Genomic DNA, 288358 nt, shown 5'->3' with positions numbered 1-288358 from the left:
GCCAAAGAATCTAGAAAGATCTGTTTGCCATGTTTCTATTTCCCTGAATGGGACAAAAAATTAGAGACTATTGAGTTGGTTTTGGGGACTACAAAATAAATTAAAATTAAATGTCCAGTGAGAGAAGCTGGAGAGGTTTTTGGTGTACAGTGTACATATCAAACCACAAGGACAAATACAGCTCTAAACTTTATGATTACCTGGCACAAGGTTTGTTTGAAGATCTCAAGAAGATGATTGAATTGGGAAAAGAGAGGGCAAACAAATTGGGATTCAGAGGAGTATGAAATACTTACACACAGCTATTCAAAGGGTCTGCCGATCTTCACAGCTCTAGCCTAACTGGTGAAACACTATCAACAAACTCAGTGGCTGCCAACATCTTTCCGTAAAAAATCATAAAGATCCTCAACTAAGGAGGTTAGTCTGCTTTGACATGGAAACAAATGTCCTTTTCTACTTTTGTTTTACAGGAGGAAAATAATATCCTGGGGTCTTAAAATATCAAAAGTATTTTTTTCTGGATTATTTGATTTCTTTTTCTTAGTGAAAAGTGTGAAGATGATAAGTTTAAGCACTTCAAAAACCTCAAGGCTTTTAAAAAGCTTACTTAGAAAAAATGTGTATAATGCTTATAAATTAGGTTATTTGTGAAATTTACAAAAGTACTGTTATAATATTTAAGTTATTTCATGGTAAAATTTAAAATGTAGTACATACTTGGTATAATTTATATACTATAAAAACACAAAATATTTTATATATTTAATGTTATTAAATATTATTATTAAAATATTATATTAAAATATAAAATATTATATAAAATTATTATATATATATAGTATATTTCAATAGGCAGGTTCCCAATCATAGATTTCTCATTTAGTTGGAAAACACAGAGCTTGGAAATTACGGTTTGTCATTACAAAGTAGTTTTAAAATAAATAAGTACACTTTATACCAATATGAATGTACTGAAAGTAACACAGCTATTCTTCACAACAAAATCTGCAAGTGAAAAATCACACAAGACTTAGCACTAAAAAAAAACCTCTTAAATTTCTTACCAGTGGGAGTCATCTTGCACTGAATGAGTTCATATTCCATAAATTTTAAAAATCCATTCTTTTCTAGGAGGAGATCATGGGATTTGGAAAAAGGATTTGATTTCAAGACTCCTATCACAAATCTTTTTTTCTTTTCTCATGTTTCAAATCCAAAATGATAAATTAGAGATACATTCTACCAGTTCTTAATAAAAAGAACTACCCACGATATTGCCAGCAGAAATGTCTTACGATCTCTCTTATCTCAGGATATGGCTTAAAAGTCTACCCAGCTGCTAGTCATAGGTATAAGTAAACTCTAAATAGAAGACAATTGTTGGCAAAGTAACAGTATGCCAGCTGAGGCACATAGCTCTACTCTGAGTGTATCCACCTCTACAGGCTGGGATGAGCTACCATCATCTTACGCCCAGATTCCTGCAGTTACTTCTTAACTTTTATCCCTGTTGCCATTCTTGTCTTCCTAAAGTCAATTCTCGAGAAAGAAGTCAGAGTAATACTGGTGAAACACAAGCTATATCATGTCACTCCTGTGCTCCAAACTTTCCAGCAGTTTCCCATTTCCCTCAAAATAAAATTGTATGTCCTTAAAACTGCCTACAAGACCTTAGGTGACCCCACCCTGTCTAACCTCTCTTGTCTTTCCACCTGGAGTGGTCTTCCTCAGATATAGGAATGGCAAATTCCTTCATCAATTTGATTTCTTTGCTCAAATGTAACCTTCTCAATAAAGCCAACTCTGATCACTTTATTTAAATTTGCCCCGAATCCTGACTCTCCCAATTTTCCTTACCATGTTCGACCTTGTCACAATCTAATATACCATAGAGTGTTTTTATTTATTATGTGTATGATCTTCCCCCTACCTTCAGCTCTCTGCTAGAACGTAAGTCCAATGAGGGCAGGAATCATTGCCTGTTTGACTTCTAAATTATTAAAACTGCCTAGAAGAGTACTTGATATATATCAGGCACTCAAAAATATGAATCGGATGTTAACCAACATGCTACTAAATAACCAAGGAGTCCACGAAGAAATCGAAGAGGAATCAAAAAATTCCTTGAGACAAATGAAATTGGAAACAAAATGTTCCAGAATCTATTGGATGCAGCAAAAACAGGTCTAAGAAGAAAGTTTATAGCAATACAGGTTACCTCAAGAAACAAGAAAAAGCTCTAATAAATAATCTAATCTTACACCTAAAGGAACTAGAAGAAGAACAGAACCAAAGTTAGTAGAAGGAAGGAAATAATAAAAAGCAGAGCAGAAATAAATGAAATAGAGACTAGGAAAACAATAGAAAAGATCAGTGAGACTAAGAGCTGGTTCCTTGAAATGATAAACAAAATTGATAAACCTTTAGCCAGACTCATCAAGAAAAAAAGAGAGAGGGCTCAAATAAATAAAATCAGAAATGAAACAGGAAATGTCACAACAGACACCAGTGAGATACAAAGGATCATAAGAGATTACTAAGAACAATTATATGCCAACAAATTGGACAACCTAGAACGAATGAATAGAAATATGCAATCTTCCAAGACCAGATCAGGAAGAAATAGAAAATCTGAACAGATTGATAACTAGTGATGAAATTGAATCAGTGATCAAAAAATCTCCCAAAAAACAAAAGTCCGAGATCAGACAGTTTCTCTAGTGAATTCTATCAAATATTTAAAGAAGGTTTAATATCTATCCTTCACAAACTCTTCCAAAAATTTAAAGAAGAAGAGACACTTTCTAACTCATTTTATGAGGCCAACATTACCCTGATACCAAAACCAGATAAAGATGCTACAAAAAAAAAAAATTACAGGCCAATATCCTTGATGAACATAGATATAAAAATTCTCTACAAGATACTAGCAAACTGAATCCAACAATATGTTAAAAGTATCATATTAACAATGATCAAGTAGCATTTATCCTAGGGATGCAAGGATGGTTTAATATCTGCAAATCAATCAATATGATACACCACATTAACAAGATGTAGGATAAAAATCATTGATCATCCCAATTTATGCGGAAAAAGTATTTGACAAAAGTCAACATCCTTCTATGAAACAAACTCTCAGTAAAGTGGGTATAGCGAGAACATACCTCAACATAATAAAGACCATAAACGATAAACCCACAGTTAAGATCACACTCAACGGTGAAAAGCTGAACGCATTTTCTCTAAGGTCAGGACAAAGACAAGGATGCTCACTATGTCCATTTTTATTCAACATAGTATTAGAAGTCCTAGCCACAGCAATAAGACAAAGAAAGGAAGGAAGGAAGAAAGGAAGGAAGGAAGGAAGGAAGGAAGGGAGGGAGGGAGGAAAGGAAGGAAGGAAGGAAGGAAGGAAGGAAGGAAGGAAGGAAGGAAGGAAAGAAAGAAAGAAAGAAAGAAAGAAAGAAAGAAAAGACATCCAAATTGGAAAGAAAGAAGTAAAACTGTCACTATTTGCAGACAACATGATAGTATATATAGAAAACCCTAAAGACTCCTCCAAAAAAAATGTTAGAGCTAATAAATGAACTCAGTAAAGTTTCAGGATACAAAATCAATATACAGAATTCTACTGTGTTTCTATACACTAATAACAATCACAAAGAAAAATTAAGAAAACATTATCACTTACAACTGCATCAGAAAAAAGTAAAATACCTAGGAATAAATTTAACCAAGAAGGTGAGAGATCTATACTCTGAAAACTATAACACAGTGATGAAAGAAATCGAAGACAACACAAATAAGTGGAAAGATATACCATGCTCATGAAGTAGAAGAAATAACGTTGCTCAAATGTCCACACTACCCACAACAATGTACAGATTCACTGCAATCTCTATCAAAATACCAGTGGAATTTTCCATGGAACCAGAATAAATAGTCCTAAAATTTGTGTGAAGCCACAAAAGACCCTGTGTAGCAATCTTAAGAAAGAATAAAACTGAAAGTATAATGCACCCTGCTTTCCAACTATACTACAAAGCTATAGTAATCAAAACAATATGGTACTGGCACAAAAACAGACACATAAATAAACAGGACAGGATAGAGAGGCCAGAAATAAACCTAATCTTATGTGGTCAATTAATCCACAGCAAAGGAGCCAAGAATATACGATGCAGAACAGACAGTCTCTTCAATAAATGGTGCTGGGAAAACTAGACAGCTGTGTGAAGAGAATGAAACTAAACCTCTTTCTGACACCATATACAAAAATAAACTCAAGGAGCCGACCCTGTGGCCAAGTAGTTAAGTTCGCACACTCTGCTTCAGCGGCCCAGTGTTTCGCCAGTTCAGATCCTAGGCACAGACATGGCACCGCTCATCAAGCCATGCTGAGGTGGCATCCCACATAGCACAACCAGAGGCACTCACAACTAGAATATACAACTATGTAGTGGGGGGCTTTGGGAAGAAGAAGAAGAAGAAGAAAAGGGAGATTGGTAACAGATGTTAGCTCAGGAGCTAATCTTTAAAAAAAAATTCTAGGGGAAAAAAGTCAAATTATAAAAATAAACAAACATTACAATTAATATTATAAATGAAATCTAATACTAATACGAATTGCTGCTTTCTGATTTGGACTCTGGTCTAACCAATGCCTTTCTATAGAATGCAAAAAGTCTTCTATAACTGATTTTGTTATGATCTAGGGTAAATTGTTCCTGTTATTCCTGACTTTTATAATACCTTGTGAAGTAAGTAACAATTATTATTTTCTTTTATGGATTCAGAAATTGAAGCTCAGAAATTGAATCTCAGAAACTGAGTTTAAGAAACTTACCTAAGATTAAACAAGCCCAGGTACTTCTCTCCTGGTCCAGCACCCTCTCCAATATACCCTCTTCCAGTCCTATTTATGAGTCAGTTCATAACCCTTCCACCATCACCACAGTAAGTTGCATAGGACTCTTTCTCTCACATCTGTGTTTTACAAACTGCAGATGGACCTTTGGGGCCTTCTTTCATCCTTTAAGACTTCCTGATGCTAAGTTTCTAGTTCATCCTGATGGCAGCACAGTATAAAATATGTGTAATAGTGGTCCAATGTGATTGGCGAATGATGTGATTGGCTCTAGACCCCGTGCCTCTTTGGAGCTGAACCCACAGTTTGAAGTCAGTGGACTGAGTGCAGGCTTAGGGCCTGCCCGTGTAAACCTTTCCCTCATAGGAGTTTCTGGCTCAGGTAGCCATTCCCAGCTCCACCTCCCTGCTGGCACTCAAGCTACTTGTATGTAAATTTCCACCTGGCACAGCAAGACAAACTCGAACAAACCATCACTAATGAGACTATTCAAATTCAAAATTCATACATTCCAATGTATAATTCAAATATCAGCAGATGACTGTAGCTCTCAAATTGGTTATGCTGCAAATAAACACTATACAAATTAGCAACAGAAAAGACAGAGCTTTAGTCAGTTTTATATGGACATTCTTATGCAGGTATTAGCAAATTAACAATTCCATGCACGTACACAACGAGTAGAGCCAGTATCCCTCAGAGCATATGATGAACTCTATTGATGTGAACCATGTTACCAAGGACCTAATTTTGCTGCAGACCTAACGCACGAGGTACGAAATTTGTAAGAAATTTGTTAAGAGTGGAACATAAATGTTCTCCTTGACTACATTCTTATGATCAAGATTTTTCATTGGGGTTCCTGAGGAAATACCCAGTAGGGGCTGTCTTTACTCTCTCCAGTAGACCCCAGGCACTACCTCAATGGCTAGAAAGCAAAAACCCCCAGGGTATCATAGGATTGGAGAAAAGTGTCAGTATGTCCAAGCAGAGAAGCCCACATTGACACAGTCAGTCCTCCTGGGTTTCTAGACTTGAGTTGTATCAGAAAGAGACCCTGGACTGGAAGTTTGGAGGCTAGAATTCTACTCCTGGCTTTGCACCTAAACCACTGAATGGCCTTAGCAAGTCACCGAGTCCCCTTTCCTTCATGTGTATGATAAGAGGGTTGGACTAGAAGATCGCAAAGATACCTTCAAAGTCTAAAATCAAATTAATCTATGCTCTGGCTAATGAATTCATGGTTAATTCTTCTTGCTAGGCTCCAGGAAGTTCTAATAAAGATTTTCCATGTATCAAGAATGTGCCATATGCCTGAGATCCTGACAATGAGCCAAAAGCCTGACACCAAACTAAATGCTTTCCCACCAGTTCTCACAGCGACCCTGTGAAGCCCGTGCACCTCCACTTTACAGCTGGGGAAATTGAGGCTCAGAAGAACACGGCCTAGGGGACGTCTGACTTGGAGGCAGCTTCTCTCTATTTCTTCTGTATCACACAGCCTCTCATAACTAACCAGTTTTTATGACCGTTAGAGCTTTGAAGAGCCAAATGTGAAAACACTGTCACCATTTACGTAGATTAATGAATCAGTCAGAGAATGTGGAGCGAAGACAAACTTAGAGGTTATATTTCAGGCCCTAGTTTTACAGATGCGGAAAATGACACCCAGAGAAGTTTAAGAAACTGAGAAGTGACAAAGCAAGGACTAGAGTTTTTATTTCCTTTCCTTCCTTTCCCTTTCCCTCCTCCTTTCTTTCCGTTCATTCCACAATTCCCAAAGTAAGTCTATGACATAACATCTATGTTAGAAGGAATTTTTATGCACCATAAATATTCATTTCCTCTCAGGGGCTACCTAATGACTCTTTTTGAATACTACTATAGCATGCCTGATTTTTCTTTACTCCTTTAGACACACTGTCAATACTCAATATTCAAACCAGAAGAATATGGAGGGTTTTTTTTTATGACAGGTGCTTTCAACTACACATCTCACTTCCATAAACTCATCTCTTTGTACACGTGGATCAAGGGAATAACTGAAATCTATAGCCTTGAAGGCATAACAAAGTTTTAGCTACTACTTAAAAGTTGTGTTGAATGAGTTTTTATCCACACAATAAGTAAAAATAAACATTTTTTCTGTACCTTAAACAGCTCTGAATGTCTTAGAGGCAGCAAATAAATGTAGTAGATTGCTAATAATACATACATTTACCAATAATATTTGATATCTACTCTTCTAAAGAGAAAGAAAAAATATACTTATACCTTAAGCAATGAAAATAAAACTCCTTTACAATAAAGTTAGTCAAAGGAAGTCAAAGAAGCTGACACAAATGCTATAATTAGAAGCCAAACTGCCAGGACACTGAGTGGAGCATGGGGATATATTTTAAATGAAGGTACTCGGTAGCAAAGTTTTAAAGTACACATACATAATCTAGGTCTGTGTGTGTGTATTTCTGTGGGTGTGCAACGTGTTTATTTGTGTATTAAACTTGCTGCAAACTCCTGTTCTCTCTTATTGTTTAAGTTGATCATCATGGGATAAACATAACATTGTATCTTATTTACATCTGCTCGGAAACCAAAATAACTAGAAGGAGATCTTCATACAGTCTCACATTACCCTGTCTCCTCATTGTCTCAGAAGTAAAGTGGTTCCTTTCAGGGATTACCTTTATCTCTTCTCTTTCAAATACATGTCTTTACTTTTTAGTCTCTAGAATAAAGTGCCAGAACCAAATGCTGTGAGATAATGATCAATACCATCCTTTTTCTTTTTTCTTCTCCAAATCAGAATTTCTGAGACTGGATTGTGGACAATGAAATGTTTTAGGGAGAGAAGGATAGGAGTTTATTTTTTTAAAGTTTGCTCAGCATTATAAACCTGAGCTAGTTACTTGACATTATTGTTATTTTATCTAAAGCATTCCGGGTTCAGGCGGGGGTGGAGGGCATAGTTCAAGTAGTCAGGGGTTGGGCAAAGTAAGCAGTTGTTCGGAGGCCTGGATCTAAATATATATTCCCAGAGACCTGGCCACTGATACTTGTGGAGATATGGTGCTAAGTCCAAGTAGAAGTGCCATTATGTTAAAGACACATGGAGAGGGCATATTGACCTGGCCCTTGGGCCTTGTTACCATTGATGAAAATAATAGTTTCTAAGTAGAGAGTAGAGGCTTGAGCAACTGGGATAAGGCTTATACCTTCCTGCCTCCCCTTTGGTTACTTTCACCACCTGGAATGTTCTCCCCTTTCTATTCCTACAAGCCCATCAGACCCCACATCTACCCCAAAGCCACCTTTGCCTGTTACTGCATCCACACACATCTCATTTCTACAGCTCACAAAGTCCAGAGGAGTGCATTCAACGTTCCACCAGCTTGTTTTTATATTTTATTTTTCTCTGTTGCTTTGTCTTTTCCTTTTCTTGACCTCATTTCGCTTCTCTGAGTATATGGTAACTCTAGGAAAGATTGTACTTTTACCAGAACCTGTACAACAGTCAGCACATACTGGATATTCAACAATTATTAACTTGCTTTCTGATAGACTGGTTAAGAAAGATCACAATATTGGAGTGAAACCTAAATATGCTTCAAATGTTGTTTTCTGATGTAAGAATAACCACAGACCTTCACACCCCTTCAGTGTGTGGTGCTCCGCTAGGCCAGGGCGCTTCCCTTGGATGCCTCTAGGCACACCCCCAAAAGCCAACAGCAAAAAAGAAGAGGAAAAACAAAGTGAGCAGTATGGGGAAAGATAAAGGGAAAGGAGTAGAGTCGAGAACTATAAAATACTCCGCATTATTATTTAATTTCATTCTAACAAAAAATCCTGCAAGGTGCATATTTCTTTTCCCTACTTCATAGGTAGAGTCTCAGAGGGTTTTTGATCAAAGATAAGGCAGAACTGGGATGTACACACAGAGCTGACTGGATCCTTAGTGCAGAAATCCGAGAAGTTAGTTCTCACTCCCTCGTGGGCAAGAGGGAAAGATAGAACAAGAGTGAGCAAGAGTTAGATGTATTGGGAGGGAAGACATTATAAAACCAGTGTACACAGCAGTTGGAGCTCTGATGACCCTCGTCCACTCTTGGACAAGAAAATGGATGACATGTCCATGTTGGAGAAAGAAAAAAGAAATCTACTTGAGAATTTTATGGGGAAGAAATACTGTCTCTCTCAGTAGACCGGAGAAATGTCTACTTTACAACTATATCAGGCAAGTATCAATGCTTTTTAGTTCCCAGAAAATTGCTCCCTCCCTTTAACGCAGTCCTCCACTTAACTACAAAGAGAAAGGCTTACAAATGAACTACTCAATTACAATTGTCCTCAGTTCAAGTCAACTAGTTTAAAACTAATCTTCTTTTGCTTACTCAAGATAAGGCTCACTGCTTTGCTGTCACATCAATTCAGTCGAAAATTTTCCTACAGGCTTAGAAGTTATTCAAGTCTCCTAAAAACCTAGCACATGTGGAACACTAAATACCGAATTTAGAACTTTGTATAAAAAAAATGATATTTTGACATTGATTCCTTGGAAAGTAAAGATTCCCAGAATCAAGAAATTTTATCATGGTATACAAGGAGCTGTTCGCTCCCATATGATAGGATACAACATACTACCCTATTTTTATGTTCCTACATCGAGTGGATTTCAAATAGATTAATTTGCTATTGAAAATTTCTTAAAAACATGAAAAATTTTAAAAACAAGTGAAGTGGGCAACACAAACACCAGTGATCCATTTTGTGTTTTCAGTTTGATATGTAAGGGCTCACTCCTCCTCTGAAGTTCTTCAAAGCCTGTGGTCATTTCTTACTCATTTTTTGTATATCTCACAATACCTGGAACATTGCCATGCTGAAATTGTATATTTAATAACTAGTTTTTTAATTGATTAAAGATAAAGAGATTTTTGTTTCTCCCCAATATATTTAAAAAATCTGAAACTAAAAGGTTTTCAAAGCAGAAGTTGTAAGCTAGCAGCTTGTAAGCTCGTTAGACTGGGTTCACAGACGTGTTTTCTTTGGGTGGGGTATTATTTACTAGATTTTTTTAAAGAGTTTCTTTTAAAAACCAGAGATTTTTACATAAAGATCCAGATATTTGTTTTGCCTTTAAAAATTGGAAGATCTGGCAAGACCAGAACTTAATTTCAACATGGCAACAATCAGCTGGAGTAGTGTCTCCTTTGAACTGGGACCCCCTCTCCAATTTACTGCAGTCTCAGCCCCTATTGTCCTGCCCCCAGCCTGCTTCACTCATTTTTATTACCTGCCTGATTAAGAATCCCTGCTTTCAACAATAGCCCATTTCTTCATCACTTGAAACACTCGTAGTTTTTAAAATGTTATCTGCTTTCAATATTTCCCAAAAAGAGCCTATAAGGATGACGTTTTGCAGAGAAATAGAATGTCTTCAGATTTCGTTTGGTCACAGTAATTAATCACCTACCTATTCAACGACACGATCAGTTCCATGGTAAGGAAGATCTTGTAAACAGACAGTTACGACAGAGAATCAATGCTATTTCCAGGAACCAAAAAAAAAAAAAAAAGAAGAAGAAAAGAAAAGAACTCATCAAATTCGAAATACCTTTCTCCACAAAAATATGCCTGGTAATTTACAAATGAAGCAACAGAAAAAGGGTGTTTGCTATCTAAATTCTCTCATAAGCAACTTCTTTTCAAAGTTCTCCTGGTGAGAATTCGAAACTGCTGCCCCCATGTCTGTATCTTAGTTTTTTATATTCACTGACTTCCACTCTGTTAATCCATCACACAACTTTGAATACCACAGCCCATCAAAATATTTTTTTTTTCTCTTTTTGGGGAAGATTAGCCCTGAGCTAACATCTGCTGCCAATCCTCCTCTTTTTTCTGAGGAAGACTGGCCCTGAGCTAACATCTGTACCCATCTTCCTCTACTTTGTATGTGGGACACCTGCCACAGCATGGCTTGGACAAGAGGTACGTAGGTCCACACCTGGGATCCGAACCGGCAAACCGTCTGCCGCAGAAGCAAAATATGTGAACTTAGCTGCTGTGCCACTGGGCCAGCCCCCATCAAAATGCATTTTGTATCTCTTTCCCAATGAGTCTTAATATCCTTCTCTCTTACAAAACATTGCAGTCCATTTGATTTTTCTGCCACTCATCAGGGGCTCGTGTTAGCTCTGGACACACTGTTTCGGTAATGCTCTCCTCCCTTTGATACTGTGGTGCTTCTGAATTATAAATTGAAGATTTTACTGAACAATCAATCAGGGAACAAATTCATTCTTAAAGCATACATGTTATCATGACAATTTAGATGAATTAATTAAAAGCTGACCAATTAAGTAACTTTAAGGAGGCAATGTGGAAAGCCAACAATAAACCTGGAAGCATATCATATTTTTCTTTCTTCAACCCCAATATAACCCTCTTCCCTACCAATATACTGTTTAGTAGTTTTCAGGCACCAATTTAGCTCAAGGCATAAAATAATTTCCAATCTGATTCCAGCTCATGCTTCTGTATAATTAACTTTGGTTAATTTTTTAAATACTCTCAAGACCAATGAAATAGAATTTTTAATTTAGGAAATGAATTCAACTAGACAGTTACTGCATTAAATAGGTATATTTTAAAATGGCAATATTTGGAATGACTCTCCATATAACCCTCTCAGGGTCGTGTGTGATCATTGCATATTCTTGTAAGCCTAAAAGACAGGCCCTCTGAATTGTGAACTCAGTGTTGTACAGACAGAAGAAACTGGTTTCCTTAGTGATGGTTACTAAGCACTTGGAAGATATTAGAATTTCCTTCTTATTGTAATATGTACTGTACTTTACTTTCTTTTTCCCCAAGACCTCATTATTTTTACTTAAAATTATTTAATTTAAATTTGCTTCAAAGTAAGGCACAATATTTAGTTTATGGATTTCCTACTGAAAGAACCTGGACATTTGAACTAGGTTCTTAAATATATTAAAATACAGATAGCTGTAGACATTAATTTCAAAATTAGTTCTATGAAGATTTCTATAATTGCAATATATATATATATATATAATGATGTTGTTTAGTGCTTTAAACAGGAAAAGATTTTTCATAAGATGAAATAGAAAATTCAGCTTGATTCACCTAGAATTTCTAACTATTGTTCTTTCTTAATAATCCATTATACTTCCAATTTTTAATTGATGGGCCATTATCTATTTTTCAGTCTGTCTCATACTTATATTGTGCACAATTTTGTCATATAGTGAGTAAAATTAAAGTTTTATTTGGACTTACTTAAAAGCTTATGTATATTTATTGTCTATCCTTTCAGAATTGCCCCTGATTTAGACATTTATGTGGAATTTTAGTGATACATTCAGTAAAAAATAAGAAAGTTGAAGCAAATAACTGAAGTAAGAAAATTTACTCTTTTGCTAAGTAAAACTGATTTGATCCTAAAGTAGGTGGATAATGTAAGGGAGGGAATTGATTCTATCAAGAGACGGTCCCTAGCCGACCAAGTTCTTTATTCGCCATGCTGGGAATCAATCCAGTTTGCTTAGAAGCTCAATCTTGGCTATTGTCATTACTTGTTACCAGATATTTGCTGGATTACATTGAGTTTTTACTTTTTTACCATTAGGTTTATGGCATTACTTTCCTGCACCCTACAATCCCACTGGGGTAAAATGATTAGAAAGTCTTTTGTGTAACGGTTTTGTTTCTGCCAAGGAAAAACAAATCTCACAATTAACAGTATAAAGTCAGAGTGATTGGCTGGTTAAATATTTAATATTGATTTCAAGTGGGTTCTTATAAAATTTAGATGACTGTTCAATAAAATGTTAATTCCTAAAATTCACATCTTCCTAGGCATTTTTAAGGTTCACTGGGCTCCTGCGTGTCCTACTTAATCTGTTTTTTTCTGTCATTCTCTAAACACCTCCCTGCTGCTTTCAGATTGTGTGTTGCATCTCATCCCGTTTGCTTCATAACTCACGGTAGTCTGGGTCCCCCACTAATACTGCTCTGAAACTCGCTTCCTCAAATACTGAAAGTCACTTTTTAAATTTGCATCACTTCTCTGCAAAATTCTCCTCTGGATTCGGTGACTCCACTTTGCCTTGGCTTTCCTGCTACTTCTCTGACCAGTCTTCACACTCTCTCACTAGATCCCTTTCCTCTCTTTGCACACTTAAATGTAGCAATTCTCCAAGATTCTGTCACCTCTCTTCTCTTCTCTTCTCTGCAGTCTGGCCCCAGGTGGTCTCATTGTCGCCCATCGATTCAAATTCTACATCCACATAGATGAATCGCAGCCTTCCATCTCGTGTTCAGATTCCAGATCCGTATTTCCAGTTTTATGTTGCATACAAAGAAACCTAAATTCCATGGACAAGATATCCATAATCAAATTCATCATCTCTACTTCCTTCCCTCTTTCTTGCTTCCTCTTTCCAATTAAAGATATCATCATTTTAAAAAAATCTGTGGTAAATATTGATGATTTTCACCAATATTTCTGATTCTCTTCTCTTTCTGGGCACACAAGAGGGTGCTACTTCTACATCCCCTTAAAGTCAGGCATGGGCACGTGACATAGTGAGAAAGAACCTTTGTTGCTTTGAGCCGTTGAAATTTGGTTGTTTGTCATCAAAATGTAACTGAGTCCACTCTGACCGCTATATAATTTCTCAGATATATCTCATGTCAATGAATTGGTCAGAAATAAGCTGAGGTGTGCATAACATAAAAAATTAAAACTTGATCGACTAAAAGATACTTTTATCTTTACTTCTGTGTCAGGGAACATGCGTCCAGAAGCAAGCATTCTCGGGCCTCAGGGGTGGCCCTGCAACCATCGGTGACTCAGGCTCCTACTATCCTGCTCCTCCTGAGCAGGAGCATCAGCTGTTGCACTTGGCTTCCACTTCATAGTACAGGATGGCTGGTGGTGCTGTAGCACAGTTCGTCCACACATCAGAACCTGGAAGGAAGAAATGGGAGAAGGAAACACTTTTCTTTTATTGAGAATTTCCAAAAGTCGCATTTATGCTTCACAGGCTTGAACGTAATCCCATGGCCACACCCAGTATAGAAGCTCTAAAATATAGTCTTTTAGCTGGATGGCAATGTGCCCAGCCACAATTCTGGGCTATGCTATTAAGTAAGAAAGAAAAAATAAATATTGAAAGATAGCTGGCAGTCTCAGCCACAGTGTTGTTTGACTTTAACATTTACTTCATCCTTCACATCATCAAACTTTATTAATCCCACATTGCAAGTGTCTCTCAATTCTGACTTTTCCTTTTCGCCCAATAATACTATGAAAATAGTTTTCATTAGCTCTATTACAATCACTTGATAACTGCTTTTCCTCCTTTCTTTTGAGAATTGGAACTTCTCAATGTTTACTGCTTCATGTAGCCGTAAGAGTTAGTAGTCTATATAATCACTTTTCTATATAATCCTTTACTCCTCTATTATATAGTTTTCAATGATTCCCCGTTAATCATAAAATGGAGTTTCAATTCCTTAGCATAAGATTCAGACTTTCCATTGTAAATTTGGTCATAATATACCTTTACACCAACATTTCTGGTTATAAAATGTGCATGCACATATACTCCTCCTTTATGGCATCACTCTTCTTCCTGAGGGTGGGCAGAGTCCTGCCTCACCTCCACTTATCACTGTTGTTGTTATCTTTCATGCACCAGTTGAAATGTCACTTCTTCTAGGAAGCCTTTCCACATCTTCCAGGACATTTGCATTGTTCTTTCTTCCTTCCTCTACCAGAATTTTATTTATATTTCTTTTAAGTACTTAGACTTACATTCATGTATGTATATATCTTCCCTATTGAATCAAAAGATCTTTGAATGTAAGGACTGTGCATTCTTAATTTTGTACCTTTAAAAGTTTCATATGCATATTGGATATTCAGGAAATGATTGCTGAATGAGTGTATATATGAGATTCTGTGCCACAGAGATAATACTGTATCCATGCAATAAATATTAAGACATGAATATAAACGATGTCTCCTTTAGTTATTCTGTGGCATTAACTACAGTTAAGTAAGACAACATCCGCTCTAAATCAGATTCCCAGCTTCTTCCTAGACCTGTCATCATTTATCTTAAATATCCTTCATGACCTAATTGAGAGTCCTAATCAGAGTAAATGAAACAATGTTGTCATATTAACTGCTTTATTTAGAATACAAAGAAGTCTGATTGCTGCCTAATCAGCTAGATTAGCACCTAATAAAATAAATTTCCCTAAAGGAGCCTTGTAAGTATTGATTTTTAATTGCCTGATCTCTACATTAAATCAAACAGTGGGTTCTTCTTAGAAAGCCTAGGCTCACTTAGATTGTCCCCAACCCTTTTCAAAATAAACACGGTAGTACTGGTGTCAAGAAATAAAAATACAATCTGTGTCATAGGCTTGCTTGGTTATTATGAGCCAGATGTCTGTATATGCCTAGGTACAAATCTAAAAGCAAAATTATTTGACCATCATTAGAATCAAATTAATGGACTAGTGAGGTCTTTCAAAAATTAACTTTGTTCATTTTTTATTTAAAATAAAAAAGGTCTTAGGACACAAGAACATCTAAGGATAGAGGGGTCCTTACAGCATCTCCTTTCCTTGGGCTGTGACTAGGAATTATCCCCACTCCAGGCTCCATGAGTGGGTCTTATTGGCTACAATTCACTTCATGACGTCAGGGTCAGGACCTGCTTTAACACTTGTGAGCCCTTGATGGAACATAGCCAACAAGCTAAGGAGGAATTGCCAAAAGAATCTCAGAAGGATGGAGTAGAAGTCTGATGAATCTGTGCCTATAGTCTGCCAACACCTTGGACCGTTCAGCATGTGCACCAGCAAATTCTTTCTACTGTTTAAACCAGTTTGAGTTGGATTCCAAACTAATGGATTACTCAAATCAGGGGCCCAGGGTCACAGAGGCCTTCTGCAATCAAGCCGTCATCATATTTTTCAAGCACCTAAAGGGGAAATCAGATCCTTTTAAAATATAATCAAAGTGATCCTTCTTAAAAAGTAGATTCACCAATGGGAAAAAAACTTTACATAAATCTTGGCCTCTGGAAACACTGAAGGGTTCAACTCTATTGGACAATGCGTATACACTCTAGAAGACAGGTAGTCTTCTAGGGGCACGAAGTACCTAATTTAAGTGGCCTATAGAAGCTACTCTCTTGGACTACTTGGCCATTGCTGATCCAGCTTTCTTGGTTCAAAGGATCTGAGCAAATCATGCCTGCGAAAAATGTATTTTCTCTTCACAGCTACTGTTTTCATATTATATCACAAACTGTATGTTCCCAAAACACTGAAGGATGAGTTTATTTCCTAGCAATATTTTGTTACAGGCTGAAGAACTGGCATTTACTCAAGAAAATCAGTAAGTAATTAACTCTGTTATTTACACTTCTGAGAACATTGCCTCTGTATATTAAGAATATGCTACAAAAAGTGCTTATAAATGAAAGGTCAACATACTGAAGATTATCACCTAATTACTCCCTAACACAGAATAAGAAACATTTTAATTTCCGTACTTTCTCCCTGGATTTGAATCATTCTGAGACTCTAAAAAGTAATACTAAGTTCATTTGGCACCAAATAAAATGGCAAAGATAATAAAGGAAGCAATTCAAACATTTAAAATTCTATTAATAAATTATGTCCTTTTCTGAAAGAATACAGTCCAATTTAACATTGAATTTAAATATTTAGTTACTTTCTGAAAAATGTTTAAGAAAAATAAATTGCTCTAGTTAATAATACAGTATTGTATACTTGACGGTTGCTGAGAGAAGATTTTAAGCATTCTCACCACACACATATAAAGACTTAACTATGTGAGGTGATGGATATGTTAATTATCTAGATCTTGGAAATCATTCCATATGTATATGTAAATCAAATCATCAGGTTGTTCATTTTAAATATATTCAATTAGATTTGTCAATTTCTCCTTAATTAAGTTGGGAAAAAAAAGAATTCTTATGCATCTTTTGTCTGATTCTTGATCTCTCTTTATCATTAATTTCTTTGCTCTGTGTGCATATAAATACTCATTTTAATTATGAGTCACTGTATTTGTTTGCTAGGGCTGCCATAACAAAATACTACACACATACTAGTTGCATAAACAACTGAGATTTATTTTCTCTCACTTCTGGAGGATGGCAGTTTAAGATCAAGGTGCCAGCAGGGTTAGATTCCTCTAAGGCCTCTTTCTTGGCTTTCAGACCACTTCCACCCTCTTGCTGCCTCTTCACATAGTCATGCCTGTATGCATGGGCATTCCTGGTATCTCTCCTTCCTATAAGGACACCAGTCATATTGGATTACAGACCCACCTGAATGGCCTCATTTTAACTTGATCACCTCTTTAAAGATCTAATCTCCAAATATGCTTACAATCTGAGGTATTGGGATTTGGGAATTCAGCATATGAATTTCGGGAAGACATAATTTAGCCCATAACAGTCACTTTGCTTTCTTTTTTGTTATGAAATGTGTAAATTATAAATATGTTCATACTTGCCATCCTATCTTGATTGTTGCAACAGGGCAGGGGGGATATGCTAATATATGTTCCTGCCAGGAAGAAAATGTCTGACATGGAGAGGGCATTTAATCAATATTTATTGCATAAATGAATGAATGAACGGATCTAACATATAGATATATTTAGTAAATTAATATGTATATGTTCCACAGGCTTCTCAAATGCAACCTCACCAAAACTGAACTCATCTCCTTCCTCTCTCAAATCCTTCCTTTCTCTACCCAGTGCCCCAGCCAGAATCCTTAAACTCTCCTTTTGCTTTTCTCTCTCTGCCATAACTCTTGCAGATTCTGCCTCATTAATACGTCTTTGACGCATGCATTCCTCTTTATTCATGTCACAAAGTTTATCTCCCATATTATTGCAACGCACTTGTACCAGCCATCTTAACTACAAAATCCATTCTCGATACTGGCAGTCATCTTTGTTGCTCCTCTGCTAAAATCCTTCAATTGCTTCTACTGTTCTTAGCATAAATCCTGACCTTCTTCCTTCTAAGGCCCTAAATGAACTCATCCCTTCTTATCTGCTTCGTATCTCACAACTCTCTGTTTCATAGCCCATGGCCTCAAGGATGTGCAAGTCCTCAAGTCAACTATGTGCTTTGTCTCTTCTAACCGTTACTGTATGTTCCTTCTTTAATCTAGATCATTTCTCCCATATTAGTCTCATCTTTGCCTGCAGCTATCAGAATCCCACTTGAACCTGGGACTCAGCTAAGGGGTTACCTCCTGCTTGAAGCTTTGGTTGAACACACAGTCTGAGAGCTCCTTCTACGTTTCTCTTATCAGAGACTGGTTGAAAGGAAACCTAGAAAATTTAGAACTATTCAAAACATAAAGATAACTCAGTAAAGTGGTTGGATTCAAAATTAAAATAGTCATATCAAGAATCACTAGGCTTCATAGATGCAAACAAAAACCTGCTGCAAGTTATAATGGAAGGGGACAACATTTAATAATAACAACTTTGATAAAATTCCTATGGTAACAGGAATTATAACCCATCTCTGCAAAGAAGTCTGAAAAGCCAGTGAGAAATACAATTGAAGACTTGAATGAATGGAAAGAATACCACATTCTTGACTAAGTGGACTCATAAAGGTGTCACTTAGCCCTAAATTAATCTATAAATTTTATATTTGTTCAATAAAAATATCAGTAATATATTTTTTAATTTGGTAAGCAGATTCTAAATTCAAACAGAAAATAACTAAGCAAGAATAGCCACAAAAATTGTAGGAAAAAAATGAGTAATACTTTATTTCTAACATTGCAAGGAATACCAGATAGGTCAGAGATTTGAATGTGACATTTGAAGCCATCAAAGTAGTAAAAGGAAACATGGGATGCTTTATTAACAGAATATTTGTATGAAAATGGCCTTTCAAAGTGTGACAAACTCCAGAAACCAGTCAATAAAATGTTGATAAACCAAGATGTTCTATATATCAAATCCACTATAGTCAATGTCCCAGGCAGAAAATGATAGTGCACCCAAATTGAGCGATTTGAGGAGTGTTAGATGAAAGGACTATTTACAAAGCTAGGTGTAGGATATAAGGAAATCACTAGAGTTAGTACACTTTCTGAAAACCAGTGGTAGCAGGGTACATTATCCCCTTTAAGCCTAAAGAAGTGACGGAAGAGCAGTCACTGCACTCAGAGAGAGAAATGTGTGTTAGAGGGCTGCATGGTAGAACCTGATCCTGCAGGAATACAGACACCCTCCAGGGATGGAGGGAGGAAACCAGAGTTAGAAATGTCCGGCCCTCACTCTCCCTCCTTTCTGTAATCTCCTGCCAGTACTCCTGATTGGTGGAACTTAACCAGTAGCCATCAGTCAGTCTGCAGAGTTCAATCTCTTAAGGCATAAAAGCTAAAAAAAAAAACAGTAGGCAAAATTAAGAGCTTAATAGATTTTTTAGATTGGACACAGCAAAGATCATTATGAACTAGAATTTAAATTAGTGTAAATCACCAGATTGAAGCACAGCGAGAAAAAGGGATAAAAAATCAGAAAAGAGTAAGAGATATATTGAATATTGTGAAAAGTTCTAAAAGAAAATAGGCAAGAGAGTATGTGACAGAAGCAATATTTGAAGATATGCTGTCAAAGAATTTTTAAAAAATTAATGAATGTTTCAACAAATGGTGTTGAGAAAACTGGATATCTTCATGCAAAAGAATGAAGTTGGACCCCTACCTTATACTGTGTACAAAAATGAACTCAAAGGGGATCAAAGACCTAAATGGAAGACTTAAAACTATAAAACTCTCAGAAGCAACATGGGGAAACATAGAAGAAACATAGGGGAAAAGCTTTATGACATTAGATTGGCGGTGATTTCCTGGATATGACACAAAAAGCATAGCAACAAAAGAAAAACAGATGAATTGGACTACATGACAATTAAAAACTTTTGTACATCAAAAGACACTATTAAAGAGAATGAAAAGGCAGCACACAAAATGGGAGAAAATATTTGCAAATCACATATCTAATAAGGGCTTAGTATTCAGAGTAAAGAATTCCTACAACTCAACAAAAATAAGAAAACAACTTAATTTAAAGATGGGAAAAAGGCTTGAATACACATTTCTCCAAAGAAGATATACAAAAGGCTAGAAAGCACATGAGAAAATGCTCAACATTGCTAATCATTAGGGAAAGGCAAATTGAAACACAATGAGATAGCACTTCACACCTTAGGACAGCTATTATAAAAAATACAGAAAATAAAGAAAGTGTTGGTGAGGATGTGGAGAAATTGGAACCCCTGCACACACTGCTGGTGGGAATGCAAAAATTTTCAGCCACTATGGAAAGTGATATGGCTGTTCCTCAAAAAATTAAAATAGAATTTACTATATGATCCCGTAATTCTACTTCCAAAACAATTGGAAGCAAATTCTTGAATAGATATTTGTACACCCACTTTCATAGCAGCATTATTTACAATAGCCAAAAGGAGGAAGCAACACTAGCGTCCACTGACAGAAGAATAGATAAACAAAATGTGGTGTATGTGTGTGTGTGTGTGTGTGTATACACACACATACATACATAACTATGTACAATGGAGTATTATTCTGTCTTAAAAAGGAAGGGAATTTTGACATATGCTACAACATGGATGAACCTTGAAGATTTCCTAAGTGAAATAAGATAGTCATGAAGGACAAATACAGTACGATTTCACTTATATAAGATACTTAGAGTAGTCAAATTCATAGAGACAGATAGTAGAATGGTTGTTGCCAGGAGCTGGGGGTGGGCAAAATGGGGAGTTATTGTTTAATGGATATGAAGTTTCAGTTTTGGAAGATGAAACAAGCTCTGGACATGGATGGTAGTGATGGTTGCACAACAATGTAAATATATTTAATGCCACTAAACTGTACACTTAAAAGTGGTTAAAATGGCAAATGTTAATTGTTTGAAAAATAAAATTTTGTAAAGATGTAAAATTTCCATAAATTGGTCTATTTATTCAACGCATCTCAATCAAAATTGTATATAGGAATGCTCAGGTCAGAAGAAAGGCAAACCACCAAGGCCAGGGAGGCAGACAGGGTTCAGTACATCTAAGGAGGTACAGAAAGTGAATCTCATACTTGGAGAAAAACAAAACCTCGGTTTCACAATTTCCTCTTCTTAGTGGAGTGTGTCAAACAGTAGGAGCTTTATAAGTCTTTTTTAATAATAAAATTATCGGTGGTTAAGGTGTTTTGCTTTTCTTAGTCAAGGACATCATGTTTGTATGTCTTATAGACTCAAATTTCTTTCTTGTTCCAATTATTTTTATCTCTCAGGAAGTAAAGATTGCCTACAAACAATAACACACAGTGCATAACAAACACATGCATATAACACGCATGCATGCATAAACACACACAACCTAATAAAGAAAAAGAAGAAAGGCTATGAATTGACAATTCACACGAGAAAAAGAGAATGATCAATAATCATCAGAAAAAGCCTATCAAACTCAGGAATAAAATTAAATGGCTTGAGTTAAAATGTCTGTTTATGCTTCCTTATGCAATGACAGTAAACAGATATCAGTAGAAAAGAAAGCAACAGTCAATGAAAGATGTCTACAAGAATTTGCAAGACTGAAAGTGGACAAAGTCATACTTACTGACATAAAAGAGCAAAGAGAGTTTCAACTTTAGTAACAGAACAGAAGATGTCTATACAGAGCATGCTAATCTGCCAAGTAAAGCCTACATAAGGCTCAGGATAGAAGCACTATTCACTTCTGAAGAAGATAAAAGATAGGACGAAAGTACAGTGGCAAAAATAATGTGAACATAAAATGGAGTTAAAACCAAGTTCTCTTCAGCTTCCCTGCCAACCATGTGTTTATTATATCTTGTGGGGAAACCAGAAGATTTTTTTTCTGGAAAAATTCGACTACAGAAACTCCAGATTAGAGAAACTAATCTGAAAGTGGAGGTGAGGCACTGCAATAAAAATAAGAGGTCAAGTGAAATTTTACCCATTAAATAGGGACACCCCCCGCCTTGCCCAATCTAATTTCCCGGCTCATTCGAATAGAATGCTGTCAACTCAGCACTTGTCAGCCTATAATAAATCAGAAACTGAATGATTCTTCACAAGAGAAATTGAACAGCCCAGAGAAAAGCCCAGTAAATACTGGCTGTTGAGTCCCCAACAAAAGTCAAAGGCACTGCCCTGTGATGCTGAAGCGAAGCCCACTAACAGACAAGCCTCATCAAACCACACAGAGGTTTCAGTGAGCTTTTTAGAGCCTAACCCTTACATTTTAAAAGGTATCCAAAGATCACGAGATGTTTGAGAAAGGATACATTTTAGGATCAGCTTGTCAATATCTACAAAACTTCTGCTGGGATTTTGATTGAGACTTAGTTAAATTCATCAATCAAACTGAGGAGAATTGACTTCTTACCAATATTGAGTCTTCTAATCCATGGACATCGTGTATCCTCCAATTTATTAAGTTTTTAAAATTATTATTAGCATTGTTACTCCTATTGTCAATCTTTCATAGTTTTCACCTTATAGATACAGTATTTTTTTCTTTAGATTTATACCTACATGTTAAATTTGTTAGTGCTATCCTAAACAGTACTATTTTTGTAATTGCATATTATAATTGCTTACTGCTAATATATAGAAATACAGTAGATTTTTTGTGTGTGTTGACTCTGTATCCTGCAACATGGATAAGCTCATTTATTAGTTCTAGGAGGTTTTTTATAGATTCTTCAAGATTTTATAAACAATCATGTTATCTGCAAACAATTTTATTTCTTCTTTTCTGATCTGTATGCTTTTAATTTCTTTTTCTTGCCTTATTGCATTAGCTAGATTTTATTGCAGAACCTTGAATTGGAGCAGTGAAAAATGACACCCATGACTTGTTACCAATCTTAGGGGGAAAGCATTTAATCTTTCACCAGTAAGTATGATGCTATGTGTAGGTTTTTGGAGATGCCCTTCACTAAGATAAGTTATCTTCTATCCCTAGTTTGTGAGAGTTTACATTATAAATGGATACTGAATTTTGTTGAACTTTTTTCCATGTATATTGAAATGATTCTTTTTCCATTTGATCTGTTAATATCATGCATTATACTGATTGATTTTGTAATAAATGAGCCTTGTATTCCTTGGATAAACCCAAATTGGTCATGATGTATTATTCTTTGTATACATTGCTGGATGTGATATGCTAAAATTTTTTGAGCATCTTTTACGTCTGTATCCATGATGATCTGTAGTTTTCTTTTGTGGTTTTGATATTAGGATAGTACTGGTCTTATAAATGGAGTTAGGAAATATTTCTTCCTTTCATATTTTTTAGAAGAGATTTTGTCAAATTGGTATGATTCATTCTACAAATGTTTGGTAGTATTTATCAATGAAGCTATCTGAGCCTGTCATGTGTATATGTGTGTGTGTGTGATATTTTTAACTATTAATTCAATTTCTCTAACAGACATAGAACTGTCCAGGTTCTCTATCTCTTCTTGACTGAGTTTTGGTAGTTTGCATCTTTCAAGGAATTTGTTCATTTAATTTACATTATCAAATTTATAGGCATAGAATTGTTTCTGTTGTCCCTTTATTAAAGTAGTTATCTATTGACAGGTAAAAAATTACACTAAAAATTAGAGACAGAGGCTTAAAACATTAAATATTTATTTTCCCACAGTTTCTGTGGGTCAGGAATCCATAGGTCAAAGAAAGAGCCTGGCTTGTCTGGATGTCTCTGGCTCATGATCTCATGAGACTGCAGGTAAGCTGTCAGCCAGGGAAGTGGTTTCATCTGAACTCAACTGGAGTTTGGGGGGAATCCACTACCAAGCTCAATCAGCTGGTTGTTAATAGGCCTCTGTTCCTCGCCATGTGAGACTCTACAAAGCTGTCTCACAGCATGGTATTTGGATTTCCCTAGGCCAAGTAGTCTAAGAAAAAGCAAGAGAGAGAGTACCAAAGATGGATGTCACTGTCCTTTTATAACATAACCTCAGGAGAGATAGCCCATCATTTATGGAATGTTCTATTTTTAGAAGCAAGTCAATAAGTTCAGCCAATATTCACAGGAAAGGAATTACATATGAGCACAAATACCAGGACGTATTGATCGTTGGGGGCTATTTTGGGGGCTGCTTTACACACTTATCCTCTAAAGTCTGTGGGGACTGTGTATTCTTTGTTAATGACATTGGTAACTTATATCTTCTCTATTATCTTCTTGGATGGTCTAACTGGAAATTTAGCAATATTATTATTTCCAAAGAAACATATCTTGGTTTCATTGAATTTCTCCATTGTTTTTCTGTCTTCAGTTTCATTGGCTTCTGATTTTATATTTATTACTTCCTTCTATTTATTTGGATTTAGTTTGCTCTTTTTACTGGTTTATTCTGGTGGAAACTTTGATAGTGATTTTAGAATTTTCTTCTTTTCTAATATGAGCTTTTAGCCCTATAATTTTCCTCTAAGAACTGCTATTAGGCACAAACAGAATTTTGATATGTTGTAGTTTTTATTTTCATTTGGTTCAAAATATGTTTTTATTTCCCTTGACATTCTTCTTTGACACGTAGGTCCTGTAGAAGTATGTTGTTTAATTTCCCAATATTTGGGGATTTTCTGGATAACTTTCTGTTGTTGATTTCTGGTTTAATTCTGTTATTGTCCAAAAAATACTCTGTATGACTTTTCTTTCAAATTTGCTAAGGTTTGTTTTTTGGTCTAGCCTATGATCTATCTTGGTGAACGTTTCATGTATACTTGAAAATAAAGTATATGCTGCTTTTCTTGAAGTGTTCCCTAAATATCTGTTAGATGTAATTGGTTTATAGACTTGTCCAGATCTTCTCTACCTCTACTCAATTTCTGTCCACTCATTCAATAAGTTATGAAGAGAAAAGTGGTGAATTCTCCAGCTATAATTGTGGATTTGTCAATTTCTCCTTTTAGTTTCTTCATTTGGTGCTCCATGTATTTTGAAGTTCTGTTGTTAGATACACACACATCTAGAATTGTATTGTCCTCTTGGAGAACTGTACCCTTTATCATTATGTCATGATTCTCTTTATCTCTAAGAGTATTTCTTGTTCTGAAGTATATTTCCTTTGTTTTCTGTTGGGTAGTATTTGCATGGTATATATTTCTCCATTCATTTACTTTTAACCTACATATGCCTTCATATTTAAAATAGGTTTCGTATAGACACTTGGTCTTACCTTTTTTGTTTGTTTGTTTTTAACCCAATGTGATGATCTCTGTGTTTTAACTGGTATGTTTAGGCCACTCACATTTATGTCATCATTGATATGGTTGCAATAAAACCTACCATCTTGCTAACTGTTTTCTACTTATTCCATCTGTCTTTGTTTCTTTTTCTGCCTTCTCTTATGCTAATCAAGAATTTTTAACGATTTCAATTTATCTCTTCTATTGATTTATTACTTATATCTCTCTAAAAATATTCTTTTATGGTTGTCCTAAAGTTTACCATATGCATCTGTATTTGTTTCCTATTGCTGCTGTAACAAATCACCACAAATTTGGTAGCTTAAAATAACACAAATTTATCTTACAGTATATCAGTGTATATCTGTATATATCTTACAGTATATCTTCTGTATATCAGAAGTCCAAAATCAATATTTCTGGGTTAAAGTCATGTAGTTGACAAGGTTGGTTCCTTCTGGAGGCATTTGAGGAAAAAAATCTGTTTCCTTGCTTTTTTCAGCTTGTGCAAACCCCCTTGATTCCTTGATTCATGGCTTCTTTGTCCATCTTCAAAGCCAGCTAACCTCTCTCTCTCTTATTCTGTCTCACCTCTGCTCTCAGCATTACATTTTCTTCCCTGACTCTGACCCTTCTGCCTTCTTCTTATAAGGACACTTTTGATGACACCAGGCCCATCCAAATAACCCAGGATAATCTCACCAGTTCAAGATCCTTAACTTAATCACATCTGCAGAAGTTCTTTTACGCTATAAGGCAATATATTCACCAGTTCCAGGGATGAGGACACGGATATATTGGGAGTCCATTATTCTGTTTAATACAACATGTTTGACTAATCTCAGTCTACTTTAAAATAAGTGTTACACTGCTTCACATGTAGTATAATACTCTTGCAGCAGTGTGTTTCCAATTCCTCCCTCACCATCCTTTGTGCTATTGTCATAGCTTTTACTCTTATGTATACTATAAACATATGACGCATCACCACTATTTTTACTTTAGGTAGCCAGTTATTTAGAGCAATTAAAAATAATAAAATAAATTTTATTTTACTTTAGTTATTTTATATTTCCAGCATTCAAGAGTGGTTTTTTTTCCATACAATGGAATACTAAACACAAGTTTAAATGAATGAATTAGTCTATGTGCATTAAAACACATAAATCTTGGGGCCAGCCCAGTAGCACAGCAGTTAAGTTCGTACGTTCCGCTTCAGCAGCCTGGGGTTCGCTGGTTCGGATCCTGGGTGCGGACATGGCACTGCTTGGCAAGCCATGCTGTGGTAGGCGTCCCACATATAAAGTAGAGGAAGATGGGCATGGATGTTAGCTCAGGGCCAGGATTCCTCGGCAAAAAGAGGAGGATTGGCAGAAGATGTTAGCTCAGGGCTGATCTTCCTAAAAAAAAAAAAAAGATAGCTCTCAAAAATAAAGTTCAGTTAAATTAGCAGGGTACAAAAGCATATATATAGTATGTATATGTATAAATGTATACATCATTTATACAAAATAGGAGAGAATCCAAAATAATTCATTTTATTGTTTATTATTTTATACCTATATTTAAAAACATATACAGACATGCCTGGGGATGAGTCACAACAGCCACAGAATAGTGATCATCTCTGGGGGGAAAACAGGCAGGGAAGCGCCGTAGGGGCGATTTAGATTCATGTGTGATTTTTTTTTTTAAAAAATGGATATGGTCTTAGTCCATTCTGGCTGCTGTAACAAAATATCACAGATTGGAGAGTTTGTAAACAACAGAAATTTATTTTTACACTTCCGGAGGTTGGCCATCCAAGATCAGGTCTCTGGCATGGCGGAGTTCTGCTGAAGGCTGGGCACTCTTCTGGGTTCATAGCCAGTACCTTCTCACTGGATCCCCACAGGGTGGAAGCCGCCAAGGATTTGAGTGGGATCTTTTTTGTAAAAATAGTAGTGCCATTCATGAGGGCTCCACCCTCATGACATAAGCACCTCCCAAAGGCCCACCTCCTAATACCATTATCTTTGGAGGTTAGGATTTCAGCATATGAATTTTGGGGGGACACAAACATGCAGACTATAGCAGACATAAAGCAACATCTAGTAAATATGGGTTATGGGCACATGTCTGCCTGCCATATATTTTTCTGCACATTTGAAATATTTCATAATTAAACAATGGTTTTTTCAGATTGGCACCTGAGCTAACAACTGTTGTTCAATCTTCTTTTTTTTTTCTTTTTTCTCCCCAAATTCCCCCAGTACATATTTTAGTTGTGGGTCCATCCAGTTGTGGCATGTAGGACGTCAGTTCAGTATGGCATGACCCGAGCGGTGCCATGTCTGCACCCAGGATCCGAACCAGCGAAACCCTGGGCCACGGAAGCAGAGCATGAGAACTTAACCACTCAGCGAAGGGGCCGACCCCAATAATTAAACATTTTGAAAGGAATCCAGTTTATATTGCTTCCATGCAAATTGTTCCAGTCCAATTAAAGATAATTTACTCCAAACCACTGGGACCTACCAAAAATAGGAGCTGCCCAATCCAACTGTCTTTTAGTTCAGTAAAAATTAAAGTGGAAAATAAGAAAGTCTCTCTAGTATAAGAAAATCATCATTGGTGTATGTACCTCCCACCAGGTACAGATTAACTAGGAGACAATGTTTGTCCTTAGCTGCTGTGAAGTTCACTGCCATGTGTCTCCCCTGAAAATGGCTGGAATTGTTACTCTGAATGGTGGGGTGATGGTTGCAGTTCCACATTACCTTCTGTAGTGGTGTCCTTAGGCATCTATAACCCTTATTACATCCTGGTCAATTCAGAGAGATTTAGAGTGATAAAGACATCTCTATCTGATTGATATTTAAATTATTTTATTTTTCAAACATCTCATCATGGTGCTTGTTTCCAACACTGGACTTAGGCAGCAGTACATTTTGGGGTCAGATAAAACGCAAAGATGTAATGGGGGTCAAGAGCTGTTTTTGAAGGCCTTTTGCATAGGACTGTTAAGTAGCCTGCAGAAATGCAAGCAGCTGGGTACATTCCCTTTCATATTTGGAAACCTCATTCCTTGGTTCACATAAATTCTTAAACATCTCTGACAATATGCACATATATGAATATTCAATTCAGTCATAAACAAGCTGTATGTCTCTAAATGCCTTTTGGTAGAATACGCAATGATATCACATTATCAGGATTTAACATGACAGTATAAAAATGATGTAAATTTATTGCTGTGGCTAAACTTAATTCCCATTAAAATCCCTACAAACAGTAGCAAGGTAATTAGAACCAATATCTGCTACTTTCAAATTGCATCAAAGTTGTGCAATATCTTTTTGATACTATTAGCACAAATAAGGGCCAGTGTAACAGACTCTAGGCAGAATGAAGATGGAGAATTAGGCCTGTAGTTCAAGATTCTGCTTCCACAGGGCCGGCCCTGTGGCCCAATGGTTGAGTTCTGTGCATGCCACTTTGGTGGCATGGGTTCATGGTCCAGATGCCAAGTTCAAACCTATACCACTTGTCAGCCATATTGAGGCAGTGACTCACATTTAAATAGAGGAAAATTGACATAGATGTTAGCTCAGGGCTAATCTTCCTTGGCAAAAAAAAAAAAAGATTCTGCTTCCATCCCTCTATTTCAATATTTATAGAAGTGGTATCTTAAAAATTTCTAGGCAAGAAAGCTTTATAAATGTCTCAAGAAAAACAAAAAAACCACCAGGACAGCTTGTGGCCCCAAATTGCTTCTGGTCATCCTATTTGAAATCTCATATTTCACTACTTAGTACATAGGCAAGTACAATTTCTTGTAAATGTTTCAGTCTTGCTAATTTGGAAAATTAAAAAATTTAATTATGATCCTTTATTAACAAAGAACATTAGCATTTTAATCTGTATAAATTGGTAATGCAATGTAATAAGGAAGAATCAAGTTGAAACACACACCTTCAGTAATCATGTTTAACCCAAATTCCTTGCTGAGGTACAGTGCTTGAATCTGAATGATCTTTTCCATTAAATGTGTTTCTAATTCTGAATCAAGATGACGTATTCACAAAATGGAAATGTTCAGTTAAACTATTGCCTATTGTTACATGCATCAAATTCCAACACAGCAGGGACATACCTACACAGAAAAGAAGATAAATATCCATTGTCTACGATGATCGAATTCATTGGAAAATTTCCAAATCTCTATTTCTCTCTGTATACTGTAGGCCTAGTTTCTCTGTCCACCATCTATGGAATCTGAGGAGTGAGAGAGCACCCCATAAATACACTTTCAACCAGTCTATATGTAGGAAATAGATTCACAGGTTATTTTTAAAAGTTTTTTATGATAGGAAGACTAGACTGAGCTTTAAGCATTATAAGGTTTTATTCACTTTTATCCAGTTAGTATATTGGGCATATTGGGCAGTCTCATTTCAGCAGCTCTGGGTAATAAAACACAAGTCGGTCAGGCATTGATGAACAATTCTTCATCGATTTCCTAATGTGAATTCCTCACTGAGGGAGACATTTTGGAAGATAAAGAAAAGATATCAGACACAGCCTCTCTGCCCTAAAGACTTACTCCACTGACACAAAAGTGAACTTTCTATCCCACCAAAAGATTTTTCCAGAAAGACAAAACCACCTGAACAAATGGGGAGAATATCTTTGACCTGTAATAATTTCATTTTAGTCATTTTTAATTGAATTCCTCTCAGCAATACAATGCGCAACTATTTAACTTGATTATTCTCTCTGATCCTCAAATCTACTTGTTCTGAATTTCTTTTGGGTGACTGATGTAAAATGTCTGCACTGCAGCGCTCACTAACCCAATCTTTGAGTTAACTAAATGGAGAGTGACTTATATATTGTGCTACTACATTGCTTTAGGAACTTTGCAAATATTATTCCATTCAATTCTCAAAACAAACGTGAATTAAATTTTAGTTTCCCTGTCCTACAAAATACTTAGAGAAGCAAGCTTAAGGATGCTTCTGGCTGCTAACAAGTAGCAGAGCTAGAATTCAAAGTCAAGTGTCTTAACTTCAAACTTCATTCTCTTAGTCTTTTACGTACTTTTGTAGGGGCCAAGTTATAATTTATAGGAAGAGTCATGATGTGATTTTTAGTTTTAAAAAGATACATATTAATAACTAACATTCATTGAGCAATTGCTACGAGTCAGGCGGTCATCTGAAAATTTTGGAAGAAAACCTTTAGACTCATTTGATCCTCATGAAGACCTTGCAGGCACTACAATTGCCCTCATGTTACACATCAAAAAATTAGTGCTTAGAGAAGCCCAGTAAATTGCCCAGGGTCGCAGAGTTAGTAAGAAATGCTCCAGGTTTACGTGCTGTTTGATTAAGGAGTCCAAACTCCTAGCCACTAGATGAAACTGAGATCAAGAACCATCCCACTTTTGATCCATTGTTTTCATATTCATCTATCTATCTATTCTCTAATTAACACTTTATATAAGACGCCACGCCATGCGCTGGATTCACAAAGAGAAAAAGCCAAAATTTCTACAAGGAGTTTGTTTCCTATTGAAAGAAAAAGAAAATCATGATTACAATGTTCTTTAATAGATAGAGATTAGTTTTGGGTGGACTCCTAATCCATAACAAAAAAAATAGAGAAATACAAGCAGAGTCTTATACATACATAGCATATATTTATTCCCAGCATCTCTTCATAAAAATACAGTGCATTTTATATACTTATAATATTTGTATTATCTTTGCTCCAGACTCCTCTGACTTAATATTTTTAAGGGGAAAAGTTCTTCTGCAATTTCACCTTTGTCCAGATTAACTGACAAGTCTGGCTAAATTATTAGCCTGTTTTCACACTTCCCATGAAAAAAATCAATAAAGTTTCCTTTTGCTCTATGGAATGATGTGATATTTGGTGTGGATTTTGTTGGATGAGAGGAAGCTGTCAGTTCATTCTTCTCTAGAGGATGTTCTTGATTTGATAGATTGGGAATTGAGAAATCCAATATATTTGGACATTTCAGTTCGGAAAGTACTTGGCTAAACCGTTCTGTCCTTCGGTTGCAGCAATTGAAGCATTGGCCTCTATTATGAGTGCTAGCCCAGGCATCTTGGCAGGAGGATGGGTCAGACTGAAAAGCTGTTCCTATCAATGTACATTAGGACATAACAATCTTCAATATCATGAAATGTCAAGATTAATCCTCAAGGAGAATGCTATAAGCTAGAAAAATAGGCTTTTTGCTCTACATTACAAACTGAACTAGCTAAAATCTTGAGTGACACTCTTAGTGATTAACTGGTCTTACACTAGGGCGATAAATAGAACGGGGCCAAAACACACTGGGTTGGTCCAATTCATCTGAGGCAGGTAAAATGCGAACAAGCCCTGTTGCTGCCAATTCTACCTGGAATGAATCGTAACCACTGACTCTTTTGGTTGCTTCCTAATCTGCTATGACCATGTGGCAGCTCTTATAAGATTTCTCACATACTTGCCTTATTTCCATATTACCTTTTTGTGCCTTGTTATCTTAAAGTCTATCACTCCTCACAATCTGCAAATCATTTGAAAAATTTATTTATCTGTTATTTTTTAGCAGAAGATTACAAAACTGAAGCAATACCATTTACCCTGAGCCATAGGACTATTTCTTACTTTATATTAGGAAACCTAAATCAGAGATTTTCTCATTCTGCTTCAGAACATAAATAGGATCTCAGAGAGCAAACTATATGATTAGGTTATTTCTTCTTAACTTGGGTGGCATCATCATCGTTACTGTCAACTCTTGCATATCCACGTGAAGGCTTATACCCTCTAGGTTAGCTATGCTTCCTGCTGCCAACCAGCTCAATGACGGTTGAGGTAATATGGATTAGACACTGATGATGTTTAAATAAATGAATGGTTATCTGTAATACATGTAGCTATGAAGAATGGCTAGTAACATGTTCCTGAAGAGATACATCATGAGGTAGTCGGCTCTGGTCCAAGTAAAGACAGCTTCCAAAGGAAATTACTTTTAACACTTATTCTATGTTTCCCTTAATTTTGCTTATTCTTTTCATTTATTTTTAAAATAAACCTTTCTGATTATGGAAGAAATGTATGGTTATAACATAAAAGTTAGACCACATAGAAGAGCGCAAAGATTAGAATACAATGAAGTATAATTCCACAACTCTCCCAGATTGTGTGTGCTAAAAACTGGAGAAGAGAATGGAAGAGCCCAGCTTAGGGAAGTGTCTGTACGTAAGTCAGGCTAGGGAAGAGAAAGCCAGTGTAAGTGCTATGGAAAGGAGGTTTGGGTGTCTGAGGGGAGGCCCAGTGCTACAGTGTTCAGGAAGTAATTGGTGCTTTAAGAATTTTTAGAAGACCACCATGTTTCCGTTAAACTTTGTATCCACATCTCCTATCATATGGGTTTTCTAGTTCTTTATGTTTAATTGGACTTGATGGTTAATCGCCCCTCCCCGCCCCCCCCCCCCCCCCCCCCCGCCGGCCGCAGCACTGAAGGGAGATGACTTGTGTGGAATTCAAGCCAGAGAATTTGGCCAAGAGAGGAATATCTCGCATCCACAGCAAACTTCTTCAACGTGGCTTACAGCATTTCTTTGTGTGGAGTACTGGGGCAGGTCAACTTTGCTTAACCAGTGGATGGGTTAAGGCAAATTTAGAAGTGATTCCACCTTGGAGGTATACGAGAGCAAAGCACTCTGCTTTTTCAGAAATGCAGCTTGACTCTTAACATCATTCCTGGGACTCTGCCACCATTTTTATGAGCTGTCATTTAGGACCAATCTTCCTCTGGCTATTCTTCTTTTGTGTCGGCAGAATAAATGACAGACACCAATTCCAAGCACTGTCTTGAATATTTTCTTTATTGAAGCCATACTGATGCAAATTTTTCTAGTCAATGGATTACTTTGAAATCTTTAGAAATATTGTCTTAATAACCCCAGGCACCATAGGATAGAAAAATGATAAAGTTGAGTCATTCCACCAACAAAGCTGGCATGCCCATCATGTAATCAAATGCATCTTTTATGCTCCCTGACAATTCAGAAGCATCTGTATTCGTATTTAAAAAAAGAAAAAAAGAAAATTCATGGATCATGGAGCTTAGTCTTTTTAATGAACTTTTTCCCTCTGAAGAAAATACTCTGAAGTTGCTGTTAGGGAGTTGCCAGCAGATAAACGCATGCCCCATGAAACTTCATATTTCTTTCTGCTAGTCCATTAGTTGGGATCTAAGGCCAGGAGTTTCAAATGTACTTATCTTAGTTATTCTACTGTCTATAATGGTGGGCTGAATATTTGTAGCTTTAAGATAATGTCTTGTCATCTTCTAGAAAAATACTACATTGATTGGAGGGATACACAATAGAAGTTTCCAGAAAGATGTCAGGCTACTACAGATCCCTGTCCTCAGGAGGCCAGCTCAGATTCCCTAAGTTCTGCTCCACTGGCTCCCATCTGATGTGGAAGACTGCTGTGTGCTCAGAACAGGGCAATAATTAAATCCCAATGCTTTTAGCTTCAGTAATTTGTTTGGAAATTGAGTGCTTTTATGTCTATCATGATAAAATAAGCAAGTCTTAGATATATGAATTTTAATATGTTCCTTAAAAATCCAAAAACACACAACAGGCTATATCCATTGCATTTCTAAGTCAGGCGTCAAAGGAGAACTGGGACACTCTATGTGTTTTTGGAAAATACGTTTCATTTTCTAGCCATAATTTTCTATATCATGCTTTAGTTACAAATATTTACTCCACAGAATTAATTTGCCACGTTGTTAAAAACAAACTTTTCAAGAAGAACAAAGGCTGTCATTTTCTAAAGAGAAAATGGGAAAGTCTTATGAATATAAATTCATTTCTAGGCACACTTGCTCTCAAAATGAAATGAATTTCACAAAGTATGCTTTAGAATTCAGCATTTTAAGTTGCCTAGTTTGGTTTACATATTAATCCACTTCCCCAGCATCTCCCTTTGTGACCTGGCAGACTTCAGTTATGCACAATGGCATAGAGACAGTCTGCTGAAAGGTCTGTTCTTTTAAAATGTCACTCCTCACTGTGTAATATGTTTTATTAAGGGTAATGGGAAACGTGCAGGTCCAGTGGTGAATTTGCTTTTCTTTTCTCAGATGAAATTTGAACACAGACTGAATAGGAAAAATTTGTCATTAAATTATAACAGCAGAGTTGGTTGGGGCTGGGTGTCAGCCTCCACTGCAAACAGAGGACTCCAGCCTAACTTCTTGGGGAGGCTAGCCATCACATCCCAGGGCGGCCACTGTCTGAGGCTGAGAATCACATGGTCAAGATTAAGCATTGCTTCAGAAAAATCTAATTAACAGGCTAGGAAGGAAAGTTTCCAGTTACCATAATAGGAAAACATTTTTTAAGCAATAATAGTGATGCATTAACATGACTCATATTGCATGCTTTCATATAGATAATAACATGCAAGCCAAATCATTTGATCAAAGTATGACTACCAAAAATCAAAGCCTGCAATGGCATGGATTGCCTGAAAGGTGGGTGTTAGACTTTCTCCTCCAACATCGGACCTATATGAGAATTCTTATCTTAGTAAAAGTCTTCCATGGCTGTTTTTGACCCCTAATGACCTTGTATAATCCCTGTTTCTTCTACTTGAAAGACATGACTTCCAGCAGGAGAAGGAATTAGGTTTTGAGGTCCTCATAACTGTTGGATTTCAAACTCTGTACTTAGTACTCACAGTGCCAGCTTCATGGGTATTTGACTTTATGAAGTTTCATGAACTTTAGTCTGTTTCATGAACTTCCCCTCTGAAGATAAGTCTCAGAAGAGGGTCCTGTGTTTGGGTTTCAGTGCTTTGCAGTTGCTGTCTTGAAATTCTTCACAAATTTATCTCTGAATTTGTGATTTGTTAAGCAAAGTCTGATGGGACAATGGCACATGCGCCAGGTCTTTGGAGCCTGGGCTCCGGTGCAGTCCTCCCTCCCACAACATACAACCTTCCTGGGACTGATTCTCAGTTACCTGCTCCCTCTTTCCCTGGTAGCCCAAGCCCAGCATTGGCTCCCTCTCCCAGCCTTGCCCAGTGACCACTGCTGTCTTTTGCTCTGGGCGGGGCCCGGGCAGGGGAGGGTCAGATTAGGTTTACATGCCCAGTGCAACAAGTTTCAGAGTGAGGCTCGAGGCACTTGTTAGAGTCTGCATGTATCATTTGAGCATCCTCATACCCAAGTGAGGACAATATTCAACAGCAAATAAAGAACGCTATGACGGCCTGAGACAGAGACTGCAAAAAGAAAGGGAAAAGCTTTTTTTCTGCTTTTTGAACAAGGGGCCCACATTTCCATCTTGCACTTAGTTAGCCCCACAAATTATATAGCCAGCCCTGACTATCAGTATGATCTTCTGCAAATCATGTGACCTTTATAAGCCTCAGTTTCTCCATCAAGAAAATGGGAATGACAATGACACCTATAACATAGAGTTGTAATGGGGATGAAATTTTTAAAATGTTTGTAAAGAGCTTAACATAGAAGCTGGTGCACTGTAGCAGACTAATAACATTAGTTATTAGTTTCAAAAGTTATAAAACAAACAAACAAAAACATGTTTTGACTTCACATGCTTATGTGGGCAACACAGTAAGTATAAGACAAACTTGTAATTTAGGATAGCTCAGAAAATCCAGGGTCTATGTTAAGAATATTTTGGCCCAAAATTTCTTAAAGTTCAAACATACCAATTAAAATGCATGTTTTCAGGGTTACTGAAGACCTTGGTATTTAAAGAAAAACCAAAGTTGTCTTTCATTTAAAAATGAGAACAATTTATAAAACGTACAAAATATTAGGAAAAAGGACCTATTAAGGAACAGTTGCTAGAATATCACTCTATGTGGCTGGGGACAACATGAAGAGAATATTTGATACAAAGCCTGTAGATTTAGGGTGTTCAACCTCAAAGGACAGCCGGTGCAGCCCCGGGTGACAGTGAGAACGTCATTCTCCGCTTTTAGAGGACTCTCAAGGAAAATGTTCCAGCCTAAGCTATAACTACTCTCTAAAAACAATTTGCATTGAAGAAATGGATGGTGGAGGAAAAGCTTAAGAAAAAGAATAAAAAGGATTTGCTAATTTCTTATGCAGAAAAGCAAAATGTTCACTTCCTATAATTTGGAGGAGAGGAACTTCTCATACGTGATATGTCTGAGTATACCTCCTGCTACATCCCAGAAGTCATTCATACTCTGTCTCCCGTCCTGAGGGTGAACACATTCAGTCACTCAGAGGCATTCAGAATGGACCAGGCCCTCAGGTGAGGCATTGTCCATTGGCAGAATCACAGCAACTTTCTCGTTTGTGGAGCTCTGGGCCCTCCCTGCCTGTTGGCCAGGGGCTCCTTAGGACACTCTACCGGCAAACTCAATAGCCAAACTCACATGAGGAGGAAAGCCATGACCCAATTTTAGACTTATTTTCACCATTGCTAGTCTACCGTAGTCAGAAGATGGAATCATCTGTTGAATAACAACAAGCTTCTACATGAAATGCGTAAAGAAGATTTTTATTTACCTACAGTGTGACGAAAGCAAGAAAAATATAACAGGAGTATGCCATAACATACATCTGAAATGCAAAAGAATAAACTAGTATTTAGAAATCATTTTCCCCAAAGTGAAATTAACATCCTGTTGGAATTAATATCTCCCAGCTTGGTATTTTCAGACATATTGCTTTTACCTCTGTTACATTTCGGTGTTGTAAACATATGTCTCTGAGAATTTTAAGCTCTTGGAAGACAAGTCTCACTTCTAATTGACCATTGTACCTTCCACCTCAGCTTCTAGTTTGATACTTGATCTTTGTATGGTATAGATTAGCACTTGTATACTTGAACTGTTATTCCCTAAGCAAAAACTTGTCATTGTTAATGTTAAAAATAAAATAGCCCCCAATTTGTTATAGATTAATATTAATTTTAACTAAAACTTTCTTACAGTTTAATGTTATACAAACTTTTACATTCATTAGGCCATTTCCCTGAATTTAATGTACTTTCTAGGAGGGAAAGCATGGAATAGAACACTGGATCTCCAAGTGTGGTTCCCAGATGAGCAACGTCAGCATCACCCAGGTATGATAAGTTAGGAACCCAATTTCTTGGGTCCCCGCCCAGAGCTAGTGAATCACAAGATCTAGAGTGAAGTTCAGAAATCTGTCTTAACAAGCCCTCCACGTGATTCTCATGCACATTGAAGTTTGAGGATCACTACTGTAGAGGAAGAAACAAATTATAGTGAGATGACCTGAGTTCTAGCCCCCATCCATACCTGGTTTTATAAATTTCTGCAAATTATTCAACCAATTTAAGGATCCATTTCCTCCTCTCCAAAATTAAGGATAATAATTTCTATTTCATGGGTTTGCCATAAAGATCATATAATATTTTCGAGGAGTCTGACACATAATAACTTCTCAATAAATGGTAGTCATTGCCCTAAGATGGGTCATTCCGAAATCATCCTCCTTACTCATATCTCATAAGACTTTTCAACAGCTAATATATAATTCCAAATTGAGATTCAGAAATAACAGTATTTGGAAAAAGTGTCCCTCATACAATTAGCTCTTTGCAATAGATAAGCTGTAAATACCAAGTCTGTTAAGTACCAAGCAAATACTCCTTTTCACAGCATATCGGTGACTAGCCCCACTAGATTTTGTGTACAGCACAAATTAGGCACTTGAAGTGGGAAAGCCATTCCCAGGGAAATCCAGAGAGTGGTAGATGACGAATACAACTGAACACTCTAAAGAATACTTGGGTTTTGTCGGCAAGACCAGTAGGAAAAACTACACTGAATACTCGCCTTCTAATTGGTTCCTCTGTTAGAAACAAATCTCTTGTGTACTGTGCTATATGACTGACAAGGAAAAGGTAAAAAAAGAATTGTTTTGGAAAGGGTCACTTCCTTGGCAGGCTTATCAGGCTATCATACTGTTACAGAGCTGAACTGTCCCCAAGGCATTAATTACCAGAAATGACCACCTGGAGGCTGGGTGGGTCTCTTTTGTTCAGGGTCTCAGGTTGCACAGCTCTGTGATGAAAACCCTCACCATCTGTGATAACCACCAGCCTCCAGCAGCAGCACGGTAATGAGATCAAATCATTCGCCTTGCACTTTAACCTGTCTGGGTGAGACAAAGGCTCAGCGAGGAGAATACATCATTAAATTGAATTTAGACTTCTGGAGCTTAGACTTTTGTTTTCATCAATAAAATAAATGTTTAAATCTAAAGCCATTTGCAGGGGCAGAAGCAATGAAACATTGACTTATTAGCTTCTAGATAATGCTAGGTTCTTGCCTACATCCCTAATAAAAGCAAGAAACATTAAAATGGCGACTGTTGTCTATTGCCCATTTAAAAGATATATTCTGGTCTACGTGTCCAGTGATCTTGTACACATAAGCTTTGCTTTTTTGGATGCTTTTTATATTTGTCTTTGAGTTTGTGAATAATATTCCCATTACACTGAGGCTGAATTATAGGTTTGCATTTGCTCAGCAGAAGATACTGTCTGCACTAAATGACTTTTTAAGGAGTTTCCTAATGAGTAGTGGTGTTCAATATGTTGGGAGCCATGAGTGCCACATGTATCAAAGTGCTAGCTATTAAAATAGGTTTCCTTAATTAAAAGGAATTAAATTCTCTTTAAAAGAGCCGTTTGACTTTATCAAATAAACACATTCCAATGATACGGGGGAGGAGTGAGACTCCCTACAGGTAGGAAAGAAGCAACTAGAGAGGAGATCAATTAACGTTTCCAATTTTCTCCCCCCGCCCTTCCCTCCATCATCTGATCTATTTGCTTCTGAGTTGACAGCAATATAGATGTCTCCTCTTCATGTTGACCCTGGCTTTTGCTCAAGGTCCTAATTTGCCTTTGGCATTTTGACTTCACAAACATCCCACGTTACTCCATTAACTCAAACTTGCACATTGCCATTCCATACTGAAGACTATGAATATTTTAAACATGAGTTATTTGTACTATGTGTTTTAACAGCTGTGCAAATTAACATTACACATATGCCAAGGAAAAGACCAAAGAGAGAAAGCCTAAATAAAAAAGAACCAATACTGAAGGCAAGTAAAAGATCTACATGCTGTATAATCTACTATTTCATAACTCCATGAAAGTTTCCTTACAAAATGCATAGCATTTGCCATCACAATATTTGTTGACTATTTAAGTGATGAATCACTTTAGGTCTTTTAGACTACTTAGTTGGCTGCTGGTACGTGTACTCTCACTACGGTTATAGGAAGAAAGACCATGCGTGATCATAAGTCATCTAAATAAGTCTCATTATTTTGTGGGCTAATGTATTTCTATATTGCCATTTATCTACCAAGCTGAATAAAAATGGACATGTAATTAGGGAGAGACTTTAACACAACATCCTTAACTAAAATATTATTAAACAATGAGAGAAGTGGATAAAATTTAATAGCTCCTATTTTCATTATTAAAAGTATGTATTATTTTTTAAGATCAAAGAGAGTTTTATCTCAGTGTTATGCAAGTAATCAACTTACCATGGCATTGGGTAAATCCTGAAAACTAATTTTTAATAAATCTTCAACAATTTAAGTTTTCTGTTCATAAAGGAATATATATATTTATTGTTAAAAACTTGTAAAACATAGAGAATGAAAAGAACCCATACTCCCCCCACCTAGAAACAGTCTCTAAAATTTTGGATATTTAGCTCGTTCTTGCATATCATGTCCATCCTTCTGAATCAGTGAACATCACACTCCTCTGGGAGCCTTCTCTGCCCCTCACCTGACTGGACCTGCTTCCTCTCCCAGGAAATCCATATTTCCCTCACTTTAATCCTATCTTACTCTAGGCCTCTATTTAAAGGTTTGCCCACCCCTCTCTACCATGAATTCCAAGTGAGAGAGATCACATCTAATTCCTCTTTGTAGCTGGCACCAAGTGCCCTGCCTCTATAAACGTTAAACCCAGGATTGTTAAAAGAACAAATGTATAAGCGGGTTCAACTTAACTCTATAACCAAACTTTTTTATTTAACATTATATCATAAGAATTGTCCCATGTCATTAAATTCTTCCAGAAATTCCTTTTATTTTTTAAGGCATAATATTTCATCACATGGATATACTATAATTTCTTTGACCTTCTATATTATTAGATAAGCATCCCCCTCTTTTGCTATTGTAAAAAGCACGATATTGCTTCAAAGAAGTCAGTATAGCAGAGAATTGAAAGTATGAATCTTACCATTAAAGATTACAATTTTTTTAATTTAAAAATTAGATTAGAAAGAATGTTTATTTTTATTGTATGTATGTATGTAAAAATAGAAGGTATATTAGATGATATTTTTGTTAAATGTTCTAACTGCAATAATGGCATGTACTTAAGCAGAATAATGTGCTTATTTTTTGTGATACATGCTGAAATATTTGGTGATATATATATAAAAAATTTAACAGTTGGTAAATTTGACTGAATAGGTGAATGGTTCATTGTGTTCAGCTCTCAACTTTTCTACAGACTCAGAATTTTCAAAATGGAAGAAAACTATGGACCCTGAATTTCCACACAGCTAAGTTTTAATCCCAGTTTCCCCACTCATTATTTGTGTAATCATTAGCTGATTAACTTCACTTAGCCCATTTTCTTACCAATAAAATAAAGGCAGTAATAGTAAATATTGTACAGAATTGTTTTGAGAATGATTATATAAGATAATCTGTTTAAAACGCTTATCACAATTCCTACTGTATAAGTGCTTTATAATGGTCAGCTATTACGAATATCATTACACATAAATGTTTGTCTACATTTTGCATTATTTAGACAATTATAATTTTTTCCTTAGGTTAGAATCCCAGAAGTACAATTACTGAGTCAAAGAGTGTGGGCATTTTTGAGGCCTCTGATTGATAGTACCAAATTGCTTTCCAAATAGGTTGGATCAGTTTACACTCCAGTAGCACTCTTTCCAGCACTGAGAATTTTTTTTATTTTAATTAAGGATAGTAAATAATTAGTTTGCATTAATCGATTGCTATCTCAATATGTCTTAAATATGATCAGTGTCAAATAAATATTTTTAAAGTTATTTCCATCCCTAAATCTGAGAAACAATGCTGATCTTCACTGGACTTGCTAAAAAATAAGGCAGTAGGATGACGATTGTCATCAATTCTTAAATATCCTGAATTTAACAGATTCAGAGTGTTGTGGATTGTTTGTATTTTTTCCTTGCTTTTCCTCTGTTTCTGATTATTTTGCTTTCAAACAAATATTATTTATTATAATCATTAGCAAAAGAAAAAGAAACTTAGTTTTCTCAAAGCAGTTTTAAAAAAGTGTATTAAAAGAGGCAGCTTGAAAAGCGTGACCACAGAGGATGTTGGTGGAGGTGGTGGAGTTGCCACTTTTTAACATTCCCACCGATTGCAAGTAAATTATACATCTAAAGAAATTCTATTTTTCAGGCTGACTGCAAATTATGATATCTCACAGAAACCTACCTTGTGCTAATCATATATTCTTATTCCTATCCACATATTTCATATACTTGCCATGCACAGAGCAAGCTTAATCACTCAAAGAATAGTCCTCAAGCATGGGAGGCAATGAGAAATGAACACTGTATTTAAAGACAAAGGAAAAAGAAGAAGTCTTCAGAAAAATATGTAATCAAAATATTTCAGATAGACTATTACACTTTTATTGCATGTCGTTTTTTCATCTGTAATTCAAAATGCTACAACATAAAGAAAGAATTCACGTTTTGAAAGCAAATAAACTCTGAAAAACCACCTAAAGTTTTGTCTTGCTTCTAAGATTCCCGTTTCAGTTCAGATACCATTGGCTTGCAAAAAATTATTCATAATTTTGTCTAAAAGGAGAATTCTGGAGTAGAATCAATCAAAAAGTAAAAGTCCTTAACTTAAATTAGCTTTCATTAATTTCAGAGACAATTCAGGAAAGCTTCTGTTGAACTATCTTTACTGGTTCAAGAATAGGGAATCCTGACATGTTATATATAAACCCTCATTGGGAGCATAGCTTCTATTCCCAGGCTGATAAAGAAATTCTTACTAGACGAACAATGTTGTCCTTATCTTTGACACAATGACCAACACCAACCAATATCATGGCTTTTCTAAATTGAGACTACAGACAATCATCTCAACAGGTGCCGAAAAAGAATTTGACAAAATTTGACATCCATTTACAAGAAAAACTCTCAACAAAGTGGGTATAGAGAGACCATATCTCAAGATAATAGAGGCCATATATGACAAACCCACAGTTAACATCATACTCAATGGTACAAAGCTGAAAGAATCTCCTCTAGGATCAGAAATAAGACAAGGAATCTCACTTTCCCCACTTTTACTCAACATAGTATTGGAAGTCTTAGCTACAGCAGCCAGACAAGAAAAAGAAATAAAAGGCATCCAAATTGGAAAGAAAGCACTTTTGGGTATTTATCCAAAGAAAATAACACTAATTTGAAAAGATATATGCACCTCAATGTTTATTGCAGCATTATTTACAATAGCCAAGATATGGAAGTAACTTAAGTGTCCATGATAGATGAATGGATAAAGAAGATGTGGTATATGTGTATATGACAATGGAATATTATTCAGTCATAAAAAAATAATGAAATTCTCCAATTTTTGACAATATGGATAGATCTAGAGGGTATTATACTGAGTGAAATTAGCCAGATAGCAAAAGAATACTGGAAGATTTCACATGTATGTGTAATCTAAAAAAAAAAAAAAAATGAACAAACAAAGCAAAACAGAAACAGGCTTGTAGATACAGAGAACAAATTATTGGTTACCAGAGGGGAGGGGGTGGGGGGAATGGTAAAAGAGGTGAAAGGGATTAAGAGGTAAAAACATCCAGCCATAAAATGGATAAGTCATGGGGATGTAATGTACAGCACAAGGAATATAATCAACAATATTGTAATAACTTTGTATGATGACAGATGGTTATTAGTCTTATCAGGGTGACCCTTTTGTAATGTAAATAAATATTGAATCACTATGTTGTACACCTGAAACTAACACAATATTGTATGTTATGTCATTTATACCTCAATAAAAAAGAGATTGCATGAAAGGATTATTTAACATATTATACATTTAAGACATGTTTTGATTTTTAACAATTTTAAATCCCTTCTCAGGAATAAACATATTGCATAGCTTGTATTATAATTATAATAAATTGCACTTGTTCTTTGACAGGGTTAAACTAGGTAATTTAATATTAACTAATTATGTGGAAAAATCTACACTTAATCTAGCTATAAAATGGAAGAAATATTTATATTCATAAAAAAATACATCCACATGCCACAATAAATATGATGCTGTAAAAATGTTTGAAAGACTTTTATAATTTTGCTTTTGAAATTATTTGGCCATGAGTAACTTTCTTACACTTGGCTATAATTTTTCTGGCAACCAATGGGGATGATAGTTGGGAATTTTTGTGAAATGAAAAATATCTAATCTGCCAACAGTTATAAAATGTAATGCCATAAGCCATGAATGAAAAGACTGATAATTTTTAAGTACATAGAGTTAAGGTCACACTCACGCACACTACTACATACAAAGTACATTAAGCAACTCTTATGTACCAGTTCAGACTTCCCTCAGCCTCAGGTGTCTCTTTTTCCAGTGATGGCTGGTCAGGGGGAAAAGCAAATTTTTCATAAAGGAGAACGAGGCTTAATTTGGCAGTGTTTTACCTCATATCCACACCAAGTATCTCTCACGTGCTTCCCTGAGGGTTCCGCAAGAGACGCTGTCCAGCACCCCATCTGCTCAACCTGGAAGTTTGGGGGAGTTACAGTTTGTTGGGTAAACTTTTCATCAGTTGGAAGTAGAAGCTGTCAGATAAATTCTCCCTTTCCTCCTTTCTCCTTTTTTGGGAACCTAGGCTACAATATTATCTACATATAAAATTTCTGGAAGAGGTACTTAGGAAACAACACCGGTTAAGTTCTATGGAGGATGATTGGTAATGAGAACACATAGGTGATATATTCTCACTTTTTGTACCCTTTTGTGTCATTTGAAAAAAATTAACATGTGTTTATATTATACTTATACTAAAAATAATTTGAGAAATACTTATATTTAAAAAATTAATGATTTCATGAGGGTAGAGTAAACCAGAAGAATTCTAAAGAGCTTACGCTGTTAAGATCATGGCACCTCAGACACACATTTCTAGCAACTCGTTGGGAAGCCCTGTTCAAAGAAATTGCATGTGAAACCTGGGAGTTATAAAAACTCAAGAATGTATAAAACTGGTGTAGTTTGAACATTGTCGATTTGTGATGAAGACGTTGATTTGTGATGAAGACTAACAAATCTTTCTTTTTACGTTAAACACAAATATCACTTTAAAATGTATACTGTAACCTAGGAGTAAAACTTCTTTAACAGTCTCGGGATTCAGAAAGTGAGAAAGATCAAACTGGTATTGATGTCCAAGAACAGGTAGTTCTTACATCCTGTTCTCACTCAAAAACAAACAGCAACCATAGACGCTGCAACAGGAGCTATATTAAGGCCGGGAGAATCAGTACAAATAAATAAGCAGCAACTAAAACCAAGCATGACAACCCCAAATTTGGCTCAATTTGATAAGCTGGGAGGTTGAAGAAGTTTTAATTGAATGGATTAAAAGATATATAAGTGAGTCTTTTTCTGAGAATTAGAAATATCTGGAAATAGAAAAGAGACTAAGAACTGAACCAAAGTTAATTATAGTCATTTTCTGCATCTTTCAGCTGAAGACATTAAACCAAAGTTTATTTGGTGTAAGGTGGGAGGGAAGTGGTAATTACGTATTATTTATTTATTTTCCTCAGTCATCATCTCACTTCAGCAAATTTAAAATTAGAATTTCTAATATTTCTAAGTGTGTCAGAGATGCAGAGATATTACCATTCCATGCAAATGACATTAAGATAAAGTTTTCATAACTTCAGAATTAGCCCATAAACCAGTGTTTCCCATAATCCCTTTTAATAAGACAGAGAAGTAATATTTCTCAGCACACACAGTGGGAAACACTGCCATAACCAACTTGTGGCTTTGGAAGTTCACTTCTGTATCTCTAGGAGCACAGAGTTTAGGCACTCTAAATGTTTGCGGATTAACCACACGACTGACTGACTCTAAATCAGTGGGTGAATGAACAAACAAATAAATGGGTGGCTGAGTGAATGAAGGTATAGACGAGTAATTGAATAACTGAATAAACGAAAAGAATGAATGATGAAAAAATGCACAAATTAGTGAGTTAATGAATTAATAGGTGAATTAATAATTAAAAGACATAAAAAATGACTACAATTAAATAAACTGAAAGAAAATTGCCACTTCTTTATCCTTAATTTCAATGGCCTTCGATCCTGCCTGCATGTTGGAATCAACTGTGGCACTTTAAAGGAAAATACCAGTTGCCCCAGCCTTGAAATCTTATTTCACTGGTCCAGAATGAGGTCTGGGTATGGGTATTTTTTAAAAGACTCATTGGTAATTCTATTGGGTAGCCAGGGTTGAGAACAACAACTGGCCCACCCTTTCTATATGGTTGGTATGGCTCAGGTCACCTGCTCATTCCTGAACAAAGCAATGTAGACAGCAATGGGGCACTCTGACTGGCTTCTATCTGTCTCACATGTCCACCTCCAGCCCTTGTGAGCAGGGCTCCACCCAGACGATGTGAGTGAAGTGTAGAGAGGAGCTGAATTTCCAAATAAAAATGCTGATTCTTTATATCGGAATGCATCTTTTCATGCAAAATGAGAGATAAATGCAAATGCTTTCCATGTCTGTATTTTACAAAGTAAGAAACTGTGTCCTGTCTAATAAATCTTTGCATACCCTAGTTTGTGAAGATATTATCATCACATGTTTTCTGTAGAATTCGTATAGTTTGGGCTTTTATTTTTAGGTCTATGCTAACATAGCAGAGCCCTTACTGTATTATATACTTCAAAGCTACTAAGAGACTAGATCTTAAATGTTCTCACCACAAAAAAAATGATAATGACGTGACGTGATAGAGGTATTGGCTAACGCTATGGCGGGAATCATATTGCCACATATGTGTATCAAATCAACATGTTGTATACCTTAAACTTACACAATGTTATATGATGATTATAGCTCAATAAAAAAATGAGGGGAAAGTGGCAGAGCCGTTATTTACAGCAGGTTTTTCTGGTTTTACTATGTCACTGATCATCACAAATTTGCCAAGCAAGGACTGAGTAGATACCCCAGGGGCAATGCCAGAAAAAATTTGTGACACATTTGCAGGAAATTAGTCTTTTTCTCATAGGGTAAGATGTAGGGGCAAACTAGCAAGACTAGGATTCCAAAACCTTCCTTTGTGCTTTTGTTGTCACGAGTTTTACTTCTATGTACTTTATAAAAGCACCAAAATAACATTTTCTCATTAGTTTTGTTTTGAACAATCTACTGTCTTTTAAAGATATTTAAAAATAAGAAAAAATTTTATTTTCACTTACGTATTTATCATTTCTGGGTCTTTCTTTCTTCATTCAGTCCTGAGCTTCTATCTGGTATCATTTTCCTTTAGCCTAAAGAACTTCCTTTAATATTTCTCAAAGTGCAGGTCTGCTGAAAACACATTCAGCCTTGTTAATCTGAAGTTTTTACCTACATTTTTGAAGGGTGTTTTCACTGAATAAGGACTTCTAGACTGACAGCATTTTCTTTCTTTCTTTCTTTCTTTCTTTAAAGATTGAAACTTTGCTGAACTGATCAGTGCTCATATTCTTTGTGGGTTCTTTAGGGTTTTCTATGTATATGGTCATGACCTCTGAGAATAGAGATTAATTTACTTCTTGCTGTCTAGTCTGGATGCGTTTTATTTCTTTTTCTTGTATAATTTCCGGGTCTGGATCTTCCAGTGCAATGTTGAATACAAGACATGTTGCATTGATTGAGTTTTGAATATTGAATTACCCTTGCACTCCGGGATAAATTCCACTTGGTCATGACATACTATCTTTTTATTATGGTGCTGGATTCAGATTGTTAGCGTCTCGTTGAAGATTTTTGCATCTACATTCATAAAAGATATTGGTCTGCAGTTTTCTTTTCTTGTGATATTTTTGTCTAGCTTTGGTATCTAGATAGTGGCTGCCTCACAGAATTTTGGAAGAGTTTGTGAGATCTTTCTTTGTTAGAAATTATTTTTTTTGACTGCTGATTCAATCTCTTTACTTATTCTAGGTCCTTTCAGATTTCCTATTTCTTACTGAGTTAGTTTTGGTAGTTTGTGAGTTTCCAGGAATATATTCATCTCATTTAGGTAATCTAATTTATTTGCATACAATTGTTCATAGTATTCCACTGTAATCCTATTTCTGTAAGGTTGGTAGTAATGTTCCCTCTTCTATTTCTGATTTTGGTAAAATGAGTCATCTCTCTTTTTCTGTAGGTTAATCTAGGTTAAGGTTTGTCAATTTTGTTCATCTTTTCAAAGAACCAGTTTTGATTTTATTGATTCCCTCTACTATTTTTCTACTCTCTATTTGACTCATCTCCCCTTTAATCTTCATTCTCTCCTTCCTTCTGTTTGCTTTGGATTTAGTTAGCCCTCTTTTTCTAGTTTCTTGAGGTGAAAGTTCAGGTTATTGATTTGAGATCTTTCTTCTCTTTTGATGTAGGCATTTAAAAATACAAATTTTCCTCTGAGCATTGCTTTTGTTGCATCTCATAAGTTTGGGCATGTTGTGTTTTGTTTTTGTTTATCTCAAAGTATTATCTATTTCCTTTGTGGTTTCTTCTTTGTCTCATTAGTTTTAAATTTAAGAGTGTACTGTTTAATCTCCACATATTTGTGAAATTTTCAAATTTCCCTCTGTGATTGACTTCAAATTTCACCTTATGGTTATTGGAAAATATACTTTGCACTATTTCAATATTTTTAAATTTATTGAGACTTGTTTTGTGGCTTAACATATGGTGTTTCCTAGATAATGTCCCATGTAACTTGAGAAAAATGTGTCTGTTATTGGGTTGAGTATATATAGATGTCTGCTTTGTCTAGTTGCTTTATAGTGTTCAATTCTTCTATTTCTTTACTGAGCTAATGTCTAGTTCTACCTATTATTGAAAGTGGAGTATTAAAATCTCCAGCTGTTATTGTTAAATTGTTTATACAGTTACTCAATTCTGTCAGTTTTGGCTTTATGTATTTTTCTGTTCTGTTGTTAGATGGTATATGTTTATAATTGATAATATCTTCTTCTTGTACTTAACCTTTTGTCAATGTCTTTTTTTGTCTCTAACAAATTTCTTGATTTAAATTTTTTTTTTGTATCACAATAATACAGCACCTCCAGCTCTCTTTTGGTTACAATTTGCATAGAATATCTTTTTTTGTCATTTTTCTTTCAACTTATTTGAATATAAAATGGGTCTCTTGTAGACAGCACATAGTTGGATCATGTTTCATTATCCATTTTGCCAATTTCTGCCTTTAGTTGAAAATCTTAATTCAGAAAGAAGGACCTACTTCCGCCATGTTGCTATTTATTTTTTATATATCTTTTTTGTTTTTCAATTCCTCCATTATTGCCTTCTTTTGATGTTAAGTAAATATTTATTTAATTATCTTATTGTTTCTTTTACTATTTATTTTTGAGTTTTTTCTTGGTGGTTGCCCAGGGGAGATAATTAACATCTTAGTTTATATTAATCTTGTTTGGATTAATACAAATTTGATTTCAATAGTATATAAAACTTTGCTCCTATAAGCTCTGCCTCTCCTTTATGTTGATATTATCACAAATCATATCTTTATAGATTGTGGGCCCATTAACCAAGACTAGTAATTATTACTTTATGCAGTTGTCTTTTAAATCATATGGGGAAAAAAGAGGAGTTACAAGCAAAAAGTACTGTCTTTTTTATTTACCTATATAGTTACTTTAACCAGAATTCTTTATTTCTTCATGTGGGTTCGAGTTACTGACCAGTGTCCTTTCTTTTCAGATTGAAGGACTCTTTATAGCATTTCTTGTGTAGTAGATTTTATAGCAACAAACTCTCTCAGTTTCTCTTCCTCTGAGAATATTTTCATTTTCTCTTCATTTTTGAGGATAGTTTTACCAGATACAGAAATCTCGGTTGAGAAGTTTTTTTTCTTTCAACACTAAAAAATATCCCACTGCCTTCTATCCTTCATAGTTTTTGATGAGAAATCAACTGTTAATCTTATTGAGGATCTCTTGTATGTGATGAGTCTTTTCTCCCTTCCTAATTTCAAGATTTCCCTCTTTGTCATTGGCTTTTGATAGTTAGATTATAATGCATTTAGGTGTGGATCTTCTTGAGTAGGTTCTACTTGGAGTTATTTGAGCCTCTTATATGTGTAGATTGTTTTTCATCAAATTTGGGAAGTTTTTGGACCTTATGTCTTCAAATATTCTTTCTGCATCTTTCTCTCTTTCCTTTCTGGGACTCCTATTAGGCATAAATTGTTATGCTTGATGGTCTTCTATAGGTCTCTTAACATCTGTTCAATTTTCTTCATTTTTTTCCTGTCCTCAGATTGGATAATCTCAACAAATCTATTTTTAAGTTAACTGATTCCTCCTTATGCCTATTCAGATATGCTGTTGTGCCCCTCTAATAAAGTTTTCAGTTTATTTCAGTGCATTTTTCAACTCCAGAATTTGTATTTAGTTCTTTTTTGTAATGTCTCTCTTTTTATAGTCTCTATTTGCTGAGTCACCGTTCTCCTGGTTTCCTTTAGTTCATTGTCCACAGTTTCCTTTAGCTCTTTAAACATGTTTCAAATAGCTCATTTAATGTCTTTTTCTAGAAAATCCAATGTCTGCTCTCCTTCAGTGACAGTTTCAATTGGTTGCCTTTTTCCAGTTTATGGGCTATAGTTTTTGGGTTTTGGCATGTTTCATAAATTTTTGGACATTTTAAATATTATAATATGGCAAATCTGGAAGTTAAATTCTTCCCTCCTCTCCAGGATTTGTTGTTGCTGTTTGTTGTAGTTGTTATTGTTTTAGTGATCTTTCTGAACTAATTTTGTAAAGTTTATATGCTTTCTCACATGTAGTCTCCAAAGTCTCTGTTTTGTTAGCTTTGCTTTCAGCTAGCATTTGGACAGAGACCTCCTTAGATACCTGGAATAAAAATATCTTCTAGTCTTTGCAGAGGGGCTCTATGCATGTGCTGAGGCATGCCTTCATCCCTCAGTCAGATAGCTTACAATTCTGCCTTAGCTTTCACTTCCTGCTTCTGCAGACCCTGAATGTCAGCCAGAAGTGAGAGCTCACTTCCCTGCTCTGTCCAACATCCATTGTCTGAACCAGTTGTTTCATTTATTTAGTCCACTTTTATAGTTGTTTTGCCACTATGAGAGAAGCCAGGTTAATAGTCAACACAGGGAAGAGGGCATAACTGAAAGAACTGTAGAGAAGTAGAGCCATGATTCTTAATGAAAGAATTATAAAATATGTATATATGTTCTTGAAACCAAAGAAACATTTTAAACCTCTAAGCTTACATCTTTTAAATACTAAGATGCATATGTAATTTTTACATAAGTATTAATATTTCCGTTTATCTTTGCTTGAACTGGACTACCAAGTTACAAAATTTAAGCAAAGGAAAATCCTTTAAAATAAATTCTTAATTAAGATTATTATAGCCTTATGTAGTGAACACGTTTTCTGTTTGATGCCCAGTATCAATTCCTCACTTTCCCTAGGAACATTACTCTAAATTTCTTTTGGAATATTACTCATTCCTCCAACTCATGGTTTAGGATGAAACTGACCTCATTCTAAGTTTGAAGAATGGATTCTGTCTGGCTAAAGCCAATCTAAATATACCACCACCTAGACACAGTGACCCAATCAGATATGTGCATATGGCCTAAGGCAGTCAAATTAAACAACATTTACTGATAATGCTTGCAAACACTTTTTCTTCTTGCTTTTTATTTTTATGCAAACATGTTTTCTTGGACTTGCTGATATAAGGAGGTGAATCCTAGAATTGCTGCTGTCACTTTTGCAAACATGAGAGCTAGTCAACACACAGAAGAGTGCATAGTTGAAAGAACTCACAAGGTTCCTCCAGCACTCTTCTGTCACACAATGTAGTGTCCCAGATAGGAACTAGGCCTTCTTCCTGGGTCCTAGAACGAGAAATCGAGTAGATCAGAGATGTAGCCATTCTTGCATCACTGATTTATAATGCAAAATTCTTAAAAGAAATATTAATGATCTGAATTTGGAAATATTTTTTTTAAAAAAACAACTCAACCAAATTAAACTTACATGCAAAGTTGGTTTAACATTTAAAAGTTGAACAGTGCAATTTACTATATTAATAGATTAAAAAAATTATGTAATAAAATTTAACATCCATGGGGCTGACCCTCAGGCATAGTGGTTAAGTTCAGCGCATTCCACTTCAGTGGTCTGGGTTCATGGGTTTGGATCACAGGCACAGACCAACACCACTCATCAGTCACGCTGTGGTGGTGACCCACATATAGAGTATAGGAATATTGGCACAGATGTTAGCTCAGGGTTAATCTTCCCCAAGCAAAAAAATGAGGAAGATTGGGGGTTGGCCTGGTGGTATAGCAGTTAAGTTTGCACACTCCACTTTGGTGGCCCAGGGTTCACCAGTTCAGATCCTGGGCACAGACCTACACACATCTTATCAAGCCATGCTGTGACAGGCATCCCACATATAAAATAGAGGAAGACAGGCACAGATGTTAGCTCAGGGCCAATCTTCTTCAGCAAAAAGAGGAGGATTGGCAGTGGATGCTAGCTCAGGGCTAATCTTCCTCAGGGGAAAAAAATTGACATCTACACATGATTTTAAAAAATATGTTTTCTTAAATATTCCATGATAACAGAAAACGAATCCCTGTAAAGTGATGAAATACTTCATATCAAAGCCAAGAAGAATATGAGTGTCAAGATAGCCATAAAACCTGTCAACAGGACTTTAAAATAAAAATTTTAGGGGACGTTTTGTTACTCAGATTTGCTGTGAAAACAAAGGACCCCCAAATCTCAGTGGCTTATGACCATAGACGTTTATATTGTTTTATTCCCAATGTTCACTTCGTGACTTAGATGATATTTATTTGGACTCTGACTTTATAATTATTCTCTGATCTATAAAATTACACATTTCTGTTTTCTGTACTTTAGTATGTTATATCTCAAAAAAACTTTTTTAAAGTTCAAGAAATGGAAATGAATGAATTTGCCTAGGAATAGAATTTAGAGTATGAAGAAAAGAGGTACCAGTGCTGAACCCTAAGGAACTCTAATATTTGAAGGTTAGCAGAAAATAAATTGCTAACAAAGTAAAGGAAAATCAATTAGAGAAGGAATCAGAAATCTAGGAGAGTGCTGTGTCATGAAAGTAAAAAAAAGAAAAGAAAAAAAGAGTGTTTCGAGGATATGTTGGCCAACTTCTTCCAATGTTCTGGAGAAGTTGTGAAAGATGATGACTTTCTATTTGAGCTCTAAAAATGGAGGGGACAGGAGGAGAAGGGAGAGAGAGAGAAAGAGAGAAAAAGAGAAAGAGACAGAGAGAAAGAGACAGAGAAAGAAAGATACAGAGGGAGAGAGAGACAAAAAGAAAGAGAGAAAGAAAGAAAGAGAGAGAGAGAGAAAGAAAGAAAGAGAAGGAAAGAAGGAAAGAAGGAAGGAAGGAAGGAAGGAAAAAAGGAAGGAAGGAAGGAAGAGAGAGAAAGTTCCAGAAGGGGAAAGGACTTGTACCATGTTATAGAAAGATAATTCTGGAAATAGAACTGAGTTCTTTGACTTCCTGCCCAGTCTTAGAATCATAAGAGTTTTGTTCTGGCCGTATTGGGTGGAGTTGTTACATTTTATGAGTTTGGACAGGTCTTTCATACCTCTGATACTGGTTTCAGAATATAACATTTAGAAGCATCAGTTTTATTTAAAGACTATAATATTTTAGCCCCTTCCTTCTATTTTTTGGAAACTTTGTAGTCTCCTAACTCTTTCCTTCAGTATAGATTGCTGGTCATTCAGAAAAACCCACATTCATCTGCTATGGGCAAAGCCTCACGCATATTGAATATAGAAAGATCTAATGATCAAAGAAGATTCATCTTCTCTTTCTCCTCTGCATTTCATTACTCCATGTGCCAGCTTCTGCTCATTTGGAAGTTCTCCAATTCCTGGCATCTTTTTTAGATTATTTCTTCCATTCTATCTGTTAACACAACATCAACAAAGTATAATTTGCTTATCAGCATTTTTTTTCCTGTTTTCTACTGCTTCTGTATTACAATAGTTCTATGACTCTACACTTACCTGGGAGCAAGACTTCTGGAAGCCTGACCATTCCAGAATATAGCTGTACGTTCAGAATTAAGGGCGCAGCCTCTGGGCTGTCAAAAGAACTCTTTAGGGCCGGCCCAGTGGCGCAGAGGTTAAGTTCGCACATTCCACTTCTCAGTGGCCCTATGTTCACTGGTTCGGATCCCGGGTGTGGACATGGCACCACTTGGCAAAAGCCATGCTGTGGTAGGTGTCCCACGTATAAAGTAGAGGAAGATGGGCATGAATGTTAGCTCAGGGTGGGCCAGTCTTCCTCAGCAAAAAGAGGAGGATTAGCAGTAGTTAGTTCAGGGCTAATCTTCCTCAAAAAAAAAAAAAAAAAAAAGGACTCTTTAAAAAGCCAAACCCTTTACTCCTCAGGATGCCAAATGATTACATTATTAACCACATGATATGCAAGGTCAAAAAACTTGTTACAGAGTTTACCTGATCAGAGAAAACTGGACACAGGAAATTCAAATGGAAGCAGGAGGTGGTTTTATTGAGGCAGACTCATGTCATTTGTTAAAGTGACATTTGACAGCAAGGGAAGAGATAGAGCAACTACAAAAACAGAAGAATTATACCAATTTGGCAGTGCAGAGACATTAATATAAGTTAAACCAGGAAAGATCAGACTAAATTCAGTGGAAACCATTTAGGAAGGCAGGGAAGTGTGTAATCCATTTCAGGAAGATTTCCATCAAAATATTTGTTAGTGTTTATTTGCTCTTTAGTTTTAGTGCTTAAAAGATAAGTTTAAGTTTGATTAAGAACTCCTCAGTACTCAGTAGTATTAAAATGATGAGGCACTCTTGTACCACAGAAAATAAAAATAGCTCCTATGTTTTCATCAGTTTCATCAGCAGCATCTTTTTCTGATTATTTTTGTCTTGGTTTTCAAATGAGATATTGAATAACTACCTCTGTCTCTCACCCACACAAATTCTAATATATCTAGTTTTTTCTTTATATCTGAAAATCTGTTTATCTGCAGTAACATCTTGCATGAAACATGCAGTACAAAAATAAAAGTTCCTTTACACATCTGATTAGATAATAGGGCTAATGACGATAATAATTTGAAATGAGTCCCTGATCTCTTGTACATAGATTCAATCCATTTTATTATATTTTCAATGTGTTAAAGCTTATTTTTTGTAAAATAATGTTTAAAAAAAGTAAATAGAAGAATTATCCATAATCTTACCACTTTGAATAATGCGATTTTGATTTTTGAATGTATCCTTTCTGTCTTTTTCCATCCATACGCATATTTTCCATGATTCTAATAATACTATATTCACAACTTATTCTGCTTTTCATCTAATATTATATGCTAATAAACATTGCTTTCATACTTTAAAACTGTTTTTTCTTGTGGTAAAATATACATAACACATAACACATATGGCTATATATAAATTTATGAAATGTTACATTTCACATGAGTACTTTACGCTAAATACATTCTGGCAGAACAAAAATACGCTAAAGTTAATTAACTTCTTTTCAATACATAGGTGCTCATGATTGCTATGATAAAATTCCAACCAAGTTGTTTCAATGGCTAGAGTGTTTTATCTTCATAGAGTGTTTTACTATTCTAGGCATTTGAAAGCATATAATTTATAAGATTTTTTAAAAATGTTCATTTTTTAAAACTTTACAATTGTTCTTCCAGTAAATCTATTGTCATTTGCCTTACACCTGTCCAACTGTTAGATATGTAGGAGATTTCCTTTTTTTTTTCAAAGCCTACATAATATGATGATAAATAAATTTGTGTACATAATTGTAAGATTTTAAATTTTTTTCTTAAAATAATTTTCCACAGATGAATCACTAGTTTCAGTGAACCATGTCAGCAGCAATGTATGAGCTTAACAGTTTCAGAGTTAACTTTCAAAGACCTCTACAGCAAATCACTTTCGTAACGCAAACACTTGTTCCTGGTTTATCACGTGTTAGCTCTTATATTGTATTTCAGATTATCTTAAGTCAAGGCATACACGAGAGCTTAAAAACTAAAGTTCTTCAGTGTACAACCAATGCCATTGGCATACAGAACAAATTACCTCTCTACTACTTTCTATGAGAGTAAAATATGATTGCAATGCTTAACATTTCCTAATTTTATTCTTTAAAAGAATCATGATATTATTTTTAGAAAATAGCACAACAGTCTCAGGTATGACGATGACTGGCAATGATTTGAACGACTGCTTTGAATTCTACTGGAAATTTTCATACTTGTCTTCAGCATCAGGTAGACAAGCAGATGACCAACCATTTTAAAATTCAGTTTAAAGAGTGGAAGTATGTTTTTATCAAAGGAAAATGTAAATCTAAATGTGTTAATAAATAAAGTGTGCGGATGATTAGCAAAAGTAACCAGAAATTTGATGCCAGTTGTTATGTGACTAAAATTAAAAATCAAATTATAAATATGTATATTATATATATACATACAAACATATATAGTGTACATATGGCTATGTATAAATTTATGGAATGTTACATTTCACATGAGTACTTTACGCTAAATACATTCTGGCAGAACAAAAATACGCTAAAGTTAATTAACTTCTTTTCAATACATAGGTGCTCATGATTTCTATGATAAAATTCCAACCAAGTTGTTTCAATGGCTAGAGTGTTTTATCTTCATACACCAAAGGAGGCAGGGAACAATCTGATTGAGTTTTCTGGGGAGACTGGGCAAGATAGAGAAAGGGATCACTGGAGAAAAACATGTCACCAGAACATTCTAAAAGCCATGGTACATAAAGACAGCCTTTATCACAGATTTGACTGCTGTTTATGATTCTGAGGCTCAAAATACCCCACACTAGTCCTTCCTAGTGTGTGCCTGACTTGGTGATCTGCTCACTTCATTTTCTCATTATGACTTCTATGACTATTCCAAGGTTGGCCCTCATAGGTGAAAGAAGAAGGCAAATCCTATAGGAGGTATCAAAAGTTCTATGAAGATATTCTAGCAAATACCTTCCTGGAAGCTGAAATTCCTTTAAAAGAAGACAAAATACCTAATTTCACAATTCAGGATGAAACCTAAAATGTAAAAAGAAAACAAACCTACCATGGGGAAGTAAGGAATTCTCTCAGGAGTAAACCAGTGGTCAACACTGGCTGCCCAATAGAAAGACTGAGGAGCTTCTAAACTATTCTGAGCTAAGATCCCAGAAGATTGGATCAGAGTCTCGACAGGGAGGCTCCGCAAGTGGCGCTTTTGAAAGTTCCCCGTACTCTAGGTCTAACCAGGGTTTACAGCCAGGCTGTAAGCAATTCTGCTCATAATTATGTTTTCACAGCACTTTACAATTTCCAAAACACTTTCTCATACATTTTCATTGGATCTTCATTAGCAACACAACGAATTAGTGCTTAGAGATTAGAATCCTTATTTTACAAATGAAAAAATGTAAGTCCTTAGAAATTAAGAATTTTCCTCCAAATAGGACAGGGTGTAGATTTTAAGATTAGAAAGAGGGAGCAGAATATGAGGTGTATGAATCTGAAAGGGTTTAATGAGAGAAGCCCCAGAAGCTAGGAGGAACATATAGAAAAACGAGACTGAGGTCACCAAAGACAAATTTTACCTGTATGTTTTTGTTCCTATTGTAAATATTATAAACCCAGAACCTAAATGGTCCATCACAGAATACTGATGAGGACGGACAATCTGCAAACCAGAAGAGACCACAATTTATAAAGCACTGGCAGGTTGAAGGCCCTGAGAGCCAGTACTTGGTTGGTCTTGGTTGGTTGCTCTCCTACTATCAGTAGCTACTTCCTAGCAACATATTTTTGAGTGACTGAATCAAAGTGAAATGTTAAATTACCTCAAAATATGAAATTGCATTTTTCCAAAACTGTAAATGAGATTGCATAACCCTCGGAAATACTAATTTAAAATCTGTTTCCATCCTACCCGTGTCTCTCGAGTCTCAGCTACTCCACTATAACTTTCTCCACAAATCTCCCAATATGTCTTCTACCTCCAGCTCTCTCCCTGCAAATCCTTTTCTGATCAACTACACTAAGAAAGAATCCTTCCTCTTTGGGAGAGGAAGGAAAGGAGGAAAATAGATTTGGAAATAATAGGATTACTATTGATGGGATGGAGGAGAGGTGAAATCTGTGACCACACCCAGTTAATAATTTATGTGCAGCCACACTTTTGCTCAGCTGGGAAATGGGTGATCTCCCAGGAAACAAACATGAGGCTCTAGCTTTTAATACCTCTCTCTCTAAGGCATTGCCTTCATTATGGGGAGGGAAGATTGTGTGGGAATATTTAGCCACTAGATATCCCATTTGTGTCACGAGTCATAGTAATGCTGCTTATGCCTCACTGGCAGCATATTAGTAGGTCTAATTCCCATAAGCCTGGCTGAGGCGCATCCTATAATTAACACTGGTGGACCTTCTTACATCCACCCAATGAGATTTCAGTTCAAGTGTCAACTTTCGAGGAACAGGGGAACACTTGGGGGCCTTTTGGTTTCCCATATTTGCCCTAGCACCTCAGGATTGAATTTTATTCTGTTCTCTGACGGTTAATAAATTTGACTCTTTTTCTGCCTTAGTTCAATTGAGTTCACCTATAGACAGAATTTGCAGCTCAACAAAGAAGCAATCCAGTTCTTATTAATGTCTGCAAATTGTCCTCATATGAAATTGATTTAGGTGCTTTTGAGTATCCACTTCCCATACTTTCTCTTGTCAGATGGCATGCCATAGTAATTTGTCTAGTCTGGACATAAAGACAGAACAACAGTCCCTTGTTCACAAACATTTACTAATAGTTGTGGCATCTAATTATGAGTAACAGTCCAAGCTACCAATCAATCTGGGCAGCGAGTCAGTCTCCCCAGAAACCTCCGTCTTTGTAACTTTGAGTCCATACAATTTTAACGCTAGACCTGGTAGTCTCTTCAAAGAATAGTGGCTATTCTATGACTCCACAATGGCTAATTCCTGAACATGTCTTTCTCAATTTAGTGAATTCTCATAGGTTTGATTGTTTCAAAACTTTGTAAGTAATATCAGTGTGGTCTTCATGATTTTCTTTATTCCAAAAACCGTCAATTCAGGCATGATATTCCTTTCTATCAACACCGTCCTTCCACAGTTGTTTCAATAATTTGGTAATTATGGTAAATAATTGCTCTACACTCTGGTATAGAGAGACGACTTGAATTTAAAGCATGGTCACGTGGCTATGTAAGGTCTAGAATCCTGACTGGCAACCCACAAAAGCGTAATTTTTATAAATTTGGTATCTACATAGTCCTAACTCAAAGGCAAGAATTGAGGAAATGCAATCAGCTACCGAAAGGAATTTTAAGAAAGACTCAAAATATTTGCTTGCATGAAAAATGATAATGAGGCTCTAAATACATAGTCCTCAGGAATCCCCTCTGCTCTCCTACCTGCTTCCTTTATACTCCAGATATTTCAGACAATCTCATCATAAGTATCCCAGCTTTCCTTCCATTTCCAGCTCTTATGCAAGTATGTTCTTCTTTTCTACTCTCCTGCAATTCCATCACTATATGATGTAACTTGACTTAACATCTCTCTTACCAATTAAAAATACTCTCTCTAAAGAAGAAGAGAGAGAGGGCAAAAGGTGACTCACTATCATAGAGTTCTAGAGAGGAGAAAGCTGTGAACCTACCAATGTTAATTCTTATTGCATCACCAGGGGTGTCCAAACTAAAGTACAGTTTGAAGTAATGTTTCTTCTACTTACCTATTCCTTAGTAACTATTCAACTATATCTTCTTAGTATAAAAATCTCAATAAGTGTAGCTTGAGAAAGCATTACACATTTCACGGTATACAGCCCTCTCAATTTCTAGAACAGTTGTGGAATCTGAGAATAGCTGTCAGGATATTGGCCCAATTTGAGACCTACCAGTAGCAACCATGACTGTACTCAACACCATAGGATAGTGTTAGTCGGAGGGAAGGCAATAAGAATCTTGTGAAATTGCTAAGGACATAATGAGGACGAAGAAATAGTCTGATATCTTAGGGAGAACACCAATGTGCAGATGACCAAAATACTACAAGACTCATCTTGAAGACGTGAAAATGAAAAATTTAGACATAAAAATTGAAAGTGGTTGAATTAAATTTTATAAGATCCCAACAAACAATTGTGTTAGATATCTTCCATTCGGCCTTCTGGATCCACTCCTTACCCTTTTCCACCAAGCTCTGTGCTACAAAGCGCTGATCTGTATTGATTCTGTCCACAAGCTTCCTTGCATTTTTTGCATCCCTTTAATTTTTGCCAAAGAGAAGTAGAGACAGGAAATAGTTGGATGGGGAGGGAGGGAGGCTGGTTAAGATTTTTATTTTTCCAGCTCTCTCCTACTGTGTCACCATGATTTGACTGCATCCTCTACAGAAAGCCATACATCTATCAGACAGCCCTGCTCGTGGAGTTACTCTTTCTGGTTTCCTCCTTACCCATTCTTGCTAGCCCTTTGATACTTTCATATCCCTTGTTGATTTTCCTATAAACCCCACCCACTCTTTTATAAATACAGCCATGCACTGCGTAATGACGTTTCAGTCAACGATGGACAGCATATAGGATGGCAGTCCCATAAGATTAGTACCATATAGCCTAGGTGTGTAGAAGGCTATAATATCTAGGTTTGTGTAAGTACACTCTATAATGTTCGCACAATGATGAAATCACCTGATGCATTATCCAGAACATATCCCCATCGTTAAGTGACACATGACTGTGGTTCCTTTATCAAATTCCCCCTATTACTGAGTTCAAGTGTACTGTTTCCTGACGGCACTCTAATTCAGATTTCTTAAAAGAAAAAAAATTACCATGCTCTGAAACAAGATTGAAAATAACAACAAAATTATTTTCCTTATTCTTATCATACGTCAACTTCCCACAATTTTCTCCCATCAATATTCTTTGTAGTATGATATATCCTCATATATCCAAGTTAAAGAAAAAATCCTATCACATAAAATACAAAAAAATTTTATTGAAATTTATATTACTTGGCTTTGTATTGCATTATTTTTCTTTTATTTGAGATGAGGAATACATTTGTCTTCAAAGCTGTCTTGTGTTTGTGACCCAAAATCAGCTTGCTTTTGAGGGTTGAGGATGAAATGGGACCCCTAGAAGACTGCTGGATTATAAAAAAAGAAATCTACCCTGAGATGAAAATATGACTGTAATTTTAATAAAATATTGACCTTACCTCCCTGTAACATACACATGAACTTCCTCACAAATAAAAGTTGTGCTAAGCTCAGGAACAGAATGATTTGAAGAATCTTAGGGGAGCATCTAATAATCCCAAGTTGTCTCTCTCTCACAAGTGTTAAAATGCTTGGAAGGTTTCCATTAGTTATTCCTTGACTTTGGTTAAGCCTTGCTCTCTTCTTTCTATTCTCTCTCTGTCCTCTTCTTTGCAGATACATTTATCTATATAGCAGGAGCCACACAATAAATCATTAACAGCTTACAGGGAATTTTCTATCAGATCTTCTCTTGTCAGCGAGAGTAAGGCACTTGAGCTGCCTAAGAGAATAGGGGCTTTGTAAACGTGAGAGGCTGCACCAGGAAACAGAGAAGGAAAGAGCAGCATGGAGATGCTTCATGTGCTTCATAATTAACGTACTTCACAATTCACACTTTTGTAGGTGAGCCCCACAAGTTTATCAGTAAAGTCCTTAAAAAGAAACAGAGAAGTAGGAAAAGCATAAAGAGGAAAAGAAAAGAAAAAACAAGAGAAAATGAGGTAGCTCTTTTGAAGCCTTCCATTAAATCCATGTAGTAACTCATGAGTCAGTGGCCCTAAGCTAAACTGTGAAATAATTTTGGGCTCCCCTATTCCCTACCAGTGATATAACAAATTGTTCACTAACCTCTTGTAAAGATTGAGCCCACATGACATAGGAGATCATCATTCTCATAAGATTTTACATGCACATGGGTAACTGCAAGACCTAAAAAAGTCTTCAAGGACTGAATCTTTAATGGTGGAATATTGGTCCCATTGACAGATGGTTTGACCTTTGGGAAGCCTTCGGTGGTCCCATCACAGAGGTGACCAGAAAGCCTGCAATTATGTCTGTCTTTACCTGGGTAGCAGGGATTATCTGCGTGGCTCCTCTGTGAAGTTCCACCCTAGCTGTACACTTTCAACGCTTCTCTGTTCCCTAGTCTACAGTCATAGACCACCTAAGCACCAAGAAAGTAAAAAAGCCATCTGCTTTAGGAAGCATAGTAGAGACATGCCAAGAATAACCACAATAACAACAACCAAAGCAACTGTAGCAAAATGTTGGTGTCAGGGAGAAAGAAGGCGCACCCTTGAATTCTCTGAGATGACCTGCTCATTTGTTTGAATATGTTCCATCTTCCCCCTAAATTATATGCTTGGAACCAGCCTGGGTTAGCTGTATGCAGGCCTCTCTGAGAACTCCTTTACACCCAGGTGTGTGTTCTATTCTTGAATCATAATTTTTTCTCTCTCTGTTGAATTTGTCAAATTACTCAGTTTGGAGGATTTTTCTAACTCAAGCTTTTCAGTTGGCACATCCTGACACTCTCATTTGGAGAGACCTGCTCTTGCTCTCTTCTACAGGAATAACTTACTCTGCCCTAAACACAAAGCACGCTTACTATTGTTAGCCTCAACAATTGCACTATACCATTTAAGGCTTTTAGTAGCACCCAGAATGGCCCTTCATTATTTACCATTTTCTTAATTTAGTGTCATGTACAAGACAGAAATCTTGCTTTCCAAACCACCAGCTCGTCCTTATAGATTATGATAAAGTTAGTGCCTAAATGTCCACTTTTGTCTTTCAAAGACAAATATAAGGGGCTGCATTTCCAAATTTTTACTGCAAGTTTCTAATTGCACATTGTCAATTCCTTAAAGGAGTATTCTTTACCCTCACTACTGTGTGCTGAATCTACAGGTAAAATCCTTTCTTGTTCAAATACTCTGCAATTTCATGCCTCTTGCAGTTTCCCCTTTATAAATTTTCATGTAATTTTTCTGGTGTTCATATCTTAAATTATCTTCCCTGCCTCACAGTTGCGAGTAGAAAAATAAAGACCTTCTTTGGGTTGACATTTAAAGGTTTATTATTCTCTCTTTGATATATGAGCTTAATGCTCATTAACACTAAAATGAGCCAGCTGAGGGAAAAAAAGCTGCCTTCAAAGTCCCTGGCATAAATAATGTAACACAGTCTCTTCCTTTCCTCCTCACTAAAATGATATTAACCAATTCCACATTCCTTCAAAGTAAGCTTTTAAAAGTTTAATACTGTCTGCTTTCACTTTTTAAGGGTGTGCTAATGCTGTCCTGGAGTCTAATTGTTTTGTTAGAAATTCTTTTTTTCCTCGGAATAGGTTTAAAACATCCTCTTCCATCTCATTTTCTAGATTTGTCCTTTAAGATTAAATTTAAAGCAAGCTCAAAATACCAAGTCTTTTGAAATTAAATAGAAAGCATGTAAACCTTTGCAAAACATGATCACTTGATCCTCTGGGGATTTGGGGAGCTCCAATTGTTGGGGTAACAATTTTTTTTAATTAAAAACTTAAGTATTTAAATCAATATTTTTTCCTTAATAATTTTCTTTTAGAATCCCTTTCTGCTCTTTATTTTCACCAGCTTCTTTTTGTGTATATTTATTTCTCTCTTCTGTTAGCATATTTTAGGCTAAAGTCAATATTACCCAGCTTCTGCTAGGAACGCCTAGAAACACAGTTTGCTTCTCGGGCCCTTTAAATCATACCCTTTCACTCTGCATCAGCCAGGAAAACATCCTGCCATATGAGTCTAATGGTGATTTTATGTCACTTTTCACAGGTGATCTATCATACATGAATCACATATTGGAGATAGCTCAGGAAAGCAGCTGTGTTTTCTCTCTCCATCATGAACTTCTAATTACCAAAACAACATTAAACCCTGGGGTTTCCTGAGATGGAAAACACTTAGATTTCCTGGAACAAATATTAAATTCCCCAAAGGGATAAGAAGTTATCGGTTTTGCAAGGTGCATGCCAATTATCAGAAGTCTTTCCTTGGACATCTTAACCTCAGTGGATAGCCTTCTATCTACTATGATCGCTTTGAAAACAGAAGTTCTCCAGGAATAGGAGGTACAAGCATTTGCGTTGGTGCTAACTTCAATTCCTATCTCAGGTCCCCTTTCCGGAATTTTCCACTTGCTCAAATTCTCCTTCCTCAAGTTTCAGTTCTTAATGCAGATCAGGATTATCTGAGGGTTGTTTTGTGTAGCAGACTGCATGCAGAGATAACAAGATAGCTAGTTTTCGTATCTGATGGGCCTTGCCGCTTCAGCAGTCTGCAGAGTGGAGCAACATTTTCCGTAAGCTTGTCTGATAACTGGAGTCAAAGACTGAGTAGGTCCTCTAACGTGAGCCTTGACCCTTCCTATGTCCTATCCTTCCTAGATCTCACAGAAATGAGGATCAGCTGGCTTGCGCTTCATTCAGGGAAAACCAGAAGTCAAGTAGATTAAATCCCAACCATGTCTTCCTCAATTTGACAAGACACACTAGCCTTTAATGCCAAGGTTTATACCAGACTCTCATGTGTCTGTGACTTTCTGAGAATCTTGTGATGCAGATTCTGATCCAGTAGGTCTGGAATTTGGTGAGTGTCTGCATTTCTAACACCCTCCCAGGTGATGTTGATGCTGGTGCTGGGCCACAGATCACACTTGGAGAAACAAGAGACTCCAGAAGCTTAGAATTCTCAGACTTTACTGTGCAAAGAATTCCCTGGGGAACTTACGTAAGCTGTACGGTCCCAAGCTTCATGCCCACAGGATCTCAGGTGGAGCTCAGGTATCAATGTTTTAGAAAGTATTCCTGATGCTTGGGCTTCAGAGCACCAGCAGACCACTCTTTAAGGAAAAGTTCAGGGTGTGCTGGATTCAACTTTGGACAAGGCATCAGACCAAGGTGCCAATCTCGGCTTTACAACTTACCAAGTCTGTGATCTAAGATAAGGAAGTCAACATCCTTTATCCCAAGGCTATAAAACGGGTTTTGTATTGTCCACTCTGTTGGTGTCCTCACATTGCTGTGAAGTTCCAACAAGATCATGTATGTTCATGAGCTATACAAATTAGGTTGTCTGGCAACCCTCTGTAATCATTTCCAGAGTCATTTGATCCTGAGATGTCACCACTTTCTTCTTGATGTGGTGCCAGCCCTGCTTTTCCATCCTTTGAAATATTCAGAGATGATCACAGTAATATGCCCTGAGGGAGTCCTGGAACCGCACCAGGAAGCCTCAGATGCTGAGAAACGCAGTAGAGCATTTACTTAGGAGAGTCAGAGAGATGGGCTTCGTCTGCGTCTGTTAGAGTTGGCCGGCATTCAGGTCAGGCACAACTGCAGATGCAAATTTGAATCTATATAGCCCCAGTTTCCTAAGAGTTCACTTTTCTCTTCACGCTCCAATAATACCTTTGATATTTTTTTGTTCTTGTAGCCTAAAGCTTTGGTTTAGCGGCCTGAATGATACAGTGACAAAACTTTTCTTCCCTCCCTAAAGAAAGAAGATCAGCGACCCTCAGTGTTTGCATCAGATGCGTCTCTGAGGCTAAAGTGATGACAGTGTTTTTGATAAACTGAAAACAAAGCAAGTGTCAAGTGATACTCTAGCTCTTCTATTTCTTCCATTTCATTGAACATCTATTCAATCTTGTAGTTCCATCAGCCAACAGAAAATATCCTCTCATCTTTCCAAGTGCATTCCCTTCCACCCCCAGCTCCCTTGCATTCAACATCTGTTGTTTATTCAAGATGCAGGAAATTCTTTTTCGGGAGAGATGGTAATTCAAAGACGTGTGAATGCACAATCCCCTGGAAAGAATTTTCTGAGCCAAGACAAAATCCAAAATATTGATTTTAAAAATAAAAATAAGTGAAACTGAATATGTAAAAATTCCCTACCCAGTATCTGAATCCATATTCATGCCAAAATATGGATACGTACACACACACAGGCATACTCCATGCACACGCACACACGTATGCACAAAAACCTTTAAAAGTCCTTTATAACTCAAAAGAATCTCGCATGCAAAGCTTGCACTGAGCTCACTTGAGTTGGTGAGTCCCTTTGAGACTTGCAGGAGGACAAACGACTCCTGGGGGCCTGTGGATTGCGAAGGTATCCAAGAAACTTCTTCCCCTCACATACGCTCACCACTTATCTGCCTGCATCTAAACCCTAAATATCTTCCCAGTAGACTTTTTCCTGAAATTGTAACATTAGAAAGTCTTCCTTTGAAGTTAAAAAAAGAACACGCGTCAACCTTTGTCAATTGTCTACACCTCCAGATAGATTTCTGTATTAGTTTCCCATTGCTACTGTAACAAATTACCACAAATTTGGAGGCATAAAACAACACAAGTTACCTATTTTATAGTTCTGGAAGTCAGAAGTCCAAACTGGGTTCCACTGGGCTAAAATCAAGGTGTTGGCAGGGCTGTATTCCTTTCTGAAGCTCTAGGAGAGAAAGCATTCCCTTGCCTTGTCCTATTGTAGAGGCCACCCACATTCCTTGGCTCATGACCCCTTCCTATATCTTCCTAGACAATAGCATAGTATCTTCAAATATCTCTTTCTTTCTCTGACCTCTGCTTTTGTCTTCATATCTCCTTCACTGACTCTTCTGACTCCTTCTTCCATCTTTTAAAGACACTCATGATTACATGGAGCCAATCTAGATAATCCAGGATAATCTCCTCATCTCAAGGTCCTTCATCACATTTGCAAAATCCATTTTGCCATATAAGGTAGCATATGTACAGGTTTCAGGCATCAGGATGTGAACATGTTCAGGGCTCCTTTATTCTGCCTCCCACTGTATCTAGAAAACTACTGTATAAAGAGGATGGTTTTGATAATGCAGCACAGGAAGTACAGGAGTTGGGAGGCAGGACCTGGATAAGAATGGGTGGGACACTAACACAAAGATGTTGAGCACCTGGGAAAGAGAAGATATGCCCAAATTAGGGAGAAAAGTCCTAACAAAAAAGGTAAACTTCAAAGTTTTACTTAGTCTCTGTTACAAAATAACAAATATGCAGATGATAAGCACAAATAGGCTTATGACTATATCTCCATACATATACACACATCTGATGGGAATTATACTGGTTGATTTTTGATGGTGTTTATGGGTAATTTTTTCTTCTTTCTGTAATTTCTCTTGATTCTGCCTTCTAAATATTCTCCACTCCTGCTGTGAACTGTCCTAGTCCAGGTTCCATCACTTGTCCCTGGGATTCCAACAACAGCCTCTAACAGTGTCTCTTTATTTTTGTGTTTGCTCCTTTAATCCCTTCTCCAAGCATCATCCAAAAATACCATCCTAAACTGTGTATCTGCCACGTTAGCCCCCACTGCTTCTCCACCCTCAGCTTTTTTCTGGCTTTTCTAACACTCTCTGCTTCAGCCACACTGAACTTTCTTGATGATCCTTGAAGCCAGACGATGTGCCTTGTTCTCCCATAGTTCCCAGAATACCTCCCCCCTCTTGCACACTGTCTTGGTTTTTTACTAGTCTGTGTCTCCATAACAGGAGTGATTATTATACCCAACATTTGACGTGATACCCAGCATATAATAATTCTTAGTAAATGCATTTAATAAGTAAATGTGCCACTTTTAAAATAAAAATATGCATAAGATAGCTGTTCTTCTGTTCTCAGAGAAGAACATAGAGGGTGCTTCTGCCCTCAGCAACACCTCCTCGCCAACTACTCCTTTCAGGAGAGAACCGTAGCAGTGAGAGCCCAACAGTCATTGGTCCACATCCTTTGGCCCACAATGATATGCTTCAGAAAACTAATCATTAAGACAGCATAGCAATTACTAACTGTATATGAACTGTGATCACAGCGATGTGAAACATGCATAGCAGTATAAACAAGTACCAGAAGCATCTGTAGAAAATCTTAAGATGGCGTTGATACCATAGTGGCTTTATGCGTAGTGAGCCTTCTAGTCTAAAAATGCTATTTCATTTAGTTCATAGGTCTCCTTTCAGGGAAATTGCTTGCTATTATTTAGAGTGAACTAGCTAGACCAAGCATTACACACACATATGAAGACATACCCACACATAGCTCAATTCAGTCAAATGGTAGGTGTTTTTCCTACGTATCTCCAGACGATTAGTTCTTTTACACCAACTTGACATATTTGATCATTTATTTGCTGGTACACAAAAATGGATATTTTCCTTTGTGAAGATAAGCAGCCTAGCAGCAAATATCCAATAGCTATGCCATGGGCATGGTTTTTATTCTATACACTGGAACATTTGCCAGAAACTCCAGAGCAGAAGGAGGGGTAATATCTTGTGTTTCATCTCAAGAAGAAGAAATCACCTTATAGTTTTGGATGACCTCCAAGCTACTATGGTGGCAGGGATGGTGTTTAGGGGAAGCAGGGCTCAGGCACTGACCAGAGTAAGGAAAAGGAAATGCTCGCATGTGAAATCTTTTGAAAATTTTTCTGTTGCTTTGTATGCCACTACGTGAGCCTACGTTACAAGTAAAACAACGGCTAAATCGCAGCCTCCAACTCCAGTGAGTTAGTGAGGAAGACAGATATTTTAAGCACTACCTTTTCTCACAGTACAGATGTTGATATTTTTTCTTTATCAACCTAAAACTCAAGACGCAGCATATAGTATGAATATTGCATTAATAAGAAAATAGCATCAGGGCTGTTTTCTGAAATGATGCAGACGCTGTATCATTGTGTAATCACATCCCAACTGGTGCATCTTTTATCCTAATCTTGGGATTTCTATCAATAGCGCCTGAGTAACAATCATAACTGGGACTGGTGGCCACAGTCAGCATTAATGGATCCTTGAACCCCTGTCAAATAAACCCTCAGGGACCAATTTTGTTTATTTTCTAAGAAAACACAAAGGATTTTTGGCTCAGACATTTAAAGAATCTCTAGCAAACAAGTGAAGAAGGGAAGGAAAATATAAAACCATGTCTAGATTTGGATCTAAATTTCATAGTTAACCATACAGAAAACGACACCTTCTGTTATGTTTATATAGCTATACGATAACTAATTGCATTATCAGGCCATATTTTCACAAGTGGATAACACTAAATAGGCCCAACACTGAATTTCCCTCACAGAAAAAGTTGCAGCACTGAAGCATATCATTAGTTCTACTAAAGAAACTACTCCATGAAAGGTATAAAATAAGGCTTTTAAGGGACAGGGTCATCACATGCAGGAATTGTAAAAATCATCCCCTGTTCTTGCTTTCAGTTATTTTATAGAGAGTACTGGACTGGGAGAAAAGTTCCACCACATAAAGTCACAGAAGTGCAATAGAAACAAAATGAGGAAGATGGTGCGGTGCGTTGGGCTCTATTAAGACAGCAAGTGCTTAATAATGACAGTTTGGTGATAATGTATATGAAATGCATTTTACTCAGGCACCAATGCTTTAGCAGTGACAGCTTCTTGGTAACCAGCGCCACCGAAATTCTTTAATAACTTTTTATAGAGCAAATCACTTTTTCAAAAAATAGAATAACCATGAAGGAGCATATGGGGAATGACTCTTGAACTTTAATTTTAAAGAATGCTTTCTGTGTGAAATACCCATCCTATAACATCCCTTTGGTACTTCAAACATCCCTGCTTAGGTGAAGTTCAAAGCTAGCATACCTTGAACCAACATTCTTAGCTAAAAAATCATAGTAATCATAATATTAAAAAATAGAACAATTTTTGAGCAAAACAATAAATTGGAAGTCAGAAAGACTGGGTCTCTGTTTACGTCTGATTACATTTATTCATTTAATAATAATCCTAACTGAATTTTTAATAGATAATAACAGATGATTTTGAAGTTAAGTAGGGAATAAAAATACAAGAACAGACTTTTCTTTCAAAACAAATGAATTTCTTAAAATTGTTCAGGTGTAAAAACTGAGCCTCACAGAAGTAAGCAACCTGCCTTTAATCACACAGTGTTACACGGTGATCACACAGTTAGAAAATGATGTAGCCAGGATTCCCGTCCATGTCTGTCTGACTCCATTTCCAAACTCCTAGCTACCTTGCTGTACAGCCTCCAAATATGAGAAAACATGTGAAAATAATACTCTCCTGTAATATCTCATTGCATTTGCTCAGTGGACAGCCCCACACGGCGCCCCTGGTGCCAGGTTTGGACCTGGACATGTTCTACTGGCGGGCAGTTCACCTCCTTCCCGCCTCATTCATCTGCCTGGGCCTGAAGGTATTTGAGTTGCAACCCCTGAGATAATGTAGTCTGCTTATCAAATTATTTTCAGACTATCTTCTTGTATTGTATTTGCTACTCAGAATAAACCAAAAGGTTAACAGGAGCTACAGTATTAGTCCCTTATGATGAGAGTGGACTGAAGCACGGAAAACTTAACTCATCCAGGAACACACCATAAAGTGGGGAAAAGAGCACCAGCTCTGATACAGATTATCATTTGATTATTTTGGGGCAAGTTTCTAAAGCCCTCTGAGCTTCATTGTCATCATCTATAAAATGAGGTTCATATTACCATTCTCACTGGGTGTAGTGAGGCTTAAATTATATACGGATAAACCCTCCAACAGAATGTCTATCATCTAACAGATTTTCAATACAAGTTCATTTATTTCCATCGTTAATGATTGAGGACTAAGTTAACAATGTATGAAAAAATGAGGTCAGTGGATAGGATAATAAAGATCCCCTCTGCTCTCTCTCCAGGATATGATCCTACCCACCATTGTGAATACAGATTAGAAGCTTAATTAAAGTTGAAGAGTAAGATCAATATATTCTTGAGCTAAATGAAAAGGGAATCAATGTTTAACTAGATTTTTAATTATAAAAATGAATATATGCTTCTGGTAAAAAGAAATCCAAAGGGTAATAGAAATAAAACCAGAATTCATCTGACACAAAGCTCCAAGAACACTCCAGAAATAATTACTGCTAGTTACATCTATACTCCTACACTTTTCATATTCTTTCTGAGCATTTTCATAACATATGAATACATAGATGTTAGTATTCATAGGTAGCTATTTACATAAAACAGACTAAGAGATACCACACACATACTGGACATATATATGTAAACATATGTACACATCTTTAAATCATTTTGAGCTATTATAAACAATATAACAGCAAACAAATCTTTGCACATGTCTGATGCTCTATCTCTAGAATACATTCTAGAAGTAGGTCTCAGACATGTCATTCTTCCTTGTGATAGGTTTTATCAACTATATTCCAAAAAGTGGCTCATCTCTGCAACAGTGTGTGAACGACCACTCACTCAGAAACCTCCACTACTGATTAATATTTGACAATTTGAGAAGACAAAAATGTAATTTCACTGCATTATTTTAATCATTGTGATGCTGAAAAAAAATTTTTGTCTTTTTCATGAACTACTGTTAGCTCATTTTCATATATTGTTTTAATTTGTGAAAGCTTTTTGTACATAGAGGAAATTACCTATTAAAGCACAGCTAATAAATTAAAATTAAACTTTTGTTTTTTTGAGGAAGATTAGCCCTGAGCTAATAACTACTGCCAATCCTCCTCTTTTTGCTGAGGAAGACTGGACCTGAGCTAACATCCATGCCCATCTACCTCTGCTTTATGTGTGGGACACCTACCACAGCACGGCTTGCCAAGCAGTGCCACGTGCGCACCCGGGATCCGAACCGGTGAACCCCGGGCTACCCAAGCGGAATGTGCACATTTAACTGCTGTGCCACAGGGCCAGCCGCCAAAATTAAACTTTTAAAGGGTTGTAAATATTTTCTTATATTGTTCTTTGTCCTTTGATTGTGTTTATAAAGATTCTTTTTCTCCTTAACAATATTTTTTCCTTAAAAATTTTAAAACATTTCTAAACCAATTTTATTCATGAATTTTGGATGTTGGTTCATTTGTAGAAAGGCCTTTCCCACTCAAGATTATTTATAAATTCACATAAAAATTTCTTTCCATGCCCGTGTTTCACTGTTTACATACACATATTATCTCCACCTGTGATTTCATTTTGGTGTATCTAATGACTTAGAAATATAACAATTTTTCCCCCACTTGATACACAGTCATCACAACACAAATTATTGAAGATTTTCCCATTGATTTGAAATTGTTCATAGTCTAAAGTTTTATATGCATTGCGATATATTTTTGAACTCTCTATTCTGTTCCATTAATTTGCCTTTGTATTTTTGGACCTATGTAAAATATGTTCGCTTTTAAATATATCAAATAAATTTAATCATTCACATTACTCCTCTTTCATGAAATTTGCTTAGCCAACCTCATATTCTAAATGAAGTTTTGTTGGATACAAATAAAGTCTGGTTGATAATTTTCAGAGACAACATGGCATGTTTAGGTTCCCTGCATTATTATTAGCTGTGTGATTAGAAGAAAGTTATTCAAATGCCCGGTGCCTCTGTTTCTTCACCTATAAAGTGGCCATGATATTTATATTTTTTCATAATATTATTGTGAGGATTATAGAGAAACAAAAGCAAGTAAAACACTTAATATCATGCCTGGCATATGGGAAATGTTATAAATGTTAGTGATTCTATCATTATTTATAATTTATAGAATGATTTAGAGAAAATTGGCACATCTTCAATATCATGCCTTCTACAACTGAATGGATTACATCCTTCCATTAATTCAAGGCAGACTTCATCTACGTCATTTTCTAGGGCTATAAATTTGAATTTATATAGATTGTGAATGGTTTTGTGCTCATTTTGAAGGACTCTTTCTCTGCGATTAGTCATTATATTTTCTCATACATTAATTTTATTACTTGTTACTTAAATTATCCTATTGTTTGCAACAATTCCTGGGTTTATTCTCTTGCATTTTCTAGGTATAAATATGTCATTTAATGATAATAATAAATTATTAACAAAATTGTGATTAGCTCATTTTTTAGTTTTGAGACTTTGTTATTTCTTCCAAGTACATTGGCTAAAAATTAAACATGTCATTTAACACTAAGAGTAATTTTACCTTCTTTTTTCTTGTATTCATACTTACTTTCCTTCTTGTCTAATTATATCACTAGTATTTTTAGAAGAGTATAAATAACTTTCATATTTTCTTAAACTTTATATTTTCATAACTTTTATATTTGAAGTATGATAATTGACATTCTTTTATGGATCCAGTCTTTAATGATATTGCTTCTATTGTTTCACCATTTAGCATAATAGGGACTTATAATTTGCAGCATTTATTTTATAATATTAAGAGTATACCCATCAAATTTAATGTTTTTCTCACAAATAAATGCCAAAATTTATCAAATACATCTTACATATGTTTGTGTAAATATTAATATTTTCTTCTCCTCTGACCTGTTAACATCTATATCTATATGACAGATTTTATAATATTGAACATTCATAATTACATTCTACATAACTGCATTTTCTTTAGTGAGAGAAAATAAGGAAAGTAAAAGTGAGAAGGAGATAGAGAAAGAGTGTGGTAAAGAGGAGGATATATGTATATCTTATATGTGTGAGTCTTGTGTTAAATATATCCAGTCACTAATCTAAGCAGCATGGTAATGCAATTAAATAAAATTTTTAAAAAGCTGTTCTTTCTTTTTCATTACTCAAAAATACACTATACCGTGCATGCTCATCATGATTTAATGTTTATTTAGTAATAGTTATAGTATAGGTATTCCACAAAATATTATATCTCAACATATTTTTCCCTTGAATATTTTACTTAAAATTAGACAAAGGTGTTTGCCTTTGTCTGAATATAGACACACAAACATATGTATGTATGTACGTATGTAGGTGTGTATGTGTATATGCATATGTATATATTTAACAATTATCCTAAATGGTTGTAATAAGGTAATTTTAAAGTTATGAAAGGAAAAAATTAAAACACAAGAACAGACATTTCTTGAAAAATAAATCAATTTCTTAAACAGAATACAGACAGGAAGAACAATAAAAGAAAATATTAATAAACTAGAATACATTAAAATTTTTGGCACATTCTTCACTACTGGGAGCTATTAAAAATGAAATAGGCTGCTTAGCCAAGCACTAAGGTTTGAGAGACCACAAAGAGCAAAGGCAGTGTTGAATGACAAAGTTCATCTCCTATATGAGGTTACTCCTTCAAGACTGAGAGAGGTGGTTGTTTCATCTACTACGTAGAAACCAACAGAGAGTTAAGCACAATGAAGAAATAAAGGAATATGTTCCAAATGAAAGAACAAGATAAAATCTGACACACACACAAAACATAATGAAATGGAGATAAGTAATTTACCTGATAAAGACCTCAAAGTAATGGTCATAAAGATGCTCACCAAACTTGGAAGAAGAATGGATGAACATAGTGAGAACTTAAACAATGAGGTGGAAAATATAAGGAAGTTCCAAATAGAAGTCACAGAGCTGAAGAGTACAATAAAAAAAAAAAAAAAAGAAAAATACACTAAAGTGTTTCAACAACAGACTAGATGAAGCAGAAACATGATCAGTGAACTTGAAGACAAAGCAGTGGAACTCACTCAATCAGAGCAGCAAATTGAAAAAAGAATGAAAAAAAAAGTGAAGATAGTTTAAGTGACTTATGGGACAACATCAAACAGACTAACGTTATCTTATTATAGTGTTATAGGGCTTATAATTGCATAAAAAAGAAAGAAATACCTAGGAATAATTTAACCAAGGAACTGAAAGACCTACGAGACATGAAGGAAAGAAATTGAAAAAGACACAAATAAATAAAAAGATATTCCATGCTCATGGATTGGAAGAATTAGTATTGTTAAAATGTTCATACTACCCAAAGCAATTCACAGAATCAAAGCAATCTCTATCAAAATTCCAACTGCATTTTTTACAGAAATAGAAAAAACAATACTAACATTTGTATGGAACCACAAAAGACCCCAAATAGCCAAAGTAACATTGAGAAAGAAGGACAAAGCTGGAGGCATCACACTCCCTGATTTAAAACTCTATTACAAAGCTATAGTAATTTAAACAGTATGGCATTGTCATAAAAACAGAAACATAGATCAATGAAACAGAATAGAGAGCCCAGAAATAAACCTACACCTGTATGGTCAATTAATTTAAGGCAAGGAGCCAAGAATATACACTGAGGAAAGACAGTCTCTTCAGTAAACGGTGTTGGAAGAACTGGACAGCCACATGCAAAAGAATAAAATTGGACCACTATCTTAAACCATACACAAAAATTAACTCAAAACAGATTAAGGACTTGAAAGATCTGAAACCATAAAATTCCTGGAAGAAAACATAAGAAGCAAACGCCTTAACATAGGTCTTACTGATGATTTTTTTAATCTGACACCAAAAATGAAAGCAACAAAAGTAAAAATAAACAAGTGGGACTACATCGAACTAAAAAGTTTCTGCACAGCAAAGGAAACCATCAACAAAATAAAAAATCAACCTACTGAATGGGAGAAAATATGTGCAAACCATATGGCTGATAAGGGGTCAATATCCAAAATATATAAAGAACTCATACAACTCATAACAAAAAGAAAATCAATTTGATTTAAAAATGGGCAGAAGATCTGAAAAGACATTTTTCCAAAGAAGACAAACATATGGCAAACAGGTACATGAAAAGATGCTCAACATCGTTAATCATGAGGGAAGTGCAAATCAAAACCACAACGAGATTATCACTTCACAGCTGTTAGAATGGCTATTATCAAAAAGATAAGAAATAACAAGTGTTGGAGTGGATATGGAGAAACAGGATCCCTCATACTTTGCTGATGGGAATGTAAATAGGTGCAGCCTCTTTGGAAAACAGAATGGAGGTTCCTCAAAAAATTAAAAATAAAAATAAAAGGATAACGGCCCTAAAGTGTTGATTGTGACTTAAAGTTATGACTTACAATTTGGATGACAATCAATCTGAATTTACATTCTATTCCACTAAGAGTGTAAAGACAAGTGCAATTCTCTACTATTCTACTTATTACAATAGTGTTGTTTCTAAGCTAGTCAGGTCTGTTCTAGTGATTTGTCAGGTGCAAAGTGAAGGATTGACTTATCCTAAATAAATTCAATTCAATTCAATTATGAACTTCTTTTCTTTAAAAAAATAGGGCATTAGAAGCCAAGCTACAGCATGGGAGAAGATATTTCAATGCATACAGCTGACAAAAGCCCTGAATCTAGAATATATAAATAACTCCTTCAAATCAACAATATAAAGACAAAGAACACAGTTTAAAAATAGGCAAAAGACCTAATAAAGGAGATGAGATTCAAATGGCCAATAAGCATACGAAGAGGTGCTCAGCTTTATTAGTCATGAGAAACTACAAATTAAATGCACAACGTGTCTGTTAGAGATTTGGGACTATATTATCAAACAATAAAACAGAATAAGAAATTTCACATAAAGGTAGACATTTCACTTATGAAAATGTGGTATTTCAAATTAATTCAAAAAGGAGAGATTCTGCAATACATGGTGCGGAGGAAATTGGCTGTCCATTTGGAAAACATATAGTTAGATGACTACCTCACGTCATACAGAAAAACAAATTCTTAGACTGATTAAAGACCTAAATATAAAGCTAAAATAATTAAAAGAAAATGTAGAAGAGTGTAATTTATGTTTTTCTCATGAGGAAAGCTTTCCTATATAAAGCAAAAAAATCTCCCAAAAAACCCAAGAATTATAAAGTAAGAAAATTTGATAAATTTAACTAAATAAAAGTATAAAGCTTTTATGTACAAAATAAAGACAAGTGACAGACTGGAAAGAAAGACATTATAATATATAATAGACAAAAGAAAATTTTACCATGATATATAAAATGCATTTATAATCAATTAGAAAAACACAATGTGAAACAGAAATTGGCAAATATTAGGAATAATAAATTAACAGGAAATGAAATGTAAATGGCAATTAAAAATATGAAAAGATGCTTAACTTCATTAATAGTTCAGAAATGCAAATTCAAACAACAATGAAGTATGATTTGTTACCAATCATTTTGGTAAAATTTAAGAGATAAATGATGACCTAAACTGGTGATGATGCAAGCAAATAGGTACTCTCCTAAATTCTTGGTAGGACTATAATTGACACATTAGCAATCTCAATGCATCAATTTCAGTTGGCAGATCAATAAAATTTTTTTAATTTGTCTATACTTTGACCTCAAGTTTAACTTCCTGGAATCTATCTTACAGAAACACTGGCACATGTACATAAAAGTATATTATTTGTAATGGCAAAAAACAAACAAACTTAAGCACTTATGAATAAATCATGATATAGCCTTATCATGGAATACTTTTCCTCCATCAAAAAGAATGATATAGCCATTCTATAGTGAGACATGAGAGAGAGAGAGACATGACGTAATCTCTAAGGCATATTGTTAAAATTAAAGAGCAAGCTGTAGACGAATAGTTTATATGATACCATTTATGACATTTTTTAAGAATCCCCTGGCCCCTCCTCTTTTGCAGTTCTCTATAGAACTGCCCCCCCCCCGCCCCCCGCCATAAGCCTCTCTTTCTCCTTTGCAGTTGCTCACTCTGCTCCCTTTTACCTGTTAGAAGCAAAATGGGATTGGCTACAGAATGCTGTGGTGCAAAACAGCAAGAAGAACAAGAGGAAGAATGGTACTCATTTCTAGATGATCTCTGCCTCAGTGTCATAGTCCCTGCCCCAGTGTGGCATTCTTACAGACTGACATAAAGACCCCATGAGCCAAGTCTCGAATAATGGCAGGCAAGCCGTGATTGAAAGCTATAAATTATGTTAACAACATTTATGAGAATTACCAGAGACACCCGTGCTGAACATCCCCGAGGAGGCTTCCTAGGTGCTTGCCGTGGTAAACAATCAAAAATAAACTGAGCTAAAAAGGAAACTAGTTTGGTCTAATCTTCATGCTATTTTTGACGTTTATTTCAGGAACCAATTAGAAATATATAAAGAATAAAATTTAGTTTCAAATATTATGTAAAATTAAGGATCTGAAAAAATATATATAATCACACATACACACTATTATTTGACCAATAGCTATGACATTTGATTGCTCTCCAGTTGAGATGACTAAATGAAAAATTCACCCTCCTGTGACAGTCATTGAAAAGCAGCAGTAGCTTAATATAATCCTCCATATGATGCCTTTATGAGCAAGGCATTTTAATTCCCACATTTGATCTTGAGCAATGTATAAATATTTCTGCACCAGCCATGGCTCTTCAGACACTTTTTAATTATCACAATTAATTGTAGGAGCTATGACCGCCATCAATATCACCTTTGGTACATTGCATTGTATCAGCAGATGACAAATCCAGCCACCATTGAGGACCTTTCTTTGGACTCCAGTTAAGTTGGAAGTGCAGTGTAGGTGTCATTACACTGGAGACAGGTTAATGAAAATCATAAAGATGATTCTAGACAAAGGACAAAGAAGTAGCATTTAGTACAAAACTGTTTTACTTAGTATCATTGAGTCATTTATTTTTACTTAATATAATCTAATCTCTTTTCCCTTGTATTTTGCAGTGGTTCACTTCTTAAGTAGCACAACTGTGTTTAAACAGCATTTGGAGCCACAGCAAAGGAAACTCTCTAAGAGGTAGACACACATGTAGGAGGTGAGAGTTTGGAAATACCTGTTTTTGATCTTAGCTTTACCACTTAGCTCTACCACTTGCTTAGAGGGCTATATATAAATGAGCAAAATTCACTTTATTAGAATTTCTACCCAGGCAATGATAGATACAAAGGACTTTCACCTAGGGGGTACCATGGCAATGACACTCTCTAAGCAGCCTCTGAGCTTTTTAAAGCAATCAGAGAATCTGTGGTTTTAAAATAGCTTGCTTTGTTCAGATCTGAATTCAGGGTTTAAGTTTTATGCCCTTGCAATGCATAGTCTGTGCTATGGATGAGATATCACTTCCTATGTCTTTATCATAGGTTATTTCACTAAAATCTATTAGTTCCTAAACACATCAAAGCATGCATTTGTGTTACAAATTGAGATTGATTTGAAAACAAAACTAGACAAAACAAAGACAGGTGCTGAAGTTGGAATGAAAGGTCAATGTTATTCTGACATCCTTCCTGAGCATTGACAAGGGTCAGCACATGTTTTAGCATTTCTGTATCCAGCAGTTGAAAACCGCCCTTCAGCACCATGGACAATAACAGGTCATATGTGACGAGGGGAGGAGATACTCGCCAAGAGTTGGGTCCTCGAAGATCACACGTACAGCTGCTGAAACCAATGCAATTTAATCCTAAATTAACTATTCCCTTGCTAGTGAGACCTCTGCATAAAAAAAAAAAAAAAAACCTGTAAATTGTCCTTTCTTCCTCATCTAGGAAAAATATATCTTGTTTTGAAGTCTAAGACAATAATAGCCAGAAACAAAATTTGCTATATCTAAATTTCTAAATAATCCTGATTACGAACTACTTCTATGTGATTCCTTAAATAAGAGAAAAATTCATATAAGGAAGAATAATAGAGGTAATAGCCAACAATTTACAAGTTTATGTCATTTATTTCACAAGATAACTTAAAGGAATCCTATTGAGTAACTGAAAGTTGGTGCACAAGGCCAGGTTAGAATCCTAATAGTCTACTCTAGTGTCTATTAAAGAAACTTATCATAAATTCTATTTTAAGCTGTTTTGTTTTCCTCTCAAGAATAAGATGCAAACGCAGTGCAGAATCTTAAAAGAACGTGACTTCCACCATGTCCAAATGAGAATGGTGTGCCATACTAACAACACTATCATATCACTTTCCCATCTGTGAACTCTTCCCTGAAAAGGAGAGATGCGAAAAACCAAGGAAGATGTGAACTCTCTATACCCTAGGGCTAATTTGCCTCTATTTTTTTTTAACTGAGTTCAAATTTCAAAATTCTCATTTAAAAACTTCAGACAATTGGTTTAGGGTGGGAGCAGAAACCTAATGTGTCTGCTGGCACAGTTCCAGCTTCTACATCATCGGCCTGCATTCCTGGGAGTATCTCCATTAGCTGGAGGTGAAAAAGCTAAAATGTAGTTTAAACCAAAGAAAGAGATTGGAGGGGGAGGAATATTAATCAATATCTCCAGTCCAACACTGGTTAGGACAATCAAGAAAAGCATCATTAGTTTCCATGTCCAGATCTAAAAGAAATTTGTATGAGCCTAAAGGAAATCAGGCCAGAAGATTTTAAAAGCTGGGGCTTTCCTCAGATAATGTAATAAGGTTTATAGCTTATTGTGTGGATTTTGTAGTAACATATATGTGGGAAAACCTTCCAAGTTTAATTCCTGAAGACTGAAAACCTATGTTCTTTCTTTCTAAGTCTAGTATTAAAAGGGGAAATTCAAAGGAAAAATAAAGAGGAGATGGGAGTGGCCAATAAACTTGCTAGAGGGAAGAAGGATATGGATTCTTCATTTTCAAAATTATTTCTAGACGTATACATGCATATTTAAAGCATGAGTTGTAATCACTCTGGGGGATGATTGCTTTATTGCAGCCTTGAGCATCCGAGTGCCTTCTATCAGCCATTTTGAGCAACATAAAAGAAATTAGTCATAACATCACAATGAATTATTTGGGCCTCCTCCATATCACAGCTAATAAGATTGTGGCTTCATGCCATTATTAAGTCAGCATCAGGCAGAGGCTGATTTAAGGCAGCAAGATATATCTTTGTCACAAGAGGAGCTGCTTAAGAATGGTGTACAGTGCAGGAAAATAATCATCACTGTTGGATTGAAAGGCAAAAATGCTCTGTATCATAATGCTTCTATATTTCTGAGCATGTCAGATAGATCTAGTCCAAAAAGAGAATCAAATACAAGGTTTTTTAATATGCTTATAAGGAAATCTTTTTTAAATAATAAGAGCAACTCTCCCCAAAATTTCACTAGAGTCCTTGATTCTCCCATCCCTATCCCCAAAATTATACTAATATTCAGTGCATAGAAATAAATTAGGAGGCTGACAATTTATTGCCGAAGCCAATCCCTCCCGACTCCCACTTCCTCATAGCCATCCAGCATGCACTCAGAGGCTTCTGGAGAGGATCCACGTAGGAATTTATTTGATCAAATATTTAATGCCTGTATCAAATTTCTTAGAGAGTCCAAAGCTTTCTAATATCATCAGACAACTGGAGCACAGTGATTTTTATTGGGCATCTCAGAACCAAAGGTGCTGAGTGAATATATAGCAAAGAAACTCCATTAAGGGAAGAGTTTAGTCAGTGTTCTCTGCTCTTACCTTCTAAGACTAGCTGCTTCTTCTGCCATGCTATAAAACTGCTACAGTACATTCCTCTGTCAAATGTCACAGCAACTCCTGAGATGGAGGAGACATCTAAAGACTTTCCAAGGAATTTAATTGCCAAGTGCTTTCTGGGCAGAGAGAAATTGGGAGGCCCCATATCCTGACTGACCATCACCAAATGTATGCTTTTCAGACTACTATCAAGTCATCAGCAGAAAGAAAAGTACATATACCAGTCTAGAAACACTATTGATACTTGTAATAAAAAGAACTAAAAATGAGTGATAAAATTAAGTGTATCCTGTATAGACCCATTCAACCAATGATCATTTTGAGGAAATAGAATTGGTTTCGCCTGAAAAATGGCAGATGATTGCCCCAGATAAGTGGTCTGTAATTTACTTGCACTTTACAAAAGGCTGCTGATTAAACACTATAGAAAGAATTTACCCAGAAGGTTAATAAATATTGACTCAAGAATCAGATCCTTTGGCAGGATAGGAAATAGCCTGGCTAAGGTACAGAGGGTAAGGAAGTAGTTTAGCCTAGAGATGAGTGACCAGGAAAATGTCACAAGCTTCAAGATTAGAACGAGTTTTCTTATTTACTTGAAAGATTAAAGTCTTGAAGAAGAAAGGTGAGAGAGCGATGACATTTCTGATATAAAGCTGGGGAACTCTCAAATTCAAGCTCACATTCATGGAGCATGAGATGAAGAAGGATGAAAGCTATGCTTTACAGTGTGTGCACTACCCATAAGTAAAGACTGGATCTGGTGCAAAAGCATGAGCAGAACCATAGCCTTGTAGAATGGACTTACCCAGACAAAGCTATGCGTAGAGTGAAAAAAACAAAATGTCACTTCACACTCTTTAACTGTCTTAGAGAGTCTGTGGACCCCAGTGCCCTGTTGTTTAGTGAAAATAAAGTGGGTCTAAGTAGTTTTTTGCCTCAAACATCTGGATTTGGATATAAGGGAATTAATTACGAGTCATTGCTACATCCTTAACCATCTCTTACTCAGAAAGTTCTAGCATTGTTCAAAGAATTTAATTTTTCTGCCTAAACACAAAGAACTTAGAGATGGAATAAAGTAGGTGCAAGTCTGGCTTGGAGTTGAAAGCTAATAAAGGTTAGTGCAATTGTAGTGCTGGTTTGTCCATATCCCAGCATTATGTCCATGCATGGAGATGCCCAAAATAACTAAATATAGGCATTTTCAATATTTGAAAAAACAAACTAATCTATGCCTTTGACATAGAAGAGTAATAGATTTTCAGAGTTAGAAAGGATCTAAGATATCTCTTTGTTTTATTCTCTCACTTTATAAATCACAGAACTATAGCTCTATAGTGTCACTTGCTCAGGACCAGGCAGGATTTTAATAACCAGAGGACAGAATTCAGATTTTATAATTCCTATCCTAGACATTTTTCTACCACAAACATCCTTAACTTGTGTTTTCTTTTTGCTTTACATCCTTCAACAATTCTAGGTACCGTACCCTAAAGCTCAGTATTCTGTATAACATTACTGACTGCTTGAGAGCATTGTTAGACATTGTACCAATTTACATCCAGGTTCAATTTGTAAGGAAGAGAACAACTTGAGTCTCTGTTGAAAATCTTGTCATCTCTATAACTGGCCTTAATTATGCTTAGGCTATGACTAGAAATAATGGATTTGAAATTTCTCAGATTCTGAATTTATTCTACATGAGCCAGTAGAATGTACACCTTTACTCCAGGATTCACTAATAATTCTGTCAAAGCATAATATGTAGGGAAATGGATCATTCAGTAATTTTTCATTATTTTGTTTTAGCTGTAATCCCCATAAAGTCAGGAGTATGTGTTATCACAGCCCTTGAATCCTACTGGATTCCTGGAAAAATTTGAGTGAGTACATCATCTAAAGATGCAGCCAAGGATATTCCAAACTACAAGAGAAGTTGAAGGCTTTAAGCTACAGATTCAGTTACTGTTTTTAAGTGGGATTGGAGAAAATTGGACAAATTTTAATAAAATAGCTATGGAATTAAACCATGCCAGCTCTCACCCACAGTCGCATAATTCTTTGCCAACTCCTGGCATCATCCTAGGCAATTGTAGCAACCATGTGATCTATTCATCCAAGCCCTTATGGTTCCTTTACCTCGTCGACTCTAATGGCCTTCATCTCTGCTCCAAACACTAGGGCTGATTCCCTAAAGAATTCTCTCACCAGCAGTCTCAACTTCCTTACCTCCTCTCCTTCCACTGCACTGGCCCTACAAATTCCCAGCCAGAGGTCATCCTACACTTGCCTGCTCTGAACTCATATTCATCTACCTGGTGTCCTAGAGAATACTACACAACTTGAGCCAATGTCATGGCAGATTGTGAAATATAATTTTGGTAGCCAACTCAAATCTCTTTTGTCCCCTCTGATAAATTTCATTCTCATTCCGTTGATGTCTTTTCCAAAACTTTACCACTTTATTCAAGTATCTTAACCCAACATTTTCACATCCTTTCTCATCAAATGATATGATCTCCTACTTCACAAAGAAAGCATAAATAAATGAGGATAACCAGCCTTGAACTGTCCCAATGCCCTCTCCCAAGATAAAAAAGCAGATTTCTGTTTGAACTCTTTTCCCTCCAGTTTCGGAGGATGAGGTGGCCATGTTCCTGTTCAAAACCAGTTCCAATCTCAGTAATCTTGACCGCTCTCCCTTCTCTCTCTTCTGACAGCTTGCTACATCAGTTATCCATTCCTTTTCTGTATCTTCAGTCTCTCCCTGTCGTCTGATCCTTACCCTCAATTCATAAAACTGCCCCTGTTCTCCAGTACTTTTTAAAAAGCAAAGCGGCCCTGTGATCCTGTGTGCCATGTAAGCTACTCTTTTCTCTTCTTCCTATAATGGACAGACTTCTTAAAATAGTCTTCGCATGTTGTCTTCATTTCTGTAATACCCAGACCCTTCACTAGACACAGATTTGCTCCCTCCACCCTTAAATGCTCCCTGGCAAAGGTCATAATCACTTCCTCATTGCTCTCACAATTTCTCTGAAACTGCTCTTTTTGAGGCTACCAAAGACATAATATCCAAAACCAACTGGTATTTGTCAATCCTTATTAGCGTTCTGCCTTGAATTTTTATTACTTACAACCAGCTTGTTCTCAAAATTCCCTCTTCTCTTGATTTTCATAACCTCCATCCATTCCTGGGTTTCCCTCAATCTCTCTGACCGTTTATTCTTGATCTTCTTTATAGTCTGTTTTTAATCAGCTCTTTCCTTAAATGTAGCTCCTCCTCAAAGGCCTGTCATCGCAAAGGCCGGTTATTTCCTCATTGCACTTTCTCCCTCCAAAGGCATCTTTCCATTCTCATGATATACAGTTTTGAATAAATCTCAGAAAAAAGTACCCACATTTTCACCTGAGTATTGCATTTGTTTTTTGGTGCTCTCTACATGTAACTTTAGCCCACAAATATCAGTTTATTTAGTGAAGACAAATAAAAGTAGCTTGATGGAAGTTTTCTTACGTTAGTAAAGGGCAGCATGGTATGGAGAGGGGCCTTAACGTGGTTAGATGAATCTGTTTTAGGGAGACTGTGAGATCCCTTGCAAAATTTTGTGGAATTGGTACATATTTTCAGGGGTTTGAGTCAATTAATTTTAATCATATTCTCAAAGGAATATATGATCCAAAAATTCACTAGTAGAAAATAAAATTAAAATTAAAAGAAATTTAAAATTTTATATTAAGTAGTATAAATTTGCCAGTATAAAAAAAGCATGGGCTTTGAAGCTAGGTAGGCTCATGGTTGAGTCTTAGCTATAATTTAAATTATGCTTTGGGATATGCCATTAACGTTTCTAAGCCTCCATTCTAGATCTGTAAAGTAAAGGGTTGGAATATTTCTTAGAGTTTCTAAAATTATCTTTAATATTTTAACATTGTTTAGGCACAGGATTCCGACAGATTAATTGGTTTTTAAAATCTAATGATATAGAGATCATTTAGTAAAAGTTGTAGGTATATACGTTATGAAAATAGTAACTCTCAAAGCGGTCTATACCAATGTTAAGTACTGTATTAGATTTTTAGAGCTGCTGTAATAAATTTCACAAACTCGATGGCTTAAAACATCAGAAATTCATTATCGTACAGCTCCCTGGGTCGGAAGTTGAACGAGGGTCTCATGGAGCTAAAATCAAAGTGCTGGCAGGGATGTCTTCCTTTCTGGAGGCTCTTGGGCAGATTTGTTTCCTTGCCTTTTCCAGCTCCTAGAGGCCATCAACATTCCTTGGCTCCTGGCCCCTTTCTCCATCTTCAAAGCCACCGACATTGCATCTCTTCTGACTATTTTGTATTCATATCTCCCTCTGATCACAACCAGAAAAGATTCTCTGCTGTTAAAGACACATGATTACATTGGGCCAATCCAGATAATCCAGGATAATCTCCCATCCCCAAATTCTTAATTTAATCACATCTGCAAAGTCCCTTTGGCACACAAAGTAACATAATCACAGGTTTGGGGGTTAGGACATGAATGTCTTTGGGGAGGTCAATATTCTGCCTATCATGAGAACCAAGTAAAATTTCAAGCCTAATATAACTTGGGCCCTGTTTTATTTTATTTTTCAATAAACTTTTTTTTTACTCTTGAATAGATTTAGACATACAAAAAAAGTTAAAAGACAGTGGAGAGTTCCTATATACCCCACACTCAGTTCTCCTTATTATTCATATCTCATGTTAGTATGGTACATTTGATATAATTAATTAACCAGTACTGATACATTATTTTTTATGTGGTAACACTGGTTTATAAAATTATATAAATTTGAGGTGTGCATCATTATATTTTGATTTCTGTGTAGATTACATCATGTTTACCACCCAAAGACTACTTACAATCTATCACCACACACATGTGCTTAATCACACCTTTTTCCCTCCTCCCTCCCCCCTTTTCCCTCTGGTAACCACCAATCCAATCTCTGTCTCTATGTGATTGTTTCTTGTTGTTTTTATATTCTACTTATGAGCGAGATCATACAGTATTTGACTTTCTCCCTCTGACTTATTTCACTTAGCATAATACCCTCAAGGTCCATCCATGTTGTCACAAATGGCCGGATTTCATAGTTTCTTATGGTTGAGTAGTATTCCATTGTGTGTATATATCACATCTTCTTTATCCATTCATTCCTTGATGGACACCTAGGTTGCTTCCAAGTCTTGACTATTATGTGTAATGCTGCAATGAACATAGGGGTTCATGTATCTTTATGCATTCGTGTTTCATGTTCTTTGGATAAATATCCAGCAGTGGAATAGCTCGATCAGATAGTAGTTCTATTCTTAATTTTCTGAGGAATCTCCATACTGTCTTCCATAGTGGTTGCACCAGTTTGCATTCCCACTAGTGTATGAGACTTCTTTTTTCTCCACATCCTCTCCAACACTTGTTATTTCCTGTCTTATTAATTACAGCCATTCTGATGGGCAGGAGGTGACATCTCATTGTAGTTTTGATTTGCATTTCAGTGATAGTTGATGATGTTGAACATCTTTTCATGTACCTGTTGGCCATTTGTATATCTTCTTTGGAGAAATGTCTATTCAGCTCTTTTGCCCATTTTTTAATTGGGTTGTTAGTTTTTCTGTTGTTGAGATGTATGAATCTTTTATATATTTTGGATATTAACCCCTTATCAGATACACAGTTTGCAAATATCTCTCCCAATTATTAGATTCTCTTTTCATTTTGTGGATGATTTCCTTTGCTGTGCAGAAGCTTTTCAGTTTGATGTAGTCCCATTTTTTTATTTTTTCTATTATTTCTCTTGCCCAGTCATACTTGGTACTTGAAAATATATGGCTAATACCAATGACGAAGAGCATCCTGCCTATGTTTTCTTCCAGAAGTTTCATGATTTCAGGTCTTATGTTCAAGTCTTTAATCCATTTTGAGTTAATTTTGGGGTATGGTGTAAGATAACGGTCTACTTTCATTCTTTTGCCTGTGGCTGTCCAGTTTTCCCAGCATCATTTGTTGAAGAGATTTTCCTTTCTCCATTGTATGTTCTTGGCTCCCTTGTTGAAAATTAGCTGTCCACAGATGTGTAGGTTTATTTCTGTGCTCTTGATTCTGTTCCATTGATCTGTGCGTCTGTTTTTGTGCCAGTACCATGCTGTTTTGGTTACTATATTTTAGTAGTATATTTTGAAATGAGGGAGTGTAATTCCTCCAGCTTTGTTCTTTTTCTCAGGATTCCTTTGGTCTTTTGAGGTCTTTTGTTGTTCCATGTAAGTTTTAGGATTCTTTGTTCTATTTCTGTGAAAAATGTTGTTGGAAATTTGATAGGGATTGCATTGAATCTGAGGAAGTATGCACATTTTAACTATGTTAATTATGCCAATCCAAGAGAATGGAATATCTTTCCATTTCTTTGTGTCTTCTGTTTCTTTCAACAATGTTTGATGATTTTCAGTGTACAGATCTCTCACTTCTTCAATTAAGTTAACTCCTAAGTGTTTTATTCTTTTTGTTGCAATTGTAAATGGGATTGTATTATTAATTTCTCTTTTTGCTACTTCACGGTTAGTGTACAGAAATGCAACTGATTTTTGTATGTTGATTTTGTATCTGGCCATTTTACTGTATTCATTTACTATTTCTTAAAGTTTTCTGGTGGATTCTTTAGGGTTTTCTATATATAAAATCAAGTCATCTGCGAATAGTGACAGCTTTACTACTTCCTTTCTAATTTGGATCCCTTCAATTTCCTTCTCTTGCCTAATTGCTCTGGCTAAGACTTCCAACACTATGTTAAATAAGAGTGGTGAAAGTGGGCATCCTTGTCTGGTTGCTGTTCTTAAAAGGATCACTTTAAGTTTTTCTCCATTGAGAATAATATTAGCTGTGGGTTTGTCATATACAGCCTTTATTATGTTGAGGTAGTTTCCTTCTATACCAATTTTATTCAGAGTTTTTATCATAAATGGATGCTGTATTTTGTCAAATGCATCTATTGAGATGATCATGTGATTTTTACTCTTCATTTTGTTAATGCAGTGCATCATGATTGATTTGCAGATGTTGAATCATCCCTGCATCCCCAGAATAAATCCCACTTGATCGTGGCAGATGATCTTTTTAATGTACTGTTGTATTTGACTTGTAGTATTTTATTGAGGATTTTCACATTAATGTTCATCAGTGATATTGGTGTATAATTTTGTGTGTGTGTGGGTGTGGTTGTCTGGTTTGGGTACCAGGGTAATGTTGGCTTCATAGAATGGGTTAGGAAGCTTCTCATCCTCTTCAATTTTTTTGTAATAGTTTGAGAAGGATAGATATTAAGTCTTCTTTGAACAGTTGGTAGAATTCACCAGGGAAACCTTCTGGTCCTGGGCTTTTATTTTTGGAGAGATTTTTGATTACTGTTTTGATCTTCTTACTGGTGATCACTCTACTCAAATTCTCTATTTCTTGTTGATTTGGCTTTGGAAGGCTGTATGATTTTAAGAATTTACCCATTTCTTTTAGATTATCCAATTTGTTGGCATATAGCTTTTTATAGTATTCTCTTATAATCTTTTGTATTTCTGAGGTGTGTTGTAATTTCTCCTCTTTCATTTCTGATTTTATTTATTTGAGCCTTCTCTCTTTTTTTCTTGGTGAGTCTAGATAAATGTTTGTCAGTTTCGCTTATCTTTTCAAAGAACCAGCTCTTGTTTTCATTGATTTTCTCTATTGCTTTTTAGTCTCTATTTCATTTAATTTTGCTCTGACTTTTATTATTTCCTTTCTTCTACTGACTTTGGGATTTGTTTGTTCTTCTTTTTCAAGTTCCTTAAGGAGCACTGTTAGATTGTTTATTTGAGATTTTTCCTGTTTGTTGAGGTGTTGAAAAGGTTTGCTGAGGTTTGTTGAAGTGTATATTGCTATATACTTCACTCTTAGAATTGCTTTTGCTGTGTTCCATAAATTTTGGCATGATATTTTCTCCAGGTGATTTTGATTTCTCCTTTGATTTCTTCATTGATCCAATTGTGCAGTAGTATTTTGTTTAATCTCCACATATTTTTGGCTTTCTTGATTTTCTACCTGTAGTGGATTTCTTAGTTCATGCCGTGGTGGTCAGAAAAGATGCTTGGTATTATCTTGATCTTCTTAAATTTATTGAGACTCGTTTTCTGGCCTAATGTGTGATCAATTCTGGAGAAAGTTCCATGTGCATTTGAAAAGAATGTGTATTTTGAAGTTTTTGGATGGAATGTTCTGTATAAATCTACTAAGTCCAACTGGTCTAATGTGTCATTTAAGGCCAATGTTTCCTTATTGATCTTCTGCTTGGATGATGTCTCCGTTGGTTTAAGTAGAGTGTTAAAGTCCCCTACTATTATTGTGTTACTGTCTATTTCTCCTTTTATGTCTGTTAATAATTGCTTTATATATTTAGGTGCCCCTATGTTAGGTGTATAGATATGTACAAGTCTTATATCCTCTTGTTGGATTGTTCCCTTTATCATTATGTAAGGTCCTTCTTTGTCTCTTTGTTTTTGTTTTAAATTTTTGTTAAATAGATTTTGTTTTAAAGTCTATTTTGTCTGACATAAGTATTGCTACCTCAGCTTTCTTTTCATTGCCATTTCCGTGGAGTATCTTTTTCCATCCCTTCACTTTGAGTTTGGGAGTTTCTTTAAGTTTGAAGTGTGTCTTTTGTATGCAGCATATATATACATATATATATATATATATATATATATGTATGTATGTATATATATAGGTCTTTTGTTTTTAATCCAATCAACCACAAGTAGCTATTGATAAGTATGTACTTATTGCCATTTTGTTACTTTTTGTCTGGGTGTTTTAGGAGTTCTTCTCTGTTCCTTTCTTCCTCTCTTGCTCTCTTCTCTTGTGGTTTGATGGCTTTCTTTTGTGTTATGTTTGGGTTCCTTTTCCTTAATTTTATGTATATTTATTATAGGTTTCTGGTTTGTGATTACCATGAGGTTCATATATAATGACCTAAATGTATAGCAATCTATATTAAATAGATGGTCATTTCAGTTTGATTTTGTTCTAAAAACTCTACTCTTTTACTCCCCTCTTCCCACATTTTATGTTTTTGATATTATATGTAACCTCTATTTGTGTGTGTGTGTGTTTCCATTACCTTCTTATGATGGAAAAAGGTAGTTTTAGTACTTTTGTCTTTTGACCTTCATATTATCTTCATAAGTGGTGGATCTGCTATCTTTACTGTGTTGTTGCCTTTACCAGTGATTTTATTGCCTTTTTTTTTTGGATAATTTTGTTATTCCTATTTGTGGTCTTCTCTTTCCCACTTAAATAAGTCCCTTTAGCATTTCTTGTAGGGCTGGTTTCTTGGTGATAAACTCCTTTAATTTTTGCTTCTCTGGGAAACTCTTTATCTCTCCTTCCATTCTAAATGATAACATTTCCAGGGAGAGTATTCTTGGCTGTAGGTTTTTTACTTTCAGCATTTTTTAAATATGTCATGCCACTCCCTCTAGCCTGTAAGGTTTCTGCTGAGAAGTCAGCTGATAGCCTTATGGGGTTTCCTTTGTTTGTAGCTTGTTGCTTTTCTCTTGCAGCTTTTATGATTCTCTCTTTATCTTCAATTCTTGGCATTTTAATTATAACGTATTGGTGTGAACTTATTTGGGTTCATCTTGTTTGGTGCTGTCTGTGCTTCCTGTACCTGGAAGTCTGCTTCCTTCCTTAGGTTAGGAAAGTTTTCAGCTATTATCACTTCAAATAGATTCTCTGCCCCTTTGTCTCTCTCTTCTCCTTCTGGGACACTTACTTGTATTATAAGTTATTATATTTGTATTATTAGTTAGTGCGCTCAGTGTTGTCCTAGAGGTCCCTTAGACTGTTCTCATTCTTTTTAATTATCTTTATCTATTCAGTTTGGGTGATTTCCTCTAGTCTTTTGTCCAGGTCACTGATCCATTCTTCTGTATGATCTAGTGTGTTATTTAGTCCCTCTAGTGAATTTTTCATTTCCAGTATTGTATTCTTCATTTTTGATTGATTCTATTACATATTTTTCAATTCTTTGTTGACATTCTCACTGAGTCCATCCATTCTTTTCCCAAGACCAGTGAGCATCCTGATGACTTTTTGTTTGAATTCTTTGTCAGATTGTTTATGTCTGTTTCATTTAGTACTTTTCCCAGGGTTTCACCCTGTTCCCTTACTTGGAATGTATTCCTTTATCTCCTCATTTGCCTCTTTCTCTCTTCATTATGTAGGTGAGCTACATCTCATGATCTTGGAGAGGCAGCCTTATGTAAAATATGCCTTATGAGGCCCAGCAGTGTGCTTCCCTCTCATCACCAGTTCCAAATGATACAGGAGTGACCTCTGTGTGGGCTAGGCGTGTCTTTCTCTTGTGGCAGGGTTGCTCTTGCTGCAGGTGCCCAGGGAGGCTAGGCTACACCCCTGGAGAGTTGATTGTAATGCTCGGGTGTGTGTGGTTGCTATGAACCCTTCAGTCACTTTATCTGGCATGAGGAGCTGTAGCACAGTTGACTGCAAGGTCTAATATCACATTCCTGTTGCAGTTTTTCTGCTAAGTGTATAGGCCCTCAGTGTGGCTGGTTGCTAGGCTCAGAGGCTTACAACTGCTGTAGGTCTCCAGCCTACACGACTGTTGTAAGCTCTCTCAGGATTGCAGCTGAATAGGACTGGCCCCAGGTACAGGAGCACCCAACTGTTTTATGCTTTGGCAGGTGGGGCCAATACCCTATGTGGCTATTTGAGAAGCACAAATCTGCTGCAGCTGACAAGCCCCATAACCCACAGGCTCACACACCCCATCAATACAGTCCTGGCCTGTGCACATGCCCCGACCCCCTGAAGCAGACCCAGTCTCCCCACTGCAGAGGCCCCACACACACCACCTGCTCCTAGCACATGCCTTGCACTGCACAGGTGGGCCCACTTGCCTGGCTGCAAATAACGACATTTTTCTTTCTTTCTTTTCAATATACATACCTTTTATTTCTTTTTCTTGTCTTATTGCACTAGCTAGCATCTTCACTACAATGTTGAATAGGAATAGTGAGAGAAGATACCCTTGCTTTCTTCCCAACCTTAGGGCAAAAGTATCCTGTCTCTCAACGTCAAGTAGGAAATAAGCTGTAGACGTTTTGAAGATGTTCTTTATCAGGTTGTTCTTTATCCCCACTATTCCTAGGTGAGAGTTATCATAAATCACTGTTAAATTTTGTCAGATACGTTTTTGGCATCAATTGGTATCATATGTTTTTCTTCTTTAGTCTATTGGTATGGAAGACTGTATTGATTTATTTCTTGAGGGTTGGACAAACATAGCATATGTGAAATAAGTCTCACTTGGCCATGATGCTTAATTCTCTTTATACATTGTTGGATTTGATTTTCTAATATTTTATTGAGGGTTTTTGCATCTATTTTCATGAGAGACATTGGTCTGCAGTTTTCTTCTCTTGTAATATCTTCATCTGATTTTCATAGTAGGAAAATACTAGCCTTGTAGAAGGAGTTAGAAAGTGCTCCTTTGCTTCTGTTTACTAGAAAAGAGTATGAACCATTGATATTATTTCTCAGTAGATTTCAGTAGTAAAATTATCTTGGCCTTCTTTTTTTCTTGGAAGGTTATTAATTATTCACTCAATATCTCTAATAGATAAAGGGCTATTCTGGTTATCTATTTCTCTTTGTGTGAGTTTTAGTTTTGCGTCTTTCAAGGAATGTGTCCATTTCATCTAAATTGTCGAATTTGTGTACAGAAAGTTTTTTTAATAGTATTCCTTTATCATCCTTTTTTTTGGGGGGGGGGGTGGGAGGACGATTAGCCCTGAGTTAACATCTGTTGTCTTCTTCCTCTTTTTGCTTGAGGAAGATTGTCACTGAGCTAACATCTGTGCCACTCTTCTTCTATTTTTTATTTAGGATGCTGTCACAGCATGGCTGGATGAGGAGGGTGTGGGTCTGCACCCAGGATCCAAAACTGTGAACTCTGGGCCTCCAAAGGAGAGTGCATGAACTTAACCACTATGCCACTGGGCTGGCCCTTCCTTTATCATCTTTTAATGTCCATGGAAACTGTTTCATTTCTTATATTGGTAATCTGTGTTTTCTCTCTTTATTTCTTGGTTAGCCTGGCTAGAATTTTATCAGTTTTATTGATCTTTTGAAACAGCTTTTGTTTTTATTTTCTCTACTGTTTTCTTGGTTTAAATTTCATTGATTTCTGCCCTAATTTTTCTTGCCTTTTGTTCTTCTTACTTTAATCTTAAATTGCTCTTCTTTCTCTATTTCCCTAAGGTAAAAAGTTTAGGTTATTTTAAAGATTTTTTTATCTTTCTAACTTATCTATTTAATGCTGTAATTTCCCTCTAAGCCCTGCTTTCATGGAATTTCACAAATTTTGATAAGTCATATATTCACTTACATTTAGTTGAAATATTTTCAAATTTCTTTTGAGACTTCTTCTTTGACCCATGTGTTCCTGGAAGTGTTTTGTCTAATTTCCAGAGACATGGACATTCTCTAGCTTTCTTTGTGTTACTGATTTCTAATTTAATTCTGTTATGGTCTAAGAACATATTTTATATAATTTCTATTCTTTTAAATTTTTATGGTGTATATTGTGTATTTTATAGGTCAGAATGTATTGTATCTTGGTGAATGTTCCATATGAATCTAAGAAGAATTCACATTCTGTTATCATTAGGTGGAATATTCTATAGGGTCAATTAGATCAAGTTGTTTGATAGTGATGTTCAGGTCATCCATATCCTTATGTATCATCTACCTGCTTGATCTGTCAATTATTGAAAGAGAAGTATTGAAGCCTCCAACTATAACAGTGGATTTCTCTGTTTCTCATTTCAATTCTATCAGTTTTTGCCTCCTGTATTTTGATGCTTTTTTTGTTAGATGCATACACATTTAGAATTTTTTATCTTCTTGTAGAATTTACCCCTTTATTATTATGTCACAACTCTCTTTATCCTTGAAGTCTGTTCCAAAGTCTGACTTGTCTAAAATGAATATGGCTACTCCAGCTTTCTTTTGATTAGTGTTGTCATAGTGTATTTCTATCCATCCCTTTACTTTTAACCCATCTGAGACTTTTTATTGGATCTTGTTTTTTGCCTACTCTGACAGTGTTCTTTAATTGGTATATTTAGACAATTCACTTTTAAAGTGATTATTGGTATAGTTGGATTAATGTCTATCATATTTGTTACTATTGTCTATTTGTTTTTTCCTTCCTCTCCTTTTTCTGCCTGTTTTAAATTGAAGAGTTCATATGATTCTATTTCCTCTCCTCTTATTGCCTACACTTCTCTTAAAAATTACTTTAGTCATTGCCCTAGAGTTTATAATACATATTTTAAACTTGTCTGTGTCCATTTCCAAATAACTTTGTACTGCTTCACATGTAGTACAGATACCTTATAACAGAATATTCCCAATTCCTCCCTTTGATCTCTTATGACATTGCTGACATTGATTTATCTTATCCAGATCCTATCATCACCAATACACTATTATAATTGATGTTAGAATAAAGTTATCTTGCAGTTTAAGAATTAAAAAAATAAAAGGTTTTCTTTTACCTTCACTTATTACTTCTCTAATGTTTTACCTTTTTTATGTAGATCCATATTTTTGACCCATATGATTTTCCTTACACCTGAAGAATTTCTTTTAACATTTCTTGTAGGAAAGGTCTGTGAGTGATGAGTTTCCTCAATTTTTGTTTGAGAAAGTCTTTATTTTTTCTTTATTTCTAAGGAATAATTTCACTGGATGTCAAATCCTAGGTTAATGGGTTTTCTCTTTCAACATTTTAAATATTTCACTTCTTTCTCTTCTTACCTGCATGATTTCTGATTAGAAGTCTGCTTTAGTTTTTAACCCTGCTCCTCCATAGTTAAGGTATATTTCCCCCTCTGGCTTCTTTCAAGATTTTCCTCTTGTCTTTGATTTTCTGCAGTTTGAATATGATATATCTAGGTTCATTTGATTTGGTTTGGTTTGGTATTTATCCGGCTTGGCATTCTCTGAGCTTCTTAGGTCTGTGGTTTGTTGTCTGTTATTAATTTTTGAAATGTCTCAGCTATTATTAATTCAAGCATTTCTTCTGCCCCATTCTCTTTCTTCTATTCCTGGTTTTTCCAATTATACATATGTTACACCTTTTGGTATTGTCCTTAAATTCTTGGATGTTCTGTTTCATTTTATTTTTATTCTATTATCTCTTTGCATTTAAGTTTGGGAAGTTTCTATTGCCCTGTCTTTAGGCTCACTGATTGTTTCCTCAGCCACATCAAGGCTACTATTGTGTACATGGAAAGCATTCTTCATTTTTGTTACAGTATTTTTTATTTCTAGGATTCTTTTTAATTCTCTCTCTTTGCATAATCATCTGTTCTTATATATATTGTCTCCTTTTTTCATTACAGCCCTTAGCACAGTATAGTTATTTTTAAAACCTTGTCTGATAATTTTAACTTCTGAGTCTGATTGTGATGATTGCTTTGCCTTTCAGATTGTGTTTTTTCTTGCCTCTGGCATGACTTGTTGTTTCAATGTGTTTTGAAAGCTACACATATTGTACTGGGATAAAGGAACTGAAATAAATAGGCCTTTATTGTAAAGATTTAAATTTAGCTGGCTAGGAGTTGTATTGTGTTTAATGTTTGCCAGAGGCTTCAAATTCCCGCTCATGTCCTCTGTTTTGGTCTCCTCTTGACTTTGGGCTTCCCTAAGTACTCTTCCATCAGAGAAAGTCTGTATCTTGCAGCTCTTTCAGCTGTAATCCACTGTTTTTCTACTACAGTCCTGCTGGTATGATAGTAAAGTGTGGGAGAGGTGATTATTCTATAATTGACTGATTAAATATCAGTCTTTTGGTGGCCCTATATCTCTGGACTGTGACTTTCACATGTGTTTCTCCAGTGCCGGCCCCTTATGCCCTTCCCTCACAGCAGTGTTCACAATCTATTTCCTTGAAGTCCTACCCCATGTTGACTATTTTCTTCCCTCAGGTGAGAGAGGAAAACTGGGGTGGGGAGGTGAGGGGGCTGGAATTGAAGAAATTCCCTTCCCCAGCTGGGATAAAACTCTGTCAATGTTTTGCCCAGAAAGCAGATCTTTGTTATGGAGAATGTGTCTCCTGTGATTACTCATTAGCTCCACTTGTCAAAGCCATGAGGAGATATTTCTCAGATCTTCACCATGAGTTCCTGGAGGTAGAGCCCATGAAAGTGTGGGAGTTTTCTCTAAAATTTTAAAGTTTTAACTATCTCCCAAAGTAGTTAAAAGCATTATATAAGGTAATGTACCAAAACCACTGAGCTTATTTCTGGTACATAATACTCAATAAATGGACAATTTTACTATTACAGCAATAACCACTCTGGGTTCTAAATTATATTTGAGGAATACAGTTAATAAACTGCTCTAAAGGAGCCAACTGTCTATAACAAAAACAGAGATATAAACAGATAATTAATGTATATTATGATAATTGCTATATCATGTACTAGCTGCATCTAACTGGGGAGAGTAAGAAAAGTTATATTGGGGATATATGATGTGCTATTTCCTAATATAGCTATTAATAAATTAGCCAACCAATATTTATTAAGCATCTACTACTTAGCTAGCACTGGATTAAAGTTTTGTTAATACCTAACTAAGGTCCTAACTTGATATTTTGATCTTCAAAAGCAGAAAGAGCAAGTAGAATTATTTTCACCTTAGGAAAACCGAGGATCAAGGAGGATGAGTGACTTTCCCAAGTTTTCACAGCAACCTAATGTTAGAATGGAGACCAGAATTCAGGACATGTAAATTTTAGGGCAGTCCCTATGAATTGTACCAGACTAAATATTTTTACTCCTATATAAAGGAAGTGAGACATTATATTATTTTTTTCTCTCAGATTCAGCAATCATTCAGCTTAGAGCACTTTTTAGCAGAAAAGGGTAAAAATTTCTCAAATCAATGACATATTTTGAAACAGATTTGTTGTCTAGAGCTCTCTACATCAGCTAAAAAGTTTCAATTGAAAAAAGATAATGTTGCAATAACTAATTGTTCTGGTATATTTTTCCCAATTTTAAACTGAATCGTATCTAAAGTAGAGATTAGATTGTACATTGTAAAATGAGTGGGTAACTTGATCTTACAGGATCAAAATACCAATACAGTCTAAAGTGGATATAAAATTGGAAAATTGGTATTCATTTAGCTTAGCACTTAAGTCACCTACAATGCAGAAAAGGCAATTCTACAATCCTTGAGACAGCTACTCTGCTGGAAAATCGTGGATTAAATCATTGGTTGGTTTCTCTGTATTGGAGATCATAATACCCTATACCCAATGAAGAAACGGCTTATAGATCTGCCATGAAGTGAGTGAAAAAAATAGTCTGGACGTCAAATGGACATTTCCTATTTTCTGCCAATGAACCAGAGCACGTTCAACTCACAGGGAGATTACATTACTCACTAAAAACATCTTTTTAAAAACTGAATTTTATGTTTTCATTTGAATAATAATGCTACCATCTCCGAGCCCCTAGCTTCCTGCAAGTTTCCTGAAGAAAATTCAGAGGGAATGACTGAATGGGTATAGGATAAATCCCTATTGGACTGGATGCTTTGTGACATGTAGTCTATGAACTATCCTATTAGGTGTCCATTCCAGAGAGGGACCCTGAGATTAAATCTGATTGAAAGCGCAACTTTTCTGCTGTGTATACATATAAACCGAGATTGAGACATACTTCCAGCTTTACTCGGAATGTAGAGAGTTGTAAAGAGTGTCACTTACTTTCCCTTGCAACAACAACAAAAGGTAAAGAAATTACAAGTTTCTTACTTTTTTAAAACCCCTCAGAGAGCTGAGGTCACAGGGCAAACAACTAGCCCAAAACGTAAGGGGATAAAATACAGAAGATGGGCACTTTCTTACCAGGGGCAGATATTGCCAGAGGAAGGTTAAAAGAATTCAACCAGAATTGTTAACAAGTTGGTAGAGGTCAAGTGTGGGCTGGAGAAAGAGTGGAGCCCCTGGGGCCTGGAGATACAGAATGAGTTCACAAATATTTATAAGCTCTTCTCCATGGATCTCACCAAATGATCACAAAAAATAAATAAATAAAGAGAAAGAAGGAGAAAGGAAAGAAGGAAGGTAGGCAGGCAGACAGGCCTAAGTGAGTCCAAGGAGAGCAGCCCTCATGGTGCAGGTCTGGGAGAGGGGAGCATCAGCAGTGTGGGAAAGGCATGAAGCCACACCCAGATCCTTCTGCCCAATCTTCCCTACCGCCTCTAAGGAACAAAAGTTGGGGAGGGAGGGACTTGGGGAGAGTTTTCATCTTAAGGCACTGGTTAAAATCCTTTCTATCTGGGGAAAAAAATGAGAAAAAAACATTCTCCCCGTGGGAGAGGGACAGAAATATACGCTGGACTCCAAACAATAGCTGGAGGGGAATCAGGAGCACTAAGAAAGCTACATTCCAGAGACCCTGGGGCACAGTGCCTGCCCAAGTCTAAGGTTTCATTAGAGCAACAGAGCATTTCTCCCTCATCTGCCACCCTCAGAAAAATAAGTATTGAATAACAAGCAACACTGGAATATTGCTGGAAGTGTGATAGGAGAGAGATAGGCGGATGAAGAGAGAAGTTATCTGAAGCAAAGCTAGTGGGGAAGCTGCAAAGCTGAGGGTGGAGCATGCATTAAGAAAATCCCTCTGGCAAATGAAGCCCCAACCTAAACACAAAATATCCCAAGAGGAATTTGTTAACTTGTGGTTCTCTCAAGGTATCCATGGCAACAGCAAACCCTAAGCCAGCTCAGCTCCAGACCAGATTGGCTTATACCTCCACACTGAAGGCTTAACAGAAGGAAAAGCATGCCCATTTCTAGGCATAAAAACTATTTACCTCAGTCTTTCCTGCCCTACATAATATACAAAGCATTAGCAACAAAAGCAATAAGCCATATGAAAAAGCAAGAAAACCCAGCACACTGCAACGTAAAAGGCATTAAACAGAATCAGACTTATGTATGCCAGAGATATTGGAAATATATCCAATTACATTGAAATTTAAAATAAATATAATCTATCTTTTGAAATCTTTAACAGAAAAGAGGGAAAATATGCATGATAAGAGATGCATCATTAGAGATATGGAAATCATAAGAAACACAAGCATACCTCATTTTATTGTGCTTCACTTTATTGCTTCACAGATATTGTATTTTTTACAAATTGAAGGTTTGCGGCAACTCTGGGTTGAACAAGTCTATCGGCGCCATTTTTCCAACAGCATTTGCTCACTTTGTGTCTTTGTCACGTTTTGGCAATTCTTGGAATATTTAAACTTTTTCGTTATTATTGTGTTTGTTATGGTGGTCTGTGATCAATGATCTTTGATGTTACTATTGTAATTGTTTTGGGGTGCCATGAACCATGCCCATTTAAGACGGCAAACTTAACAAATGTTGTGTGTGTTCCGACTGCTTCACTGACTGGTCATTCCCTCATCTCTCTCCCTCTCCTTAGGCCTCCCTATTCCCTGAGACACAACAACATTAACATTTGACCAATTAATAACCTTACAATGTCCTTTAAATCTTCAAGTGAAAAGAAGAGTCTCACATTTCTCACTTTAAATCAAAAGCTAGAAAGGGTTAAGCTTAGTGAGGAAGGCATGTTGAGAGCTGAGATAGGCCAAAAGCGAAGCCTATTGTGCCAAACAGTTAGCCAAGCTGTGAATGCAAGGAAAAGTTTCTGAGGAAATTAAAAGTGCTGCTCCAGTGAACACATGAATGATAAGAAACTGAAAAGGCCTTACTGCTGATATGGGGAAAGTTTTAGTGGTCTGGATAGAAGATCAAACCAGCCACAACATTCCCTTTAGCCAAAGCCTAATCCACAGCAAGGTCCTCTCCTCTATTCTGTGAAGGCTGAGAGAGGTGAGGAAGCTACAGAAGAAAAACTTGAAGCTAGTAGAGATGGGTTCATGAGGTTTAAGGAAAGAAGCTATCACCATAACATAATAGTACAAGGTGAAGCAGCCAGTTCAGACAGAGAAGCTGCAGCAAGCTCTCCAGAAGATCTGGCTAAGACAATTCATGATGGTGGCCACACTAAGCAATAGACTTTCAATGTAGATGAAACAGCCTTATATTGGAAGAAGACGCCATTTAGAACTTGCATAGCTAGAGAGGAGAAGTTGATGCCTGGCTTCAAAGCTTCAAAGGATGGGCTGACTCTTTTATTAGGAGTTAATGCAGCTCATGACTTTAAGTTGAAGCCAGTGTTCATTTACCATTCTGAAAATACAAGGGCTCTTAAGAATTATGCTAAATCTACTCTGCCTGGGCTCTATAAAGGGAACAACAATGCCTGGAAGACAACACATCTGTTTACAACATGGTTTACTAAATATTTTAAGCCCACTGTTGAAAACTACTGCTTAGAAAAAAGATTCCTTTCAAAACATTACTGCTCATTGGCAATGCACCTGGTCACCCAAGAGCTCTGATGGAGATGGACAACTAGATGAATATTGTTTTCATGCCTGCTAACACAACATCCACTCTGCAGCCCATGGATCAAGGAGCAATTTCAATTTTCATGTCTTATTATTTAAGAAATACATTCCATAAGGCTAGAACTGCCATAGATAGCAATTCTTCTGATGGATCTGGGCAAAGTAAATTAAAAACCTTCTGGAAGGAATCACCATTCTAGATGCCATTAAGAACATTTGTGATTCATGAAAAGATGTCAAAATATCAACATTAGTGGCAGTTTAGGAAAGGTTGATTCCAACCCTCATGGATGACGACTTTGAGGGGTTAAAGACTTGAGTCGAGGAAGTAACTGTAGATGTGGCGGAAATAGAAAGAGAACTAGAATTAGAAGTGGAGGAAAAAATGCTTAAAATAATTTTAGTAAATTGAATCTAACACTACATAAAAAAAGGTAATACAAAAATGACCAAGTAGGGATTATGTCAAGAATGCAAGAGTAGATCAATAGTTGAACATGGATCAATTTAATTCATCTAATTAACAAATTAATGAGGAAAGCTATGTGACAATTTCAATAAACACAGGAAAAAAAAAGAAAACTCCAATGTTCATTCTGATCAAAATGCTCAGTAAACCAGAATGTTGGTAAAGGCAGTCTCATGCATGCAGTCTTTTGATCCCCACTGGGCTGCATAAGGATGGATGTTAGGCCTAGAACCCTTCCTGACCAAGAGCTAAAGAGCCCACACAGCCTATTCCAGGCTTATCACCTTGTGCAGAAATATCTTTCCCTGTTTCAGGCTCAGTGAGTTCTCTTTTATTCTCCTTCAAGTGTGTGCATCATATGGCACCTGGCCAATCCTACTGCTATATCTGTCATCCACAGGGAGGGGATGGGGTTCTTTCATGGCAGCATAAGAGGGATGTGCATAAGCCAATTCAGCAGCCGCTGACAGACCTGCTGGCCGTGGGGCACCCAATGCCTGCTATTGAAGCTGGTCTTTCTCTGTCTCTATCAGTGTATGTAAAGCATTGCTCCATCCAGTACTTAACTGCATTGGTGTTTTCTTTGGTGATACTGATACCAGGAGGCAATAGGCAGAAGTGTTTGGACTCCTATTCCTGGTGGTTGGCATAGTGGTAATTCTTTGCTATCCTCCATGTGGTTGGAGTCCTCTCCTGGGATTGGTAACAGATGCAGGGTATTCTATTCCCTTGAGATAAATAGCCAATGCATAGTACTTTGCTCAACACAAAAATATAGGGAAACATTCTCAAATTGATAAAAGACATCTACAAAAAATTCACGGCTAATATCTGACTTGATGGTATCAGAGTGAATGCTTTTCCCCTAAGATCAGAAATAATGCAATGATTTCTACTTTCATCCTTTTATTCAACATTATACTGGAGATTTCAGCCAATGCTAAATAGCAAGAAAAAGAAGTACAAAGACATCTCTATGGGAAAAAAAGATGTAAAACTATCTTTATTCACAGATGACATGATCATCTATGGAGAAAAATCTAATGAAATCTACAAAAAACTACTAGGACTAATAAATTTAGCAAGGTTACAATATACAAGATAAATATAGAAAAATTCATTGTATTTCTCTGTGTTGGCAATAAACATTCAAAAACTTAAAGTAAAAAAAGATGCCATTTACAACCCAAAAAACGTGAATTAGGGAAAAATCTGAAAAAAGATGTGTAAAACCTGTACAATTAAAATGAAAACAAAAATCGCTGAGAGAATTTAAAGACCTAAATAGAAATAAATGGGAAGATATCTCATGGTCATGGTATGAAGACTTGATGTTGTTAAGATAGCAATACTCCCCCTATTGATTCATATATTCAACACCACCCCAATAAAAATTTCAGCAGGTTTCTGATAGAAATTGACAAGCTGATTATAAATGCATATGTAAATTCAAAGTCCTAGAACAGCTAAAAATCTGAAAAAGATAAAAAATGTTGAAGGGAAAACAGTATCTGATCTCAGACTTTATTAGAAACTAGAATAATAAATACAGCATGACACTGGCTTAAAGATAGACAAATAGAGAGGACGTCAGCAAAATGGCAGCATGGGAATTTCTACAGCTTGGCTCCCCCCACCCCAATATTAATTTGAACAACTCTCTGCACATGAAAATAACTTCACAAGAGCCAAGGATTCCAGGTGAGGGATTACAGAACCTGGGTGAAGCACAGAAATTCAAAAGGATGCACTGAAGAGGGTAGGAAAGATAGATCCACACTACCCCTCCTCCACGCCCAGGCAGCCCAGCAAGGAGAAACACCTTCCCCGTGGGAGGACAGTAAAGTGAGCCTGACTTCACTGTGGACCCCAGAGCCAGCCTGCCTCAGCACCAGACTGATTCCCAAAGTCCTAGGTGGCTTCCTGTGGGCTCCCACAACTCAGACTTTCCACTCGCCGTAGAACCTAGTGGCTCCAGGGACCTCAAGTGGCATCCTTGGCACCAGGTACCTAGCAGGTTTCCATGAATGTAAATTAAAAACACAATGAGATATCACTACACACCTATTAGAATGGGTAAAGTTTTTAAAAAGACTTACAATATGACACACTGGTGAAGATACAGAGCAGCTGCAATTCTCACATACTGCTGATGGGAATCTAAAATGGTACAGACACTTGGGGAAAGAATTTGGAAGTTCCTTATCCAGGTAAACACATCCCACTCTATGCCCCAGCACTCTCAGCCCTCGGCATTCATCCGTGAGAAGCGAAAACTTGTCTTCTCACAAAAATCTGTATAGAAATGTTTATAGCAGCTTTATTCCTAATAACTAAAAGCTGATACAACTGGTGAATGAATAAACAAACTGAGGAATATTGATACAGTGGAATACTACTCATCAATTAAAAAGGATAAAATATTGATTCATGAAACAATAGGGGTAAACATTAATGCAATCTGCTAATTGAAAGAAGCTCAACCAAAATGTATACTGTGCAATTCCATTTGTGTGATATTCCGGAAAAGACAGAACTATATGGGTGAAAAACATCACTGGTTGCCTGGAGTTGGGGTGGAGAGAAATGCTGACTTCACTCCAAGAGGGCAGCCTGAAGACACTGTAGGAGTCGATGGACTGTTCAGTGTCCTGATTATGGTGTGAATATGGTACTCTAAGTATTTGTCAAAATCTATAGAACTGCACACCATGAAGTATGAATTTCACTGTTATGTAAATTTGAAAATAAACTGAAATCAAATTAAATAAAGCACTTTTAAAAGGCCCACAGGGTGAAAAAAAAATGCTGGAAAGATAAATTTTGAATTTTCAATCTAATGGAAAGACAGGATGTATAGAAATTCACACCTACCAACAGAAAATTAAATATCCAAAAAGACTGTACTAATAGAAAGAACATTTGAGAAAGCACCAGAAGATTTGGTCTTAATCCTGAACCTGCACCAACTTCCTATGTGTCCTTGGAGAGGTCACTTGACCTTCGCAGTTTCATTCACGGTAAAATAAGTTGTTAGTATTTTGTAGGGGAAATACATGGATTTTTCAGTTAGACAAAGAGGCCTCATTTTTAAATCCTCTCAAAACTTTAGGGAGTGCCAGCTTCATGTATAAAATGCAATAAAAATACTAATGCGTTCATTGTTTTAAGTTTAATAATGCACTGTTTTTGGTGAGGCTGTATGGAAACAGGCACCTTCTACATTTGATTATGTATATAAAAAAATCTCTGATAGGTAGTAATGGGAATTTGGTGGAAACGAGCAAGGAGAAGGAGGGCAACTTTTCACAAAATGTTTGGTAATAAATTATGGGAATAAATTAATTATCCAAAATATAAATAGATAAGATATAAAAAAAACCTTTCCAAAAACCTGGCACTCAGAAGGTATTTATAAAAGATTCCAGGGGCAGTGGTGGTGGTGGCAGGCATTACCATAATAAAGCTAGTCTAGAAAGAATTCAAGAGGATGATATTCATGCTAACATGTAAATACTACCACAAAAGATAATCCGAGCACAGTCTCATTGGTGGATGCTATTTAAATAAACAATAGCATTTGGTAATTTTCAAAAATGTTTATAAATCAAGACTTCCCCAATAGAATATCCCTACAAACCAAATAATTTGCTCTCATTTTTCTAGTATCTCATTTTTCTAATCTAGCAGGCAGATTATTTTTTTTAATTAAATGTTTTTCACACACCCACTTCTAAGTCTTATTGTTAAATGATCAAACTGCTATTCTAAGTATTAAAACACTGGCCCTGCTATTTAAAGTTTTGAGCAAATGTTTGAAGTTCTGTTTACTTAAAAAAAAAACCCGACTTCATTATAGCAGCTATTAAAATAGAACATTGCAGAGTGATGGGCTGTCACATGACACAGTACACAGCAGTTTAATGTAGCATGCTGTAATTCCTGGCGACAAAGTGGGTCCATGTGTCAGCAGCATGCAGTCTGGTTTGCATAACAATTGATTTTATAAAAAGTGGGTAAATTCATGCAATAGGAATTATGATGATAGAATGTTTAGCTTCTTATTACTTCCTGGCAAGCTCTCTCTTTTCCATTTCAAGTTGTCATTGAGTCATTATAAAAGTGCTCCCCTACAGAAGGGCTGTACATGTTGCTGCCATTCATCAGCTGTGGTCAGCTGTCCTAACAAGGCAAATGTTTTCCTGGTTTAGCTCATCGGAATCTACCTTTGCCCTGGACATTCATAGATATGATATGCTATGCAGCATTCCATTATCTAGGCCCCTGTCCAACATTTTACAGGATCGTTAACCACTATTTAGGACAAACCACTATTTTAAAATACTTCATCCATTCAACACTTGACAAACAAGAGAGAAAAAATTAAATGAAATCAATAACAAATAGTTTTAGTGCATATACTTATGTAGAAAGCCCGTCTCTCACTAGAAAAGAACAAACACGCACATTCTTTTTGTCTGACATCAGTGTTGCATTATAACAACTCTAAGTTTTCCTTCCTTCAAAGACAAACTGAGTTATGTTCGGCATAGATTCTTATCTTCTCTATTTTTACTTATTTGAAAGCACTACTGCTCTTAATGAATACTTGTTCTCATTAGCCTCCCAATATTTCCATTTTATCAGCCAACGAATGCTCCACAGTTCACTGTATATTTATTTCATTTCATCCTCCAAGAAACTCTAGAAGATAGGGAGCATAGATATTGTGTCTATTTTACAGATAAGGGAGCTGAGGCTCAGAGAACCAAAGAAATTGGATCAAAATCACACAGCTATAAACAGTAGAAATAGGATTGGAACCTCCATTTGTGTGATTCCCCAAATAAGCTCTTCCAATATGTTCTGTTGCCTCCGCTCAAGACCAAAGCATGTCACTGCATCTTCCCCCTTCTCTTAACCCTTACAGCATCCGGTGTAGTAAGTACCCAACATTGAGAGACAATTCTTCATGGCATTTCTCCACAATCTTGGACCATCTTTCTAATGATATTTGCATAGCAAACAGCCTTGGAAGATAGAGATAGTGTCTGCTTCTGGAGCAGAGGAAGATTTGTTTCCTGGCCAGGATAATAAAGATCACCTCTCCCTGTGGAGGCAAGTTTGGACAGGTTTTGCCAGCAATCTCTTTAGAAGATTAAAGGTGTAGGAGGTGGTTTCTAAGCTCAGTGTTCTCAGCTGTGACATAAACCCATTGTATGCTTCATCCATTTGGGCTGCTCCCCATGCCCCGCAATGGGACTTGGCAGATGAAGTAGAACTGAACCAGTGTAAACATAAACTCTGGGAACAAACCATTGAAAGAAGCTCATGCCTAGTGCTGTGCTGAGAAATAAAGCCCCAGTGGTCTTGTGTGGCTGGTGAACTTGTTAGCTTGCAAGCAGGGTGGGATCACAGACCCCTCATAGTTCTTGACAACGGTGGGTACTCTAAATATACCTGTTGACTTTTTAAAGTACATCAGGCAGTATTCAAATATTTTGCAATTAGTGAACCATGGATGTATAAAAACTGCTATGAATAATATTTCACTAAGGAATATTTTGCTTAGACAGGTAATCCATTTTCTGATACACAGTAACAGAACTTGATATAACCCATTGAGCAGTCACTCGAATGCCTTGTCTCTTTTGAAATACTAAAGAGTAATTTCTGTAAGAATAAATAAATAAATTAAGTAAGTAAGCAATTCAATCCATTTTCTATTCTGAACAGCCAGACTGCAATGTAATTTAGTTAGGGTTATCATACTAATAATTATAATAATGAAGCAAAAGAATCTTTGATTCCTGCTGTCCTAAGTCAATAAGATTGGACTTCAGATTCTATTTTGTTTAATTATGAAAAGACACTATATAATATTTCACTCTGAAAAAAATTAGTTTTTCTAACATCATTTCAAATACATTATTTGCCTTGAAAGATCCTCAGATCAGCTGATTCACAAGTAACTTGTCATTGTTTTTAGGCAACTTAAACTATAAATACCAGCAAGAATTAATCATCCTCTTTTTCTTTTGCTCCCAGATTATCTTCCTAAATTAGAGGCTTCTGATCTTTAAACTCCTTTGACTTAATTTATGAGCATAATGATGCAGTGTGCAGAATGGGAAGAGCGCACCGTTCTTTAGAAGACAATATGGAGTAATTAAAAAATTAGACAAGGTTAAGGTGAATTAAGATGGGCTTTGAGGGGGGAAAATGAAATCGAGAAGCTGGCATTAGAGGATCTTAGTATGGTTCATCTTTTCCTTTCTAGGTTAGGTTTTGAACTATTAACATGTTTGTAAATACTAGACTACTAATTCCAAAAGGAGTGGAGAAGGATGTGTACCTAGCAAGAAAAGAATAGGCCTATTAAATATTGGCAAGTTTTTGAATACTCAGTGGGCATTTGACAATTGAATGTGCTGGCTGTTAGGAAAAGTGCAAGATAGACACAGCACCCAGATTCCTGAATATCTGATTTTGAAACAAATCTCTCTATTCTCTCCATAAAGTCTGCTTTTTTCTCAGGGTAACTTTATGCAGATGACATAAGTCGGGGCAGAAACAAGACGAAAGGTATTCTACAGCATTGCCACCAGCTACAAATAGTCTGTGCCTTTTTTCATGTCTCAGACTGCAGCTGACTACACAATGTAATTTAAATCAGTAAAGGGGAACCGACCCTCTTTTTAATGTACTTTGTTTAACTCTTACTATTTCCAGGCACTTCCCTGCCAACCGTCTGCTCAGCCAGTGCTCCCCAAGCCTTAGTGATCATCAGATCACCTGGAGAGCTTGTCAAAACACAGACTCCTCCTCCTGCCCTTTGATTTACTGTGCAGGGTGGGGACAGGGTTTTGCATCAGTAATGGCTCCTAGGCGATTTTGACCCACCGATTCTTTCAGTATCAGTGTGGCACACCACATCACCAAGAGTGCAGAGTAGGAGGCACGCCAGCCTTTGAGGCTTTTAGCTTCTGCTCTTTTCTCCCCATGAAAATTAATGTTGGGCAAGGTGGCGGGGGTGTGGAGACTATGGTTTTTATGCTATCTTACCACTATGAGCCATAAAGAAAAATGTTGTATTTTGGTAGAAGTTTTAAAAAGAATTGTCAATGTTAGAATTCCAAGGGCTCTACTAAGTACTAAGTTATTTCTTACCTTTAAAATTCCATTAAGGCCAAAAGAATTATGTGGTAAATTGCCACGTAATTAGGTATAAATGTGCTGTGTCTGGTCTTCTCTGAGATGTTCTATATAAAACCATTTTCTGCTTACCACAAGGTTCAAAATATGGTAGGTAGCTCACTGTAATTATTATTATTATTACCAGTAGCTAATATTTATCAAGCATCAACTATGGATCAAGGGCCAGGGTGAGTGCTTTCTGAAATATTACATAATATAATGTCACTAAATGTCATCATGGTAGAAATAGAAGCCCCAAAACTGATATATTTTTTTTCGCCACATTACATGGTCTGGTTCTCTACACATATAAAATGGCCTACTAAACTTACAGATCTCTACTTTATTTAGCTGTGTGTAGACATAGTTTTTGAAAAATTATTACATTCCCAGCTCATTTTTCTCTCTCTCTCTCCTTTTTTTTTGGTTTTTTGGTGAGGAAGATTGGCCCTGAGCTAACATCTGTTGCCAATCTTCCTCTTTTTGCTTAATGAAGATTGTTGTTAAGCTAACATCTGTGCCAGTCTTCCTCTATTTTGTATGTGGGATGCCGCCACAGCATAGCCTGATGACTGGTGTGTAGGTCCACACCCAGGATCCAAACCTGCAAATCCCAGGCAGCGAAAGCAGAGCACAAGAACTTAACCATTACACTACCGAACCAGCCCCCCAAACTCATTTTTTTAGAATAGCATGATCCTGATACCAAAACCAGACAAAGACTTCACTACCAAAAACTTACAGACCATGTTTATGTCTCCTGAACACGGATACAAAAAACCCTTAACTATAAAACTTCTAGAAGAAATCATAGGGAAAAAATCTCTGACAACTCAAATAATACCACAAAGAGATTCTGCTACCAACCCAATAAAATCATTAAAATTGAGAAGACTGATAATACCAAGTGCTGGTGAGGAGGCAAAGCAACTAGAACCCTCATATATTGCTGATGGAAATGCAAAATAGTACAACCACGCTGGAAAATAGTTTGATAGTTATACCTAAAGTTAAACATACTGTCAGCCCTCCATATCCATGCTTTCCAGTTGAAGGATTCAACCAACCACCAGTTGAAAGGTCTATGATGGTTGCGTCTATACTAATTATGCACAGACTTTTTTTCTTTTCATTATTCCCTAAACAATATAGTATAACGACTATTTACATGTCATTTAGATTGTATTAAGTGTTATAAGTAGTCTAGAGATGATTTAAAGTATATGAGAGGATGCGCATACGTTCTATGTAGATACTATGTCGTTTTAGCCAAGGGACTTAAGGATCTGCAGAGTTTGGTATCTGCACGGGGTCCTGAAACTAATCCTCTGAGGATGCCAAGAGATAACTGTACTCTCGCATAACTGACTAATCCCACCCCTCGGTGTGTACCCAAGAGAACTGAAAATGAATGGCCATGCAAAGACTCATATTCAAGTGTTCATAGCAGCTATATTCACAATTGCCAAAAACCAGAATCAGGTTAAATGCTTATCAACTGAATAAACAAAGTATGCTTTAGTCACACAATGGAATCTTACTCAGCAGTGAAAAAGAACAATCTACAGCTACATGCAACATTCTGGATGAATCTTAGAAGCATCATGCTAAGTAAAAGAATCTAGACATGAAAGGCAACAAAATACTCTGCTTCCATTTATACATTTTATTTATATGACCACTTGGAAAAGGCAGAACTGTAGGCACAGAAATCAAGTCAGTGGTTGCCAGGGACTGGGGATACAGAAAGTGACTGATGGTAAAGGAGTGGGGGTGGGGCTGGCCCCATGGCCCAGTGGTTAAGTTTGCGTGCTCTGCTTCAGTGGCCCAGGGTTTCTCTGGTTCGGATCCTGGGCGCAGACATGGCACTGCTCATCAGGCTATGCTGAGGCAGCATCCCACATGCCACAACTGGAAGGACTCACAACTAAAAATATACAACTATGTACCAGAGGGCTTTGGGGAAAAAAAGGAAAAATTTTTTTTAAGAAAATCTTTTAAAAAAAGAAAGGAGGGGGCTGGCCCCGTGGCCGAGTGGTTAAGTTCGCGCGCTCCGCTGCAGGCGGCCCAGTGTTTCGTTAGTTCGAATCCTGGGCGCGGACATGGCACTGCTCATCAGACCACGCTGAGGCAGCGTCCCACATGCCACAACTAGAAGAACCCACAACGAAGAATACACAACTATGTACCGGGGGGCTTTGGGGAGAAAAAGGAAAAAATAAAATCTTTAAAAAAAAAAAAAAAAAAAGAAAGGAGTCAGGGAAAACTTACTGAACCAAGAGAAATGTCTTATATTTTGCTTTTGGTGTGGTTATTACATAATTCTGTACAATTGTTAAAACTCCTTGATATGTACATTAAAATGTGCACTAAATAAATTTTTTAATTTTTATTATTTTTTTCTTTTGTGGGGGGGAAGTGTCGTATTGAAAAGTGTTTTTGAACATCCCATCTCCTCCTCTGGTTCTCCTAGAAATTCTCATTCCAATTGCCCAGCCTAGTCATGGCCGGTCAGTGTATCAACTTTAGTCACAAAAACATCTAGTGGGGCAAATAATTTGCTATAGTCTAAAACTTGACGAGAAAAGGATTAATTCTCCTTAACCTGAACTTAAGTAGTTTCAGACTACAGGGAGAAAGAATTTTCTCTAACAGGATTCCATAACTGTACTGGTTTTTTTTCCCTATTCCTTTTCATCAGAGGAACCCAGAATAAAATGTTGATCTCTTTTGGGATTGTGTTTTTCCTAAGTCTCTAAAGAATAATCAACACATTGTACTGTCCTCCCATTTTGCTAACAGGGTTCCCAGAGCTTTACCCTCTCTCCTGGTTTGGCTTTGTCACTACTGACTTCTCAATCAGGAATGGGTTACTACATATCAGTCAGCTCCACTGAGGGTCTGTGGTTTGCAAACCCACTCTTAGTTACCAAATTCTTTGTACAAATAACCAAGGTTCACTGAGGCTAGCTCAAGTAAGCAAGCGGGAGGGAGAGGTAAGTTGTAATTTTTTTAAATCTTTTTTTTATTTATTTATTTTTCTTTTTATCTTTGACCTCCTTCACCCATCTCCCTGCCAGTGGCAACTACCAATCTATTCTCTGCATCTATGAGCTTGGTTTGTTTATTTGTATTTTTAGATTCCACATATAAGAGAGATCATATGGTATTTGTCTTTCTCTGTCTGACTTATTTCAGTTAGCATAATGCCTTCGAGGTCCATCCATGTTGTCACAAATGGCAAGATGCCATTCTTCTTTATGGCTGAATAATACCCCATTATAAATATATACCACAATTTCTTTATGCATTTGTCCATCGATGGACACTTACGTTGTTTCCATGTCTTGACCATTGTGAATAATGCTGCAATGAACATGCTGCTGCCTTTAAAAAAGTAATTATAAAGAATTTTCCTTTTTGCCTAAAGTCTTTATATCTTAGAAAAAGTTGTAGGTATTCTTTCATTGAGAGTATGTGCTTGCTTAGATGTTTCAGTCCTTCGATACAAAGAAAACATCCTCCAAAGCTCTAGAAGGAGCATGAATTTTGGGGGACAAGGGTTACCCTTCTTATTACCTAAATCACACAATTTTTATACAACACTTATTTAATAGCTGTTTCACATTTCTTGCTGCCAAATACTTGAATGACACATCAAAAGATAATAAAAGCAACATTCAAAACATTTTTATTTGAGCATCAATAAGGATAGTAATTCTCATGAATTGACATACTTCAAAAAATGTAAATAAGAGTTTATGATAATGTAAATAATTAGTCACCATGGGAGGATATCTGTAAACCAAATTATCATTTTTGAATGAGTAAATAAGTGAAAAGATTAATCATTTATTCTGCTTTTCCTATATGAACAGTACCACTGTATAATTCAAAGGTAGATGAGAGGAAGTTCCTCTTAATAGAGGTATTGCAGCTGATAAAGGAAAAATGCTAGGATTAAAGTATTACCATTTAGCAGGAGGGTATAGATCTAGCAATTCATCATCAATGGTTGTTAACAGACAGAAAAGAGAGACAACCAAACATTATGTGTGTTCTGATGGAAGAATGAAATCATATTAAAAATAAATACACATACAACCTGAACATGATTCAGTCACTACAAGGGACTGAGGAATATGTAAAACACAACATGAGAAGGCAATCAGCATAATCCAGGTTGTGGGAGACAATTTTCCATTTCCTTGACAAATTAATTACAAGGAAGAAAAGGAAGTGGGAGTAATCTATAGATTGAAAAAGGCTTAAGGAATATATCACTCATTTGCAATGTGTAGATCTTATCTAGATCATGATTCAAACAAACAATGAATGAAATGTGACATTTGTGGGATAATAATATAAACAGAGGATAATAGTAAGTATTCTTAATGTCTGATGGTTGTATTGAATTTATGATTATAAAAAGAGTCCTCATCTTCTAGAGGTGCATACCAAAATATGTAAGAAATACCTGAAAGAGTTAACAGCTGGGAATATAGGCAAAATAGGATTAGCCATGAATTTGTAATGGTTGAAACTGGGCAATGAGTACAATGGGGGTTCATTGAACTATTTTCTTTTCTTTCTTTCTTTCTTTTTTTTTTTTTTGCTGAGGAAGATTTGCCCTGAGCTAACATCAATGCCATTCTTCCTCTATTTTGTATGTGGGTCACCATGATAGCATGGCTGATGAGTGGTGTAGGTCCATGTCCACAATCCAAACCCACCAACCCAGGCCACTGAATTGGAGCATGACAAACTCAACCACTATGTCACAGGGCCCATCCACTCATTAAACTATTTTGACAGCTTTTTAAGTGATTACAACTTTCCATAATAAAAATATTTTTTAAAGGAGATACAAAAATTCACAAAAAAATAAAATGTTTCTTGAGGTTGTTTTAGGTGGCTCTAGCAACACACCATGATTTCAAACCTTAATATAGCCAACACTTGAAAGTATGAAGAGGCTTGACCTTTATTATTTTTTCTTTTCAGATGTAAATTTTCTTTGCCCTTTCTAATCTTATTACTAATGAGCTCTTCACTTATACTTATGATTCAATGTTTTAAAACCAAAGTTCCTTTCAGGATGACCCTCCAAAATGACCTTTACTACCACCAATTTTCTTCTCAACCCTATTACCTGGAACTAACAATCTTATACAATAGGTTGTAAAAATGTCCACTTTGAAAAGTGAACTCTAGTGTCTAAATATCATAACAAACCTTCAAACTCCTTTATAAGCTATTCCAAATGTTGTCTTCTTATTATGATGGCATGCTCTGCACTTTGGGTTCTATTAACTGAAAGCACTACTAGTATTTATGAATGAGAAGTCTACTATTCTTTCTGTTTTCCTTTTCTTAGTCAGTAGCATTCCCACAAGGCTACACATTTTTTTCCACTCTTACTCAACAAGTATTCAGGACCTACCAAGGGCTCTGAGGAGGGTATGCAAAGGAAAGCATCATTGCCTTAAATTTGATTAGACAGTAGAAAAGAAAAATATTTTTAAAACTAAGGAATATTAGTGAGCTAATAATAGTCTGAAGTATATGTAAATCTAGTTAGTCCTAAAGGTCCTGGATAACCTTTTTAAAAAGCCAGTCTTGCACAGGGTTTTCAAATTAAATGATTTCAGTTGATGGAGATGAATCAGAACAACTTTCAGGGCAAAGTGAAACAGTACTGGATTAAAAACTGGAGATCAGCAAAATGTAGGAAGGAGCATCTGCGTGCAAAAGTGCTGCATACGGTTTATTGGAATGAAGCAGAATGAAAAGACTCCATTGGATCCGATCTGTTGGGTCGATTAAATTGATTGGATTGGTTGGGTCACTGAGTTGAATTGATCTGGTTTAATTAAATAAGGGAAAAGTCGTTTCCTTGAAAATAATGAGAATAAGAGGATAGGGAGATCTGAGACAGCCAGAACAAGGAGCCTGAGTTTGGCTGGTTAGATCATGGGAAAGAGGTATGCCTTCTTGAGCTATATGATTCACAAAATTAAAACTTTGACTCAAATTTAAATGAAACAAACATTTATTGAGCACATTCTCAAAGGCACTATTAACTTTATAATTCTGGTTAAGAAAAAATTATCTCACCAGCTCTTTCAGGATAAACTTGAACAGGAATAGATTGAAATGACAGAGATCGGTAAAAATGTCACTGTGTTCCTCCAGGCATAAAACTCAGAAGGGCAGGAACAAGCAGTGGTAAGCAGACTACGAGGATTTCATTAACTTGACTCCCTTGGTTGAGGTCCCAGTCCAACCAAATTTATACCAAATTCTGTTTTATACCAAAAAATAGTATATAAATGGGGCTGGCCCCGTGGCCGGGTGGTTAAGTTCGCACGACCTGCTTCGGCAGCCCAGGGTTTGACCGGTTCGAATCCTGGGTGCAGACATGGCACCGCTCATCAGGCCGGGCTGAGGCAGCATCCTACAGGCCACAACTGGAAGGACCCACAACTGAAAATACACAACTATGTACTGTGAGCTTTGGGGAGAAAAAGGAAAAATAAAATCTTAAAAAAAAAAATACTATATAAAGTTCCAATGAATTAACATTAAAGTAGCCTTGCAGTCAGTTTTCTTGATAAGTACTTTAGACTTAAGCCATCTTTCACCACAGGTATCGCCACAAGCAAAAATAACCCATTCATTGTCCTTTTCTGGCCAACAAGCAGAGTAATTCAATAGAGAATATTTTTAACAGTGTAGTAAGTTTCCACATGGGTGATGGCCTAGAATGTCTAGATAGTTGAGCCTCTTCCTTCAGACTCCATTCCTATTGGCATCCAGTAATTTGCAAAGCGGATAGAAGCCTCTCAAAAGAAGAATTCAAAAGAGTTTATACTTGCTGTTAAAGCATAAAGAAGAAGGAAAATCTAAGAGATCCTAATAAGGAATACTCTAGGGTTCCTGGGAGACAATGCATTTTGGAGGAAAAAAGACTTAAGCTTGTTGAGTTGGACTGAGGTACGTCTGAAGAAATTTATCGTTTACAGTGTAGTGTGGTAGTTGTCACTGAACTTGACTGAAGCCAGCCGTCATGGAGCATGTGTCTTAGAAAAGCAAAGCCAGTAAGTAGACCCAGAAGAGGTGTTTGGGTAAATTCTGCAATACTTTGGTACTGAGTCTTCTTCTTAGAAACGGCAGAGGGAACTAATTTCCTAGACCTTAAAATATTGGTAAAGACGGGCATCCCTGTGGTGGCAAGACAGAGAATACAGCAACCAATGGTCTGGGGTGAAGGGACAACAATAAAGCCAACAACATTTTGAGGGAGCTTCAAGCATTTGCTAGATAATCTTGGGGGTTTCTTTAAAGGAAGGAAACTTCCAACAGAAATCAGTCTACAATTGCATGTACTGGTATTAGGAACTATCAAAACAACAAGATTCTGATTAGTTAACACAGAGCTGCCAAAGAGGTAAACAAGTGATAAATAAATTGCAGGTGTGACACAAGATACTTATGGCATCTGTGGCATACATGGAAGGTACTTCTGGCAAGATATTTATGGCATCTGAAGATCCTCTTCATCCCTCAGGGTAGACAGATCTCTAGGCAGCCAAGGCCTCACCCTCCACCCCAGGAGATAAGCACCTTCATCACTGATTGCTCCATGACAATGTACTGCTTGCCGCCAAGGAAGTGCTCTATCATCTGGCCAGATTAGAGCCCAAAACAATAGGCCTGTGGAGCCACTGCAGGTGCAAGAACCAAGAAGAAAACCTGAATCAAGGTACAGGGGAGTGCGGGGTGGGATGGAGATTGAGGACACTGGGCAAGGCAAAGGTCTAGTGAGTGCAGCTCCAGGCAAACTGTAGGGAATCTCTCTTCATGTGTATGAGATAATGCTCTTTGTGGCTGATGTGGCCTTTACCAGGACATCCAAGCCAGTGGGAGGGTGATTGTCCCAACTGTGTGTGTCTCTTCTATAAGGCAGAGCATATTCAACATTTTGAAATGCTTAATATAAAAAATTTTATTACATTCACAATCTGCTCATATCATCCCAAGAAGTTTCCATATTTCATTTGTTAATAAAGGAAAAGAAAGAGCTGAGACTTTCTTTAAAAATAATTCCCAATCTTGGGCCTTTTTGAATAGTTGTGAAAAAATTTTATCATTGTCTGTGGGAGTAGTCTGGATGATGGGGGAGAATTTAATTCTTTTGTTTAACACATATTTATTGAGCATATACTATACACCAAGCACTGCTCTGGGTGCTGGGGACACAGTAGTGCAGAAAAGAGACAAAAATCCCACCTTCTTGGTGTAGGTCAATAATGAGCAAGTATGGTATGTATGTTTTGGAGAGTGATAATTACTAAAGAGAAAAATAAATCAAGGAGGGTGATGGGGTTGTCATTTTAATCCAGGATCACCAGGGAGGGGCTTACAAAAAGATGATATTTGAGTCCAGACCTGAGTCTATAGACCTGAGCCCAGATCTAATCAGGAAGGGCAGGGCCACTTCAAATGCAAAATTTGATTTTGAAAGATTATTTTCACATAAATAAGCTCTGGTTCTTTTTAAAGTTTGAAAATATTTTATTAGGAAGTTTTACATCAATATTGTGTTTAATATCTTTCCTAAATATCTGACCATTTTAATAATAATATTATATAAAGAAATTCCAATGACACACTGAAGAAGGCCCTCTAAGCCTGGGTTTCCACAGGGATGTGGAGAGAGAGATCGTCTGGATGTTTCCAACTGCTGTCATTCTTTGATTATAAAGATGCTTGTGTTAAAAAGTGGTTTCTATTTGTCTTGTAGCCTGACTTTCTCAAGTAACTGCTATTCTCCACTGTGCTCTTCAGAGATAGAAGGAGCCAAGGTCACACATAACATGGCTCTTTTCTCTCCTGAACCGTCCACTCTGAAAGGGCAGAAACTTTGTCTTATTTGTCTTTATATTCCCACACCTGGCCAAGCCTGACACACGGAGACGTTAATCAGCATTTGTTAATGAATTAACTTTATTTTAAATATTTTCCCTCCTTCTAAAAGTAATACATATTCATTGTAGACCTTTGTAGAAAAGCTGAAAGAAAGAAAATTGCCTGTTAGTGACATTCAGTGGGGATAGGCCCAGGAATCCAGCTACGGGCCAAACGCCAGGCTGAATCTATCAGCAGCGGAGCGAGCACTAATCTACTCTCCCATTCCTGCCTTCAGAAAAGCAAACCCAGCCAAGGAAAAGAAAGAAAAGTTGGCCTGCACCATTGTCTGCCCCTGCCACCCATGCCTCAAGGCTCCCTTTAGACTGCTGTCTGTTACCACAGCTGTCCACAGCCACCCACCCATCCTTGCAGACCAACACCAACTTTGTAGGTCTCCCTTCCAAGTTGCAACTGAAGTCAATGACATCCAAGTTCCCCCTCTGTCCAAGGAACTATGAGGGCCACAATCCTCCATCTCATTCCTTTTTCCCTGGGTATATCACTTAATATAATAACTCTCCTGTCTTCTATCCACTCCCAATACTCTCATCATGCCCAAATCACCCTGCTCTTCCTCTCTCTCACCTTGCCCAACTTCCTGTTTCTCTTTTCCCATCCACACATTGCTTAGAGGACTGAAACAGATATCAATCAACACACTCCTCTGTATCTTCTATCTTCACTGAGTTTTGTCCGGCCTTACCTGAAACCTGAATCTCCCCTGAGGACAAGCCTTTCAACAGGAGCTGGCTAACCATAGCACCTCCCATGTTCCGCAGAGGCCAGAGAAAAGGAGCCATATCTATTTCATTCTTCAGTACTCCTTCCAAACAATTGGGACTACTACTTCAGTACAACTTCCTACCTCGTCTCTAACGACCATCACTTCCACTCCACTGGCTTCATGTTCCCATGAACATGGTGTTGAAATGTGTCATGACTAAAAAAATAAATTACTAATTCAGATGTCCCTCAATTACCCCAATCTCCTATCCTCCCAAAGAGCTTGCCCAATTACTCTCACGACTGACCTATAACCTCATAGTTAGCACCAGTCCAGAATTTCAACCACTCTCTGTCAGTCTCCTAAACTCTTTTCCCCTATATCTTTTCATCCCTCCCATCTCACAAAACCTCAATCCAGAATTAATCTACCTATCTGCCTTCCACGATCCAGTACCCAACAAAGCACAAATATTGGACAGAGCAAGAAATATTTATAGTAGAGTAAATATGCAAGTTTGTAGAGTACAGGGTTATTCATAGGACAGTGGAAATTACAGGAGAGAATGTAGGCATAAACAAGGCTCAAAGCTTTTCCTAGTGAATTTATTGGACAAACTAAAAAAAAAAAAAAAAGACTCATTCATTCCCTCCATACTCATTAAGAAATCTGTAACTTACTGTTCTAGCACCAGCTAAAATTTCACTTTACTTCATCTAAAACATAGCTGGACAGGGAAACTATCTACCCAAGGCAATTAAGCCTGATTAAGGTTGAAGGCCAAGAAGTTCTTTTCAGATAATTATAAAAGCACTTTACGGATAAAAACTGCCCAAAATGAGTAAGATAATTACCAAAAATACATTTATACGACTCTTAAGACATAGCCTAGTTTCCCCTTTTCTGCCCCTGTCAGCAATGTGACTGCGGGTGCTTAAAAACACTAAAACTGCATTTTTCAGATGAATGTTCTAAGTCAACTTGTCACTAAAACAGAGAGGATTTTCTCCCAATTAGGATAATTTTGTCTTGTTTTACTGCATTTAAAGGGAGTTTTAGAGATTTCACACTTTATTTTTCCTTTGATGCAGGTAGCGTCAATGATAATTAATTTAGATTTTCAAAGTAATTGAGAAGACTACTCATTTGAATAAAGATCATCCTTAAAAGACATGTCAAAAGTTATTCAGTTTAATTGTTTTCAAATAAAGTTGTAATTCTAAAGTAAGGAAGCCGAATTTTGTTTTTAACAAGAAATCAGAATAATGTTCAAACGTGCATTGACCTTTACCCGGAGACACCTCGAGCCATTCCCGACGATATCACTGTTGCATGAAATTCAGCTGAAACCTCCTGTTGGAAAAACCTCCCCAGCCTGTTTCTGAGCCTCTCAAAAGAAAAGAAGAAATTCAGCCACAGTACTTTTAATGTGACCAAAAGCAGTACTATTAATTTTCTTCTCCAGGTTTGACTACTAAAGAAAATTGGCTATTTCTACAAAAAAAAGAGTCCCTTTCAAAGGATGTAATTTATCATTATTAAGGATATTCAAAAGAATGTACTCTGAAGAGTAATTCTAACAGAGGAGCTTCAAAAATATTTCGAACAATGAGAATGTCATTTAAATAAATGTGTAGCATCCCAGGGAGACAGCTTAAGGAAATAATACTCAGTTAGAGGTCAAAGTTCTAAAGTGTTTATAAAGAGGTCATATCACTGGATAGTCACACTTTTTATTTATTTAACAAATATTTATTGAGCACCTATTTTGTGCAGCAGTGTGCTAGGAACTGGGTAAACAGAGATACCTGGGTAAACAGGGACCTTCTTAAGACAGACTGATCAGGGAGGGCTTCTTGAAAGAGGTTACATGTGAGCTGAGATCTAGGGCTGAGATGGAGCTAGTTATTTGAAGAAGGGGGAGCTCAATCCAGCCTGAATAAAAACCCAGATGAAAGAAAGCCCAGTTGATTCCAAGGAACTGAAAAAGCATGCCTTTTTCAAAAGTGTAGGGAGACAGGAGGATAGAGGAGAGATATGGGACCCGCGAGGGAGAGATGGAGTAGGCAGTGCAGAGCAGGCAAACCCCAGTTAAGAAATCACTGACATTAGGATGTGTGCTAATATGAGAAAAAGAAAGATGACAAATGGTCTGTGCACATTGATTAAAGGCATGTTAAATGCTCTGCAGTAATAAAGAGATCACAGAAACATTGAAACCATTTGAGTTTGAAGATGAGATTTTTGTAGCATCTTGTTTTAGAAATACTCCCTGAAAAATTTGTTAACCAAATAACATGATCACACTATAAAGAAATGGGTTACTGTAATGTACTTGAGAAGCTAATTCTCTCAACTAAGGATTCGCTTTAAAATCTTGCCTATGGTACTTACTGGCTGTCGCAAACCCAGTTCACTTAGGTCCCGTCAATCACTCCTCCCAGCGCTGGGCGTCAACCCTCCAGATTCGAAGTGCTTGGCTTCTAAACTGCTCATTGTGCAAACCTTAGATTTGCCCAAGGGTGGCCCTTGGACTTCGCAGCTGCCTGCAGGTGAGAGCCAGAAATGCCTAGGAATTTGATGTCCTTCTTAACCGGTACTAAGTATAAACACCCAATCCATTTTGCCTGGAACAACAGAATCGTGAGGTGCAGTGAATACTCCAAAACACCCTGGGGGAATTAGGCTGCGACTGGGATTTGACTGGAAAGCACATCTTTGCTTGGATTCCTCCCCTAACTCCTTCCTGGTTTCCCTTGGGAGTACTCAATGTGCCAGCTGAACCTGAATCCTCAGCTCAAGTTCTTTTCAAGAAATAACTGGATATCATTATTCCTTTATTTATACTTGAAATTTTCTTTATTCATCTATCTGTTCTTTCACCTATCCTTATTGAGCATCTACCAGCTGGTGTGCACCACACAAGGCGGTTAGTGTATAACCAAAACACATCTTAGTCTAACTCTACAGGTCTAAGTATAATATATCCTAAGTTAAGGAAGTATTTACATTTGACTAATCAAATAATGTATTGACATGTGATTAATCAAATTAATTAAATGAGGTTATTTCTGTTTGATTATTTTTAATCAACTGACCAAATGAAGAAGGTACAACTAAAGATGTAATGTTTCCAGAAGTATCTGCACTCTAAATTGTCCCTGAAATAATAAAATTAATCCTGTTTAAGCTGTAACGTGCCTGAACTATTACATGTTTCCTATGGAAAAATAGTAAGTGTTCATGTTGGTGCAATACTGTTATTTGATAAAGCAAGCAAGCAAACAAAACCACACAGAAATAAGAAGAAAGTCATTTCACTCTTCCCTCAGTTCTGATGCTGTAGGTTATGCTCTTCTTGTAGGAGTCTTTTTTTCTTCTCCCGGGCCACACCAGGTGGATGCGTTTATCCTTCCGTTTCTTCCACCCCACCTTCAACAATATCATCTTTCATTCAATATCTGTCATTCCCACATAAAACTTCGGCTACACTTCCCTTGAGTCTCCCAAATTCCAGCAATACCTCCCCCTCTCCGTCAATACCCACCTGGAAAGGAATTCTGTGACATACCTAATTTGCCTGTTAGGTATGGGGAACAGGATGTTCACACATAATCCTTATATCCTGAAATGAGGAGCCTAAAGGGTGCACCAGCAGCTGGCAAGAATCCTGACAGGTGAGCATCACCATGATAAATAATCTTTTTACTGCTAATTTTACAGCATTCATTGCATTAACTACATTTTGAATTAATTACATAGGTGTTTTTTAAGTGTAAGAATGTTTTATTCAGCTTTTCCCTGTGAATATATGTTCAGCGAATAGGTGTCTATATTTCATGGGTTGTGTGTCATTTTAAAGTTAGGGAAACACGTGAAATCTTATAATTAAGTATATGAGCATCTTTCTGATAAAGTGGTCTCTGATTTTCCCAACCTCTTGGGAAATATTCATCTTCTGAATGCTCATAGGCATACCTTTTGGTATGCATCCTGGGCAGCCCCCCTAGAATATTTGAGTACTTGCTCTATGTTCAAATGCAGGGATAAAATCTTCTTCCTCATTAACTTTGTAGCACCTAGCACTGTGGCACATAAATAGTAGGGAATAGAAAAAGTTTTCTGGAGACGTGAAAGGCATCGAAAGCTTTTATCAAAACAAAACGTTTGTTGTTCACTATAATTTGATCTAGACCTTATTTTAAAAGTTGGGTTCCTTTGGGACAAAGAAATAGAGATCTGTTGTTCACTCATGTATTTGGAACTAAGACAATAACCAGAAGGGAGCCCCATGTGTGGGATTTCAGGGCTTTTATTCCACCATTTGTAGCACAGATGCCACTGGTCCATAATACTCTTTAAGATGTACTTAACGTTAGTTCAAGTTATTGTAAGTTTAATACCCTCCTGAGACATCGGCAAATTCCTAGGTACTTGGACTCTCATGGTTACATTTGGATTTCCTTTCTTAACTGAATTTCTCTTCTCTACTCTGGGCCTTATAGCATTTACTTTATCTCCATCCCAGCATCAACCCAAATGTGGAAAACAATAATTGTCCCTTTATTTCCACCCAAAACAATTGTATATAAAATATAATTGGATGAAGCAGAAGTATTATTGAAGGTATGTATGCCTCGGAGGAGAAGTTAAAAACCTTACATCACTCAACCAACAACTTAAAAGAGCCTCTTAGATAGACTTCCTGTTATCTTGTTTTTATTAAATATAAAAACACTGCATGCTCATATAAAAGATTCAAACAATGCAGAAGGATATGTGGTGAGAACTAAAATTCATACCCCATATCTTAATACTTTCTTGTTTATTTTTCCCAAAAAGTGTTGTGCCTCTGGTGGCGCATTCTGTTCATTGCCAACCCAAAAGCCATCCCCTACCTCTACAAAAAGAATTCCTTTGGTTCAGGGTAGCAGTATGGTTAACCACAGGGTGCAATCATGATTTATTTCAGCCACTCATGTCGATCCTTTTTCCTGGGTGAGATAGTCATTTTCTAGGCTTCCCTTGCAGTGAGTGGTGACCACGTGACATAGTTCAGAACAATTGATCACATATGGGGTGTGTGTTTGTGTGAGTGTGTGTGTATAGGGTATGGGGCTGGCCTCTATCACACTTGGTGAAATTTGTGTACCTAATTAGTCAAACACATTCATACACACACTTATTCAAACAAAGATTCATTCATATATACATTTATATACTCTCTTATACTCACATTCTCGATCTTTTTCTCACCTTCACAATCTGTCAAACACTTTCTCACACATGCTTTCTCCCTTTCCCGCTCTCTCTCACCTTCTCATAATCTCTAGTGTATTCACTCTTTCTCTCCCACATATTCTTATTGAACACTCACCTACACCTTCTTTCACACTTTTTCTCATATACACTTTCTCTCGCATGCGCTGTCATACCCTCTCAAGCTCACATGCTCACACTCTTCCACACACATATTTTCACAATCTCTCACACACATTTTCATACACTTATCACCCACTTTCTTACATACTTTTTATATACTCAACTCTCTCACACTCTCAAATAGAATCTTTTACTTTCTCACTCTCTCACACACACTCTCCTATGTACACACACACACACACACACACACATATGCTACATACTGTGGCCCCATTCTCCTAGTTTTAAATAAAAGTTTTGTGAGAATAATTGAAATGGAAATAAATGGTGAAAGTAACACGTCTGTAAGTGGGATTTCACTAGGATTTAAAACCGTGTTCTGGTTCTAAAACACACATAGTCATATAGCCAGCAACTACGACGCTGAGCTGCAGAAATTTTCTAGAAGAGCTGGAGTAATTTCTAAGTCTTCTAATTCATGATCCCTCATACAATTATGAAACAGAATGCAATAAAAATGACCACTTTGACCAGTCCTCCCTTGTAATAAATGAATAACCTGAGACACAGCCAGGTTAAGTGATTTCTCACCATTTAAATGGTTAGTTAAATAAGCCACTATGGAAATTAGTCTCAGGCAACTGTTCAAAGTAACTGTGCAGCACAGTAAGAGCATGGCTTGTGCAGTCAACTGCCTTCATTGGAACCCTGCCCTTCCACCCATTATCTATTTCCCTTGGGCAAAATCCCTTCTCCAAGCCTCAATTTGCTCATCTGTAAAATTAGAATAAGAGTATCTACACATAAGGTTGCTATAAAGGGTAAATTAGTTAATCCATGGAATGCCCTTAGTCTAGTTCTTGGTTCACAAAAAATGTTTAAGAAATGTTAATTATATTGTCTGCCAAATTTGTATATCTATTTTCAAAATGTTGCTTTAAATTATATTGCTCCTAATTTATAACATTCAGGAAATTAGGGGGGAAAATGCATCCCATCCAAAGTTTCTGCTTCAAGAAATTGTAGGCGACTAATGGACCTTATGCTGTGAGAAGTCTTTCTCTTTGGACAGGGAATGAGAGCAACATGGAGTGTTTCAGGTTCTTCAAGGTATCATCTAGAGTAATCTACATCATGAATTCTAAATGTTTTGAGAATGAATACACGACCCACCTTCACAAAACCAAACATGTGACGTTCTTCCTGACTCTTTTTTTTTTTTTTTTTGAGGAAGATTAGCCCTGAGCTAACATCTGCTGCCAATCCTCCTCTTTTTGCTGAGGAAGTTTGACCCTGAGCTAACATCTGTGCCCATCTTCCTCTCTACTTTATATGTGGGACGCCTGCCACAGCATGGCTTGATAAGCAGTGTGTAGGTCCACACCAGGGATCTGAACCGGCAAACCCTGGGCCACCAAAGCAGAGCACGCAAACTTAACTGCTATGCCACTGGGTGGGCCCCTCTTCCTGACTCTTGATTCAGACTCAAGAGATGGCCTCAGGGGTGCATACTAAGGAGTCACCAAAAGGCACACTGGGCCAGACTCTGGAGAACACTGAAGAAACCGGGAGGTAAGAGAAGAGGGAAATCGATATTAGGCCACATAACGAGAGCAACAGAAAATAAAATTATGGATTGTGAGATAAAAATAAATAGAAAGAGTACATTGTCTTAGAATTTTGTTAAATTAATAAACAATCTCAATAATATGTATTGTTAAATTTCAAATTAACTATTAGAAAATAAAAAATAATATAATGTATGCTTTTAAAATGGAATCAATATCTTCTTATTCCCATTTATTAGGTTAGAATAATCCAGCACAGTCTTTGCAGATTGCTATTTACATTCTAGATGTGGGTAAAAACAGCTTTTTTTCCTTATTAAGTGCTTTATGATGGCATTACTGAAGTAATAGTTACATATGTAACTGAAGCATGGTTACATATGTGTTTGCATTATTTTTGAGCAACAAAGAGTATGACCAAATTACCCTCATTCTCAACACACATTTGCAGACGGTCAGGACTGGGACCCAGTTTCAATAGTGAATTGAGCAAGGATTGTGGCTGGATGCCGCCAGTTATGCCACAGATTTTACGTGTGTCAGTCTTAGTATCCAGGGATTATACCACCTAACTAGCCCACATGAGCGCTGTGTTCTTCTCTACTGCTTCCCAGCGTTCTTTTCTTTTGTTATAAACCACTTTATTGAGGAATTGTTGACATATAAAATACTGTACATTTGTAATGCATAATGACTTGATGAATTTGGAAATAAGTATACATCCATGAAACCATCACTGCAATCTATGCCATAAGCGTATCCATCACTCCAAATGTTTCTTCCTGCCCTCTTTATTATTTTTTGTGATAAGAATGCTTAACATAAGGTCTACACCCTTAGCAAATTTTTAAGTATACAGTACAGTATTATTAAGTATAGGCACCATGCTGTACAGTAGATCTCTAGGACTTATTCATCTTGAGCAACTGAAACTTTGTACCCTTTGAGCTCCCCTTCCCCCCTTCCCCCCTTCCCCCAGCCCCTGGTAACCACCATTCTACTCTCTGCTTCTATGAGTTTGACTATTTTAGATTCTTCATGCAAGTGGTATCAGGTAGTATTTGTCCTTCTGTGTCTAGCTTATTTTCACTTAGCATGATGTCCTCTAGGTTCATCCATATTGTTGCAAATGGCAGGACTTCCTTCTGTTTTTAAGGCTAAATAATATTCTACTGTACGTATTTACCTCATTTTTTTAATCCACTCATCTGCTGATGGACACATAGGTTGTTTTCATACTTTGGCTATTTTGAATGATGCTGCAGTGAATGAGGTTTGCAGCCGTATCTTTGAGATCCTGATTTCAATTCCTTTGGCTATATACTCTGAAGTGGGATTGCTGGATCATATGGTAGTTCTAATTTTAATTTTTTGAGAAAGTTTCATAGTATTTAACATAGCGGCTGAATCATTTTACATTCCCACCAACAGTGTACAAGAGTTTCCTTTTCTCTACATCCTCACCAACATTTATCTTTTTTGTGTGTGTTTTTTTGGTAATAGCCATTCTAACAGTGAGGTGATATCTCATTGTGGTTTTGATTTGCATTTCACTGATGTATAGATGATTAGTGAACATTTTATTCTCTGTAGTGGTCATAAATTTCCATGAATTCTAGGGCACACCTATATAGTTACAAATGAAGCCTGGAGAGCCATGGAGGTGGGAGGATGCTGAATGAAGAAAGCAGGGGAAATAGTGCATGTGAATGGAATGCCTAGTCTGGATTCTCATAAAGAAAGTGGGTAGGAAGAAGGGTCACCCCATGGGATCCCCATATTAATAAACTGTAATGGCATACAGTTCACACTGTAAGTTAGAAAGCAGTCTCATTTGTTGTGTTTTGAAATAAGTTGATTGGTTGTAGATCAATTGAAAAAGAATTGGTGCAAGATAAAGGCTACAGAGGTCGACATGTTCCCTATATGCCATGTAAAGTGGCTTTGGGAAAAACACGTGCCCTCAAAGAAGTATTTGCATAGCAGCTGCTACTAACTAGCTGATGACATAAATCAATTTAAAGGTATGACCAATACAATCCCAACCCATAATTACCACCAGTAAAGAAATAGGGGTAGGTTGGGGGAGGGTATTAGGGATGCAGGTCAATTTACTTTTTAGCTATCCTTTCTCTGTAGGTTCTCATTTTTAGACATGTTGTCAGAAGAGACAAGCAGCCACTCTTTCCACCTCTATCCTATAGGAAATAAGTAGTTAATCCAACTTAAAATGAAAACAGACCCATGAAGCAGCATAAAGGTGAGCTCTCCTGTGCCACATCGACAGGGCCAGCCATAGAAAGCTCTGAAGAGAGCAAGATTATTCCTTTAGGGACACACAGATGGGGACAAGCAGATGTAGGACCTGATGGAGTTGTATGATTTTTGTCTTAACAGAATCAGGAAAACAGAGGAATTTCAGGGGAAATTATTAATGGAAATAGATCTGTTCACTCTCTAAGAGGAACATAAGGAAGACCATAATGGAAAGTTATAGTTAACTCTTGTGTCTTAAACCACAAGAAAAATTATGTTCCCACTAACAGTAAAAGAGTACATCATCTCCCGGTAAGCCTCTGGATTCAATTCTGCTCTTTTGTGTGTGGAAATAGGTGTTCTCGGGAGAAAGAAAATGCTCTCCTAACTTTCTTGCGGGACACTGTCCCTTGTGATGATCTGTCTCTTCTATGACCCCAAACTCCAATTTGACTACCTCTACTCATGTGTTTTTTTCCAATTTAAGTGGAAGAAAACATGATCATAGAAATTTAAGGCAACTTTGGTAGATCTGGCTTGTGCATTTTTCCAATCCTCAAAATGATAAAACCTTGTTCTTTCTATTGAGTGTTTTTATTCGTTCATCCAACAAGCATTTCCTGAGCTTTTGGTATATCTTAGGCAAGGAGATAGATCCTGTGATTCTAATGATAAATAAGAGTCAGTCTCTGTGTTCAAAAAGCACCACAGTCTTAATTCCCACTTGGAGCTGATAATGGTTCCTCTAGGGGCCACTTTTGCTCCATGGCACTGGCCAGACCCTACATAAAAGGGTTTCCAAGAAGCATACTAGCCATTAACGGTCTATTCTGAATTGTGAAAATGACCTGCTCACCACATTACCCCAACCTGCTGCCGACTCTCCTGACCATCAGCTTCATCACTAGTCCTTTTATTTCCACCCTACCACCATCAAATCTTTGAAGAAAACTGCCCTCTTCCTGGTTATTACCTTGTTTTGCTCAATGACAATACTTAGCCTCCACCCTGGCAACGCTGCAGGCTTAGCTTGTCTTAGTTACACCCTTCCTGCCTCAGTTTATCCCCAGGACTCTCATACACTTGACTTCAGCCTCGGGGATGCACTCTAGAGGCCAGGAAATAAACTATCAACTTGAAAGTCCTCTTTGTTTCTCTTAACCAGGGCTGTCCCAGGATGTGTGGGCTCCCCTGTTTATATAAGCAATTTTATTTACAAAGGATTATTATAAAACCCATGGGTCCATGTGAAGTATGGTTATTTACAATAAAGATTGAGAAAAATGAATAGAGAATAAGTATTTTAATATCTGTTTATTGTCCAATCAGTGCACGAGAAGATTCTTCATAGTGTTCAGGCAACATCTATTCCTGTTCGGGTCCAGGAAGCATTTCGTCATGCTCTTTCTTGTCAAATGTGTCATTCCTGTCTAATTTCATATCTCCTACTGTGATAAAAAGGTAATAATGCTGTTATTACCCATAATACCATGGCTCTTCAAAACATGTTTGTATGGAAACAACATAAATCTTATTGCCTCTGCAGTTGACTAGTACTATTTATTGAATGCTGGTTAGTTGCATCGTTACTCACGGCACTGCATCACCCTTCCTGCCCCCCATGAATACTGCCTTTCAATGACTTTCTCAGAGGTTTTACTTTGCTTTCTTGATGATAACCATAAATGCAAGTCTTACCCAGAGTATGCAAGAAAATGTGAATGATAATTGATTTTCTGGGAATGACAAATTTACTGTTCTTAATTTTATAGCATAAACATAGGGCAATATATCTTCCAACCATCTCTCTTCTTGAATTCTATAGGCTGTAATCACGTCATTCCTGGAAAGTGATCACTTTATTTCCACACCACCCTGCCTTCCACATACCACTACCAGTGGTAGGATAGACAAGGGGCCTAGGGATAGAACAAGAGCAGCCCTATTTGCTCAAAGAAACCAGCTCAGGAGTGCTTGATGACATCACATTAATCAGAGGCAAGAGAAGTCTTAAGGTCCTCAGGGTGGTCCCAACTCTTGGGTAATGTTGATCAGAGGCATACAGCAGGAAGAACAATGATGAGTCAGAGCTAATGCACAGGCCCACACAAATGGCTCAAGCTAAAGGGTAACATAAACTCTTCTTGCGTCTGATGAGTGAGAGTCATCCAAAATCAGCTTGTCATCCCCATTCTGGTGGCCCAATATCATGCATCCCCATGAAAGAAATACCACACTAGCCAGCAGGAGCAATCTGCTTGCAAAGATGGGCTTTAGGAAACCAGTCCAGGGCAGAGGGCCCTGGGCTGACCCCACAGGATCAAATTCCAGAGAATTTCTGGGCATCTAGTCAATCCTACACTTACAGAGTAGAGAGGCTGAAAGTGTCCCAAAGAGGAAAAACAAGGACCAAGACTCACAAAAATTCCTGGGGTGCATCACCTGGAAGGCACTGGCAGCCCTGTTCAGTCCCAGTTTTTAAAAGAGGTCTGAGAACATTTTGATAAAGGCTCTCCAAAGTCCACGGTCCCTTGCCTGGGCTTCTATTTGCCTAGATCAAAGGGCAGCACTGCTCAATGGGATCTGAGGATGCAGATAAAATTCTTCGTGCTTGACTTTATCATCCCAGCTTTCCGAGGAAGGTAAAATCTGCAATCACCATAGCCTTGCTTCATTACTCTTGACTGAGCGAGAAAAGCAGGTCTATGGATCTCAGTAGGATCAACTCTGAGAGGAACTAAAAAGTGAAGAAGGCAAAAAGAGAGCAAGGTAATGGGAACTTGATAATGAGCTATGAATCTGCCAAGAAATAAGAGAAAAGGAAAAGATCAATAACTTAAATTATAGTCATGCTAGAGAGAAGAAATATGGTCCTGAAAAAGGTGTTCCTCCCATAATCTAATACTTCTTTTCATCATCCCAGCCTCTCTCCACTTCCCAAGCAAATCCATAACTTTAAAATTATTACTTGGAAAGTTAATTTTAGATACGTAAGTATTCCTGTCCCCAATATACAATTTTTTTCATCATACCAGAAAGAAAGCTTCTTGGAGTTGGAAAAAGCTGGACATATCTGCTTGAAGCAGTTGTTACTGGACTAGCATCCATCATCTATGCTTTTTCCACGGCAAGAGTTATATTTGGAACGTCACTTTTCCTTCTTGTTCTCCGCTATTACACTAAAGCTGAATTTTAAATCATTTTAGAATTATACCTGATTTGCCCTTGAAATTACTTTAATGCCTTTATTATTTAATGTGTTCCCAATTTTAAATGTTTTAAACTGTATTTAAAGTACTATACCTACCACTGCAAACAGACTATTTGATAACCCCATCATTTTTATATTACAAAGATGATTTAAAATTCCCCCCAAAGGAGGTAAAATTCCATTTCCTTAAAATTTGAAATAAAAACATTATACGCTAAATTAGCATTTTGAGTTCACTGTGAATAAATTTAGCATTTTATAACTCAGAGCAACAAGAAAACTGTACATTAATATGTGAAGAAACAGGAATTTTCCTATCATTTTTCCTTTTCAGGAACCAAGATTTCAACAATTTTTACCTTTATCTTAGATATTACAATGTTTAGCCAGCAAGATGGATATGAGATTTTCTATTTGTGCTGGACAGATTTATAAAATTTATGCCTGCACAAGACCTTAGAGATCATTCAGCCCAGTCTCCACTGTGTCCTGGGAAAACTGAGGGTCTGCAAGATCTCCTGACTCGTAAAGGTCTTCCCAGGAGGTCTGTGAGAGAAATGGGATAGATGGCTTGACCCAAGACTGGTGCACTTCTTTTTAGTCTATCAAATAAGAGACACAGACAGAGATTGTGGATGCAGAAAATTTGAAAAGAATCTACAAACTAGAAAAGCTAGCAAGTGAATGGGATTTTGACTGAGAATGCAATCTTTAGAGCAATTTGAGGAGAATTGATATCTTAACACTGTTGAGTCTTCCAATCAATGAACATGATGTATCACTCCTTTCATTTAGGTCTTTAATTTCTCCAAGCAACGTTTTATAGTTTGCAGTGTAGATCTTACATATCTCTTATACATTTATTTATTCCTAAGAATTTGATGTTTTCTGATCCTGTGGTAAATGCTATTTTCACAGTTTTATTTTTCATTGCTTGTTGTTATATAGAAATAATTGCCTTTTGAATGTTTAGTTGTATTCGGCACACTTGCTAAATTCTCTTCCTAATTATTGCAGTTTGTTGCAGATCGTTTTGAATTTTCTACATTCACAATTGAATCATCCACATTCCATTACAGTTTTTCTTCCTTCTTTCCAATTTTTATTTCTTTCCAATTTTTCTCTTATTGCAATGACCAGGGCCTCGAAGATAATGTGATTACAAGTGGGCATGGTGGACATCACTTTCTTCCCAACTTTAGGAAGAAAAGGTTTACTATTTCACCACTAAGTTTTATTTCAGCTGTAGATTCTTTTGTAGATATTCTTCATTAGATTGAGAAAGTTTTCTTTTATTACTATTTTTCTGAGTTTTTAAAATCATAAATGAGTGTTGAATTTTAGCAAGTGCCTTTTATGCATCTATTGATTGTATTAAAGTAGTTAATTACATTGATTAATTTTCAAATATTAAACCAACCTTGCATTTCTGGAATAAACTCCACTTGGTCACAATATATTATCCATTATTTATATATTACTGAATTTGATTTGTTAATATTTTGTTTAGTATCTTTCTATCTAAGTTTATAAGGATATTGGTTTATAATTTTCTTTTCTTGTAATGTCCATATAGAGTTTGGGATCAGGATATTCTACCCTAAAAAGGAATAGGTAAGTGTTCTCTTCTCTATTTTCAAGTGTATGTGTAAGATTGCTATTATTTGTTCATTTTAAATATTTGAAAGAATTCAGCTGTGAAGCCATATGAGCCAGGAATTTTTCTTTGCAGGAAGGTGTTTAAATTTGGATTCAATTTATTTAACAGATATAGTAATACAGTACCATTTACATTTTCCCACTCGTTCTATGACAATATTGGAAAGTTGTATTTCTCTATTTCATCTAAATTATACAATTTATTGTCATAAAATTTTTCATACTATCAACTTATTTTTATCTCTATAGGCTCTATGGTAATATTCCCTTTATCATTCTTGCTATTGAACAGTTGTGTTTTCTATCTTTTATTTTCTTAGTCTGTTCGCAGGTTATCAATTTTATTAATATATTCAAAGAACTCATTTCTAGAATTTACATTCTTTTTTATGTTTCATTGACTTCTTCTCTTCATCTCCTCCATTCTCCTTTCTTTGTATTTTATTTGCTTCTCTTTTTCTTTGAGATGGAAGCTTAGACAATTGATTCTTTTATTTTTTTAACTGATTGCCGATCTTCTTCTTTTTTTTTTCTTCTTCTCCCCAAACCTCCCCAGGACATAGTTGTATATTCTAGTTGTGAGTGCCCCTGGTTGTGCTATGTGGGATACCACCTCAGCATGGCCTGATGAGCAGTGCTGTGCTTGTGCCCAGGATCTGAACCAGCGAAACCTGGGGGCCACCAAAGCAGAGAGAGTGAACTTAATCTCTTGACCATGGGGCCGGCCCCGATAATTGATTCTTAATCTTTCTTCTTTTCTATTTATACTTTTAAAGCTGTACATTTCCCCCAAGTCCTGCTATAGCAGAGTCCCACAGGTTTTAACTCGTCATGTCTTCATTATTATTTGGTTCAAATTTTTTTCTAATTTTAATTATTATTTCTTTTCTGTGGATTATTTAGGAATGTGACACAATTTTTAAGCATTTATAAATGTTCTAGTTATCATTCTGTTATTTATTTCTTGATTGATTGTACTGTAATCAGAGGCTATATTCTGTATGATTGCAATCCTTTGAAATTGTTGACACTTGCTGTGCTGTTCAACATAGGTCTATTTTGGCATATGTTCCATGTGCACTTGAAAAGAATGTGTACTCTGTAGCAGCTGGATGCAGTATTCTGAATATGTAATTTAGATCAAGCTGGTTATTATTTTGCTCAAGTTTTCCATATCTTTGCTAATTTTTTGTTTATCATTACTTAGAGAGGTTTATTAACACACCTAATTATGGTGTGGATGTGTCTATTTCTTCTTTTAGTTCTGTGAAATTTTGTTTATATGTTTTGGACAATCTTAACAAGTTTATACAAAACTAAGATTGTTATGTCTTTCTAGCCAATTGACCATTTTTGCTTTATGAAACTTTCCTCTTTATCTCTGCAAATAATTTCACCTTATAGTTTAACTACCAACTTTTTTTCAATTAGTGATCACATGGTATATCTGTTCCCATACTTTTTCTTTGAATTTATCTGTGTCCTCATAATTAAAGCATATATCTTATAAACAGCATGGAGCTAGGTATTATTATTTTAATATAATACTAAAAACTTCCCTTTAATCAGAGTATTTTACACATTTACCCTTAGTGTAATTTTTATATACAGTCAGGCGCTGCTTTACAACGTTTTTGCCAATGATGGACAACAGGTACAAGGATGGTCCCATAAGATTGTAATGGAGCTAAAAAATCCCCATCGCCCAGTGACATCACAGCTATCCTAACATCGTAGCATAATTCATTACTCACATGTTTATGGCGACACTGATGTAAAAAAACCTACTGCACTACAGTGGTATAAAAGTATAGCACCTACAAATTATGTATAGTATATAATACTTGATAGGGATAATAACTATGCTACTGGTTTATGTATTTATTATTCATTATTCTATACCTTTTATCATTATTTTAGAGTGTGTTCTTTCTACTTATTAAAAAAAAATTACTGTAAAACAGTATGCTGCATTAACACTGGCAGCAGCCTCATACATCTCACGTTTACTGTGTCTCTTGACACATTCAGAAAGTTAGCCAAGAGTTTGGGTGGGGAGCTTGCAGGAAAAGATAGTGACTACAAGGACAAAAAGGTAGTGACTACAGCATCCAACGATTTTGACAAACTACCTAGGATTCACAGTCAGCCCAAAGGGGTTTGCAACAACATTGAGAGCTGAGGTGAGTTCAGGCTGGTAGAGGACCTGACCAAGCTGAAGGCCATGAGCTACTACTCTAGTGTAGAATCAGCCATGGGTGCCAATAATCTGCTTGCTTTAGGCAGTATGAAAGAAGAACCAGAGCCAATATTTAGTCTTCTGCTACCACCTGTCCACAGCTTCCCACGAATTTGTCCCTACTTAGCCCTAAACTTAAATTTTGAAAAGAAATTAAAACATAGACATCATGTTTTGAAGAACTTGAAAATTATGCTCTCTCTCTTTTCAGTCTGTCACTTTAACCCACTGTGCTACATACATACAAACAAAGACAACGTCTTTATCTTAATGTGACTACAAAGTTTAAGGGCAAAAGATGAGAGATCAAGATCTAACTTTGCTACTTGCTTACCTGTACTCTCCTTTTAGTAAATAAATGGAGAAGACATCTCCAGAATTAAGCAGAAACATAACTAAATTTAGATCATTCTTCCCTTGCTAGACTCAATGTTAATTGAGTTAAAATATCAGGTGGGGAATATGTTTGTACAGTTGTGATGGTTAATTTTATTTGTCATCTTGGCTAGGCTATGCCCAGATGTTTGTTCAAACACCAGTTTAGATGTTGCTGTAAAGGTATTTTTTAGTTGTGATTACCATTTAAATCAGTAGACTCGACTAAAGCAGATTATCTCCATAACGTGGGTAGGCCTCATCCAATCAACTGAAGGCCTTATGAGAAAAGACTGAGATCCCCAGAAGAGGAAGGAATTCTGCCTTTGGACTCAAGGCTGCAACATTAACTCTTCTCTGGGTCTTCACCTGCCCCTTTGCAGATTTTGGATTTGCCAGCCTCCACAACTGTGTAAGCCAGTTCCTTAGAATCAATCAATCTCCCTCTCTCTCTCACTCTCTCCCTCCCCCTCTCTCTATATATACATATATATATATATGTTTACGTATATTTATGTATGTATGCATATAGAACCATGGACACAGGCCCAGGGGTAAGGCCACTGCCTCCTGGGTTCCAGAGGGCAGAGCTGCCACCCAGGACCAAGGGGGTGGCGGTGACATCTGGGTGTGCCTGGAGGACGGAGCATCAAGCCCATGAGGATTATTCTCCAGCCTTAATATACAATGGAATTTTTCCTGCTAAGTTTAAGACTCTCGTGGGACCTGTGACCCTTTTTTTCCTTCTGATTTCTCCCTTTTAAAATGGAAATATCTATCTTGGTTTGGTCCTACAGTTGCATTTTGAAGGAAGATAACTCCTCTGGCTTCACAGGTTCACTGAAGGACAGGCATCTTCCCCCAGGGTGTATCATACCCTGAGTCTCACCTATAACTGATCCAAATGATTCAGATGATGAGAATTAGAACTTTGGGTTGATGATGTTTAGATGAGATTTTGGACTAAGAGTTGATGCTGGAATGATTAAGACTTTGGGGATGTTGGGATGGGGTGAATATATTTTGCATGTGAAAAGGACACAAATTTTGGAGGGCCAAGGAGTGGACTTTTATGGGTTCAACTGTGTCCTCCTAAAAAGAGGTATTCTCCAATACCTCAGAATGTGACCTTTTCTGGAAACAGGATCTTACAGAGGTAATAAGTTAAAATGAGGTCATTCATTAAGATGGGCTCTCATCTAATATGATTGGTCCCTTACAAAAAGGGAAAATTTAGACACAAAGACAGGTACAATGTGAAGACAGCCATGGGATGACAGAGGCAAAGATTAGAGTGATCCGGCTGAAAGCCAAAGAATATCAAGGATTGCCAGCAACAACCAGGAGCTAGAAGGAGGCAAGGAAGGGTTCTACTCAGAGACTCAGTGGGATCATGGCCTTGCTGACACCTTGATTTCAGTTTTCTAGTTTCATAACTATGAATAATAAACTTTTGTTGTTTTAGTGACCTAGTTTGTGGTATTTTGTTATGGCAGCCCTAACACTACTACAACAATCAAACTAACTGTTCATCCCAATGGAGCTATTTGACCATTCAAGTCAAAATCGGGTACTGAATTTCCAAAATAGAAAATTGACTGAAAATCAGAGACTGATTCCACTAGACAAAATAAAATTCCAATGTCTAAGTCCTTCCCAACTAGGCCAGATTACCATCTCTAGAGAATGGAAGCAAAGATACGATCTCAACTGCCTCCCTATGAACACTGTTTCCTTTTCCACTCAGCTTCTACACTGAGGCATTTTCTATTGGTAAATATTTGGGGATGTTAGCTGAGTGTTTCTGTGAATGCAGGTGGGGTTTGAATGTTTTGGTCTGATGTGTGAGGAAAGTTGAAAGGCATTTTCTTCATGATGGAGGGACAAAAGACCCATGAGAGATTCAATTACCCTTAAGGTTTCCTCTCTTCTCATATTCCCTGGGCTACGCCAAACCCCAAAGCTGGGCCAAGTTGATCTCCACACCTCAAGGCTCTGTCCCCCAACCCCCCAACCCCTAGGTCTTGTACCAGTCATAACTTGATTTCAGCAGACCCAGACAAATGTAGTTTTGATACCGGCCTAGGACAAGGTCGACATGAGGGAAGGCATATTGTAACTCAGAATGACCTCTGACTAACTCACCCACACTGTATATGTTTTACCTTGCACATAGCCTAGGAGATAAATAGCTACCCCCAGGAAATAATCCTGGGTGATGCATGTACCTCCCTGTAGTGATAGATGATAACTTTGTTCTTTTGAGTTTCTTAGGGAATATGACGACCTCCTCAGAGAACATGCTGGCATCCATCATCGATGACAAGTAAAAGACCTGGTGTAGCACCTCCAGTCACCAATGCCAGATGGTCAATCTTCTGAGCCCCTCCTTTATAGCCCACTAGTCCCTAGATAACGGCTTAAACTTTGTGCTTGGGGAAGATGGTCTTTGGGACATGAGTGTACCGTCTTCCAATTTTGCTGGCTAGTTGAATAAATCCCTTTCTTGACCACCTAGTTGTCTTGCAATTGATTGGCTTCAGGGTTGCGGTGAGCAGAACAAGCCCTTGCTTGGCTACAGTTTGATATCAAGTCACTCCCACTTCCAGGCTCAATGAAGACAGAGCATCCCAGGGGTGACCATTGCTCTGATCTTTAACTCACAGATCACCCCAGGATAACCAGTCTCTTCCTGGGCTAAAGCACCCAAGATGCCCCACCTGTAAGAATACACTTCTACTCTGGTTCTCAGAAGAGAAAAGCATGGCCATATGGTTCGTGTCAAAGTAATCTACCTAGTCTGGTTTGTGTTTGGTTCTTTATAGACATAATTTGTAATGCTCACAATAGCCCTAGTGTGCAATTTGTTACTCTCATTCTCTACAGGAGTCAACTAAAGCTTATGAAGCTTAAACAATCCACTTAGTCACGCAGTTAATAAACCATGGGGCCAAGATTCAAACCAAGGACTCCCTGTAACAGGGCCAGAGAAGTAGAAAGAAAATATATAATGTTTGGTTTAGATAGTTGTTTAGGAATGCTTAGACTCTTTCAGGCTTTCAGATCTCCTTACCTTTTCACCAGCCTTCCCAAGGTGTCATATGGGCATGGCTTATTGAATCCTTTGTAGGCACGGGAAGAGAGAGTCTCTTTTTTTGGTACTAAGTGCCTTGTGCAGCTCTCTTTGCTCTTAATAAACTCATATTTCCTTGTCTGCTCCTTCTCTAGTGACCCTGCTGGCACCTATTGCTGATATCTACACTAGAGTACTGACTCATGACCCTCAGCTTGGTCAGGTCCTCTGCTACCCTGAACTCACCTCAGCTCTCAATGTTGTTGTAAACCCCTTTGGGCTGACTGCAGATCGTAGGTAGTTTGTCAAAATCGTTGGATACTGTAGTCACTACCTTTTTGTCCTTCCAGTTACTATCTTTTCCCAAACTTTCCTACTTTTCCTAACTTTCTGTTTCCCCACCTTGAACGGATCCTGGGGTTTGAGATTCCTATCTCTACTATATACAAAACAAAGGTGGCTCAGAGGAGTTACACTGAGGCCCTCCCTCTGCCAGCATCACCCTTCTAACACTGATGCAGTCTTCCACAAGCAGGTGTAGGGCTCTTTTATAACACAATCTTAGCCTAGACTATCAAATATAAATTGGTACAAAAGGTGCTCTGCTTTCCATTTCCTATCTATTATGCCTCCATCTGTCCAGCACTTCAATCAGTCAGTATTCCACACCTCATTTTTGCCTCTCTTTTCCCATAATTCTTTGCATGAGAATGGTATGTTTCTCCCTCTTTTCTCAAATGAACTCCCTTCATGTTATACCCTCCTTATTCCTGTGTGAACTATTTCTATGTCTCTTTCTTAATGATGGAAGGGCTATGCTCACTATATTATGGAAAAACTTCTATAGTCCAGATGGTCAAGCCCGCCTCTTGATATGTTAATGAACAATTATCAGTTAGAACGCCTTCGGCAGTTATTAACAGACAATACCAACTTAATTTGGCTTAGACAGTAAAGAAATGGCATTATCTGATATGATTATTCCCAAGGTAGGGCTGTTCCAGTTTTGTTAATTCAGTGCTTGACTGTGTCATCCAAGACAATTTCCCCACGTCTTTCTGCCCTGCTGTCCTTAGCCAGTTGACAGCCACACGACAGCTGCCACCATTCCAGGTGTCATAGGAAGGTACAATAATATCTAGCAACAGAAGATAACTGCTTTTTCCTCTGTCAGATTCTATTATTTATTTTTTTGGTAAACTTTTTATTTTGGTGAGGAAGATTGGCCCTGAGCTAACATCTGTTGTCACTCTTCCTCTTTTTGTTTAAGAAGGATTGTCGCTGAGCTAACATCTGCGCCAATCTTCCTCTATTTTGTACATGCGATGCTGCCACAGCATGGCATGATGAGTGGTGCATGGGTCCATACCGGAGATCCAAACCTGCAGACCCTGGTCTACCAAAGCGGAGAGCGCAAACTTAACCACTAAGCCAGCAGTCCAGCCGCTCGAGTAAACTTTTTTTTTATTTGAATTATAACAGACACCAGGAGCATATAAGAGTTACTGTTGCCCCACATTCTCGTTAACACTTGTATTATCACTTGTTTTCTATTACCAATTCTAGTGGGTACCTCAATATGGGGATTTTTGGGGGGCATTCCTGAATAATTAGTTATTTAATGCTAATTAGATAAATGCACAGTGCTTCCACTATAATTATTTCTATACTACATGTCTTTTAAACTCTTCTTGCTAACAACCAAATGATATAACCATTTAGCCAATTCATGCATTCAATTAGTTGCCAAAACAACATTACCATGACTTTTTATAGCAAGGAAGACTTTAATCAGAAATATCCTCAGCATCTCATTTCTGAGTGCATCATGTGCCTATACCTAAACCAATTTTTGGCAAAGGGAAGGAGAACACCTTGATTGCCTCAGATCAATCAGGATTCAGCCCTGGGCTGAATAACTTCCTTGAGGCTTATGTGGAATGAGCCTTACCCCACAGTGAGGTGACTGAACCAAATCAGGGTCTGTTAGAAAGGAGAAAGGAAAGTTACTGGTTATTGAACAGGCAAACCAAAAGGCACACTAAAAACACTAAAGCAATTTTTAAAATCATTTTATCCCTTGATAAATTCTAGCTTTCATAATTATTTTCTCTACTCAAACCCTTGTTTTGTTAATCTAAAGCTAAATGACTGCTATATTAGGCAAATGGATGACTCAGACTAGCTAGTCAGAAGATCGTGTACATGAAAAAGTAAAAGAGAAAAACACATTAATATATTTTGAAAGCAATTTCCCCACTGATTAAAATCAGTCTGTCACCAAAAATGCTATGAACTATAGCATGAATTTCCAATGAGGTAACCTTTGTTAGATAGTGTTGACTTTGTTTCAGTTGGCCAATAACCAACATCTATGTGGAAGTCAGTGAGTCTACGTTTAGCCATCTAATGTAGCATTTGACTATTAGCAGTGTTTATTTGGCTTCCAATGAGAGATTTTTTTCCTGGATGACACTTTACATCTTAGCCAGCTGTTTAAGTTAATTATAAATTTTTCTCTCTATTTTCAAAAATCACCTGTTCCAGACATTGGCTATAAACACATTTGCATAGCCATCTATACGTTTCTTTTTATGACTACTGTAGGTTCAAAGAAAGACAAAATCCTTCAAGTCAGAGGTGAAATCTTCTTCGTTCCCCTGATAAACAATAAAATCCTTTGAATTCCAATAAAGTGTGATTTTTCTTTTGGCAAACTTTTTTCCACTTAAAAAAATAATTAGCTTAAGAGAATCTTCTTTGATACATTATTTTATCAATCAAAACAAATGTCTTCATGTGTAGAAAGACTTAAATGTGAAAATTTAAGGAGCATATTAGGTCTAATCTATCATTTCTGTTTTTTACTAAAAATATCCTAATTTAGCCTTGTTATAAAGATATATTCTTCTAATAAAACATACTCTTAAGATTTAAGGATTTAACCACCATTTTCCTTAAATCTCCACAGTAAATTTGATAGGATTTTATAAATTAGATAATAGTTGTAATTACCCTTACTAGCTAATTAAATTGGCTTTACTTAAAGAAACATTAAAATTAGTTGGTTGGAAACAAACATGCTATTCCAGTCTAATTTTGGATAAGGGCATTTACATAAATTCTTTTCCAGATACGAAAAGGTGAAACTACATGCTGATGAGGTCAAGGCCCAGATCCTTCCAAATTTCTATTTCCACACGTGTCAGCAAACAGCTGGATGCTAACAATAGTAAAGGTTGTGCTTTTGACCCCTTTAAAAATAAAAAAGGCTATACTTTGAGAAGGCGAAGAAAATAATGCATTAAGATTTAAATTCTGAGTATCTATCTCAGGGTCACCCAAGTTGCCAGTAATATTGTCTTCCTTTTTGGGAGTTCAGCCACAGCCAGGCCCTGGTCCAATACAGTTAGGCCTGGTGGTTCTCTCTGAGCCTCTCTTTAGCACATGGAAGCATCCTTGAGTGAACAGTGTCCTTGGTCCCAAAATGATCTGTGAGCTACAGCCTTCCTAAGCTACGCCCATCACACCTGCAGGACCCCAGAGCCTATCTTGTATTAGTCTTCTACCCTGGACAATTACAGAACTGACCCTTGCTCCTAATCCCTAATTTTTTTACCTTCCACTAATGGCCAGCTTTTCTCAGCCTCTACCAATTAATTACCAATTCTGTCCTGTCCCAAGCTCAAGCCTGTTGCCCTAGAAGGAAACTGTATTACGCCATACAGCTAGACATGGCTACTAGTGACAAATGGTCATGGTGCATATCAGAACACCTGCATTTAGTTGATAGTCACCTAATAAAAGTCAGTTCATCTCATGAGCTGGTGCAAAGAAAGCAAGTGAGTATCCAAAGAAAAAACTTTTTTTTCTTCATTAGCATAACTGGATTTTTTTAAACAGTAGTTCTAACTTTGTTGCTAGACAGCAAACAGCTGGTAGGGGGATATAACAAGAAAGAGGCTTAAAGAAAGCTATGATTCTTACAGTTTTTCTAATAAATGTGTGACATAGGCAATCTGGAAGCACAGGAAAAGAACTGAAAATGAATGAAATGCTACTTTGGATGTATGAGGTCTCCTCTTCAACTATGTGGTCAGAAGTTTTTCCATTGTGAAGCATGAGTGGTAATAATAAGGGTAGGATAGCTTTATTAAGCAGGTACTTTGCATGTACTGGTTAATTCTCACAACAATCATAGGAGATAGGTATCTTTTATAGATGAGGAAACTGAGTCACAACTAGTTTATGAATGTTACCCTAAGTCACACAGCCAATTAAGTGGCAGAGTAAGAATTCAAACCCAGGTAGTCTAATTCTAGGGTGACTTTAAGTGAATATAAGTCAAAATTAACTATCTTATAGAAATAAAAGCACAAATTCCTATGTACCCTGCTTCACATTAAAATACTTTCAAAGGAATTTAGGAATAGTCTCCATTCTTAGGCAAGATAAGAACACAAATTCTGGAAATTTCTTGTCCTTTATCAAATGATCAATTTAAGGTAGCATTTGAGTGAAACACATCCTCTAGCCTTCCTCTACTATCATACCCTTAAATATTTAAGTACCAGCAGCAGTGTTTATTGGGTCTCCAACTGAGAGGTGCTAGAAATCTAAAAAATCCCCTAAATCCTTGACCAGCCACTTAACATGGCTAACTCTTGAGGGGTCAAAACATGGTGGACACTCGGGGAAAGAAACACTCTTTATTAACAGTTAGGACCTCGTTTCTCACCCTGATGAACTTGGCTGTACCATTTATGATCTTTTCTAAGCCAAAAGCAGACCAAATGTCCTCTTTGGTCCTTTCCCCTGAACACCATCCTGATCTTGATCTTTGAAATCTTTCTTCAACAAAGGCGAGGAGGAGGGTGCAAAACTTAGCCAACAGAAAGAGCCTTTTTCCTAAAGGCTTGAGTAGTACACTTCACCCTTCCTTCCACTTGAACTCAGTTGTGGTCCCAGTTAATTTTGAGATAAGAATCTGAGGAATACCCAGTTCCAGATTATCCTATTGCACTAGACTATTTCTGGAAGACACAAGAGCAGAACGATATGTGAAGCAATCACCAAAGGAAGACAACACAATGAGGGAAGCTATCTAAAGAAAGTCTTCCACTTGAAAGACAAAAATTTTAAAACTCTGCACAGCAACTTGACTCAATTGTATCTGACAGAATTTTTCCTCCTCAGGAAGAAAGACAAGGTTATACTGTAGTGACATAAAATCTCAGTGGCTTATAAGAAGAATGTTTATTTTTGATCCTACTAAATTTCCAACATAGGTCAGACACTGTCAGCTAAAAGGAAAGGAGAAACATGGCCAAGCTCAAGCTGGCTCTCAAAGTTTCTGCTTCCATCCACATTCCATGGGCCAAAGAAAATCCAATGATCACTTCTGAGTCCAAAGCGCAAGAAAGTATTATCCTCCGACTGGGATGGGCACCATATATTACACAATGCCAATGGAGTAAGCAAGTATAATTCATCCCCAGAGAAGAGCAGTGAATATTTTGAACAAAAATACAATATGCCACAGGTTCTGTTTTTCGTCCGGTGGTGTATTATCATCTATGCTGCATGACAAATTACCACAATTTAGCAGCTTAAAATAATACGCATTTTACTCTCATAGTTTCCGTGGGCCAGGAGTCTGAGTACAGCTTCTTTGGATTCTTTGCTTCAGAGTCTCACAATGCTGAAATCAAGGCGTCAACCAGAGCTCAAGTCTCTTCTGAGCCTGTAGGTCCTATCCAAGTTCACATGGTTGTTGGTTGAATTCAGTTCCTTATAGCTGTAGGTCTGATGCCCTTAGCTTCCCCAGGCCACTCTCAGTGCCTTGCCATGGGAGCCTCCTCACATAGGTAGTTCAGAATATAGTAGTTTGCTTCTTCAAAGCCAGCAAGGGAATCTTTAGAGAAAGTCTGCCAGGAAGTCTTATATAACATAATATAATCATGGGAGTGATATACCATCACCTTTGTCATCTTCTATTGTTAGAAGCAAGTCACCAATTCCACACACACCTAGGGGAGGGGACTATACAAGGTGTGGGTACCAGGAGATGGAGATCACCGGGGCTATCTTGAAGCCTGTCCACCATAGCTGGTGGAACACGAAACAAGTGAGGAATATTTAAGCTCCCTCTAGAGAATAGGGTATACTGTTAATATAAACTTCAAAGATGTGGCCAAGAATATTCCAATTATTACCAAAACATTATATTAAAGCTCCTCGTACATGTAAGATTACTTTAGTTAGACATTGAGATTATGGCACCAGTTTTATTTTAATCCCATCATATTTCCCCTACTCTGAGGCTGCTATTCCTCATTTACCAGGAAATCCATTTTTAAAAAATACTTGGTATACCTGAAACTTATATAATAATAATAAAGAAAAGAAAATACTTGGTCATGATATTGATGAAAACCATCTTTGGTTCTTTACATTTGTTTCTCTTGGTTTCTAGAAGAGAATCGTATTTCTTTTAATATGTACTGACCCTACATATATTCCCATCCTAGGGTCTCTCATTTGCTCCTTGTGAACTATCAATTAGCATTTCCACATTAGTCGCAGATGCTGTGTGACACAAGAATAGCTAATAAACACAACCTATGCAAAGCAGCTTCTACCAAAATAAGAGAGAATGCCAGGCTCCTGTTTCCACAATTAGTGAATATTATGTGTTTACAAGACAAGCAGCTCAAATAAAAGGCTCCGCCAGAGAACATACTGAATGAAAATGTTTACTTACCAAAAAGAAATTTTCAAGTGTTAATTATGACCAATTTGCTTTTTCCTAAGACTAAAATAATGCTGCAAAAGACTTTCAAATACAAGTTGGCAACAATAAAGCTGGCCATTTTTAGCAGTTTAGGGTATATATATTATGAGGAATGTTTTGACTTAAAGAGTAAAATCCACTCCAAAGGGAAATGCAAACGTTTTACAGAGCATAGATTGTGCTGTACTGCAGTACTAATCAAGTACCTATTAGATGGGAAGTATAATGTTTCTCTTACATCGTAATAATGAAAGTACCCTTGTCTTTCAACAGTTTCATAATAAATTAATATTATATATACGCACAGCTGCTAATGTCATTGGTAACACCAATGGTAATATAATTCCTGATCCCAAAGTTTGCGTGTTGTTCTTGTTCTCAAAGACACGGGAGGGTAACATGAGAATCCAAACGAAAACTGGGCTTCCAAGCAGGTCAGAAGATACTCAACTTGACTCATAACTATGGACATGCTAACTCAACCAGTGAGATATAACTTTTTATCTAATATAGTGTCAAAGATCCAAGTGTTTGAAAGTGCTGTGTTGGCTTTGGTGTGGAAAAACAGGTACTTTCATATTTTGTTAATGAGACTAGAAATTGGGGCATCCTCCTTGGCAGGCAATTTGGTAATATCCATCAAAAACTCAAAATACATATAAGTATTGACCTAGGAGTTCTGCTTAGATTTAAACTCATATACCATCATAAAGACATTTTCTCAAGGATAAGCTCCAAAAAATATCATATTGTAAAAAAATCTGTGGTGCCGGTCCCATGGCTGAGTGGTTGCATTCACGCACTCTGCTTTGGTGGCCTGGAGTTTCACCAGGTCAGATCCTGCACACGGACCTAGCACCGTTCACCAAGTCATGTTGGGGAGGCATCCCACATAGTACAGCCAGAAAGACCTACAACTAGAATACACAACTAGGTACTAGGGAGCTTTGGGGAGAAGAAGAAAAAAATAAAAGAAAAATAAGATTAGCAACCGATGTTAGCTCAGGTGCCAATCTTAAAAAAAAAATTCAAAAAGATAAAGATATGTTTACACGACGTGGTCCCACACGATAAAAAAAGGGGGATATGCACGTATGTTTGCACATGCATTTTTTTTTTCCTGGAAGGATGAACAAGAACTTGTTAGTAGAGGTTATCTCTGGCAAAGGGAGATGGATTGTGGAATAGAAATATATATTACTTTTGGTTGTACAGCTTCCAGTACTATTTGAAATTTTTACCGTTCCATTTTTTTAATGAAAAATAGAATAAATAAGAAAGTGAAACTGACTTCATCTGAATGAATCAGATATATTGAAAGCCATATTCTAATTAAAATTATGGAGTGATATTTTGGCTCCTCAGCCTGCCCACGTTTTAAATGTCCTTGAGAGGCAAAATGAATGATAGGACAGTTGCCACTCATAATGCTTATTCCTTTCTCTGGCCTTCTGAGTGGCATCTTATGCTTCAGAGACTTATTCTAGGATAGGATGACCACAAGAAATTCATCCTGTTAGGTTCAGGGTCATCCTCTGAAGGTGAAAGAGTTGAAGGTTCTGAGATTGAGAGCGTTGTCTGGGATGGACCCAAACCCGAGATCACATCACTGCAGAAATTAAGTCATTTGCTGAGGAAGGAGTCAAGAACCTTCTCAAAATGTGATTAGGTAAAACTACTTTGAGAAGTTTCTTTATGTCCCAAATATAAGGCAATCCTAAAATTGGATTCCCAGAGTTTGAAGACCAAGTATGGACCAAAAAACAACCCAGATTCTCAAACTCACCTCAGTTTGGTCTATTGGCTCACTCTTAAATCAGATTCAGACCACCCCCTGGTGGTTAACTTTAGAAGAGACACTCCTTTCTGTCCGTCTCACTGTGGCCCTTGATTCAGACAAACAGGACTTGATTTATTACGAAGACAGTCAAGCTTCCCAGAAAAGAAAAACATAAGACAATTTGCCAACAGGCAGGGAACAAAATCTCTAGTACTGCAGCATGAATAGAGGCTGAGTGAGATGGAGAAGACAATAATTGGTAGGAAAAGTTTATGTTTTAGATAAAATACTTTAGAATGTTTCCCTGCTTTGCAAATGCCTTTTCCTCTGGCCTCATTCCTCTGTGAAACACCACAAGTTTTATTCTACTCAGTGCTCTATGCCCTCGCCTCTCTGAGCTGCAACTGATTCATTGGCCGTAATTTGTACTCATATAGGTTGATAACATGTCACCTTGGTGTACTCTAAATCACCAAAGACACTGAAGCATTACCTCATCTTCTAAATTACCTAACACCCTTAGGAAGAATTTGAATCTCGTGGGCAAAACCAATCCACTTATATTTGTCTCACTAGATTTGGTGTGTTCTGAATTGAGTGTTAGTATAAGCTATGGTGTCTGAACTTTGTTCCTGGAATACATGACATCTTTATACAAATATCATAATATCTATGGGCTTCTAAGTAGCATGTGTTAATAGAAAGATGAAGAAATAGATACGTTTGCCGATTCTTCCAAGCGCTCAGCTTTGTCTTCTGCTTTATTTAGTTTTAGTGAACCTGTGACACTCCCTAAAGGGCTGACTTCTTGAAATTGCCTTTTCTTGTCTGAGGCTGGAATGAGAAATACGTTTTCATATCATTGAAAAACCCTTTCAGAGTTAGGAGGTGGAGAAGGAGGGGGTCTCTCACATTTGCAGGATTTAAGATAAGCTCCTCAGAACTTCCTCCCTATGCTGGTGCTTCCTGGTCCTCATTTTAAAAGCAAAAGATTAAAATGTATTTATGATTTTTTTAAATAAAATAGACCCAAAGATAACATTATAACAAAATGGATGAAAATTTTGAAAACCAACTGCTAAAATTATAACCGCACATGGTCAGACAATTAAAAACAATAACACTTGACCAAGAAATGGATCTTTGATGTATTAACATGGCTAAAAAGTGACTGCATCTGTCTGTGATGTGGATACAGGATAATCTCATTGATGCAGTCTCTCCCTAGGTTCCTGGGTTGGGACCCTCTGTATCATTACCCTTCCTCTCATGCCAAAGGTTCATGCCTACAGCCAGAGGGGTGCATTCATACCTTCGGGTGGCACAACCAACCACAAACCAATAATCAGACACTGACACTCGATCTTAGCATCTTTCAAAACAATCATCAGCTTGTGGAGACTACAAACCTTCTTTCTTTCCTCCCACAATTCTTTCCATCTTTTTAGAAAGTCAAAAACTATGAACTGACCCTTATTAAATGTTAAAATAAGTTCAATTGTTCAACGGTTGCAAAGTATCAGGGTCACCATCCATAGCGAAGGCAAGAGTGAAAACTGAAAAGTCTTACTATGGCTTACAAACCTCTACAAAATCTGAACCTGGTCCCTCTCTAACCTCATTTCTTGTTAGTTTCTCCCCTCTAACTCAGCTCCCACCAAGCTCACCACCTTGATTAACTTCTCACACATCAGGCACACTCCTGCCTCAGGCATCTTCACTTGTTTTCTCTGCTTGTAATGCTCTTTCCAGATGTCTTCATGGCTAGCTCCTTCTCCTCCTTCAAATCTGGCTCAAATATCACCTTAACATCACAAACCCTTTCCCCAGTACGCCTGATACCTTGATCTATTTTTTACATAGTACTTACCAGCTTCTTAAATACTATACAATTTAACTATTATGTTTATGTATTCCTATCTATCCCAAGCCGCACCCCTGAACACACGTTATAATGTAATCTCCATAAGGGCAAGAATTTTTGTCTATTTTCTTCACTGATGTATCCTCAATGTCTCGAAGAGTGTCTGACACATGGTAAGTACTCAATTAATCTAATGTTCTTACACGAATAAGTGAAAGGATGAATGAAGACACTAACACTGTTCAGTAGATCAGTTCTTTTACTGTGCAGTATAAGTGTAAGTCCAAGTCAAAGAGACACAGCCCTGGGTCCAGAGCTGCCAAGTGGTGCACAAGGAGCATACAGAACGGCGGGAACGAAAGGGTCGAAAAGCTAATGCAGCAGAACTAGCTGAAGTCTTTGGTAGCAATTGCTAGAATAAGTCTAGGACAGCAGTTGCTTGTCTACTGCTGCCTGCAGGATTTTACAGCTGTTCAACATAGAATGTCTCTAGTCTACCCACTGGTCTAGTCACCCTGTCCTGCAGAAACATTGCTTCCAGCTTAAAGACCTTTCAGTCGTTCTCTGATTGTCATCCCTCATTTTCCATTTCTCTGTGAAGAAAGGCCCTCTTTGAAAGGAGAGAGGACACTGAGGGTAAATCTAAATAAGCCAGTAATTTAAAACTTGGCTTCATTCATTCTCATCAGAACTATCAATCTCCAAAGACACCACTCTGATACTAGCAAGAAGATCTACGCCATTTATATTCATTGGGTCGGGAGAGGTTCTTAAGCACTCTCTTCCATCCCCTCAGAATTGTTTTGTAACATATCTGGGATGTCTACATTTGCAATGACTGCTTTTCTACTATCAATGTGTGCCTCCCTCTCTTATTTGCTCCTAAGTTACAGAATACATTTGGGTTGTCACCTTTTCCTTGTAGCACTTATAAATTCATTACCCACATTCAAGCGAAAATCTAAAACGATATTGCTTGAATGCTAAATCTTCATGGCAACTGAACACAATGAGGTATCCTGTCCATGAAGATACAAAGCAGAAGGGAAGACCAATGTTTATTGAGCAACTACAGTGTGTTACACACTTCACAGATATTACCTTATTTCAACTTTACAAGGAATTTCCACAGAAATGGAGCATGCTTTACCCCATCAGTTGGATTATAACCTTCTTGAATAAGTGACCATACTTATTTTGCTCATCACTGTATTCTTACGTCTAAGATGCTTGGCTCATAGTAAATGCTCAATAAATAGTTTTGAATAAATGAATGAATAAAATTATGTCATTGCAGTTCCTCTTACCCATAAATCTGGCCCAAATCCCAATTCCATATCCTGCCTCGTTAGCTGTATTTTATTCACAAGGCTGAGCTTCACAAGATGGTGGGTATATTCTTTCCACATCCCACTGTGTTTCTTAATGCAAACACAGTGATCATTAGAAACTCAGTTAATATAGAGGAACATCAGGCTGTCTCAGCTTGACTTAATTTGACTCTGACATAGAATCTTTAGTAAAATATCTATTATCTCAAATACCACCTTGGTCTGTTTTTAGATGGTTCATTGAAGTAGCTCAGGATGAAATTCAAGATTTCATGCAACAGAACATATTCATAAATATATAATATTCTTAAACCATGAGCTTTTCTCAGGAGACCTTCTGAAAAGTTGTAGGTCATGGAAGCAGCAAGGCAGTCTATGGATTCATTTTAACTCCAATAATCCTATTAGGTGTGAATTAGACAACAAATTTGCATCTGTTTCTCTGCTTGAATCTTTTTGTAAGATGTATTGACATGGAGTTAAGAAACCAGGAATAGGCTAATTTTCTTATAGTTAAAAATGACTATTTATAGATGATCATTTTTTCACTGATTCACTATTTTTAGTTACAATAAAATATTCTGGTCATAGGCTCACTCAGAGACTACTTATAACTAGAAAAATGATTTTAACTTTGATTTCATTATTTAGTTTATTATTGAAACTAACTGATATCACTTTATAACTTCAGAGATTTTTGTAGTAAAATAATGAAACCTGTAAAGAATTACTTTGTAGCAAACATCCCAGAGTCCTGTTCTCACAAAATACTATTAATAAAACTTTAAGGGCAGTTTGGCTTACATAGAATTAATTCAACCAGGAAGGCAACAATGCAACGTGACATTAATCCCTTGAGCTAGGAAAAAGTAATTTGTGCACTAACTTAAAAAAAGTAATGAGTTTCTGTTAAAATAACGTGAGCTGTCCAGAAAATTACTGTCAATATCAACAATCACATAAACAGAAGAGTAATAGGCATCTTCCCCCTTGATTTTTCTTCCTCGACATTATCTTAACTATTTTTTTGAACTTTCTCTTCCACGTGAACTTTAGAATCAAGGTACATAAAAATCCCATTGAGATTTTTATTATAATTATTACATTGAATTTATAGATTCACTCATGACTAAATGATATATGTACAATATTGAATAATCTACCCTAGGTATGTTTTACCTCTCTGTTTTTTAGTATTTTCTGTATCCTTCAGTACAGGCTCATATTCTTTGGAAAATATGTACCTTGTTTTTGTTTAATATACTCCTAGGTATTTTAAAGTTTTTGGTGATATAGTAAATGTGCTTTTTCCTCAAATACATAGAGATATAAGAAACCAAGCAAATTACACTTGAACGCTAATGTTCTTTGACCTGAGTATCACTGTGACTTATCAGGTCAAGTCACAATCCAGGAGTAATGATTTAAGCTTGTCTTTTTAACTGCATTAGTAGATGATGATCCCAAGAAAATATTCAAGGACTGCCTGATCAGAAACATATGTGCAATCTAATAATGTTTATATTTAACTTGAAGCAAGCAGTTGTAAGACAGAACCCATTGTAAGACAGAAAATCAAAAGTAACCTGACATCACTTCACAGAACATCCAATTACACGGAGCCTGTTGCAGTGTACTAGCCTTTCAGAGCGAAAGCAAGAGGATGGAAGGGAAGCTTTATTCCAGCGCAAGCTGCCAAAAATTTTATGAGGCACATGCAGCAATAGTGGCTTTGATATTTCAATTTTATTGACCTCTCCGAATCCTGTGCTAAACACCTGTGGACTGGTGAGTTTATCATTGCAAATGATAATTTGCCATTATAATCTCAAAAGAATTACTAAAGAGACAAATAGGTTACTTTTTATTAAAAATAAGGTTTATACATTGGGAACAGAATTGTGTTTATCATAAAAAACCCTGTTTGCTGAGCTTTCATCGGAACAGAATCATTTGCCAGGCATTTTTTCTCCATATGCAGTATGTCTCCATTTCGTTCTCATTTCACTTTACAAGTCACATCTTCCACCTATTGAGTTCACTGAGAAGCCCAGTCATTTCCAACTCTTGTGAGATGAAGCAGGCACTTCACAGAGCTCCAAGAATAGTTTGTCCTATTTAAGAAACACCAGATGGAACAGCTAATGCCGTGCCTCGCCGCATCTGTACTGTCAACGTGGCACGACTTTTACTTTCCATTAAAATCAGAAAAGTCTGTACCTCCACACAAAGAGAGAGCAGAGAAGCATCTTTAGACCCGCATCCTCTAACACAACTGCATCATGCCCTGAGCCCCTAACCTAGGGTCAGTCTCCAAAACAGAGAGAGAATCAGGATTGGTAATTAGTAAATAAATAAATTTTTGAACAGGGGGTTAAATAATGATGTTAGGCTGGTATTGAGATTTCAGTGCTAAAAGAAAGAAAGGAAACTCTAAAAGAAAGGAAAAGTGACATATATCTACTCTATTAGAAGAACTGGAAACACTGAGGTTTCTGATGGCAACAATAATGCGGGGGGGGTGGGGGGATGAAAAATGTAACACTTTCATTGTTTTCCCCAAAACATCATTTCCTCCTTTTCCTGAATCTATCCGTCACATATCTTCATTCAAGTTCTACCAGTGTTTAACGGAGACATAATCAAAGTTTAGCCTTCTTGGGAACATATGTGCTCACGGAGGATGTGTTTCAAATATATAAACGACTATATCAGAGACAAACCTAGAATAGAAATTATCTCAAACCAAACATCCAGCTCTATGTGTTCCTGATCTAGAGGTCATTAAATGACAGATGGAATTAATATAAGAGAGTGCTGAGGAATAAAGGTCTTCCTTAATTAAGATTTTCCAACAGAACCCTGATAATGTCAGTTGAACTCAATGTTTTGTCTGGCTATCTCCACGTCAACTACCACTGCCGCCTCCCATTTGTGATGTTTCCCTGGGGAGAAGCTGTTCCCCTGCATAGTCATTTGCACAATCAGCATTTTATAGTGAAGAGGGCAGTCATCAAATTACAAAGAAATTAAAGGTCATTCCTTATCAGGAAAATTTTGGAACAGAGACAAAAGAGATATCAAACCATGGATTCTTCCTAAATTAGATGAGCAGGCCCCTGAACCACAAAATTTGATAATAGCCCCAAATGTATTGTTTTCAGGCAAAAACTGCCCTTTTTAATTTTTGTAAGCTATTCTCTTTTTCTAGAGACTTTCTTGGAGATAATATTTTGTTCAATTTGATTATTACCTACTAACTCTTCATGTGTAAGAATAAAACATGGAGTTTATTGTGTTAACAGCTAAAATTTACAGAAGGTAGGTAAAGCGCTGATGGTGAAATGTATTAGTCAGGACAGGGTAGGCTATGCTATAGTAACAGACATTCCCTAAAACATGAGTGGCTTAACAGAGCAAAGGTTTCTTTGTTGCTCACATCACAGACATATGTGTGTTGGAAAGATCTCCTTAGTGACTTTCATAAACTGTGATTCAGAGTTCTTCCATCTAGAGACACTGACATCTTCAAAACATTGAGCTTTGTAGTCCCAATGGGAAGGGAAGAGAGAACCAGGATGAGAAACATAAACCCTTAATTGATTCAGCCCAGAAGTCACACAAGTGACCTCTGCTCCTAGTTCATTGGTCAAAAGTCAGTCTCATAGCAGGGAGGATGGGAGATGCATCTTCCTGATGGCCAGAAAAAAGAAAGTAAACGCAAATCACTGTCTCTGCCACAAGAGGCATGAGCTTTGGAGTCAAACGGCTGAGGGATTGATTCCTATAGCATCTTGGGCAAGTTACCTAACCTCTCTTCATCTTAGTTTCACCATGTATAAAATGGGAATAGCAAAACACCTTTCAAGTCTGTTGTGATGATTAAATCAATTATCTGTATCGATTACTTCACGTAATGCTCCATATATGGCAGCCATTGTTACTACTATTCAAATAGTTCAAGGTTTTTATAACTGACCCTAAGGCCAAAGCGGATTTCAAGTTCAACATCAAATGATAAGACTTTTCTGCCTTTTAAAATCATTCTGTGTGGATCTGAGCTTGTGCACTTTCAAGCTTTCTTTACCAGATCAAACTCTTCACATACAAACTTCCACCTTTAATTTACCACAGCTCTGTCTTCTATGCTTTCTAATGAATAATTCAATGCAAAGTTCCTCAGGATTTACCCTAATTGTTAACCTCTGGAGTTCTAGTGTTTGCTTTTTATTCCCTTGTTTGTGCCTTTCCTTTTCTCTCACTCTTTTTGGAGAAACGGATTGAAAGCATTAGAGAGAAAAGTCAGTTGATCAAATACCTCTTTCTTTCGAAAGGTTTACTATGTTTTCAGGAAGCAGGTTGAAAAACCTAGAACCCCTCATTGTCTTAATAGGCAGTGGAACCTACATGACAACATTTTTATTCTTTCCCTTTCTAACTTTGCCTTCCCTCCTTGAAGACCTCAATTTAACACAGGTATATGAACGTATCTTCTGCATTAAACATTACTGGATCAAGATGCAGAAGACAGATCCATCTTCCATCTTTCAACTCCCTATTTTGAAACAACTACATGGAGTCTTACCAAAAAGAGTGGATAAGAGCCCTAGTGTTGCTTTTTCTCATTATGCCTTTAAGATTTGATTCACACTACAAAGATCTGTCAACACAATTGTTCAGGTGGCAAGAGAGATAACAGCTGCTGCCTAACTAGGAAACTGATATTATTCCTGGAGTGTGTTTCCTCCAGCAGGGCTTGGATTAACTCAAGATGGATACTTTCTCTCCTGTGCTTTGTTACAAATCATTTGTGGTAGTACCAGAGGTATTGCAAAGAAGCATTCAACACCAGCAAAAGAGTTATTTAAAGTATGAAGCATTCTGACTGCTTCTGGATTATCTTTGCTGTGTTCTTAATGAATTTTTTAAAAGGAAGTAGCAGCTTTTCTTCTATTAGGGTTCTTGAAAATGTGCTTGTGCATATATCAACCTTGGTCAAGACAAAACTGTTGAAATACTATCTTAGAAAATAGGAATCTATCCACTAGACACAGTTCTTTTTGAAAATTTAGTTAGTATTGTTTTCTCATCACTCAGAGACAATTCTGAGTTCGATTTTCACAATGCATCCTGGGGGCTCTCTGGTACTTGATAGAGCATTGAGCTCCCAGCTACTGCTTCTGTAATCCCATCTCTTTCTTCTTTATCTGCCCTCCTCCACAACTGGGAAGAAAAGTTCAAACTATTTTCTAAACCATCTGATGAATGCCTAATGCTCCAGGGCGGTGGAGCCATCAAGAAGACTCAAGGACCTGGTTTTCAATGGAGTAAGGGCAATGAAATTGTGCCCAGTTTTTCCTATAAATCCATTGTCTTCAGCTTCTCCCATTCCTGAAATCATCTTGCACCTTAACTTTTTCCTTATATAAGGTGATTTTGCTGGGCCACTGTAGATATCTCTTGGAATTGCTCCTGTTTATCATAACTGATTTCAAAACTTCCAAGGGTAAGTAGCAAAAAAGAGTCTCTCATGATTCCTGAACTCCCTGTGATGGGAGTGTGAGATGACACATCCCAGAAATTATTGAATCTTCTCTCTACTGCTTGCCTCCTTTAGAACCTCTTTATACTCATCTGAACAAGAAAGAAACAAGATAACACAGGAATACTTTAACTTTGCTGTGTGTTACCTGCTAAGAAAGCGCTTTGAGAATGAATTTGAGTCCTGAGCAGATTTTATGCCAGCTGCCCTGGCTCCTCTGAGCATGCTAAGTTTGGAGCCAATTCTGACCACATTCTAACTGGCCTGTCATTCACCTGGAAATATGGCATCATCTGGATCAGATCTTGGAACCCAAGATAATAGACATAGCAAGAAGGAGCTGCCACCATCATGTACCAACCATCTTTTATGGCCCAGAAGGGCAAGGGGTCTATTTAGCCACATGTCTTGGACAACTCATTTCTCCTCTCTGAATCTCAGTTCCTCTTCTACAAAATGAGATATTCCTAACATGTTCCTCAGAATAGCTCAGGCATGAATTAATGGTTTTGCCTGTTATATTCTGCTACCTCATTTCTGGGATAAAGTGAAAATAGTAAGGAATAAAAGAAGGGAATGTTAATCAAGTTCATTGCAGATATCAGTTGGAGACAGCCATTGGATAAAATTACGCAAGAAAAACTCTGTGAGTTACAATGAACGTCAGGGATGGCCCATCACATGGAATGTAATTTAAGGAAAATCATGGAAACCAACTTGCCTAAATGTACCTTCTCTATCAAACTGTCCCCGGTACCTCAGTTGAGGTCTTGAGCCCTTTAAAAATCCCAGCATACCTGAGAGGAGGAAAGCTTAGGTAGTAATGCTTTAACTTTAGTGGGCTCATGTTTTCAGAACTCCACAAAAGTTTCCAGAGTTTTCACAAGGGACAAGACAGGATCCCTGGCCCAGAGGAAATGGGTAGCTACTAAGAGGGGTAAAGAGAGGAATGCAGGTTTGGTGGAGAGAGGAGAAAGGATCATAGTTACTGGAAAGCCAGATATAAAGGGGGGGCCAGATCACAAACATATATGACAAAATTCCAGGTACTATTGACAGAGGAGGGGACTAGGGCTTCCAAAGAGACAGCCTTCAATCTACTGGTCTAAGCTTCCTAAATGCATCCCAGATTGTGTCCAGGGACACAACTGATCCAAAAGTCTGAGTAGGCCTAAATACATAGTTGGTGGTTCATTGGCCTGAGATCTGACAGAATGCCTCAAATGCAGGGAGTTAGACAATTCTAGCACCTCCTTACCTAAGGCTTCCTCTGTTAGAGAAGACTAGAGCTTGAGAGCAGCTCCCTATGTCACCAGGCAATTTTGCCCACTCCTTTCATTGAACACCCTCATCATCTTCTGTGATTCTATAAGGATTTCTGTGCTAATCATACTGGGAGATCAAGGCCCATCTCAGTTTTGGCCTTACCCTTTCATAGCAAGTGGTCCATTGCAAAGAATCCAAGTTAACATTTAAAATCGATGCTCTGAACATACCGGAATGGGGAACAGAAAGGAAAATTCATTCCTTCACTAATCTGTTTTTGATCTTTCTGTATCTGAAATAGTATTTAAGAATTTTCAGTCAGGATTGTTTTTTAGTTCTCTCATGCATATGGGAAATTGTCCCATGTCCTGGAGCCTCAGGCAAACAAGCAGACTGTCAATTTGCTAAAGCAGCTTTTTCGTCCCTGAGATAGCTTCACAAAGTCTGAGTTCTGGGCGCACGATAGAGTTTTAAGGCCTAATAATAAGGACAATAGCTGGCATTTGTTGAACACTTTCTATATGCTAAGTGATATTCTAACTGTTTTACGTCTATTTACTCATTTACTCCTCATTACAGATCTCTGAAGTAGCACCATTCATATCTGCATTTTCCAGATAAAACAGAGCCTTAGCGAGCTTCAGTAACTTGCCCAAGGACACACAACTAGCAAGTGGTAGCACTGTGATTTGAAAAGAACCAGACTTACTCCAGAGCTTAACCACCTTGCCACTCTATCTCTCATTGCTTATACCTGCTGCTAGGTTTCCTTCAGAAACAAGGAAACTTACCTGTTCTTTGGCCAACAGGCTCCAGTAAAAACTGGAGTTAATGTTGAACATCATTGGATACTATTTCCCAAACTGTATTCTTTAGAATTCTATTCTCAAGGACATCAATAAACAAGCTGTGAAAAGGGGGATCTCTGCTGAAACAAGCTTGACAATGCTAAATACTATATCCTCTTGAGGAGAGGATACAGGTACAGTTCACACGAGCATTTCAAAAGTGATGAAGAGTCCTGCAGTGAAGAAATTTCTTTACCTTTATGAAACTTGGCATGTGTCAAACATACTTGACAATAGGAGTCTTTTTGTTTTCAACCATGCATTAATTAACATTCTAAAGAACAGGATTTGTGGAACTTCAGCTTGGGGAAAGTTGGTTTACAGACAGAACAAGACATTCAAACTGTTCTAAACCTGGTTTATGGGAATGTGGACCCTGGTCCCTGAAGGGAAACTGAGAAACTAGCCCTTTCCCAGGCAAATGAGGCATAGGAAGAGTAGGATCCCACTCCAAAGGGTCAGAGGCAGGGTCTTATAGCAGTAGTTCTCAACTGGGAATGATTTTGTCCCCAAAGGGACATTTGGCAATGTCTAGAGACAGTTTGTCACAACTAGGGATTGCTACTGGCATCTAGTAGGTAGTGACCAGGGATGCTGGTAAACATCAGACAACGTGCAGGACAGCTCCCCACAACAAAGAATTATCCAGTCCAAAAGGTCAATAGTGCCACTACTGAGAAAGCCTGCCTTAAAGGAAAAAACTCCATCTATTCCTGACTTATAATTAGAGAGGAGAGCTGTCCACTGGACTATAAATCCCATGAGCAAATAGCCGTGTCACCAGCACATGGCACTATTCCTATCACATAACAAACACTCTGAATATTTGCTGACTGCTCGTCTAAGCTAAAGGATCCTTCTCTAGCCTCTGTGACGTCTTCTCTACCAGAATCTTAATGCTTTGGGAACTTCTAGCTGAAGGAAACCCCTGAGATAAGCCTGTCTAATTTAAGGCCTTTGGCTGAATTGAATCTTAGACGGCAACAGAAGGAGATGCTAGATTCAGGTACCCTGGTCAGCGAGAACATTTCTGTGACGTGCTCCACATCACGAGGAATGTCTGGGAAACTGTGCCTACCATTGAGTGCAACGACTGGCTACAATAGTCAATCAGAGTTTCTTTGTACTGGGAGACAGTGTTTTACTCCCTCATTTTGGGGGCTTTTAGGACAAGAGTTTCTCCAACCCAGAATAAATAGGAGAATTTGGTCTACTGGGTTTGGAAGGAATAGTTAAATTAAAGCTTCATGTTAAGGAACTTGGCAAGTAAATAAACCAAATGGGAATAGACTGAATTGTGTCCTCAGAACACCCAAGAATTATGTTCTATTGTCTTGGGAAATCACCCAGAGGCCTGGGAGAGGTAGATTTTGATAGTTTGAGGTCAAGCCATTCCACAGATCCTCATCCAGTGTTACGTACATAACACTGTCCTTGGTGCCACAGATTCCCCCCACACTCAGGGCACATATGTTTGTAATGGATAAGGTTGCAGCCTCTGAGCATTTAACTTCTTACACATTCCAAGTTTGGAGTAACTGCACTGGGAGCCATCTGCCACTAAGCGTCTGGTTGGATTTGGACCTAATCCATCTCTGCCAGGTGCCTGATAGTCACACACTCTGAAAATCCCAATGCCAAAATTATATGTGAATCAACGACCTGGGGTTCCAAAGTGATCCAATTAAGAAATATTTTTAGAACTCAGCTTAATTTTTCTAAGGTTTAAACTTCAAGGATTATTATTACATAATCAGTAATCTTTGAAATGAAATCCAATTGGATATACTTTTTAAACTAGAGCATCTCTCACCATGGTTTGGTAACTTTGTTAATGTAATTTAAATGGGTCTATCCATACTTTTTTTTAATAATTAATACAATTTCGAAGCATCTTTTTCAGCGTGATAGTATTCAGAAGCACTTGGTTAAAATTAGTTGATGACTGGGAGATATCACTTTGTTGTATTTTGTTCTGATGATCAAATACATGAACTGCTGCATGTTCTATACTGCCTTTCAAATAGCAGTCCAAGAAACACAAAATCTGCGGGCTGTATACCTATACACTCAGCACCACAATAGGCGACCATTTTGTCTCAAAAATAGGCTTTTAAGTTTTTGAGGAATAAAACCATGTCTTCCACTTCTATAGCGTGCTAAACATACAATAGGTATTTATTAAACAATTCATAAGGTAAACCTAAATTTCATCATCCTGTGACCTTACTAATAATAAACATGGGAATAATAGCTGATGCATATTGTGAACTTTAAATTTGCCAGACATCATGCTAAGCATACTTTACATGTGTAATTTTTTCCCAATAATCATCTAAGATAATTTCTGACGTACCTCCATTTTACAAATAAAATAACTGAGGCTTAGAGAGGTTAATAAATTTTCCCAAGGACGCAAAGCGAGTAAGTGGCAAATTGGAGTCACAAACTCAGATCTATCTGACTTTGTATGAGTACCACTTGCTAATCAATTGTGCCGCTAGAGCTCCCAGATCTGTCTGACTTCAGAGCCCACTGCCGTAATTACTGTTTTTCCCCAGCTGTGAACACATCCTTCTTCTGGTCTTCTATTAGCAGCAGGCCTTGTGAGAGAGGATTGTTATGTATTCAATTCCAGACAGCAAACTAACATTTTAAATAGTATATGCTGATTGTGCCAGCTGCTTCCTGGGACATCAATTCTTCTATTCCTTTCCTGACTTGGTGCACCACACCAACTTCTCTTAAGGGAAAAGTTGGACCCTCAAATGTTCAAGTGTTCACACCAGGCATCCTGAGTTCTCTACAAAGTCAGAGGAGTCACTTACCTAGTGACAAACTAGGAACACTATTTAGATAGTCCTAGGAGACTAAAAAAGTGGCACAGAGGTAAAACAAGTGTTCACAGACTGTTCAAAACATCTTAAAGACCATAAGGTTCAATCCTCATTCGACATATATGGGCTCATGAGGAGAAGGGACTTTGCTGAACTTACACAGCTAGTTAGTGACAGAGCCAAGACTGAATCCCCATTCTCCTCTCCATGAGGAGCTATTTCCATCACATCATACTCCCTATCCCTGAATTACTCCAAGGCAAACAAATACCAGTCTTTTATGCAGGGTGATCCAAGGATTTTTCCAATGACCCTTCCTTCATGGAGATGTCTAAAAATGGAGAAAGGAATTATTTATAGCCCTTACTTCAAGGTGCTTTTCAAATATCTAATTATCCAATGACCCACATGAGAGCTAGAGGCGGAAAAGGACAGTGGACTTGGCTGTGTATTTTGCAATCATTCATGTGATGATCCAAACTCTAGCACTTAGACAATGAATGCCCAGGGTGAGGATGCTAGGAAGTGAAGGCAAACATCTGTGACTGTCATTTAAAGATATGCTGAGGGCAGGAAAAAAATCTTTGGACAGCTTTTAACCCGTTAGAGGTAGGTAACCAAGTATTTGATCTCTAAATGACATCAGCAAACTTTACAAGAGTTGTCTGGGGCAGATTTTCTTTTCCAGTCCAATTTATTTTAAGCGTTCTTTTGGGCTTTCTAAATGATATAGTATAAGAGAACACAATTCTGAGTTGTGTAAGAAACTTCAACAGGCAGCATTTGTAATACAGTCCACGAGTCTTAGAAATGTTTCCATCTACCAAATTAGACTATTTCCATTTGGCAGACCCTGTAACTTGCTTTGGGAGATGAATGGACTGAAAGTGCTATGGCTGCTTTTCAAGGTTTAAATTCAATGTAGGTAGCATTCTCCTGCCCAGGTCTAACTTGGTTTCATTGCTCTGAGACTATAGCCTTGCAGTTATTATAGCCCAAAGAGACAGATTAACTGTTCTGGGAGGAACCAGACAAGATAAAATCATAGATCCTGGGATCTGGCTTCGGGTGTTAATAGGCGTGGGCCAGAGGGTTCTTACAAAAGAATGGATACAAGGAGGCATAAAGAAAAGCACAGAAATCATTCAGAGTGAGAAATGTTTCCATTTTTTCTTTTCCCCATTTGAGCCATTTTGCAAGAGAGAATACCATCAGAGAAATGTACTTGACCTTCCCTAAGCTTGAGGCACCATCAAGCGATGGAGTGATGATAGCAAGAGTCTTGGCCTAGGAGCCTCCACTAGAAATAATCAGAAAGCACCAGCTTTCCAGGTCCTTTTCTCACTGGTGTGGTTCTGGGATCACCTGCTTGAGTTCTTCTCCAGCCACTAAAATTTCCCTTTATCATTGCTCAGGCTACTTCTCCATTCACGCCCTTCAAGCTCCTCTTCACTGCCTTCTATCTGCCCTCATGTTCACCAACTGACACCATGTTCTCCTTCAGAAATTATACCCCTTTCTGTGTTACTGCTCCACATGCTGCAAAACTGGGTGTCTACAATGAGTCACCCTATTAACGTCATTCCTTCCAATTCCATGTAGACCTTTAGAATACACCCAACAGCTCATTTTCTGCCTTTGATTTCATATCTAGCAGCATGAGCTCAATAAGAAAAACTTTGGCACTTGATTTTGTCACATTGGTTTCATGTATTTCTCATAGGATTCCTTGTCAATATTCTCATGTCCATACATAAGACCACAACAAAGGCAAAGAAAGCTTCAATATCTTTAGAGCTATAACTCTTCATTTCATCTCTCTTCTCCTCTCTACTCCCTCTCTCTCTCCCTTTCTCTCTCATTCTTTCACTTTCCTTAAAAACTCATCTTTTGGAGGTCTTGGGACACATTCTTCCCAGGTGTTGAACTAGAAGATAATATGCATTACATGACAGTAGAGAAGCTCAAATAATCAGCCTGTTTCCTTGAACTGAGCCTGACCACTTAGACTGTTTGTCATTCCAGGGTAAGCTCCCTGCCCATTAGAACATTATTTGGTATGTTCAGAAAAGGCTCTTTCTTCCTACCTTCATCCATGCACTTACTTCCAGCAATCCCCTTGGGCACTCATGCAAATAAAACTTCCAATGGCTTTCCCAAACATGCATCAAGGTGCCAGAATTCCAATAGCATAACATTAAAAAGCGACTTTCCCCTCCAAGTGTTTTGCTCTGTATGTGACGTCACCAAATGAACCATCTTTCACAATGAATTAATTTAAGGACCATTACAAAAGTACATGTCTGTGGAATTGATAAATTGGCTGTGCAGCATATCTTGGTCATGAAGACCAATAGCTTAGGGACAAAGTTTAAGAATTCTGCAATTTGTAAGAAACTGAATATTTTTTCCATAACCAAAAAAAAATGCTTCATGATGTCTCTCTCAACCTAACTAATAGCCTTTATTATAACATCTCACATTTGAAAACTTATTCTTTCCTAAATTGTACTTCCTTGGTGTTTTTAGTTTATTAATTTAGTCAGCAAATATTATTAAGTATTTATCACAAGCAAGGCATTGTGTCAAGTGCCTGGATTCAAATCTGGCTCTGATATTTATTACCTTACTCTTAGCTTGTTCTAAGGATTAGCAGAGATAATAGGCTTAGAAATTAAGTGTATAGGGAGATGACTTCTGGATGGTGGCCTGAGAAGCTCCAAGACCCTCTCCCCAGTAAAACAATCATAACTGGTATAAAACAAACAAAAAACTCTGGAAATGGATACAAGGGAATACAGCAAATGAAGAAATATTTACATAAGAAAATCTACCAAATCTTGGTAAGAACAGGAAGAATCTGTGCATTTGAGTTACAACCTCCTCCATCCCAGTTCAGCATGATGGAAGCTCTACTCTGCTCAAGAACACAGGGCTGCCTTTCCTCCCAGCTCTCAATTGAGGGCTATAGTATCTCCTTAGGAGTGGCAGGCTGCCAGTGTTTCCCACCACTCCCCTCCCCTGGCCCTGATCTGTATTGCAGTAGTTATATTCCAGCCAAAAACAGTTGTGAGTTCTGGGGGTCTCTTCCTCTAACTAGCTCCCACTAATAGGGTGGAAGGCTCTACTCCAGGCTTACAAACCTTCAATACAGATCACCCTCACTTCAGCTTATTCATAGGGCAGAGGTCCCACACCAGGAGAGACAAGCTGAGAAGACCAGTGGCTGCTGCCCTAGACCAGCATCCTGCTTGTAAAACCAGCGCGTCATTCTGAGAGAAATGGGCCACTGTCTCTATACCCAGCTCTAGAGCAGTGGTACAGAGATTTTCTCAGAGGGAGAGGCAGACGAAAAATAAGGATCTCTGAAGATTTTTTCAAGGGAACTGATGTTATTTGGAAGATAAGGGAAAATTTCTATAATATATTGTTTAAAATGCCCAATATTCAACAAAAACATACAATATATGCAAAAGGGGGTGGACTGTGACCCACACACAGAAAAAATAGCAGTTAACAGAAACTATCTTTGAAAGGTTCCACATAGCAAACAAAGACTTCAAAGCAGTTATAAGTATGTGCAAAGAACTAAAAGAATTCTTGTTTAAAGAAGTAAAGAAAGATATCATCACAATGTCATCAAATAGAAAATATCAATAAAGAGATAGAAATTATACAAAAGAAGAATCAAATGGAAATTCTGGAGTTGAAAAGTACAATAACTAAGATGAAAAATTCACAACAATACATTTGAGCCAGCAGGTGAAAGAATCAGTGAACTTGAATACAGATCAAGAGAAATTATGCAATCTGAAAAACAGTGAGACAAAAAAGAATGAAGAAAAATAACCTCAGAGAAACATGGGACACCATTGTGTACCAACATGTGCATAATGGGAGAGGAAATAAGAAGAGAGAAGAGGAGAGGAGAGAAAAAAACAGAAAAATTATCAAAGAAATAATTGTAATCAAATTTGATGAAAAATATTAAACATATCTAAAAAGCTCAGTGAACTCCAAGTTAAATACAAAGAGATTCACACCAAACATATCACAGTAAAAATGTTGAAAAACAAATACAAGGATAAAATCTTTAAAGTAACAAGAAAAACATGACCAAATATTTAAATAAGAATTAATACCAAACATCACAATCTCTTCCAAAAAATAAAAGAGTAAGGAACACTTCCCAACTCATTCTATGAGGCCACTATTACCCTGATACCAAACTAGACAAAGATATCACTGCTACAAACTAAATTGTGTCCTCCCAAAATTTCTTAACCCTGATGTGACTATATTTGGAGATAAGGCCCTTACTAAGTAATTAAGGTTAAATGAAGTCAAAAGGGTGGAGCCTCAATCAAACAGGATCAGTGGCCTTATAAGAAGAGGGAGATATCTCCCACCCTTCCTCCCACCCACCCTTCCCTCTCTCTCCTCCATGTACTCAGAGGAAAGGCCATGTGAAGACTACGTGGCCATCTGCAAGCCAGGAAGAGAGCTCTCACCAGGAAATAAATCGGCCAGCACCTTAATCTTGGACTTCTCAGCCTAAAGAGCTCTGAGAAATAAATTTCTGTTGTTTAAGCCATAGAATTTGTAGTATTTTATTATGGTAGCCCAAGCAGACCAATATAATCACCAAAAAGAAACCAAACTTAAGTGAAGACCATTATGAATATGGATGGAAAAATCCTCAAGACATTACTATCAAACCAAATCTAACACATATAAATGTGATTATACACTATCCCAAGTGGGATTAGCCCAGGAATGCAAAGTTAGTTCAACATCCAAAAATCAATTAACCCAATACACCATATCAATAAAATAAAGTACAAAAGCCATATGATTGTCTTATTAAGATCAGAAAAACACATTTGACAAATTCTAATACTCTATAATGATTAATTTTTAAAAACACACACACAATCGGCTAGGAAAAGACAAAATCTTCCTCAACCTCATAAAAGGAACCTAAAAAAATCCATAGTTAATACTATATTTAATGGAGAAAGACTAAATGCTTTCTCCATAATATCAGAAGTAAGATGAAGATGCCTGCTCTACCCACTTCTATTTGATTTTTCACTGGAGGTTCTAGCTAGGGCAATGAGGCAAGGAAAAAAAGTTATCTTATTAGAAAGGAAGAAGTAAAACCATCTCTATTTGCAGATACATGATATTGTATGTAGAACATCTTTAGAAATCAACTAAAAATTATTAGAATAAATGAGTTCAGTAAGACTGTAAGGTACAAGATCAATACACAAAAATCAATTTAATTTCTATACACTAGCAATGAAAAATCTGAAGATAAAATTAGGAAAACAATTCTATTTACAATATTGTCAAAAAGAACAAAATACCAAGGAATAGACTTAACAAAAGAGGTACAAAACTTATACTCTGAAAATTATAGAACATTGTTGAAAGAAATTAAAGAAGACCCAAGTGAACTGAAAGACAATTCATGTTCACAGATTGAAAGACTTAATATTGTTAAGATTGCAATACTCCCCAAATGGACCTACAAATTCAATGCAACCAAAATTGCTATCAAAATTCCAATTGGATCTCTTACAGTAGTTGAAAAGCTGATCCTCAATTTCCCATGGAAATTCAAGGGACCCAGAAAATACAAAACAATCTTTAGAAAGAGGAAAAAAGTTGGAAGAGTCACACTTCCTAATTTCAAAACTTAAACCAAGGCTTCAGTAATCAAGATAGTCTGATACTGGTGTAAAGATAGACACATAGATCAATGAAATAGAATTGGGAGTTCAGAAACAAATCCTCATATTAGTAGTAAATTGAGTTTTGATAAGAGTGCCAAGACAATTCAGTGAGGAAGAAATAGTCCTTCCAAATAACGATGCTGTAAGAACTGGATATCCACATGAAAAAGAATGAATTTGAACCCCTTCCTTATACCCAACATAACAACTCACTAAAATGGATCATAGATCAAAATGTAAAGCTAAAACTATAAAACTCTTAGAAGAAAATACAGGAGTAAACTTTCATCACTTTGGGTTAGACAAAGCCTTCGCTGATATGATAGCAAAAACACAAATGACAGAAAAAAAGGTTGATAAGTTGGCTTTTATCAAAATTTAAAACCTCTATGCTTCAAAGGACATTATCAAGAAAGAGAAAAGAAAATCCGTAGAATGGGAGAAAATATTTGCAAATGATTTATTTGATAAGTGACTAGAACATGTAAATAACTCTTATACTCAATAATTAAAAGACAAATAACCCATTTCTAAATGGGCAAAGGATCTGAATAGACAGTTCTGCAAAGAAGATACATAAATGATCCATAAGCACATGAAAAGTCGTTCAATATCATTAGCCTTCGGGGAAATGAAAATCAAAACACGGTAAGACACCACTTCACACCACAAGGGTGGCTGTGATCAAAAAGACAAGTGTTGGCAAGGATGTGTAGAAATTGGGACCCTGTATACATTGCTGGTGGGAATGTAAAATGGTGTAATTTCCTTGGAAAATAGTGTGGCAGTTCCTTACAAGGTTAAACACAAAGTTATCATGTGACCCAGCAACTCTACTCCAAGATATATACCCAAGAGAAAGGAAAATATATGTCCACACAAAAATTTGTAGAAGATGCTCATAGCGACATTATTTATATCAGTCAAAAAGTAGAAACAACTCAAATGTATATCAACAAATGGATGGATAGATAAAATGTGGTATATCCACACTATGGAACAGTATTTAGCAATAAAAAAGAAACGAAGTGCTGACACCTACTATGACATGGATGAAAATTAAAATTTTGTGCTAGGTAAATGAATCCAATCACTTAAGTCCACACATTTCATGATTTGACCTATAAGAAATGTCTAGAATAAGGAAATCTATAGGTACAGAAATTAGATTAGTAGTTGCCTATGGCTGGCGGGGGTGGTAGTATGGGGAGTGACTGCTAATGGGTATGGGATTTAGGGTTAGGGACTGAGGAAAATGTTCTAAAATTAGATTGTGATTAGATTCACTTTGTGAATATACTAAAAGCCATTGAGTGGTACACTTTAAATGAGTGGACTATATTCTCAATCAAGGCATTTTGTAAAATTAAGTGCAAAAAACATACCAGATCTGCACTGGGTGTTGTGTGAATGCTGTGTTCTTTCTCTTTTCTTTCAGTAGATTTGATGAGAACACAAAAAATGAAGAGGTGGCTCTCACTTGCATATGCAGCTTCCCTCGGTAGACCAAAAGTTACTTGAGGGCAGGGTTCCTCCTGGTCTTTAATATATATTTCATAAAAAGGGCAGTCATTATATTAATGTTTGTAAAATGATGAGTTTTACAACCAGGAGAGCACTTTCAAACAGGGATTAACAGCACAGGTTCTGGAGCCCTACCACCTGGATTCAAGTCCTAGGACTAAAGACACAAACTGCAAAGTCAGACCTGCTGGATTTGTCCTGGCTCTAACACTTCCCAGCTGTGTGACCTGAGATAAGTTATCAACCTCCCCCAGCTTCAGTTTCTTTACCTATTATGAAAATACATTTATATGCCTACATTTTCTCACATTTCCTCTATCAGGACACCCTGCCCTTCTTTGTAGCCAACCTTTAGAATCCTTCCTTTCTCCAAGATCACCTCAGGACCTGTCTCTTCCTTGAAGTCTCCACCAACACAACCTCCCAGGCCAGTGACCTTATGGGGTTCTTGTGGAGATCAGAATTGAAATAACACAGGGGAAGCACCTAGAATTGTGCTTGGCTCATACTCTGTGCTCAAAAACTGTTAGCTATAATGTTACTGATTACTGTTATTTCCTTCCATGATAAACGCTTACTGGTTGGGGGAGTGCTCCCTTCAAAGCTGGCATAACGAATCTTTTTGAGGAAGTTGATAGGAGAATCGCCACATCATCAAATGCCAGATCTGATGGCCTCTCTCCTCACTTTCCCCCTCTGTTGCTTTTAAGGGCTGATGGGAAAATAAAGAGCAGTCGTAGTGGGGAGGGGACAAATAAATAGTTAAGAACCTCTTCTAAACATGATCTCGTCACACCCATTTAATAGAAACCTCCAAAAATAAGGGTAATAATAACTACGGCCATCTATTGAACAGCTGCTCTATGCCCTGTGTTATATGCCATGAGCTCACATATGTTAGTCAGTTAAGCAATTGCTCCTCTTGTCCACAAAACAATGTCCACACTAAAAGCATGCCAAGACCTTCTACCATGACAAGTGAACATCTTCCCATCTCTCTGTCAGTACAGCACTCATATTCTTCTGTGCCAGATGCACGGAGTGATTGGTCATTCTCTCAGAAGACTTGCCCTTCCCTATTGTCATTTGCCTCATGTGCCTTTGCCATCCTCTGAGCTTGACTGTCCTTCCTGCCCATCTCTAACTGTTCATAGCCTATGCTCAAATGCCTCCTCTTCTAAGCTGCCTCCCCGATCTTTTCTGTCTCCTCCTACTTCACCATAAACAATCTCTTCTTTTTCTGCCTCTCAGTAGCCTTTGGAACTTCCATCATAAATCTCATGATGTTCCACTTTGTAGCCCTTCTGGACATAACTTCTTGAAGTTAGGGACCTCATCTTCTGAAACTTGGCATCCAAAAAAGGACAGCTGAACACCATGCCTTGCATCTATTAGGTGCTCAAAAACTCCTGAAGTGAATTTAAAAGCTGACCATGAAGACATTTTTGGTACCGTGTCTGTGAGAGGCAAATTCTGGTTTATATCCTAGGGACTAACAGAATGTGCTGTGTGAAATGGCTCTAGAATAATCTTGAAGCACCACCATTTCATCTCAAAAAGTGCCCAAAATAGTGCCTTACCCTTCAGAAATCTCACATTGACTGCCATAAAAATATATGAAATAACATGAAGTGAAGATAGTGTGCCTTCTGTTGAATTTAAATTTGTGACTTAAGTCAAAGGAAGTAGTACTTGGAATAAGGCGTTTGTGAAGTCTAAATAAATCAGTAAAAAGAGTACAGACAGAAGATTTTTATCTTCTCAAATATTTCCAGGAAAAGTGGTAATTTGGATATGCAAAAAGAAGATTGAGGAAGCTTTATGCATACACTTCAATCCATCTGCACAACTAATCATATTAAAGGGCCTCAGGCTATGGTGGCAAAACCACGCAACTGTTAATCAAGGTTCATTGCAGAACCACTTACCAGTAGCCAAGACTGACAAAGCCGTGTGAGCGTGTGCTTTGGGTGAGGAGTGTCAGAGTGGAGAATGAGAGCCTTTGATTAAAAAAGAATCACAACTCAAAATACAACATAGATAATATTTCAGTTAATCTGACAATTATGTGACTACCCAAAACTATAGATACTCAAAATAGTTGATTTGCTTACATGTTATCAGTATTTTTTCTATCAAATCTCTTTTTTCGTTTTTTCAAAGGAAATAGATCATTCTAAAAAAAAAATCTCTTTCATATTTGATATGACAAATTGGTAAGAGAAAGGAAGTGAAAAACAGGAATCTCAAAGACTCACGCAATGGAAAATCCAGCCTTGGATATCATTTGACACTGTTTACTCTCCTGCCTTGTATAGGCTCCACCCTCCCCCATGTTGCTCAAAGCCCTTAACAACCTCGTTTAAGTATTTGTGTCAGGTTACATCTCAACAAACGCAGAGGTACAGAGTGAAACCAAGTTTTAAATCAGTGCCAAAGCTTAAAATGGGATTCTCATCTTGATTCCGGGTACTACTAGTTAGAATATATACACCACGTGGGCAACACAAGGGGAGTGGTTAACAGTGTGGACTCTAGAATCAGAATTCGAAGGTTTGAATCAGGGCTCTTCCACTTAATTGCTGTGTGACCTTCTGCAATTTACTTAACCTCTCTCTGCCTCAGTTTCTTCATCTGTAAATAATAATAATAATTGCACCAACCTCAGAGAGTTTTTATGATGATTAAATAAGTAAGTACTTTAAAAAGCTTAAAACATTGTCTGGCACATACTAAGCACTGTGTAAGGGTCAATTAAATAAGTACACATGGTAGTGAAACGCCAAAGAGAATAAAGAGCAGGAGAAACGCATCTTGGAATCAAGAAGACTTGGCTGAAGAGTCAGTTGTCCAAAAAGGTGAATGTCTAGGGTGACCACCATTCCAGTTTGCCCAGGACTGAGCAGTTCCAGAGACGTGGAACTTTCAGTGCTAAAACCCAGGGAGGCCAGAAACTTCAGTGCAAACGTGGATGATGGTCACCCAAAAGGGACTCAAGTAGGTAACAGTCATAGACACCATATTTTGAACTTCTATCATGTACTAGTCAGTACACAAGACGTGCTACCTCATTTAGTCCTCCCAACAACCCTATCAGCAAGGTAATTTTATTTTTGCTCTTTGGAAAAGGAAACTCAGATAGAGAATAATAAAGTAATCTGCCCAAGGACACATAGCTTTATAAGGCATGATCAGTGACGGATCTCAAATCTGCCTGAATTCAAAGGCTACAGTTTTAAATGTTTCGTTCTACTTTGTATAGTGATTTTAACAAAGCCCCCTCCAGAAAGGCGTGGTTTCGTAGATCCACTTGAAGACAGACCTGGAGTAATGGACGAACCCTTAGAGCTCGAAGGTCATTGGTCTGGCCACATTGGCCCTGACTTTCCAGACAGTACATGCCTTCCTGGGGGACTTTCATAAAGCCACTTGTCAATGCCACAGTGGGGCATTGAGAAAATAAGAAGTCAAGCTCTTGCCAATTTGTTGAAACAAGAAAACATCAGATTAAGTTCTCCCATTGCTTACCCATTTTTCTTTACTCTTTTTCAATAATTCCCTTTCAAAAATGTAGCCCTGTTTTTAGCATAAAATTTTGAAATTTATCTATCCTCCCCATCTTTTTCTTCCATCCCAGCTATTATTTTGCTAGTACAACAGGAATAAAATAAACACAGCCAAACTCATTTAGTGTCTTTTCTTTGAATCTTCATCTCCTAGCCTATTTTTTAGGACTCTTCCATTTCATTACACTTTAGCAATGGGATAATTATATACCTGGGAGAGGGTCTCACCTGACAACAACATCCTCAGAACAAGCAGGCATAGCTCTGTCTCTGTTTAGAGAAGACACTGAAGCCACCATGATCATTTCTAACGGTTCTAGACCACAGATGTAAGTGTGTGGATGGTGTGAATGCCAACGTTTGAACAAGGAGTAAAATAACAACAAATAACCCACACACTCTCTCTATCTGCAGAACCTGTGCTTAATTGATTTAAAATATCCAAGAGCACATACTATACTGTCTTCATCTTTCCATGCAACAGAGGACAAAAAATGATCAAGGGTAGTCTTAGTTATGGAAGTCTTTAATAATAACGCTGATGTTAATTAGAAACTCTCTTGCTACTGCCAGAAATCTACTTCTTAAAGTACTGGTTTTATTTACTTTAGCTGAGTAGCTGAAAAATATTTCTACACCCTGCCTTTCTTGTAAGTGTATTGGTTATGCTTTGCAGTAACTGCCCACTCCCCTCGTCTAGGAAAAGCTGCAGCCCACGCTCTCAGCCATGTTTCTACTCCTTTCCCCAACTCCAGCCAGAGCTGATCCAATCTGGAATATGATAAGATACAAGGTAGCGTATTCATTGGCCAAGCAGACTCTCAGAATTTCCAAATAAGAAACATACAGAGGGTACTCTGTTGGTAGTTTCTTCTTTGCAAATAAGCACGTCTGCATCCCCAAGTCCCCATCTTCAAAATGAGGCTTATGATTCCTGCCTATGTGAAATGATGTTTGTGAGAATGCAAAGGGGTGTCATCTCTAAACCAACATCATTGTATAAAGGCGATGGACTTTTTGTTGTTGTTTTGGGTTTACTGTTTTATTTTATGGAGTAATTCTTTTCAGGTGGATCCAACCAAATTCAGATATTTATCATTTGCAGTTCCTGAAGGAATTTTTCTAACTTATGTAGTAACAACATAAGGTTTACTTAAGAATGGCCAGAGCCAGCCCTGACAGCCTAGTGGTTAAAGTTCAGTGCACTCCAATTTGGCAGCCCAGGTTCAGTTCCTGGGTGCAGAACCACACCGCTTGTCTGTCAGCAGCCATGCTGTGGCAGCGGCTCACACAGAAGAACCAGAAGGACTTACAACTATGTACTGGGGTTTGGGGGAGGGAAAAAGAAAAGAGCAAGATTGGCAATGGATGTTAGCTCAGGGCAAATCTTTCCCAGCAAGAAAAAAAGAGCATTCTCATTAAAAAAAAAAAAAAAAAGAGAGAGAATGGCCAAATGTGCAAAATGCCATGAACTCGTTTATTTTATATATATATTTAATGTATGCATATAAAAATACATAAATGCATAGTTATAGATAAGGAATATATTATATATATGCATATATTTATAAATACACACACACATACATATACGTACACACACAGAACATTCCCACATTACAGATGGTAAACAGTATGACGGTAGTGCCAGAGCTAAGCATCACTAAGGCATTAGTGAAATCCTTAGTCCTATAGTCCTCTGTTTCTACTGGCATGACGCATATAACAAATGGTGATATTGGTATAGCACACAGGTAAGCTGCTCGTTTTCTCAATCTCCAAGTCTGTCCACCTTGACACGATCACTTCCTTCTATCAGGGCATTTATATTCATTTCAGGGATTTCTCAGTCTCTTTGCACCAGTCGGACAATACAGTTTAAACACAGAGCCTTCATCAACTATTTTTGCAGAGCTGAATCTACTGCCATCTCTAATTTGTTACTGAACAAATTCCTGTGGATCTTCTTTAAAAAGATCTGTCCTCCAGCCACTCTCTCCTTTTTCCAGTTTGCTGCATATGGACCTGCTGCTTTGTCCCTGGTCCTCAGACACAGACGTTCACTCATGTCATAGGCCCTTGTCCTGGTTATGCCCTTTGGTAGCAATACGCTCTCCCTTTTCTCTACATGGCTGACTTCTTGTTATTCACAACGTGCCTTAAATCTGAATGGTTTTCCTTAACCGCTCAATCTAAAGCAGCAATTCAGGCCCCCCGTCATGTCAGCCCAATTTATTGTCAGCTGATATTGCGTTTTTCATATCTGTTTATTGTCTTTATCCCTCTGCACTCCATGAAAGCTCCATTAGAACAAGAACTTGTCAGTTTTGGTCTCAAGGGTCCCCTAGAACCTAGAACAGTACTGGCATTTAGTCAGCACTCAAGTATTTCCCAAATAAGTAAGTGTTAAATAAATTGTTCCCCTGCAACTACCTCCTATCTGGGAATGGAATTATTTCTCTCTAAATTCAGCTTTTAATAAGAAGAGAGCAAGTTTCCAGGGAAGTACATCTGAAATTGTCCCACCGCATAGAACTTATTGACTATTCCTGAGTCACATTAATAAATATCCTCCTGAATTAATAAATAAGTCACCTGGAGTTTGTACTTTAATTCATCTTATTTTTTATGTGAGGGTTATAAAACCACTTTATATATCACAAAGACATATATAAAAATTAGCTTTTTTATTATTATCTATGGTCAGAGAAGGACTTGGTCTATTCATGTTTTCAAAGTATCTCTAGGCCTCCTTTCCCAAATATATCACAAGTGCCTGTAATCCCCAGTCTACTCGTGACCTTAGTTTACGCTATTCAAGCTTGTTAAAATCCAGACTGTAATGAAGTCCTGTTCAGGTCTAAAGGCAATTTCTAAAGTGAAAAATCACACACAGACAAAATTACCCTTGAAAGTCCCTTAAATCACCCATGAAGTATAGCACGCACATATGCCATTTCTCAACAAATCAAACATAGTCAGGTTTTTCTTTTTTCCTTCCCCAATATTATTGGAACAGAGAACTATTTTGTCAACTGGCCATCAGACACAGTAGTTGGCTATATTGTAGGAAATTTACATATATTTAAATTTTAGAATCAAACTCAGCTCAGCAAGACATTCACCCAGTGAAAACAGAAATTGAGACTGATGAAGGAAAAACAGATGTGTATATATAATCTGCCGTCTTGTTCATGCCTGATCATCCTTACATGAAATAGGATGGATGCTATGGACTGAATTGTGCCCCACGCCATTCATATGTTGAAGCTCTAATGCCCAGTGTGACTGCATTTGGAGACAGGGCTTTTAGGAGGAAATTAAGGTTAAATGAGGTTATAAGAGTGAAGTCCTAATCCAATAGGATTCATAGCCTTATAAGAAGAGGAAGAGAGAAAAATCTCTCTCTTTCTCCTCCATGTACGGACACAGTGAGATGGTGGCTGTGAGCAAGCTAGGAAGAGAGTCCTCACCAAAATCCAACCCTGCTGGCACCCTGATCTCAGACCTCCAGCCTCTAGATATGTGAGAAATAAATGTGTGTTGTTTAAACCACCCAGTCTATGGCACTTTGTTCCAGCAGCCTGAGCTGACTAGTACAACGGGGAACACATTACAACTGTCACTATTTAATGGCTCCCTCTTTCTCTCTCTCATATCTTCTTCAATTCCCAAACCCTGTGCTCATGCTTGACTTAAGTTAGATGTGCGTAAGATGCAATTCTTCTGTAACACATTGAATCATAAATGGTCATTGCTACCTTAAATGGAGGACTTGATCACATTTGTTAGCCAGATATCAAGCAAAGCCTAGGAGACTAGAATACATGGGTGCCTGTTAGAACAAGGAGAAAGGAGTCAAGAAAAGTCAGGCAAAGCTTCTTCAGAGGGAACACTGAAGTGTATGCCAAGTGGTGAGTTTGGGCTTGGACACCTAAGGGGCAGCAGAAAGGTTGGGCACTAACTTCTAGACATTTGGGAAGGAGATTAATAAAGGAAAAAAGGAAAATAAAGATATGTTGGTAGCACAGGAAACTTTCTTGGTTTTGTCTAAGGCTATTCATGATCAAAAATCTAATAACTGTGAGAATTGCTTAGTGTGTTATTAATCTTACAGCAGACAAACAGCCCCACTTACCAGCTCTTCATATGCCCTTCTCTATTCCTTGTCTCAGAGGACACAAAGAGAAAATTCACTTCCAGAAATGACAAAGGGAAAAATTACCTATTCTTATTCACACTTATATAAAATTTTAAGTACACTTATGCACAAAGGTAGGAGAATCATCTCCAAAGTGAAATGGTTTTTGTGATCTTCAAGAGGGCAAAAAGGAGCCACTTCATTTGTGCTTTAACAAAACACGATTTTTAAGTTAGAGATATTGGATGCTGAGGATTTGAGATAACTTTTAACTGACTTTAATGGATTCCTTTTTTGAGACTCTGTCCTTTATGGTCTCGTCAAATTTTCAATTTCTTCCATCTTAACTGTCAAAATAGAAAGGATGCTCTGCCCATTATAGTAATTAGTTGAAATGAGGAGAGAGCAGTGAAAGGAATTCAGAAGCCACAGAACATTCGTATTAATGCTGCTTGTGTTTCAAATCTGAACAAGAGGCAGCAATATGCATGCCAAATGACTGAAACATCCAGACGTTCAGTCAATAGCATTCTTTGACACCTATTGTGTGAGGAGCACCAAGCCCCACTGCTGTCTGAAGAAAGAAAAAGAAAGACAAGACAGCCCTTATCTTCCAGCCTACGAAGCTGCAGGTCTCAATAGACCAAGACACTTTGGGAAGACTGAAGCCATTCTCACAAGAAGCAGCCATTTTGTCAGACTTGATGACAATTGTTAAGGACTGAAATTATATCTCTCTTATAGACAAATGTAAAGTTATGTTGTCCTAAATTTGAAGAGAACAATTAATTTCAGGACAGTATGATTCTCATTTTTCTTAGGAAAGTCTTGATTTTGTCTATTACCTGAGGCAGCTCAAGAAAAAATATAGCCCATTAAAACAGTTACTTAGTGCTTTTACAACTGGTAATCTCCCCAGATCAAATCAGCATGAGGTACTCTTTGTGCGACTGTGAGAGGTTTCAGAAAGTGTGCTCTGAGCCTGGATCTAGGTGGACTGTCCTACTAACAAGAATCGGATTTTCTCTAATCTTTAACCATCCCAGAGCAAGGACTTTCTTGACAGGCTCTCGTTTTAAAGAAAGAAGAAAATTAACCCACTTTAATAATTCCATGCTGATTTAAAAATAAAGTTTGTGAGAAATTTCAGCACCAATGAAAAGCGTGCTTGATTTCTTATAGAAATATTTTCAGGCTGACATGAGAATCAGTATCATACTAATCAGGGTAGAGCTGTGAAGCAGACATATGTAACAAGCATGGCTCATGGGAGAGAACTATTAACGACTTCATTTTTATCTCCCACTGTCTCTTCAAATTTTTCTTTTGGGCTAGTATTTCCACTGCCTCCACATGAAAATTTGGGCAGTCTTCATTACCTTTCCTGGGTATTCTTAGGTAATAAAAAGTCCTAGAGTCATTTTAAATCACAAAACAACATTTGATTTCAGTAATAAACCAAAAGTCCAAACTTGAATTAAAGCTGAAGCTTCTCCCTCCCCACAGCTGAAGCCTGTAGGAGGGAAACATATAGTTGGAGAAGGGCAAATGGTCTTCTCTCTTCTTCCACTTTGTGATCCTACTTCTCCACCCCCAGCTTAAACTGGAAAACCTGGAAGACAGGAGGTTCAAAAAAGACCTTACTGGGCTGACACTTTTGTGAGCTCATGTTGGTCCCCTTCAGATTTGTCAAATGTTTAAAGGTGAGTTCCTTTATGGGTTCTTCTGAGGTCACTAACACACAAATTCACATACACGAAACCAGAGATCTCTCAGCTGCCCATGACACAGGAGATGGATTCTCCATGTCATTAGCTAATCCTTCTTCCTCACTTCTGGGCACGGGGCAATCCCTCCTGTTTCCTCTGTTGTGGTCAGGTCATATTCTACTGTCTTCCTGACACTAGCTACTTAAGATAACTCCAGACCAGGTCTCTCTCAGAATATGGAGCCCACATCTGTCCCATAGAAAATAATCAAGAATAAACTCATTGATTTACTCATTCTCCAAATGCTTGTTGAGCTCCCATTAGGTAGCAAGTACTCTTAAAAACATGATATGCTGAGATACAAATGAATAGTTGGGCTTAAAGTGTATCTTTTCCAAGGAGTATTTGCATTTTAAAAAGACAATGTTTTTAAACCACTTGAATAAATCACATGACCCTAGTGACACAGATGGACTTGTTTAATAGAGTTCCAAAAGCTTATCCAGAAAGCACAGCATGAAACTTCTACATGGGGGGGGTGCTCCAGAGGCAGCAATGTGTTCTGAAAGGTGAAGCCAGAGGGCTTTGAACTTTCAATGTGCAACAAGACCATTGCTTTTACTTAAATTGTCAGGTAATAGAGTCATTTCAGGGTGGCTGATGGATTATGGGGAATTCGGGGGCTGAATCCCTTCAAGCTACGTCTTGGTTCTGTTTTCACATCATTAATCATAAATCTGTGTTAGTATTGATTTTTTACAATAGAATTGTAGAATATCTGTGCTGGAAGAGATCTTAGAAGTTATCTGGTCAAAGTCTCCCTGTTCATACCTTTCCTATATATATGTATGTGAGGTTACATGTGTGTGTCTATGGGGACTTTTGTTAGATAAGAATGTGCTCTGAGCATGTATGCAGAAAGCCCAGCAATACTAGCTCTCATTCCTTTCAGCAGCTATTTGGACTGCACAACCATTTATCTTACACCCTCAGCTCAGCAGGGTGAAGGCTAAATTATCAAATGACAGATCATCTTATATATGAGGATACTGCAATCTGGTCTAGTTTAAGGAGTTTGATTCAAGGGAAAAAATTACAGGAGGCTAATCAAGGTCCTTCCACTCATAATTTTCTAGGGATCCTTGTGCTGGATGCTTGACATTTTAAAGGCCTGAAAGAGGGTCACTGGAGGGAGCATCAGCCAGCACAAAGACTCTGAGCTGGGAGTGTATGTGCCTGGTGTGTCTGAGAAGCAGCCAGGAGGCCTGTGTCTCTGGGGTGCAGTAAGGGAGAGGGGTAGGGAGGGGAGATGAGAGCAGATTGTGGAGGACAATGGTTCTCAACTCTGGATGCCCATTAGAATCACTTGGGGAGATTTCATCAAATTTCAATGCTCAAACCATAAAACCAATGAAATCAACATTTCAGGGATCAGACCCCAGCATAAGTATTTCATGAAAGCTTTCCAGGTGGTGTCTAATGTGAGCCAAGGTGGAGAATCTCTTGTAGGACCTGTAGATGACTTGACTGTGACATTGAGTGAAATGGGAAACCACTAGAATAGCATTTTTGAGCAGAGGAGTGTTTGATCTCGCTTGGGTTTTCAAACAGGCCCTCTGGCTACTGTGTTGAGAATAGATTGTAAAGGGGCAGAAGTCAGAACCAGTTTTAGAATGCCTTTGCAATAACCTAGATGATGGTGGTTTGGTCTGGGGTGGGAGCAGTGGTGGTGTGAAAAGTATTTGGATTTTGGATGTATCTAAAGTGGGAACTGAAGGATTTGCTGATGCATCTGATGTGAGGTAGGAGAGAAAAGAAGAAGTCAAGGAGGACTCCAAGGCTATTTGTTGGCCCACGTACATTCTTTCCTCTGACAATCTCTGGAAGTGCCTGTCATCCTTGCACTTACTCTTCTTGAAGCTTCTCCTCTCTCTGTGGTTATTCCATTCCCTCCACACGCCTTTCCTTCTCCCCCATGCTTCCTTCTCAAAATCTTAGTGCCATGAAAAGATCTTAAAAACTTTATCTGCTGAGTATAAATGAGTAGTAAAGCTTAAAGTGTACCTTTCCCCAAGGATATGTGCATTTTAAAGGAGCGGTGTCTTTTAAACTTCATGAATAAAGACCTATTCTGATCCTAATCACACATATCGATTTATTCTACGGAGCAAGTCCCATCAGCAGGCAGACCTAGAATTTCTACTTTAGAGAGGCTTTAGAGACAGCAATACGAAGTATGGGAATGGACAGGGAGCTTACCTTTAAGCTGAGTTTGCTACGTGACAAGTCCACTGTTTTTCTTTAGATCACAAGCAGTTTGTAGCAGTTTGCAGGTAACTGACGGATTAGGGAGGTAGGTGGACCAGAGGAGGGGGCTGAAGCCCAGGCCACCCCTTGGTTCCATCACTACTTTCACGCATATTTAATTTATTATTTTTTAAACAATAAAACATCTCTGATAGAAGAGATCTCAGAAAGCATCTGTTTCATATCTCTAAGATTCTGGAAAAGGATATTGCACCTTAGAGAAGCTGAGTTTCTCACCCAAGCATCCATTGCTATATCCGATGAGAGGACCTTATAATATTACAACAAAACTCAAGCTCTTCAGACAGAAGATATAATGGAAATCCATTCAAACTTCACGCATTGGTGATCTCTTAACTAGAAGTGTAGTTTTCCTTTTAAAATTTTATTTTTACTTCCTTTTTTTATTGAAAGTAATGTGTGTTATCATAACTGGTGAAACAACGCAAGGTTGTATGCAGAGCTGCTTAGTGATTTCCTCACCTCCTCCATTCCCACTCTCCTGAGATAACTTCCTCCGTGCTTATACAGATATTTACATACACACACACACATGTGATTGTGTGTTGTTTTTACAAAAGCAGGTGATATGTGTGTGTGTGCGTGTATGTATATGTAAATATATATTTATATTCTGCATATATATGTACATATATAATCGCACTACAACTTATTTTCTCACCTAACAATATTTCATGCATCTCTCCCAGGAAATAAATACAGAGCTATTTTTAAGAAGCTGCATAATATTTCATAGAATGGAAATAGAATAATTTATTCAATCATTTGAACTCTCAAACACTTTTTGGAATTTTGCTTCTAGAAACACTGAAAAAGTCTGTACGCTTACCCCTACATTTATCCCTATTTATCCCTGAAGCTTTTATTTTTTACAGGATATATTGTCTGAAGGCTTAAATAAAGTAAGTGACTATTTAAGAAAGTTTCCTCCAATCTCCCTTCTATAAATCTACTCACTAGACTCTATTCTTAAACTCAGCCTTTGACTTTTTCCTTTTATTAATTTATTCACTCTGCAAATATGTATTTAGTGCTGTTAATATACTTGATCCTCAGACACTGTCCTGGATCCTGTATCTTTAGTTGCTATTCAAACATTAAAATGGTTCTCTTTTTTTTTTTTTTGAGGAAGATTAGCCCTGAGCTAACTGCTGCCAATCTTCCTCTTTTTGCTGAGGAAAGGTGGCCCTGAGCTAACATCCATGCCCATCTTCCTCTACTTTATACTTGGGACACCTGCCACAGCATGGCTTGCCAAATGCTGCCATGTCCACACCCGGGATTTGAACCGGCAAACCCCGGGCCGCCGAAGCAGAAGGTGTGCATTTAACCGCTGCGCCACCAGGCTGGCCCCTAAAATGGTTCTTAATAAATGATTGTTCTCCACACATACCTCCAACCCAATTCACCTCCCATTGCCAACTATAGTAGCTAAAACACCTTGTAAGCATTTCAGGCCTAAATCAATGAAAAGAAACGAACCATTTCTAGAAATCACATGATTTGCCATGGGTCAGGACTCTCATTTTGCCAGAGCAAACACCTTGTGTGAGGAGCACTAGAAAATTATGACTAGAAAGACCTTGATTAGCCTCTTGTAGTCTTTCTTCCCAAAAACACACCCTCAGGTAAGACCAGATTGCATTTCCCTCATATATAAGTAGAACTTCCATTTGAAAATTGAGCCTTCACCCTGGTGAGCTGAAGGTGCAAGATATGGTTGTGCAGGCTAAACGACATCCAGAGGGAACGAGCGGCAGTATCGGTGGATTTCTCACACATGTGCTCAGAGCACATTCTGAGCTAAGAAGTCTCCATAGATGCCCTCTCTCTGCATAAACTCTCACACACACAGGAGAGAGAGTGAGAGCGACAGCTGCCTTTCACACACAAATAGAATTCCATTTTCTGATTGTAACAAGGACATACTCTTTGCAATGGTTTGAAAGCAGGGTCCTAATCTAAATAGGACTACTATACTCAATAAGAGACAGTATGACAGAGAAGAGACGTTGCAGTAGTAAAGATCATGATCTTTGCAGGCAGAGAGATATGGATCCAAAGCCTGACTTCACCTCGTACCTTTATGTTGACTTTGGGTAAGTCATTTAATGTTTATAAAAGCTGTGCTCCCTTCAACCATAGATGATAATATGCATACTTAACTCTTAATCTTATGGCTGTTGTAATCATAAAATGACTATTAAATGCAGAGTATGGCACTTTCCACATAATAAATACTCAGCAAACATCTGTTATTATTATTATGGTCAAAGGAACTTCGACTTCCCCATTAGTCCTTTGATCAGGTAACAATATCTTGGATTACATTCAAAATCTATTACACAAAACTAGCAAAGGCCTAGGAAAAACAGCCATCAGATAAAATAAAAAGCAAATATCAAAACAGTGAAAAAGCTCAGAATAGAGTACAGCAAGCTCAGAATAGAATAAAGACCCAAAGATAGTCCACAAGACAGACTTCAGGGCTGCATTGGGAATCCAGGGTCAAAAATAACTAGAAGAAAATAAAAAGTACAAGTAAAAAGACAAATCAAAAAGACTGGTAAGACTGAACTTTGGATACCACTAAGATCATGGTCTCCAAGTTCCTCTAGAGATAGGAGCAACTAGCAGGAACGATGAGATGTTTGCGTGTGGCGGGGCCCGAGGAGGGCTTCGGGGAGGATGCTGATAAAGACATGAACTAAGGGGAGAACACTGGAGTGGTGTTCTTCTTCTGTAACTCCAATTTCACATGAGAATTTCACTCATCAGGAATACATAAATTCAGGAGGCTAATAACTGCTTTAAAGCAGTTAATTCAAATAAATCTGATACAAATGCCTAGAAATCCTGAGTTGAGTATGCTGAAGGGAGAAATTACTAGGGTTCTGGGCCTCTATTGCAAAGTCTAAGAGTTATCTTAGAATAGACGATAAAATCATAGGATTATTGATTTATAATGCACTGGGCTAGCGCTAAAGAGGAAAAAAAAAAAAAAAAGACTCAGTTCTCCATTATCCACACCACAAAATCAAACACTGACACGGATAGTTCAAAAATTCTTACGTAGCTTTTATTTTCTTCAGAGATTACATGTCATATCCTTTTAATTTCTGGTTCATTTCCTGATGGGTGAGATGTTTTACACTTTCTCCCAGCCTCCTTAGCACTCCTCACATCTATCCTGAAGGCCTTGGGTTAATTGGCCAGTCAGCAAAAATTATGGGACATATCCCATGCCCTGGCTGAGGGCAGTGGGGCAGGCACAACTTTAACTCAGCCGCGCCAGAACTCTAATAAAATATTCAAAGAGACACACCACTCTGAATGGAGATGAGATCACCCACGAGAATTCTAAATGGAAAAAGTGAATTTCCATTCCTCCTTCTTTAGTATTTCTAAATAAGTCATTTTCAGGCTTCATGAGGTTCAAATGCTAAATTCCAGGAACCAAGGCCCTCGAGTGTCTGATAAATAAATCCTGGTTTCATTATAGCACTGGGTTTATTTTTGCAAAGTGAATACAGTCTTTAACAGAACAGTATCAGAATCTAGAGGCAGTGTGGCATAGCAGAAGGATTCTTGGATTTGGAATCAGAAATATGTGTTGAAACCAGAATGTGCCACATTCTATCAGCGTGACCTTAGGAAAATTATTTTTTCTTTAAGCCTGTTTTCAGGGTTGTTTTGGAGATTTGGGGAGATAATGTAAGTGAAAATATTTTGTTAAAAGTAGAGCATTATTCATTCATGCATTAAATATAAGTAAATTGTTTTACTTTAATATCAGTGAATTTTCCTTAAGATTGTCAGAAATAAAAACATATATATAATCAATACTGTGTGCCTAGCCTGGTAATGGATTACAAAAGGAGTATAAACATAATCTTTCACCATAAAAAGAGACTCCTAACATTTAGTTAAGTTCCAAGTTACTGCTCATACTCTACTTGGTTATTTTTCCCCAAAGAAGACAAAATTATTGAAGGTTTATCAGTGAAACTTCATACAAACAATAATCAGTTTTTTTAAGCCATAAAATATAAAGCATTTCTAGGCATTGGGAAGCATTGGAATAAATGCACTGGAATGAACAAAGGCACAAAATCTGAATGGCATCCACTCAAACTCCTTACTCACTGGGCTTTCTTTTTGTTCCATCAGTCTCTATTTTCTCATTGCATTTGTTATCCTCAAAGGACCATAGTCTACATAAAGCCATTATCAACAAAAGTAGATTATGTAAATTACCTATGTAAATGCACTTAATTACAGCCACGTAGATATTCAAAATTAAAGAACGAAAGCAAAGAAACACTAATTCTAAACAGAGAGCAATCACAGAAGCTTAAGGTCTCTTAGTGCCAGTTAGTAAGGGGCTCCTTAACGCCTATTTTGTATATTTATGCATTTCACGTAATTACTTTAACGCTTATAGATTCGCATATGTTAAATATACACATATAAAAGCTCCTTAAAATTGATTCCAGTTTTTTCCCACAAATTGTCCCTTTTTAAAATACATCCACATACTTAAACCATTATATTAATGCAATCAAGTCAGAAACCAACATCATTTAGTCCTGCTCACTATTATGGGACTATCAGGATCTGCAGCTGCCTTCCATTAACGCTATCAGACTGGACTTTCGTTTACAGAATGAGACCCATTGATTGTGTCAAGGAACAGCACTTTTGTCCTCTAATGACCCAGGAGCTCTTTTCAAAAGCAGTTCAGTAATGGTTACTACATTAAAACTTCAAACACACACAACCACAGATGAGTTTCTAAAGCTCTGCTTTCACCAGCATGACAGGGTCATGTGGGAGGAAGCATATTGGCCTGGGGACTAGACATCTAATGCAGACACTGTTACTAACTGGTTGCATGACTTTGGGCATAGGACTGCCATAAAAAATAGAGGACACTCAGCTCAATTTCAATTTCAATTCAACAACAAATTACGTTGTATGTCCCAAACATTACATGGGACACACTTACGTTAAAAAGTGACTCAGTAGTTCTCTGAAATTCAACTGGCTAACCTGTACTTTTATTGGCTAAATCTGACAACCCTATTTGGGCAAGCTAACGACAGCTTCACCATTCAAAAAGTGCAGGGGTTGGACAGAATGACCTCCAAGTGAGACACCATAAAAAATACTGGTTCATAGATAAGCAAGAGGCAAAACTCACCCTATTTGTTTTCTCTAATTATTAAGCAGAGATTCATAAAATTATTCACATTTAAAACAGAGAAATCTAAGCCTAATGGTGGAGATGGATACAATAGCTCTGTAAGTTTCCAAAGATGGATGAAAAAAAGGTCAGGCTTTTTAATAGCTTTTGTATTTACTATTTATTGCTGCATAATAAATTATCCCAAAACCTAGTGGCTTAAAAAAAATTTATTATTTCAGTTTCTGTGGGTCAGAAATCCATTAACGGCTTAATCGGGTCCTCTAGCTCAGGATCACACAAGACTACAGTGAAGGTTTTAGCTGGGCTACAGCCATCTGACGGATCAAATAGAAAAGAACATACTTCTAAACTTAGACGTGTGGTTGTTGACAGGATTCAGTACCTTATGGGTTGTTAGAGTGATGGCCTCAGTTCCTTGCTGGCTGCTGGCTGGAGGCTGCCAATAGTTCCCTGCCATGTAGGCCTCTCCATAGGGCAGCTCACAGCATAGCAGCTTGTTTCATCAGAGCAAGCAAGCGAGAAGAGCTAGAGAGTGTGAGCAAGAGAGTCTTTCATAACCTGGTCTCAGAAGAGATATGCCACCATGTTTATTATATTCTATTTGTTGAAAGAATGTCAGTAGGTTCAGCCCACAATCAAGCAGAGGGGATCATACAAAATGTGAATAACAGGAGGTGGGGATCATTGGGAACCATTTTACATACCACCTTTTTACATACTTTACATTTTACATACTTTAAAAGTGTTTTTTTCTGGAAAAATTACCGAACAGCTATTCTTAGTTAAGTGTAATTTATAATTAGTTAAAATGGAGGCTCAGTATTTGGGCCCTTAAAAAATTGGTGGCCAATATTAAAGACATCAGACTTTGGAACAAAATGAAACTGAGTCATTATTTTACTTATATCCCATAAAGATAGATGGCTTTCTTCTTTCTAAATATCTCAAATATATATGCTGCTTTTCTACTGTGAAACATACAGATAGAGATTTGGTTTAGCCCTTTTTCAAAAGGTCGAGTCACAACTCAGATAGACCAAAATATAACTTTCATTTTTGACCCAAACTTACCATGTTTATTAGTCCTTAGTTCCATTGATGATATAACATCCTTAATCTTGCCCTTCACTTGATCATTTCTGGTTTTGAATTATTATTTGGGTTAATAATCGGTCAACTCAGGATTTAAATTGAGTCAAATTTAACTAGCGGCTCTCAAGTTTAAACATACAGAACATTTATCCTGGGATATACATTAGTTTCCTAGAGCTGCCACAATAAAGTACCACAAACCAAGTGGCTTAAAACAGAAGTTTATTCTCTCAGTGTTCTGGAAGCTAAAAGTTCAAAATCAAGGTGTTGGAAGGGCCACGCTCTCTCTTGGGGCTCTAGAGGAGGATCCTTCGTTGCCTCTTGCCAGCTTCAGGTGGTTGCCAGTAATGCTTGGCGTTCTTTGGCTTGTAGATGCATCACTCCAGTCTCTGGCTCTGTGCTGAAATGGTATTTGTCCCTCTGCCTTCCGTATCTTCACATGGTGTTCTCCTCTCTGTCCCTCCTCTGAATCCAAAGTTCCCTCATCTTATAAGGACACCAGCCGTTGGATTAGGACCCACTCCAATCCGGTAGGACCTTATTTTGACTTGATTAGATTTGCAACATCTTTATTTCCAAATAAAATCACAGTCACAGGTACCGGGAGTTAGGATTTCAACACATCATTTTGGGGAACACAATTCAACACACAACGGTGTCCTTGATAAAGATGCAGATTCCCACCCCACAAGAACCTCCCATCCCCTGGGGATTTTGATTCTATAGGTCTTGGGAGGGGTTTAGGGACCTACCAGTTTGACAGGCTCTGCAAGTATGTTCTGTGGGAGTGATACACAGACCACACTTTAGCAAACTCTGCCCAAGCCAACCATTATACATTTCCACTAACATCAAGCCTCCAGACTTTGTCTTGTCAATTCTCTTAATGAGAAAACTTAGATGAGGGAGAGTGTGGCAAATGAATAGAACAGAAAGATTAGCATCAAAAGACCTAAGTCTGAACATGGGCTCCATATTAGCTCTATGACTCTGTAATTCAATCCCTGAGCTTCTGTTTCTTCAACTACATTGCTGAGTTTTTATTAAAATTAAGTGAAATAAAATTTGCAAAAGTATCTAGCCAGTTCAAACACTATTAGGATTCAAAAAATGGCAATAAAAATATATTCATGCCATTTAATCCAGTAATTCTTCTTCATTCATCATTCATTTAACAAAAATTTATGAAGTACATACCATACGCCAGACATTGAGCTTGGGACTGGGGGTGAAACAGTGAACAATAAATATAGTCCATATTTCATATTTTAGAGGAACTATAACTTAAGGAAATAATCTAAAATATTAAAAGAAATCATAAACATAAAACTACATAGGGCAGCATTAACAAAATAATAGAAACAATAAATATCTTACAATAGGAAAATTTTTTATCTACTGAGAGAAGTATTCCACAGGCATGGAATGAAGAGTATGTAGTAATCTGGAAAAATGCTTTTAAATGTGAAATAAAAATTAGAGCACAAAATTGCATGTACACCATGATTACAAATATATAAAAATAGGAATATATGATAGGAGAAAAGAGTCAAACTGACCAAAATAAAATACTGGTTAAGATAATGAGATAACATGAGTGACCGAGTGACATTTTTTTTAATCCTCTATTTTCAATTTTTTTTGAAATTGGTTATATTGCATTTAGAGAAAAAAAAATGTATACTAATCCATTAACCATAATTATCTGTAGTAGATAGGATTAGCAGAGACTTTTACTTTCTGTTTTCTTTATTTCAGTATTATTGTAAGTTTGAAATCAGAAAAAATGCAGAAAGAGTTTAAAATATGCTTATCATGGGATGGAAGCATTAGTTTCTTCTTTATCTGAGTTTTTTTTGGTTGGAGTTTGTAGTTTTTATTAGTTTCCCACAGACAAAGTAGATTTCTTCTGAAATCATAAAAAAAGGGGAAAAAAGCATATTTTTAAATTAGTTGCAAACTATCTGGTTACAGTGCCTGACAAACAGTAAGTCTACAAACACCAGGTAGGTCTGGTGTTTTCCAGGTTGGTGAGGTCTTCCTTGCAGCACACAACCCAATGGATCTCTTCCAAGACCAGATGCACTGGGCTCATACCAAAGCATGCCAGGGGGCTTCCCTCCTCTCCCCAGTATCCTCCTGACGGGTCTAGGATTTTGCTGGTCTTTCTAACTGGAGCAGCACCTAAACTAGAAACAGGCAGTCAGCTTACATCTGTAGGATTGACTTGAAAGGCTCTAAGTGAATCCAAGATTCCTTTTGCTCATCGTCACTGACATTTCATAGCATATCACACAATAACTCGAGTTTGAATTATCTTTCCCAGATATATTACATGTGGCTTCACTCACACTAACAGGCTGCTTTCTCTCTGCCCTACGCTGTGAGCTTGCAAGGCAGAGGGAGATGCTCTCCTCTCAACTTTCTCACCACCAAGGACCTTCTCACTTCCACCCTTCCCCCAGCCCTAACTCCAAGTTCCTAAGATGCTTATTTACAAAACTGTTCTTATTAAACAACAAATAAGTGGTCTCCTTTTTTACTAAAGATAAACACTAACTTCCAGCAGTCGGAACTTTAGACACATACAAGATAGTAAAATTCCAACTGAAAGCAGGAACATGCGACACTTTGGTCATCCTGGACAATGATTTTTGTGGCTAAGTGTATGATTTCCATTAGAATTTTTACAATATTAAAAATAACTGTTGTATTCCCATCACTTTGCCCCCAGATGCCTAAGGATCCCAAGTAGGAAAAATTTCACTCGAAGACAAATCTCACTCAAGACCCCATGATCCGCACAGAGAGGAGTCTCAAAGGCCCAAAGAAATTGATTTCTAGTTGTAGCCATTTCAATGCTCGGTAGATAAAAGGCAGTTCTTCTCATTGCTAAGTCCTGCATTTGGAGTCCGAGGGGAAGATCTGTGGCCCTTTATCCTGGAAAGAATCCATCACGTGAAGAGCAGAGCTGGGGAGAGCCCTTAGTCGTGTTAAGTTCTTGTTTTCTCTTCTTAGTTTAAGTAGAACTGAAACTGTGAAGTAGGCAGCAGGCCAGAGACCCAGAACAGAGCTCTGAGGTGAATTTATAATAAAATGACTGTAAAAAATATTCCCCAATGTGCTTTAACTCTTTCTTCTTAATATATTAACACATTTGAAGCTTTTTTTATTGAACATTTCCAACCAAGGTAATAACTATAAACATAATTGTCTTAGCTGAGTTCTCCCAGATACAGGCTCTGAAAAAAAAGTATTTCAAGGAAGAGTTTATTTGTGATAGGTAGGAAATATATAGGGAATAAAAGGGCAATATTTTAAAATATAGAAAAAAATAACATAAGGAAGGGAAAACAGAAAATAAAGCCCTTATTAAGACATCTACCACAGTAGGCAAATGAGGCTTACTCCCTCAGAGAAAATCTAGAAATAGGACAGTGTCATTTGTATCTTTTTTTACGTGCAATGCACTTAGCACTATGATATGTTGTAGTCACAGAAGACATAATTTTTTTCCTAATCTCCGATATATGCTAGAAACTGCCCTTTGGTAAATAAATCTCTATTTAATTTCCTTGTGATTGCCCTTTTTTTCCTAAAAGCAAAGATTTCAGCAAAACTAATTTAGAGTTCTGGTTTTGGGCTACTCTGAGAGGTGGTAAGGTATAGCTGTTAGAACCCCATGTCTGAAGCATGGGTTCAATACTGTGCTCAAACACTTACCAGCTGTGAGCCTTAAAGCACCTCTCTGTGCTTTAATGTCCTTACCTATAACACGAAGGTAATAATTTTACCTACTTGGTAGTGCTATAGTGAAATTTGCATGAGTTAATGTAAATAACTTAGAATAGTGCCTGGCTCATAATTAGCCCCATATAAGTGTTTGTTGAGTAAAAAATGAAGAAATAACAACTATCATTTCTTGAGCCTACCCTCCATGCCAAGGGCTCTTTTTGACCCTCTGGTTACACAGATCAACAAGATACATGGCAGCCCTCTTGGAATGCAGCAGTTTAGTAATAATAGTAGTAGATGGACAAATTATAGTTAAGTAGATAACTTTATCACACTGTAGTAAGGACCATAAGAGCACAGAACAGGGAGCAACCAACCATTTGGGCAAAACTGAGACAAGCTTGCCCATAGAGTTGGTGTTAGAGAGAAAGCAGGCTCTCCGAGATGGCCAGGAGTGATGGATGCTCTGGAAAGGGAGTAAGGAAGAGGACTTGTGAACTGGCATAGTACCCTGGAAGAATGGAAAGAAATTAAAGTGTGACTAAACTTTAGGGTGTTGTGTGGGAAGTGTTAGGTTAGGACTAGGGAGTAACAGTCTGTGCTCATCAGGTAACAGATAAAGACTTTTCTTCTGTAAAGAAAGAGAAGCCAGAGACGGTATTTTTTGCAGGAAGTGACATCTCAGATTTGTTTCTTAGAAAAAGAATTCAGTCATCAATGTGAAGAATTGACTGGAATCATGGAAGGAAAGATCCTGCTGCAGCTACAGTCCAAGTTAGAGATAACTAAGGCAAGGGCAGTGGGGACAAAGAGCAAATGACAAAGAGAAAATGGCAGGTTGAAGGAAAGTTTGGAGTGGTGACTAATTGGATAGGTCTAGGCAGAGAAGAGGGAGCAGTTAAGAAAGATACTATGATTTCCAGCTCTTGAAGCTTGGCTGGCCAGAACATTACCAGGCATAAGGAATACATAAGAAGACAATCAAGTTAATGAGCCAGGGGTGAGGGGACCAAGAGGAGGTTAGATAATGACAGGGTAAGTTTGAGAAGACTTCAGGAAATTCAGGCAGTTTTCTGATTGGCTATCTCCTGATTGGGAGATATCAGGATGTGAGTATGTATGCAGACGATCTCACCCAGAAGCTATACTCTATTTGGAAGAAAATTAGATGACATTCTGTTACCTCAATCACACCAAAATAAACATACGAGATGGGTATATCTACTAAACTGAATCACATCTCCCATTCCCAGGTTTTCAGTGGATAAATCTTATATGGAAATCACTGTCTAACACTCTCTCTTTCGGGTTTCCAATCAAGTTAGGTGGCCATTTCATTTTATGGTGCTGCTCCAATATATCCACTCTAAAATTGACAGAGAGAGTCAAATCTTGATTCAAAATATATGAACCATAATTATTATGCAGTTGTTCTGAGGTTAATCTGTCAGTAATCATTTGGTTTCCAAGACTGATTTCACAGAGTGGTTGGCTTTTTCTCCCTTGTTATTGTTTCTTTATCCTAAGGTCGCACCATTAACAGAGACTTTCTGGATACAGGAAGCCTGTGTTTCAAGCAAGGATCCCACCTTTAACTGTGCTCCTTTGTTAGAACTCTAAAATAACAAGGCTGGTTTTTCTTTAAAAAGAAAACAGCACACACATCTCCAGTGTTTTCACTCTCAATAAATATAGTGGTCATTTAAGAGGTTAGAAATTTTTTCCAATGATGCTGCCATCTCTCAAAACAATACTAGAATTCTTTAAGAATAATCGTCACAGTCTGTCACTCCTATTTTAATGTACTCAGCAACAGCGCATTCTCATCCTTTAAAGTTGGATTTGATTTTTATGACCAATGAAACATCATTTGCAGCCAAGTGATTAAGGTAAACAAGCAAGTTCAAGAGCGGAGCCTAATCATAAAATAATGATGGTTTTCTTCAGTTTTCCTATTGCTATAAGCAAACCCCAAACACAAAGTCTAACCGTGACTCTACTCTTGGAATAAATCATCACTTTTAAGGAAATATCCATTAAATTATATGTTCCAGTATGTTCATTAAAAGGAAAAATCAATCTCATCTTTTACTTTATTATAAAATCTTAGTATTTCATTACTCTTAGCTTTTTAATAAACTTCAACAAGACCTGTCAAAGAAATGTTTCAAATTTTAATAGATGCTGACACTTTTTAAAAATATATTTACCATTAATCCTTTGCAGAATCATCATTAAGGATTTCAAGACAACTCATTTAGATTGTTTATTACTAATTTGAATCTCCTTGTCCTTTATATATAATATAACATTCTGGTATTTTTTAGTTTATCCCCTAAAACCACAAGCTTAAATTAACCATACATCAATGTTTTAGATAACACAGCTGAAATGTTAATGAACAAGTCTAAAAAATACCACTGGCCAATTTTTCATTAAAAATAAAATACCCTTTGGAAAAGAGTCACACGAATTGATCATGACTGAATGCTGTTCCCTTAAGGCAGAGCAATGACCTAAGTTTAACCGGTTCATATAAAATGAGTCTTATTAGACAAATCTGACAGAAACCTTTGGCTGAATGTCATCTTCTCTTTAGATTTTTCCTAACTCATTTCATAAATGCATAATTATAGACCAGTGCTTAATTATATTAATTATACACAAAGCAGGCAATTTGTTTGTTTTTTTAGTACCTGCTATCTACTAAGTATAACACAATGTAGTAAAGATGCAGATGCAGTGGAAAACAAGACAGACACAGGCATGAGCCTTTACAGAGTCTATGATCTTGGAACATATCACAAACGATTTCTGATTCTACATAGATTTTTGATACTCCCTTTGTGCGTTAAAAGGAATACTGACAATGATCAAATGTCACATACATTTCATTTTGATGAAAGCTTTGACTATAATCACCAAAATCAAGTGAGAGTGTGAGAAAATCTTAAACAGTCTTGACTTAGGAAAAACATGTGCTAGCTTGATGACCATACACGCTGGTGTGTCTTACCAGCACATTTCTTCTGAGTGGCATCATTTTATTGCATTTCAAGATCATAAACAGATGTTCTTGATCTTGTATTTTACTGTTACCTTCACTAACTTACTCCTCCTTTCCTGGGTAACTTGCCTATGGATTTCCAAATTCATTTGAAATGTGGAATAGTAAAAAGCAAAGGGCCAAGAAGGATGACAGAAGTATATTCCAAGGCATGAGGACCACTACTTCATTTTATAGAGGTTTAATACAGCATTTGAAATACCAAATGGATAAATATCAAAATGAATCAAATATCAAGTGAAATATCAAAAGGAAAATATCAAACCCTTAGCAATATGGTAATAGTTATTTTTTTTGAGCAGTCACTATGAAGAAAGTATTCTGCTTAGCACTTTACATATGTTATTTCATTTAACTATCAAAACCACCTCATGAGGTAGGTATTAATGTTCTTATCTTACAGATGAAGAAACTAAGGCTCAAAGAGGTAAATTTGCCCAAAGTCACACAGCTTGTATTTGTCTGAAATTAGATTTAAACTCAGATCTGTTCAACTCTGAAGCCCAATTCTTAACCAATATTCTAAACTGCTTTATAAGATGAAGAAGACCAATGAGGAAGAGGAGGTGGAGGGGGAGAAGAAGAAATGTTACTAGTGACCATTGTTGAAACTCATTGGGAAGGACAAGAAGAAATACAACTTTACACCTCAGGTAGGTTGCGAGTTCCCATTAGCCTGTCATTTCAATTGCTATCTCTTTCCCGTATTGAGTTGTCAAAAGCAATCTTAATATCAAATCCTCACTGGTGGCAGTTCTCAGATGTGTTCACAATTTTCTACACACTGGGATGCAAAGCTATTACTATCTCTTTGAATTAGACTTCAAATTGATTGAGGATAAGGGGATAATTTATTTTAGTCAATAGTTTGACTAAACTCTTCAGCCTTTCATCAGACTGCTGACAAGCAGAAGTGACTGACTTTTTCTCTAGCCAGGGCATAAGGCCACAGTGCAAGAGCTAGGATCCAGAGGAGTGAAACCCTGGGGCTGGTTACTCAGCATGATAGGAAAGGAATTTCTACAGGAAGGGAAAAAGCCCCAGGGAAGAGCTGACCAACAAAAGGCAAGGTCAAACAAGAATGTGGAACTATAATCCAATGAGTAAATCTTGGCATTTTCAGTGAGGCAGGACAAGCATCATCTCTAAAAGTTCAGATTGGGGCAATGTAGCCATAAGGTCTTGTCCATAGTATTAAGCCATGTGGTAGTTTGACGTAGGGGAAGGGAGATAGTGTAGCCCTAGGGAAAGCCTAGCAAGAAAGCGTGGAACTAAATGTCTGAGATAAAGGGCTAGGCTGTCTCAGATGACAGATAAGATTAAAAAGGAATAAGCATGTGGTCCAGACTTTCCCAAGAAGCTCTCTCCAGAAATCATAGAATCATAGTTATCCCATTCTGGCGATGGGTAGACCCAGACTCAGGAAGCTAGATCACCAGATCCAAACACTAAACAAACCAAAGTCTTTGGACAGGAGACTTAAAGGTACCCTGAAATCTGATCAAGGTCAATTCTACCCCTTTGAAAGAGCTCATAGCACAAGAGAAACTCATATGAGTTCATAGCACAAGTCCCAACTTGGAGAAGATGTCCAGGCTCTGGAAAGATCCCAGACATTTTCTTCGGGAAATTTTTGGAAGGATGATGATGATATTTAGGCGTAATTATTTAACATGTACTAAGTACTTTGCTAAGACCTATACACACATTAGTTTGATCATTCTCCAACAGGGTTCACTTTGGAATTTATGGGAGCATTTTGAGATGCAATAATTACTGCGGTCACTACTGGCATTTAGCAAGCATGGGCTAGGGATCTGAACAGTCCCACATAATGAAGAATCAATGAACCTGAAACTCCAGTAGTATCCCTTTTGATACAAATCTGATATAAACCAATCCTACCCCTTGACATAACCCTGTGAGTTTGTTCATTTGATCTTAACAATGTTACAATTATCGTCTTCCTTTATTAGAGGAGAAAACCGAGGTTTAGAGAGGTTAAGTAATTTATCCCTGATGTTGCTCACAGGGCTTATCACTGGCAGAACCAGAAAAATAATCCAGAGTCGAGCCCATTATTTTGCATGTTTAAGCACAGAAATCATGTCCACAAAATGACTCATGGGGGCTAAGTGTTAGGAAGGGACACAAAGGTAAGAGAAGTACTGAGAGAAGGGTTATTTATTTCAACTTTTATCAATAGACAATCACTATTTCACTATTTTCTTCAGACTTGCCCAGTGCTGTCTTGGCTTGAGATAAGTACAAAAGGAAGTAAACAAAAACTTTGAGAAGAACCTCTTATCCTGAGTCAAAATCACATCTAAATAGCTGTGCCTTTCCTTTCTACTAAATGTGATATAATGAAAAGCACATAGGAGTGAATCAGAATTCTAAGTTTCTTTTCCAGGATTGGCCGCTAACAAATCTGGGCAAGTCACATAGCCTATTTCTCAGATCTTTTCCAAATATAAAATGAGATGTCTAACTTAATGATCTCCTGGATCCTTTCAAGATTGAGCCTTTCTGCTGGGGCAGGGGGGTTAGGGGGGGGCTTGTTTTTTATTTTGCCTTTTTCGCTTTGCTTTGAATGGCATATGATGCTGGACATGTGTACAATACATTTGGCTTCAATAAAAGTGAATATCTTTTAGAAAAAAAGTGGTTACCCAAGGACAATGCTAAATATGAACTGACCTATAGACAGCAAAAGCATCTATCTTCAAAACTCCCTCGGTGTCCATGGAGAATTGTGAGTACTCCAAGTTCATAGGGCTCAGTTTTGCCCATTGGAACATTAATATTGCACATATGCTTCCCTAAAATTTGTGTGATTCCTGGAGCAGAAGATTAAAGAATGCTCTTCCTTGATGCATTTGGGCTATAAAATTTTAACAATTCACCGCTTGCAGAAAAAACAAAAAAAATGTTAGGTGCTTGTGCTAAGGTTTTGTAATACTATTGACACTTGCAATGTGGAATCCAGCATGAAGGAATCCAACATGAAGGTAAACACTTCCAGAGCACAGAGAGTTAGGCATTATCTTCCTGCCTGAATGGACAGAAGACACGCTGAATCTCTGTCCTTTACCCTCTCAGGAAATGGTGGGGTGTTAAAGTCAAAGCTGTATGAACCAAGCCTCCAAAATTCTTCCAAGAACAGAACGGCACGTTAACCTCCTCAACAAATAGTCTCTTAAAATATGTAAAAATGTATTTTAAAAACCCAAAACTGAATTGAATCAAAGTGAGGACATGTATACCAACATGATTCTCAAACATCTTCTTGCTTTCCACCCTGGCATTCCTTGAATGGATTTCGACCTGAATGAGTGCGTTCTGGTCTGACTCTGCTTCTCTTTCTCCCAATTGCAGATTATCTATCTGACTGGACCCTAGGAGAGAACATGCTCTTAGATTTTGACACGTTCTCTGTATATATATTTTTTCTTATGTTTTCTTATATGGATTAAAGCTAAGCCACAGCCACAAACATCTAACAGTGAATAACACATTAGGAACTTTGTGGTGAGAACTATTCTACTTACAAATGTGTTGAACAAATAAATGGCAGTTTGTCTTTAAGAAGAGAAGTTAACACCTTAAAATGAGGGTGTCAAAACGTGTTTTTATAATTAAGAGCATAAATGTAAGCCTAATTCAACACCCTCTTTAATTTTCTAAACCCTAGTGCTTATTTTTTAACAAATCATTAGCCGTGGAACAGAAGATTAACATGGTCAGAATCTACATGCTTATTTTTGGTATTTGAGAGGGGTTAATTAAAATATTCTTCTTTCCCACTTGAATATGGGACTAAGAAATAAAAGGAAAGAGACGGGGGGCAAAAAATGTCATTTATTACTAAAATAGCTGAGGAGGAAGGTGTGGGTTATATCAGTGGAAAAGAATGTTTCCTCATATTGAACCCAGAGTTAGAAAGACTAATCTATCCAGTCATAGGCACTGCTGGACAGCACGGGGCTCTCCCTCCACACTCAGGCAGTGAAGGGGAGAGCCTTCATTGGAGAAGAATAGAGCACCTATTCCCTGGAGGAAGTTGGCTCCCAAGAAGAATAAAGGAAGGAGTAGATCCAAGCATGCTCAATTTACTCAAGCCAAATGCAGCCATCAGATAATGCTCAGTTCCCCGGGAATGGGTGAGCAAAGGGTCAGAGAGAGGCTAGGAATGCTGCACTCTGTCCCTCCCTATAGAAGAAAACATAGGAATGGGGAAGAAATTTCACTTCTTAACAATACTATAAGCCAGGAGGCACTTGGTTTGGACACAAGACACAGGGAGCAAATCCATATCCCCTTTGCCTAGTATAATCCTTTAAACAAATGTTAGAAAAATGTTTTATGTAAACTACCTCTCAAAATCATAAGCATTAGATTTTTCACAATGCAAGAGTCATCTCCCAGAGGTAGATAACACAGAGGAATGTATGTTTGGGTAGAACTTTACGACTGTCTATTTTAGTAACAGACCTGATGGAAGGAGAGAAGGAGGGACAGGTCAAATTTCAGGGGAAAGTGTGATCTTTATAATAAAGATGTTCTTAGGAAAGCCTACTAAAATTACTTTCTTTTTCCCATGAGATCCATATGAATTGTGAGAAAGTTTACCTAAACTCTACCCAAATCAAGCTGAGAATTATTCATGTTGGCAAGCTGAGTGGCAAACTATTTCCAAGTCTAGCCATGTTGCTTTAAAATCACACTTTTCCATCTTGTTAGCTCTCCAAATTGCTCCTCACACACTGGGTGAATTGCTCTATTTTTAAATCTTTAGACTTAAATTAGTTACACCCCTTTTCTCACCTGTAATTATAGGAACAAAATTGAATCATAAGACTTTATCTAGAATAAGATCATATGGAATCTCCAGCTAAGAGGGTTCTCAGAATTATGAAAGGTGCTATTTTTGTTTTTAAATGGAAAGAACAAGTTTTATTTTTGACTGCCATCCCAGCATTTCAGATTTGATTTTGGTCATCGAAGATATTTAAAAGAATTACTAAGTTATTATTGTTTAACATTCCTTGATACACTTAATAAGAAATACTAGATCATGATCTTCTAAATGATAGATCTTTTAAATCCACAACAATATAATATGCACACTTTTAACAGTGATAAATACAGTTTGGGAAACCTTTATTGAATTGTGGCAACTTGATAATTGGTGCCATTTACAAAGCACATTCATATTAATCTACTTCTCTTTGCCATCAGCGACTGACTATGGAGGGAGATAGAGGAGATGAGGTGAAGATGGACGAGGATCCAGCCAGCCCTGATGGCCTAGCAGTTACAGTTTGGCGTATTCTGCTTTGGTGGCCCAGGATCAGTTCCCTGGCACAGAACCACAGCATTTCTCTGTCAGTAGCCATGCTATGGTAGTGGCTCACATAGAAGAATTAGAAGGACTTACAACTAGAATGTAGAACTACATACTGGGGCTTTGGGGAGGAAATAAGAAGAGAGAAAAAAAGAGGAAGATTGGCAACAAATGCTAGCTCAGGGCAAATCCTTCCCAGAAAAAAAAAGGCAGATATGATGGCTCTTTGGAAACTTAAAGCATTTCTTAAAAAAAAAAAAAAAAAGATGGACAAGGACTAGCATGTTATGGTAGTCATCTCATAAACTTCTGTGAGCTTGTCTCAATCTCAAAATCACTTGTGTTCATAAGCAATTTAATCAGCTTCATCTTACCTTATATTCCATAAAAGAATCTTGCTTAGGAAATAGAACAAAATGTATGATTTCTTCTAAGACTCCACTGAGCCTACACAAGATTCAGTGTAGGTGATTCTCCTCTCCCTAAAAATAGATCAAAAGCAAAAAGAAAACAATATTACATCTGAGGATAGCAAGACCTCTTGCCCCACCTCCTCAACTAGAATCCCAAACATGATCCTAGAACATCAAGGTTGTAATGGCGGAGACTAGTCTGGCCCCTCATTTGAAAGACATGAAAACTAAGGTTCCTTGACATTAGCGTTCCTTCTCAAAGTCACACATCCAAGAGAAGCAGAGTCAGAACCAGAAACAAGGGTTCCTGACCCAAGGTCAATAGTTCTTCCTTTATCAAACCTGAGGCAAGAGCTAAGGTTTAAATATTAAAAGAATAAGAAAAAAAACAGCTAAGTTTTACTCCTTGAACCTTACTAAAATAGAAGAGCTTTTCCAATGTAAAAGCTCTTAGAACTTACATTTGGACGGAAGTTGTAAGATACCTGAAAATGTCCATACTATGATTCAGTTTTTCCAGCCTCAATAAAACAGATCTATACTTAAATCTTTTAGAACAAAATTCTGTCTGCACTAAAAAACCATCAGTGATCGGGGCCAGCCTGGTGGTGTAGTAGTTAAGTGCACGTGCTCCGTTTCGGCAGCCTGGGGTTTGCAGGTTCAGATCCCGGGCATGGACCTATACACTGCTTGTTAAATCATGCTGTGGCATCATCCCGTATACAAAACAGAGGAAGATTGGCACAGGTGTTAGCTCAAGGACAATCTTCCTCACCAAAATAAATAAATAAATAAATAACTTCTGGAAAAAAAAAACCTATCAGTGATCAAGTGTGAGAAATGTGGAGCCAAGGGACAGGAATAGGAGGTAGAAGGTAGAAGGCTACATTCCAACTACTTGTTACTCATGTTTTGGTACATTTTAAAGACATTACAGATCAGTTTATTGATAGGATTCATGGAATGACTTAGTTTCATCAGAAAGTAACACATTCTTCATGAATGTGCATTAATCCAAATGAGGGAGTTCTGTCTTAATTTATAACCATCTGTTGAAAATGGATTTTTATGAGTTGTCTTCTCAACACAGAGAGAAAACAGATGCACATTTAACCCCAAACCACAGATTCGTTCAGCCTATTCTAAAACTTGATAAGATGTCTTGAATGACATATATACAAATTAAAAATAAATCTGTTTACTTTTTGCTTTTGTAGTTTAATATTTCATGCAGAACAAAAGTCTATAAATAAAACTGTTTAACTGTCAAACCTGATGCAGCCCAAGTCACCCTGCTTTCTGCACACTCACATCCCTGAGCCCTTATTTTTAACCCTTCAGCAGAATTAAAATGGATTTGGGCTTACTGAAAATGTCGGATTACTGTCCTGAGATGACAGTGAATGAAGGGTCCTCAGAAGAGGAATAGAAGTGGCAGAAGTGGAGACTCACTGGCCTTCCCAGGTGACGGCTTAGATGAATCAGTAATGCAGGCATGCTACGGCTTTCAGTCTGGAGGATTCTAGCTCTTTGACACTAGCTCAGTTGCAACAAGAGACACTGGGCCATTTCCTATTAGTCGTGAAACATTGGAAGACCTTTCTGCAAGAGTGCATAGAAAAGTCTCTTTCCCTAAATGTTAATAGAATCTATAGAACTATCTTTCAGAAATGGTCTGCTCTGTTTTCCTAAAAAGTGTGCACATTCCTTCAAAGCAGGGTCAGATTTTATAGTACTTTGCTTCCACTGCATCCAGCAAAAGTTTGGAGCCCACGAAATGCTTGTCAATGGTAATGAGAAATATGACTCAATATCATCTTAAAGTTCCTTCCAAAGCACTTGGCAGAGAGTCAGAGGACTGGCCTTCAGGCCTTGGTTTAACTGTTTTATTGGCCAGTGGACATCTCCTTTCTGAGTTCACAGTTTTCTCATCTTTAGAAGTGATTCTCCCAGTCTATAATGTATACGAATTATCACAATCCCATGATATCACAGAGAAATAAGACAGAACAAGAGATCTATTAAGAAGCAGTCCTACAGCAAGTTAATCTAGAAATCCCTAGTACCTCTTGGACATGAAAATCCCAAGGTTATACCCATGTTATTGTTTTACCCTCATCAGAACCTCCTAAACTACACTTGCTTCAATTGAGGCTCTAGATATATTTTCAATATCTCTGTATATACATTTATAATTGATGCTAAATCACAACTTTCATATGTACCAGTTTATTTAATGAAATGTCTTTATATGGACACGTGGCTAGAAATCATATTCCCAGCCTAGAACACCCAGAGATGAACAAAGAGAAAATATATGATAGCCCACGGTTAATTAGCAAGTTAATAGAAGTCTCAGGGTTTTTTTAAGCACTTCAGGGAGCACTGGTTTTAGAGTTAGAAGGCATTGGATTCTAGGACTGCTTTTTATCTTTGGGAGTTACTTAATATCTCTGAGGCTCAGGCTTCTCATTTGTTACCCATTAAGAGTATCTTCAATCCTTATCTTACACCACTCACAAAAATTAACTCAAAATGGATTAGAGATTTAAATGTAAGACCTGTTACCATAAAACTCCTAGAAGAAAACGTAAGGAGAAAAAGCTCCTTGACATGGGTTTTTGACCCATCAACAAAATCAAAGCATAAAGCAACAAAATCAAAAACAAACAAGTGAGACTACATCAAACTAAAAAGCTTCTGTGCAGCAAAAGAAACCATCAACAAAGTGAAAAGACAACCTACAGAATGGGAAAAATATTTGCAAATCGTACATCAGATAAGGGGTTAATATCCAAAATAATATAAAGAACTCATACAACTCAAATAACAAAAAAAAATCATAATAATCCAATTTAAAAAATGGGCAAAGGACCTGAACAGACATTTTCCCAAAGAAGATACATCAATGGCCAACAGGTACATGGAAAGATGTTCAATACCACTGGTAATTAGGGAAATGCAAAGAAAAACCACAATGAAACATCACCTCATGGATGTTAAAATGGCCATCATCAAAAAGACAAGAAATATCAAAGTTGGAGTGGATGTAGAGAAAAGGGAACCCTTGCGCATTGTTGGTGGGATTTTAAACTGGTACAGCCACTATGGAAAACAGTATGGATGTTCTTCAAAAAGTTAAAAATAGGGCTACCATATGATCCAGCAATTCCATTCCCGGCAATATATCCAAAGGAAACTAAAACAGTATCTCAAAAGGAGATCTGCACCCACATGTTCATAGCAGTGTTATTTACAATAGCCAAGACATGGAAACAACCTAGACATCCATTGACGGATGAATGAATAAAGAAGTTCTAGTATATACAATGAAATTTTATTCAGCCATAAAAAAACAAGGAAATTTTACCACTTGTGACAACATGGATGGACCTTGAGGGCATTATGCTAAGTGAAATAAGTCAGACAGAAAAAGACAAATACTGTATGGTCTCACCTATATGTGGAATCTAAAAAAATAAGCACCACCAAACTCATAAAAAAGAGATCTGATTTCTCATTACCAGATGCTGGGGATGGAGAGGGGGGAATTGGAGGAAGGTGTCCAAAAGGTACAAATTTCCAGTTATAAAATAAATAAATACTGAAGATGTAATATACAACATGATGACTATAGTTAACACTGCTGAATGATACATAGGAAAGTTAAGAAAGTAGATCCTAAGAGTTCTCATCATAAGAAGAAATTTTTTTCTTTTCTTTTTACTATATCTATATGAGACGATGGACTTTAATTAAACCTAGTGTGGTAATCATTTCACAGTATATGTAAATCAAACCATGCTATACACCTTAAACTTATACAATGATCTATGTCAATATACTTGTCAATAAATGTCAATATATTCTCAATAAAACAGGAAAAAGAAATCTTGAATAAAGGAAAGGGAATTAGAAAAAGAAAAAGAAAAGAGTGTCTTCAGTTGAGATCATCCTTGCCCTCTGACAGAGTGGGGCTCGGGTCACTAACACGAGGTGGTGTGGGTAAATGTATATTGTAATACTCTATGTAAAATTAAAAGTAATTATTAATAGAAGAAAAGTGGCACGAACATCTTCATTCTTTTCCTTCTCAACTTCTTAAACGCTATTGTTTTGATTATTTTGTTTTAATAAATGGGTACAGATTAAGTGATTATAATCTTTGAGATGGGAAGACAGATGAAGAGTTGAAAAATAATTGTCATAAAAAATACAAATTGCCCACCACGTCCACGGCACCACACTCCCTCCCCAACTACAATGCACAGAGCATATAATTCAGGGTTTATTGTCATAAAGTGACTACCACGTGAAAAAATACTTGTTCTTTGTAGATTTATTGTATTTCATTTACTACAACAGTCCCGAAAGGAACATTGCTATGAGCCACCTGTCAGACAGTATGCTTTTTTGGTAATGGTATGTGTTATAGAGTGTGTTTAACTTATAAACAATTACCCCTTAATTATCTATATTTGGGTTGTTCACTTTGCAAATTTTCCCTGGCAAACTTTAAATCCCAAACTAGCTTTCCTTTGTCATTCCCGTACAATGTGGGGAGCTATTTCTCTCCACCCACACACATTCTCGGGTGTGTATTTTGGAAATGAAAACCTATTTATTATCATCCTAAGCAAAATTAAGTTATGACAGTAAATCTGCTGCCAAAACACAGTCAGGACATCTTCCAAAGGCAAATATAAATGATTTGAGGTCATCCGTCGTAATTTACTCACTTCTCTGCTCCTCGTCAGGAAAATAATCTACTTTATTCTTTGGTTCAAAGGCCCCTTCCTTTAGTTTTCCTTGTTTTCTGCTGCTTGAAATCTGCGCTATTTGGTCAAATGAGTGCGATGATGATCTCAAACTTAAAGTGAATTAAAAAGAGACCAAAGGAACATGTTTTAAAAGGAGACACTCTCGTGTCCTTCTCCCACAAGCTCATCACTGGGAACATACATTTTAAGGAAACCTGCAGTTGTTCCTTAGAAACATTTGGAAAATGACTGGTCTCATGAGGGTCAGGATGGACCCATACTTGAGTCCCTATGTCTCGTGGTTCACTTGGTCTTTGTCTTGGCTCTCTGACTCCTCAGAGAGCTTTTAAGGTCTGGATCTTCAAAGTAAGGACCTTTTGTCTCAAAGCATCTCAAGCAATTCAACTGTGCTTTATTTTGGACCTTATTTTAGTCCTGGACATAAATATTGCAAGGCCATTAAGTTGCCCAAATTAAGATAGACACACAAAGAGCACTTTAAAAAGTGACCTACTTAAAGTTAGCAGGGTATTTTTGAAAACCTATTTACCTACTTCAGCTTCTCTTTTTGAAAAATGTGCTGCCTATAAAACTCAGCTGGGGCAATTTACTCCTCTAACTATTCAATCTGATTTTTCATACCAATTAGGATAATTATCAGCACAATTTAAACAGATTTCTTAATTATAGCTACAAATATCTATCTCAGAGAAAACAAGTCCCAGAGCTTTTAACAAAAAGAGTTTTCTGTAAATAGCAGGTGAGCACCAATTTCCATGCTTCACATCAGTGGGAAAAATATTTCTTCTAGCATCCATTTATGCAGGTCATAAAGAAATCCTTTATCTTCACTCCTAACACTATAAGCTCAGACCTACATTCTCTGGTGTCTAATATTTGGGTACACATCACTTCACACTGACACCAGCTATAAAACAGCATCTCTGACCATCTCATTAATTAAAAAGTAAGTGTGAAGCTGTCTTGGTTTTCCTTTCACGCTCAGCCTGGAGTGCCTCATTTTTACTCCTTGTTAAGGGAACACTTTCCTAAGAAGCAAGGAGGGCTTGTACTCACTGTGCTGTGACTGAGCTACTCTCTGCTTCTGTATCATCCTGATGTTAAGGAACACCGCTTGCTCACTCACTCACGTCTGACACAGATTCACGCGGGGAGAGGGTGGGCTGGAACAAAGGCTTCAAGGAGGAGTTCAAATGAGCTAAGTTCAGTGAAAGGCCAGAATCCCCCTGAGCACAGGCCAAATGATCTATGTTCTGAGATATGCCAACGACACAGGGAGGAAAAGATGCATAATTCATCACCATATTTTTTTTTTGAAAGCCAAAATACATTTTGCCAAGAACTTTCCCCTTTCATTTAGAAACCTAGGTGTATGTTAAGGGAAATGTAACCACACAGCTCAACCCTGTCAAATGCAACCTTTGGGGGAGTTATTTGAATAATAGTATTCAATTTAATTAGCACTTCTGAACATCCATGAGGTGCCAAGGAGGCATCAAACAGGTGCACACAACATGGAAAAGACACTGTCCTGTGAGCAAACATTGGGTCAACTGAGACTAGTCAGCTCTACGTATGTCAAGGTTAATAATTAAAATCAACATATAAGGAAAACATTAAAATTTTTCGAAAACATATTGTGTGTTGGTAAGAGCTAGAAAGAACCTGAGGGATCAACACACATCATTGCTACTTTGTAGAAGAACTGCAGCCTAACGTGGTCAAAGGATCACAAAAGAAATCTGCGAAAAAGCGATAACAGAACTCAGTCTAGCTTCTATACGAATTCCACGTCTTCTCACTGCTCCTAAGCAAATGGAAGCTTCTGTGGTAGGGCTATAGAAGCCTGCTTCTCTTTCAAAGCCTTACACGCTTCTACACCTAGTCAAATAGGGTAGATCACAGAAACACTTCAGACTTTGGGGTCAAACAGGGCTGGGTTGGATTGCAGGCAATTTTAGTACTGCCTATTGGATTGTCACTGATGAAAATCACATAGACATTGCAGAAATAGGGGAAAGCTGGAGCCTCAAACTCCGATATGTGACGAGTCGAAGCATGAACTAGAAATGAATGAGGCAAGACCAGAGGAGGTTATGGTGAACCAGAGCACATAAGAAATTTCAGCACTTGTAAGGGTTTGTGGATCCAGGGCTGCCAGATTGTCCTATTTTTCAGGAAAGCCAAAAGTCTAAAACATTTTGTGAAATCTAATTTTTAAATGATAGAAGCTAATTCAAAAATTTGAAAACTTCGTGGGAGCCAAAGAAAACATATCTGCAGGCTGCGTTTAGACCGTGAGCTGCCAGTTTGTAGTTTCTTAGTGGAGCATGACTGAGCAAAGAAAACATAAGGAATGAGGCCAGACCAGAAACAATTACAGTTTTAAATGAAAAACTGTTACTTCCATTCAATGTAAGGAGGATATAACTCAAAGATTCACAGTTCAAAGTTTAAAAGCCTAAATTAATAAAAATTAGTACTGCTTTAATTTGATAAATTAATGCACTAACAGTAAAGTGATACAAGGCATAGTGCTAAGTGGTGCAGGGGATACAAGGACAAGTATGACATTATCCTTGCCAGTTAGAAGTTGTCTCCTTAGTGCAGCAGATAGGAAATTAACAGAAATAGTGAGAATACAGGAAGAACATGAGGTCATTAGAGGGTAAGTACAAGGTTTCAAAGAAGAGAGAGCCTATATTGGGATTGAAAACTCAAAAAGATTTCTGGAAGAGTGAGTGAACTGGGAGGCAGGGGAGACCAGGTTGTTAGGTCAATCAGTAGATGATAAATACCTATTGAAGACCCCTCGGACACAGTCCAGGTGCGTGGGTTACCATAATGAATAAGGTCCCAGAGAACCCGTCCTCAAGGAGCTTACATTTTAGCATAGGGTGCCAATACATAAGAAGGCAAATGAAGAAAAGATTTCAAGCACTGAAAAGCGCTGAGCAGAAACGCATCAATGGTCCAGGGTCAGACCTCTCTCACCCATTGACAGGGGTGACATCATTTACTATGTGTATCCAAATGTGAACTCAGGGGCCCTGAAAAGCCAAATCTACATCTGAAAACAGGTGTTCTTTTCTCCTTAAAATTCCATAGCTGTCCCACTAAAGAAAATTTATCTTCTCAAACTGTCTGTTACCGTCTTTCCATCACACATATAGTAAAGAGATAGAGTAACTGGGGTCTATGTTGGGTAGACAGGGAAGGTGTCTCTGAAGAGGCCACATTTAAGTTGGGAAGCCAGCCAGGAGTAGTTCTGAAGAGTGTTCTATGCAGAAGGAACAGCAAGAACCAGGCCCGAGAAGGGCATAAACTTGACATACTTGAAGAAAAGGAAGAAGGCCAGTGAGGCAGGAATAGTCAACGAGATGTAGCACAGAAAGGTTGAGGTCAGTGAGGTAGGCAGTGGCAAGTATTGTGCTCTTTTAGGCCATAAGTAAGGAGTTTGATATTCTTCTGGATGCAGAGAGAAGTCATTGAAGGATTTTAAGCAGGAAAGTAACATAATCTGATTCAGGTCTTAGAAAGATAAGTTTCACTGGTCTTTGAAAGATGTATAGTGGGCGGGCAAGGAGCAGGCGTGGTGGGGTACCAGTGGGAGGCTGTTTCAGCATTTAATACCCTGCACTGTGCTTCAGTAAACATGCCACCCCTCTTGCCAACAGGCTGTGCCTCTTACCTGTTATGTAAAAGAAGTTGTATCCAGCGCACAACTTATTGCATAACTAAGCCAGTTCAATGATTTGTCTGATAGATATTGTCATGAAAGTATTGGCAAAAACACATTTTCATATTGATTAGCATCTAATGGCATGCCGGTTGATAAGTCAATTTCTTCACTGGTGGTTAACCTGAAGTTATCTATCTTCAGGTTAAGTCTTCAAGTTAAGTTAATAGCTATTGGGGGAAATGGTTCAGAGAGAGAACAAGTTGAGAAGGTATTATATGCCAATCCAACCCTTGCTATGAACTTTTGGGTCCTTCTTTATTAATTTAAATAATATTGCCTAAAATGCATAGCAATTCACATCATACTACTGCCAGATTTTCATTATGTTCTTTTTGTAATGGTAATTACATTTTCCTTCAAGAAAATATCAACATTTAACTTTTAAACTGAAAATTGGAAAACCCCAATATAGCAAATGTCCCTTTCCCAATGGATAATGATCATTCAACAGAATAATTTAACTTCAAAAGTAGCCACTTAAATGTTTACAAAGATACTTCTGAGATTTAAAAGAGTCATAAGATACACAATAAAAATAAAGCCAATAAATCTGAAAAATCAAGAAGGAATGAATGCTTTTTCTGGAGTTAGATATATTCCATATCTGTCTATCTATCTAGAGACAGCAGACTGATGCAAGATGAAATGGACACCCAAACAGATCAATAATTAAGGACATTCACATAGTATTCAAACATGTCCTTCTTGGGGCCGGCCCGGTGGCGCAGTGGTTAAGTTCGCAGGTTCCACTTCTCAGCGGCCCGGGGTTCGCCGGTTCAGATCCCAGGTGCAGACATGGCACTGCTTGGCACACCATGCTGTGGCAGGCGTCCCACATATAAAGTAGAGGAAGATGGGCACAGATGTTAGCTCAGGGACAGGCTTCTTCAGCAAAAAGAGGAGGATTGGCAGCAGTTAGCTCAGGACTAATCTTCCTATAAAAAAAATTTCCTTCTATACTGAGCAAAACATGTTTGCATTTTAATTTTACCAAATTTCTAAGGAATAGATGATCTCTATCATATATAAACTGTTCCTGAAGAAAAATTATACAATTTATATTATAAAGTAAGCATAATCTTGATAACTAGAAGTAGAAAAAATATACAAAATAAACACATGTCCATAACATCTTAGGTAAAATGTTAGAAAATTGGAATCAAAAGTAATTTTTTAAATAAAAACACATCCTTATCACGGGAATTTATCCGCAGAAAGACAGGATAATTTCACATTAGGATATTTATCAACATACTTTACTACGTTAACAGATTAAAGGAGAAAAAAGCATATGGGTTATTTCAACAGATGCTAAAAGGAAAAAAGCATTTGAAAAATTTACCACTATATTTGACTTTTTAAAACTCCTAGGAAACTAGGAATAAAATGGCATTTCCTAAACTTAATAAAGGTTATCAGCTAAAGCCATATAACAAACAAGATACATATGGTGGTACTTTAGATATATTTCCATTAAATTCAGGAGTACATTAAGGCTGGCTCCAGTATGAAACACTGTGCTGAAGGGCCTAGCCAAAACCAGAAGCAAGACGATGGAAAAAGAGATACAGGGATTGGAAAGAATAGGTTCTTTTGCAAGTAACAGAAAGCCCAAAGAATCAATATGGTAGCTTGCTTTGGGTTCTTTTTTTCCCTCCTGTAAACCTCAGTGTCCTGGGGTTTAATTGTACAGACTAAGAATCACCAGGGATTCAGAATCTCTCTTTCTTGTCATTCTGCCACCCTCAAAATGCGATTTTCACTTCATAATCCAAGATGCATGCTCCAGCACCAGCCATCACTTCTGCATTCATACAAGAAAAGGTGGTAAGAGGTTATATTTTCCCTTTAAGTTCCCTGAAGTTGCATACACTCCTTTTGGTTACAGCCCCATGATTAAAAGTTAATCATATGGCCACATCTAACTGTAAGAAGACCCTGGGAAATGTAAGCATTATCCTAGAGCCACGTGCCCAGTTAAAATGCCTGGCTGTCATCCACTAGAAAAAGGATAATAGAGGGAAAACACTGGTCTTTGTCACAGAAAGAATTTAAATACTCTCATTATGTGGATTCTTTTCCAAAAGAAAAATTATGAAAACCAATGAGAGAGTTTACTAAGGTTTCTAGACACAGGATTAACATTCAAAAATCAATAGTGTTTTGTTTGTGCCAGTAATAGCTACTGAGGAAAAAACAAAGGAAAAGGGTTCCATTCACGGCAGCAGCATATTTTTAGTCTGTGAAAATCCTAACAAAAATGTATGAGACCATTTTGGACAAAACGATGAAATTCTTTGAAAGCCATAAAGACCTGACTGGGAGGACTCAGCATGGTAAAAATGCTTTCTCCCCAAAAAGATCTAAATTTAATACAACTCCAAGTAAAATCACAATGACATTTTCACAGTACTTAAACTGATTCCAAACTTTATATGTAAAGTAAAAAGACAAAATAGCTAAAACAATTTTGAAAAAAAGAGAGGGTTCTTGCCTACCAAATGTCAAAGCTATACTAATTAAAAAGGTATAGTATTGATAGCATAATTGTCAAATAAATCAGTGGACTCGAAGAGAGAGCCCAGAAACTGACCTATAAATATAGGAGAACATGGTACATAATATATGTGGTATATGAACCAGTGAGGAAAATACAGAGGTTATAATAAATTATATTAGCAAAAAGTGACCCTAAGGAAAAGAAAATTAAATTTACTATTTCACAACAGGAACAAAAATTAGTCCCACATACATTAAATATCTAAATATGAAAAACAAGCCTCTGAAATTTTGGAAAATACATTTATGACATTAGAATTGATTAAACAAGACACATTAAGAACATTTAATTTTAAATAAACATTTTAATTTTAATATAAAGTTAAAATGTTAGCCAGAGAAGGTTTTTGCAATGTATTATCCAACAAAGAAATAATATCCTGAATATATAAAGAACTTCAATCCATGAGAAAAAGACAAAAATCACAATGATAAAATGAATAAAATACAAGAACAAGCAATTCCCAAAACCAACTCAAAATACAAATGTGAAAATATGCTAATTCTCTCTTGGTATTAGAGAAATTCAAATTAAAATAACACAGATATATTATTTTTCTTCTATCACACTAGCAAAATTATTTAACCTAATAAAGTGTTGGCAAGAATTTAGGAGAAATGGTACGCCCACACTCGGCTGATGGAAATGAAAACTGTTACAGCCACCTTGGGATGCAATCAGCAGTATCTAGGAAAAACGTAAATATACCTCATATCTTATACCTCAGTGATGACAACCCTGGAGGGATGACCTCAAAGAGCTCTCACAGACGTGCACATGAAAACATGTTTATTCATCAATACTTATAATTGTTGGAGGGAGAGATATACAATATACAACGCTTACGTCCAAAAGTGATACACAAGATAAAATGTTATGCAGCTATTAAACAAAACAAACTAAATCTAGTATATTCATATAGATTAGTAAAAAAGGCATAAAAGTGTACTATTTACATGCATGCATATAGCATTTATGTGTGTATATATACTCATTATGTACAGATGTTATGAATACACATATGTATGAAAATGTATGAAAAAAGAATGGTACTGATTAACTTGATAATGGTTACCTCTGAGACTGGAAAGGGAGAATGAGATTGAAGGCTTGAGGGCAGGGTTGAGGTAAACTTTATCTCTACTTCATATATAATAAAATATGAGAAGATATTAACAGTTGTAATCCTATATGAAGACATTTTTGTCAGAGTCTTCTTTGCTTTTATTTATTTTTTATACCTCCAAAGACAAATAAGGAGCCGGCCTGGTGGCATACTGGTTGAGTTTGCACATTCCACTTCAGTGGCCAGGGGTTCATGGGTTCAGATCCTGGGCACGGATCTAGCACTGCTCGTCAAGCCATGCTTTGGCAGTGTCCCACATGAAATGGAGGGAGGTTGGCACAGATGTTATCTCAGCGACAATCTTCCTCAAGCAAAAAGAGGAAGATTAGCAACAGATGTTGGCTCGGGGCCAATCTTCCTCACAAAACGAAAGAAGACAAAGAAACAAGTAGTCAGGTAGGTCAACTTTGAAAAATTGTTATGTGACAAATAACCAGTTGTTAAATTTCACAAATCTTCGTCATTATTCAGCCCAATGCTTTTAGACTGAAAAAAAGAAGAAAAAAGAATGCAGTGCCTTACATTTGAGATAATGGAGGAGGAGGGGAAAGGTATCTGAGAAGTACAAAAGAACAGATCCCTTCTCCAGCAGTAAAACCATGACAGACGATAAACAACTAGCGAGCGCTCTGACGTTCCCTGGACACGGTCAACCTTGAAGATTCCTTACTTCTCACGAGCCCATAAAAAGAGGAATCTTGGATCCAATGTGTGCAAACACAGTGTGTTTTCCAATGGCAAATACACCCATGCTCTTTTCACTCATGAGCCAAGGGCCTTGGAGAAACTAGGTACACTTGAGAATGTGTGAGCATGCAATTTATTAGTGCTACCCGCTAATTAGCGTATGCCCGCTAAAACAATTCACCAATATAAGAGTCACACAAAAAATGAACAAAGCAGCTGTGTTCCTAGAGGGATTTTCCAACCCATAACTTACATATCATCACGAGTACAAAGAAGCACATTTTCCTAAAGTATGCTCCTTGGAACACTGGTCTTAAAAGAGGCACCACTGCAGGGGAAAAAAAAAAAGTTAAGTTTGGGAAATACTAATTCAAAGCCTGCCTCTTGGATACTTACAATGAATATTTTAGCATTTTTAAGGTTCTGAGAAGTCTTACAGTTGAGAAACTATTTTGTTTAACTAATGAATCCTCACATTTATTTACACAGTGATTCCTTTTTAGAGGCAGCGGGTAACTATGATTACCATGTGAAACAACTGTACTGTGGACCTCAGTGTGGACAATGCTGATTTTTCTGAATACACAGAGTTTAGAATACAGTCAATAAGCAACACAGGCTAAACCATCCCTGTGGCCCATGGTGCCCGGGACAGGGTAGTCCGCTAGGGTGGGGCAGGATGCACAGAGGACAGGGTCAGAGTGACGCAAACCAAATTTTTCTGTTTCTCACAGTGCCTTCTCTGCAGGAGCACAAGCTTATCTCAAATTCTTCCCATGAAAAATTTCATATTCTTCATATTCTAATATGATTCTTAGGGTGTGGCTCCTGTGAGCCCCATAAACCAGTCCCTTTAGCTGATGCCCTGGCACCTGACTTCTCCATTTTCCTCATCTTCAGCTCCACCTCACCATAGTGATGTTTCCTGCATCTGCTGATACCCAAATCAGTAGTTACACCGCCTTGAAATGCTGTTGCTGCCACCAAACTAGGAAACTGCCTCTGCTGATGACACCTAAGATTGCCATATCAAGACTGCTGAGAGCATCAGGTGCGTCCAGGGCACGACCGCCAGTCACTGCCAAAATTGCAGTGATGTCTCTGCCCATCACTGGCACCCAACAATGCACTCAGCACTCCCCAAACTTCAGTCAATTCTTCTCTTATCCCCACCTTCCACTTCCTCCCAGGCCTCAGCGTGAGCTCCGGGGGCAGTGCCTAAGGACGGGCTGAGTGAGAGACACAGGGCTGGCTTCAGAATTGATCTGTGCGTGTCACGTTTCTCTTCCTTGAACTGTCTCACCAGTCTTTCAGACATATCCTAAACCAAAGACAGAATGAAGCTCATCCATCGTGTTGATAGACACTTTTGGAAGGGACAGTGAAATGATCTTCTAATGCTAAGTGAATACGTTCTTACAAATTTCTGTGTCTTTTCATTATCCTAAAAATTTCATTTTTCTCCCGCTACTTCTTTCTTTGGCAACATAAGCAAAGACCACAGAAGTAACAGAAAAATTTTGTGTTTTCTGGGCATGGCATTATGAATGATTTTAAGGGGTCTATTTGAACTGGGTAGATTGGTTACTTGAGATTCTGATCAATCCCACTCAACCTGATCCTCAGCTTCACCTCCTCCAAACCCCGACTTCCCAGCTCTTGAAGCCCTCCACAACCTGGCCTCTCTCCACAGCCCCAGACTTACTTCTCTCTGCTACAGAGCAATTGTACATTTAAACACTGAACAGTACTTATTGATCAGCCACTCTCTGGTAATCAGGCACTGGGCTGGGTCCTGATAGGAAGAAGTCATAGTTCCTGGTCTCAAAGAGCTTTTACAGACAGTCCTCTTCTGCCATGTGAGTTTCCATGGGGTTACATGAGCATACCACATTCAATTCTCCCTCTATGCCTTTGTTCATTCTCTCCCCTCAGCATACAATGGCCTTTGTTATTCTAATTTAAACACTCCTTATATAAGGTGGGGGTAGAGTTGCCAGATAAAATGCAGGACACCCAGTTAAGTTTGAATCTCAGAAAAATCACAAAAAATTTGTAATATACATGTCACAGTTATTGCATTCTGTTTATAATATTGCATAGGACATACTTTACTAAAAGAATAAGTATATATGGAAGGGGGGCTGCCAAGAAGATAAAGGTGCTACTCTTCTTCTTTAGAAATTTATTGCATAAGGGAATCACACAGATTAACGGAAAGAAAGGTATTTCGAGAAATAAAATAATCTGAGTTCAAGTAGGGTTCCTCAACATATGAATTCTATTATTTTTAACAAATCACATCACTTTGTTATGTTCCAGTTTTCTCACCTGTAAAATAGAGAAACAAGGTGTCCTGGAGCCAACATCTTTTCTCTACTCCATGTTCAGTAGCAAAGAGTGTTAGTGGCTTAAATTAGGCTGTGATTAGAGTATTTACACCATGGAAGTAAGCAAATGCTATGAATCAGGGTTTTATTTTTCTCCAAAAACCCATTGTTAAACATTTACTAATATATCACTGGTAGCTAATCAAAATGCTTCTTTACATGCTTTAATGGGCTATTGATAGAAAAAAATAAATGCATACATATATTACACATATATGTGAGCATTTATATTATATACATAAATTATGTTTCATTGTGAATATATATCAACATAAGTAGATAATTATAAATATACCTAGATATTAGATATTATTACAAGCCAGTTGAGATGTGTGTGCTTGTTCTTCAGTTTTTATTAATGAAGTAAAACATTTATATACTTATATAAATATTTAAGGTAAAATAGAATGAAGGTGAGCAAAGAAGATATTCATTTTCAGTGGAGCATGAAATAATGAGACTGATAATCCTACATGAGCCATAAACCCCATGGGTCACATCTAAGAAGAATAATTCCTTGTTCCTTCCAAAATGATTTTCCCCAAGTATAATTTAAAAATCTCCAAATTAACACGGTAGACTTCCCTGCACAGCACTGAGTAGAAATTCCTTTCCACAGACAGCTGACAGAATGTTCTAATTACACCTGCTATTGTCTCTGGTCTGATAAGAAGCGAATGCTTTCCTGCTTGTCACTCATTGCAGCTTCTGTGGACAAGAGCCACAGCAATTCATGGCATATGCTCATTAGCTGGGCTATCCACATGCCAGGTTCTGCCATCTTTTGTAGAGCCTGAAGGGTTTTTGGTGGTTGTTTTTTTTTTCTGTTAAACTCATCTACTCTTCAGGTTCATTGAACTTTGATTCGAAGCATTCCCAGGCTTTAAGGATCACACCTTGCAAACCCACCTGATCCTTTCAAACAATTGCTTCTGAATTTTCCACGTATTGTTCACGTTATTAACTACGCTGTGCTAAGTGAGAGTCATAGGAGAATTACATAACGGTACCTATTTTTCTCAATCTTTGATTTCATACAAAAATAGCCATCAGATTACAAAAACATGCTCCTCAACTTATAGTCATAATTACTGGGATACCTTCTGTACTGTTTTCAACTCTCCTCAGAAATATTATGCAGCTCAACTCTAATTCTAGTCACTTCCCCACTTTTGACTCTAGACTGCTGCATACTGTTGGAAAAACATTGAAAGAGTCAAATATTCAACAATTAAGTGTCTATTGCATAACATGTATTATGCAAAGTGATAAGAGGAAAATAAGAGAAATAATAGACATTATTCTACTCTAGAAGAACCTGTAACTTAGAGAAATAACATATGAAATAAGCAGAGAACACAACAAAACATCGAATATTAGAGTTCTGCCTAATTTACCCACATCTGTTGAGAGTGTAGTACTTTACACGAAGCAAAATGTTAAGCCATTAAAATCTTTCTCATTTAAGCATGATTATTTCAATTATAACATTTTTATGAAACTTTCTAAAGTGCATTCTCTATTTGTATGCCTTTATAAACAGAGTACAATACCAAATCAACCTTTTTTTTAATGATTCAGATTTATCACGATATCAGTTTTGTACATTTCCATAACAGTGACACTCTAGAGCACATCTGAGCTCTGTTTAGCTCAAGCTGCTGCACGGCCCAAAGTATAAGACTTCTTGAGATTTTGCACGTGTTTTGATCATCTTTCAGTCTATTCCTTTATTGTCAAAAGGTCACAGAAAAAAACACTAAAGTGGAAAAAAAAAGATCAAGAATCTATACTCAACTTGGTCGCTTACCAGCAATGGAATTTCAAATTTGTCCTTCTCAACCTACCAAAAACTCATTTTTATCTTATTTAAAATAAAAGAGTAGAAGAGATGCTTTCCAAGCCTTCTTCCAACTCCAAGAGCTTATCTCACAGACTACTGGTGAAGTGTAAATTGTTACAACCACTTTGGAAAAATTTTTGTCTAAATAAGTAAAAGTTACACATTCTCTATGACTCTCGAAATCCTCTCCAGCCAATACCATCCTGAGAAACACATGCAAGAATGTTTAAAACAGCATATTTTAAAATATCCAAATATTCATCAACAATATAATGGATGAATTGCACATTCAGTCTACAGAATACCATATAGCAATGAAAATGAATGAATTACAGCCACACGCAATGATGTGAATGAAGCTCACAAATGTGATGTTAAGTTAAAAAAAAGTCAGAGAAGAATACATACTACATGGTTTCATTTCTATAAAGTTTTAAACAGTCAAAACTATTATGTGTAGGAACATATACTTAGTAAAATTATAAAGATAAGGCAGGAAAAGTTACCATAAACACGTGACACTGATTTATTTTAGAGGAGAAAAGAAAAGTTGTGATTAGGAACACAGGTATTTGCTTAATTGAAAGTTGGCCTTCAAGTCTAAAGGTCACAAATGTTATGCATAAGCAAGAGCTCAGGGAATGTAATTCATAAGAGTTCTTCATGAAGAGCTTTTAGAGAACAAACTTCAGAAAATCAAAGTGACCAAAAAAACACTGATAAAGACTGGTGGCGAGCATGAAACATATTTGAAGAACTAAGAGCTAAAACTAACTGATGGCTATGAAGGAGACTGCATGCTAAGTGAAAGCTCTATAGTCTGACAATATAGAGAATTCAACTGCCAAAAATTAGAAAAGAATGGGGAGAATATATGAAAAGTAGAATAAACTCATTGATTATCTGATAGAAATTAGCTGGGAGTAAAATTTATAACCAAAAATACAAAGGAAAGGGAGACAGATATATCAATAAATACAAAAGAAAAAAATGTATACCATATAGTGGAATATTTTATGCATACACGTGTGTGTGTGTATAAAACAGTACAGAATTGAAATCAATATATCTCAGATTGCCTAAAATAGCAAAATACAACACTATGCTGTACAGAAGAAACACATCTAAAATTTTAAATGGGAGAGATTCAGAAAGGTTAAAAATAAAAGGATGCACAATGAATACCGGGAAAATGCAAGTAAACAAAATGCAGTGGTTGCAATGCTCATATTTGGAAAGGAAGAATTTAGAACAAAAAGCATTAAAGGAGAAAAAAAGGATACCTTAAAATGAGAAAGTTAAGATTTACAATGAAAGCATAGTAATGATTAAAATTTTTGTTCCCAGCAACACAGAAAAATCTTCAATAAAGTAGAAGCTACACAATATTCAAAGAGAATAAATAAAAATCATCTCAAAAAATGAAGAATTTAATATACCTCTGTCCATCTAAGATCAAGTAAACAAAAAAAATTGTAGGAATATAGAAGACCTAAACAGCAACAAGACCTCATAGACACATATCAAACTCCAAACCCCAATGATAGGGAACATATCTTCTTTTCAAGGCTGAACATAACGTTTATAAAAATTGCCATATCTTAGGCCACAAGAAATGATTAATTATGGGGCGGGCCCTGTGGCCAAGTGGTTAACCTCATGCACTCCACTTCGGTGGCTCAGGGTTTTGCTAGTTCAGATCCTGGTGCGGATCTAGCACTGCTCATCAAGCCACGCTGAGGTGGTGTCCCACACAGCAGAACTAGAAGGACCTACAACTAGAATATACGATTGTGTACTGGGGCCTTTGGGGAGAAGAAGAAGAAGAAACAAGAAGATTGGCAACAGATGTTAGCTCAGGGCCAATCTTAAAAAAGAAAACAAAAAAAAAGTCTGCATAGTTAAAAAAAAAAAAAGAAATGGTCAATTAATGCCAAGACTAGAACTAATATAACATTCTATGACCAAATTGTTAAAACAAAAAGATCTTTCTCTCTGAGAATTAAAACATGCTTTTAAACAACTCAAAAGAGAAATATAAAACCAAATTATAGAATTTTCTGTTAATAACAATGAATATATAACATGAAACTGTAAGATAGGGCTAAAGCAATTATCACAGGAAAATTTATAGCATGAATACATATATCAATAAAACTGAAAAAAATTAAACATTTAACTCTAATAGCTACAAGAGAACAAATGCATTACCACCCTCTTCCTCCAAGAAAAAGAGAAAGGAGTAAGATAAAATCTGAAATTTGTTTTTTAGGGAAAAGGTAGAAATAATAAACGAATATAAAAGCTAGTTCTTTAAAAAAGAACAAAAACCAAAGCAAACCTAACTCAAAAAGGGGAGGGAGGGGGAAGGAAAAGTCAAAAGAAATAAGTGAAAATGGGAAAAGATGATAAAAATAAACACTATTATGTACTACTCTTCACAAATAAATTTGAAAACACAGATAACTAATTTTCCAGAAAATACAATTTACCATAGGTATTAACCACATCTTTTATTTTCTACATTCTGATGCTTTGACATCTAGGGTCTTGCTGACCCCGGAAGGACTGCCCCCCACCCCCAGGGTTACCTAATTCTTAAATATAGCAAACAACTTGCCCCTGAGTACAGTGTGCCTTTCAAATGCAAACCAACCAATCCAGAACCCACACCCTTAACCATCTCCTCTATAAGGCTCTCAAACTCAGGACCACTATCCAACCCCCTAGGCACCCAGGGCCAGGTACCTGATAACTAGGAACAGCCCCTCTGCCCCAGAGCCTGTGAAATTATTCAATCTAGACATTCCTAAATCTGCTCACTCTGTCTTACTCAATCCTTCCCTTAGAAACCAAAAAAAATGCTCTTCCCCCTCTTTCTCTGCCTCCTGAGCAACGCTGGTGCTTCCCTGTGTAGCACTGCATGGCATGGCATGCCCCATCCTCTTGGGATCTGTGAGTATAACTAGTTTTCAGTGCTAGTCATCTCCTGATCTGTTGGCTTTGCAATATCTAAATAGTAGTAAAAACTGTATTTTAAAACATCACATCAGCCCTCAGAGAGAAACAAAATCTGAACGGTCTAATCTCCATACAAGAAATAGAAGAACTGGTTGGAGAGAACCCCCTCCACACCTCACCAAGACAAAAACCATTAGATCCAGGTGGATTCATAGGAGATTTCCACTAAAACTTTAAAGATCAGATAATCTCAATTAGGTGATTCTAGAACATAGCGAAAGAAGGAAACTTCCAAATTTTAAAGAGTTTAACATTGATCATGAAGATTGAATCAAAAAAGAAAATTACAGACCAGTCTCATTATGGTTATCAACACAAAAATATTAAACATATGTTAGCCAAGACTACAACAGCATATAAAAATAACACATCATGTCTAAGTGGGTTTATTCTAAAATTCTAGGGAATCTATTAATATAATCCATTATATTAGTAGAATAAGGAGAAAAATCATATAAGCAACTCCATAGGTTCAGAAAAATCATTTAACAAGTTTCAACACCCATTCGTTATGCTAATACTCAATAAAATATGAATTGATGGATGCTTCCTTAACATATAAGGCAACATCTTATTTAAAGGAGAAACACTAGAGGCTTTCCTATTGAAATTAGAAACAAGTGAAAAAATCCTCTCTTTTTCATAATTATTTAATATTTGTTGGATGTAAAATTAATATGAGGACACCGGAAAAACCAATTAGAGGCATAAGAATTGAAAAGGAAGAAGCAACACCTCTTTATTCACAAATGATATAATTATGCATCTGGCAAAAGCCCAAAATTGTTGGAAACTTACTGCAAACATGAGAATTTAGAAAATAGCAAGTTATAAAAAGTCAACACAAAAATCAATAGCATTCATTTATATATTCACAACTTAGAAAATGTAACAAAAAAGAAGGCTTTCATTACAAAAGCAGGAGGAAGGAGAAAGACCAGACCTAGGCATAAATTTAGCAAGAAATGTCTAAAACCCATGAATAAAACTATAAAATATTTCTGGAAAACACAAAACCAGACTTGAACAAATAAAAACACATACAACATTCTTGGAAGGGAAGACTCGCCACCAAGGCGAATGTTCCCCCTAAGTTAATTCCTAAATAGAACACAATCCAATAAAGTGCCATTTCTTCCTGGAGTTAGATAGTTGTTTCTCAAGTGATTAGAAGAAATAAAGACAAGCAAGATTAGTCAGAATAAGCCTGAAAAAGAAGAACAATGAAGGAGATGTAGCACAACCAGGTATTAAAATATATCATAAAGCCTCGATACTTAAATTGGTGTGTGATTGATGTTTGAATAGACAAACAAAACAATGAAAAAGAATAGAAAATTCAGATGTCGATTTAAATGCCTAAGGAATTTTAGGGTATAAAGAAAAGTGGTCAAGAAATAGGCAAGGAAATGGACTTTTAAACAAAGTCTGTTGTGATCATTAGAGCTACAAGATAAAGTAGAAAATTTGATCTATTCCTCAACTACATAGCAGCATAAATCCTATCAGACTTAAGACGTAAAAAATTATATCATTAAAGTACTCAAGGAAGCCTGAGTGAAGAGCTTTATACCTGAAGTGGGGAAACTTTCCCTAACTATGACACATAATCCAGTAACACAATTAAGAGACTGATAAATTTCATAAAAAATATTTTTATGGCACAAAACATTCAACAACCTAAACCAAGTAAAAAGACAAATGATATACTGGGAAAATACATTTGCAAATTATATCATATAATTTTAGTCTCCTAAGAGTAGAGAAAGCTTCTAAATATAGAAATAAAAAAATGAACTCTAAAGGAACAAAAAAAATGGGCTAGAGATATGGAAAGATAGTTCACCCAAAAAGAAATTCATATGGCCCTTACTCATTTGAAAAGATGATCAGTATCTCTCATAATAAGATAACAGAAATTTAAAATTAAATGAGATACAAATTTCAGCAAAAACCAAAAAGTGGGCAATATATACTGTTGGCAAGGCCATGGGGAAACACATATTTTCACATATTGCTGATAGGAATGCAAAATATGTCAACCCTTCTGGACAGGAATTTCACACTACTAATCAAAAATACAATTGCATTTAGCCTTTGACCTAGCCCTCCTTTTCCAGGAATCTACCCCAAAGATGCTGTGATGAAAACACAAAAGGACTTCTTACAAGGCTATCTATGGCAGTATTTTTTGTAAGTGAAAACGTCCACCAATAACAGACTGATTGAATATACCATGGAATAGTCACACAGTGGAGCACTATGCAGCTGTGAAAAGGAATAAGGAATCGTTCCTCAGATTTCTATGCAGTGATTCCCAGTTTATACTGCACAGCAAAAAAACAAAAGGACAAAGTAGACACCAGTATGTAAATTATTTTACTGTTTATCTAAGTAAAGGGGCAATACAAATACACACACACACTTACTTAAAAATGGAAAGAAAAACCACAAAAATGTTTGGTGGTTACATACAAGGGAGGGAAGAAATAGGGTGAAAAACACAGGATAGCAGCTAGATTTCCCTGAATATATCTTGTTTTTATACAGTTAACTTTGGAGCCATGTAAATATTATATATAATTATAAAACTAAATCAATTCTGTAATAAAAGACAATTCCTTAAAATTTGAAATAAGTGAACCTCACTCTTGAGTTGATGGTATAACTACACAGAAAGGAACTATTTAGTTGTACATTCCTAGAGATATTTGCTTTAAGGACAGAAAGAACTGTAAAAAAAGGAGGAAAAAAAACCCTGAAGCTGTTTCCAATATTCATAGCATAGACAGTTGTGTTGAGATTATTCTAAGACTGCTGTCTGTGAATTGTAAAGAAAATGAGTATGCTAGTGTTTTACAAAATGAGGTTTCTGTCATGGGAAGAGAGAGAAAGATTATTTTTTTTTAAAAAAAACATTTCCTAATTTGACTATCTGGGTAAGCCTGTACATAATGACCAATGCTGTAGTAATTAACATCCCATCACCCAGATCATGGTCTCTTAGTATTCTTTTCCATGAAAAGAAACAAGGGCTCTTTAGAGAGAAGACTGAACTCAGGTCTTGGCAAGAAAATGTTCAAGATCAGTCTGGAAAAATCTTATACTAGAAAGCAAGAAAGTTATCAAAATTACTAAATGGACTCAGGGACCAACTTGTTGAAGCTCTCATTGGCCAAAGATAGGAAAATTTGAGCATCAATAAAAAGAATATTGTAACAAATTGAAGCACAAATATGTTTAAATTCATATGTTTATAATGATTCTCAAAAAAAAAATTTGTTGGTCTCTTCGAAGGATGTTAGGGAAGTGATTCATTCTGAAAAAATTGTAAGTCAAAAGAATGCGTTAAGCATTTACCTCCAAGTAGATAAAAGTATTTCACAGTAGCCTTACAGTTAATGCAGTGCTGTTTCTCCTTACAGAAGAATCCCAGTGAATTAATAAAGAATGGGAAATTAGAATGCCATCATTTTATGATCCCTAATGAGTTAATGGATTAGGTAATGATTACCAACGGCTGCTAACATCACAAAAGAGAAACAAAAATACCTAATAGAAGTACTTAGTACCACTTAAAACTCTTGATAAAATATTTGAACCTGAATCTGATCAAGCCTCTAGATATAACCATCAATTTGCAGGAATACAGGGAACAAAAAAACATGGTCAAGGACACGAGGGGATGAAACCAGCAAAGTCCACACTATGAGAATCCAAAGTCATATGAACCAGCATCTTTAAAAAAAAAGAAATTGCAAGAAGGAGAAAAAAAAAAAAGACAGAGAGAGAGAGAAAGAGGTGGAGATGGAGAAGCAAAGCTATGGATTAAAAGAGATTTAAGCAACACGTCAGCCAATCACACTGTACCAGCCTCATTCAGATCCTGAAGCAAACTCGCCTTAAAATAAACTGTGCACAACTGAAGAAATTCCATCATTAACTGGATAATTGATATTAAAGAATTATCATTAAATTTTGGGACAATAATGCCATTGTCATTTTGTTTTTAAAATGAGCCCTCATCTTTTACAAAGACATACTGAAATATCCACAGAAACTGATAGAATGCCTGAAATTTCCTTCAAATTAACATATGGTGCGTGGGGTATAGATGAAATCAAGTTGACCATGAGTTGATAAAAGTTGAAGCTGGATGGCAGATTATGAGGGACCATTTTATTCTTCTTTCTGTATTTGCATATGTTTGACATTTTGCATTAACAAGCTAAAGAAGAAAAATCTACACAGCTTTCACTGATTTTATTTTCAAGATTTATTCTCTTCCTCTGCTACACCATTAACTCCTAGCTGGTTTCTAGAACATATTAAAAGTAATTACTGTTATTTTTATTTATCCCTTTTATTATTAATTTTATTGTACTGGAGATAAAAATATACTGAATATCTATTTTTCTTCAGAACAACATACTAAATGCAACAGAAACCACAAAACAGAAGGAACCACTACCCCTTTCCTGGAGAACTTTGAAATTTATTAAGAAAAATATATATATAAACATCTTAAGAAACTGATTCATAACCTTATTAAATAACGGTCCTCATTTTTGCACCACACATTGCGTTTCAAAATGTGTGGTCTATTTCATCAGGACTGCTGTGAAAATTAAATGAGAATGTGTAAAAAGCACTCAGCATTGTGCCCGGCGTACAATAAATGCTTGATAAGGAGCCAAACCCGTGGCCAAGTGGTTAAGTTTGCAGGCTTCACTTCGACAGCCCGGGGTTTGCCAGTTCAGATCCTGGGCGTGGACCTAGCGCTTCTTGTCAGGTCGTGATGAGGTGGCATCCCACATAGATGAACTGGAAGAACCTATAACTAGGATATACAACTATGTACTGGGGGCTTTGGGAGAAAAAAAAAAAAAAGAAGAAGGTTGGTAATAGATGTATAGATGTTAGCTCAGAGCCAATCTTCCAAAGAAATAAAAAACTAAAATAAATGCTTGATAAACGATGGCTATAAATCCACCAATCTTTAATCCACAGATTTCGTTACTAAAACATGCTACCATATTAAAATGAAAACTTAGGAAATGGAAGGATGCCCAATAGAAGATAGAGGATAGAGCAGTTCTGCAGTTTAAACAGCCGAGTCCCTAGAACGAGCGAATTCTGAACTGGGTTTTATGCAAAAAAAGGATACGGATTACAGAAGAAGGACGTCACTAACTGGGGATATTGCAAGCGTCAAGGTACAGAGACCAGCCCTAGCAAACCATCCTTAAAGCAGTTACACACTGAAGTAAAAGAGACTAGGTTGAGGTGAGATTGGAGAGGTCGACTGGAGGCAAAAACAGGAGGGATGACACGCAGGCCAAGTTCAGAATTCGAAGATTACTATTTTAGGGAGAAGTACTTCTTCCCTACTCCTGAGTTTTTCTTCAAAGTGAATCAAGCATGCATAACATTCAACCCCTGGTTTCTCTTTACCCGTTTCCTCATTTCCTCTTTTTGGAGGAAGACTGACCTGTGTGGTCGGTAAATTTAAGAATTAACTGAAAATGCTGAACCTTTTTCCCCAATCCCTTCAAGAAGCTGCTGGGGGCACATACCATCTCCTGCTCCTCACAGGGAGAGCCCTGCCTTTCTCCTTCACTGCTGAGGGTAGGTGTGGTCCATTTGGTCCCCACACAAAGCGGCACCTCCAAACTCAGCCTGTAGCAGTGAGCAAGGCAATGTTTGGCCTACATCTACCACCCCTTTGTCCTGTTTAACGTTTAGTTCAGGACTTGGGTTGAGAAGAGGATACTAATTATTGAACCAACTCAAAGCCTTCATTAATAATATAAGCAATAGGAACGCATTAAAGGGACTTCAATAGAGGAGATAAAAAAGCATTAAGTGAATTATCCCAGCCGTTTTTGTGGAAGAAGCCAAGATAAGAGCCAATTAAATTAATCTAGTTACAGGAAACAAGGATTGGACCTACAAGTTTCTATCTTCTAAGACAGAGGCTAGCCAACTTTTTCTATAAAGGGTCAGACAAAATCATTTTAGGCTTTCTGGACTACATATTGTCTGTTGCATTTTTCTTTTAACCCTTTAAAAATGTAAAAACTATTCTTAGCTTGTGGGCCATATATGAAAAAAGGCCATGGGCTATACAAAAAAACAGACTGTGGGCCAGACGTGTGGTTTGTCCAACCTCTGTCAAGGGATAACTCCTCTGAACAAGGGATTATGTCCTTGCAAAATTTATAAACCACATTCCAATGAACAAAGATTAGTCAATTTCTGTCAATCAAAAAAATTGCTTAGTTAAAACCAATGTGGGGCTCTGGCCCTTGCTTAGTGGTAGAATCAGTCTCAGAAGTTGCTTATAAGGGCCCTGTACATAATATCCACACACACACCTTCATACAACCACACTGGTTATTGATCAGTATAACCAGTCATTTTGGAGGCTAGTGTGCGTGCAAAACTCTTCTAGGAAGGCTGCTCTCTTATCATTGTTGACTAATGCTAACCATAACCTTATGAGGCATGATGCTGCTATAGAATTTTAATGTACCTGCTGCTTCAAATTCAAAGCAAAAGAGACTAAATACCACATAAGAAATGAGGATGAAGAAAGGCATAAACTTTATAGGGTTAAGTATTTGCTTCTGCCAACCATGTTCTTAGTCAAGATAAAGCTGTTTTATATCAAGCTGGTTATAAGACATTCAATGCCTTATATTTTCATTCATATAAATTCTCAAAGTAGCCTCTCTTCTTGCACAGCTATAGGTATAGCATCTGTAAGAAGTTTTGGATACCAAGGAACCAACCTAAACTTGTCCCAAAGGGAGAAAATGTTATTTTTTTTTAAACTGCAGCCTTTTGAAGGGACCTCCACCTTGCAAACTGGGATGTTTAACTGCAGTTACTTATGATTTATGAGTGTTAAAATGCCTATGGGCTAAATACAAGAAAATAATTTCAGTGTTTTTGTTCTTCTCTCAGTCTCATAACTCATATTTGAAGAAATTGAATTTCACATTCCCTTTAAAATTCACCCTTGAGCTAAGACCAGGATTAGAGATATTTCAGATTGAAGAAAAGGAAACTGTTCAGAAGGTTGAGAGGAATGAACAAAGGAGATTTCTAACACAAAGCTTTTGTAAGCTGAATGTATACACAGAGACACATGTGTGTAGCTTCTCACTCTACGGGATGCAAAGCCCTTCTCAGAGAAGAGCCCCTTAGAACTCCTAGTCTCCATAGGTCTTGTAGGGCACAAGGAACAATATCCTTTTTTTTTAATTAATAGACTATTTTTAGAGCAATTTTAGGTTTATAGAAAAATTGAGAAAGTACACAGAATTCCCGTATACCTCCTCCCCTCCTAACACGCAGTTTCCCCTATTATTAATACCATGCATTCCTGTGGGACATTTGCTACAATTGATGAATAATATTGATATATAATTATTAACCAAAATCCACAGTTTACATTAGGGATCACTCTGTGTTGTATAGTTCTATGGGTTTTGAGAAACGCATAAAGTCATGTATCCACCATTATTGTATCATACAGAACAGTTTCACTGCCCTAAAAATGCCCTGTGCTCCATCTACTCATCCCTCCTCTCCCTCCCCCTCCCCCTCCTCCTCATGACACCCGGCCAACCACTGACCTTTTCACTGTCTCTATAGTTCTGTCTTTGCCAGAAGGCTGTATAGTTGCAACCATACAGTCTGTAGCCTTTTCAGGCTGGCTTCTTTCACTTAGCAATATGCATTTAAGGTTCCTCCATGTCTTTTAGTGGCTTCATAGCTCATTTATTTTTATCACTAGCTCTTTTTAAAGACAGAAAAAGTAATTCTCAAAGAATTTAGGGTCTTACCAAAGGGCATTTATTGAAGGATGTTAAATAACTCTGGATGAATTTACCAGTGAGTTTACCAGTAGCTTTTGGCAGGTAAACATTTACCTGCCAAAGATTGTTTTCACAGGTTCTTCATACAAGAAGTTGCTACACAATTTTGCTAGACAGAATTTCCAAATATAATAGCATTCAAAAACTAATGAGGGCCAGTCCCAGTGGCCTGGTGGTTAAGTTTAGCATGCTCTGCTTCAGCAGCCTGGGTTTGGCTGCTGAGCACAAACCTATATCACTCATCAGTGGCATGCTGTGGCAGCAGCCCACATACAAAATAAAGGAAGATTGTCAACAGATGTTGCTCAGGGTAAATCTTCCTCAGAAAAAAAAAAAAGAGAGGCAGAAATGTAGTTAGGACACGTTGTCTCTCACTCCAGGTTATAATCAAAATCAGGCACCACCAAAGCAGAGAGACACACAGGAGGTAAATGGACCTGCCTATTTTCAGAGATGTGTCCATTTCCAAATAGGTACAAACAGGCTCAGGAAATGAGAAAATAACCCATTTTCAATTATGTCTGTGCTAATTATAGGACCCTGCCTTCTTATAAAGGAACTCCACTTTGTGCAGCTTGTATCTCAGCAATTGCTGGCATGGGCACACGATACTAGTCCTTGTTCTGACACTTACCAGCTCTGATTTCAACACTTACTAACTCTGATTTCAACAAGTCCCTTTTCCTCTGTGAGCTTCAAGACCTTCATCTATAGCATGGAGAAAATAGTGCTGCCCCCTCTGACTCAGGGGTATTGTGAGGATCAAAAGAGATTAAGATGAATGGAGGAGAAAAAGGTGATCCATGGGGAAACACTGCCAAACCTCTACAAGGTTTACTCTGTGGCTGTAATGATGTTAATGATGTTGTTCTTTGATCAACTCCCCACCCTTTACCACCCCTCTTCTACCCTCTGGCACTCAACACAGAAAAGGTGGTGTCAGGAAGGACATCATAAAGGAACCTGCTTAAGCAGAGAAATAAGAGACCCTGTAAACTAGAAAGTAAACAAGCATCATAGGAAAGGGTAATAAGTTATGTCTCAAAAAAGAGAGTGTCAAATCTTTCTAAGAGGAAAAGTGTTGTGGTTGCTGTGTGTAAACCAGCAGGGTCAAGTGGGGTGAACCACTTGATTTCCAAGATAGCAGACCAGTCTAAAAGGCAGAACACACCTCCTGATGGCTGAAAAGCAAAGAGGTAGCACAACCCAAATGTCTTGGACGGGTCACTCTTTCACAGCAGCAAGAAAAAGGGTGAATGCTGCAGTGTAGTTAACCTTGGTTTCTCCCCGTCACTCTAGCCACAGAATTGCACTGCTCCAACTGGCTGGACAGAGAGACAACTGTTGAAAGCACAACTCTCCCTAAGTGAAACTGACTCAGAGAATCCAAGATAGTCACACTAACTAAACCAAATTAATCCCTTTCCTTTGGCTTATTTAGTAGGGGAGGGGTAGGGAGCCTTACCAACGAAATGACAACACAGGAAGAGCAAACTGTTTGGAATCCACTCCCCTGCACACCTCCTCTCCCACCCCAAATCACTGATAGACCAGAAGGAAGATTTATCTTTAAGATCTAGATCTGTGATACTTAAGATTGGACAAATAAACCAAAGCCTCGACAAAACCAGGAGAGAGCCCAACAGGCACCAAGCACACCAGGGTGATAGGGTATTTGGTACGTCTGCACCAAAAAGATATAGCTGTACTCTCAAATGCTTATATAACCAAACCGAATACTGAACGTAAACATTGACAGTCTAAAAGTGGTTTCCAGTACAAAGTAAGAGTTCACCAAAATGGTACAAGTTCACACTTGAATAAACCACGTGCCTTCCAAACACAGAGAAATAATACAGTATTAAAATTGTCAAACTAATAAACAGAAACTTCATTAAATTAAAGTCGGGAGGCCAAAAGTGGAAGTTCTCACACCCTATGTGGATGGCAGAGCCCAACAGGAAGAGGACAGACTTTCTCTTCTTTCCCTTCAAGAAGCTCAGCCAATGAGAAACTGTCACAACTCATCCAGTGAAAAGCCACCACGCGTCCAACTCTGTCTACAATAGCCCTCTCAACTTCCTCTTCCCCTCTGTAAAAGAATTTCTCCTCCCTTCTTGCTGGGGGACTTGCACATGGCTCTCCATGGTTGCAGACCCCGAACTGTAATTCTTTGCTGATCCTGAATAACCCCATTTTTGCTGGAGAAATAACTGGCTGTCTATTTGTTTAAGGTCAACAAAATAAAGAGGCAAACAGACATAGTCAGACACAAGACCTAGATAAATATCACTTTCTAGTGGAAATAGTACAAAAACACAAAGCAGTAAGAAGAACTGAGGCCTTGGACCTACTGAGTTCTGGCAGGCGGCGACTGCTAGTTCAGCCCCGTTCATTTAAGAGGGTTGAAAGTACTCCCCGTGAAGAGGGGAGCTGCAGCCTGGCTCATTGTTTGAAGACAGGAGTTGGAGGTGCCATATAAACACAGTCTTCAGAAAGGTAGCTAAATGAGAACTGTTACCACGTACCACCTGTGGCTATAGTTTTATACAAGCCGTGGGACTAGAAAGGTAAGAGGTCACAGAAAGAGTCTAAAGAACAGGAAATGAATGGAGCCACCCACTGACTTTATGACTAGATCTGAAATATCCTATCACAGGGGACAGGAACCCTGAAAAGGCAGTAAAAATCTGATTCTAGGCTAGAGACCCAGAGAAAAAGAAAAAGTGAGAAGTAGAACAAAACTTCCCACGCAAAGTAAAACCATACAGACCATTAAAACACAGGAACAGAAACTCACTACACAATTTTATGAAACAGTCTGACAAACGCTTTAAATTTAATATCCTCAGAATGCTCAAAAAGATAATGAATAACTTCCAATTAGAAAGAAGAAATTATACTAAAATAGTAGAAAACAAAGGAAGTACAGAAGGAAATTAAAAAGAACACAGATATTTTTCTAAATAAAATATTAATAGACATGATAAAGTTAAGAAGGACCAATGAAAGATAAAACAGAAATCTAGAGAATAAGACAGGAGCGATTTACCAGAATGCAATATGAAAGAGCACTCAAGAGATACTTAAGAGAGGCTCCAAAATAGAAGGTTCAGGAAAAGAGACTAGAGGCTTTGGTGGAGAAGCAATATTCAGAGACAGTAAAGGAGAAATTACCAGGATCAAAGAGTATTCCATTCAAAACTGTGTTTCAAGAGCTTAACAGAAGGAGAAAAGTAAAGCCAGATCCAGATACATTATAATGGAACTGCAGACTATCAAGGAAAAAGAGAAAAGCTTACAAGTAACCTGAGTGAAAACACAGTTTACCTACAAAGGAAAGTACAGTATAATGGTAAACAACTTGAAATGCGAAATTCCCCGCCAACCCTAGAATCCTGTAGACTAGCCTTAGGCCAGTGTCAATGATGGGAGCTCAACCTGAGACCATCCCATTAGTCCAGAGACACATGAAGGAGACGTAAGTAGTCCCAGATTGGTTGTGCCCCCTGTATCCCAGCAGAAAGAAGCACACATCCTTTCTTCAGGAAAGCATCCTCAAGTTAGGCCCCCAGGATGCTCACAGATCAGTTTCAAACAAATATGAACTCACAATTAAAGTTCATCAAACCAACAAGCAAACAAGTCACATGGGCAAGTGTCAGCAAAAATAAGAAACAACCCCCTGAAACTTTATGCATTTACATTATCAGCATAAAAATTACAAAGTAATGTGTATGAAATGTTTACAAGATAACAGATGTAATCACAAAAATGAGCTATTAATGTTGCCAAAAGTGACCAGGTAGATTTGAAAAATAACCTAATAAAATTTTAGAAATTAATTTTATTCTTTTGTCTAAATCAAAAACACAATGAATAGTTTAAACAACAGAATTCATGAACTAGACAAAAGAAATTACCCATATGTGGCTTGGAGATACAAGTAGATGAGAAATGTGGAAGGAAAGTTAAGAAATAAGCGGGATGGAATGAGAAGCTCTAATTGAAGTTCTGAAGGACCATTCAGTACCCCTACTCATGCAGGACCAGAGGTCTGTATGACTCGCTCTGAACATTTGAACCTTTTCCTACTCAGCCCTTCAGTGAACAGCTTACATTTCTTCTGTCCTACGAAGCCTTTCTTTCCCACCCACCTCATCTGTCTCTCTTTTAAACTAATTGTCCAAACCCACTAATCACATTATTTGTTGAACATTCTCTACTTTTCTGTGTTATCTATTAGACAGAAAGTTGCTCCAAGAATATTTCAAGGGTTCATCTTATTGGAAAATATTACAGCTGAATAGGTCTCTCACTATAAAGTTCCAGTAGGTAGAAGGGAAAACTAAGGGGGCAGGCGAAATGGGAGGAGGAGAGCTGCCATGAAAAGTCGCCCATAACAAAGGACAGGGAACATCATCCTAACAGATGAAAGGAAATGCAGGCCTCTAAGAATAACCTACTAAAAGAACCCAGAAGGAAAAAAGAGAATCAGTTGGGGGAAAAGGTTACAGAATATGGGTTTTTAAGAGATGGGAGAGGGAGAAAGGGTGAGACCAGAAAATCTTACAAGGAAATAAAAAATTGTAACAGCTGAATGTAATTGACTCCGTGGACAATTAGAGAGATGTGGAAGTCAAAACTGAGAACCTCTCTTAGAATGTGCCAAAAAAAGATAAAAAGGGTAAAAATAGAAAGATAAAAAACACCCAGACAACAGAGATGCAACATAACAACTATGTGAAGGGGCTGTAATAATGGAAATAGAGGCACATACAAGGAAAATTTTCTTGGCTGAAAAAAAAAAATCCAGTGTGCAAATTAAAAGAAATCACCACATTCCAGGCCAAATCAACCTGGGCTGTCACCGAGCTAAAATCAAGGTGTCTACAGGCTTGGTTCCTTTCCGGAGGCTCTCGTGGAAAATCTGTTTCCTTGCCTTTTTCAGCTTCTAGAGGCCCCACATTCCTTGCTTTGAGCCCCTTCCCACTCTTCCTCAATCTTCAAAGTCAGCAGTGGCAGACTAGGTCCTTCTCCCGTCTCAGCACATCACTCTGGCCTACTCCGCCTCCATCTTCCACTTTTAAGAATGCTTATGATGACATTGGGCCCACCTGGATCATCCAGCCTAACGTCCTTACCTTAAGGTCAGCGAATTAGCCCCCTTCTCTCTGCAATTTCACTTCTTCTTTGCCACATAAGGGAACATATTCACAGTTTCCAGGATTAGGAAGCGGACATCTGGGGCTGGGGGGGGGGGGGGCACGAGGAGGGCGTTATTCTGCCTACCACAGCCTCCTAATAGAGTTTGCTTCATTGTATTTCAGAAGCTGTACTCATGCCACACCTGATTTAATTTAGCTGATGTTACTTGAGCCATTTCCTACTTAATCCTTCAACACCCAGCTTAAAATTTTTCTCCACTCTAAAACCCTTCCTCCTGCCTCCACATTCCCATCTCCCCCTTAAACTAATGATCTAAACCAAATATTCATGTAATTTTTTGGAAAAATAATTCTTTAACTTACCATGTTATCTTTATAATTCTGTTTCACATGTATTTTATCCCCAAATAAACATTAATCTCTATGGAAAAAAACATGTTCACAAAGCGCTTAAAATACTGAGTAAATTATTACAAAATGGTATATGGTTAAAAAAACAGAAAGTAAAATTGAATATATAGTATCATTTAATCATTGAAGAACACACAGAGAAATGTGATTGGAATGTTAAAATTACCTCATGATAACGAAACTAAGGTGTTTATCTCTTTTGATAATGGTTGGGTTTTGCTCAGTGTTCTGCATTGTGGCAGACGCAGACCATATCCTTTCTGCTCACCTCTGAGTTCATCTGAGGCTGCAGTGGATAATTCCCAAACCACTGACATCCCAACCTCAAGGCCTCAAGACCTCTCCCTCCAAGGGTTTTCTCTGGCTGCTTTGGAGTTTGCTTAACCCACGTGTAAAACCTCCTCGAAAGGCAAGGGAATCAGTGAAGGGCAACCCACAACTAATGAGGGGTGAGAATTGGGAGATAAATACCCCAGCTTCTGTGTCCCATAGCACATCAGAGGCACGGTCTATGCAGTTCCCCAGAGGGCCCCACTGGGACTGAGCCCCAGTTGCCCACAGCAGTAACCCATTCATTCACTTATACTTTATTGGGGTTTTACTCTTCCCTGTTTCCCTTTTCCCATTTAATTACATTTGCTTCCTGGGATCACTCTCTATATAAACCACCTGCTGTAGGAAAACAGCTCAGCTGTGGCACCTGGCAGTCTTGCGGGTATCTGTGTAGGCAAAGGTTTACACGGCAGCTCATCACAGCCTTGGTGGAATGCCTCATACTCTACCCTGAACACAAGAGGACAGGAGGTCTGTAAGGAGCTGGTGCGCGGTCATCTCCCACTCGCCATCCTATTGTCTATCATGGGACAATTTCTCACCACCTCCTTAACTTTGACCCCTTTGGATGTGTGAGCTGTACCTGCGCCCAAATCCTTAACTCACAGTCTGCATTTGGAGGAACCAAAACTCTGATAAGCAAATATCACTTTTATAATTGGTCACAACATGATCTTAAATTAAAAATCTGGATATAAACATAACATTCTGTATGAATTTGAATTGTAAATAGAGAATGTATGTGAATGTGTGAAAGCAAAGAAAGGCCGAAAGAGAAAACCTCCAAAATGTAAGCAATAATTGTATCTAGGAAGAGGGATTATGACTTTGATTTTTGTCTCTCTTCTTTTCATAGTTTCTAAAATTCCCATCAAGAGCATTATTACTTTTATAATTTTAAAAACACTATTTGTTAAAAAACTATATTGGGAAGAATATATGAAACATATATGGCGAGTTTTTACCCTTTGCATATCGATGTTTTTATATATCACCATGTAATATGTAATGTGTAAATGTTCGAAAACAAAAGTGAACAAAGGACATGAACAAGCTAATCACAAAAGAAATATAGATAATATGAACATGTGCAAGGCAGTTGAACCTTAATCAGAGCATCATTAATCAAATAGACACAAATTAAAACAATTAGGTGACATTGTTTTCTATTAAACTGGCAAACTAAAGGATGATATCCAATATTAGCCTGGGTACAGCGGAATAGGCACTGTCATATACTATTGCTAAGAGTGTAAACTGACTCAAATTCCTGGAGGCATTTTACAAAGTCGCACAAACATTCATTCTCTTAACATGGTGATATCACTCCAAAGAATTTTCCTCTGCAAAACTCAGAGATATTCACAAATGGTTCTGTACATAAGTAGTGTTATTCATAAGTGATGGGATTATATGCATGATTTATATTTCCATTTTTATACTTTTCTCATTTTTTCAAACATTTTCACTGAATGTATAGAGCCATTATTAGCAGAAAAATGTAAAGCAAAAATTATTTCCTATTTTAAAAGATAAAACACGAAGCAATGATTACACTTCACAGAAGAGCACCACCCTTTTGCTTTCCCACTTCCATTCCATTGATGTGTACAACGATGACACGAGTGAACTAACCTGCCACTGCAGGCCACATGCAGAGAGAAAATAGAACTCCCTATTTGTTTCTCTGCTTTGACATAAAATCAGCATGGTTTTTCTTTAAAACTGGAAGACAAATAACCTGGCAGCAGAAGTGAATTGAAGGCAATTTTCTATCTCTGGATCTTAACACTCTTACGTTTCAGATGTCACCTACAGGCTGTTTCTGCATTAATAACTCCTTATTCACCATCGCTAAAACATATAATGGAAATAGCCAATTACTACAGGAAATAGATTAGCACATGCTTCTTTCTTCACACAATAGATGTTAACATTGAAGTTATGAGGAGGAGAAAAATAATGATATTTTCTTCTCAGAACATGATAGTTTTGACTTTAATTTAAGAGCTAGAACATTTTAATGTCAACTCCCTTCATTTGATAGATTGGGCCTTTTTTGTTCTTACTAACACAGTACTTAGATATTTTGAATTAATGTCAAGATACTCAACTCCTGGAACAAGAGGGGACTTTCTTGTATTTGCCAATAAAAAAGTAATCTAACAATGTCTTAGCCAAATCAGCAATTTCTCATACTTTAAAGTACCATATTTCATCACCTCTAAGATGCCACGACTTGTTAAGATGCGCCATTATTTTAGGTACCATAGAAAAACACTGCAAAGTAAACAGTGAGAAAGTGCCTATCTCAATTATAAGATGCATACCAATTTCAGAGATGTTCAAATGTGGTGGGGGGAGGGGGCGTGATCCGAGAATCAAACTATGCAGGGTTTAGGTGTTTCAGCCACAGACTGGGGGCAGTTCTCATTCATTTGGTTAATTTTCTGCATTCTTATTTCTGAAAGGAACTGATAAGTTTATAAACATATTCAAAGCTTAACCACTCAAAGACCAGAAGTGGAAAGTGAGATACAAATTCCATCCCATGGTATGTCACCTACCATCAGCAATATGCTGGAGCCAGGCTCAGACCAGGATCTGACAGCAGGTTGAAAATTGCCCAACTCTTGTGAGCCAGTTGTTACAGCCAACTAGTAAAAATTAAATTACATTCACTAGAAATTAAATAGATTCTATTAAAAACAAAGGTAACAAATACTCAAAAAGCATCTCTTCCTAATTATATTACTACATTGTGCTATTATCTATGCTTTCAAGATTATGTCTAATGTATCTGTACAGCAAAAATACTGTACAGATATGTAGTGGTGAGCCACTGCACATCTCTTTCCAATTCTGCATTCAGTGATGTCGTGTTGGTAGCCTGAAATCAGTTATGGTGGAAGTGTTTACACCGTGGAAATCAGCAAATATTACCAATCAGGGCTTCCCCCCCACCCCCAGAAAGCCTATTATTAGACATTTACCAGCACACCACTGTCTACATTAACAAAAACTATAAAAAGTTTGGCTCTGAAATTGATACACTAGCTACATATTACATATCGATTTATATGTATACAGATGAAAGCAGTAGATCATAGAAAGAATAAGGCAGGGAAGCTAAAAAGAAAAATTAAAAATCTAAACATTGACCATAAAACAAATTTAAAAGCTCTAAAAATATACACAATGATAATATGATCTGAATTATTCAGGGGGAAAAGAGGTTACTTCAGTTTTCAGTGTTCAAATTTCAATATCCAAACGCCTGAATGACCTTTCTATCTTGACTGCCTGATAAAGTGCGAGATGCTACACATTGCAATTTTTTACCATACAGAACCTCTAATTCGAGTGGGATTACAATTTATCCATAGTTTCCCATTAAATGAGAGACAATATTACTATCATTTTGCAATGACAACAACCTGGCATGAATTTGCCTACAGAATATTGCCCTCAGAATGACCCTCCTTATCTACAAACCAGTGAAATCCAACTGGGTCAAATAAAATTTGTATGCTAAATGCTGATGGCTAAGCAGCAATCTTTTTAAATTTTCTATCATTTCATGAAGAGTGATATCAAGTGATTTCTGTATAAAACAGTGGTGAAAAAAACCCCATGATCTCATAAGACGTCAAAGATTGCGGTTCACTGTCCTTTGCCTCCTGTCTGAGGACTCGGGTAACCTGAGGAGGTTTATTTATGAGAATTCATGTAAATCCCATTAGGCTCTTCTTAATACCCAATGGCACTTTAGAGAGAATATATTTTATTTTATTTGCATTTACATAATACAATTTGATAGTCTCATATTGTATAATTTCATTTCACTCAGTTCACTTTTTAAGGAAAGCGAATCGCTTGCAGCTTTTCTATAACAGAGACCCTAAGTGAACCATACTCAAATATCTTGCAGAGAACTGGTTGCCATGGTTATACAGAAAAAGTAAGACACTGTTGCTGATAGGAATGTTGAAGAGTCTGATTTCCAACCTGGATTTACGACACTAATTTTTTGATCATATGAATTAATGAAGCCAATGTGGCATCCAACTCTTATCTAAGAAACTTGGGGCAAATACTCTTTTTTAGAATTTTTTAACAATAATGTGTGAACATTTATAGTTAAACTGTTAAAAAAAATTAGAGATATCAGTGTCACCTGTGTTTGTTTCTTAATACAATGTTGCTTTCTCCTCCTTAATGTAACTTAAGTTTTCCCTAGGGATTATTTCTGACCCTGGAGTCATTAAACACTGGGTTTGTCAGTGTGAACAAAGAGAGACAAAAGTGTGACCCAGCATGGCCCCTTCAGGAAATGTCAGCAAGCCCTTCATTACTGGGATGAAGATTCACAGAGAGGTTGGAGGAGAGAATGATGGGAGATAAACCTAGAAAGCCCCATTGATACAGGGTCATGTATATGCTGTGAGCCGAAGTTTGGCCTTCTCTTGTAATGCAATCAAGAGTCACCAAATGCTATCTTTTAAACAGGGCACGATTTCTAAAATGCTTTAAAAGCATCAGTTTGGCAGCTGATCAAAGATGTTTTAGAGAGAAAACTTGCCTAAATAAAGGATACCCACTTCTTAAGACACAACTGCAATAATCTCAGTGAGAGACAGAAGGAGCTCGCACTGCGAAGCAGATTACAAGAAACGCTGCAGTGACACTACTGTTTTCCATTTAAAAAGTCCAGTCACACTTGTGACAATATAGGACCGTTAGAGCTTTACTGAGGCTTGAAGTGTTGCAGGTCTCTATCACACTGCCTCTCCACACACACCCCTGAAGGATGCAGATGCTAGTGCTCCCTGCCTGTCTCAAGTATTTATTTCTTGGTGAGCAACAGAGTCAAGCCAGTCTGCCCTTTCCAATCCCTGGAATTCTGGAGAATAACATCTTCTCCATCTTAGTACAGATATATCTGTATTTCTACTCTCTGAGTGGCAAATTTTCTTGCCTTAATACAGGATACATTTTTTAAAAATACATACCTCGCTTGCATATATATAGTGTACATCTGTAGCACCCTGAGAAAATAATAAAAGTGTTTCTCTTCCCTGGTGGGAGTGAGAAGGCACTCAGGGGGATCCCGTTGTATAGAAATTATTCAGATTTGCGTTTTGAAGAGTTTTCATAAGAACTATAGCTGAGATAAAGAGGAAACACTGACTCAAGGGAAAGGAAATAGTGTTTTTACCAGAAGAGATCAGATGTCCTTCTGATTCTTCCTTAGGACTAGATATTGGTGTTAGAGAGAAAAAGAATGAATGTAAAACAGTCCAAATCTTATCGGAGTAGATGACCTTCAAAGGGAATGCTTTTTCAATCTGATTACACCCTCACTCACATCAAAGTAACAGCAAATACTATCACCAACAGTAACAATAGCTCATTATAGCAGTAATTCTTATTTGCGGAATCTAGTTTTTGTTGGGAGGGGAAACAAATGGATGTTTGCATTTTGAAAAACTTCCAGGTAAAGCTGACATAACTTTCCACCTCCCCCCATCCCACCCACCTCCACCCCTACCGTAAATAGTTTCCTTCTCCCTTGCCCTGAGGTAATGTGTGCTTTAAGTCTGGTCCACCAGTTGATTTGAGACCTGGGGCTCCTATCAGGATTAAGCTGAGCTTTGGTTGGAGTCATCGGACCTGTATTCATATTCTCATTATACTTCTCTGAGATGAACTGAATTCTTTGTTGTTTGATTGAAGACAAACTGGTAGATCAAAGCCAAATTCAGCTACAGACAGTTCTTTAGGCCTACACAACGATTTTTTAAAAGTATATTTGGTTGCCTTTAGATAGAGCATAAACTTTTCAAGTTTTCCATTATCATCTCTACTCTCTCTTACACCAGGTCTCATCCATTTGTTTTCTATCTGGCTCCAATAGAGGGATTGTTTGTGACTTTCTGGTTAGGACAAGATGCTTTATAAAGATGTAACATGTTTTACATTTAAAAAAAAGACTTCCAAACCAAAAATATGCAACAAGGAATATAGAGACAGAGCAGAAGTTTTCTCAGGACAAGTGTAATTATTCTATTTCATTGTCTTTTCATCAAAGATCTTGCTCCTTCCAGGCCTGATATTGAGACTCAAGAGCTGTAGAGCAAGTCTGGGTCATCTGAATGATGTAAAAAAACAAAATGCCTTTGTCCTGGACCCCATGGGCTGCCTGAAGTTTGGGCTCAAATGAAACCTTGCCATCAGTCTGTGTCTCTGTCACTTTCTTGCCATTACAGGTTATGTCACACTGCTCCCAGTGGTGTGTCAACATGACAATCTTCCTTGACTAGCAAATTGCTATGGACTGAATGTTTGCTTTGCCCCCAGATTTATATGTCAAATCCTAACGCTCAATATGATGGTATTTGGCGGTGGGGCCTTTGGATGGTGATTACGTCATGAGGATGCAACCCTCATGAAAGAGATTAGTGTCCTTATAAAAGAAACTTCAGAGAGCTCCCTTCCTCCCTTTCACAATGTAAGAACACAGCAAAAGGACAATTGTCTACGAACCAGGAAGCAGGTGCTCACCAGACGCCAAATCTATCGGCCCCTTGATCTTGGACTTCCCAGCCTCCAGAACTGTGAGAAATATATTTCTGTTGTTTATATGCCACTCAGTCTATGGTATTTTTGTTAGAGCAGCCTCAATGGACTAAGACAGAAATCAAGAATTCTCTTCCCATTTGCCTTAGTGTCCTAGGTTAATATATCTGAGTCCTTAAGAAACTTGTTTTGGGGCCTACCATGATTTTTTTTAAGTTGTAGGCCGACAAGATGAAGTGATTTAATGTTATAGAATGCCAACAATCTAATTTCGTTGGCAGAATTTGGCTCAGTTTCTGCCAAGGGATTATTATCATTGAGAGTGGCAAACAAAAATGTCATAAATATAAGGGAAGAATGCAAATACATTAAGGGGAAAGAATGTTAACACGATACAGAACTCTAAGATCTACAGTACAGGTGAATCTATTGCAGGCCCTTACTTGAATACCGGCAAAATGTTCTCTCTCTAATCTTACCTTCAACATGCATAAGAGTAAAATACATCCCTCTGATCTGAAAGAATTTTAAAACATTACCTACTCTTTCCCGGAGAAATGCTCATCACTGTGATAGCTTTGAGTTGGCAAAGTTGATGCTCCCAGGGGTTATTTACAACCCTGTATTTCCCCTGCGACTCAGGAAGCTATCATTAGGTGGGTAGTATTGCACCAATTAGGCCAAACAGTTCAAAAAGCTTATGCAAAGTTTATGAAAGCAAGAGTTTAGCATTCTTTCCCACTCAATTTTCATTTTCAAATATACTACTTTATTAAGTATAAGCACTGAATATTGTAATAGATGCAAATTTCTCTTCCATATACCCAACTGTGCACGAAATATGACTATATTTTTATAACTTTACCTCATCGCCATTTGGTACCATCTCGGTCAATTTGGAGGTCTGCACTCCCTTTGTTTATGTCCTATGGTGGGGGCAGGAAGGGGGTGTTAGAGAGTGCTAAGATTTAGCATCCACAGGCAACCACTGAAGAATTTTTTGAAACTGTAAGGTTCAATCTATGGCATAAATTTAGTCAATCACACCAAAAGCTTGTAAATGAAAGAATAAAACAGGAAAGAAAACATATGCCAGCGTCACAAATATTGTTTTATGAACATTTTGTGTGCCCTGGGCCACAATGTAAAAGGTCTTTCTTATTGTAGGTCATGGGCCAAATTTTTGAAAAACACCGCACTAAGACATCGATGTGACTACTGGGTTGCCAGACACAAGGTCCAAATATTGCTTACATCCTCCTCAAACTATCCACGGGCTCTCTGAGGAGCCAGATTTTTCACAGTTACTTTCAGGCCTCATACTGGGATGCACAGAAAGATTTGGCCACTCTCTCAATGTCTCTTCAGAACAACGGAGAGGTTTCTGAGGCTGTCTGAAGTCCTCTCTGCTTAGGTATGCCACAAAGATGTTTCGACTCCACGTGCCCTGAGTTAGGAATTCAAGAGTGCTTCCCTTCATAGCTGCTGTCTCCCTGGCCTCCACGCTGATCTTGAATGCCCAGACCTATCTGGGGGTGTTTATTTCCACCTCCTGTCTGCCAACCACAAGGAGCAGGGTACAGGCCCACTTATCAGGAAGATGTACTTAGAATTCATTTACTTCCTTCCTTCAGACTCTCTTCTCCTCCCAGTTCTTGGGGTTTTTATTTAGTCTGGAAGAAGAAAAGCTTTCCTCAGCAGTATTGTTTTATTCCTGCTGTTCATGGCATAACTGCCTGCCCCGAGCACTTCAATGCTCTGGCTTCTTAAACCAATACAAATGCCCAGGTTCTTCAAACTAAAAGCATTTTTTCTCTCAAAACTATTGTTTCTCCCCTGCATTTATAAGCCTGTTTTTAAAACTAAAAGCCAAGAATTGACTGGTTTTTCTATTCTTCTGCCGTAACATTTCCCTAAGGCAATTGAGACCTGAGTCTTCTGTTTTAGCTTTAATAGGAAACAGGCTACAGGGTAAAGAGAAATTATCACACATGAATAACATTTCAATTAATATTTCAACACTATTCTTAATTATTAAATTTAAAAGGATAATAAGTTAATGCAAAATTCAAAGATGTGTGTGCATGTGTATGTGTATCATGCTCTCACACTGGTATTTACAGTTACCAAATGATGTTTAATCAAATCCTATTTTTATTCAAAGCTTGCATGGAAGAATTCTTTTAAACTTTTCTTGAAAAATTACATAATAACGTTTTAAAAATTCTAATGACGTATATGCCTCTTGACTTCATGTTAGTAAAGCATTAAAACTTCTTGCAGTGACTTGAGTTCTCACTTTAGGTCAAACGAACTAAGCAAATTCGATGATGAAAATCTACATTCTCATTTCAAGTATAAAATTTGAAAAAAAATTGTTTAAACCTGTCCAATTTGTAAAAGCTCACCAGGAATTTTGTGATTTCAGAGCTGGCAAGCCAACTTGATTGTAAACTAATGGTAGCTATTACCAAATAGATGACCCTCTCATGTAAACTACAAATGCCACCCAATCTTTCTTCCATAGCACATAGTCATGTTTTATTTGCATCAGAATTGCATAAGAAATTTTACATCATTATCATATTTTAATTTTTTCCTTATATGTAAAATATGTTGTATATTATTGATCAAGCAATGGGGCTAGTGTTAACTCAAGAAACATTAACATTATTATATATAATATATATTATATGTTATTAACAACAAAATCGGTAACTATGAAAAGAAGATGTGATAAAAGACCATGAAGGAGGCCAATCAATTGCTATGACACCCTGTACTGATAAAACAAGTGGTAGATTTATTCAGGCTTATGGAGAGTTTAGTCTTGAATTATATGAGTTTTGAATTGTAGGTGGCCTTGAGAAAAGCATCCTTTGCATAAAATGCAAATGCCTAGTACTTGAGCTACTCATAACTGTGGCAATAAGTACTTCAGAGTTGGGGATTATCCTGATGACTGTTATTTGCCTCAAACTAGTATCAAAATGATTCAAATCACCACATCTTTGGTTCCATTCTTTTCAAAATTCCTTCCTGCCAACATGATTTATCAGGAGCTGGGAATGTGATTGCAGCTATTTCATGTATCTATACTTTGCTTTTGAGATGCACGTGACTGTTTTTTGTACCATTTAGGGAGATGACGCATAACAGCTTTGTAAAGCTGATTTCCCTCTCGAAAATTTGCACCTATCAGTCACTGCCCTATTTTCTTGTTATATACTTACAGAGTCTTCCACTGCTTTGGAAGTTAGACCTTGATGTCAATCAAGGTCCAACCAGGAAAACAGAAACCTTTCTAAGTATTAAAAACAAAGATAATTTAATACAGAAATGAGAATGAGGAAAGGGATCAGAAAGGCAACCAGAGTTAGAAACAGCAGAAACTGTGACCACTGAGAGGAACAGGGAGGGAACAGGGCAGGGGGAACGTGTTAGTGGAACAGGGAGAGAAGTATATTACTGAAACCCAGGGTTTGAGCTGTCCTGACAAAAGCTGGATTCATGGTAGGGCTGCCCAGGAGTTGTGGAGTTGGAGAAGAAACAAGCAGCGCCAGAAAGGTCACCAAGGTAGAGAAAGAGGGGGAGAAATACTCAGCAACCTCCATTCCTCCAATGCTCCAATCTCCTGCCAATGCTTCCCACTCGCTTACCCCAGGACAGAAGCCTGAGAAAACATCCTACAGGGGTGGAATGCCCTCCCCAACAGAGAGAGAGCCACCCTAGGGAAGGAAAGACCAGGAAGGAATCTTAGAGTAAACACCAGCACAGCATTCCCTCCTCCTCCTCTTTTGATGGGGAAACCACTCCACTCCTAGTCAATAGTTGAGCTACGTGCATGTGAAATAAAATTTGCATTCAGTCCCTTCCATGCTGATCACTACACATAATCTCAGAAGACACTGTTTTTGGAAGAGCTTGGAGCTGCAAATCTCATCTATACCAGAATATAATCTTAAAAATGAATGTAAGCAGGATTTTAAATATTTTTTACAGCTATATAAGGTTATTTTATCCTAAAAGACTCAGACCTAAAATGTTCTAAAATGTAGTTTAAGATGCCTAGTCTAGCAATATAATAAATTCAATGTAATTGCTTCCTTTTGAATAAAAACCATCTACTACTTGGTATTAAATAGCAGCAAGGACAAAGAGCATAATAAATTTTAATCACATTAACCTTTTAGTCAGTCATATATAGGTAACTTTGGTCTCCAAATTTCTAGACTGATTTTTATATGATTTATAAATGTAATTCTTAAAGTACATAAGATAATACACACTTAGTTCCTGCTTTTATATTATCAATATTCTATTTACATATTTTTTTCTGACTTTTCCTCTGTGCCATTAACATGACCAAAGGAATTCAAGGAGCATGTGAATGACTTTCCTTAGCTAATTGACAATCTCGGCAAATGTAGAAATCAATTTCACTAATCTTCAGCAAACTATAAATTAAGAAGTGAGGCTATGACAAGCTTATTGATTCCTTGCCAACAACTTTCTCTAATATACTGCTTCTATTCCATAAATTAAAATGTTTCCCCTGTGTCCTCTAAAACTCCTATTTAATTATTAACAAACTTCCCCACAGCCTCGACTTCTTTACTAAATGTTGCCTTATTTCCTCAAGAGCAAAGTAGCTCTCCCCTGAGGACCCCACAACCCCTGTAAGTCTTTTAAAGGAAGGCTGTTCATTCTCCAACACCCAATCTACTTCGGGGTCTGGCTCAGGGCACTCCTTGCTCCTCACTGCTGCTTGGGACCACACAACTACTCCACTGTCTTTCGTAAGCCTCTCCTCCTTTGAGGCTCACTCATGTCATTGGCTGTATTATCCTACTTTCCTCTTTATCAATGGGGACAAGTCGCTGGTTAGCCTCCCTCATTCATTAAAGACTGGCACTTAGCTCACTGCCATCACCTTACCTTCTTCCACCATCCTAGCTATCTTCAACATCCATGGAGAGAAAAATTCCCTGAAATCTCAGTACCCTGGCTCCTCATCACTAATACTTTCTCTTCCACTCCACCTCAGCTATCTACTCCCATGGCCACCCTGGAATTCATCATCACCTGGAATTGTTCTATTCCTGAATCATAAATTTAGACCTTTTATTCTCTACTAACACATCTTACTCTCTGGTTTGCTCAAGCATTTAGCCCCCAATACACCAGTTTTCCCAATTCATTAAGACCTCTAGTTCTTAACTTTTTGTTTGTCAAGATCTTTCTCTCTTCTCTTTCCTTCCACTTCAGCTTATATTCGAAGCCCAACATTTCAATGGCTCCATTATCTCCCTTACCTTACCATCCTTCTGTAATTCTAGCCTAAAAAAAACCAACCCTGGGTGGACCCAAATTTTTGCCTTCTCTGCACGTGCACTTGAGCAACTGAGTTTTGTTGTGTAAAATCACAAAAATTGGTAGATTTGTGTCACTATAAATTTAAGATCACCAACCTCATCTGGAAGCTCAGCATTATCCCAAAATATCATTATGCATCCTTAATCAAGGCTCTGCCCTGTTTAACACTATTTTCAACATCCATTCTCCTCAGATGTGTTGCTTTGTTGCCTCTCCACTTGCCCTCATAAGATGACATCTCCTCCAGCTTCATGGATATAAGAAAAGCCAAATAGAGCGAAGCTCCTTCAGTGCCCATCCTGTGGCTCCTGTTTATCTTTCCCTTCTTCCCTTCTTCTCTCCTTCCTCATCACTACATGTTTTAGACCACTGGTTCTCAAAATTTCACTTCCAAATAAGCAACAACAGGAACTTCTTGGAAATGCAAATTCTCTTGCCCCATTTCAGACCCACTGAATGAGAAACTCGAGAGGAGGGATCCAGTGATCTGTGTTTTAACAAGCCCTCGGGGTGCTTCTGATGCATGCTGTTGTCTGAGAACAACTATCTTAGGGTAGTCCTTCCGTCTGTGCTCTGGCTCCCTCCCAATACCACATCCTCAGGGGGTTGGAGAAAGAGCACCAACCTTTGCCCCTCTGCCAGCACCTCATCTAACATGTGACTATTTCAACAGCCTCCTAACTGATCGCTACTTCAGTCTTGTTCTCCTGCAATCAATTCTCCACCCTATAGCCAGTGTGATCCTTTTGTGGCACAAGTTCATTAGTGTCATTCTAATTTTAAACCTGTCAAAGTCTTCTCTTCACCATTCACATACTATTGAGACTTTCAACTGTCTCACAGGTCTTTCAAGTTCTCATGTCTGTCTCTCCAGCTTCATCCTGTACAATCCATCTCCTTGACTTTTAATACTCCAGGCATCCTGAAATTCTGTCTGTGCCTTTCATGGCACATCCTTTCTAGTAACTGGTCCTTCATGGATGTTGGTTCCTCATTTTGGAACACTCTTCCTGCCTGCCGTTTCTTCTGGCTAAGTCTAATTGTCCTTTATGTCTCACGTCAGAACATACTTCATTGAGGAGTCCGGGCCTGGCCTTCAGACTAGACTGAAGTCCACTCCTATATGTTTTCTTGGCTCCGTGTTCATGTCCTATCATAATTTCCACCTTTTTCTAATGCACGTTTTCTGTGCTTGACGAAAAGCTGTTTGAGGGCAGAGACTATGTTCACCTCATTCACACTATATGATCTGCACCCAGCATAGCACCTATGTCTGGCATAAGGTAGGTGCTCAATAAATAACTATTAAATGAATGAATTTCAAATTACATGTTGTGTTTTTAGTCTTCATTTTCATTTTTTTTAATATCCTTCCTGTTAAATATCTTTCTTTCTTTTTTTCCCGTAACTTATTCCATTACTCTTTTAAATTAAAGTCCTAGCCCTGTGGTTCCCAATCTGCATGTCAAGGTACCCCAGAATGCCTTAGCAAACTCACAGTCACGATGAGATATTTTCAATTGTCAAGAGAAGCACAGCAACACCTATCAGGTATGATGCAAACTACTAGCTTGAGAGAGTTTAGAGTTTCAACATTAGCTGACTACATTTCTTTCAGAAATGTCGTATCTTTTCAAAACTGGGTTATTGCAGTAGCTATGATAAAAAAAAAAGAAGTACTATGTAGTAAAGAAATTACGGTAGAAGTGTCCAATTTGACTCAAAGTTTGAGAAGATGTGCAGTGCCCAAATAGCACCAAATTATTAGGAAATAAACGCTTTTTGGTTGGTTGGACCTAATTACTTAGTAAGCAAAACTGGGAAGTGTTCCCTTGGGCCTAGAGGTACTGTAAAAAAATTACTGAGACACTGCAGGAACTGAGAAAGCTTGGGAACCTCTGCCCTTGCCAATTGTTAATGTTCCTTTATATGGACTCCCCTGCCTTCCTATCTTATTTTTGTTTATATTCCCATTCCATTTGTTGCTCATCGTGATTTCTTTTAATTTGTTCTTTTTGCTAATTATGTTATACCTATTTCTCAACCTTGGTTCTGATTCTTTTTGCCTGATTTCTATCATAATTTCTCTCTCTTCTCCTCTGTGATGATTTCTTTTCTTTTCTTTTTTTAAAGATTGGCACCTGAGCTAACAATTGTTGCTAATCTTCGTTTTTCTATTTTTTTTCTGCTTTTTCTCCCCAAATCCCCCCAGCACATAGTTGCATATTTTTAGTGGGTCCTTCCAGTTGTGTCATGTGGGACACCACCTCAGCATGGCCTGATGAACAGTGCCATGTACACACCCAGGATTCGAACTGGTGAAACCCTGGGCCACTCAAGCAGAGCACTCGGACTTAACCACTAGGCCACGGGGCCGGCCCCCTGTGATGATTTCTAAATCCCATTATTATTATATACTTAATGCACTGAAATATTACATTGTAAAGAAAAGAAAATCGGCTTTGTGAAGCTTTATGTGCACACACATAAATATCTGCTTTATAGGTTTGTTGTGTGTGTATGTGTGAAAAGCCAATCACGTGCCTTAGCCTTCTTCTAAAAGGGAGGGGTTACAGTGATTTGGCCTCACACAGCTGTGGAGGCTGTTTGAGTAGTCTCTGTAAGGCTGTCATCTTTGTAACCAATGCTGGAGTCTGATATTCACAGGCAGGCAATCAGGAAGGAAAGATGGATATATGCTGAGATAATGCAACATAAAGCTGGAACTCACAGCACAAGGTAGACTTAAGAGAACTGTGTCAGTTCTCTTGCCTCTGACCTTAATGGGTGTCCTGCAAAAGCTGATCCCTTCATCATGGAGTTAAACACACACACACTCCTGGAGGAGGATCAGGAGATGGTGGAGCAGATGCAGGCCCAATCAGCACCTCATAGCAACAGGGTGAGGCAAAAGATCAGCCCTTGTGAACTATGAAATAGCTGCTGCTTCACTTCTGCCCTCCAAATCTCACACAAGTATCTCGCTTGTGGCCCACTGTAACTGGAAACATACAAGAAAGGGGATTCTGGGAAATGTAGTTCAGCCTAGCCAAGTGGTTACATTACAAAGCCTCCACAAGCATAGCACTTAGTTCCTTTATGGAAGTAGCTTGCATTATAATTACAGACAAAATATGTGTTCATTAAAAGATAAATATCAGAAATTCAATAAATAATATGAAAAAAGTGGTTTCAGAGAAAGTAGAGAGAAGTGCAGGCAGCGGTTAATAGGTTTTGGACTACAGATAGATTTGAAGTAGATGATGAAGAAGTAGTGTTCCAGTGAGGCAAAACGGCAACGTCCCAGAGTCAGGAACAGCCAGGCATTCCTAGACAATGGCAGATCAATCTAGCCAGAGCAACGGGTCTGTGAAGTGAGGATTGGGTGAATGAGTCTGGAAAGGAAGGCTGAAGCCAGACCACAGTGTCCAATACTAAACCTGTTTCTGGCTTTATTCTGCAGGCAGAGAAGAAATCCTCATGATTTATCTGATTCACTGCTATTAGTTCTGATTTTTTCTTTTTGCCTGGTTTCCATCTTTATTTTTCTCTATTCTACTCTATAAAACGATCCTCAATCCTTGTGTTAACATCATCTGTCGATTGTAATGAAATATTATATTGAATAGAAAAAGAAATTGGTTTTGGACTTGGTATAGGGCAAATGGGGTACAACATATAAACAGGACTTTAAGATGATGACTCAACTGACAAGGTACAAAAGGGACTGCAAGGCGCAAGAGGAAACTGAAAACGTAACCTTCGCTCCCAGCGGCATTTCTCACAAACTGAAACTGGAGGTTAGGCTACAGTTTGGAGTTTCTTCCCCTACTTTACAGGACTCCAGCATGTCCAATGTCTTGATAAGCCATTGTTACTTTTTCTACCCAGAAGACGGTTAAATACCTTTCATCGCCCTCTTAAGGCCCATTGACAAGAAGGGCAGATCCCAGTAAGACTTATACTGGATTTGACTGGAGCACAATATCATCCCAGTAAGTTTTCCCTAGATCAATGTCCCCTCCTGAGGAACTTCTCGCACTAGGACAGCCAGCTCCTCTTGTAGGTAATGGCATGCTCACAGTCTCCTCCCTGGGAAGAAGCATCTCTAGGAACCTGAGTCCACTAATTGCTCCCATAGCCTGCAATTGGCAACTGATAGTCTTTCATTGCATAAAAACCCACTCTCTCCCACAGTCTTGTGCTCTGGTGCCTCCAGAAAGAGAACTGCAGCAAGGACCCCTGCTAAGCTTGTTTTAGTGGGAAGATGCCTGGGCTGAGATCCAGGAGGACCGGATCATAATCCCAGTTCTGCAGCTCACTAGCGGTGAGATCTTGGGTACAACCCAAGACACAGCCTCTGTGGGCTTTGTAAAATGAGTTGGTTAAATTAGATACTGTCTAGGGTTTCTTCCAGATTTAATTTTTTTTATTTCAAGACATGCTAATTAAAATGAAATCTAAATTTTACTTATCAAATTGGCAAAACTGAAAAGATTATCACTATTCACTGTTGGCAAGGCCTCTTACACTGTAGTTGAGAGATCAAGTTAGTAAGAAAAGAAAGGTGAACATTTGCCATTATATAGAAAAACTTTTAAAATGCATATACTCTCAGGAATCTCTTCCCCCCACTCCCAGAATAATTGATTTCAAGGATATATTCAGCATATATACAACAATATAACTATATTGACATATATCACAACATTGCTTATAACAATAAAAACTTAGAAATAATACAAATATCCACTAAAAAGCCATTGATTAAAGAAATCATAGTAAATCCATGCAATAGTATAGCATAAAGCAGCTTAAAATGTAGAGAAAAATTTAATAAAATTGAAAACATTCTCTATATTAATATACAAGAGAAAGTGATTTACTTAATATTTCATTGTCATCCAGTATGATCTCAATTTAGTTATATATATACATATATCCATATTTCCCTGTATATGTATCCATATTTCCCCAGATCTGAGCTGCCTGTGACTGCTAAATAAAGTCATACTGCCTTTACCAGCCAGTTGACAGTACATGTGAGTTCCTATTCTGCAGAAGTCCATGCTTCTATCAGGTTTCCCATTCAGGAATATCTAGAACTTTCAAAGGAACCCTTACTTCCTCCACAGATCCACTGCTAGTCCAGAGTGCTAAAGGTGGGTCTATGCTCCAATATAACTGACTTACAAGCTCCTCCCCTCTTGTAATAGAATTAGCTCCAAGTACAAAATGTATAGAAATCTGAAGAGTGATCTTTTCAAAACCCAAATCTGACCATCCCCACCTCTCTTCTCCTTCTTAAAACTATGGCTTGCAATTACTGTAAGGGTAAAGACGGAATTCCTTAAGAAGCCTACAAACTCCTATAATTTTGCCTGGTATAGCTCCTACATGCCTCTCCAGCCTCAACACATACCAACCCCTCTTTCCATCTCAGCCATATGGGTCTTCTTTCAGTCTTTCATACTCTTCATGCTCCCTCCTGCTATTGGGCCTTTGCACTTACTATTTGATTGTCTTCCTACAATGTTCTTGCCCCACTGTTTCATCTAGTTAATTCTTTCTCATGCTTAGCTCTCAGTTTAATTGTCTTTTTCTCAGAGAAGGATCTTTCAGGTTACCAGCCTTGGTAAATTATCCATATTATACATTCACATAGCATCATGTACCTTTCTGTTATAGCGCTTGATCACAGTTGCAAATTTACATTTTAATCATATGACTTGATTAATAAAGAGGAGCAAAGTCTGTTTTCTCCGTCTTGTCTTTCTCCTTCTCCCTCTTCTTCTTCTTCAATATTTCATTTACCTCTAGCACAGTGCCTGGTACATATTTTTTTAATGACTAACCACAGTCTATTTCAGCCTTCTTCCTGGTGAAGGTGGGTAGCCAGAATGGCCCCCACAATTGAGAATCCCCACCCATCCCCACACGTTGAGCCAAGGGCCGTAATTCTCCTTTCATCCCTGAGAAAAGAAAATTTCTCCCCTCCCCCAGATCAGGCCTGCTTGGTAGAGATGTTCAATTATTTGAAGAAAACACTTAATTCTAGCCACAAGGTGTGGCCTGAACTCCAAGGTCCAGAGAAGCCATCACAATATTTTGAGTACTTTCTCAAAGCATAGATTGTTCAGGCCTAATATTATTCTAGATGAAATACCACCAGTCCAGACTCAACTTAATACACAATCTTCCCTCCAGGGTTGGTAAAGCCTCATGATATCCTTCAAAAAGATCTCCTGAGAACAAACAGTATTTTCAGTCACAGGGCAGCCTAAATCCAGATGTAGGGGAAACAAATTATCTAATTCTGTAGCACCCTAATTCTGCTAATGATAATCTGAATTAATGTTACTAAATAGATTATTTAACATCTCAGATTCAAGCATCAGCATTTGGACCACTTCTCTAGCTTTATCTGAGAATTTATGTAATATCTACATGTAGAAAGTAGACCCAATTCATAAAAAGGGAGTTCTCCAGAGACACAAAACACAATTTCTATCATAGATGAGAAAAACTGCTTATAACCCTCCAAAATGGCACTTTTCTAACTTCCACAATTGAAGATTCATTCTCCTGAATCATCTCTCTACATACACAAAGACATGCACAGAATCATACTCACAGAACGTTGTTGCGAGTCTGGCTTCTCCTCATGGTGAGGAATTCCTGGGCTCATTCTTGATCATAGCCCAAGACACTAAACAAAAGGGAGTGACAGTGGGGTGGGCCTGGGAGTGATTCTCCTTAACTGGTATCCCCAGTTCTCAGAGGTCAGTGTAGTGTGACCTCTTTTCAGTTTGGCTGCACAATTAACCGAGTTTCCCAGACTCTAGGGGAGAGAGGAGAGCTGAAGTAACTGTTTCTCTGGAACATTCTAACATATTAACTAAACAATGGGATGTTTCCTCTTCCCTAGGATATCTTCAGTTCATTGTAGAAAAACTAACAGTGAAAGTTTCTGGGTTAGTGGCAGAAATTATGTATTCATATATATTTTTAAATTTTTTAAGCAAAAGAGAAAAGTTCCTTAAAGAAAAGAGAGGAATCAAGTAGCCCAAGGGGCTGAACGATGGGTGAGTAATTAATGAGTATCTCTTTTTTTAACTTTGATAGTTAGGCGATGGTTAGCAAAATGTTGAAAGATTGAGGTTACTTTTTAAAAAAAAAGATCCTGAGGAAAAAAACTTAAATCTGCGCAAGAAATTTGTATTTCAATAATAACATAGCATCATATTTAAAACATTGGTAATACCATAATATTACATTTACAAGAATTTAGTGGAAAACTAAACACAATTGTAAAGGATCACCTAGACAGTTCAGTGTTGAGATGTGGGCCTCCTCTTCCTAAGTTCAAAATCTGTTCTCTTTCATTATAAGATGATTAAAAGGTTAAATGTGTTTCTAGAACAACCGCTCACAAGACAACATGGCACTTACATGGCATTCTATCCAGAAATGTAGCAGATATTCCACTACACATACTTCCCCACTGCATATATCACTCAATTCTAGAGAGATTTGTAGATTTGTATAAAAACTTTAAATCTGTACCCTGAGAACATAACTACTTTTTGTATGCAGAAGTATTTCCAATTTTAATGGAAAAATCTTAATTTCCCCCAAGAATATGTATATCCTTCTAAGTAGTGAAAATAAAATCCAAACAGGTAATTGCCAAATGCAAATATAACTAAGAGAGATACTGCACAGGAAATGAGTTTTTGCTAACAAAAACTAATAGAGATTCACTAAGAAAGCAAGCTTGAAGAAAATGAATTCTTGCATGAACTTCAAGACACAAGGAACGGAATGCCTCTCATTGAAAATCCCCATCAGAACTAAAGAATATACTCCCAGCTTAGCATTAATCTACTAAATTTATCCCAATAGAAACACAGGACTCCATTTGTCTTTTGTAAACTATATACACATACCCTCCTCCATTAAAAACGTAGGCAATTGCTTAAAACAAACTCTACCTTATTTCAAAACTTTGGCAGAAATAAAATTCAATAGTAACTATAGAGTCTTAAAACTATCTTACAAATTTCACACAGTAGCAATCATTTCGTATTTAGACTTATGGGTGCCAAATTTATATATAGTTTCTACTATCCTCATGCCCATAGAACGTTTTCCTTTGCCATATGGCATAAACAGTCAAAAATATTCTCAAATATCCTCTTATGGTTGTCAGGTAATCAAAGTAACTAATTAATAGTTTATAATAGCAATTCCATATCTGTCCACTTTGAAATGATTTTGAGAACTTTTATGTTCAAGACACTGTACTGAGAACATTGAGGGATAGAATATAAACAAAAGCCAGCCAAGTTCATCCTTTCAATAAATTTTAAACCTCTGATAGAGGAGACATGTGGAACTACAGTTCTATGATATCAGCAAGCAAAGGAGACATGAGAGAAGGACAAATTAATTCCATTTGGCAAGTGGGAAAGAAAGCGTAACTCAGGGAAAATGCCCTAAAGAAGCTGCCGTTTGGGTCAGATTTGGAAGGATGGGTAGACTTTACACAGAAAGGAGGGAAAGGTCATTCCAGGATGAGGGGACAGCTTGAAGAAGAGCAGAAAGGCAGGGAGGCAGAGGACACATTAGGAAAAGGTCATTTCTTCTACTTGATAAGAGATGAAGGCATAGAGGGAGAGAAAGGAGGTAGTAGAAGGTAAGTCTGGGGAGCTAGATCAGGACCAAATCATGAAGGAATCTGGATATCATATTGACTCATGTACATTTTAATTGGCTGAATGGGGAGCCATGGATAAGTTCCGAGCAGAGTAATGTAAGATCTTTACCTTAGGAAAGGTTGGGAGGATTTGAGAAAAGAAACAATACTATAGTAAACAGCTTTAAAGGTCTAAATTAGGATAGGACAGTGGCAGTGGGAACTGAAATGGAACCACTGTCAAAGAGGTGAAAGGACAAAAAGAAATTCAAGTGGCCAATCAATGTATGAAAAGATGCTGAACTTCACTCATCACTAGGAGATTCAAACTAGAACAACAAGGAGATACCATTTCCCATCTCATCAGATAGGCAGATATGAAAAATATTGATAATAAGCAATTTTTAGCAAGAACATGAAAAAATGAGAACTCTCTGTGGTGTTAGAGGAGAGTCCAAACTGATGAAAACCTTTTAGGCAATAACTATCTAAACTTAAGATATAAATTCTCTACCAGTTACTCAACTCTTTACACACACACACACACACACACACACACACAATATACGTATATTTAATATCACACTGGAAACAGCCAACAGGAAATTGATAATTGAGTAATAAATTATGGTATATACATTCAATATAATTCCGCACAACTCTTAAAAAGAACGAGCAAATATATTCTCAGTGAAATAAAAAATTTTCATAATATATTATTACTTATTAATAAATTAAGAGGAGGTACAGTGGTAAAAAAAAATGTGATTATCTTCCTAAAACTGAGTATATGTTTTTGTATGTATACATAAAAAGAGACTGAGAGATACGGCTAAAAGGATATAAAGCAGACTATCCAACTAAATGTAAGAAGTAAGATTGAGAGAAAGAAAGGAAGCTTTTGCTTTTTACTTCATACAATTTAGGGCTCTTCAAATTTTTTACAAAGAAAAAGTATTAATATTATAATTTTAGAAACTTTTTCAGGGGCTCTCCCAGTGGCATAGCAGTTAAGTTCATGTGCTCTGCTTTGGCCCTAGGGTTCACTGGTTCGGATCTCAGCAGGAACCTATGCACCACTTATGAAGCCATGCTGTGGCAGCATCCCACATATAGAGTAGAGGAAGATGGGTACAGAGGCTAGCTCAGAGCCAATCTTTCTCAGCCGAAAAGAGGAGGATTGGTGGCAGATGTTAGCTCAGGGCTAACCTTCCTCCAAAAAAAAAAAAATTTCTTTAAAGAAGCAAAAACAGTTGTGGAGGGAAAAGAAAGCATTAAGAGTCTTTCAGAAGGCCTTCAAATAATTTAATAGCATGTCTAAATCGCATGAGTAGGTGAAGTTTGTGAGAGTATTTGGTCAAAGAGAAGAAATTAACAAATTCTACAATAATTTAACTCATAATACCCATGATGGTGGAATGAAGTTTGTATATTTGTTTTTTTGTTTGAGGTTTGGGGAGAATTCTATCCCCTGAAGAATCTTAGTACACAGACATGCCAAACTGAGCCAAGTCCATAGCCCTTCCTTGTCAGCATTCTGTAATGTAGAGAACTTCCATGGGGAAGAATGGAAAGAAGAGAACTGCCGTCTTTCCATTTTCTGTTTTTATGAGTTTGGCTTTTTTAGAGTCCACATGTAAGTGATGTCTTACAGTGTTTATCTTTCTTGTGTGACTCAACTCAATTAGCATAATGCCCTCAGGGTCCATCCATGTTGTTGCAAATGGCAAGATTTCCTTCTTTCTTACTGCTGAATAATACTCCATTGTATGCATACCACATACTAGGGGCTGGGGGATGGGAGAATTCGGGAGATGTTGTTTAAGGGTGCAAACTTGCAACCAACAGATAAATAAGTCCTTGAGATCTAATGCACAGCATAGCAATTATAGTCAACAATACTGTATTATAAACTTCAAAGTTGTTAAGAGACTAGATCTTAATTTTTCCCACCACAAAAAAGAAATTATAATCATGTGACATGATAGGGGTGTTAGCTAGTGCTACAGTGGGAATCAAATTGCAATATATAAATGTATAAAATCAACACATTGTGCATCTCAAACTTGCACAATGTCATGTCAATTGTATCTAAATAAAAATAATAATAAATAAATAATAAAATAAATTTCCCCAGAAAAAAAAGGAAAAAGAGACTTGCCCTCCATAATATCAAATTGAAATCTCAGCTCTTGCTTTATCTGAGGTAGGATTCCTAGTTTCAAATCAAGAATTGGCTGTCATCTGAAGCATATTTCCACCTACATTCTAAGTTCGCTCTTGGCAGCACCATTGTTCACAAGGTGTCATAAAAGATAAACAGAATATTTATCTTCTGTGAATCTGTAATGAAGAAAGTACAACAAGAGCAAGTGGAAGAGAGGAAAGAAAATCAATGATGAAAACCACGTCAGAAGCAGTTACTGGTAAATGTCAGATTTCATATGTCTGGATAACAGCTCATGTTTTGAAACAGAAGATAATTACTTTCCACAAAGCTACCCGAAAAAATTTAAGCTATATCATAAACCTTCACAAATTCAAACTAATCATGCATAAGGCTGATCCAAATCAGCTAAAAATCAGAAGAGTAAATTTATAATATATTCAAATTTGAAAGAAATTCAAAATACAAAGTGTCCATATTCTTGAACTTGTTAGATTACAAATTCAGTTTGTTTCTAACAAAGTTCAATCAGAAAATAAATCTCAGACAAAACAAATAATATTGGTGAGAAGACTGCTTAAGAGAAGTTTAGAATCAAGTTAGACCTCTGGAAGGTCATGTTCTTTTTTTTCTGCTTGTTTTGAGGAAGATTAGCCCTGAGATAACATCTGCTGCCAATCTCCTCTTTTTGCTGAGGAAGAGTGGCCTGGCCCTGAGCTAACATTGGTTCCCATCTTCCTCCTCTTTATCTGTGGGATGCTTGCCACAGCATGGCTTGCCAAGCGGTGCATAGGTCCACACTCAGCATCCAAACCGGGGAACCCTGGGCTGCCGAAGTAGAATGTGCGAACATAACCACTGCACCACTGGGCCGGCCCCTGGAAGATCATCTTCTTGAAAACAGAAGTTTGGTCCTTCACAGCCTCATTATCACTATCTCTTAATATTGTCCTTTAACATCATGATTTTTGCTTTTATCAAGGATTGTTAAAATATACAGAGGTAGAACCTGCCTTTGAATTCAATGTAAAAATATCATTGAGGCCATTACCCGTTACATTACTCAACACCAATAGTTTTCTTTTGTTTTTTTAGTTCTTAGTATCACAAGGTGTTGCCCAACTTATTGCACACAGAAGGCATTTAATAAGGACAATATAAAATTACACTTGGAAATTATATGCTAATTTGCATAAAATATATATGCTTTGAAATATTTGAAAACAATATGTTCTCTTGTGCTAAATAAGCATACATGCTGAAATCCTGTTTACACTGTTAATTTGCTTAGTTAACACCATGTTAAATGTCAACAAAAACTCAAGTGGATTACAAAACTTTCTGACTTTGTGTGTTTCTAGTTCATGTTGATCATGATTCCACCAATAAATTAATGGGCAGATTTTTCTTCTTTGAGTTATCAATTATAAATTAAAACAAGAACTGGTCTATTCTTTTCAACATCAGTTGGTATAAAATATAAATTAACTCACATATAAGAAAAGAAAAATAGAATAAATAAAAACTACTGAGAAAAGGTAAAACTATAATGGATTCCATAGCAACATATAAAAGGCTTCACATAATTTTATTCTGAAACACAAATTTACCGAAGTCAAACCTATACTTCAAAGTATGGAATGATACTGAATTATACTCACCAGTGGCTTTTGGAGCATCTAATGAAGACCATCGAGTCATTCCTCACCTCTCATTCCTACAGAAGAGGTGAGTGTCAACCATTCACCTTCACACTGAAGGACAGCTCCAGACCCCAGGCAGTGATCCCTTTAAGCAGAGAGCTAACACTAATGACTATTGAAATCAGAAATTTTCTGCATCTCTTAACACATAGGTATTAACCTAACTAATAAAAGCTAACATTTACTAAACACTCATTGAATAATACCAAGGCATATGCCAATTGGTTTGTTTGCATTATATCACTGAATCCTCCCATTAGTCTTACGAGGTGGGTACTTTTATTATTTCCATTTTAAGTGAAGCTAGGGATCACACAGATCAGGAACGGACCTAAGGTCACAAAATTGAGAATTGGCAAAATAGATCCAAACCCAGAATTGTGGGCTCCAAAATCCAGTGCTACACTGAATCAATATTATAAGAAATTATTTCCCCAAATTTTCAGAGAACCAGTGCAAAAGCAGGCTAATCGGGAAAGAAAAAATGTTTGTCTAAAAGTTCTTAAATAACAGCTAAGTAAAATAAGAACTGACTAAAATATAGTTCCTTATTTTTATCTTGATGTTTAGTTTATGTTTGAGGATTTAGATAAAAATAATCTAAATGAGATAGAAACTGTTAATTATGGGAAGTAATTTTTAAAGATTTAATAAAAATTGAGTCTTCACAGTTCATTCTCTGGCAATTCCTGTTGCCTGGGTACCATGAGGCAGAGAAAACCAACTACATAAGAATTATCACAACTATAATAAAAATAATGAACACTTCTTATCTCCCTGTTCTACCCTAAATACTGAATTATAAAACAGAGGAAATAAAGTTATATTACATAATAATGGCTGCTTAATATATAAACTAATGCTTTCTTCATTCTTTGTTGAGTCTTCCAACCTCCTAGGTATATAACTGATGAATGTATCTTTGGTTTCAGCAAGAATAATACCTTATTGCATCTGACCAGTGAGTCATCCGAAGTGTTCTACTGCTGACAGCAAGGATCTGTTTTTGATAAGCACTATGGAGATAAGAAATGAATAACATGCAATCAAGATAAGGAACAAATAAAGTGAACATCTGTTGTTTTGCTGTCTAAAGCTCCTCACTTCTTTTTTCTAGTAACAAAATCCCTCTTATCTGAGGGAACTCATTCTTTGTAGTTCAAGCAGAGTTGAACTTAACACATCCCAGACGGCAGAGGTGGACACAGGACCCTTAATTGAATGAAGTTCTCCATCTCCTTGGCCATGGTAATTGGGTACATTATCCAAGAAGTCTAATTATACTTTCCAGTGAAGTTTACTATATACACAGTAAGAAATAGCTTGGGTCTCTCTTCTGGATTGTGACCTGTAAGACTATAAGTTTGTGGTTACCAGCAGCTATGTTTCCCACCATTTGGGGAGACCTTGTCTGAGAATAAAATCAATAAGCAGAAGAAGCAGAGCTGAGTGACAGCACAGCATCATCTGTAGCCAGCTCTTCCTTTGGCCTTTCCAGTTACATGAGCCAACATACTTCCTTTTTGCCTAAGCTAATTTGATCTGAGTTTCAATTGCAAACAAAAAATTGGACAGATACAATTCTTTCAACCATGGAATTACTTAATTCCCTCATGAATACAGTTATATTTAAGAACATGGGATACTTAATTACTCAGACAATTTTTCTCTATGACAGGAAAAGAGTAGGTGCCAAAAAGTTTCAGAAAGAAGGTAAAATGTAAAAAGATTAAGAGAATGAGAAGAAAAGCCACAGACCGAGAGAAAATATTTGGAAAATACATATCTGATAAAGGACTATCATCTAAAACATATAAAAAGTTAACAATAAAAAAATAACCACCTGATTAAAATATGGGCAAAAGATCTGAACAGACACCTCACCAAAGAAGACATACAGATGTCAAATAAGTGTATGAAAAGATGTTCAATGTCACATGTCATTAGGCAATTGCAAAATAAAACAAGATAACACTACACATCTGCTAGAATGGCTAAAATCCAAAATGCTGACAACACCAAATGACAGCTAGGGTGTGGAGCAAGAGGAACTCTCATTCACTGCTTGTGGGAATGCAAAATGGTTCAGCCACTTTGAAAGATAGTTTAACAGTTTCTTACAAAATTAAACGTATTCTTACTTTATACAATCCAGCAATTTCACTCCTTGATATTCACCCAAATGAGGTGAAAACATGTCCACACAAAAACCTGCACATGAATGTTTAGAGTAGCCTTATTCATAATTGCCAAAACTTGGAAGCAACCAAGATGTCTTTCAATAGATGAATAGATAAATAAACTGTAGTACATCCATACAATGGAATATTATTCAGTGTTAAAAAGAAATGAGCTATCAAGCCATGAAACGACATGGAGAACCATAAATGCATATTGCCAAGTGAAAGAAGCCAGTCTGAAGAGTCTACATACTCTACAATTCCAAGTATGTGACATACTGGCAAAGGCAAAACTATGGAGGGAGTAAAAAGATCAGTGATCAACAAGGGTTTGAGGGGAGAAAGGGATAAAGAGGTGGCACATAGAGGATATTTAGGGAAGTGAAACTACCCTGTAATGTATTATAATGGTGGATACATGTCATCGTACTTTTGTCAAAACTCATAAAATGTAAAACACAAAGAGTGCACCCTAACGTTAACTGTGGACTTTGGTTGGTAATGATGAGTCACTGCTGGTTCATCAACTATAACAAATGTACACGCTGGTGCACTGGTGTGGGATGTTGATGGTGGGAGAGGCTGAGCATGTGTAGAGACAGGGTATGTGGGAACTTTCTGTACTTTCTGTTCAGTTTTTCTGCAAAGCTAAAACTGCTCTAAAAAATAAAGTCTATTAATTTATTCTTTAAAAAGCAAAAGCAACGAAACAAATGATGACCAAGTGTCAATAAATGGCACACATCACAATTTTCCATCCCGATCACTCTTCAAAGGGTGGAACATTGGATTTAGTGCCTTCTATTCACATAAAAAATATTTACTGAAAACACTTTGTGTCTAATCCCATACTAGGTGTCTTGGAAATTAAAATAGAAATAGTCATTTCCTGCATACAGCTTACAGCCTAATAGAAAGAGGAGTAAGACAATAAACAAATAAATATATAATTACAGGTTATGATAAGTGCTATAAGGGAAATATATAGAGGCCCAAGAGAAAATGATAGTGAGGACAATTTTATCAAGAAAGGGGAGAAGAAAGATAGGCCAGTAGATGTAGAGAGATGTAGAGTCAAAGAAAAATGTTTATAAACATGAGACACTAGACAATATTTGAATATTTGTGAGATTGGTCCAATAGAGAAAGATAAGTCTAAGATTCAAGAGAGAGAGGTAGTAAATTATGAAACGAGAACTCCAAGATGGTCTGAAGGGATGGAATACGGAAGATATGTAGAAGACTTGCTTACTCTCTGACAGGCAGGAAATTGCTCCATAGAAAGACAAGAGGAGTATAAAGAGAAAAATATTTGCAGGCATACTAGAAGATACAGGCCTTCCCATCAGGTGAACAGAGATCTCCTTTGGCGGCGGGGGTGTGGTGGATGGCAAAGATAGAAAAAGCTGAAATTATTTTTTATGAAATCTAATAAAAACTGGAAGCACCTTTTTCAGCTGGCAAAGAAAATGGCTTCTACTGTGGTGGCCCCTTTGATGTTAACCAGGTTCAGAGCACCATTATGTTTATGGTTTGCAGAGATCAAAGTTAAAGACGAGTGGAAAGAAATGTCTCTGTTCATGTGAATTAGACTGTGTTTTCTCTGAGCTGCTTAAAAACCTGCCTTGGTAAGGTACACTTGTTTCTTGAATAAAAAATGAGAAAATCAGTAACTATGGCTAGTGGGGAGACTAACCTGGAACTGGAGTGCCCACACTGGTCTGCTCTGGATGGACACCTTGCATCACCTAAGTCAACACAACTGAGCACACTAGGAAGTCATTAGCATCCAGCCAAAACCTGTGACATACTTGTCTTATATAGCAAGGGGGAAGGAAAGAGTTGGGTGGCATGGCCCCCTCTTATAGTGGGAAGCTGGGTTCTCTGGAACAGAGTGTGTGTGTGCTTAAGTAGGATTTGAGAGAGAGAGCTCCAAAAAATAGGGAAATGGGAAGTAATGGGAACTGAGGAGAGAAAGGGACCTGAAAGAAAGAACATCTACTTCAGACAGCTTCTCTTAGAAAGTCTGAGTGTGTAAGTCCCTTCATCAAGTGAGATAAAATTATTTCTGTCCCTCCAACATGCTATGGCTTTTCTGATATCCTTCCAATGCATATTTTTTCTGGAGAAACAGAGAGGGAGGAAGTGTTTAGGGGAGTGACTAACAGTGGCTCACTTTAGTAGATTAAGCAAGAAGACCTTGGATTACTGGGACTAGAATGAAAGAGCAATAGGTGCTGGGGTCAAAAACAGGATGACTGAGAGAAACCTTGTCACAATTGGGTCACATAAATATGAGGCAAGATCTTCACTGAGGGTTTTAAAGCAAGAAAATATAGGGGCCGGCCCAGTGGCACAGTGGTTAAGTTCGCATGTTCTGCTCTGCAGCCCGGGGTTCACCAGTTCAGATCCCTGGTGCAGACACGGCACTGCTTGGCAAGCCATGCTGTGGTAGACGTCCCACATATAAAGTAAAGGAAGATGGGCACGGATGTTAGCTCAGGGCCAGTTTTCCTCAGCAAAAAGAGAGGAGGATTGGCAACAGATGTTAGCTCAGGGCTAATCTTTCTCAAACAAAAAATAAGTAAAATAAAATAAGGCAAGAAAATATGAAATAGTTTTTGTGACAGATGGGAGAATGGTACACCAATACAACATAGGTTGCTGGGAAGAATTAAGAGCCCATTTAAGACACAAAATTTTATGTTTGAGCTTTGCCTCTGCCATTTATTAACAATGTAATTTCTTTACCACATACTTAACACTTGAACCTGAGTTCTTCTGACGGTAAAATGGGGATAGTAACACCTACAGTATAAGGCTGTAGAAAAGATTAAATGAGATTATGTATATAAAGCTCTTTATGCATATTAGATTCTTGAAAAATATTTTTCTTTTCCGCTTTCATAGCTTTATGGATTCATAAGCTTTACTAACCTGTAGCATCTTTTATTTTTAGGTCAATACTCACCTGAGAGGTTTTCCTAGGTAAAGAGCTAACACTAGGCATGATACAAAATTAAGATATAAAAATCAGTAGTATTTCTATTCATTAACAATGAATTTACTAAAAAATAAAGAAAGAAAATGATCTCATTTACAACGGCATCAAAAACAATAAAATTCTTAGGAACAAATTTAACCAAGGAAGTGAAACATCTCCACACACAAAACTACAAAACATTAATGAAAGAAGTCAAAGAAGATACAAATAAATGGAAAGGTATCGTATTCATGGATTGGAAGACTTAATATTGTTAAAACGTCCGTACTACCCAAAACCATCTATAGATTCTTTGCAAACTCTATCAAGATTCCAATTGCATTTTTTAGAGAAACATTTTAAAAATCCTAAAATTCATATGAAACCGCAAAAGAACCCAAAGAGCAAAAGCAATCTTGAGAAAGAAGAGCAAAATTAGAAGTATCATACTTCCTGAATTCAAACTATAATACAAAGCTCTAGTGATCAAAACAGTACGGTGCTGGCATAAAAACAGACACATAAACCAATGGAACAGAATTGAGAGCCCATAAGTAAACCCATGCATATCTGGTCAACTAATACTTAACAAGAGAGCCAAGAGAATTCAGTAGAGAAAAGACTGTATCTTTAATAAATGGTGCTGGAAACATTGGATAGTCACATGTAAAAGAATTAAAACAGACTCCTAATTTAGTCTACACACAGATATTAACTCAAAATGGATTAAAGACTTAAATCTAACACTCAAAAGCATAAAACTCTTAGAAGAAAACATAGGAAAAAAGCTTCTTGACATGGGTCATGGCAATGACTTTTTGAGATGACATTGAAAGCACAAGTAAGACAATAAAAAAACAAATGAAAAACTATGTCAAACTAAAAAGCTTCTGCACAGCAAAAGAAATGATCAGCAAAATGTAAAGTAGATCTATGGAATGGAGAAAATATTTGCAAATAGTATCTCTGATAACAGGTTAATATAAAAAATATATAAAGACTCATAGAACTCAATAGCAAAAAAACAAAAAATCCAACTTAAAAAACAAATAATTCAACTTCTTTAAAACAAAGAAGATATACAAACGGCCAAGAAGTACATGAAAAAATGCTCAATATCACTAACCATTAGGGAAATGCAGATCAAAATCACAATGAGATAGCACCTCATACCTGTTAGAATGGCTATCATCTAAAAGACAAGAGATAACAAACGCTGGTGAGGATATGAAGAAAGGGGAACCCTTGTCCACTGCTGGTGGCATTGTAAATTGATACAGCCACTACGGAAAACAGTATGGAGGTTTCCCAAAAAATTAAAACTAGAACTACCATACGATCCAGCAATTCCACTTCTGGGTGTATTTCCAAAGGAAATGAAATCACTACATTGAAGTGATATCTGCACATCCATGTTCATAGCAGCATTATTCACAATAGCCAAGACATGGAAACAACCCAAGTGTCCATCAACAGATGAATGGATAAAGAAAATGTGGCATAGTATGGAATGGAATTCAGCTATAAAAAAGAAGAAAATCCTGCCATTTGCAACAACATGGATGGATATTGAGGGCATTAAGCTAAGTAAAATATCAGACAGAGGAAGACAAACACTGTATGATCTCATTTATATGTGGAATCTAAAAAAAAACCAAACTCATAGAAAAAGAGGTCAGATTTGTGGTTACCGGAAGTGGGGGGGCTGGAGGGGGAGGGAATTGATACAAACTTCCACTTATAAGACAAATAAGTACTGGGGATGTAATGTACAATATGATGGCTATAGTTAACACTGCTGTATGATATATTTGAAAGTTGCTAAGAGAGTTAAATCCTAAAAGTTCTCATCATAAGAAAAAAAAACTTTTTTATCCATATGAGATGATGGATGCTAACTAAACTTACTGTGGTTTCACAATATAAGTCAAGTCATTACGCTGTACATCTTAAACTTACACAATGCTGTATGCCAATTATATCTCAATAAAACTGAAAGAAAAGAAGAGTGTTAACTCTTTTAAAAGAAAGAGTTTTAACGTTAGGAACATTACTTCCTAAATCCTTTCAGGCATTTTGAGCATTAAAAATTGTTCAGGATATATATAATTCTTGAGTCAGAAGGCTAACCACTATATCCAGATTATGTTTTTATTCAAGTCAGTCTTAAGACATCTAAAAATATAAAGTATCAAACCAATTTCACTGAGATTTATTTCCACCCAGAAAACAGCCTTTCCAGAATGAAAAAAAAAAACGCAGTTTAAAACATCCCCATTTACATGTTATCTTGACGTTTTTAATACGTCATTGTTAGACTAATCATGAGAATGTTATTCAATGAAACTGCTTTTATTTGAACAAGAAAAATTGTGTTGTTGGATTTCCAGGGGTTTTGTATTTATTTGCTTTCTGGGTTATTTGACATTCTACCCTGCTACACCAGGTTCTTATACTTTAATAGACATCAGAATCACCTCGGATGCATTTTATTTTTTCTTTATTTTCTAGGTAACATTAGTATATAAGATTACAGAAATTCAAGGTGTACATCATTATATTTCGATTTCTGTGTAGACTACATCATATTCACCATCTCTCAGGTATGTTTTAATAATTCAAAATCAAGGCCTTAACCCTGGAGCTTATGATTCTTTAGGTCTGAGTGAAACCTAGGAATACGCATTTTTCACCAACATCTCAGGTAATATTAATACAGGTGGTCCTTAACCCCCTTCTTGAGGAGCACTTGCAGTCTTGACAAAATGCACATTCCTTTTGGGAAAATTATTTCCTTTTATAGGAGAATCTAAAGAAACTCATATTTATTTTCATAAAAGATCACACCCAATTCACTTCTGGAAAAAAGGAAAAACATCCTCCTTTAATTTGAATTTTTGTTCACTTTGAGTGTTACACCTTATGAATATATGTATTTTACACAGAATTTGAAATGTTCATTCTACAATGTTTTTCATGTTAAAGTTGCATATGATTCATATGTTTGTTTCATTAGAAGATTTGATAGCTGTTTAAATTATCACTTGCTAGTAAAATAGCAATACTTTTACATTTTCCTTTGTCGATGAAAATATTTACTTTGAAGCCCCAAGAATTATCAATCCTTTCCTATCTTTAGTACCTTTATGTGAAAAAGAAAGCATTTCCTGAAATTTCCTTGGGAATTTCCCTCAAGGATATTTACTAACTACATTTTGTCTGACCCTTTCCACTGCTCCTACAAGAAGTCTTGTTTTGTTACACATAGTAACAGAAAACTTTACAAACATAAACTTGCAAGCTTATGTGGCATTCAAGCCAGATAAAACTTGGAAAACAACTATATCTCTTTCAGAGAATTGCCTTTCAGCAGCATTGAAAATGCATAGTTTAGATATGAAATAGTGGATAAATGTAATACTTTCCAAGATGGAACATAAGGTCTCAGTCTATTTTAAAAGGAAGAAAAGATTGGAAAAGATCCCAGAAATGTCATTGTGGGAGCAGGTTGAACAACCCACTCATATAAAAAGAATGTTTTTTTAAAAAAAAAAGCAATCATATCACACATTTTATTAAATTTAGAGAAGACAGTAGAATAAAAAGTGTTAGATTTCCTTTGGGAAAATATTCAAGAGAAACTAAGGTAGTTCTGAACTATAGTTGAATATTACAGTTTAGTAGATGCTGTTCAGCATCACGAAACCAGACAGGACCATGGACTTTCATCTGGTCATTTTCCTGCCTTCAGTTGAGTCCTAGCGCTGTCACCTAAGATTAGTATATAATCTATCTCAGTTTAAACGCCTGCAGAGGAAGAAATTTTATAAATCCCTCATTTACCTGTTCAATAACCAATGCACAAGTTGAACTTATTTCATTCCTTCTTTTATTCAATCCAAAAATACTGAGTAAGATCCAACTTTGTGTTGGTTTGCAAACTGGCCTCCATACACGGAGGGCAAGGAGACACTGAAGGAAGAGGCAGACCACAGCAGGTTGGTAGGTGGGAGTTTTGATAAGCAAGGGAACTTACTTACGAAGCTTGCTTGGGCAGCCACAAGACAAGTAGATCTCTGAACTAGCCTGCCAGAATCTTAAAAGTTTATACAGAGGCCTCAACAGGATTCAGTCATGTATACCATCCAGATGGTCTCAAATATTGCTTTCTCAAGCCTGTGTCCTGGAAAACAGCTCCCACTGTAGAAACAGCAGGGAGAGAGTACATTCCAAGCACAGGGGAGGAGGATGTGAGGCCTCCAATTGCCTGGGTCCAGCTCACAGGTCACCTGGCAGTCACATCCTCTCGATTATCTCCTCCAACACTATATACAAGACACATCATTGCCAAAACCTCCAAACAAAAACTGGGAAATTTAGTCAAGCACTGAGGCACCTTAGATACATAAAATCAAATGTCAGGTTTCTTCCAATGAGGTAAACACCATGCAAAATTGTGAATTTTAACTGTTTGCCTGCACTATCCCTTCCCATTTCAATATCCACCCATCTCTATGCCCAAATCACAGTGTAAAGATTGACGGGAATTTAAAATGTTCAGCTCAAGAATCCTTGAATATGTCCTTCTTTTGCATCCTCTGAACATTTAACTTGTTGATATATAATAGGCCAATGATATTAACAAATCTATAACCTGTAGATGATATTGGCATCTATTTGTATTCCATCAAAAATGACATACATATAGCTAGAAGAGAGGAAAGCATTCACATTACTGGGGGCCCTCCCCAAAATCGTGTTCAGGTGGAAGAGAATAATAGGCAAGAGATAGATTATAAAATGAATAATCACTGTCTATGCTTACCAGAAGATCTGAGTTTTTGTAGAGGTAAGGCTTTGACGGAGAGAATGGAGGATGTATTGGCCACTCTACCAGTTGTTGAGCTACACTCTTGTAAGGAGAATATTCATCCCCTCTCTGTTGATATATTCCAATATTACAAGTCCATGCATGATTGATGGGATTTGGAATTCCTCCCCTGCTTATCAAAAGAATCCAGACTCCTATACATACTTACTTCCGACTCTACCTTCTCTAATATGATTCTGAAACAAAAGGATTAGGTTCTTCAAACACTTAACATGTTTGCCCAGCCTGGTGCTCTCATTCTATCACACACTTTCAAATGATTTGCCTTTCTCATGTTTCCCAATGCCAAAATGATCCACTGTATTTATTTTTTAATTCAGAATCTTGTCTGAAGTGTCCAAAACAAAAAGTAGCTATTTCATCATCAATTAATACAATATGTTATTAAGAAAATTTACTAACTTCACAAAAACTAGGGTTTTTGTTTTTGTTTTTACTTGCTCTTATCCTTCCTACAGATCCTCTTTCTTGGCTTCACCTCTCTTATTCCAATCACCACTGCAGGAAGTTCATGATAGGGTCCGACTAGCTTCACATAGTACCTCCATCACACGCCACATGCCTCTTTCCTCCAGTCCCAAGCTTCTCTACATATTGGATATATTGACACTCACGCTTTACACATGCAACCTTGAAGGTAATTCTCCATGGGGAAAAGTTGACTAAGAAGCCAATGAATCAATCTTCTCCCTTTCTCCTCCCACCCACAAATGACTGGTCCTGGGATGCATTTTACATTGCAGTAATTAACTCATATTCTTGTATTCATTCTCTTTTCTCCTCTCCTGGTCCCTGGGATTATTACCAATAAAGTACTTAAATATAAGTTTTCAACTTAGGCTCTTCTCTCGGAAGCCAGATAAGACAGGCCATGATTTTCATTTTCATTCTGGTTTCCTAGAAATACTCTTTCCAACCTGCATTAATTGTAGGTGAGTTAAGAGAAGAGAATAATGCCAATAGCACACATATTTTGGATGGTTCTCTTCAACTAATACCCCAGATATAAACATACAGACTGTACATATATGACTAGATCCAGATACTATTCAATGTGATTATGTTACTTCTTAAAGTCATATTTTGTTCCTCATAGAAACACATCTCGTTTAGAAGACGAATTCCTTAGAAAATAGTAATTTATGCCAAAATATTCAATTAACTCACCTTTTTAAAAGCTCACTTAATGCTTAAGTAATATGTGAATTTTTTAAAGTATTCTCCTCACACCTATTCCTGGTAGCCCTGGCCATGCCTCCTTCACTTCCCCAAGATCAGCTATAATATTTACTTTTAAAAGAAGCTTAAATATTTTATAAGCAATAGGAACTTTGTTGCTTTTTTCTTTTGAAATTACAGTACCTATCAACAGGATAGCCACCCTTAAGCCTAATTAACACTGCATAAACAAAGTTGTGCTTTCTCCATTTTACTATCTAGAAAATTCAGGAGAAAACAGTACTCTTCCAACAACACAGAAAATTGAACTGATATAACCACCCATCTCATTATAAAACAGAAAAAATTGATAAAACATAACATCTATTTTTTTATCTATAAAGATGAATTCAAAAGAAAAAAGGAAAATTCCCAGGTATCAGAAAAAAAGGTGAAGAAACTGATAGCCATAGTGATAAATGCAAGAGCAAATTTATCAGGTACCCAAGGGCTATAATTCCTGGATATAAGCCTTAAAGAATCAGGGCTGGGGCTTCAAATACTAAACAAGGTCAGGAGATGTGCTTTGAGCCTATAAGGCAAAGAGGTAGAATTGAGTTTCTTGCTAAGCAGGAAGCTTTGAATTGACATCACCTTATGAAAATGAGAAGAGAATAGTTTCACCAACCAACTCAGGAAGCAGCAAAGAAACTTACTGTGCCTAGAATTCAGAGGAAATAAAAGGATCCCATGAAAAGTGAAACACCAAGGTTATACCTGTACATGAGTAAAGAGTTGAAATTTATACCAATCACATAGTGTTTAAATCTAAAGTCCAGAATCAGTGATGATGCAGTTGGTTTCCCAAAGTTAGGTCAATATTGTGTGAGAAATCAGATATTTAATAAGGCATTTCTATGGAAACAAAAGAAAAGCAATGGTTAATAATTGGAGTAGACTATGATGCCAGTTTCTGAGTTCTGAGAGTAGCCAGTCAAGAAGATTTCTAGATGTCAGGCTCAAAGCATCTTCAGATGGAGTGAAGGCAGGCAGGCAGTGGCAATGTGACAGATTTTCCTGGCTTGCAGTTTGAATGCTTCTGATAATGTCATCAGTGCACTGGTAAATTTCTAAGAGGTTCTATAGCAACAGGCGGAAAGAAGATGGTGTAAACATGAGCTGCTGTGGTGATTTCTCTGAAGTTTGTATCAAGCCGTTCATATTCAGTTTGCAGGGCTTTGGGGTAAAGGGGCAGCTTTTATTTTTAGTGATTACAAGTCCAAAAGGGGGGAGAAAATCAGAAAGGTTAGTTTGGAGAGTTGTCGTCAGATATGAGGAAACCAGAAGAATTCAGGATCCAGTCCAAACCTTCAAAAACAATAAACTGCACTAGAACATAATATCCACAAGTGTGTATTGTAGTTTCTACTGAAACATAACTTTTCTCTCCAAAATCACCCTCATTTCTACCAAGGATAGCTAACTTAAAACTAACTTGTTTGCGAAATAGGTCTAGTTTCAACAAACTTGGCCTGATTACATAAGTGCAGCCAGAACAGCAATTGATCATATAGGCTCTTTTAAATCTGCTGGAAGTTTTCATAAGGAATTGCAGAATGGACTTTTAAAAGCCCCCTCAGGCTAAGAAGCCAAGCCAAGGACTTGTCATCAGACTTCACTTGTAATCCCTATAGATTTAGGTGAATCCCTCTCTTCTCAAGGTCCCCAAAATATCCTAAGGTTCCTGCACTTGCCAGGAAGTGACCTTCCTTGCTTACTTGGTTAGTCTTCCAGGAAACTTGTAAGCAAAATAGCAGGCTGATATTTCCAAGGGGCTATATAAAGTCAAATCTGGTTTCTTAAATCTGTCTGGTCATATCCAAGCCTACGTATATCTTTATCAAATATGACATTCCAGTCAAAGCCTTGGTAACAAAACCAGTGCTTCCAATTGTGTCTTGTTAACAAGAAGAATAGAATGAATTATTGAACTCATGCAAATAACTATATAGGCATGAAAATAAGAATACTCACTGAGAGTTTCCAAATTCTGGAGAAATAAGCAGAAAGAAAAAGTAATTGTTTCATCTTTTTTCACAAAGGCATAGTTTACCAAATTGCTCTCCAGCAAAGGTAGCTTAAGAGAAAAAGAAATTTCTTTAAATATGGATAAACAAAAGATTAAATAATCAGCAACATTTCGAACAAAAAGTCATAAAAATTATAATAATTCTCATCAGTACATTCAGTCTTATGTGATAAATTCTTGTTGAACCTGATCTTTTGTTAGAAGTTTTATGAAGCCATCAGTTTCTCCATTTGAGTTCTGTAAATTCTTATCCAGTTCAATGGTATGATCTGAAAGTTATCAGAAACATGTAGTCTACAGTATTTGTCAGAGTCCTTCCCATGAGTCTCTCTAAAGATGAAACACTTTTTCAGGAACACTTTTGTAAAGCATCAGAGTAGAATAACTGTAAATGACAAAAGGCTTAAAAATGGTTACAGTTAAAGATCTAATGATAGTTAGAATTGACAAGAAAGTTTGGGTATTTCTGTGCCACAACACGTGAAGATAATAACTAGAATTACAAATGATAACCTAGTAGGACATATCAGATTTCTGGGAAACTCATACAATTTATGGAATACTTATATTAATAACATATATCAACATAAATATAATCTAAGAAGTTTTAGCATCACTTATCTGACAATACTCCCCATGTAATTTAACCTATCAAATATGCCTAATTAGTGTAGTGTCTCTCCTTTTACAAAGACAGAAATCATTTGAGATGTTCCAGAGGCCCTCTTGAAAATCCTAAAGTTAGTTTGAGATCAAAAAGACTTCATTTTGAATTACAGAAAGTTTGCAAAAAATATTAAAAATGGAAATAACAACAGACCACAGAAATACAATGGATTATAAGAGAATACTACGAAAACTATATGCCTACAAAATGGATAACCTAGAGGAAATGGACAAATTCCTAGACTCTTACAACCTCCCATAGCTGAGTCAAAAAGAAACAGACAATCTGAACAGACCAATCACAAGGAATGAGATTGAAACAGCAATCAAAAGCATCCCAAAGAATAAAACCCCAGGACCAGACGGTTTTCCTGGGGAATTCTACCAAACTTTCAGAAAGGATTTAATAGCTATACTTTTCAAGCTGTTCCAAAAAATTAGGGAGGATGGAACACGTTCTATGAGGCCAACATCATTCTGATACCAAAGCCTGACAAGGACAGCACTAAAAAGGAGGACTACAGGCCAATATCGCTGATGAACATAGATGCAAAAATTCTCAATAAAATTTGGGAACCCGAATTCAGCAATACAGCAAAAGGATCATACATCACAATCAAGTGGGATTCATACCAGGGACACAGGGATGGTTCAACATCCACAAATCAACCAATGTGATACACCACATCAACAAATTAAGGAATAAAAACCACATCATCATCTCAATAGATGAAGAGAAAGCATTTGACAAGATCCAACAGCCATTTATGGTAAATACTCTTAACAAAATGGGGATAGAAGGAAATTACCTCAACATAATAGAGGCCATATATGACAAACCCACAGCCAACATCCTACGCATGGGCAAAAACTGAGCACCATCCACCTGGGAACAGGAACAAGACAAGGATGCCCTCTATACCACTTTTATTCAACATAGTACTGGAGGTTTTGGCCAGAGCAATTAGGCAAGAGAAAGGGATAAAAGGAATCCAAATAGGGAACGAAGAAGTGAAACTCTCGCTGTTTGCAGATGACATGGTCTTATATATAGAAAACCCAAAAAAATCCATTGTAAAACTAATAGAAATAATTAACAACTACAGTAAAGTTGCAGGGTACAGAGTCAACCTACAAAAATCAGTTGCTTTTCTATACTCCAATAATGAACTTACAGAAAGAGAACTCTAAAATACAATTCCATTTGCAATCGCAGCTGAAAAAATAAAGTACCTAGGAATAAATTTAACCAAGGAGGTGAAGGACTTATACAAAGAAAACTATAAGACATTACTGAGAGAAACTGATAATGACTTAAAGAGATGGAAAGAGATTCCTTGTTCATGGACTGGAAGAATAAACATAGTTAAAATGTCCATACTACCCAATGCAATCTACAGAGTCAATGCAATCCCTATCAGAATCCCAATGACGTTCTTCATGGAAATAGAGCACAGAATACTAAAATTCATATGAGGCAATCAAAGACCCCGAATTGCCAAGGCATTCCTGAGAAAAAAGAACAAAGCTGGAGGTATCACAATCCCTGACTTCAAAACGTACTACAAAGCCATAGTGACCAAAATGGCATGGTACTGGTAAAAAACAGGCAAACAGATCAGTGGAACAGAACTGAGAGCCGGAAATAAAACCACAAATCAACAGTCAGCTAATCTTCAACAAAGATGCCAAGAACATACAGTGGAGAAAAGACAGTCTCTTCAATAAATGGTGTTGGGAAAACTGGACAGCCACATGAAAGAATGAAGGTAGACCACTATCTCACACCATACACAAAAATAAATTCAAAATGGATCAAATATTTGAAGATATGACCTGAAACTACAAAACTCCTAGAAGATAATATTGGCAGTACACTCTTTGACATCGAACTAAAAAGGATCTTTTCAAATATCATGTCCTTTCAGACAAGGGAAACAAAAGAAAAAATAAACAAGTGGGAATTCCTCAGACTAAAGAGCTTCTGCAACACAAAAGAAACTAGGATCAAAAGACAAACACAACCCAACAATTGGGAGAAAATATTTGCATATCATATATCTGACACGGGGTTAATCTCCATAATATATAAGGAACTCACACAAATGAACAATAAAAAAGCAAACAACCTGATCAAAAAATGAGCAGAGATGAGATGAACAGACATTTTTCCAAAGAAGATATACAGATGGCCGATAAACACATGAAAAGACGTTCAACATCACTAATCATCAGGGAAATGCAAATCAGAACTACACTAAGATACCACCTTACACCTGTTAAAATGGCTATAATCGCTAAGACTAAAAATAACAAATGTTGGAGAGGGTGTGGAGACAAGGGAACCCTCACACACTGCTGGTGGGAATGCAAACCGCTGCAACTGCTATGGAAAACAGCATGGAGGTTCCTCAAGAAACTAAAAATAGAACTACCATATGACCCAGCTATCCCACTACTGGATATCTATGCAAACAATTTGAAATCAACAATCCAAAGTAACATATGCACCCCTATGTTCATTGCTGCACTATTCACAATAACCAAGACACGGAAGCAACCCAAGTGCCCATCAACTGATGACTGGATAAAGAAGATGTGGTATATACAGTGGAATACTACTCAGCCAGAAAAAAAGACAAATTCATCCCATTTGCAATAACATGGAAGGATCTAGAGGGAATTATGCTTAGCAAAATAAGCCAGACTGAGAAAGACAAACACCATATGATTTCTCTCATATGTGGAATGTAAACAAGTACTGGGACAAAGAAAACAGTTCAGTGGTTACCAGGAGAAGGGAGGTCGGGGGGGTACTGGGGGTGAAGGGGAGCACCTCTGTGGTGACAGTCAAGAAATAATGCACAACTGAAATCTGAAATTGATGTAAACTGTTATGAACTCAACAAAAAAATATTAAAGATGTTTGGACTGAAGTGTTTGACTGAAAAGGGTCGTAGATAATTATGAAACAATACTTAATTATCTATTTGACCAAAGTAACAATAAAAGATTTTCAAAGGCAAATACAGACGTTTACATAGTTGTGAGCAAAACCAGTCAAAGATGTGATAAAGTACAGGAAATTATTTTGGTAAAACAAAATATCTTTGCTTTTCAGGCAGCTTACTTCAAAGGTAACAATTTCAGCTTTATTAGTTGAAATGCTGTTTTCTCAATTTCAAAAACAAACAAAGCTTATCTAGGAAAAAAATGATATAAGGCAGTTGTTACAGAGTAATTAGATTTACTCTTAGAGGACAGCATAATTGCCTTTGCATTACATTACATTAAATGTATATAAGTTCCTTCTACATAATATAGTTAAAATAAGCCATACACCTTTTAGAAATCACAGCATGAGATTCACTCATGCCTAGGCTCATCTTGTCATTGCTCTGCTAGACTGGGAATGATAGAACAGGCAGGGGAAAGAGGATCCCTATATTATTGCTGACAAGGGTTGCTCTAAGCTGAGTAGGCAGAATAAAAATTTGAAAAGAAATTTGAAAGATGGGACAACTTCTAAACTGATGACCAAGCTATAAATATCTGGGAAGCCACCACTAGAATTCCCAGCCTTGCAAGTAGTTATAAGAAATAGGGAAGTTCTTTTAAACAAAGATTGCTGCCTGGCTACAAATCTGAAAAGATAAGGCAACAAAGTGTGAGCCTATGAAAGAGTGATTACACTTGGCCTTGAGGAGTTATCACAGTGCGTGTACAAGCCAGAAAGGGTGTGGTTCTTGTACTGGTCTTTCAGCTGGCCATGCAGAATTCTTCACTGCTCAGTTTACTGTGGTATAAGAGCAGTGGCTCCCAAACATGTGGATCATTCCACAGTAAGTAATACAGTGCATATTACAGCCCTGAATATATCTACAAATACAAAACCATATAAGTAACAGAAATAAAAGTCTAATAAACTGACATGTATTTCCTGTTTTCAGTATATGTCTCGCATGCACTCTGTTTTGCACTTTATGAACTTATTCTCTTTAATACATATATAGATAAATAGTAAATAAATCTATCTATAAATTACAGACAGAATTTTATATATTATCAATCCACCCATATAGATAAATATGGATAATATTATCCAAATTACATTTGTGTACATTTTTAACTCAAATAAATGTTAATCATAATTTACCAAAAGTCTGTGACCACAGTTTGAAAAACAAGAAGCTACAGTAAATCCTTCCACAGTAGGAGAAAGCTCTTATGGGAGCTCCATTGCTCCTCTTCTTCCAAAGGGGTGCCTCCCACTTTGCCTAAATTCCTTCAGCACCAATGCACACAGTTTGCGTAGAATTGATGTACACTTTTTACTGACAATTTCTCTTTGGTTCATTTTGTATTCTTGGCTCTTCTTCCAAACTTTTCAACTATTTGTAACCTTTGGTTTCCAGTGAAAACCAGAAAGCAGGCAATTGTGAACAGTTTATCATATGTTAGCATTCTGTAGTAGATTAGCAAACTTGGGTATACATTTCAAAGTTTTCAGACGTATATTCTTCCTCATAATAAATTTTCCAATGTGGCGCAAAACATGCTTACCAACAGACCCAAATATCTTTAGTTCTTCTGTAAAGGAAGCCAGAAGTGTATAAACCTATTTTTAGTAATGGTTCAGCATTTTATTTGGAGATGACTAGATAGCCAGTGAATTTGATTTAATTCATTATTTAATTTAACTTTGCAAAACTTTAAGGTTTTGAGTAACCAAAAGATTTTGGAAACTATTTGCTGAAAAGTTCACCTGGAAACACTTTTTCCATTTACATCTATTTAAATCATTTGTTCTTAACAATCTTGTTTAGATTATCTACAAGAACTTCATTACACATTAGACAAAGTCAGTCATCATCCTAAGTTAACTTTTTTCTGGTTGACAAATTTTGTAACAGAGATAACATAAGCTTATTTCAGTGGTAAACCCAGGTAGAATAAAAGTATTATACTTAATGCTGATAACTCTAAACATATATTTGTATTAATTTAACCAACAAACTTAAACTAGTTTTTATTTACCAAAATTATCCTAGATCATGTGAACTTGAATAATATTAGTGTTAGTTTCTACATTTCTGAGAATATACTTGATTTATATAAACACAATTTTCTTTAAGCCAATTAAATAGAGCTCTGTACCAATTAATTTTAGTAATGCCATCCAGAGATAGAAAAATATCACGTATCTATAACATACATAGATAGATATACATAACATGCAGACACAGTCAGAGATCTCATAGCTTTCATTTTAAAACTTTGCCCATGAATCAGATACACTAAAAAATCACTAATAATTGTGTCTTTCCAGAGGTACCAATAAAATGACTGTTTAAGATGAGAGCTCTCTAGAAAATTTTCAATTTAGAAGTTTCTCCAATTCAAAAGATCCATCAACTGGCCATTGATGAGTAGGATTTTCTTAAGAGCAACTCAAATCAATAAGCCTTTGTATGGCTTAACCACAGATACAAGAGGCAAACCCAAAGGAGAGCGCAAAGGACACAGCCCTCACAAGATCCAGACGTTTCACTCCCAGAGTTAGCCTAAGAAAGCGCAAGCAATAACTATAAAGGGCATTGTTTTTAAATAGCTGTTCCAAAACACAAGGAATCACGTTTCTCCTGCCTTTTGAACAGAATAGGGTGACTTATCAAGTCAAAAATTCGCCCATATGGATCACTCGGATTCATAGCCTATTCGGCTGCCCATCAGATGCATATGCATCCTCCAGCTAGCAGAGATCAGAGAAAATATGCTCACCGTTTGTAAAGTAGACAAAAGAAAACAATGACCATCTCTGGGAGGAAAGAGATCAACAGTAAACAAGAGCACTCATAACAAATTTTTATCAGAGTCATTATGCCCAAGACACTTGCTCCACAATTATTTTCTCCCACTAATCGAAATTTAGACAGAGAGAGAAGAAGAAAAAAGGAATACCCTCACTACCTTTGCTTTTTTTTTTTTTTTTTTGAGGAAGATTAGCCCTGAGCTAACATCCACCACCAATCCTCCTCCTTTTGCTGAGGAAGATTGGCCCTGAGCTAACATCTGTGCCCATCTTCCTCTACTTTATCTGTGGGATGTCTGCCCAGCATGGCTTCATAAGCGGTGGGTAGGTCTGTGCCCAGGATCAAAACCAGCGAGCCCCAGGCAACTGAAGCAGAGCACGCAAACTTAACGACTGTGCCACCAGGCTAGCCCCCTCATTACTTTTCTCCCCACTGGATCCCATAGACAGAGTTCTGGGAGGCTGACGTGGTAAGAAATATTTACCTTTGCCAACTTCTGTCAGATGTCCCAGGATCTCTTCATCCCCAGCAGTCCCAGAGAGAAAACAGTTTTCCGGCCAATGTTTCTTCTGGCTGGCTCACCAAAACTGTTGAGGAGGAAGAAATTTCCTCCTTACCCATCTTGAGTTCTTTTAGCTGGACTAATAATAAAATCAATATGAGACAGAGTAACAAGAGAAAACCAATTTAATATGTGTGTAGGGGAGATCATAAAAACATCACACTCAAAGAAGTGACCAAAGCAGGCTGTGTATATACCCTTTTAGACAAAGAAACAATTACTTGTGAAGATTTAACAAAGGCTCTGCTTGGGGTAGCAAATTAATGAAGAACTAACAAAGTTTGTTTATACAGTTCCCTGTGCCCCAAATTCCGTATCTCTGGTGGTAAGAATGCCCTCCATCTTACCGGCATAGGAAGGGTACATGGAAGCTTTGTTTCTTGCTTTCAGGGGAGTGAATGAGGGTCAGAGTGTTCTTGAGCTGGCTGTTTCTCAAGTAACTTTAATCCCAAATAATCAATATGCCGTCTTGGCATATTTTGGGGCAGCCTGTTCCAAGCCCTGTCAAGGCCAAATAGAATTACTCCTTCAAAGTGTTGAAGGGAAATAGTCCATCAAAATTAGAAACCTGGCTAAAATAACATTCAAGAGTAAAGTAAAGAGAAAACATTTTCAGAAAATCAAAGAATGAGATAGTTTACCACCCAGAGAGTCTTATTAAAAAACTGTTAAAGGATATGTGTCAGGAAGACGAAAATTAACCATTGAAGAAAGAGTAAGGTGCAAGAAGCAATAACTACCAAAAATATTGGAAAATATTTTGGTAAATCTAAAGAATTAAAATATAAAGACCATGATAAAATAATAATATCTGCATGCTTGAGAACTTTTGAGTCCTGGGCAAGCTTGTCATTACTCTCACTTGCACGGAAACTGCCAATGTAAGCTGATTCAAGTTGTGTCAGCTTCTCTATTTTTCACATTGTTTCATCTTTGTCTCCTGAACAACGAAAAGCCAGGGTTTATTCTCTTAGAGGCATTTATAAACTGAATTAAAATTGTAACATTTGTGCCAGTCTCTTATATTAATGCTCCTCCTATATTTTCCTAAGATTGAGATTGTCCTGAGTAGGCAATGGAGTTATCAATATTTATTCCCAGTTTTACTTGATTCTTTGAGCACATCCAACAACCTGGGAATGACAGCGATGTTTGTGAAAACAACCTAGGCTATAGTCTCTAAAGGTAAGATTAAGAGAAGAGTTCTCTTATGTTCAACATTGTACCAGAAATTTAGCCAGAATAATAGAAAAAAAGATGAAAAACTATAAAGACAAAAAAGAAGAAACAAAATTATTCTACAATTGCTCATACAGAAAGTCTATAAACGATATATATGTAATATATATATAAACCTATAAGAGAGTTTAGCAAACTTGTTATAAATAAGATCAATATATGAAAATCAGTGTTTCCATATCAGCAACAAACTGTTAGAAACTGTAATTTTCAAAAGTTTCCATTTTCATTAGCCACAAAAATTATAAGGTGACTTGTAATAAATTTAACATCAGATGTTCAAGACCCATAAAGGCAATTTTAAAACTTTATAAAAGAGGGGCTGGTCCCATGGCTGAGTGGTTAAGTTCGCGCACTCTGCTGCAGGCGGCCCAGTGTTTCGTTGGTTCGAATCCTGGGAGTGGACATGGCACTGCTCATCCGACCATGCTGAGGCAGCGTCCCACATGCCACAACTAGAAGGACCCACAACACAGAATATACAACTATGTACTGGGGGGCTTTGGGGAGAAAAAGGAAAAAAATAAAATCTTAAAAAAAAAAAAACTTTGTGAAAGAAATAAAACAGACCTAAATAAATGGGCAGATCTACCATATCTAATACCAACACAGGCTTTCATGGACCTTGACAAGTGGACACTAAAAGTTAAATGGAAAAACAAAAGCCTAAGAATAGCCAAAATATTTTCGAAGACCAAGATGAGTGCCCAGTCTTATAAGAGATCAAGACATTATAAAGCTAGAATAGTTGAAACTGTGTGGTATTCACGCAGAGAAAGACAAACAGACCAATGGACAGAATAGAGAACTCAGAAACGAGCTCAGCTATACTGAGATATTTAGTATATGACAGAGGCAGCATTTCAAGTCAGTAGTTGCACAATGGAATATCCAGCAAATGATACTGGGAAATACACTCTCTATATGAATAAAAACAAAGTTAGATTCTTACACCACATTAAAAAAATTTTTCCAAGAGACTAGAGACCTGCATGTGAAAAGCAAACTTTAAAGTTTTTTGAAATAAATGTAGGAGATCTTTTTAATGAATTTGGTATGAGGGATAATTTCCTAAACAAGACGCATAAGCACAAACTATACAAAAGGATGGATACATTTGACTAATTTAAAATTAAATACTTCTTCCAAATAAAAGACTTATTTTTTAAGTGATAATACAAGGCAGCCTGGGAGAAGATATTTCATATATATGTGAAATATCTATATATTTATTATATATAGTTATACCTGTGATTTATAGTAGATGCAATAATTATATTAATATAATTATAACACAATTATATTATTATATAGTATATTAAATTACAATATATTATATTAAGTATAATATTTAATATTTACTTCATATTTGTTATTTAATATTTAATATATTATATTAAATATAATTATATTGCACATAATTTACACTATATACATTTACATGTATATAAAGAATACTGACAGAGGCAGCATTTCAAGTCATATTCAGAATCCAGAAAGAATTTTTATAGATGAATTAAAAATTAAAGACAATAAAATATTAAAATGGTAAAGGATATGAACAATTTGCAGACTAAGATATCAAAACAGTTAACAAACATATGAAATGCTCCCTGTCCTAAACAGTAATTAGGGAAATAAAAACTAAAAGAAACTGAACTTTCATATCAATCAAATTCACAAAACAAATTGAGTTCAAGTTTTTCATAAACACAGGAAAATAAGAATTCTCATTATAGCACCTGTGGGAGTACAAATCAGTACCATCCATTTGGAATGAAATCTACCAATATCTAGGAGACTTTAAAATATATAAGAATATACAGGAAACTAGAGAATTCTAGGGGAATTCCTAGAGAAACCCTCTTACATATGCCCAAGAAAACATGTACAAAAATGTTTATAGTAGCAAAAGACTGAAAGCAATCTAAAATCAGATAAATTGTAGGATTTTATGTAATATAATACTATATAACAGTAAAAATGAGTGAATTATATCATATCATCTAGATAAATCTCAAAAAGCTAACGTTGAGTGAAAGAAGCAAGTTAGAGAATATTAAATACATTACAACACTGTCCAGGTAAAGTTTAAAAACTTTAAACATTAAATGCAAACTTACAATGATAATGCTGCCAACAGGCAAGCTAGAAAACTTGCTTTCCATTTTATTACTGATTTATTTTTGATAAATGTAATTTCTATTTCACGGAGAGTAAAGAGGGTTTTGGATTTATTGCTGATTTTTATTTTATTTCTACTTCATGGAAATAGTACAGAAATAGTATTTCATGGAAATCACTATTTCATGGAAATAGTAAAGATTATTTAAAAAGAAAACGCTTCAGAAGATTTCACATCAAATTCTTACTACCAAGCAAGTTTAAGCAAATGAATCATTAAAAACCACATTATTTTTAAAGATGATGAAAGTTTAGTGAACCAACTATTTGACATTGATTATTACCTACCTTCATCCTGAATGATTTTGAAAATCTTCCAAATATTTACAACATCTCAAATTGAAGTAAGGTTGCTGACTCATCTAATGATATCTACATTTTCCATCACTCCAAGTCAAATATATCAAAGAAAATGAATTATTTACAATTTTAGCATTGTAATGGCATAACTTTGATAAAAGCAGATATCCTTTAGCAATTTTTATTATTTATTCCATGCATAAATGTGCCAATATTTTCACTGAACTGAGAAAAATTCTCTTTACTTCCAAAACCATGAGTAAATCCAAAGCTGAGAGCTAATTGATGAGAAAAACAGCTGCCCGTAGATTTTTTTAAAAGAGTCTGGAATGTAGGCTTCACTAACTGTAGTTTCCTTGGAAGCACAGAGGTCTATATTAAATCTTGTCACATTTTAATCTACATTTAATTATCATAGATCAGCCTTCAAATGCCTACTGATGAGAAAGAAAATCACACAGCATATGGTCACCAACGAGCACAGACAAAGTTGCAACGCATCTCTTCCTTTGCTTCTGTGGTAAACCTAATCAATTTTCTCAGCAGTCTCCCAAAATAGATGACCTCATAATACAATAAAACCATCCCTTTGGGGCGGGTCACTATAGGAGAACCTCCACTAATTGTTAACAGCCACAGTTTGCATGAAAGCTTCGGTTCTCTTTGGGTATCACATTCCAGCAGCAAAGCTCCACGGGATGTTCATATTGCTGTGAGAGAGTCTCCTGAGACTACTGGCTCTCCTAACACACAGAGCGATGGCTCAGCTCCTTCTCCCAAACCCTGAAAGTCTGGTTTGGGGCTGCACCAGATGCATCAATCATCGTGCCAACCACCCCTTCCAAGGAAACTACCTTTGTACAGTTCCTGTTGAAGAAATTAGCCACAGCTCTTCCTTCTGCAGGGGGAGCCATGTTCTGAATCACATCACCCACCCCCTCTGTCTTCCTTGGGTCATCAGTGATTGGAAAATGGGTGGGTATCTGACCCAAGGTGAGACCAACTTTCAGCTGGCCAGTGGCCCATAAGCTGGCTTGTTGTGAAAAGCTTAACTGAGTTCATTAAAATCTCACTCTGGGAAGTGGGAAATAAAGTGAGAATCGGGGTCAGCATTGAGACCCAAAAAGTGAAAGAAGACTCAAATGAAAGCCATGAGGTGAAGCAGAGGACACGAGAGACCAGATTAAGTTACGAGGAAGGGAACGGGAGTGGGCGAAGGATGTTCAGAAGAACCACAGTAAAGGCAGCAGGTTGTAGTTGAAGGTGCGGTAGCGACAGAGAAAGGTTGAGCTCCGCTGAACTGCTTGCTGAGAAAGCCTTACTTTACCAAGATTGTACTTGGCCTCCATTCTTGTTACAGATCTCCTTAAAATAACACCCTTTTACCTGAACTAGACTGAGTGATTTAGGAACGGAAATCGTTGCTGTTTTCGCTGTATTTTGGAGTAGGAGAAGCGTTGCAAGGTTGGCGAAACTGCGCTACAGTCTCACACTTACCCTCTCCTTAGATTCTGATCTTGCTTACAGGATCTCCAACGTGAATTTGTAATAAATTTTGATATTTACCACCACTTTTCTGACTAAATTGCCAACTCAAACCAAGTGGAAAATACAAAGGCAAGCAAGAAATTTGAGAAGTTAGTGTAGTGTTTATGGTATTCTTATCCCTCTTCATCATTCATACGTGAATTGGACCTTTATCCGGGCACACGATTATAAGGAGAGGTAAATAATGGAGAACAAGTGTACCACATCCTTTAATTTTGTTGAGCAGCAGATAATTGAGGCATGCCAATTATAAAAAAAGAGGAAGGGAGAAGAACTCAGGGTCTATTCTTGAACTCACTAAATGTTTTCCATTTCTCACATCTGAACCACTCCAGAGTTTAACATAACGCCAGATAGAAAACAAAAAGAAGAAAAACTCAGAATTTAAGTGTAGCTGCATTTTTAGGAAAAATAAGGAAAAGGCAATTGAACAAAAAACTCCCCACAAGTGATCCTGAATTCCCCAAGGAAGTTATTTATAGTTGGGTCTGGAATCACATATTTGATTTTTATAGCTTAAAAAAATGCCATCAGAGTTTTCACAAAGAACTTCTGTTTTTCATGCTTCAGATATCAGAGAGTCAATGACCTTGAGTGGAAAGGAAAAAAGATTCTTTTTTTCTGAGATACACATAATGCTCACTTTTACTTGTTATTTCTAAGTCTATAATGCCTAGCATGTTTTAAACTTTTAAATTCTTCTCCTTATGATTTTACAGTCTTTATAGTCATCCACAAAATTATTAATTGGCTGTAGACTAGATATGAAATTTTACATAGAATTCTTTTTTCTTTTGTCTTCCTCAAATTAAACACTTGAAGAATTCTCCATGATTATCTCTTTATTAATTCACAACATTCTCCTAAGCAATAGTTACAACCAATAAACCATTTGTAATTATAAAACCATAGTAAATCAAATTAAAATAGTCACAGAATTGTGTAATTTAAAAAATGCATGTGGGGGCCAACCCAGCGGCAGAGTGGTAAAGTTCGTGTGCTCCACTTTGGCGGCCCAGGGTTCACTGATTCAGATTGCAGATGCAGACTTATGCACTGTTTATCAAACCATGCTGTTGCAGGCGTCCCACATACAAAATACAGGAAGATGGGCACAGATGTTAGCTCAGGGCCACTCTTCCTTAGCAAAAAGAGGAGGATTGGTGGTGGATGTTAGCAAAGGGCTAATCTTCCTTTAAAAACAAAAGAGTTTGTTTTCCTGTCACTCAAACTTGCATACACTTTATGTTTTTTGACATTCAGCTTTCTCTTTATGAAGTATAAATCTAGCACAATCAAAACTTTACTTAATCAGGGAAATACAAATCAAAACCACAGTGAGCTATCACCTCACATCTGTTAGAATGGCTGCTATCAAAAAGGTAAGAAATAGGGGGCCAGCCCAGTGGCGTAGTGGTTAAGTTCACGTGCTGGGGTCCATAGGTTTGGATCCCGGGAGCGGACCTAGCACTGCTCGTCAAGCCACGCTGTGGCAGCATCCCACATAAAATAGAGGAAGATTGGCACAGATGTTAGCTCAGGGCCAATCTTCCTCACAAAAAAACCAAACAAAAAGATAAGAAATAACAAATCATACTCTCCATTATTTGCTGCTTCTTATAAAACTTCACCAAAAACGGTTGTTAGTAACCAATATAAACTGTTAAAATTCAATTTTCCAACCTCTTCCCCTATAGCTGCCAGCTTATCTGGCATGGGGTCTACCTTCCAAGGTACAGCTGCTAACAGCTTAATCAAATATTTTGCCAGTGCATAAAATGGACCTCTAGCTGTCCAGCCTGCTGTATCTTTCTTTGCCACTCACAGCCCAGCTACTGATCCCAAGCGGCAGCTTTTATATTTTTGTTACAGCACAGTACCCCCACTTCTAGCACAAATTCTGTATTTGTCAGGATAGGCTAAGTGATGCTTTGGTGTCAGGTAAACCCTGAAATCTCAGCAGCTTAACACAACAAAAGTTTGTGCCTCCCACATCACAGTTTGATGCAATTGGGCAGTTCTCCTGAACTATTCTGTAGCCAGTGATTCAGGCATCCAGATTCCTTCCACCTTATGACATCGCCAGGTCAGAGTATCACTTTTAGTTGCCCAAATTAGGGAGAAAAAGTCAATCAAGAATCTCACAAGAGATTTTAGAGGATAGGCCTAGAAGCGTCACTTTTGGAAACATTTCATTGGCCAGAGCCTAGAAGGTTGGTCAATGTATGCCCTGGAAGAGGAACTAGAATTAGTGAGCATCTAGCCAGTTTCTATCTCAACAAATTCCAGACCTTGCCAGACGAGACAACAAAATAAAATCACATTTACTTTTATTCCCTTTAAGAAATAAAAAGCTCTCAGTCTTCTTCTCCCCACTTCTATTATCTACCACCTCCCTCAGTGGGGTAAGCAGTGTTAATAGTTGGTGTATTTCCTTCCAGATTACTTATATATACATATGCACATTTTTACTCTCTTTATCTCTCCATGAATCCTCTCTCTGCCCCTGCTAAAAACAATGAAAGTGATATGATTGACGAGGTCCTCAGATATTGACTGAGCCACATCACCAGTGGGCTGAGCTACCATATTTTAAAGGCTCATACACATCTATGAATATTCTGTTCTCCATTTTGTATCTTTTCTCCCATTCAGCTAAGTACAACCCAGCCTAACTCTCTAAGTTAGTCAATCTTCTAAATCGTTTTCTTCTTCTCATTTCCTTCTGTCTGGTTCTCATTCACTCTCTCTCTTTCTCACTCTTTAACCCCTTCCCCATTAGCACTTTATTCTTCAATATTGCAAGCCAGAGGATGATAAAATCCCAAAGTTTAGACTTAGGGTTTTAAATGAGATACAAATATCATTTGGGCATCTGGCCAAAGCTACAAGAGCCAACTCAGACTTATGAGAATTCTGCACTGAAGGTTATCGACTGCTTGATCATTCTGCAATTGTTCCTTTAGTATTCAGTAGCATCCAGAACTCCAAGCAAGACAAAGGCTGTACCAGGTACTGAGGAACTCAAATGTTTATAGTGCCCCCTTAGGTGTGCAATATGGCAGCCTTGGGAGGACAGTTGATTGGCAGAGCAGAGCACTATTATTGTATTTCTGAGTTCCTGGACACAATGACACCAGATATCATTACTAGCCAATCCAGTCCCATAACAGATACTTTTGTTTAGCTAAAATGGAATGATGATAAACGCAATATTCTGAAATTTGTTTTCATTTAGTAGATTATGCATATCTTCCCAGGAGAAAAAATATATATATATACACATTTCATATATATAGTCAAAGAAAGTGATTATCTTCAGCTTAATGGCTGCATAGTATTCTATTGTATCGTAGTACTGCAATTTGTTTAATTATTCCTCATTGACAGACACATGTATATGCATGTATGTACGTGTGTATATAGATTTATTTATTATTTATTCATTTGGGCTGTTGTTCTGGATTCAATTCCTAAAAGTAGGACTTCTAAACATAGAATATGTGGGTTTCTAATCTTTAAAAATACTGCCAAATTACCCTTCCAAACACCTGTACCTCAACTGTATCTAAAACCAACTTTTCCCCACCTGATCACCAAAATTGGATGTTATCAATCTTTAAATTTTGACAATCATATTTGTGATAATTTGTATTTAATAATTGTTTTAAATTGCGTATTTTATTGGCGGGGTTGAAGACCTTTCTCACATTGAAATAACACAAATATTCTCCTGAATTTTCTCCTAATATGTTTATGGTTTTTTTAGACATTTAAATGTTTAACCCACCTAATATGTATTTTAGTAAATGGTATGCAGATGAATCTAACTTTGTTTTCTTCCAATAGAATATTTATATTTAGTTTCAATGACCAAATTATGATGGCCCCACCCAGCACAACTGATAGAAATATGACCCCTTCAATGCATCCCATTATTATTTTGGGGAGTTCCCCAAATTATCCCTACAAACAAATTAATTTGCTGCAGTTCCATCACAGTGACCAACTGGTTTTCCTCTCCTGCATTTCTCATTCACATATCCAGGCCAACATATGCCCCTCAAGGCCGCTTTGTAAAATCTTATCACTGCGTATTACATCATAGGAGTGTTAAGATAACATCTCACTTACATGTGGAATCTGAGAAAAAAAACAAAAAACCAGGCTCACAGATACAGAAAACAGATAAGTGGTTGCCAGAGGTAGGGGGTGGGGGTGGGCGAAATGGGTGAATGGGGTCAAAAGGTACAAACTTCCAGTTACAAAATAAATAAGTCACAGAGAGCTAATGTACAGCATAGTGACTATAGTGATTGATACTGCATAACATATTTGAAAGTGGCTAAGAAAGTAGATCTTAAAGTTCTCATCACAAGAAAAAAGATTTTGTGACTAGCTATAGTGACAGATGTTAACTAGACTTATTGTGGTGATCATTTCACAATGTATACAAATATCAAGTCATTATGTTGTACACTTGAAATTAATATAATGTTATATGTCAATTATATCGCAACAAAAAAATAAATAAACATAAAAAGAAAACAAAATGAAAAGCAACGTGAAGTGTCTTCTCTCTAGATTATCCCAAGTTTGGACAATGTTGGGATTAGAACAGAGACAGAAAAAATGCCTCCTTCCCCAATGTCTGTGCCAGATTTTGTCATTTGGACACTAAGTCAAATTGGCTTGTTGCTCAGTCTTTCAAAGTCGTTCTCGTCAGCAGATACCTCACAGTGTCCTCATAGAAACAGTTCTGTAAATTCTGTCCTTTATTTCTTCATCCATGTGTTCAAATTAGATTTTTCCACAGGAGAGACAGATACCATACCATCGCCATCTGGTTCTCAATGTTCTCTTTTTATACATACAATAAAATTTATAGATAAGAGAACCTAGCTAAATATACAATTTCAATTATGCATTACAAATTCTAGTTACAATATTTCGTAAAGCTTTAACTAAGTTTAAAAAGAAAAATATATGGAAATCAATTTATAATAAAATATTATGTGTTCAATGTGAAAATACTTAGACAAAACTACGTTAAAAGATCTGATGAAGTAATCTGATACTTTTCTTTATGTATACAATCACGATGAATGAGACTCCTCCAAAGAAAATCTGATATGGGTATTTTGCATTGGCGTTTTCTTCAATGATGTGATTTTCCAAAATAATGGGCAATTCTTGGTAAGGTGGTGAATCAAACAAAGTGTGATCTTCCCTTGATTTACTCGGTAATTTTATCCTGGGAAAATTCAGTATATATAACACCATGCAAAAGAAATTATGCTTATATGGAAAAATGTTTTTTGCATCTCAACTTAGATAGTTATAAACAGATTTTTTTATATATATGAATGTCTGGTTGGGGAATCAATATTTATAGAACTTACATGAAAAGTCTTACATTGTGTGGGAATGTCTCATGTGTTGCGGATAATCTGGCATCCGTGATAGCTACCAATAGTATTCTCCCTCCTCCATCATGGTGAGAACACAAAAATGCCTCACAAAGTTCCAAAATGCCCTTAGAAATTTCTAAACGCTCCCTCAGGAGTGATACCACATCCTTTAGGAACCACTGATCAATACCATCATTTTCCTCATCCTCTGGGCTCTCCCCACCAATCCCAACCCAAACCTCCCTCCTCCACTATTTGCAAAACAAAATTCCCATACACAATGATGGCATAAAATAGATGCTATTTTTATATAAAGGAAAAAAGAATGTAATATTTGTGCTAAGATCACTGGGTCTGATTTAACTAAACATATGCACTTTGTTATAACAATATAAAAGCAAAGCAGAATACTCTTCAGTAATCAAAAGGGAAAATGGAGGGGTTTTTTATTTGAGGTAACATTGGTTTATAACATTATATAAATTTCAGGTGTACATCATTATATTCACTTTCTCTATAGACTGCATCGTGTTCACCACCAAAAGTTTGATTGCCATCCATCACCATTGAGATTTCTTTTGAAATCTCTTCAGTGTGTTGATAATCTTGGATCTTCAGCACCTGGCACAGTGCACATAGTAGGTGTGTCGCAAATACTAATTGAGTGAATGATGTTACTGTCTTCTACCAACATATGCTGTCATGGGTTTTCTTTCCTGTTTTTCAGTTGTGCTAGGCAGAATAATGGTTCTATAACGTAGCTTCCTTTATTAAGCATCCACTTA

Source organism: Equus caballus, chromosome 18, assembly GCF_041296265.1.
Source record: "Equus caballus isolate H_3958 breed thoroughbred chromosome 18, TB-T2T, whole genome shotgun sequence".
NCBI classification, from domain to species: domain Eukaryota; kingdom Metazoa; phylum Chordata; class Mammalia; order Perissodactyla; family Equidae; genus Equus; species Equus caballus.
Note: the sequence above shows the minus strand (reverse complement) of the source record.